Here is a 269,366-nt window from a genome sequence, read left to right on the forward strand (position 1 = left end):
TCTTGGAGCCACTTAGTGGTGCTCAGATTCGGTGAAGGTTTAAACCAATCTGCGGTGCAAACTGGCCGAACTCTTGCCTCCAAACATCATCATTACCACAAGTCTAAATTTTAAAATATGCGGCCGTGTGTTCGAATCTGTCCTTGGCCCCTTGTTCTTCCCTTCCTGTGTTGTCCCTTCCCAACCCTTAACCTCGTCAAGCTCCTCCAATTCTTATTTTGGGATCTTTCCCCCAACACGCCACTTTTTCCATTCCTCTGCCATTGTCAGTTTTACCTTCATCTGTCTTTCCCCCAAGGTGTGGATCCCTTCCTAAACCTCTCTCCTGATTCAGGCTGTTCTTCAGATCTGTGACCAGTGTGCCTCATCAAGTGCCTTTAAATTCCCTTGATAATACCTCTGTGAGAGGTTGTAACATAGAGTTACACAGTATGGAAACAGGCCTTTTGGTCCATGCCAACCAAGATGCCCCATTCCAAGCCCCATTTGCCAGTGTTTAGAAGCCCATAACCTTCTAAACCTTTCTAATCCATGTACCTGTCCAACTGACTTTTAAAAGTTGTTATTGTACTGCCTCAACCACTTCCTCTGGCAGCTCATTCCACATAGACACCACCTTTTGAAAGTTGCCCTCAAGTTCCTCTTAAATCTCTCCCCTCTCACCTTACACTTATGCCCCCTAGTTCTCAATTCCCCAACTCTGGGAAAAAGTCTGAGTGCATTCACCTTATCTATGCCCCTCATGATTTTATACACCTCTATAATATCACCTCTCAGTCTCCTTTGCTCCGAGGTAAAAAGTCCCAGCCTGTCCAACCTCTCCCTATAATTCAAGTCCCTCAAGTCCTGGCAGCATCCTTGTAAATCTTCTCTGCACTCTTTCCAGCTTAATAACATTTTTCCTACAGCAGGGCGACCAAAACTGAATGCAATGCTCCAAGTGCGGTCTCACCAGCGTCCTGTACAACTGCACCATGACACCATGATCTCCCAAATTTTATACTCAAATGCCCAGGCTTATGAAGGCCAGCATGCCAAAAGCCTTCTTCACCACTCTTGTCTACTATGATTCCATTTTCCGTGAACCATGTACATGTACTCCAAGGTCCCTCTGTTCTACAACACTCCCCAGGGCCCTGCCATTCACTGCGAAAGTCCTACTTGGAGTTGACTTCCCAAAGTGCAACACCTCACACTTATCCAAATTAAACTCCATTTGCCATTCCTTGGCCCACTTACCCAGCTGATCAAGATAACCTTCCTCATTGTCCACTATATCACCTATTTGAGAGAACTGTTTAAATAACAAGTCTTTGATGTACAAATTATTTCCCCCAATTTGAAGAGGCATTCTGTAACAGATAATGGTTTGAAAATGTGCGGTCCAAGGATATAGGTTGGAAATATGACATTGGTCATTAATAAATTCAATAGAAATTCGAGAGAAATGCCTTTACAAAGAAAGTGGTTGAGGATGTGGCGCTGACGTGCAGGAAGTGACAGGAACCATTGATGTTAACTCACTTGGTTTTCTTGAGGACTTCTCACAACTGTAACACATCACCAATATTCAGTGAAATACTTTTGCGATGTAGCCACTGTTGCGATGTAGGAGATTTAAGGGGAACGTGGGTGACATGTTGAAGAATCTGATCCAATTCAAAGCCTTTGCTTTCACACCTTCTGCCGATCCCTAAGGCTAGCTCTTAATTTGAAAGCTGTTTTAATTTTAAGGTTCAACAGGGTCAGGGATTGACAGCACTGTGTGTGGTGGTGGTGTGAGCTGTTCTTACCTTATGTTCTGGGTTCTCATCCTGTTCAGAAACATGAGTGTAATACACAGATTGATGTTCAGCAGTTGCTACAGGCTTTGCCACTTCAGGGTAATCCCATCAATCCCACTCCCTCTCTTACTTCCCGAATCCCAACAGTGTGTTCTCTCTCTCTCTCTCTCTCTCTCAACTCCCCTTTGATTCTTTTTTGTGCCATTAACCCACACTGAGCTGAAGTTACTGTAGCCAGTTAACCAACCGGGTCTATGTAATGTGGGAGGAAACCCACGTAACGATGGAGGGGGGGGGGGGCGCGAGCAAACTCTGCATAGACAACGTATAATTTATGTTTTTCTTGTGAATGCTGCTTATCTGATGTGTGAAAGTCGACCCGCGCTCTGTAATAAATCAGACAACAGCAGAACCAAAGAACTTACGATCAATGCTTTATTAGTTTAATGCTAGTGGGAGAGAGGGATACAGAGAAAGAGTAAACAGTGTAGCCCGAGCACTGTACTGAACTCACTCAAAGGTGCACCGGTCACTGTGTACCTTTATACCCACTTTGTGGGAAAACTTCGTGGGAAGTCACGAAGGCGGTTGCTTACAGCAAACTTTTAGCAAAACAGGATATGTCTAAAAAACTACTTTCTTTCTCACCTGCACCTGGACCTTTTTCCAGCCATAACTATAATCACCCCATGGTTGAGGTAATTTCATACCATGGAAAGAATAGGTGCATACCATTAACCCTTAAATTGCCAGTCATTAACCCTTGCATGTCCAGTTATCTTTTACAGATGCTCTGTGCCTGTGATGCTACTGCAAGTAAATTTTTCATTGCACCTGCATATACATGTACTTGTGCGTATGACAATAAACTCGACTTTTCGACCCAGAGTCGGAATTGAACCCGGCTTCACTAACCCTTGCGCCACCATGCCACCCCACTTTGCGTGATAGCTGGAACATTGAACAGTACAGCACAGGAACAGGCCCTTCAGCCCACGATGTCTCTTCTGCCTGTACATAATCCATATCCCTCCATTCCCTGCCTGTTCATGTGCCTGTCTAAAAGCCTCTTCAACACCTCTATTGTATCTGCTCCCACCACCACCCCTGGCAGTGCATTGCAGGTACCTAGCACTCGCTGTGTGAAAAAACACAGAGAGTGGTTGGTGTGATGTCTTTTACCAAGGTGCCTTCAGAAAGAGCAAGCTAAGAAAGTGGGGTGAATTATTATAGAAGGGAAAGTTGAATGGATCATGTCCCCCTCAACCTCTCCAATATAGATTGGCTTTAGTCCGAATGTTCTGTAATTGGATTAGAAGCAATTGCAATTCACTGTTGGTGTCCTTGTGGTAGACGGTATCTTTGGATCTGTGTGGGATGCAGTAGTCAGTTAAATGTCAGCTGACATTTGATGCTCACTACCTCTGTCCACTGCTTTTCCATTACCTGGTGGCTACATCGAACCCCAGTGAGCCCCAAGTGAGCACTGATCACAAAAAGACACATTGCAGCGGTTAGACTTCTGTTCAAAGAGCCCACAAGCATCCTGTGAAACAGGGACTTGGGTGACTGCAGACTCCCAACAACATAGATCTAAAGAATGCAGCGAGCGGCACACACAAGGCAACAGAGCTCTCGGGAGGAGTCCCCACTCCAGGGCAGATGATCTGGGAAGCCTTCCTATGACCTGCACCTTGAGGTGAACATCAGAGACTTGAGAGAGAAAGGGACAGTGGGAGATGCGAAGGGATGGAAGTTCAAGTGCAGCAGAAGCTGGTGTGCACCAGGTGGGCTATTTCCAACCTGTATAGAAGGTTGTGCAGTCAGATCCCACTCCAGAATCCAGACTACAAATATCTCGACTGGCACTGCAGTGTAGTTTTGGGAGAACATTGCACTATTGTTGGGGTTGTCTTTCAGAAGACTTGTTAATCAAAATTCCCTCTGTGTTCTCTCACAGGTGAAGGGAAAACATCCCAAGGAGCTTTTTTTCAAAAGAAGGGTAGTGCAGTTCTCCCTGGTATCATAGTCATAGAGTCATACAGCACGGAAACAGGCCCTTCAGCCCAACTGGTCCATGCTGACCAAGATTCCCGTCCAAGCTAGTTGCCCTTGTTTGGTCCATATCACTCTAACCTTTCCCATCCATGTACCTGTCTATATGTTTTTTGAATGTTGTTATCATACCTGCCTCAGCCACTTCCTCTGGCAGCTCATTCCATATACACACCACCCTCTGTGTGAAAAAGTTGCCCCTCAGGTTCCTATTAAATCTCTCCCCTCTCACCTTAAACCTATGTCCTCTAGGTCTTGATTCACCAACCCTGGGAAAAAGACCATGCACATTCACCCTGTCTTTGCCCCTCATGATTTTATATGCCTCTATAAGATCACCCTTCATTCTCCTACACTCCAATGAAAAAAGTCCCAACCTGCTCAAACTTTCTCCATAACTCAGTCCCTTGAGTCCTGGCAACATCCTTGTAAGTCTCCTCTGCACTCTTTCCAGCTTAATGGCGTCTTTCCTATAGCTGGGTGACCAAAACTGAACAAAATATTCCAAATGCGGCCTCACCAACATCTTGTACAACTGCAACATAACATCCTGACTTCTATACTCAATGCACTGACTGATGAAGGCCAGGGTGCCAAAAACCTCCTTCCCCACCCTGTCTACCTGCCACTTTCAAGGAACCGTGTACCTGTACTCCTAGGTCCCTCTGTTCTACAACACTCCCCAGGGCCCTACTGTTCCCCATGTATGTCCTACCCTCATTTTTCTTCCCAAAGTGCAACACCTCGCACTTATCCGATTTAACATCATGGAATATTTATTCCCTGAAACAACATTCCTAAAGGTACCTTGTTTGCAAGAGCTTGCTGTTAATAATTTGGCTGTCATGCTCCCTGCATTATGATGGCTCACAGAATTGTAGCCCAGTCCTTACCCAGTTTAAAGAGCTGACATCCTTCCACACCCAGTCAGTTAAACTTCAGCCGATCTTTGATGCTCACTGGTTAGACCACACTTAGAGTACTGTGTCCAGTTCTGGTCGCCTCATTATAGGAAGGATGTGGAAGCGTTGGAAAGGGCACAGAGGAGATTTACCAGGATGCTGCCTGGTTTGGAGAGTATGCATTATGAGGAGAGACTAAGGGAGCTAGGGCTTTACTCTTTGGAGAGGAGGAGGATGAGAGGAGACGATAGAGGTATACAAATATTAAGAGGAATAGATAGAGTGGACAGCCAGCACTTCTTTCCCAGGCACCAATGCTCAATACAAGAGGGCATGGCTTTAAAGTAATGGGTGGGATTTTAAGGGAGATAACAGAGGAAGGTTTTTTTGCCCAGAGAGTGGTTGGGGCATGGAATGCGCTGCCTGGGGCGGTGGTGGAGGCAGGTACATTGGTCGTTCAAGGGATTGCTAGGTAAGCATATGGAGGAATTTAAAATAGAGGGATATGTGGTGGGAAGGGGTTAGCTAGTCTTAGGAGAGGTTTAAAGGTTGGCACAACATTGTGGGCCGAAGGCCTTTATTGTGCTGTAATGTTCTATGATTTTATGACTACCTCTGCCCACCACTTTTCTACTTGCTGGTGGTTGCACTGAACCCCAACAAGTGTCAAATGAGCACTGGCCACAAAAAGGTATGTTGCAGCAGTTAGACTTCAGTTCAAAGAGCCCACAGGCATCCTGTGAGGCAGGGACTTGAGTGAGTGCAGCCTGCAACAAAATAGATCTAAAGGAGGCAGCGAGTGGCACACACAAGGCAACAGAGCTCTCGGGAGGAGCCCCTTCCCAACACAGGGCAGATGATCTGGGCAGCCTTTCTGTGGACATGCAGTGTCCTCAATGCCTGTGGGGGCCTTGATCCAGGTAAAGATCTGATCTGGTAACCAGACTTTCTTTCATCCCTTTGTACAGTGTTAGGAGTCTCAATGCAATCTGTTCTTGTTTCAAAACTGGTTTTAATGTTCAGAGTTTGACACGACTGCAGCATTTTCTCAGCTGCGCTGCGGTGAGTTCACCCTGTTTTCTGAAGGTTTTGACTTTGAATTCTGATCCCAAAAACACGTGGTTTTGTTAGTACTGTTTTCTTGACGGAGTCTAATCTGTAGGCAGGACGTGATTGCACTGAAGAGGGTGCAGAGGAGATTCACCAGGACGTTGCCTGAGATGGAGTATTTGGGTGATGAGGAGGGAATGGAGAGGCTGGGTTTGCTTTCCTTGGAGCAGATGCAGCTGAGGGGGGGTGGACAAAATGAGGAGAGGCATAGATGGTAGGGAACTACTTGCAACAGCAGAGGTACCGAGAATTAGTCACCTCACTACAGGAAGGATGTGGAAGCCGTAGAAAGACCGTAGAAGAGATTTACAAGGATGTTTGCTGGATTGGGGAGCATGCCTTATGAAAACAGGTTGAGGGAGCTAGGCCTTTTCTCCTTGGAGCGACGGACGATGAGAGGTGACCTGATAGAGGTGTATAAGATGATGAGAGGCATTGATCGTGTGGATAGTCAAAGGCTTTCTCCCAAGGCTGAAATGGTTTCCACAAGAGGACACAGGTTTAAGGTGCTGGGGAGTAGGTACAGATGAGATGTTAGGGGTAAGTTTTTTACTCAGAGAGTGGTGAGTGCATGGAATGGGCTGCCGGCAATGGTGGTGGAGGCGGATACAATATGGTCTTTTAAGAGACTTCTGGATAGGTACATGGAGCTGAGAAAAACAGAGGGCTATGGGTGAGCCTAGTAATTTCTAAGGTAGGGAAATGTTCGGCACAACTTTGTGCGCTGAAGGGCCTGAATTGTGCTGTAGGTTTTCTATGTTTCTATGTAACTAGACGGTGTTGTTTTAGGGTCACTGCTATGGTGGTTGCTCTCTGGAACAGACTGGCTGAGGCTCTGGTGGAGGCAGAGAGACTCACAACATTTAAGAAGCATCTGGACAAGCACTGGAATCAGCAAGGGATAGAAGACCATAGACTAGGTAAATGGGACTACCATAGGTGGTTGGCATGGACGTAATGGGCCGAAGGGCCTGTTTCTGTGCAGTATGGCTCTATAATGACCAAGAGTAGGCAGGGACAGGGAGTAACGGAGCAATTATCATGCTATTGCAGGTGCTCTGTGTGTGATACTGAGAGGAAGTGACTGATATGTGCAAGAGCTGTACAGTGATAATACTGGGGGCTTTTTACAGGTGTTTCAGTGATGTTGAGAGGCTGGGTCTGTTTTCCTTAGAACGGAGCAAGCTGAGGGGGGAGCTGATGGAAGATATCTTTATTAGTCACATGTACATCGAAACACACAGTGAAATGCACCTTTATTGCATAGAGTGTTCTGGGGGGCAGCCCGCAAGTGTCGCCACACTTCTGGCGCCAACGTAGCATGCCCACAACTTCCTAACCCGTACATCTTTGGAATGTGGGAGGAAACCGGAGCACCCGGAGGAAACCCACGCAGACACAGGGAGAACGTACAAACTCCTTCCAGACAGTGGCCGGAATTGAACCCGGGTCGCTGATGCTGTAAAGCGTTACGCTAACCGCTACACTACCATGCACTACAATTATCAGGAACTCAGGTAGGATAGATAATAAGACACTTTTTCCCTTAGCATCTAAGACCAGAGGGCATAGGTTTACTTAATGTTATTTTAAGTTTATGTTAACTTATGTTTGTAATGTATTCGTCATAGCCTTGCATCTTATTGCCTGCCTGCACTGCACTTTCTCTGTAGCTGTAACACTATATTCTGCATTCTGTTATTGCTTTTCCCTTGTACTACCTTGATGTACTGATGTGATGAAATGTACTGTATGAATGGCATGCACAACAAAGTTTTTCACTGTACCTCGGTACATGTGACAATAATTTACCAGTTTACTGTACTACTGCTGCAAAAAGCTAATTTTCATGGTATGTGTGCCTATGACAGTAAACTTGAACTTGAGGAATAAGAGGTTTAGAGGGGATCTGGTAAGAAATATTTTCACCCAGAATCTGGAACACACTGCCTGCTGAGTATTTCCAGTATTTGAAGGCAGTGGAGGCAGAGACTTCTAAGATTTAAGAAGTATCTAGACAAGCACTTGAATCACCAAGGCATAGAAGGCTATGGACCAAGTGCTGGTGAATGAAATTCAGAATCAGTTTTATTATAACTGAAACCTTGTGAAATGTGTTGTTTTGCAGCAGCAGTACAGTGCGAGACATAAAAATTACTGTAAGTTACAAAAATAAATACATAGTGCAAAAGAGGAATAACGAGGTGGTGTTCGTGGACCGTTCAGAAATCTGATGGCAGAGGGGAAGAAGCTGTCCCTGAATCGTTGAGTGTGGGTCTTCAGGCTCCTGTACCTTCTCCCCAGTGGTAGTAACGTGAAGAGGGCATGTCCCGAGTGGTGAGGATCCTTAATGATGGATGCTGCCTTCTCGAGGCACTGCCTCTTGAAAATGAAATTAGTATGGATAGATACTTGATTGGTCTGCTTCTACGCTGTATGAGTCTGATATCCATGGCACGGTAGTGTAGCGGTTAGCGTAACGCTTTACAGCGCCAGCGACCCGGGTTCAAATGCAGCAACTGTCTGTATGGAGTTTGTACATTCTCCCCGTGTCTGCGTGGGTTTCCTCCGGGTGCTCCGGTTTCCTCCCACATTCCAAAGACATACAGGTTAGGAAGTTGTGGGCGTGCTATGTTGGCACCGGAAATGTGGCGACACTTGCGGGCTGCCCCCAGAACACTACGCAAAAAGATGCATTTCACTGTGTGTTTCGATGTACATGTGACTAATAAAGATCTTATCTTACCCCAGAATTTAAAATAAAATGCTGTAAATTCTCGGCAGGTTAGGCAGCGTTGACAAAGAGATAAACATGGTTGTTGTTTCAGGTGGATGATTTTTCATCAGAGTCCATTCCACAGGCAAGTGACAAGGGAGGGATTTTGTCCACTATTCCTTAAATAGAGATAGAAATGTTCGGGCTTGACTGTGTGTGTCCAGCTAGCGTTTCCAGTTTGGGTTCATCTGCTGAGTATCTACACTTCCCGTGGTTCTTTAGAACCCAGAGCTCTTCCTCAACTGTAAGAGCAACTTATTCATTGACAGGGTAAATTGGTTTATTATTGTCACATGTGCCAAGGTACAGTGAAAAACTTTGTTTTGCATGCCACCCATACAGATGATTTAATTTACATCAGTGCATTGAGGTAGTACAAAGGAAAAGCAATAACAGAATGCAGAATAAAGAGTTACAGTTACAGAGAAAGTGCAGTGCAGGCAGACAGTAAGGTGCAAGCCATAACAAAGGAGATTGTGAATTCAAGAGTTCATCATTAACATACAAGAGGTCAGTTCAATAGTCTTATAACAGCGGGATAGAAGCTGTCCTTGAGCCTGGTGGTACGTGCTTTCAGGCTTTTGTATCTTCTGCCCGATGGGAGGGGGGAGAGGAGAGAATGTCTGAGGTGGGTGGGGTCTTTGATTATGTTGGCTGCTTTACCGAGGCAGCGAGAAGTGTAGACAGAGTCCATGGAGGGGAGGCTGGTTTCTGTGATGTGCTGAGCTGTGTCCACAATACTCTGTGGTTTCTTGCAGTCTGTCAATTTAATGCAGCATGTGATAAAAACACAGCAGACAATGACTTTGCCTAACAACTATATTTTATTAATTACAATTAGTTCAAACAATTCAAAGATTTACCTCATAGTTTCAAATAAGCCTCATTAACTCTTTAGTTTCACAGCTTCCAAAGTCTCCCACTTGTGTTTAGATATTACTTGCTCTAGATGAATCTGGCTGGAGTCCAATGCGGCAAGTTCTTCTCAGAGTTTGAGACTGGGTCTTCTTCCACCATTGGTGGCCTCCTGAGTTATTGCTGCTCGTAAGGCAATATTTTATACATTTCTTCACATACTTTCCTGCCATTGCTTATTTCTTTATATTCAATTATACAGCAGTAAGTCCAGTTCTTATCCATACAGGTACAAATTTCTTCAACCCCTTCAAATTCTTGCTAGCATTGTTGCATAATTGCCTCAACCATCAGTTCTTCAATTATAAGAGTGCCGGTTTGTGCTTTTGCAATTCATGAAACTGGCCCTTTCACAGGACATCAGTTCCCAGAACATCCTTATCTTCTGTGCTAAGGGTCAGCTCACAGAGCGTTGTTACTTTCTTAGAAGGTTAAGGAGGTTCGGCTTGTCACCAGAACAATCTTCTACAGATGTGCTGTTGAAAGTATCCTGACGGGTTGCATCACGGTCTGGGACGGCAGCTTGAATGCACAGGAAAGTAAGAAGCTGCAGAGAGTAGTGGACTCAGCCCAATACATCACGGGCACGTCCCTCCCCACCATTGAGAGTATCTACAGGAGGCACTGCCTCAGAAAGGCAACATCCATCATCAAAGATCCCCATCGGGTAGGAGGTACAGAAGTTCTTAGACCAACCAGCAAAACCCTAATCACTACAGTTTAGCAACACTATGAGCACTTTGCACTAAAATGGACTTTTGATGCACTTTCTTCATCACTGCATCAGTGTGGAGGGATCAGGAGATGCTGCTGGTGACATGGATGCCTAGCAACTTGTAGCTGTTGACCATCTCTACAGCAGCTCCATTGATTAGCTCAGCCAGGGAACTTGCAGACCTCTCGTCTTGTTGTTGCATTGCGCTAAGGGCGGGATTCTGGAGGTCGAGGGCTTCCCCCTGTCCGTTCCCCAGTGAGTGCATCCCATTTATCGAGGAGGAGGTACAGGAGCCAACCCACACTCAACGATTCAGAAACAGCTTCTTCTCCTCCTCCATCAGATTTCTGAACGGTCCATGAACCCATGAACACTACCTCGTTATTCCTTCTTTTTGCACTATATTTATTTTTGTAAGTTATAGTAATTTTATGTCTCTGCACTGTACTGCTGCTGCAAAACAACAAATTTCACGTCATTTACGTCAGTGATAATAATTCTGATTCTGAACATGGCATCATCAGGAAGCCTTGTGATGGACTCTTGACCTCCCAATCTACCTTGTCATGGCCCATATTGTCTGCCTGCACTGCACTTTCTCGGTAACTGAAACACTTTATTCCGCATTCTGTTATTGTTTTCCCCTATACCACCTCAATGCACTGATGTGATGAAATGATCTGTATGGATGGCATGCAAAACAAAGTTTTTCACCGTACCTCGGTACATGTGACAATAATAAACCGATTTAAACTTATGAGGGTATAGCTGGGGTGGACTGCAGGAAACCTTTCCGCATATCAGAGGTAGATAAAACTAGAGGGCGTAGATTTAGGGGAAGAGGTTTAGAGGGATTCTGAGGGGGAGCTTTTTCACTCAGAGAGCAGTGAGTACCTGGAACACACTGCCGGGGAGAGTGGTGGAAGCAGAGTCACTGACGGCATTTAAGAAGTGTCCGGACGAGCACTTGAATCGCCCAGTGATAGAAGGTGAGAGGCCAAGTGGTGGGAAGTGGGCTTAATACGGATGGATGCCCACTGGTCAGTGTGGTCATGGGCGACAGAAGTGCCTGTTTATTTGCTGTATGACTCTGTGACCTTCAGTTTTACACCAGGCGGAATCAAAGCCTCTCTCTGTTTCAGGCTCGCAAGGAGGAATCCTGGTCTCACAGTCACCGCCATATCTCAAGGTCACGGCAGGGGAAGACGTGGTTTTGCACTGCAACTTTACATTCCAGGACAACGTAACAACTGCGTTCGTCGAATGGAAACGGGAAGAGCACAAGCTTATCGATTGTCAGATTGCACCCGTGACAGTCTGCCCTCAGCAGGGCGTGGAGAATAAAATCAATTTCGCTGGCAATTGGAGTGCTCAGGTTTCTACCTTACACATCAGGAATGTTCAGCTAAAAGACAATGCTACTTATTACTGTAACCTTCAAGTGGAGAAACCAACTCCAATCAGACACGGGTGCGGAGAGGGAACGACCCTCATTGTCACTGCACCAGGTAAATGAACGTGAAGGCTATGAAGGGGCAGCAGGTAGAACCACTGCCCCACAGTGCAGTATCTACAGGAGGCGCTGCCTCAAGAAGGCAACATCCATCGTCATCCAGGCCGTGCCACCTTCTCGCAGCTCCCATCAGGCAGGAGGTACAGACGCCTGAAGTCCCCACACCCCCAGGTTCAGGAACAGCGACTTCCCTTCAACCATTTGGTTCTTGAACCAACCGGCACAACCCTAATCACTCGAGCTTAGTGACACTGCGATCACTTTGCACTAAAATAGACTTGGATTTTTTTGTTCTAATTGTGTTCTTTCTTGTAAAAATTGTGTATAATTTATGTTTAATTTATATTTTTCTTGTGAATGCTGCTTATCTGATGCTCTGTGCCTGTGATGCAGCTGCAAGTAAGTTTTTCATTGCGCCTGTGCACACATGGACTTGTGCAGATGACAATAAACTCAGCTTTGTCTTTTACCTGGGTTCAATCCCGACCTCCAGTGCTGTCTGTGTGTGGAGTCCCCTCAGATCCCCTCCAAACCTTTTTCTCGAAATCCATGTCCTCGAGCTCTATCTACCTCTGATATAGAGAAAGGTTTCCTGCAGTCTACCCCAGCTATAGCCTCATAATTTTAAATTGGTAATTGGTTTATTATTGTCACATATACTGAGGTACAGTGAAAAGCCTCAGTATGTATAACAATAATAAACCAGTTTATCTTCATATGCACATTATTGTCGTAGGCAGACATGCATGGTATAAGTGCCCTGAAAATCAAAGTCAAGTTTATTGCTTTATGCACGTCCCAAATGGATCTTAGTCCTGAATGGATGACCCCTCATTCCAACACCATGACCCACATAGACAGCTAAACACCTCCCTACATCTAGAGTTAAAGTTGGGTTTATTGTCATCTGCAGAAGTCCATGTGTGCACAGGTACAATGAAAAACTTACTTGCAGCAGCATCACAGGCACAGAGCATCAGATAAGTAGCATTCACAAGAAAAATGTAAATTGAACCAGAATCAGGTTTATTATCACTGATATATATCGTGAAATTTGTTGTTTTGCAGCAATAGTACAGTGCAACATAAATTATACACTATTTTTTTAAGAAGGAACACAAAAAAATATTTTAGTGCAAAGTGATCAAAGTAGTCCCAGTGTTGCTGTACTGAGGTAGTGATTAGGGTTATGCCGGTTGGTTCAAGAACCGAATGGTTGAAGGGAAGTAGCTGTTCCTGAACCTGGTGGTGTGGGACTTCAGGCTTCTGTACCTCCTGAAATTCCCTACTGCTCCAGATGGCTGGTATGTGGACACCTTCCATTGATTGCCCCAGAGAATGTTGTGGTCTATGTTTTGAAGTTGTAATGACAGTGTAATGTTGGACACATGGTAGGCAGAGAGAGAAACAGCACGCCCTTCAAACCCACTAAATCTGTACCAACTATCAACCGCCCATTTACACCGATCCTACATTAATCCTTTTATTCATTCCCTCCACATTCCCGTCAACTCCCCCCAGATTCTACCCCTCACCCACACACCAGGGGGACAATTTACAGCGGCCAATTAACCCACCGACCCTGCACATCGTCGGGATGGGGGAGGAAACCGGAGCACCTGGGGACACCCACGCGGTCGCAGGGAGAACGTGCAAACTCCGTACGCATGCATGCGCGCGCACACACACACACACACACACACACACACACACACAGCGCCAGACGTCCGGATCTAACCAGGGTCTCTGGAGCTGTGAGGCAGCCACTATGTCACCCCTTTTGCAACCAGTTGTTCACTAATCCCTTGGGGGAACTGCATGAGACAGGAGCAATGTTGCACAGGGTAGAGTTTCTGTGTTTAATGGGCGGTTTCATTTCTTTCCAGAAGAAACATCAGCTGACAGTAGTCGTATCGTCTGTACGTCCCTTCCAGCGCTCTTGGCCACGGGGATCCCCTTCTGTCTGTTGTGCATGATATGTATCCTGTGTAGAGGCAAAGGGCTGACGGGTAAGTATGCCCCAAGCGATTACCCGAGCAATTGTTGTGCTTCTTGCAAGCACTGAGGTACGGGATTGACTCCAGGCAGGAGGCTCCCTCTCTGAGGCAGTCTGCAGTTCCTTGGCATAGAGATAACAAAGAATTTGCAGTTCTTCCTGCTTTTGATGCTGAACATTGCTGAGGTAGAGTGAAGCTCCCTCTACACTGTCCCATCACACACTCCCAGGGTCAGACACAGAGTGAAGCTCCCTCTACACTGTCCCATCACACACTCCCAGGGTCAGACACAGAGTGAAGCTCCCTCTACACTGTCCCATCACACTCTCCCAGAGTCAGACACAGAGTGGACTTGTTCTGATGGAGCTGGAAGAAACCGAAAGAAAAACATTGGATAATGTTGTCCTGAAACATCAGAGGACTCCTGAGCACCTTGAGTGGTTGTTCCACTGTGGAAACTTCTGTTGAAGTTTTTCACTGTTTAGACTGTGTTTGTTGGCAGCTGCTAGCTGCAAAGTTCTCTCGCCACAGCATTTTACCAGAAGCTGTTTTACTCCTACAGTGGGGAGGGAATCATTGTTTGTTTCCCACTAACATTGGAGGAACCCCCTCCCTCCTGTCTCGTCATGTGTCCCCGTTGGTCTGGGTGTAGAGGTATTCTTTGGACGTCTCAACCTTTCGTGACCTTGGAATTTTTTGGCCCCGTCGGAGCCCTTCCTGGCGTTGGAAGTAGCTGGTGTCTTGCTAGTAAAGGTCCATCGAGTGTGGGGTGTTCACTACTGCCACGACAACGGAAGATTCTTTTCCATCTCGCTGTCTAATCAGGAAAGGCTAATCTAGGGCTGCCAGTGCTATTTTCCAGCTTTTCGTGGGGCCCACAACCTTGAGGCCGCCGGACCGACGGGATCTGCTGACGCAGTAGAACCTAGGGAGCAGCGAGAAGTTCAGAACACCACTTGCTTCATGTGACTTTATCAACAGGCGCTGCTACCTAGACTTTGGCAGCGTTTATTCTATTGTTTCGTTTCGTTTTGGACTGTAGTGCCACCATGCTGGATCTGTCATCTGGGAGTCGCGGATTTCCGAGGGACTACGAAAAGGTAGCTGCCTCTACCCCCTCAGACAGCGTCCTGTATTAGACGGTGGAGCTTAAACGCTGGATGCAATGCATTTTGCCCCCTGGACTAACCTTGGAAGCGTGTTCAGAGGCCATGGAGGACTTGGCTGGTATGGGTGGCATGCTAGCCTCTGAAAAGGAGTTTGGGAAGGCAGTGCTTTACCTGCAGACCGACGACCTGGTGCATCGGGCCCTCAGTAGGGGGCTCACGGTGTACAAGACTTTCCTGCAGCTGGAGCTGGTGACCGCTCCCACATAGCAGATTGTCCTCGGATACTTCAAGCTCTTCATTCCCAATGAGGCTGTCCTTCCCCATCTTGCCCTCTTGGGACAAGTAAGGTCCGAGACCACTGCCATCCGGCACAAATTCAAGCGTCGCACCCTCCACAACGTTATCTCTTTCTGGCGCCAGTTGTCTATGCAGTTGGCCCGGGAGGAGGACGTTGAGGGTTGATTTACTGTGCGGTACGAAGGGGGAAACTACCAGGTATACTGGAGTTCTGAGTGCCCACGGTGGCAAACTGGCAGGACTTGGAGACGAAAGTCGTAACCCAGGCTAGGGCACTGGTCAGGCCTCCTCAGGGTGCCTTCCTATCGAGGCAGGGTGGTGGTCATAAAGCATCTGGTGGCCTCCATGTTGTGGTACCAGATGGTCACCTTGACCCCACCCACAGCCTTTGCCAAGAGAATGCAGGGGAAGTTAGTGGACTTCTTCTGGGACAATAGGAAACACTGGGTCTCTGCAGCGGTCCTAAGTCTCCTGATAGGGGATGGCAGACAGTCACTGGTGTGGGTACGTACACGGCTGGCGGCTATCTGCCTCAGGACGCTGCAGAGATTCCTGTACGCTGAGTACCCTCCCAGGTGGCATGTGCTGGCGACGTACTTTCTCCGGCAGGGCCGCTGACTTCTGCGGAGGCTGCCCAGCTTCTATCAGGACCTGCTAAGAGCCTGGAACATGGTTGCCTCCAGCCGGGAGCCCCCTCTGCTGGCAGAGGGTGGTGTTCTGGCTGAGGGAATAGGCCACCCCATCCTACATCATAGGGTGTCAGTGCGGCTCAGGTGTGTGGAGCGACTCTGGTTGCTCGGCCAGAGCTGCTCATTGTGCCCAGGCCCTGGAATCTTATCTGGGAGCCGGCCCCACACAGCTTGAGCTGCCTTTCATTACCACTAACTGTACCCTTCGGAGATGCAGGTAGCTGGTACCCGTATGGGCTGCTGCTCCACACCCTAGCCCTTGTCCACTGTCCCAACACGCCATGGCAGTCAGTCTTTCCACCTGGGAGCAAGGGGGGGTCTCAAGTGGGTCCTTTTATGGGGGTTTCCTTCCCATGTACATTGGGGACTTGGGGTGGAGGCTGCTGCACAGGGCGGTGCCTTGTAACAAGTTTATTAGTTTGTACACAGATCTCCCAGCTGCCTGTCGCTTCTATGGGCCAGAGGAGACTGGGTACCAAGTGTACATGGAGTGTGCGAGGTTGCAGCCCCTTTTCGCATATCTGCGGGGGCTGCTCCTCGCCTTCTGGTTGCATTTTAACCCCACTTATTTAGTTGCGGCCATCCAGTAAGGAGGGGGGCTGAGGAGGTCTGAGTAAACTTGCTGCTGGGACTGGCTAAGATTGTTACTCGTGAGTCCTGGAAGCGGTTAGCGGAGAATTCCGCCTGGGCGGACTGCCTGGAGATGTGCCGGGGTTATGTCCATGCGCGGGTAACCATGGAGAGGGAACATGCGGTGTCCTTAGAAGCTGTCCTTGAGCCTGGTGGTGCGTGTTCTCAAGCTTTTGTATCTTCTGTCTGATGGGAGAGGGGAAAAGAGAGAATGTCCGGGGTGGGAGGGGTCCTTGATTATGTTGGCTGCTTTCCCAAGGCAGCGAGAAGAGTCCAAGGAGGGGAGGCTGGTTTCCATGGTGCGCTGGGCTGTGTCCACAACTCTCTGCAGTTTCTTGCGGTCTTGGGCAGAGCAGTTGCTGTACCAAGCCGTGATGCATCCCTGTAGGATTCTTTCTGTAGTGCATCCGTAAAAATTGGTGAGGATAATTGGGAACATGCCGAGTTTCCTTCACCTTCTGAGGAAGTAGGGGCACTGGTGTCCTTTCTTGGACATAGTTTCCACATGGACCAGGACAAGTCGTTGGTAACTTTTACATCTCGGAACTTGAAGCTCTCAACCATCTCCTCCTCAGCACTGTTGATGCAGACAGGGGAATGACTCCTTTCTAACCTCCCATTCTCCAAGCCTTTACGTCAGAGGTACAGCAGGAATTGTCCATCCAGCTCCTTGAGCCCCGCTCTGCCATACAACCGATGGGCTGAATGGCCTCCTTCTGTGCCCCCGTGCTGATTTTCTACTTCAACACCATTTTCTAGCACTATCCCTTATCCTAAGGCAAGGTCTCAACCCGAAACGTCGACGATCAGAGGAGAGAATTCCAAAGATTCACTAAACCCGGAGATAAGATGGCCCACCCTTTATCCTGAGCTTCCCCGCCACCTCCCCCCCCCCCCATGCATCTCAACTTCCCAGACTCCTAGACAGCAGAGGCATGTGAAACCCTTGAACTTTGTATGCTTCAATGAGATCTCCTTTCAGTCTCCTAATGTATCCCAGCCTACCGAATCTCTCTTAGAGTCACAAAGTCATACAGCATGGAAAACAGGCCCTTTGGCCCGACTGGTCCATGCCAACCAAGACGCCCCATCCAAGCTAGTCCCATTTGGCCCACAACCTTATGGACCTTTCCTATCCATATACCTGTCCAACTGTCTTTTAAAATTTATTATGGTACCTGCCTCAACCACTTCCTCTGGCAGCTTGTTCCACATACATACCACCCTTTGTTAAAAAAGTTGCCCCTCAAGTTCCTATTAAATCGGGATTGGGTCTTGATGAAGGGTCTCAACCCGAAACGTCGACTGTCCATTTCCCTCCACAGATGCTGCCCGACCCACTGAGTTCCTCCAGCATTTTGTATGTTGCTCCAGATTTCCAGCATCTGCAGCCTCTCTTGTATCTCCTATTAAATCTTTCCCCTCTCACCTTAAACCTTCTTATGCAAACCCAACCATCCCTGGAACCAGTTACCTTCCAACAGTACACTCTGGGGCAGTTGGTGAGCTGTGGACCTTTCAGGAGGTGAGCAGACTGTACAGGATGCTGTCGTGTTGAGGAGATGAGCGAGCCCCTGCCCCCAGTTGTCTCACCCTCCACCCCGGTCCTTCCTGTCCACTGATGTGGGTGCTTTCTTTTCAGGACTGAGACCAGAATCACAGAGAAACAAACAAGGAGCTGGCCATCGCTCCCAGTCATCAGAGGACAAGGTAAGTTCAACAATCGGCAGCGAGGTTGAATTCCGACGCTTTGCTGGTCTGGAATAATCTAACCTCCCACTCTCTGGTTCCGTGTTCCCAGTTTCTGTCAGTATCCCACCTCGTATGTCCATCTTGCCTGTTGTACTTACTGAGTCCCTGGGCAATCAGTTCGTTCATCTGTGAGACATCCGTACCCAAAATATTATTTTAAATAATCCAAATGTCCCATCACACACTCCCAGGGTCAGACACAGTGTGAAGCTCCCTCTGCACCATCCCATCACACACTCCCAGAGTCAGACACAGAGTGAAGCTCCCTCTACACTGCCCCATCACACACTCCCGGGGTCAGACACAGAGTGAGGCTCCCTCTACACCGTCCCATCACACACTCCCAGAGTCAGACACAGAGTGGAGCTCCCTCTACACTGTCCCATCACACACTCCCGGGGTCAGACACAGAGTGAAGCTCCCTCTACACTGACCCATCACACACTCTAGGGTCAGACACAGAGTGAAGCTCCCTCTACACTGCCCCATCACACACTCCCGGGGTCAGACACAGAGTGAAGCTCCCTCTACACTGACCCATCACACACTCTAGGGTCAGACACAGAGTGAAGCTCCCTCTTACCCTGTCCCATCAGATGCTCCTAGGGTACAGACAACACAGGATAGACACAGACTAAAGTTCCCTTGCACTGTACCATCAAAGCGGCCCAGACCATGGACAGACAGGCAAGGAGTTTAAGGCCAACAAGATAAAATTAATCCCGAGAAGCAACACTCCCATCCATCAGGATGAAGGATGGGACCAAATGGGAGAGTGTGACAGTTAACACACTGGGCGTTCGACCTCCCTCCCTCCTTCCAGAGCACAGAGGACTCCCACACTGCACTCCTGCCTGTTCCGACACCTGTCACGGGATCTTTCTGCTCTCTGAGCCTCAGTTCCATGACCAGCAATCTTCCCCAGCCGTGCCCTGGACCTATGTCTCCTGGACTTGGGCATGAAATGGTTTAACTGCCCCATTTGCCACAGCTCCACAGCTTGTTGCCAAACCAGGAGAAGGGATTGGACACCAGACCGCCACTGCCAGTGGACCTCTCGATGCCAAGTCAACTGGCAGCCGGATCCAGGGAGGAAGCAACATACTCGGAAATCCGACTCTCTGAGTACTCTTTGTGCACGGGAAGTCCTTGAGGAAGGACACAGCAGTATCCAACGGAGGTTCGCCCTTCTATGCTATCAGGGTCTGATGCTCTCGGTGAATGGTGTTCGGCACCCTGACTGGTTCAGGACTGGACCTGGGGGATTCACAGTCACTACCGCCCTGCAAGGCCGAGCCACCTGCAGATATTCAACGTAGCCTCGCCGACTTTCTGACTGCTTTGCTGTTAATAAATCGCATTGGAATCACACCTGTGCCCTCCCTGTGGCTGCCAGATCTTGCACACATTCGGACGTGACTGCACTGGAGAGGGTGCAGAGGAGCTTTACCGGGATGTTGCCTGGGATGGAGCATTTCAGTGATGAGGGCTGCGTCTGTTCTCCCTGGGGCAGAGGAGTTAAGAGGGGACTTGATTGAGGTATCAAAAATTATGAGGGGTATAATGATAGAACACTACAGCACAGAAAACAGGCCATTCGGCCCTTCTAGTCTGTGCTGAAACTTTTATTCCAGTAGTCCTATTGACCTGCACCCAGTCCATAACCCTCCAGACCTCTCCCGTCCATGTATCTATCCAATTTATTCTTAAAACTTAAGGGTGAGCCCGCATTTACCACCTCAGATGGCAGCCCGTTCCACACTCCCACCACTCTCTGAGTGAAGAAGTTCCCCCTAATGTTCCCCCTAAACCTTTCCCCTTTCACCCTAAAGCCATATCCTCTCGTACTTACCTCTCCTAATCTAGGTGGAAAGAGCCTACTTGCATTTACTCTGTCTATACCCCTCATAATTTTGTAAACTTCTATCAAATCTCCCCTCATTCTTCTACGCTCTAAGGAATAAAGTCCTAACCTGTTCAATCTTTCCCTGTAACTCAACTCCTGAAGACCCAGCAACATTCTAGTAAATCTCTGCACATAAGGTAGACGGCAGGAAACCTTTCCCCCATATCAGAGGTAGACAAAACAGGAGGACGTAGGTTTAGGGTGAGGGGGGATCTGAGGGGAACCTTCACCCAGAGAGCGGTACCTGGAATGCACTGCCTTAGAGAGTGCGGTGGAAGTAGTGTCACTGACAGCATTTAAGAAGTGTCCAGACAAGCACTTGAATCATCCAGGAATAGAATTGGCCGCTGTGAATCGCCCCGAGCGTGTGGGTGACGGGTAGAATCTGGGGGGAGTTTGATGGGAATGTGGGAAGAATAAAATGGGATCAGTGTAAATGGGTGGTTGATGGTCGGCATGGACTCGATGGGCTGAAGGGCCTGATTCTACCCTATATCTGTCTATGACTCTGACCCTGCTGCGGGTCTGAAGTCACGTCCGGTCAGACCTACAAGATAAGGCTGGCAGATTGACATCACTTTCAACAATCGGGTGGTTCTACAGTCACCAGAACAATTAGCATTTTATTTTAACGTCCAGGTTTATTTAATTAAGTTTAAATTCCCTGCTGCTGTAATGGGATCCAAACTGCTTTCTCCACTAAGTCCACTGGTGCTAAAACAGAACTGCCCTGCTACTTGGGTTACTTCTCACCATTTACAAGGTACATTCAGCTAAGGGCTGATAAGTGGCAAGTAACATAGATACCGTGGCTGCAGGAGCAGGTCAGAAGCTGGGGATCTTGTGGTGAGTGACCCACCTCCTGACACCCCAAGGCCTTTTCCACCATCTACAAGGCACAGGTCAGGAGTCAGGATGGAACACTCCCCGCCTGCCCAGGTGAATGCGGCTCCAACCACTCCCGAGAAGCTCCACACCATCCCGGGACAAAGCAGCCCGTTCGATCGGCACCCCATCCAACCCCCTAACTACCCCTCCCTCCATCACAGTGCGCCGTCTACAGAGTGTACCTTGTTTACTCACCCAGGCTACTCCGACACCACCTCCCAAAACCCCCCCCGCCCCCCCACCAGGAAGGACGAGAGCAGCGGGAGCAGGGGAGTGCCACCACCCGCAGGTTCCCCTCCCGGTCACACGCCGTCCCGACTTGGAAACATCTCCTGACGCTCCTTCATTGTGGTTTAGTCCGAGTCTCTACTCGGCAGCTCTGCGTGGGAGCACCTTCACCAGAAGAACCAGCCGCTGTTCAAGGAGGGGCCTCACCCACACCCCCGTCCCCACCTTCTCGTCAGGGAAGAGCAGCAAACGCCGGCCTTGCCGGCCATCTCCCCATTTGGGAAGTATCTCCGCCCAGAGGGTGGCAGAAGGCAGGCAATCGATGCAGAGTCGGGTGTTGGTGAGAGTTGTGAGGCTGAGAGACCGTGTGTGAAGGGAACTGAGACAGGACAGATCAGCCACTGGATGGTACCAAAGGTCCACGGGACCAGACGGTCCTCAACTGGTAAATTGGTTTATTATCGTCACATGTACTGAGGTCCAGTGAAAAACTTGTCTTGCCTACAGTCCATACAGATCAATTCTTTCCAACAGTGCATCGAGGTAGTACAAGGGAAAAAATAACAGAATGCAGAATATAGTGTTACAGTTACAGAGAAAGTGCAGCGCAGGCAGACAATAAGGTGCAAGGGCCATATCGAGGTAGATTGTGAGGTTAAGAGTCCATCTTATCGTACTAGTGGTCTGTTCAATGGTCTTATAACAGCGGGATAGAAGCTGTCCTTGAGCCGGGTGGGACGTGCTTTCAGGCTTTTGTATCTTCTGCCCGATGGGAGGGGGGAGAAGAGAGAATGTCCGGGGTGGGGGGGGGGGGGGGGGTCTCTGATTATGCTGGCTGCTTTCCCGAGGCAGCGGGAAGTGCAGACAGGGTCCGTGGAGGGGAGGCCGGTTTCCATGATATGTTGAGCTGTGTCCACAAGTCTCTCCGCCCCCAGGCAAGACCAGCATTTATTGTCCATCCCTAACTGCCCCCTGAGGTGAAGGGGAGGCGCCTCCTTGAACCTCTCCAATCCTGGTGAAGGTCTCCCGTGATTCTGCTGAGTAGCGATTCAGACTCTGACGTTGAAGGTTATTGGGATGTAGTTAGGGTGCTGTGGGGAACCTGCGGATGGTGGTGTTCCCCTGAACCCCACTGCCTTCATCCTTCCTGGTGGGGAGGGGTGGCGGGTTTGGGAGGCAGTGTCGAAGTAGCCTGGGCGAGTAACCGCGGTGTGCTCTGTAGACAGTGTGCTGTGGCGGAGGGAGGGGGTTTTTAGGGGGGTGGATGGGGTGCCGATCGACCGGGCTGCCTTGCCCTAGATGATGTTGAGCTTCTTCATTGTTGAAGCCACACTTATCCGGGCAAGTGGGGAGTGTTCCCGTCACATCTGGGCACAGCAGCAGAGTGGCAGACTTACTGAACAACCAGAGATCGAATCCGACCCTGCCATCTGTGAAATTTATAATCGTTCAGCACCAAAAACAGGCCCTTGAGCCCATCGAGTCCGTGCTGACCATCAACCACCCATTTACACCAATCTCATTTTATCCTCCTCACATTCCCATCAGCTCCCCCCAGGTTCTACCCCTCACCCACACATTTAGGGGGGCAACTTACAGCAGCCAATTAACCCACCGACCCCGCACGTCGTTGGGATCTGGGAAGAAACTGGAGCGCCCAGGGGAAACCCCCGCGGTCACAGGGAGAATGTCCATACTCCACACACACACACACACAAAGCGCTGGAGGTTGGGATCGAACCCGGGTCTCTGGAGCTGTGAGGCAGAGGCTGTGTCATCGTGCCATTATTTTCAATAAAGTCACTGTAATGATAATCTAAATTAGGTTGTTGTGAACATCCATCTTGTTTATCAGGGACCTTCGGGAAAAATAATCCGCCATCCTCATCTGGTGTGGCCTTTATGAGACTCCAGAATGTGCTTTGACTCAGCTGCCCTGCTGAGATCAAAAGAAATCTTGGATGGACCATAAGTGTGGTCAGTGGAGACACTAGGGACTGCAGACGCTGGAATCTGGAGCAACAAACACACTGCTGGAGGAACTCAGCGGGTCGAGCAGCATCTGTGGAGGCAGAGGTCCTAATATTTTCTAACAACTCCAACACATCCTCTCTCTTAATATCTACGTACTCTAGAACATTACCCTCACCAACACTGTCCTCAGCATCATCAAGACCCCTCTCCTTGGTGAATACTGAAGAGAAGTATTCATTGAGAACCTCACCCACTTCCACAGCTTCCAGGCACACCGTCCCACCTTTGTCTCTAATTGGACCTACCTTTACCCTAGCCGTCCTTCTGCCCTTCACATACGAGATAAAAGCCTTGGGATTCTCCTTAACCCTACTCGCCAAAGCCTTTTCATGTCCTCTTCTCACTTTCCTCAGCCCTTTCTTAAGTTCCTTCCTTGCTACTCTATATTCCTCACAAGCCCTGTCTGATCCTTGCTGCTTACACCTTCTGTATGCTGCCTTCTTCTTCCTAACTAGAAGAAGCTAGAGCGACAAACACAAAATGCTGGAGGAACTCAGCGGGTCAAGGGGGGAAATGAACAGTCGACGTTTCGGGCCGAGACCCTCCATCAGGACTGGAAAGGGAAGAGGGCAGAAGCCAGAATAAAAGGGTGGTGGGGGGAGGGAGAGGAGCACGAGCTGGCAGGTGATAGGTGAATCCAGGTGAGGGAGGGAGGGGGGGGAGGTAGGTGAGTGGGGGAGAGGGGATGTAGGTGGAGAAGGGCTGAAGAACGAGGAATCTGATAGGAGAGGAGAGTGGACCATGGAATAAAGGGAATGTGGTCGGAAGGGGAAGGGATCACAGGAATGAGAGTAAACAAAAGAGGGGGAGTAAAGCAGAGGGGAGGGGTTACCAGAAGCTCAAGAAATCGATGTTGATGCCGTCAGGTTGGAGACCACCAAGACGGAATATGAGGTGTTGTTCCTCCAACCTGCGTCTGGCCTCAAGGTGGAGGTAGAGGTCGTGGACAGACATGTCAGTGTGGGAGTGGAAAGTGGAATTGAAACGGCCCGGCCACCGGGAGATCCTGGCTGTTGCGGCGTGGTGGCGTTTAGGAAAAGTGCCGGGAATGTTAAATCTCAGGCGTTGCCGGAGCGGGAGCCCGTGCAGTGAGGTGTGAGCGGGACACGGTGTGAGTCAGGAGCTGGGTGGCAGCGTCTTGGTCGAGAGAAAGCTTCGCGAGAACGAGAGAGCGTCGGCAATGAAAATCCAGAAAATCGGGGGTTTGGAGGTTCCAGCAGCTTCCTGGTTAAGTTGGAAGTTGTTCTGCCGGTCCAGTGGAAGGCTGGCTCGGAAGGGGGGCCTCGACCGAGGGAAAACAGTTGCCGTGCAGGTCGATAGGGTTGTTAAGAAGGCGTATGGTGTGTTGGCCTTCATTAGTCGGGGGATTGAGTTCAAGACCCGCGAGGTGATGTTGCAGCTCTATAGAACTCTGGTCAGACCACACTTGGAGTATTGTGTCCAGTTCTGGTCGCCTCATTATAGGAAGGATGTGGAAGCTTCAGAGAGGGTGCAGAGGAGATTTACCAGGATGTTGCCTGGATTGGAGAGCATGTCTTATGAGGATAGGTTGAGCGAGCTGGGGCTTTTCTCTTTGGAGAGGAGGAGGATGAGAGGTGACTTGATAGAGGTGTACAAGACGATAAGGGGCATGGATCGAGTGGACAGTTAGGCACCCTTTCCAAGGCCGAAAATGACTCACACGAGTGGGCATAATTTTAAGGTGATTGGAAGAAGGTATAGGGGGGATGTCAGAGGTAAGTTTTTTACACAGAGGGTGGTGGGTGTGTGGAACGCACTGCCGGCAGAGGTTGTGGGGGCAGATACATTAGAAACATTTAAAAGACTCTTAGATAGTCACATGAATGAAATGGAGGGCTATGTGGGAGGGAAGGGTTAGATAGACCTTAGAGCAGGATAAAATGTCAGTACAACATCGTGGGCTGAAGGACCTGTACTGTGCTGTAATGTTCTGTGTGAAAACAGTCATGGTTAGTGAGTGGCCACACTGTGGGGGACCTTCCCCTCTCAGAGGACCTGCAATCTCAGGAACTTTCCACCCCAGAGATCTAAGGTGGCTGATCCATTGAAAAGATCACAATGGACAAAACGCTGGGATTACAGGGAAGGTCAAATACTCAGGAAAGTGGTGCTGAGGTCAGGATCAGATCGGTCATGAGTTTATTGAACGGCAGAACAGGATAGAAGGACAGAATGGCTTCCAATTGCTGAAGGGTCATCTCGAGAGAATCCCTTTGACGAGGGAACTGTGTTGTTCATTGTTCTGTGCAGGCATTGACTTGACTCCAGGAGTAGCTCAGATGGGCATCTTGTTGGCATGGACCAGTTGGGCCGAAGGGCCTGTTTCCGTGCTGTATGACTCTAATTGCTCCATTAGACCTGGGCATGGGGACATTCACTGCTGGGACCCTGGGAGTGGGTCTGTGTCCCCGTCACTTGTCCCAGGCCCAGTGACCAGGTCACACACCGGCACTCCCATGAGACTGTAAGGTATAGGAGCAGAATTAGGCCATTCGGCCCATCGAGTCTGGTCCGCCAATTCAATCATGGCTAACTTTTTTTTAAACCCCATTCTCCTGCCTTCTCCCCATTCAATCAAGAACCTGTCAATCTCTGCCTTAACTACACCCAGTGACTTGGTCTCCACAGCCCTCTGTGGCAACGAATTCCACAGATTCACCGCCCTCTGGCTGAAGAAATTCCTCCTCATCTCAGTTCTAAAGGGACGTCCCTTTACTCTGAGGCTGTGCCCTCGGATCCTGGACTTTCCCACTGATGGAAACATCCTCTCCACGTCCACTCTATCCAGGCCTTTCAGTATCCAGTAGGTTTCAATGAGATTCCCTGCCATCCTTCTGAACTCCATTGGCTCTGGGAGTTTATAGAGTCGTGCAGCACGGAAACAGGCCCTTCAGCCCAACTCGTCCATGCTGACCAAGATTCCCACCCAAGCTAGTCTCATTTGCCTGCAGCAACACACACAAAGTGCTGAGGAACTCCGCAGGTCAGGCAGCATCCGTGGAGGGAAATAAACAGTCGACGTTTTGGGCCGAGACCCTTCATCGGGACTGGAAAGGAAGAGGGCAGAAGCCAGAATAAGAAGGTGGGGGGGAGGGGGAGGAGCACACGCAGGTAGGGGAGAGGCGAGTCCAGCTGAGAGGTGAGTCCTGCTGAGGGGGGAAGGTAGGTGGGTGGGGGAGAGGGGTAGAAGATGTAAGAAGCTGAGGGGTGATAGGTTGAAGAGGCCAAGGGCTGAAGAAGAAGGAATCCGGAAGGAGAGGGCAGTGGACCATGGAATAAGGGATGGGGGAGGGGAGGGGAGGAGAGGAGATGGGCAGGTCATCAAGGCAGGGGAAGGGAGCCACAGGAATAAGGGAAGACAAAGGAGTGGGGGGGGGGGTAAGAAAAAGAAGGGGAGGGGTTACCGGAAGTTCGAGAAATCGATGTTGAGGCCGTCAGGTTGGAGACTCCCAAGGCAGAATATGAGGTGTTGTTCCTCCAACCTGCGCCTGGCCTCAACGTGGCAGCAGAGGAGGCTGTGGACAGACATGTCGGTGTGGGAGTGGGACGCGGAATTGAAGAGGGTGGTCACCGGGAGGTCCCGGCTGTTGCGGCGGACAGAGTGAAGGTTCTCGACGAAGCATTTGTCCCACACCCCTCTGAACCTTTCCTATCCGTGTACCTGTCCAAGAATCTCTTAAATGTCATTGTACCTGCCTCAACCACTTCCTCTGGCAGCTCGTTCCATATACTGAAAAAGTTGCCCCTCAGGATCCTATTAAATCTCTCCCCCCTCAACTTAAACTATGCTCTCTAGTTCTTGACTTCCCAGCCCTGGGAAAAAGACTGAGCGCATTCACGCTGTCTATGCCCCTCTATGGTTTTATACACCTCTTTAAGATCACCCCTCAAGTCTCCTACACCCCAAGGAAAAAATGTCCCTTCTCACCTTGTACCTATGCCCCCTCCGCTTTTTGTTCCCTTTCCCTGGGAGAAGGAGCAGAAGTAACCAGGAGTGAAGCACATCATCGCAGCAACACACAGGAGCAAGGGGTGGAGAAAGTAACAAAATAGCTTTATTATAAATCCTGTCAGATTACCATTCCGGTCTCCTGACACTCCTCCCCAACTTTGTTCCTCCCCTGGCCTCTCCTGCCTCGAGATGGCCGGCGACTGGTTGACGGGTGTTGGGATCACTGTGCTCGAGTAAGAGGGGTCGTGGGTGGCTCCCCCGGCTTTGTGTCAATGTCCGCCCCTCCCAGGAACACATCCACTTTCTCCGAGGGTCGTAAGTGGCCCAGGAACAAACTGGAAGAACAGGGAGTTCTCTCCCCCTGTGTCGAACCGCAGATTACTCTCCACAGGGGGGTATCTGTGTCTCTCAGTCACTCCCCGCTGTTCCAAAAGCACTCAGGAACCTCAACACCATCCAGGACGAAGCAGCCCGCTTTATTGGGACTCCATCCACCACCTTAAACATTGACTCCCTCCACCACGGTGGACCGTCTACAAAATACTCACCCAGGCTGCTCCAACTGTACCTTGCAAACCCACCACCTCCCCCCACCAGGCACACCACCCCGAACGTATTGCCGTTCCTTCACTGTCACTGGGTCTAAATCCTGGAACTCCCTCCCCAACAGCACCTTCACCAGGACCACAGCAGTTCAAGAAAGCGGCTTGTGCCCACTGTCCCACAGGACAGTTGGGGATAGGCAATAAGTGCTGGCCTTGCCAGTGACACTCAGATCAATACTCTTGGATGGAGATTTCTGTGGAGCTGACAGGCTGTTACTTTGCTTCAGTTGTAATAATAAACTTTGAGGGCCATTGGGAGATTGAGGACATCAGAGGTATCTTCACCCTGTATGATGTGTTTGTCCATCTTTATCAAAGTTCTTCAACAGCCACATTTGGAGCCAGATGTCTATGAAGTGCCCGACTCTTGAGTACACCCTGGCCCCAGTACTGTCAGAATTGTGCCGATACATACACTGGCGGGTACTCTTCAATTCGAGGGCTCTCCTGCTCATACTCACTGATCTGTCTGTTCCCTCTCCGGTCACCAGAGGGGGCAGGGACAGGATTACCAGCTGTGGAGAAATCACATTGGAAATAAAGCAAGTTAGTTGTACAGGGAAAAAGTGGGAATTTAATATGAGAGACCTTACTTCAGTGTACAGATATCTCCCTGAGAGAGAGGGACTGAGAGACACCGGTCAGTGTACAGATATCTCCCTGAGAGAGAGGGACTGAGAAACACCGGTCAGTGTACAGATATCCCCCTGAGAGAGAGGGACTGAGAGACACCGGTCAGTGTACAGATATCCCCCTGAGAGAGAGGGACTGAGAGACACCGGTCAGTGTACATATATCCCCCTGAGAGAGAGGGACTGAGAAACACCGGTCAGTGTACAGATATCCCCCTGAGAGAGAGGGACTGAGAGACACCGGTCAGTGTACATATATCCCCCTGAGAGAGAGGGACTGAGAGACACCGGTCAGTGTACAGATATCCCCCTGAGAGAGAGGGACTGAGAGACACCGGTCAGTGTACATATATCCCCCTGAGAGAGAGGGACTGAGAGACACCGGTCAGTGTACAGATATCCCCCTGAGAGAGAGGGACTGAGAGACACCGGTCAGTGTACAGATATCCCCCTGAGAGAGAGGGACTGAGAAACACTGGTCAGTGTACAGATCTCCCCCTGAGAGAAGAGGGACTGAGAGACACCGGTCAGTGTACAGATATCCCCCTGAGAGAGAGGGACTGAGAGACACCGGTCAGTGTACAGATATCCCCCTGAGAGAGAGGGACTGAGAGACACCGGTCAGTGTACAGATATCCCCCTGACAGAGGGGGACTGATCCATTCCAGATCCCAACAGGAATCCTATTTCTGGCCCAGGTGTCCTGTCCTCAACGTGCTGTAAGACCAGAGTGTTGACGCACACCCTCGTGTAGGATCATGCAGGGGCTGATGTCATGTGCGAAACACAGTGGCCAATAAGTGCACAGCAAGATCCCAGCGGAAGCCTGGCGCTACAGAACAGACAACCTGTCTTTGAATGACTGACGGATACCTGATGGATATTTGATGCCACCACCTCCTTTAGCAGCCCATTCCTGACATCCACCACTTTCTCCTCCAATCCTCTCTAGACCCACTCCCTCTCACCTTAGACCTATACCCTCTTGTTTTAGACACTCCCATCATGGGTAAAAGATTCTGACCATCTGCACATACTATACCTCATAACTTCATCAGATTCCCCCTCAGCCTCCTTTGCTCCAATCTCTTTCCTATAGCTCAGTGACCAGAAGTGCACACAATATTCCAAGTGTGGTCTCACCAACATCTCGTGCACCCCTCAGCCTTGGTCACTCCAGGGACAACAAACGTAGCCTATCCAATCTCTCCATGTAACTAAAGTCCTCCAATCCAGGCAAACTCCTCTGTACCCTCTCCAGCGCAATCACATCCTTCCTACAGTGGGGCGACCAGAACTGCACACAAGTGTGGTCTAACTAGAGTCTTGTAAAGTCTGAAAGCATCAGTCCAGTTGGAAAAGGAACCCTCCTTTCTTAGGAGGTTAAGGAGGTTCATCTTGTCACTGAACACTCTAACAAACTTCTACAGCTGTACTGTTCAAAGTATCCTGACTTGGTTGCATCACAGTCTGGGACGGCAATTCGAATGCACAGGGATGTAAGAAGCTGCAGGGAGTGGTGGACTCAGCCCAATACATCACGGGCACATCCCTCCCCACCATCGGGAGTATCTACAGGAGACGCTGCCTCAAGAAGGCAACATCCATCATCAAAGATCCCCACCATCTGGGCCGTGCCATCTTCTCGCAGCTCCCATCGGGCAGGAGGTGCAGAAGCCTGAAGTCCCACACCACCAGGTTCAGCAACAGCCACTTTCTTTGCGCTGAAATTGACTTTTTTTGGTCTAATTGTGTTCGTCCTTGTAAACATTGTGTATAATTTATGTTTTTTCTTGTGAATGCTGCTTATCTGATGCTCTGTGCCTGTGATGCTGCTGCAAGTAAGTTTATCATTGCACCTGTGCACACATGGACTTGTGCAGATGACAATAAACTCGACTTTGACCAGCTGAGAGTTCCATACATCTTCGGGTTTCATAGTTGGGAATACATCCTGGCTAATGTATGACATAAACATAACTGTGATCACTTTGAAATGAGAACATTAGCTGAGTCAATGCCCCATGAGTAGCACCTTCACCCCAGAGTTTGGTTGTTCAATGTTATGGGTTCAATGTTCAATTTTGTGGTTCACTGCCTAACCGACATGACATCCCAACTTTTATATTCTCTACCCTGCCTGATGAAGGCAAGTGTGCTGTACACGCCTTCTTGCGCACTCCATCTACCTGTGTTGCCACTTTCAGGGAACTATGGACTTGTACCCCAAGGTCTCTCTGTTCATCGACAGTCCCTGGGACCCTGCTACAGAGAGCAGTGGGGCTCGGCCAGTTCCATCACGGGCGCAGCTCTCCCCACCATCGAGGACGTCTACAAGAGGCGACGTCTCAGGAAGGCGACATCTATCATCGGGGACCCCCGCCATCCGGGCCGTGCCCTCTTCTCGATGCCGCCATCAGGCAGGAGGTACAGGAACCTGAAAACCCCACACCTCAAGGTTCAACAACAGCTTCTTCCCCACTGCTGTCAGGTTCTTGAACCGACCTGAGAAACCCCAAAACCACCTCGGACTGTTTCTCTCTCTCAATTTGCGCTAATGCAGTTATGTTTGCTTTGTTGTGTAAGTTATGTATAAGTTATGTTAATTTGTTTATCTTATGTCTGTGATGTACTGAGCTGCTGCTACAAGAAGCTCATTTTCATGGCGTTTCTACCCTGGGTATGTGTGCCATGCCAAAAATAAACCTGAACTTGAACTTGACTCAGTGTGTATGTTCTATCCTTACTTGACTTCCCAAAATGCATTACCTCACCCTGGTCGGGATTAAGCCTCGTCTGCCAGTGCTCTGCCTAACTCTCCACCTGACTGTGGTCGTCTGACCCTCACCTCCGCTCAGTGTTGTGGGCTTTGTCAGAATGCACAGGGTTAAAAGCCTGCTGCAGGACTGACACTGCACGAGGCACACAGCACAAGGGACTCTCCCCATCGGACTCTTCACGGTCATAGTCTTACTCACCATACACACTGTCCTCAAGACAATTGTAGACATCACGGCCAAGGAAGCTCACCAGCACCTTTACTTCCTCAGCAGACTAAAGAAATTCGGCATGTCCCCGTCGACCCTCGCCAATTTTTATAGATGCACCACAGAAAGCATCCTGTATCACGGCTTGGTATGGCAACTGCTCTGCCCGTGACCGCAGAAAAATGCAGAGAGTTGCGGACACAGCCCAGCACATCACAGAAACCAGCCTCCCCTCCATGGACTCTGTCTACACTTCCCACTGCCTCGGGAAAGCAGCCACCGTGGACATTCTCTCTTCTCCCTCCTCCCATCCACAGAAGATACAAAAGCCTGAAAGCACGTACCACCAGGCTCAAGGGCAGCCTCTATCCCGCTGTTATAAGACTATTGAACGGTCCATGGTACAATAAGATGGACTCTTGACCTCACAATCTACCTCGTCATGGCCTTGCACCTTATTGTCTGCCTGCACTGCACTTTCTCTGTTACTGTAACACTTTATTCTGCATTCTGTTATTGTTTTCCCCTGTACTACCTCGATGTACTGATGGATGGCATGCAAAACAAAGTTTTTCACTGTACCTGTGACAATAATAAACCAGTTCCAATTACCAATTACCTGCTCGTCCCAGACCGTGCATTTGCTGAGGAGATCCTGAGAAGAGAGGAAACATGAGTAGTGTTAATGCTTTGTAAAAGAATGCATTGGTTTGATGGCACAAATAGACTCATAGAGCAATACAGCACGGGTACAGGCCCTTCGGCCCAACCAGTCCATGCCGACCACAGTGCCCACACAGCTAGTCCCAACTTCCTGCATTTGGCCTATATCCCTCCGAGCTTCACCCCTCCGTGTACCTATCCAAGTGCTTCTTAAATGATCCTGGTGTACCTGCCTCACCCACTTCCTCTGGCAGCTCGTTCCGTACACTCACCACCCTCTGCGGGAAAAATTTGCCCCTCAGGTCCCTTTTAAATCCTTCCCCTCTCAGCCTAAACCTACACCCTCTAGTTTTGGACCCCCTTACCCTGGGGAAAAGACTGTTACCGTCCACCTTATTTATGCTTCTCATAATTTTAAACACCTATAAGGTCGCCCTTCATTCTCCTACGTTCCAAGGAATAAAGACCCAGCCTGGCCAACCTCTCCCTATAACTCAGGCTCTCGAGTCCTGGCAACATCCTCGTAAATCTTTTTCTTTCCAATTTAACCACGTCTTTCCCATAACAGGGTGACCAGAGCTGTACACAGTGCTCCAAGAGCGGTCTCACCAACAACTTATACAACTGCAAGATAATGTCCCAACTCCTAAACTCGGTGCCCTGACTGATGAAGGCCAGCGTACTAAATGCCTTCTTCACCACCCTGTCTACCTGTGACGCCGCTTTCAATGAACTGTGCTCTCATACTCCTAGGTCCCTCTGTTCTATTACACTCCCTAGTGCCCTACCATTCACAGTACAAGTCCGACACCAATTTGACTTTCCAAAGTGCATCACCTCACACTTACCTGTATTGAAACCCATTTGCCACTCCTCGGCCCACTTCCCTAACTGATCAAGATCCCCCTGGAATCTACGATAAACTTCTTCGCTACCAGCAACACCTCCTAATTTTGTGTCATTCACGGACTTACTGATCAAACCTCGTTCATTGGCATCCAAATCATTAGTATAAATAACATATAACAAGGGTCCCAACACCGACCCGGCACATCACTGGTCACCAGCCTCCGTTCCGATTCAAATGTAAAGACATGTATTGATTGTCTTTGCTGTATATATTTTTAGGTATAAAATATATTTGTAAAATATATTAAAAAAAGGCCCACTACAATATGCAATCCTTCTGCAACTGAGTCCAACTGACAAAGACGTCAGACTTCATTTTCTGGTACAGCTGATCAACCCGATGTGTTTAGATCACTGCTGTCAGTTCTCAGGGAGACCGGCTCACATTTCTACAGCTTTCCCCCCATTCCTGAGAACCTCTTGAATTCTCCCCGGAAGATATTGAAACAGAAGAGGAATTAACTCTGCACCAGGTCACCTCCTACAGAAAGGAAGTGGTGGTGCATGAGGTGTAAACTGAGCTCTTAACACAGATAAAAGATTATGGTCAGGGGCTCAGTCACAAGGGCTGAGGCGTAAGGTGAGAGGAAGGAGTTTTAAAGAGGTTTGAAGGGTTTTTATTACACAGTGGTTGGTATCTGGAACTCACCCGAAACTTGCTGGTCTCCCAGCACAGCGAGATGTCCGTAGGGGAAAGCTGCCGACTGGTACATTCCAGGCTGCAGGAGTACGTGCCGAGGGACGCACTGAAGCTGGGCGCAGCCAACGCAAGGGCTCGGTGGGGAAGGAGTTTAGGGTTCTTCTGCCACTGGAGAGGGAGGGGCGGGGACAGGCGAGGAAGATCCTTAAGTATTGTAAATATGGGATTGGGGTATCACCCCAGGGAGCCAAACGGTGTGGCATTGGTGCTGTGGTTTTTATAAAAAGTAACACTAACGATTGATCCGTAAATGAATGTAGAGGTTTGCACTGTTTTATTAATGTATATAGTTTGCCTTTTATGATGAATGAAGTTTATTTTGGAGTAAGTGGCGGAACCAAATACGATCACCAAGTTTAAGACACATTTAGACGGATTAAAGGGGAGGGGGAGGAGCACAAGCTGGCTGGTGATAGGTGAGTCCCGGTGAGAGAGGGAAGGTAGTGGGGGTGGAGGGGGGAGTGAAAGGGAGTGATGTGAGAAGCTGGGAGGTGCCGGGTGGAGGAGGCAAAGGGCTGAAGAAGAAGGAATCTGATAGGAGAGGACAGTAAGCCATGGAATAAAGGGAAGGAGGTCAGGAACCAGAAGGGCAGATCGCGAGGGTCGGGGAGGGGCAAAGCGAAGGGGTGAGAGGGCCACAGGAATTGGGGGATAAAGGGGAGGGGGGAAAAGGGACAACCGAGGGGAGGGGTTACCGGAAGTTCGAGAAATCGATGTCGAGGCCGTCAGGTTGGGAGACTCCCGAGGCGGAATAGGAGGTGTTGTTCCTCCGACCTGGCCCTGGCCTCAGCGTGGCGGTGGAGGAGGCTGCGGACGGGCACGTCAGTGTGGGAGTGGGAAGCGGAATTGAAGTGGGCGGCCACCGGGAGGTCCCGGCTGCGGCGGCGGACGGAGCGAAGGTGCTCGACGGAGCGGTCACCCAATCTGCGTCGGGTCTCACCGACGTAGAGGAGGCCGCACCGGGAGCACCGGGTGCAAGAAGTGATCCCCTCGGATTCACTGGTGAAGCGTTGCCTCACCTGGAAGGATTGTCTGGGGCCCTGGCTGGTGGTGAGGGAGGAGGTGTATCGACAGGTATAACGCATTGCACGGTTGCAGGGGTAAGTGCCGGGAGGGTGATCAGTGGGGAGGGACGAGTGGACAAGGGAGTCGGGAAGAGAGCGATCCCTGCGGAAAGCGGAGAGGGGGGGAGGGGAAGCTGTGCCTGGTGGTGGGATCCCGTTGGAGGTGGCGGAAGTTTCGGAGAATGATGTGTTGGAAGCAGAGGCTCATGGGGTGGTGGGTGAGGACATGGGGAAACCTACCCCTGGTACATCGGGGGTGCCGCCTCAAGAAGGCGGCATCTGTCATCAAGGATCCCCACCATCTGGGTCACACCCTCTTCTCACAGCTACCATCGGGCAGGAGGTACAGAAGCCTGAAGTCCCACACCACCAGGTTCAGAAACAGCGACTTCCCTACAACCATCAGGTTCTAGAACCGACCGGCACAACCCTAACCCTATCTCGGCAACAGAACACTACGAATGACCTCTTGCACTACCGTGGACTTGTCTGTGATGGTGCCTTTGTTTGCACTAAGGTCTTGCTTTTGCACAGTTTTGTTTTATCTGTATGGTATAATTTTACATGTAACTTATGTTCTATGTGTTGTTGTCTGTACCTACATGCCTGTGATGCTGCTGCAAGCAAGTTGTTCATTGCACCTGTACCTCACTGTACTTGTGCACATGACAATAAACTCGACGACTTGATACAGTCCTAATGCAGGCAAGTAGAGATGGGTAAAAAAGGTCAGCATGGATGTGATGGGCCGAAGGGCCTGTTTCTGTGCTGTATAACTCTATGACTCAAAAACACTAACATAACATTAGAGCCAATTTACCTTCGTGACTTTTCTTCACCAAGAAACAGGCCAGTAAGGGCAGTAGAAAGCTGAGCAGAATTGCTGAAACCACAGCCAGTGGCACGTACAGGGCAGGATGTGGGTAAGTTCTCTCTTCAAAATAAAGTCATGTTATTTCCAAAACATGAAATGCGATTAAAACTGTGCTCTGAACAGCCGCGGCCACACCTCATGGTGCCTGTCAGTGTGTGTCAGGGGGAAGCACACTGCCCAGTGCGATGGGCAATAACGAGAAGCAGCAGATAATGAAGAGTTGGGGATGCACGGGGAGGGACGGGTTCTGTCGACCTCGGGAATGAACGGAGGGAGATGGACGGGGAGGGACGGATTCTGTCGACCTCGGGAATGAACGGGAAGAGATGGACGGGGAGTTCTGTGGACCTCAGGAATGAACGGGGGGAGATGGACGGGGAGTTCTGTGGACCTCAGGAATGAACGGGAAGAGATGGACGGGGAGTTCTGTGGACCTCGGGAATAATTGGGAGATGTTAATTAACCTTGAGTTCCGTGGAATGGGGAAGAGGGCACAGAGACTGACCTAGATCTCATAAAACCACGGAATGGCTACAGAGTAAAAGGAGACCATTTGGCCCATTTAACCTGTACTAGCTCAATGTAAGAACACCTAGTCCCCTGGCCGCTTCCCATCAGTCAATTGCAGCGTTCAATAGAGAGCTGGATAAATATCCTCATGGTTCAGAAGGATGAGGGGAGATCTCATTGAAACCCACCAAATACTGAAAGGCCTGGATAGAGTGGACGTGGAGAGGACGTTTCCATCAGTGGGAGAGTCCAGGATCCAAGGACACAGCCTCAGAATAAAGGGACGTCCGTCTAGAACTGAGATGAGGAGGAATTTCTTCAGCCAGAGGGTGGTGAATCTGTTGAATTCGTTGCCACTGAGGGCAAGTCATTGGGTGTATTTAAGGCAGAGATTGACAGGTTCTAAGCAGCATTTAGAACTTAAATATAAGCAGCACTTACCGAGGACCAGAACCACTGAGCCGTCTCCAACAGCCATCGTTTGGTTCCTGGGCGGATTGAGGAATGTAACCTGACACCTGTAGGTACCGTTGTCCGTGACAGAAGCTTCCTTGATGGTTAAGATGGAGGATTTATTCAGGATATGAGCCGCCACAGAGACTCTTGGGTCCAGACCGTCGCATCGATTGGATTCCCGCCCAGAGGCCACAACGGGGCAGGACACCTCGGCTCTGTCCGTGACCCAGGTGAAGCTGAGGTTCCTCACGTCCGCGGCTGCCTGTTGGAGGACGCAGGTCAGCCTGGCGTCTTCTCCTTCCGCCACCGGGAGAAGGGAGGGGAACTGGGACACCGTCAGCGGGGACTCTGGAGAAAGAGACACGGAGCTCAATAGGCGGCCACAGCAGATGATTCCGGGGAATCCACAAGCAACAGTCGAGGAGGAAAGGAGAGACACATGCGTGTAAAATTCCAGTCCCCGGAACGCCGGGATTGATTGAACCACACAATCCTTCTCCACCGGCTCAGCGTTGGAGGGGAACTGATGGAATCTCTCTCACCCAGAGAGTGGTGAGTACCTGGGAAGGTCCCCAGGTACCTATCCCAGCACTTGAATCACCAGGCGACGGAAGGAGAGGGGCCGCCAAGTGCTGGAAAATGGGATTAGTGCGGAATGGTGCCCACTGCTCAGTGTGAACACGACCTGTTTCCATGGTGTATTGGATTGCAGAGCTTTACTATTGTTACACATATGGAGATACAGTGAAAAGCTTTTGCTTTGCATGATCATTCCATACATAATCAGGTTGACATATGTCGGTTACACTACATCGAGGTAGTAAAAAGAAAACAAATTGCAGAATATAGTGTTGCAGTTCCAGAGAGAGTGTGGTGCAGAGAGCCCAATGACACTCTGAGCGGATCACAAAGCAGCAGAGATGGACCACACAAGGTCACGGACAGGAGCAGAGATGGAAATCAGAGGACACAAGGTTAATGGCAGGACTCGCAGCAGTGTGGAGGAACAGAGGGATCTTGGGGTCTACGTCCATAGATCCCTCAAGGTTGCCACTGAAGATCCAGAAAGTCGGGGGTTTGGAGGTTCCAGCAGCTTCCTGGTCAAGTTGGAAGTTGTTCTGCCGGTCCAGTGGAAGGCTGGCTTGGAAGGGGGGCCTCGACCAAGGGAAAACAGTTGCCGTGCAGGTCAATAGGGTTGTTAAGAAGGCGTATGGTGTGTTGCCCTTCATTAGTCGGGGTATGGAGTTCAAGACCCACGGGGTGATGTTGCAGCTCTGTAGAACTCTGGTTAGACCACATTTGGAGTATTGTGTTCAGTTTTGGTCGCCTCATTATAGGAAGGATGTGGAAGCTTTAGAGAGGGTGCAGAGGAGATTTACCAGGATGCTGCCTGGATTGGAGAGCATGTCTTATGAGGATAGGTTGAGCGAGCTGGGGCTTTTCTCTTTGGAGAGGAGGAGGATGAGAGATGACTTGATAGAGGTGTACAAGATGATGAGGCATAGATCGAGTGGACCGTCAGAGACTTTTTCCCAGGGCGACAATGGCTAACATGGGGGGACTAAATTTTAAGGTGATTGGAGGAAGGTATAAGGGGGATGTCAGGGGTAGGTTTTTTTTACACAGAGAGTGGTGGGTGCGTGGAACGCACTGCCAGCAGAGGTTGTGGGGGCAGATACATTAGGGACATTTAAGAGATTCTTAGATAGACACATGAATGATAGAAAAATGGAGGGCTATGTGGGAGGGAAGGGTTAGATAGATCTTAGAGCAGGATAAAATGTCAGCACAACATTGTGAGCCGAAGGGCCTGTACTGTGCTGTAGTGTTCTATGTTCTATGTTCTATGAAACACAGGTTGATGAAAATAACTGGGCCATACGTATGTGCAAGGAACAAGAATCAAGTGTACGGTTTTGGTCACCTTGTTATAGGAAGGATGTGGTTAAACTGGTCAGTACAGAGAAGATTTACGAGGATGTTGCCAGGACTCGAGGGCCTGAGTTATAGGGAGAGGTTGGCCAGGCTGGGTCTTTATTCCTTGGAACGTAGGAGAATGAGGGGCGACCTTATAGAAATGTTTAAAATTATGAGAGGCAGAGATAAGGTGGACGGTAACAGTCTTTGCCCCAGGGTAGGGGAGTCCAAAACTAGAGGGTGTAGGTTTAGGGTGAGAGGGGAAAGATTTAAAAGGGATCTGAGGGGCAACTTTTTCCTGCAGAGGGTGGTGAGTACACGGAATGAGCTGCCAGAGGAAGTGGGTGAGGCAGGTTCATTTAAGAAGCACTTGGATAGGCACATGGAGGGGCGGGGCTTGGAGGGATATGGGCTGAACGCAGGAAATTGGGACTAACTGGGTGGGCACCATGGTCGGCATGGACTGGTTGGGCTGAAGGGTCTGTATCTGTGCTGTATTGCTCTATAACCTTTCCTACCTTCAACCAGCACCACTGAGTCACTTCCATAGAATTCCAAAATTGGCAGAGGAGAGATGATTACAACTTCACACTTATAAGTTCCACTGTAGTTCAGGAGAGCTCGGGTGATTCTGAACTCTGAGGATTTAGTTTGAAGATCAGTTGTGACAAGGACTCTTGGATCAGGAACCTGGTTGCACTGCCACAATATGGACTCATCAGCCGTTGCAGAGCAAGTGGTTGAAGACGTTCCCCACTTCCAGATGAACCTCATCTCCTCTACGTTCGCTGTTGTTGATAAGGTACACGTCAGGTTAATAGTCTCTCCTTCCCTCACCGTGAGGGAGGCAGGGGACTGGGAGACGTTGTCCAGTACCAGTGTGGATTCTGGATAAAAGACACAAGGTTCATAAGGCGTTGAGTGAAAGGACAGGGAGATGGGTTTAACCAACTCCAGCAAGCATTAACCTGGATGTAGAGATGGTCAACGAATCCTGGGGATATTCATTGTCCTGGAACGAGAAGTGACCAAAGGTGATGACTTGCTCATTGGCGAGACGTTCGGAGGCTGCCGATCGCATCCTGTCTGCACTGGGTCCCTTGGCCTCACCCACAGCAGGACACAGGGCTCACTCACTGACCAAAGTCCAGTGAGGAGGGCCGAGTGAGCCACTGCTGAAACCTGCACTCCGCTCTCATTGTTGCCTGCTCCCCCTACACTCTGCTGCTGTCTCCATCTCTGTCGCTGGCTTCTTCTTCCCCGCTCTTCGTTTTCTCCCTCCTCTCTGCCTCTTTTGACAAGCTCTCTCTTTTTCCTCTCTCTTTCTCTTTTTATCTTCCCTCTTTCTCTCTCTCTCACTTCCAATTTCTCTCTGTCTCTATCTCTCTCTCACACACACACACACACACACGCACAATGTCTGTCTAGTCTCTGGTCTTTCTCTCTCTCACACACGCACAGTGTCTCTCTGTCTAGTCTCTGGTCTCTCTCTCTCACACACACGCACAATGTCTCTCTGTCTAGTCTCTGGTCTCTCTCTCTCACACACACACAATGTCTCTCTGTCTAGTCTCTGGTCTCTCTCTCTCTCTCTCACACGCACAATGTCTCTCTGTCTAGTCTCTGGTCTCTCTCACACACGCACAATGTCTCTCTGTCTAGTCTCTGGTCTCTCTCTCTCACACACGCACAATGTCTCTCTGTCTAGTCTCTGGTCTCTCTCTCTCTCTCTCACAAGCACAATGTCTCTCTGTCTAGTCTCTGGTCTCTCTCACACACGCACAATGTCTCTCTGTCTAGTCTCTGGTCTCTCTCTCTCACACACGCACAATGTCTTTCTGTCTAGTCTCTGGTCTCTCTCTCTCACACACGCACAATGTCTCTCTGTCTAGTCTCTGGTCTCTCTCTCTCTCTCTCACACGCACAATGTCTCTCTGTCTAGTCTCTGGTCCCTCTCACACACGCACAATGTCTCTCTGTCTAGTCTCTGGTCTCTCTCTCTCACACACGCACAATGTCTCTCTGTCTAGTCTCTGGTCTCTCTCTCTCTCTCTCACACGCACAATGTCTCTCTGTCTAGTCTCTGGTCTCTCTCACACACGCACAATGTCTCTCTGTCTAGTCTCTGGTCTCTCTCTCTCACACACGCACAATGTCTTTCTGTCTAGTCTCTGGTCTCTCTCTCTCACACACGCACAATGTCTCTCTGTCTAGTCTCTGGTCTCTCTCTCTCTCTCTCACACGCACAATGTCTCTCTGTCTAGTCTCTGGTCTCTCTCACACACGCACAATGTCTCTCTGTCTAGTCTCTGGTCTCTCTCTCTCACACACGCACAATGTCTCTCTGTCTAGTCTCTGGTCTCTCTCTCTCTCACACACACACACGCACAATGTCTCTCTGTCTAGTCTCTGGTCTCTCTCTCTCTCTCACACGCACAATGTCTCTCTGTCTAGTCTCTGGTCTCTCTCTCTCACACACGCACAATGTCTTTCTGTCTAGTCTCTGGTCTCTCTCACACACGCACAATGTCTCTCTGTCTAGTCTCTGGTCTCTCTCTCTCTCTCTCTCACACGCACAATGTCTCTCTGTCTAGTCTCTGGTCTCTCTCACACACGCACAATGTCTCTCTGTCTAGTCTCTGGTCTCTCTCTCTCTCACACACACACGCACAATGTCTCTCTGTCTAGTCTCTGGTCTCTCTCTCTCTCACACACACACACGCACAATGTCTCTCTGTCTAGTCTCTGGTCTCTCTCTCTCTCTCACACGCACAATGTCTCTCTGTCTAGTCTCTGGTCTCTCTCTCTCACACACGCACAATGTCTCTCTGTCTAGTCTCTGGTCTCTCTCTCTCACACACGCACAATGTCTCTCTGTCTAGTCTCTGGTCTCTCTCTCTCTCTCACACGCACAATGTCTCTCTGTCTAGTCTCTGGTCTCTCTCACACACGCACAATGTCTCTCTGTCTAGTCTCTGGTCTCTCTCTCTCACACACGCACAATGTCTTTCTGTCTAGTCTCTGGTCTCTCTCTCTCACACACGCACAATGTCTCTCTGTCTAGTCTCTGGTCTCTCTCTCTCTCTCTCACACGCACAATGTCTCTCTGTCTAGTCTCTGGTCTCTCTCACACACGCACAATGTCTCTCTGTCTAGTCTCTGGTCTCTCTCTCTCTCTCACACGCACAATGTCTCTCTGTCTAGTCTCTGGTCTCTCTCTCTCACACACGCACAATGTCTCTCTGTCTAGTCTCTGGTCTCTCACTCTCACACACACTCACAATGTCTCTCTGTCTAGTCTCTGGTCTCTCTCTCTCTCTCACACGCACAATGTCTCTCTGTCTAGTCTGGTCTCTCTCTCACACACGCACAATGTCTCTCTGTCTAGTCTCTGGTCTCTCTCTCTCTCACACGCACAATGTCTCTCTGTCTAGTCTCTGGTCTCTCTCTCTCTCTCTCACACACACACACGCACAATGTCTCTCTGTCTAGTCTCTGGTCTCTCTCTCTGTCACACACACACACACTGTCTCTCTATCCTCTGGTTTCTGGTCTCTCTCTCACACACACACACGCACAATGTCTCTCTGTCTAGTCTCTGGTCTCTCTCTCTCTCACACACACACACACGCACAATGTCTCTCTGTCTAGTCTCTGGTCTCTCTGTCTCACACACACACACACACACTGTCTCTCTATCCTCTGGTTTCTGGTCTCTCTCTCTCTGTCTCCCTCCTCTTTTCCCCATCAGATTTTGATGACCATTACATCCTCTGACGTCCACACCAAGGGCAGTTTAAACCTAAATCTCCTGAATCTAATCAGCCGGCTGGATCTTCTGACGGTGTAAACAGATTCCTGAAGGCCACCGACTGGACCTGCCGTTCCGGCTGAGCCCCGCCTGTGAGTCCACTGCCAGTTCACTTCCTCCAGCCTGCCGACAATCCCTTCTGCAGCTCGGTGGCCTCACCCTTCCCTCCCTCAGTGACACCCCTCCAGCTCTACAACGTCCGATTCTGACATCTGCTGCCTCCTGCCATGGCAGACATCTCCTTCTTACCGGTGACAGGCAACGTGCTGCTACACAGCCAGAAAGAGAGGAGAGCGGGAAGCTTCAGAGACGCGGATGGAACCCGAGCTGGGTTCATTGTGCTGGATGTGAGGATGCAACAGTCAATGAGGGTCATGACATGAAAAAGGCGCAGTATATTGCACATCCGGCCTTGTGGCTAAGCGTAGTTTCCCTTTACAAACAGGAGGCTAGACACTTGTTTTATAGCTTGTAATAACATTAATATGGGATGCTCTAAGTCATAAAGCATCCCAGAGTGTGCATAAGAGTGTGGGCAGACGCTGAAGCCACACATAGGAGGACACTGGATTATTTTAGGTATATTGCAATCCAAAACTCTATCCAGGTTCCTCTGATTCAGAAGGCTAAAGAAATTCGGCGTGTCCCCGCTGACCCTCACCAACTTGTATCGACGCACCATGGAAAGCGTCCTATCCGGATGCATCAAGGCTTGGTACGGCAGCTGCTCTGCCCAGGACCACAAGAAACTGCAGAGAGTTGTGGACACAGCTCAGTCCATGCACTCAGTCTTTTTCCCAGGGAAAAGGAATCAAAAACTAGAGAGTATTGGGATTGGTTTATTATTGTCACTTGTACCGAGGTACAGTGAAAAACTTGTCTTGCATACTGATCGTACAGGTCAATTCATTACACAGTGCAGTTACATTGGGTTAGTACAGAGTGCATTGAGGTAGTACAGGTAAAAACAATAACGGTACGGAGTAAAGTGTCACAGCTACAAAGAAAGTGCAGTGCAATAAGGTGCAAGATCACAACAAGGTAGATCGTGAGGTCAGAGTCCATCTCATTGTATAAGGGAACCGTTCAATAGTCTTATCACAGTGGGGTAGAAGCTGTCCTTGAGCCTGGTGGTACGTGCCCTCAGGCTCCTGTATCTTCTACCTGATGGAAGAGGAGAGAAGAGAGAATGTGGTGGGTGGGGTCTTTGATTATGCTGGCTGCTTCACCGAGGCAGCGAGAAGTAAAGACAGAGTCCAAGGAGGGGAGGCTGGTGTCTGTGAAGTGCTGGGCTGTGTCCACAACTCTCTGCAGTTGATTAAAGTGAGAAGGGAGAGATTTAAAAGGGACCTGAGGGGCAACTTCACAGAAGAGGGTGGCGAATGATTGGATAATTACTCTGGAACCTGTCGTTAAGGCAGGTACATTAACAACATTTAAAAGGTACTTGGACAGGTTCACGGATAGGAAAGGGTTAGTGGGATATGGGCCAAACGTGGGGAATGGGACTAGCTCAGATGGAAACCTTGGTCGGCGTGGACCAATTAGGCTGAAGGGCCTGTTTCTGTACTGTCTCTCTCTGACTCTTTCCCCCGTCCGCCAACCGTCACAAGAGCTCAGTGACTGACCTTCTTGCTCCATCGAGTGTTGGGTTCCAGAAGGAGGGACTGGTCAGCAAAGGGGTGGAGCTGATGAGTGCGTAAAGTAGCACTGACCTTGGTGAGAGTTAGCCGGCGATGGGTAATCTGATGTCAGAGGACATTAGTTGTCGCACGTCCGAGAATATATCTATGGCCTGCCTGCAGTTCCCAACCAGCTTCCTGGAACCCTCACAGATTTCATCAACACGTAAGCTTCGGTCAATATTGACATGGTAAAGAAAGTGAGTTCCCAGCGGGTAAAGATCCTGAGTGGTGTTAACCCAAGAGAGACCTTATGTTCGCTTGATCTAATTGGCCAAGCAGTTATTGACGCTGTTCTGCCCTTGGTCAGTAGAACACAGTCAGACCCCTAACCCTCCCGTGTGCACTGGCTCCGGAATCTCCTAACAAGTGTGGCCCAAGAGCAAGAGCGGGTCTGTTGAAATCATTTGGGGTTACTCCTTTATTTTTATCTGCGCTGCGTTATCTGCTCACGTTTGATGGTGGTGGGGTGGGTGGTGGCAAGGGTAGGGGTGGGTTGGGGACGGTCTTGGAGTTCACTGGTAGCTGAGGAATTAGTCATAAGAGTCAGAGTCCTACAGCACGGAAACAGGCCCTTCGGCCTGACTGGTCCATGCCAACCAAGATTCCCATCCAAACTAGTCCCATTTGCCCGCATTTGGTCCATATCCCTCTAAACCTTTCCTATCCGTATACCTGTCCAAATGTCTTTTAAATATTGTTAATATACCTGCCTCAACCACTTCCCCTGGCAGCTCGTTCCCTGTACGGACCACCCTCTGTGTGGTGAAGTTGCTCCCCTTAAATCTCTCCCCTCTCACCTTAAGCCTCTGCCCTCTAGTTTTTGGTTCCCTTTCCCTGGGAGAAAGACTGTGTGCATTCACCCTATCGATGCCCCTCATGATTTTATACATCTCTGTAAGGTCACCCCTCATTCTCCTACAGTCCAATGAAAGAAGTCCTAACCTGCTCAACCTCTCTCCATAACTCAGTCCCTCAAATCCCGGCAACAGCCTCGTAAATCTCCTCTGCACTCTTTCCAGCTTGATGACGTCCTTCCTGCAGCAGCGTGTCCAAAACTGAATGCAATTTAGTCTGGAGACAAAAGTAACAGCATATGCTGGAACTGGGAGCAACGCACAAAAAGCTGGAGAAACTCAGTGGGTCAGGCAGCGTCTGTGGAGGGAAATTTAGTCCAGTTGGCTGACACAATGTGACTGAGCCCGTTGATTTTGTTCTTCTGGTTATATCAGGTGACAAGCCTCAGTACCCAGATTGCCATCCAAATACAGAGGAGACCTTCCTTCCAAGTCATTCCAGGACTAAGTGTAGGGAGCTGATGTTCTCACTGGGACATAGAACATAGAACAGTACAGCACAGGAACAGGCCCTTCAGCCCATCATATTGCGCCGAACTAATTAAACTAGTAAAGATAAAGATATCTTTATTAGTCACATGTACATTGAAACACACAGTGAAATGCATCTTTTGCGTAGAGTGTTCTGGGGGCAGCCCGCAAGTGTCGCCACGCTCCCGGTGCCAACATAGCACGCCCATAACTTCCTAACCTATACGACCTTGGAATGTGGGAGGAAACTAGAGCACCTGGAGGAAACCCACGCAGACACGGGGAGAACGTACAAACTCTTTACAGACAGCGGCGGGAGTTGAACCTGGGTCGCTGGTGCTGTAATAGTGTTACGATAACCGCTACACTACTGTGCCTGACATTGTAACTAAATGCCTGACTAAACTAATCCCTTCTGCCTACACAAGGTCCACATCCCTCCATTCTCTGCACATTCATGTGCCTGTCTAAGAGCCTCTTAAACCCCTCTATCGTATCTGCCTCCACCACCACCCCTGGCAGCACATTCCAGGCACCCACCACTCTCCGTGTAAAAAACCTGCCCCACACATCCCCTTTGAACTTACCCCCTCTCACCTCTAGTATTAGACATTTCGACCCTGGGTAAAAGATACCGGCTGTCTACTCTAACTATGCAGGAAAACAGGCCCTTCGGCCCAACTCATCCATGCTGACCCAGTTGCCTACCTGAGCTAGTCCCATTTGGCCCATATCCTTCTAAACCTTTCCTATCCACGTACCTGTCCCAATGGCTTTTAAATATTATTTTACCTGCTCAACCACTTCCTCTGGCAGCTCGTTCCATATACGGACCACCCTCTGGGAGAAGAAGTTTCCACTCAGGTCCCTTTTACATCTCTCCCCTCTCAACTTAAACCTGTGCCCTCTAGTTTTAGAATCCCCTACCCCAGGGAGCAGTCTGTGATCATCCACCTTACCTACACCCTTCATGATTTTATCAACCTCCATAAGGTCACCCCTCAGCCTCCTACACTCCAGGGGAAAAAGTCCCAGCCTATCCAGTCTCTCCTTATAACCCAACCTCAGTAACATCTGAGGCAGGCACGGTAGCATAGTGGTTAGCATAATGCTTTACAGCGCCAGCGACCCGGGTTCAAATCCCGCCGCTGTCTGTGAGGAGTTTGTACGTTCTCCCCGTGTGTCTGCGTGGGTTTCCTCCGGGTGCTCCGGTTTCCTCCCACATTCCAAAGACGGACGGGTTAGGAAGTTGTGGGCGTGCTGTGTTGGCGCCGGAAGTGTGGCGACACTTGTGGGCTGCCCCCAGAACACTCGACGCAGAGGATGCATTTCACTGTGTGTTTCGATGTACATGTGACTAGTAAAGAAATCCTTGTAAATATGTGCTGGACCCTCCCCCTTTTAATGTCTTCCTTCCTACTGGAAGGCGACCAGAGCTGTACCCTAAATGTGGCAGTTGATGCCAGTCTTGGTCTGTGCTCCTGGGAGCGGTGTGTAGATCACAGAGTCCTCTGCTATGCAGGACAAGCATCAGCAAGGACCCTTTCACCTTCTCCAGACCTTCTTAGCAGGCACACAGTCTGTGAAGGGCAGGTGATCCAATAGTAACTGAGGCTCTTTCTCTCCAGATCTCCCAAGACGTCACCATGCTGAGGGAATTCCTTGCCTTCAGTCTTTTCACTCAAGGTAAGTAGGATTAGTTACCTCTGTCTCTCTCCCCACAGACGCTGCCTGACCTGGTGAGTATATTGGTATTGGTTTATTATTGTCACTTGTCCCGAGGTACAGTGAAAAACTTGTTCTGCATACCGATCGTACAGGTCAATCTATTACACAGTGCATTGAGGTAGAACATAGATCACTAGTTACAGGTTATTCTGTAGGATGAGCAGCAGGACGGCACAGTGGCCCAGCGGGTAGAGCTGCTGCCTCACGGCTCCAGAGACCCGGGTTCGATCCCGACCTCCGGCGCTGTCTGTCTGTGTGTGGAGTTTGCACGCTCTCCCTGTGACCGTGTGGGCTTCCCCCGGGTGCTCCCACATCCCGACGACGTGTTGGGTCGGTGGGTTGATTGCCCCCCTAGTGTGTGGGTGAGGGGGTAGTACCTGGGGGGAGTTAATGGGAATGCGGGGAGAATGAAATGGGATGGGCGTAAACGGGTGTTTGATGGTCAGCACGGACTCGATGGGCCGAAGGATCTGTTTCTGTGCTGTATCTCTTTTTTGACTGTTTTTACCTTGTACTTCCCAATCTTAAAATGTGTGATTGTAACAGTGTGTGAACCATTGTCTTTTCTGCGTTAAATTCTATCCCTTACAGTTTCATCTGGCAGGTGGGGGCAAATGTGTGCCGGGAACCCCAGGAACCAACTGAGAAGTCCCGATATCTATGGGACAGGAGATTATGGCTCTCTCAGGTAATGTGCACAAACCTTCTTCTAAGTCAGTCCTTTGGTATCAAGGGTGATTTGGTTCCACCCCAGTACTTGTGGGATCTGAGGTGGCTGATGAGACCAATGTGAAACTCAAGGACTCTTTCCCAGACAGGCCAGAGAGTGGCAGGTAGGGTGGGTGGTTTGTGAGGCACTGAACTCCTTACACAGAGCTTCTGTGTGCTCCTGATGCACCAGTCAAACTGTCAAGTTGCAGGTAGACAGGGTGGTGAAGAAGGCGTTTGGCACGCTGACCTTCATCAGTCAAGGGCACTGAGTATAGAAGTTGAGACATCATGTTGCAGTTGTACAGGACATTGGTGAGGCCACATTTGGAATATTGTATTCAGTTTTGGTCACCCTGCTGTAGGAAAGATGCCATTAAGCTGGAAAGAGTGCAGAGGAGATTTACAAGGATGTTGCTACGACTCGAGGGACTGAGTTATGGAGAAAGGTTGAGCAGGTTGGGAATTTTTTCATTGGAGCATAGAAGGATGAGGGGTGATCTTATAGAGAGGTATATTAGATAAGATAAGAAAAGATCAGATATCTTTATTAGTCACATGTACATTGAAACACACAGTGAAATGCATCTTTTGTGTAGAGTGTTCTGGGGGCAGCCCGCAAGTATTGCCACACTTCCAGTGCCAACATAGCACGCCCACAACTTGCTAACCTGTACGTCTTTGGAATGTGGGAGGAAACTGGAGCACCCGGAGGAAACCCACGCAGACACGGGGAGAACGTACAAATTCCATACAGGCAGCGGCTGAATTGAATCTGGGTCGCTGGTGCTGTAAAGCGTTACGCTAACCGCTACACTACCGTTCCTGCTCGCCTGCCCTGTACCGCGCCTGCCCTATAAGATCACAAGGGGCATAAACAGGGTGAATGCACACAGTCTTTCTCCCCAGGGTTGGGAAATCAAGAACTAGAGGGCACAGGTTTAACGTAAGGGTTAAGAGGATTAGTAGGGATCTGAGGAAGAATTTTCTCACGCAGAAGGTGATTGGAATCTGGAACACATTCCCTGAGGGGGGCTTTGCAGATAAAGACTCTCACAACAACAAGACGAACTCTTGAACTGCTGAGATATAAAAGGCTACGGAGCAGGTGCTGGCAAACAGGATTGGTACAGGTAAGCACTCGACAGTCTGCATGGACACATTGGGCTGAAGGGCCTCTTACTGTTCAGTCCAACTTTACAACTTTAAAAGGTTTATTGCCTATGAAAGTGGATAAAGCTCCAGGCCAAGATGAAATATATGTTAGGTTGTTAAAAAAGCAAGGCTCTGATTACATTTTTCTTTCTACCCTTCCTGGAATTTTAGTTATCAGTTATTTTTTTAAACATTATTGATATTGGTTTATTATTGTCACTTGTACCGAGATGCAGTGAAAAACTTGTCTTGCATACCGATTGTACAGGTCAATTCATTACACAGTGCAGTTACGTTGGGTTAGTACAGAGTGCATTGAGGTAGTACAGGTAAAAACAATAACAGTACAGAGTAAAGTGTCACAGCTACAGAGAAAGTGCAGTGCAATAAGGTGCAAGGTCACAACAAGGTGGCTCATGAGGTCAGAGTATAAGGGAACCGTTCAATAGTCTTATCACTGTGGGGTAGAAGCTGTCCTTGAGCCTGGTGGTACATGCCCTCAGGCTCCTGCCTGATGGGAGAGGAGAGAAGAGAGAATGTCCAGGGTGGGTGGGGTCTTGGCTGCTTTACCGAGGCAGCGAGAAGCGTAGACAGAGTCCACGGAGGGGAGGCTGGTGTCTGTGACGTGCTGGGCTGTATCCACAACTCTCTGCAGTTTCTAGTGGTCCTGGGCAGAGCAGTTGCCATACCAAGCCGTGATGCATCCAGATAGGATGCTTTCTATGGTGCATCTTTACTATGTTTCATTATTATAAAATTATATTATTTTATTGTATATTTTTATTGTGCTAGTATTTTATAATATTGTTATATATTATATTGTTAACAATAAAACAAGCAATTAATCAGTTAACAGGTAACAGAGCTGCCCGACCAGCTGAGTATTTTGACTACTTTCTGTTTTTATTTTGGATTTGCAGCGTCTGCGGGGTTTGTCTTTTATTTTGCCTCCTAATAGAATTTGAGGACCTGACTGTGTCCTGTTGTGCCCAGAGGGACCAGCATACACAGAGGGGTCGACCTGGATTGCAGGGCCGGAGTCGCGGTTTACGCCCCCTTCACCGGCCAACTGACGGGACGGGAGTATCCCTTCAGAAGTGCCCGGAACGGGATAAACCACGGAGTTGGGCTGGAAGGATCAGGTGAGGCCAGTAGGTCGACTGGAGACGTGAGAGACTGCCGATGCTGGAAACTGGAGAAACACGCGAGCTGCCAGAGGGACTCAGCGGGTCGGGCAGCATCTGTGGAGGGAAATGGACAGTCGACGTTTCGGGTCGAGACTCTCCCAGTGTGTCCCCTCCCCCTACTCTTCCCCTCTGTCCTCCCCACCTCCCTCACTTAATTGCGTGCTCCACCTTTCTCTGCTATCAGATCCCACCATCTGCAGCCCTTTGCCTCCACCTATCACCTCCCAGTCACCGTTCCTACTCTCTCCTCCTCCAACTACCTGTCACTCCTCCTCACCTGGCTCCGCCAAGCACCTGCCAGCTCTTGCTCCATCCCTTCCCCTCACCTCTGGCTATCTCCCCTCTATCTTTCAGTCCAGATGAAGGGTCTCTCCCCGTACTGAGGGAGTGCTGCCTTGTCACAGGTGACCCTGAACCAACTTCCCTCATTGGATCCCGCAGGCACGATTTTTGAGGACGGGCACGGATGCTCTGTTCTGCTTCCTAGACAACGTTCACCCTTCCACCGCCAACCGAAAAACAAAATGATCACGCACAAGTTAGTTGCTGCTTTTTCAAAGTCAAAGTCGAGTTTATTGTCAGATGCACAAGTCCATGTGTGCACAGGTGCAATGAAAAGCTTACTTGCAGCAGCATCACAGGCACAGAGCATCAGATAAGCAGCATTCACAAGAAGAGCATAAACTAAATATAAATTATACAAGAAAGAACACAATTAGAACAAAAGTAATCAAAGCCCATTGTGGTGCAAAGCGGTCCCAGTGCTGCTGTACTGAGGCAGTGATCAGGGTTGTGCCGGTTGGTTCAAGAACCGAATGGTTGAAGGGAAGTAGCTGTTCCTGAACCTGGTGGTGTGGGGACTTCAGGCTTCTGTACCTCCTGCCCGATGGGAGCTGCGAGAAGATGTCACGGCCCGGATGGTGGGGATCTTTGATGATGGATGTTGCCTTCTTGAGGCAGCACCTCCTGTAGATACTCCGGATGGTGGGGAGGGATGTGCCCGTGATGTATTGGGCTGAGTCCACTACTCCCTGCAGCTTCTTGCGTTTCTGCGCATTCGAATTGCCATCCCAGACCGTGATGCAGCCAGCCAGGACACTTTCAACAGTACATCTGTAGAAGTTTGTTAGAGTGTTCGGCGACAAACCAAACCTGTTTAACCTTGTAAGTAAAGACACTGGCGAGCCTTCCTTGTCATTGCATCTATGTGCTGGGCCCAGGACAGGTCACCCGATATGTTAACGCCCTGGAATTTAAAGCTGCCGACTCTCTCCACCGCCGATCCCCCAATGTAGATCGGCGAATGTTCACCCTCCTTCCCCTTCCTGGTCAACGATCAGCTCCGTAGTTTTACTGACGTCGAGCGAGAGGTCGTTGTTGCGGCTCCACTCAACCAGGTGTCCCGTCTCATTCCTGTACACCCCTGCGCAATAATGGACGACTTTTTCTTAAATAAAACCCCTCTATTTGCAGGTTACTGCATTAAGATGTTCCTTGTCAATCCAAGTCATTACACTGGGAGGATTCGGAAGGGTCAGAAGCTCGGGAAGATGGTGAACGTTCAACATGTTTACCCACTGATGAATTCCCACTTGCACATTCAGATGTGTAACAGTTCCATTGACCCTACACCTTATCTGTAGCCTGTTGAGCAGGACATGCCTGTAACAGTACCAACCCAGGGAGGCCTCAGAATTTCTCTGTGCAAAAGGCAGTACACAGATAAAAATTGTGTCGGTGTGGTGTAACACAATGCAGTGCTTGTTTCTGAGTGAGTTAATACCGATTGTTAATAAGGTGTGGACCTTCTCGTTGTGAGATTTTCATTACCTGTCGCAGTCGTTCTGGAGTACTCCTCATGCAATTTATACCAATGGAGGGGGAAAGCCCAAATTTTGGGGCGAGATTTTCGGCCACTCGTTCGAACGACGACTTCACTCACGGAGGAACCAGCTTCCAACTGCGTTGAGGGCAAAATCAACAAAGCATTTTTTGTCACATCTGTCCTGCGGTTCAACTCTCACAGATTTACCCAAACTAGAACCATAGAACACTACAGCACAGAAAACAGGCCATTCGGCCCTTCTAGTATGTGCCGAAACTTTATTCCTCTAGTCCCATTGACCTGCACCCAGTTCATAACCCTCCAGATCTCTCCCGTCCATGTATCTATCCAATTTATTCTTAAAACTTAAGAGTGAGCCCACATTTACCGTGTCAGATGGCAGCTCGTTCTACACTCCCACCACTCTCTGAGTGAAGAAGTTCCCCCTAATGTTCCCCCTAAACCTTTCCCCTTTCACCCTAAAGCCATGTCCTCTTGTACTTATCTCTCCTAATCTAGGTGGAAAGAGCCTACTCGCATTTACTATGTCTATACCCCTCATAATTTTGTAAACCTCTATCAAATCTCCCCTCATTCTTCTACAGTCCAAGAAATAAAGTCCTAACCTGTTCAATCTTTCCCTGTAACTCAACTCCTGAAGACCCAGCAACATTCTAGTAAATCTTCTCTGCACTCTTTCAATCTTACTGATATCCTTCCTATAGTTAGGTGACCAGAACTGCACACAATCCTCCAAATTTGGTCTCACCAATGTCTCATACAACCTCACAATAACATCCCAACTCCCAGACTCAATACTTTGATTTACGAATGCCAGGATGCCAAAAGCCTTCTTTACAACCTTGTCTACCTGTGACGCCACTTTCAGGGAATTATGTATCTGAACTCCAAGATCCCTTTGTTTCTCCGCACTCCTCAGTGCCCGACCATTTACTGTGTACGTCCTACCTTGATTTGTTCTTCCAAAATACAACATCTCACACTTGTCTCCATTAAATTCCATCAGCCACACCTCACACTTGTCTGCATTAAATTCCATCTGCTATGGGAGTTATGAGAGCATCTCTAATTCCTAACATAAGAGTGGTTAGAATGGCTCCAGGGTCAGTGGTTGGGATGTCCTGGGATCTGGAGCAAATCACAAGCTGCCAGAGGAACTCAGTGGGTCATCTGTGGAGGCAAAGAGATGGGTGAATTTTCAGGTCGAGATCTCGCGTCAGATGTAGAAGGGGAGAGAGCCAGTGCAAGGAAGTGAGAGGGAGGGGTAAGACGGCAGCTGGCAAGCGATGTGGATCCAGGTGAGGGGGGGGTGATAGGCAGATGGAGGAGGGGAGGGCGGGAACAGTGACAGAGGCCGGAGGTGAGAGGTGGAGACAACAGAGGGCTGCAGATAGTGGGATCTGATAGGAGAGGAAGGTTGTGAGGGAAAGTGGGCAGGGCAGGTGGGAACAGTGGGGGATGCGGATGGGGATAGGGGACCGATTGGTTTGAGTGCCTGGGTGATAGGCAGATTTGATTTCCCCCACAGAATTAATCGACCAGAAGAAATCTTGCAAAACAAGGACAAGTAGTTCATTGTTCAACTGCTTGGGATTTGCCTAGCACAGAAACGCAAGGCTCCACAGTACTCTCAAGGTAAATTTCCCCTCTGAGTTTGTTTTATTTTCACATAGAACTGAACTATCTTGCTTTGTTCTCCAAGGTTCTTCTTGCATTAAATAGGACAGCACCTTCCATAATTTTCAGATGCCCCGCAATACTTCTTCTCAAAGAAATACTTTTGAAGAGTCGTCACTGTTGCAAAGTTGGCGTTGAAAGTCAAATAATAATTGCAGGCGCTTCAAAAATTAAATAAAAACAAAAAATGCTAAAAACATTCAGCGAGACTGTGGAGAGAGGAACGTTTGATGTTTCAGGTTGAAGACCCTTCATCAAAACTGTAGTAGTTTTAGAGTAGTTTTAAGTTGTAGAGAAGGTGAGGGAGGGAAGGATAGGGCAAAAAGAATATCTGTGATAGGGTGAGGACAGGGTTGCTGTTGGAATAAGTCACCCAACTGGGTGAGAACAGGGTTGCTGTTGGGATAATTCATCCAAATGGGTGAGAACAGGGTTGCTGTTGGGATAAGCTATCCAGGTGGGCGAGGACAGAGTTTCTGTTGGGCTAATTTGTCCAGTTGGGTAAAGACAGGGTTGCTGTTGGGATAAGTCATCCAACTGGGTGGGAACAGGGTTGCTGTTGGGATAAGTCGTCCAGTTGGGTGAGGACAGAGTTGCTGTTGGGATAATTTGTCCATTTGGGTAAAGACAGGGTTGCTGTCGGGATAAGTCATCCAACTGGGTGAGAACAGGGTTGCTGTTGGGATAAGTCATCCAGTTGGGCGAGGACAGAGTTTCTGTTGGGATAATTTGTCCAGTTGGGTAAAGACAGGGTTGCTGTTGGGATAAGTCATCCAACTGGGTGAGAACAGGGTTGCTGTTGGGATAAGTCATCCAGTTGGGCGAGGACAGAGTTTCTGTTGGGATAATTTGTCCAGTTGGGTAAAGACAGGGTTGCTGTCGGGATAAGTCATCCAACTGGGTGAGAACAGGGTTGCTGTTGGGATAAGCCACCCAGTCAAATGGGGTCAGTTAGAGCAATACATAACACAGACTGACCCTCACTCAGAAGTCCCAAACACCTCACCCATCTTCAGACAACCAATCCCCTAAACACTAGAAATGGTTCAGGCAAATAGGGAGAGTTTTTAAAGTAAATTAGAACTGTCAACCTGAGCATAACCGATCTCAGCTTCCCAAACTAGCCCCTGAATTACAACAAATGCCTGTTCCTTCAACAATATCTTTAAAGCAAGCTGGTATTCCACCTGGCAACTCCCTGGTATAACCTGGATCTGACTGGCTAAGGCAGGTGGAACGATCAGTCCATTGGCTATTGTCTATTGGCTATTGGATCCTTCACCGTGGATTGTCACCTTGTTGTGGTGGAGGAACTTGTGTGGTCCTGAGATCCCGAGAGCGATGCCGTCTGGAGCTCTGCTCCTGGTAGGGTCACCCATGGCGTTAAGGTCAATGGTGAGGTCCCTGACAAAGAACAATCCGACCAAGACCTCAGCGGTGGAACAGGCGGACGAAGTTACTTCGAACTCAATGGCTGTGAAGGCTGCAACAAATCCATCAGCTCCATTTGTTGTGGTTTCCATACCATTGGAATCAGTTGATTTGTGAAGTATCGTGTGCTTTTTGTAGTGCGACATCAAGTACGCGTTAAACAAACACACACATGGGCTTCTTCGCTCTTGTGGGCTACTTCTGAGAGTCCATAAATAGATCAACGGAACAAAGACCATCGTCCCTGACCTCGAGGGATAGCCACAGCTGTCAATCAAAGGGGAGTCCATGGGCTTGAGAGGGATAATGATTTGCGGGGTGCAGGGATAAGGAGATGGTATGGAGCTGGCATGGACTAGATGGGCTGAATATAATGTATTCATAAAGCTAACAGACAGTAGACAATGAACAGCTTACTTAAACTCCCAAACACCTAAAATATACACATATCAATAAATAACAAACATGCCCCTTCCATCAGCAATGGTTACAGGGAGAATTAGTGGGGGAATGGGTTTGGCGTGTGAGCTGGCAGGGGCACAATGGGCCGAACAGCCTGGAGAGACTTTGAGCTAAATTCCCAAGCACATCTCACTCTCCTGCAGCCTTGTGAGAGGTTTGATCAAAATCATTACTTTCTCAGAATTGGAATCATAGAATCGGACAGGGACGTGGGCAGGAAAGGGTTAAAGGGATATGGGTCAAACAGGGGCAAATGGGAACTAGCCCAGTTAAACATCTTGGTCAGCCTGGATGAATTGGGCCTGTTTCCGTGCTGTATATCTCTAAGACTCTAAGTTAAAGGGATCCTTGGATCTAATTCTTGAGAATAAAGATTTGAAAATTGGGATATTGTTTGGGAACAGTATTGGCTGTGATCATACCTGCCTCAGTCACTCATTCTACATACGGACCACCCTCTGGGTGAAAAAGTTGCCCCCCAAAAGTTCCTATTAAATCTCTCCCCTCTTATCTTAAACTATGCCCATTATTTCTTGATTCCCCAACACTGGGAAAAAGACCATGTGCATTCACCCTACGCCCCTCATGATTTTACACATGTCACGAACCAGCAACAAAAGAAACACACTGGGCATGATTCAGTGTTAAAAACTATTTTATTGATTACTACTTATGATAATACGTAAAATAAAAGTAAAAATGTTAGTATGTTAGAATTCAAAAATGCTGCCTGACCAGCTGAGTTCCTGCTCTCTCATGTCTCATGTTCCTTCTCCTAATCCTGCACCGATCCTTTCCCTGCAGACCAGCAGGGACAGGAACAGCCTCCAGCAGGGACAGGGACAGCCTCCAGCTGAGTTCCTCCAGTAGCTTGTCTTTTGCTCCAGGTTCCAGCATTTGCTCTCTCTCTCTCTCTCTCTCTCTCCTCTCTCTCTCTCTCTCTCTCTCTCTCTCTCTCTCGTAGCTACCCCACTAAATATAACATATCCTTTAATTCTGGATGATTTAATATAGAACCTACCATGACAACTACTCAGAATGTCCAGCCTGTGTTCTTCCAATGTTTTCCACTTTCCTCGTGAGCTCTGCTTATAATCCAAAATTCCGAGGTAAAATTTGATTCCATTTTACCTTCTCCCAACTTCCAACCCATCTGCCTGAAGTAGAAATGTTTACTGTTTAACCACCAGTTTTCATGGGGCAAGGCTTGAGTTTATCTGCAGTCTGTGATTGGTTGAAGCATCTTTCTTGTTACGTCCACACTTTCGAACGTCAGGGACAGAACCAGATAGCCTGGAGCCATCTCGTTACTGAGCACTTTGTTGCTTTGTTGCTTTGGGGACATTGTCACGTAGCAGGGGTGCAGAAGTGGAGCTAAACTAATACTTCAACATTTCCTTTTGAGATTGCAGCCAGTTTGAAAACTCAGCATTGACACTGAATATCCGACAATACCTCGGGATAAGAATTGGACTCAATTTTAGGTTCAGTGTGAGTCATGTATTCTTGCTCAATGCATTCTGACTACTCTGCATTATTTACTAGATGGACTCTTGACCTCACAATCTACCTCATTGTGGTCTTTGCACCTTATTGTCTGCCTGCACTTCACTTTCTCTGTAAATGTAACACTAAATCGATGCACCATAGAAAGCATCCTATCTGGATGCATCGTGGCTTGGTACGGCAACTGCTCTGCCCAGGACCACAAGAAACTGCAGAGAGTTGTGGACACAGCCCAGCGCATCATGGACACCAGCCTCCCCTCCTTGGACTCTGTCTATACCTCTCGCTGCCTTGGTGAAGCAGCCAGCATAATCAAAGACCCCACCCACCCAGGTCATTCTGTCTTCTCCCCTCTCCCATCAGGCAGAAGATACAGGAGCCTGTGGGCACGTACCACCAGGCTCAAGGACAGCTTCTATCCCATGGTGATAAGACTATTGAACGGTTCCCTTATACGATGAGATAGGCTCTTGACCTCACGATCTACCTTGTTATGACCTTGCACCTTATTGTCTACCTGCAATGCACTTCCCTGTAGCTGTGACACTTTACTCTGTATTCTGTTATTGTTTTTACTCTGTACTACCTCAAGGCACTCTGTATTACCTGAGGTAGTACAGAGTGTGGGTTTCCCCCGGGTGCTCTGATTCCCTCCCACATCCCAACGACGTGCAGGGTCGGTGTACTGGCCACTGTAAATCGCCCCAAGTGTCAAGTCAAGTGGAGTTTATTGCCATGTACACGTATGGTGAGGTACAGGGACAATGAAAAACTTGCTTGCGGCAGCATCACAGGCACGTAGGTACAGACATTCTACAGGTCTACAACTAAATGTTCAGCTCCAAAACCTTCCCTCTGTGATTCCTGCCCAGTTTGGGATCGCTATTGATGTATGGTTGTCACATCAACCAAGATACAATGAAAAACCTGCCATCCCATACAGTGAAAAGCCTGCCATCCCGCCAGATATGCCACACAACAGTTACACACATTCTCTGTAACTGTTACACTATATTCTGCATTCTGTTTTCTTTTGTACTACATTGAGGTAGTACAAAAGAAAACAGAATGCAGAATAAAGTGTTACAGCTACAGAGAAAGTGCAGTGCAGGCAGACAATAAGGTGTAAGGGCCACGACGAGGTATATCGGGAGATCAAGAGTTCATCTTTAGCTAATGAGAGGTCGGTTCAAGAGTTTGATAACAGCGGGGTAGAAGCTGTCGTTGAGCCTGGTGGTGTGTGTTCTCAGGCTTTTGTATCTCCTGCCCAATGGGAGGGGGGAGGAGAGAGAATGTTCAAGGTGGGAGGGGTCCGTGATTATTTGGCTGCTTTCCTGAGGCAGGAGACGGAGTCAGTGGAGGGGAGACTGGTTTGTCTGATGGACTGAGCTGTGTCCACAACTCTCTGCAGTTTCTCGCGGTCCTGGGCAGAGCAGTTGCCGTACCAAGCTGCGATGCATGCGGATGAGTTGCTTTCTGCGGTGCTTTCTGTGGTTCTGTCCTCCTCTGCTCTCCAGGCCAAATGAACACTCGTAACCCCAGTAGAACGGTGGTCTTATTTCCCTGCTGTTTCGAGCAGCCATTGTCAGCAAACTGTCAATGCAGGAAGTGGGCACCATGAGTCAGTATTGACAGGCAAGTGTAGGGTCAATGAGTCTTTGAAATAGGAAAAGAAAGCCATAGTTTAGCAATCTCACCACAAAGCACACCCACTTTCTATGTCTGTTTTGTTACTGGACAAATTCTTTGATGGTCTCAGCACTTGACTTCATTACTCCTATCAAGTGCATGGTTCACTGAAAGTGGCGTCGCAGATAGACAAGGTGGTGAAGAAGGCGTTTGGCACCCTGACCTTCATCAGTCAGGGCATCAAGTAGAGGAGCTGAGAAGTTATGATGCAGTTGGTGAGGCCGCACTTGGAGTATTGTGCACAGTTTTGGTCACCCTGCCATAGGAAAGGTGATATTAAACTAGAAAGAGTGCAGGATGTTGCCTGGACTTGGGGGCCTGAGTTACAAGGAGAGGTTGTGTAGACCAGGACTTTATTCCCTGGAATGTAGGAGATTGAGGGGTGACCTGATGGAGGTGTATAAGATCATGAGGGGCTCACACAGGGTGAAAGCACACAGTCTTTTCCCCAGGGAGGGAGGGGGTGCATAGGTTTAAGTTCAGAGGCAAAAGATTTAAATGGGACATCAGGGACAGCTTCTTCACACAAAGGATGGTGCGTATTTAGAACATAAAACTTAGAACACTACAGCACAGTACAGGCCCTTCGGCCCACAATGTTGTTGCAGCTCTATCAAACCCTGGTTAGACCACACTTGGAGTATTGTGTTCGTTTCTGGTCGCCTCATTATAGGAAGGATGTGGAAGCGTTGGAAAGGGTGCAGAGGAGATTTACCAGGATGTTGCCTGGTTTGGAGGGTATGGATTATAAGGAGACACTAGGAGGATGAGAGGAGACATGATAGAGGTATGCAAGATGATAAGGCATAGATCAAGCAGCAGTCAGAGACTTTTTTCCAGGGTGACAATGGCTAACACAAGGGGGCATAATTTTAAGGTGATTGGAGGAAGGTATAAGGGGGATGTCAGAGGTAAGTTTTTTACACAGAGAGTGGCGGGTGCGTGGAACGCACTGCTGGCAGAGGTTGTGGGGGCAGATACATTAGGGACATTTAAGAGACTCTTAGGTAGACACATGAATGATAGAGAAATGGAGGGCTATGTGGGATAGGGTTAGATAGATCTTAGAGCAGGATAAGATGTCGGCACAACATTGTGGGCCGAAGGGTCTGTATTGTGCTGTAGTCTTCCATATGTTCTATATATATTAAATGTCTCCCCTCTCACGTCAAACCTGTGCCCTGTAGCTCTTGATTCCCCAACGCTGGGGAAAAGACTGTGCATTCAGAGAATTCCCATGAGTTCCATTCCTAGTTCTCTTATCAACCGTCAAACCCTGCAATCTGTTCTCCTAGCATCGCACAGCACAGTAACAGGCCCTTTGGCCCAAAGTATCAATATTGACCATTGTACCCATCTATGCTGATCCCATTCACCTGCACTCGGTCCACAGCCTGAATCTCTCTCATTGGCACACATGATCCTTTTGCCAACTAGCAGGAAGGTAAAGTTGACATCTAACCTACCAGGATTTAAATAAATAAGAAGAACTTTCCTTCTCAACTTTGAGACCTGGATTCAAACTTCTCAGACGTGGATGGTTAATCAACTGCAGTGGGATCAGTGCCAAAACCCTTCCTGATATTGACCAATTGGTGTGGCCCAGTTGGTGGGACGGGTTGGGGGGAACTTGGGACAGCTTGTGTTCGGTGGGGGGGGGGTAGGATGTGCAATTGGAACACGGGGTTAAGATGGGATGTAGGTTTGGAAAGTGAAACAGGGATGTGCACTTTGGATGTGAAAGTGTGATTTAAGCATTAGGATGTAGAGGTTGTGACAGCAGGGCGGCACAGTGGCGCAACGGGTAAAGCCACTGCCTCATAGCTCAGTGACCCGGGTTCGATCCCGACCTCTGATGCTGTGTGTGTGTGTGTGTGTGTGTGTGTGTGTGTGTGTGTGTGTGTGTGTGTGTGTGTGTGTGTGTGTGTGTGTGGAGTTTGCATGTTCTCCCTGTGACCGTGTGGGTTCCCCCCCCCCGGGTGCTCCAGTTCCCTCCCACATCCCGACACTGTGCGGGGTCGGTGGGTTAATCAGCTGCTGTAAATCGCAACCCTCCCGCCCCCCACCCCACCCCCGCCCAGTGTGCGGGTGGGTAACTGGTGGAATCTGGGCGGATTTGGTGGGAATGTGAGATTGCCGGGGGAATTGGGCTGATGGGATAGCTCCAGAGGTAGAGACGAGATGGGCCAAATGGCCTCCTTCCAAGATGTGTTGAAATACGATTGGGATTTAGAGTTAGGGAGAATTCACGGGGAAGGGATGGTGGACTCAGCTGGAATAAGAGGCAGGGTAGGGATGTATCTCCGAAGCACTCCCTCCCTCCCTCCCTCCTCCACCAGAAGAAGCTCCCCTCTCAGATCCCCTCTAAACCTCTACTCCTAAAATGTCCTTTAGTTTTATTTTTCTCTAATAAGGGTTAAAGATTCCTTCACCCCTTGTCATTTTATGTACCTCAATCTTTATTAACCTTTATTGACTTCCTCTGCTCCGGAGAGAACAGACCCAGCCTCTCCAGTCTCTCCTCATCACTGAAACTCTCCATCCCTGGGGAACCTCCTCCGCACCTCCAGTGCAGTCGCCTCCTTCCTACAGTGACCACAAATGCACACCGTGCTGCAGCTGCAGCCTAACAAACGTTGTACCAGAACCTCCCTGCTCCACCAAATGGAGGCCGGTATGCCATCGTCCTTCTTCACCGTTTTATCGACCTTCTGGGATCCTCGGACTTGTGCACCAGGGGCCCTCTGTTCCTCAGAATGCCTTTGCAATGAAAATTACCATTCATTGTGTAAGTCCTTCACTCGTTGGTCCTCCTGATGCATCACCTCACACTGAACAGGGATTTAATTCAATCACCTAATTTCACCAACAGATCAATACCTTCCTGTAATCTAAATTGGTAAATTAGTTTATTATACCGAGATACAGTGAAAAACTTGTCTTGCATACCGTTCATACAGATCATTGACATAGTACAAGGTAAAAGAATAACAGAGTGCAGAATAAGGTGTTACAGCTACAGAGAAAGTGCAGTGCAGGCAGACGATAAGGTGCAAGGTCATAACGAGGTAGATTGTGAGGTCAAGAGTCCATTTTAACGTACAAGAGGACCATTTAATGGTCTTATAACAGCTGTCCTTGAGCCTAGTGGTACGTGCTTTCAGGCTTTTGTATCTTCTGCCCGATGGGAGGGGGGAGCAGAAAGAATGTCCGGGGTCTTGGATTATGTTGGCTTCTTTACCGAGGCAGTGAGAAGTGTAGACAGAGTCCATGGAGGGGAGGCTGGTTTCCGTGATGCGCCGGGCTGCGTCCACAACTCTCTGCAGTTTCTTGAGGTCATGGGCAGCACAGATGCCGTACCAAGCCGTGATGCATCCAGATAGGATGCTTTCTATAGTACATCGATAAAAATCGGTGAGGGTGAAAGGGGACATGCCAAATTTCTTCACTGTCAACACTACCACCAACTTTCACATCATCAGCAAATTGGACATTGTCTCCCAAGCCTATTGCATGGAAGTATGAAGGAATCAGGGCATCACCACCCTTAGGTCCCCCATGTTATATGCTCTGTTTGGAAATATATAGATCTCCTTTGTGTTCATTGGTTCCATATAGTCACCCACTCAACAGTGCCGAGGGAACCTCCTCACCCCAAGAAGGGTCATGGAGGTAGTTCATCACCTCATGGTCAGTTAGGAGAGAGCTTTGAAGACAGGCTTGGTTGCCCTGTAAACGAATGAAAAGCAAAAAAAGAAAACCCTGCAGATGCTGGAGATTGGAAATAAAAACAGACAATTCAGCAGGTCAGGCAGCATCCGTGAGGAGAGGAGCAGTCAATGTTTCAGGTTGAAGGCCTTTTCTAATCATAGAGTCACTGAACTCAGATGTTAAATCTGTTTCCCTTTTCATGGACACTGCCTGACCTGATGGGTGTTTCCAGCATTTTCTGCTTTTATTAAACAAAGCGATAGCACCGGCAAGTGTAATCGTGGGATCACCAGATCACGGGAGTTGTAGGATTATGGTTTGGGGTTAGGATGTAGGCTGGGGATGTGGGGCTGGAGAACGTCACAAAGTGAATTGGAGTGAAAGGAATGGAATGCATTGGAGATATGAACCAGGAATAAAGCGCTTCACTGGAAACAGCCTGTCGATGGATTCAGGAAAAGTGACCATGGAAGTTTGGGATCATGCGAGATGTCAAAAGTTGTGAAGCAACCTGCAGGTTATTCAACAGAGAGAGATGTACATGTGGACATCAGGGCTTTGATTGGGATCTGTTTGTTATTAATTAATGATATGTCTGTCTGTATATCTATCTATCTATGGGTGTACCTACCTACCCCCCTTTCTGTGCTGGGGGTGGGAGGGGGAGACAGGGTGAGCAGCCAGCAGTGAAGTACCAGAATAAACCCCAGCTCCTGTCCTCCAGCAAAGGGTTTTCACCCTTGTGTAATCTGCCTTGGATCCAGAGAAGGAAGTGTGTGTGTGTGTGTGTGTGTGGGTGAAGGTTAAATCTGGACGAGGAGTGGCGACAGGTCCCAGAGACACTGAGTCAGAATAAAACTACCCAGCATGCAAGAGCTGTCAGGGGATGGACTACACCAGAAAGTTCCACAGTCCACATACTGGTGGTACACGGGTAAGGTCTCTGCATGGGGCTCGGCTGCTGTCTGACCTGAGGCCGACATTTTCAAGTTAGTTAACGGAGGCTATCGGAAGTTGTGAAGCGACCCCAGGTCCAAGGTTACAGAGAGGGACAGACATGGAAATGAATTTCTCCAGTGTCGTGTTCAGGATCTGTTTGTTATCAATTAAAGGTATGTCAGTCTGTCTGTCAGCCACTCTCCATCTATCCTCCATCTATCTCAGTCTATCTGCCCATCCTGCTTTCCATCCATCTCTCTGTCTGTCTGTCTGTCTATCATAGAACAGTACAGCACAGGAACAGGCCCTTCGGCCCACAATGTCTGTGCCAAACACGACGCCGAATTAAACTAAATCCCTTCTGCCTGCACATGATCCACATCCCTCCATACTCCACGTATTCATATGTCTAACAGCCTCTTAAACGCCTCTATCGTATCTGCCTCCACCACCATCCCTGGCAGCGCGTTCCAGGCACCCACCACTCTCTGTGTAAAAAAAATTTGCCCCACACCTTTAAACTTTCCCCCTCTCACCTCGAAGCTATGGCCTCTAGTATTTGACATTTCTACCTGGGGAAAAGATTCTGACTGCCTACCCTCTGACTCTCCATGTCACAAACTATCTATCTGTCTATTTCTGTCAACCCGCCCATCTCTTTATCTCCCTAAATATCTATCTACCTATCTACCTCTCTCTCTCTATCTATCTGTCTGCCTATTTACCTCTGTCCTTCTACCTATACATCTATCAATCTCTCTCTCTCTCTCTCTCTCTCTCTCTCATTCTATCCTTCTATCTGTTCCAATCCCACTCTCCTTCCCTTTCCTCCCGTCCCTCGACCGTCAATGCACAGCTCTCCAGAGCCAGATCTTTAGGAAGGAGTCAGTCCCCATTATACCAGATTGGGGAGCATGCATTATGAAAACAGGTTGAGGGAACTTGGCCTCTTCTCCTAGGAGCAACGGAGGACGAGGGGGGACCTGATAGAGGTGTATAAGATGATGGGAGGCATTGATCATATGGATAGTCAGAGGCTTTTTCCCAGGGCTGAAATGGTTGCCACAAGAGGACACAGGTTTAAGGTGCTGGGGAGTAGGTATAGAGGAGATGTCAGGGGTAAGTTTTTTACTCAGAGAGTGGTGAGTGTGTGGAATGGGCTGCCGGCAACGGTGGTGGAGGCGGATACGATAGGGTCTTTTAAGAGACTTTTGGACAGGTACATGGAGCTTAGAAAAATAGAGGGCTATGGGTAAGCCTAGTAATTTCTAAGGTAGAGATGTTCGACACAGCTTAGTGGGCCGAAGGGCCTGTACATGCTGTAGGTTTTCTATGTTTCTATGTTGATGGGAATGTGGGGAGAATGGGTTTCAGGGAAATGGGAGGGGAAATGGGCTTCCTCCCTAGGAGCTGGCACCGATCTGATAGGCTGAGTGGCCTCCATCTGAGAATGAAGTAGAATAAGTGGGTGGTTGATGGTCAGCACGGACTCGATGGGTAGAAAGGCCTGCCTCCGGGCCATGTGGTTCATTCCGATCATAATTCCGAATTGTCAACGGCAGAGGTTGGAAGTGTATATCCGGACACCTTGGAGATCAGCACCTTACACAGGATGGCCGTTCCCCCCCCCCCCCAACTCCACCCCCTCCACTGACTCATTCATCTTCCTCTTGCCTCCATAGGGCTCGTGGTTCGAGGTGGGGTCCACCAGTCACGAACTTCACTCGAGGTCCCAGCTGGGGCTAGCGTGGAGCTGGGCTGCCGCTTCGACGAGCCGGCGACGTTGCCGAGAATGGCCGTCTTCCAGTGGGATCTTCCCGACGGCGGGCTTTACAGAGTGGTGCCGGCAGGCAGGGTGGGAGGCAAGGCCAGCCAGCGAGTGAGCCTCCGGGCAGACCTGAAGTCAAGGAGCAGCAGGCTGACCATTACCAGGGTCTCTCCAGAGGACAACGGGCGCTATGTATGCATCGTCCAACTCCTGGAACCGCTGCCCATCGTCCAAATGAAAGGGGGTGGGACGCACCTTCGCATTGTCCAAGGTACTGGGCTGGCACACATGGACACCCTCTTCCACTGAGACCCTCACACTGCACAGGAACGCGCCCTCAACCTCCAGGTACCATAGATAGACAGCTGGATAGATAGATAGATAGATAGATAGATAGATAGATAGATAGATAGATAGATAGATAGATAGATAGATAGATAGATAGATAGATAGATAGATAGACAGACAACTGGATAGATAGATAGATAGATAGATAGATAGATAGATAGATAGATAGATAGATAGATAGATAGATAGATAGATAGATAGATAGATAGATAGATAGATAGATAGATAGATATCTTTATTAGTCACACGTACATCGAAACACACAGTGAAATGCACCTTTTGCGTAGGGTGTGCTGGGGGCAGACCACAAGTGTCGCCACGCTTCCGGCACCAACATAGCATGCCCACAACTTCCTAACCCGTATGTCTTCGGAATGTGGGAGGAAACCAGAACACCCAGAGGAAACCCACGCGGAAGCGAGGAGAATGTACAAACTCCTTACAGACAGTGGCCGGAATTGAACCCGGATTGCTGGCGCTGTAATAGCGGTACGCTAACCATTACACTACCGTGCCTGCGGTTGATACCTGCCAGAAAAGGTGGTGAAAATAGATATAATTCCCACCTTTCAAAGGCATTTAGACAGACACTTAAATAGGAATAATATGGTCCTACTGTGGGCAAATGGGATTGGTGTAGAATGGCCTATTTCTGTGCTGTACAACTCTAAAGGATGGTTTGATCTCTGGCACTGACTGTCTGTTCCCCCTCTCATCTTAAACGCATGCCCTCTAGTATTCGACAGATCTACTCTGGAAGAAAAGATTCTGACTGTCTATCTATGCCTCTCATAATCTTATAAACTTCTATCAGGTCTCCCCTCAGCCTCCGATGCTCCAGAGAAAACAACCCAAGTTTGTCCAACCTCTCCTTATAGCTTATGCCCTCTAATCCAGGCAGCATCCTGGTGAACTTCAGCACCCTCTCCAAAGCCTGCACATCCTTCCTATAATGGAGTGACCAGAACTGCTCACAATACTCCAAGTGTGGCCTGACCAAAGTTTTATACAGCTGCAATATAATTTCCAGCACTTTTCATCTCAGGCAAGATGAGCTATCTGGGAGCAACGGAGACCAAAGTTGTCACAGTCCTTCCCAGTAATATCTGGTCAGGCGATCCTGCGGTGAGAAATGGCATTCAGCTCTTGTGAGTGAGCTAGTTAGGGGAGAAGCTGATCTTGAGGTAGATCTTGGATTAAGAGGACTTTGTCTGTTAGAGCGGTGGGTTTTGCTGAATAAAAATGTTTAACAAACAGCCTTCATGTCAAACTATCTGAAAGCGTATCAAGAAACATCCCGTCTGAGTGCAAGCTTGAGAACACACACCACCAGGCTCAAGGACAGCTTCTATCCCGCTGTTATCAGACTCTTGAATGGACGTACATTAAAGGTGAACCCCACTCAACGATTCTTCCCCTCTGCCGTCAGATTTCTGAGTGGACCATGAAGCCATGAACACTACCTGGTTATTCTTTTTTTGTTGCACTATTTATTTTTGTAATTTATAGTAATTTTACATCTTTGCGCTGTACTGCTGCCGCAAAACAACAGATTTCACGTCATCATGTCATTTCACATCATATGAAAGGCCTGGTTAAACTGGAAAGAGCGCAGAGAGGATTTATGAGGATGTTGCCAGGACTCGAGGGCCTGAGTTACAGGGAGAGGTTGGCCAGGCCGGGTCTTTATTCCTTGGAACATAGGAGAATGAGGGGCCGACCTTATAGAAGTGTTTAAAATTATGAGAGGCATAGATAAGGTGGACGGTAACAGTCTTTTCCCCAGGGTAGGGGAGTCCAAAACTAGATTTAGGGTGAGGGGGGAAAGATTTAAAAGGGACCTGATGGGCAATTTTTTCCCGCAGAAGGTGGTGATTATACGGAACGAGCTGCTAGGGGAAGTGGGTGAGGCAGGTACAACAGGGTCATTTAAGAAGCACTTGGATAGGTACACGGAGGGGTGGGTTGCAAAACAACAAATTTCACATCATATAAGTCGGTGGTAAATCCTAAATCTCAGTCTGTGCTCTTGAACCCTCCCAGCCCAATCCACTTCATCATGGCCCTTGCACCTTACTGTCTGCCTGCACTGCACTTTCTCTGTATCTGTAACACTTTATTCTGCATTCTGTTATTGCTTTTCCCTTGTACTACCTCGATGCACTAATGTTTTGAAATGAAAGCAGCCACCATAATCAAAGACCCCATCCACCCCGGACATTCTCTCTTCTCCCCCCTCCCATCGGGCAGAAGATACAAAAGCCTGAAAGCACGTACCACCAGGCTCAAGGACAGCTTCTATCCCGCTGCTGTAAGACTATTGAACGGCCCCCTAAGTACGATAAGATGGACTCTTGACCTCACAATCTACCTCGTCATGGCCTTGCACCTCATTGTCTGCCTGCACTGTACTTTCTCTGTGACTGTGACACTTTATTCTACATTCTGTTATTGTTTTCCCTTGTACTACCTTGATGCACTGATGTGGTGAAATGATCTGTATGGATGGCATGCAAACCAAAGTTTGTCACTGTACCTCGGTACACGTGACAATGATAACCAATTACCAATTACACCTAGGCATTAGGTGTATCCTGCTCCCTTCTCCTAATCCTGCACCGATCCTTTCCCTGCAACCTATTCACGAGCCCCCACCCCCCCATTTTTACCTGTCCTCTTACACTCACTGACCTTCCCTTCACACACGTTGCTCACCCCTGCAGCCAATTCCAAACTCCTTCCTTTCAAACCGTCCCGTGTCCTCACCCCTCCCCTGTCTCCGTTCCTTCCTCCAGCCTTACCAGGACAGATGGAGGTCACAGGGTCACACGAGAGGGAAACAGGCCCTTCGGCCCATCAAATCCATTCCGACCATCAACCACCCATTTATACGAATCCCTCTTTTTCCTCTCCCCACTTTGATCCAATCCTCCCATTTTTGTCCCCTTTCCCACACCCCCCCCAGCCCCCCCCTTCACCCATCTTCTTCCCCCTCCCCCCCCTCCTGGTCCCATTCACCCTCTTCACACACTCGTCCCCCTCCCCAGCTGGTTCCACCTGCCATACACCTCTCCCCTAATGGTTCCCACTCTCACCTCCTCTACTCATGAGAATCTAGCGCTGGGAGCACTTTCCTGCTTATCTCCCTCCACCAGCCCTCTCCTATCGTCACATTGCCACCTCGCTCCATCTCTGTTATCCCCCTTTTCCCTCTCTCTCTGTCTGCCTCCATCTATCGTCCACCTGTCTCCCAACTCCAGCCCCCCGCTCCCCTCCCCTACCTGCCCGTCATCTCACACCTCCCCCCTCAGTCCACCAATCGCCTCGGGCTCCCTTCTCGCCTCTCCCGTCCCCCTCTTTGTACCGGCCGTCTCCCCCTCTCCACTCCCAGTCCTGATGCAGGGTTTCGACAATCCCTTCTCCCCCCACACATGCTGCTCGGCCCACAGATTGAGTTCCTCCAGCAGATTGAGTGTTGCACTAATCCCATTTTATTCTCTGACCTGCTGGGTTATACTTTGTCTCTGCTCTCACACTCTAACTGCTCCCACTCACTTACTGACCAGGAAACCTTCTTTACAGGTTATCCCGATGGTCACCCCACCCCTTCCCTCCCTTCCTCTCCGTGAACGAGCTTCTTTTGCCTCCTTCTGGGTCTTCAACCTGAAACATTAACTCTTTCTCTTCCCACAGATGCTGCCTGACCTGCTGAGTATTTCCAGCGACGTTTGCTGGAATTTGTTAACCCACCTCTCACTCGACTCGTTAAGAGCCTTGTGTCTTTTTTTAATCCAGAATCCACTCCGATACCAGGCAGCGTCTCCCAGTCCCCTGCCTCCCTCTCGGTGAGGGAAGGCGAGACCGTTAACCTGACGTGTACCTTACGGACAACAGCCACAAAGGTAGAGGGGATGAAGTTCATCTGGAGGTGGGGAACGTCTTCAACCACTTGCTCTGCAGTGACCAGCGATTCCGATTGGTGGCAATGTGCTCCGGTTCCCGATCCAGGAATCCTTGTCACAACTGATTTACAAACTAAATCCTCAGAGTTCAGAATCACTCGAGCTCTCCTGAACTACACCGGAACTTTTAAGTGTGATGTGGTGATCACCAAACCTCTGGCAACGGTGATCTTACATGGAAATGGCTCGGTGGTACTGGTTGAAGGTAGGTAATTTCATTTTGCAAGCCATCCAGACAGATCATTTCATCACACCAGTACATCGAGGTACAAGGGAAAAGTAATGACAGAATGCAGAATATAGTGTTACAAAGAAAGTGCGGTGCAGGCAAACTATAAGGTGCAAAAGCCATAATGAGGTAGACAAGATAAGATATTTATTTATTAGTACATCGAAACACACAGTGAAATGCATCTTTTGCGTAGAGTGTTCTGTGGGCAGCCTGCAAGTGTCGCCACGCTTCCGGCGCCAACATAGCATGCCCACAACTTCCTAACCCCTACATCTTTGGAATGTGGAAGGAAACCAGAGCACCCGAGGAAACCCACGCAGACACGGGGAGAATGTACAAACTCCTTACAGACAGTGGCGGGAATTGAATCCGGGTCACTGGCACTGTAATAGCGTTACGCTAACCGCCACACTACCTTGCCGCCCCTTGTGAGGTCAAGAGTCCATCTTATCTAGGGGACCATTCAATAGTCCTATGACAGCAGGATAGAAGATGTCCTTGAGCCTGGTGGTACGTGCTTTCAGGCTTTTGTATCTTCTGCCCGATGGGAGGGGGGAGAAGGGAGAATGACTGGGGTGGGAAGGATCTTTGATTATGTTGGCTGCTTTCCTGAGGCAGCGGGAAGTGTAGACAGAGTCCGTGGAGGGGAGGCTGGTTTCCGTGATGTGCTGGGCTATGTCCACAATTCTCTGCAATTTCTTGCGACTCCTTTCTGTTGGATTGATATTGGTATTGGTTTATTACTGTCACTTGTACCGAGGTACAGTGAAAAACTTGTCTTGCATACTGATCGTACAGGTCAATTCATTGCATAGTGCTGTTACATTGAGTTAGTACAGAGTGCATTGAGGTAGTACCGGTAAAAACAATAACAGTGCAAAGTGTCACAGCTACAGAGAAAGTGCAGTGCAATAAGGTGCAAGGTCACAACAAGGTAGATCGTGAGGTCATAGTCCATCTCATCATATAAGGGAACCGTTCAATAGTCTTATCACCGTGGGGTAGAAGCTGTCCTTGAGCCTGGTGGTACGTGCCCTCAGGCTCCTGTATCTTTTACCTAATGGGAGAGGAGAGAAGAGAGAATGACCCGGGTGTGTGGGGTCTTTGATTATGCTGGCTGCTTCACCAAGGTAAAGAGGCTGGTGTCCGTGATGTGCTGGGCTGTGTCCACAACTCCCTGCAGTTTCTTGCGGTCCTGGGCAGAGCAGTTGCCGTACCAAGCCGTGATGCATCCTATCTGGATATGACCTGGATTTACCGGCTCAAAGCATCGTACAGCACGGAAACAGGCCATTCGGCAGTCTGTGTTCACACTGACCAGTGGGCACCATTCCGCACTAATCCCATTTTCCGGCACTTGGCCCATCTTCTTCCATTCCCTGGTGATTCAAGTGCTGGGATAGGTACCTAGGGGCCTCCCCACGTACTTGCCACTCTCTGGGTGAGAGGGATTCCATCAGTTCCCCTCCAACGCTGAGCCGGTGGGGAAGGATTGTGTGGTTCAATCAATCCCGGTGTTCCGGGGACTGGAATTTTACACGCATGTGTCTCTCTTTTCCTCCTCGACTGCTGCTTGTGGATTCCCCGGAATCATCTGCTGTGGCCGCCTATTGATCTCCGTGTCTCTTTCTCCAGAGTCCCCGCTGACGGTGTCCCAGTTCCCCTCCCTTCTCCCGGTGGCGGAAGGAGAAGACGCCAGGCTGACCTGCGTCCTCCAACAGGCAGCCGCGGACGTGAGGAACCTCAGCTTCACCTGGGTCACGGACAGAGCCGAGGTGTCCTGCCCCGTTGCGGCCCCTGGATGGGAATCCAATCGGTGCGACGGTCTGGACCCAAGAGTCTCCGTGGCAGCTCATATCCTGAATAAATCCTCCATCTTAACCATCAAGGAAGCTTCTGTCACGGACAACGGTACCTACAGGTGTCAGGTTACACTCCTCGATCCCCCTAGGAACCAAACGGTTAGTGGAGACGGCTCGGTGGTTCTGGTCCTCGGTAAGTGCTGCCTATATTTTAATGATCAAACCGCACCTCTCCCCATAGCCCCCACCTCAACTCACTGTCCCTCTCTGCCCGACCTGAACCTTCCTTCACTCTTCACTCCGGCTGACAGGAGGACCTGAAGTGCGGCCAAGGGAATGTCCTTCATCTGTGTGTTCATTGTCAAGAGTCACAGGGTCAGACAGCAGGGACACAGGCCTTTCGGCCCAATATGTCCGTGCCGACGACTGGACACCAATCCGTATGAATCCCATCCGGAGCACTGGGCCCATTGCTTTCCGTGCCTGGGCGAGTCAAATTCCTGTCTCGACGCCTCTTCGATACTGTCAGTGACTCTGCCTCCACCACTCTCTCGGGCAGTGTGTTCGACAGTATTGTCTGCCTGCACTGCACTTGCTCTGTGACTGTGACACTTTATTCTGCATTCTGTTATTGTTTTCCCTTGTACTACCTTGATGCACTGATGTGGTGAAATGATCTGTATGGATGGCATGCAAACCAGTTTGTCACTGTACCTCGGTACACGTGACAATAATAAACCAATTACCAATTACACCTAGGCATTAGGTGTATCCTGCTCCCTTCTCCTAATCCTGCACCGATCCTTTCCCTGCAACCTATTCACGAGCCCCCCCCCCCCCCCCCCCCCCCCCCCATTTGTACCTGTCCTCTTACACTCACTGACCTTCCCTTCACACACGTTGCTCACCCCTGCAGCCAATTCCAAACTCCTTCCTTTCAAACCGTCCCGTGTCCTCACCCCTCCCCTGTCTCCGTTCCTTCCTCCAGCCTTACCAGGATAGATGGAGGTCACAGGGTCACACGAGAGGGAAACAGGCCCTTCGGGACTGGAATTTTACACACATGTGTCTCTCCTTTCCTCCTCGACCGCTGCTTGTGGATTCCCCGGAATCATCTGCTGTGGCCGCCTATTGATCTCCGTGTCTCTTTCTCCAGAGTCCCCGCTGACGGTGTCCCAGTTCCCCTCCCTTCTCCCGGTGGTGGAAGGAGAAGACGCCAGGCTGACCTGCGTCCTCCAACAGGCAGCCGCGGACGTGAGGAAACTCAGCTTCACCTGGGTCACGGACAGAGCCGAGGTGTCCTGCCCCGTTGCGGCCCCTGGATGGGAATCCAATCGGTGCGACGGTCTGGACCCAAGAGTCTCCGTGGCAGCTCATATCCTGAATAAATCCTCCATCTTAACCATCAAGGAAGCTTCTGTCACGGACAACGGTACCTACAGGTGTCAGGTTACACTCCTCGATCCCCCTAGGAACCAAACGGTTAGTGGAGACGGCTCGGTGGTTCTGGTCCTCGGTAAGTGCTGCCTATATTTTAATGATCAAACCGCACCTCTCCCCATAGCCCCCACCTCAACTCACTGTCCCTCTCTGCCCGACCTGAACCTTCCTTCACTCTTCACTCCGGCTGACAGGAGGACCTGAAGTGCGGCCAAGGGAATGTCCTTCATCTGTGTGTTCATTGTCAAGAGTCACAGGGTCAGACAGCAGGGACACAGGCCTTTCGGCCCAATATGTCCGTGCCGATGACTGGACACCAATCCGTATGAATCCCATCCGGAGCACTGGGCCCATTGCTTTCCGTGCCTGGGCGAGTCAAATTCCTGTCTCGACGCCTCTTCGATACTGTCAGTGACTCTGCCTCCATCACTCTCTCGAGCAGTGTGTTCGACAGTATTGTCTGCCTGCACTGCACTTGCTCTGTGACTGTAACACTTTATTCTGCATTCTGTTGTTGTTTTACCCTGTACTACCTCACTGCCCTATGGAATGAAATGATCCGTATGGACAGGATGCAAGATAAGCTCTTCACTGTATCTCAGTACTTGTGGCAATAATAAGCCAATTCCAATCCCAGTTCCAGGTACTCACTGCTCTCTGGGTGAGAAAGGTCCCCCTCAGACAGGTAGATAGATAGATAGATAGATAGATAGATAGATAGATAGATAGATAGATAGATAGATAGATATTGAGAGAGAGAGAGAGAGAGAGAGAGAGAGAGAGAGAGAGAGAGAGAGAGGATCATAGAACCATAGAACAATACAGCACAATACACCACCATGTTGTGCCGACCTTTAAACCTCACCTAAGACTATCTAACCCCTTCTTCCCACATACCCCTCTATTTTAAATTCCTCCAGATGCTTATCTAACAATCTCTTGAACTCAACCATCATATCTGCCTCCACCACCGCCCCAGGCAGTGCATTCCATGCACCAACCACTCTCTAGGTAAAAAACCTCCCTCTGACATCTCCCTTGAACTTCCCACCCATTACTTTAAAGCCATGCCCTCTTGTATTGAGCATTGGTGCCCTGGGAGAGAGGCGCTGGCTGTCCACTCTATCTATTCCTCTTAATATTTTGTACACCTCTATCATGTCTCTTCTCATCTCCTCTCCAGAGTAAAGCCCTAGCTCTCTCAGTTTCTCCTCATAATCCATACTCTCCAAACCAGAGGAGAGGGAGAGAGAGAGGGAGAGAGAGAGAGAGAATGGGAGAAGCAAGAGAGAGAGAGAGAGGAGAGAGAGGGGGGGAGAGAGAAATGCAGAGAAATGATAAAAGAAAGAAGTGGCAAATAGAACAGAGAGAGAGAGGGAATGAGAGAGTGAGGTAGAGTCAGCACTGGGCAGTCTGACCACAGATCAGCGAATGAGTGCAATATGAAATCAACTTCTCCCTCTTAACTCTCAGGTGATGTGAACTCTCCAGGGACCAACGAGTCTGAAGATGTCCCGCTTCTTCCTGGTAAGTTCTTGTCACCACATCTCGGGAACAGGAATGACTTTAACCTCCGGGAAAAAGGTGATCTGAGGTGGATTTAAGGTGATAACGGTATTCATTGCGAGCATCCTGTTTACAAACTCCCGGCATACTTCATAACTCAGGAAACACTTATCCCAGAGAACTCCAGCACTACCTGTTAGTCATACATCAGTGGAGAAAGGTATTAATACTGTGATAAGGGGATAGTTTGGTGGCCTTTCTAATCCCACAGTGTATCAATCCCAGACTAATCCAACTGCATCTCTCCCTCCCTATCCCCTTGTACCGATCCCAAACTAACCTGATCTCTCCACGTTTGTTCTGAGTCTGATTTGAACGGTTCTTAAAGGCCGTTCACTGCTCGTGTTTTCCCCAGTGGTCACCTGACCATGGAAGATTCTAGAAGAGGAATAAAATGGAAACTATAAGCATCAGCAGTTTAACTCCTTATCAGGGAAATGATCACAAAGTCTCCTAATTATATCCCGGCAGCGTACGGGATAGAGAGGCATTGTGTGTGTGTGTTAGAGGGAGAGGGAGCGTGGGGGGGGGGGGGTGAGAGAGAGAGAGACAGAGAGAGACAGTCAAAGAGAGGGAGAGAGACAGACAGACAGAGAAAGAGAGAGACAGAGAGAGAGAGACAGAGAGAGGGGGAGAGACAAAGAGAGAGGGCGAGAAAGAGAGAGAGGAGAGGGAGAGAGACAGAGAGAGGGGGAGAGAGAAAGAGAGACAGAGAGACAGAAAGAGAGGGAGAGAGAGAGAGGGACAGAGAGAGAGAAAGAGAGGGAGAGATAGAGAGAGGGAGAGGGAGAGAGAGAAAGAGAGAGAGGAAGAGGGACAGAGAGAGAGGGGGAGAAAAAGAGAAAGGAGAGAGAGGGAGAGAGAGGGAGAGGAGACAGAAAGAGGGAGAGAGAGACAAAGAGAGAGAGGAAGAGAAAGAGAGAGAGAGGGGTGGGGAAGGGAGAGACAATGAGGCCGCCCAACAACGGAACCATTTTATCAGCAGAAACCACCAAATCTGTTTACACTCCCAGGTATTCGCCCATTTACTCAGCAGTACAGTGACCTCGTGATTGTTATCTGTTGATGTCCGTCCGTCACATTCCTTCTTTCTTCCGTCCCCTCTGTTGCTTTATCGCAGTGTCTCATTTTTCCCTTTGTTCTCTCTCTCTCTCATTCTCTCTCTCATTCTCTCTATCATCTCTCTAATTCTGCCTCTCTCTTTCCCTTTCTCATTCTCTCAATTTCTATCTCTCTCTATCTATCTATCTATCTTTTGTTCTCTCTCTCTCTTTCTCTTTCTCCTGGTCTTTCTCTGTGGCCACAGGGGTGGAGGTGGGGGTGTGAGGCGGGGTGGGGGGCAGGGTCACCCAACACAGCCAAGCCTGGACTCCAAATTTGCTACCTTCTCAAAGAGCCACACAGCACGGAAACAGGCCCTTCAGCCCACCGGGTCTGTGCCGACCATCAACCATCCCGTTTAAATCTCCCATCAGCTCCTCCCAGATTCTACCCCTCACCCACACACTAAGGGGGTGATTGGCCACTGGAGGCGTCTGGTCAGGGATAGAGGCAGTGCCCCAGGGTTGCGGCTCCTTGCCTTGGGGTTGGGGCAGGGAGCCGGGGGAGGGAGTGGGGAGGTGAGTGGGTCGTACAGTAGGGGCTGCGGTAACTCAGTGTGTCCCCCGCCCCCTCCAGTGAACACGGACTCGGAGACCAGGAGGAGAACAATGAAGCCCTGGTTCTTCATCTCCCTGCTGTGTGTCGTCAGCCTGACGCTCGCCGGGGGACTCGGATCCTCCTACTGGGTAACGAGGAGGAGTGGCAGTGGAGCGGACGCCAGGATCGTCAGGGAACGCCGCAGCAAGATTGTGCACGGGTCGGCCACTTCCTCGGTGCCGGTCGCTCTCAGGTGCTGGGCAACATGGCAAGATCCCAGAGTGCCTGAAGGGTGTGGCCCAGTCGAGGGAAAACTAGTGGCGGATGGCCCTGCTCTGTCAGTGGTATAGACTCGTAGAAGGAGACAGCACGGAAACAGGCCCTTCGGCCCATCGATTCCATGCCATCCATCAATCTCCCATTTACACCAATCCCATTTTATTCTTCCCAAATTCCTCTTGTCCCCCTCCCCCAGACTCTACCCCTCACCCACACACTGAGGGGGGTGGGAGGGTGATTTATAGTGGCCAATTAACCGACCGGCCCCACATAAGTGTTGGGATGTAGGAGGGAACTGGAGCACCTGGCGGCAGCCCCCACTGCACCCCTCTCTACAGTGGGCCACCACCCTCACCCTCACATATTCCAACCCCTCCGTTTACCCCTTCCTTCCCAGAGGCGATGGATAACAGTGTGGAGGGAGCTTCACTCTTGTGTCTGACCCCGGGAGTGTCTGATGGGACGGTGTGGAGGGAGCTTCACACTATGTCTGACCCCGGTGAGTGTGTGATGAGACACAAAGTAAAGGGAGCTTCACTTTGTGTCTGACCCTGGGAGCGTGTGAGGGGACGGTGTAGAGGGAGGTTCACTCTGTGTCTGACCTCCTTTCTCTGCTCTAGGACTGTGTGATGGGACAGTTACAAAGAACGATTACCCATTCACCCGTGAATACACCTCAATGAGCAGAAGTTCTTGGTAAAGAGGTCACTTGAATCAGGGAGACAACTCTGGCGTTTAGAAGTTACATCACGAAAAGGCCATTTGGCCCTTCAGAATCTTTCTGCCCCACAAGGGTCTCCCTCTACCCCTCTTCTCCTGCCTCATCCATCAGAACAGTCCCTACTTTTTTCCTAAATCACTTCCCTCGCGCATCCCAACGACTTGCGGGGTTGGTGGGTTAATTGCCCACTGTAAATTGCCCCCATCGTGCGTGGGTGGGGGTAGAATCTGGGGGGGAGTTTCTGGGAGTGTGGGGGGAATCGTCTACAGGGTAGATGAGTGGGGGAATGGAGTTGCTCCATGAGCTGGTATGGATTCGATGGGCTGAATGGCCTTCTTTTGCGTTGGAAGGAAAAACAGAATATGGCAGGTTTATTGGTGACTGTCAGTCAAAGCGGGTTGATGAGCTTGAGGGGGAGAACGATTTGCAAGGGTGTTGGGATAAGGAGAGGGTGAACGGGAGTGGCATGGACTCGACGGGCCGAATGGGTTTCCCTTGGATGCTCCAGTTTCCTCCCACATCGATGTGCAGGTCGGTGGGTTAATACACCGCTGTAAATTGGCCCCCCAAGTGTGTGGGTGAGGGGCAGAATCTAGGGGGAAGTTGATGGGAATGTGGGGAGATTTAGACGGGATTGGTGTAACTGAGTAGTTGATGGTCGGTATGGACTTGATGGGCTGAAGGGCCTGTTTCCTTGCTGTGTGGCTCTATGACATTACCACAGAGGTTTGGGGAAGAAAACAAAGTTGAACAACCACTTCCTCTCTACAGGAAAAGTTCCTTCAGCTTCATGACTTGTTGCACCATAGTATGTGACTATGTTGGGTCAGAGAGTCACCTGACTGCCTTTACTGTACAACCACCGCCTCTTTAATGGTTCTGTTAAATGCGTTCTTGCTGCAGGTACGGTTATACATAGAACATAAAATCATAGAACAGTACAGCACAATACAGGCCCTTCGGTCCACAATGTTGTGCCAACCTTTAAACCTCGCCTAAGACTACCTAACCCCTTCCTCCCACATATCCCTCTATTTTAAATTCCTCCATATGCTTATCTAGCAACCTCTTGAATTTGACCAATGCACCTGCCTCCCAATTTACACTCGCAAGTTCTAGCTTTATAGCCTCATAATTTGCCCTTCCCCAGTTAAATATCTTCCCGTCCTCTTTGCTCCTATCCCTGTCCATGACAATGCTAAAGGTTAGGGACCAGTGGTCACTGTCCCCTAAATGCTCACCCACTGAGAGATCTTTCACCTGACCCGGTTCATTACCTAATACTAGATCTAATATGGCATTCCCTCTAGTCGGCCTGTCAACATACTGTGACAGGAATCTATCCTGGACACACTTTACAAACTCTTTCCTGTCTAAACCTTTGGTACTAAGCAGGTGCCAATCAATATCTGGGAAGTTGAAGTCTCCCATGTTACCCTATATCTTTAAAGTTTTGATTAACTCCCATAACCCAGAGTCTTTTCTGGGGCTAGACTAGCAGGGTGCCTGGACTAGTGGGGTATTAGCTATTAAATACCCCATCAGTGACCCCGACAAGCTTAAAGGCAGTGTGGGAGTGTTTGGCCCCAGGTTATGCCAGGAATCTCCCAATGAGCCCCATGCTGAACCGTCAGCATTCCCCAACAATCGGATGGCGGATTATCAGAGTTTTACTGCACTTGCATGTTGCAGCGCAGAAAGAGGCCATTAGGTCCATTGTGTTCATGGTACCTGTCCCGTCGGTCCACGACCCTTCACCCTCCTACAACTGATCCTCTACCACACACGTCCATTAAATTCCTGTTGATCCTTTGAGCCGTTATGCTGAGGAAGCCAGCTACAGCGGGCAATTAACCCGCCGACCCGGCACGTCGTTGGGATGCAGGGGAAACCCGCACGCTCACAGGGACAACACCAGAGGTCAGGATTGAACTTGAAGCAAGGCAGCTGCACTGACCTTCTACATTCCAGTGAATCTATCCCTGGTATGTAAGATATTCTTGCAACTTCACCCTCGGAGTCCGAATTTCCTTCTGGAAAACCTGCAACTGCACTCCCTTCCAGACCAACACATCCTGCAATAGGTCCAGTGCACAGACCAGCTCACAGGTGTGGATTAGCCAGAGATAAGATAAGATAAGATATCTTTATTAGTCACATGTACATCGAAACACACAGTGAAGTGCATCTTTTGCGTAGGATGTTCTGGGGGCAGCCCGCAAGTGTCACCACGCTTCCGGCGCCAACATAGCATGCCCACAACTTCCTAACCCGTACGTCTTTGGAATGTGGGAGGAAACCGGAGCACCCGGAGGAAACACATGCAGACACGGGGAGAGCGTACAAACTCCCCACAGACAGTGGCCGGAATTGAACCCGGGTCGCTGGCGCTGTAATAGCGTCACACTAACCGCTGCAGGTGTGGCACCTTTACACTGGCGAAACCAAACGCAGACTGGGTGACCGTCTCGCAGAAGACACGCACTCCGTCCGTGACCGCGATCTGCATCTCCCCGTTGCCTGTCATTTCAACTCCCCCTCCTTCTCCATCACTGATATGTCAGTCCTCGGCCTCCACTGACGGGAGAATTCCAAGCGTAAGCTGGAGGAACAACACCTCATTTTCCATCTTGGAACCTTGCAGCCTAAGGGCATGAACACTGAATTCTCCCACTTTAGGTAATCCCCACCCCCCCTCCCCACAACACCCCCCCCCACCGTGCTTCTTCTCTTCCCTTTCCTTGACGCTTTTTATTCTACCCCTTTTTTTAAACTTTCCCTCCCTTGGTGGATCTGCTCTCCCCTCCTCCCCCGCACCTGCCCGTCACTATCTCTTACCTGCATCTACCTATCACCACCCTGTGCCCACCCTGCCTCCCCTCTTTTGTCCACCCATCACTGCTCTGCGTTTCCCTCCTATATATCGGGCTTCTCCTTTTCCTATCTCCAGTCCTGAAGAAAGGTCCCGACCCGAAACGTTGACCGCCTGCTTTTCTCCACGGATGCTGCCTGGCCTGCTGAGTTCCTCCAGCATCGGAGTGTTTTTCATCTGGATTCCAGCATCTGCAGTTCTCTGTTTCTCAAGCATGACGGTCAACCATGGTTTTACACTTCTTCTGAGGGGATTCATACCCCTACCCTGGATTTCCAACAAAATCTGGTGGGCCCCTCCTGGACCCTATTAGTAGACTGAAGACGAGAGAGGATTTGGGGAAGTGAAGGGGAATCAGAAGCTTCATGGAAATCCCACCCAGTAAGAGGACGGACAGTGAACAGCTTTTCGATTTCTTTAATGTAATGTCCTCAGGGGAATTAAAGTCGTTAGAAGGAGAGTCTGCATAGGCTCACTGGGACATTGGAGACTGAAGGGTAACCTTATCGAGGTTTATAAAATTGTGAGGGGCATAGATAAGGTCGATAGTCAGAGCAACACACAAAATGCTGGAGGAACTCAGAAGGCCCGACCTATGTGTGTTGCTCCAGATTTCCAGCACCTGCAGTCTCCCTTGTGTCTCTGTAGATAAGAGTCTTTTTCCCAGCACAGGGGAGTCTAAAACTAGAGGGCACAGGAGTGTGTGGGTGATGGTAAAATAAGAAAGAACAATTACTAAAAGTTGAAAGAGAGAGAAAACTCTTAAAGACCCCACCCACCCAGGACATTCTCTCTTCTCTCCTCTTCCATCGGGTAGAAGATACAGGAGCCTGAGGGCACGTCCCACCAGACTCAAGGACAGCTTCTACCCCACTGTGATAAGATTTTTGAACGGTTCCCTTATACAATGAGATGGACTCTGACCTCACGATCTACCTTGTTGTGACCTTGCACCTTATTGCACTGCACTTTCTCTGTAGCTGTGACACTTTACTCTGTACTGTTATTGTTTTTACCTGTACTACATCAATGCACTCTGTACTAACTCAATGTAACTGCACTATGTAATGAATTGATCTGTACGATCGGTATGCAAGGCAAGTTTTTCACTGTACCTCGGCACAAGTGACAATAATAAACCAATACCAATACCAATAATAAACCGATACCAATACCAATAATAAACCATTACCAATACAGTCAAGCACAGGCTGATGTGGCTAAGTAACCTAATACTATGGCTGCAGGAACGGGTCAGAGGCGGGTATCCCTTGGTAAGTGACTCACCTCCCAACGCCCCAAGGCCCTTCCCCATCTACAAGACACAGGTCAGGAGTGCGACGGGACACTCCCCACCTGCCCAGGTGAGCATGGCTGCAACTCTCAAGGGAACACCACCATCTGCAGGTTCCCCTCCAAGTCCCACACCACCCCGACTTGGAACGACCTCGCCGTTCCTTCACCCTCGCTGGATCTAAACCCCGGAACTCCCTCCCCAACAGCACCGCGGGAGCACGGTCACCAGACGGTCAAGAGGGCAGTTAGGGATGGGGAATAAATCCCTGAAAATGTAAACAGAGAAGCACACAGACACTGAGTCAACTTTCACATGATTCAGTGCATGACTGCAAGGAATATTTAAGCCTTATTGTGTTGTAATTTCCTTCAACTTCTATTACTGCATCAGTAAAAATCAGATGATGTTTTGACAACTCACTGTGTTCTTGCTTTTCAAATGCATTTATGGGAATTAGAATTGGTTTATTGTCACGTACCAAGGTACAGTGAAAAACTTGTCTTGCCTCCCGTTCAGGGCGGACACAGTAGTGTAGCGGTTAGTGTAACGCTATCACAGCGCCAGCGACTCGTGTTCAATTACCGCCGCTGTCTGCAAGGAGTTTGTACATTCTCCCCGTGTCTGCATGGGTTTCCTCCGGGTGCTCCGGTTTCCTCCCACATTCCAAAGACGTACGGGTTAGGAAGTTGTGGGCATGCTATGTTGGCGCCGGAAGCGTGGTGACACTTGCGGGCTGTCCTCAGAACATTCTATGCAAAGATGCATTTCACTGTGTTTTTCGATGTACATGTGACTGATAAAGAAATCTTATCTTCATACAAATCAATTCATTACACAGTGCATTGAGGTAGTACAAGGGTAAAACAATACAGAATGCCGAATAAATTGTCACAGTTACAGAGAAAGTGCAGTGCAGGCAGACAATAAGGTGCAAGGTCATAACGAGGTAGATCATGAGGTCAAGAGTCCACCTTATCATACTAGGGACCATTCAATAGTCTTATAACAGCGGGATAGAAGCTGTCCTTGAGCCTGGTGGTACGTGCTTTCAGGCTTTTGTATCTTCTGCCCGATGGGAGACGGGAGAAGAGAGAATGACCCGGGTGGGTGGGGTCTTTATTTACACTGACTGCTTTACCAAGGCAGCAAGAGGAGCGAGAGGGCTTTCACTTCAGATGTGGAAGCCATCCTTGAGGAATACAACACTGGCTGACTGATTCTCAGTGAAATCCTTCTAACATATCAATTCCCTTTAATGTGGAACCACACATGCTCCTGTATAATGCAAACCTCAGTGGTGATACCATCCCTTCAGACAGAAACTCATAGCAGAAGCTCGGTATTGACACATTCACCTCTGGGACACTTTTACCACATTTGGTTGCATGTAACGAAACTGGGGCCTGTCTACGAAGAAGAAGGAAGAGTGGGAATAGTGATAGAGATGGGGAGGTGATAGGTGGAGGTAACCAGAGGGCTGCAGCTGAGGAAATCTGAGAGAAGAGGAAGGTGGAGCAGGGAACCGAGGGGGGGAGGTGGGGAGAGCTGATGGGGTGGGGGGAGGGGACCCAGTGGGAGGGGTGTATGGGTGGTGGGCAGGTAGAGTGGGTGAGGCAGGGGAAAGAGGGTGGTGGGGGAGTGGGGTGGGTGTAGGAAGGACCGGGGAGATCAGGACAGCGAAGAGGACAGGAGGACAGTTACAGAATCAGAGAGCCATCCGGCACCTCAAGGCCCTTCGGCCCACCATGTCTGTGCTGGTCGTCAAGTACCCACCCGTACTAATCCCACTTGCCAGCGTGTGGTCAATGCCTTTGCGATTCAAATGCTCGCCCTTAATCGTTGTGCGGGTCTGTGCCTCCACCACCCCCTCAGGCAATGCGCTCCTGATTCCAACCTCCCTCTGGGTGAGAAAGCTCTCCCTCAGATCCCCCTTAATCCTCGTATCGCTTCCGGGCTGTCCCCAGGTTACAGACGCCCGGCTTATGGACACCCCGAGCTCCAATAATAATATTCAGTTCAAAAGTCCGACGTGCGTACATACGTTTGTTCCTAAATACTAGTTTCCTCTCTCTTTCAACTTTTAGTAATTGTTCTTTCTTATTTTACCATCACCCACACCCTCCTGTTCCGCTCCCTGTGTTATTAATGTGTTATTATGTAGATATAATAAAGAACTACAGTTCCCAGTAGGCAATGCAAGGGGTCACATGGGGGAACAGAAGGTGGCTGTAAAAAGAGAGGGAAAGCAAGCCGGTCTGTGGTGTTGGTTAATAAAAATGTTCAGATGTTAAACACACGCAAAGTTTGTCTCCTGATGAAGAACAAACATAACACTCCCCACCCTCCTTTCCACGTTCCACTGTCCTCTCCACTCAGACTCCATCATCCTCAGACCTTTGCCACTCCCACTTATTACCTCCCGGTTTCTGACATCAGTGCCGCCCCCATCTGCCTATCATCGGCCCCCCTCACCTGGATCCACCCCTCACCTGCCAGCTCTTGCCCGTCCCCTTCCCTTCACCTACTGCCCTCTCGTCATTCAGTCCAGATGGGGCGTCTCGACCCGAAACGTTGACTGTCCATTTCCTTCCTCAGACGCTGCCTGACCCGCTGAGCACTTTGTGTGCTGCTCTTTCTTATCAGGTCTTTTGATGTCATTCAGTACAGCACTGGGGAGTGCAGTGACCATTTCAAGGATCGTTTGTGTATTTTCTGACTTACAGACAAAATTGGGCATCTGTGAAAACCTGTTCATTACCCGGGACGTTTTGTATCCTAATCCCATGCCCTCGTAGATCCCTCTATGAGGAAAAGTTTCCCACTCTCTACATCCATCCTCCCCATAATGTGGTACGCCTCCAGGTAAAACAAATCCATCCTCCACTGTCTCTCCGCATTACAGAAACGCTCTGAGACGGTCGCCCACCTCTTTGCGGGCTGTGGGTTTGCGTGGAGGGTGTGGTGAAAGATGCAAAGGTCCTTGTCACGTTTCATCCCCAGCAGCTGTGTAATGGAGGATTCTCTGATCTACGGGCTGTTCCCGGGGACACACACAGAGACGGACATCAGCTGCTGCTGGAAGGTCATCAACTCGGTGAAAGACACCCTTTGGTCTGCCCAAAACTTGTTGGTCTCCCAGCACTACGAGATGTCCGTAGGGGAATGCTGCCGACTGACACATTCCAGGCTGCAGGAGTACGTGCCGAGGGACGCACTGAAGCTGGGTGCAGCCAAAGCAAGGGCTCCGTGGGGAAGGACGACACTTTTAGGGTTCTTCTGCCATTGGAGAGGGAGGGGCGGGATCAGGCGAGGAAGCCCCTTAAATACTGTAAATACAGGATTGGGATAGTACCCCAGGGAGCTACATGAGTGGCACCAGTGCTGTATTTTTAATCTAAAAAGGTAACACTAATGATTAATCTGAACACGAATGTAAAGGTTTGCACTGTTGTATTGTTGTATATAGTTTGTTTTTTATGATGAATAAAGTTTATTTTGGAATAATAAAAAAAGGATTTATCAAATTATGAGGCATCGATAAGGTAGATGGTCAGAATCTTTTTCCCAGGGTAGAAATATCACATTCTGGAGGACGTGCATTTAAGGTGAGAGGGGGAAAGTTTAAAGGAGATGTGCGGGGCAAGTTTTTTTACACAGGGAGTGGTGGGTGCCTGGAATGTGCTGCCAGAGGAGGTGGTGGAGGCAGTGTGGTTTAAGAGGCTGTTAGACAGACAGATGAATACGCAGGGACAGACATGGCACAGACATCGTGGGCCGAAGGGCCTGTTCCTGTGCGGTGCTGTTCTGTGTTCTGTGCTCTTTCCTGGTGAATCTTCTCGCCGATTAAATCACGTGTTTCTGATAATTCTCCCACAGTGAAAGAAAATCGGGTGGGTGTGTTATTTTACGATGTTCCTGGAGGATGGAGATGGGGGAAGGGAGGGGAGGGGAGGGAGAGGGAGAGGGAGAGGGAGTGTTGTTTGGTTGCAGTGTGTGATATCCATCTAGACCGAGGAGACAGATCGACCAGCAAGGACACTTCCTGCCTCAGTACAGAGTGAAACTTAAAACAATGATGTCACGATGTTTTTCATTCCACGTGAAGTGATTGTGCAAAATATGTCTCATGTACTGACATCACCCTGATGCGAGTGATAGATTGACTTAGCTCTTCCATCACAATCTGAGAAATGTTCCTCTTTACGATAAAACTGGTCTGATCCAAGGTCCCAGAGTCCTTCCTCTAATGTACACTCAGTGTTCCAGCCAAAGACCAGAAGTTCATCGCAATAGAGTCACGGGGTTGTAGAGCATAGAAATGGGCCCCGAACTCTTGATCTCCCAATCAACCTCTTTGTGGCCCTTGCACTTTATTTGTCCAGAGACACAAGAGACTGCAGATGTTGGAATCTGGAGCAACACACAAGATGCTGGAGGGACTCAGCGGGTCAGGCAGCACCTGTGGAGGGAAATGGACGGTCGACGTTTCAGGTCGAGACCCTTCACCTTGCTAAATTGGTAAATTGGTTTATTATTGTCACATGAACTGAGGTACAGTGAAAAACTTTGTTTTGCATGCCATCCATACAGATCATTTCATCACATCAGCGCATTGAGGTCGTTCAAGGGAAAAGCAATAACAGAATGCAGAATATAGTGTCACAATTACATCTGGACTGATAGAGGGAGATATCCAGTATAAGAAAGTGGAGGGAAAGTGACAGGTGATAGGTGGATCCGGGGGTGATAGGCAGGCGAGGGACGGCGGGGAGTGGGAAAGATGTCAGGAGCTGGGAGGTGACAATGAGCTGAAGAAGATGGAATCTGACAGTAGAGGAAGGTGGAGCGTGGAATGAAGTGGGGGGGGAGGAGGTGGGGAAGGGAAGCAGGGAACCAGATTCTCCACCCTCTTGGAGAAGTCCCTCTGTATCTTGGTTTTAAATAACCGGTCGCCTATCCTGTAACTCTGTTCCCCTCATTCAAGACTCTGCCACCAGGGGAAACTGCTCAACACTGCCCTCTATTACCCTGGTCAGGGTATTATACGTTTCAGTGAGGTCACCCCTCATTCTTCTACCCTCCAATGGACACCGTATGAGGAGCGTTTGTCGGCTCTTGGACTGTACTCACTGGGAGTACAGAAGAATGAGAGGGGATCTCATAGCGACATTTAAAATATTGATAGGAAAGGACAGAGTAGATGTGGCTAGGCTGTTTCCCTTGGTGGGTGAGTCCAGGACCAGAGGGCACAATCTTAGAATTAGAGGGTACAGTTTCAAAACAGAGATGAGGAGAAATTTCTTTAGCCAGAGGGTGGTGAATTTGCAGAACTCCTTGCCACGTACAGCAGTGGAGGCCAGATCAGTGGGGGCGTTCAAGGAGGAGATAGATAGATATCTAAATAGTCAGGGTATCAAGGGATATGGGGATAAGGCCGGTAATTGGGATTAGAATAGGTTTTTTTTTCTTCTTCTTCCCCCATTCCCCATTTCTCATTCCTATTTTCCCTTTCCTTGGAGCAGACTCGATGGGCCGAATGGCCTGCTTCTGCTCCCTTGTCTTGTGATCTTGTGACACCGGTCTCATTCTGTCAGCTGCTTGTGGTAGCTCAGCCCTCTCATCTCAGCAATTACCCCAGTGAATAATAGAATCACAGAGTCATACAGCACGGAAACAGGCCCTACGGCCTAAGTGGTCTGTGCAGACCAAGTTGCCCAACTGTGCTGGTCCCATGTGCCCGTGTTTGGCCCACATCCCTCCAAACCTTTCCTATCCAGGTACGTGTCCAACAGTCTTTTAAAAGTTGTTAACGTACCTGCCTCAACCACTTCCTCTGGCGGCTTGTTCCATATACCCACCACCCTCTGTGTGAAGAAGTTGTCCCTCAGGTCCCCTTTAAATCTTTCCCCTCTCACCTTAAACCTGTGCCCTCATGTTTTGGACTCTCCTACCCTGGGGAGAAAAAAGGTGATGGCCATTCACCAGTGCACCAGTGAAGGGTGGTAAAGTGGCCCAGCGGGTAGAGCTGCTGCCTCACAGCCCCAGAGACCTGGGTTCGATCCCGACCTCCGGCGTTGCGTGTGTGTGTGTGTGTGTGTGTGTGTGTGTGTGTGTGTGTGTGTGTGTGTGTGTGTGTGCGTGCACGCGCGTGGAGTCTGCACATTCTCCCTGTGACCACGTGGGTTTCCCCTGGGTGCGTGCGTGTGTGTGTGTGTGTGTGTGTGTGTCTGTGTGTGTGTGTGTCTGTGTGTGTGTGTCTGTGTGTGTGTGTCTGTGTGTGTGTATGTGTGTGTGTGCATGCATGTGTGTGTATGTGTGTGTGTGCATGCATGTGTGTGTGTCTGTGTGCATGCATGTGTGTGTATGTGTGTGCATGCATGTGTGTGTATGTGTGTGTGTGCATGCATGTGTGTGTGTGTCTGTCTGTGTGCATGCATGTGTGCGTGTGTTTATCTGTGTGTGTGTGTGTGTGTGTGTGTGTGTGTGTGGAGTTTTCACCTTCTCCCTGTGACCGCGTGGGTTTCCCCCGGGTGCTCCGGTTCCATCCCACATTCCAACAATGTGCGGGGTCAGTGGGTTAATTGGCCGCTGTAAATTACCCCCAGAATAGGTCGTTGGGGGCGGGAAGGGTGGGGGAGGGGACCATGCCTTTGGAAGGAGGTCACACACCTGCAATGCCAAAGGCCCAAAGGCCTTGACCTTAAACCTAGAAGATCTGAAGTTACCATAATTGCAATTTCCCCCACAGAATTACGGCAGGAAGTTGAGTAATTCAGTGGAAATCTTTCGTGTCCTGACGTATGAGACATAAGTTTACCAACAACTGAGTGATCCATTCGATAAGTGTGGATGGGATTCCCCTCCCACCTCCTTCTATATCCTGGCTCAAACATGAAGGAAACAACTTCCCCGTGACACAGACGTAACGACAGCTCATAAATACCCGTCAGCATTCCTAACTGCAGAGATCAGATTTTGTTCAGCTTTGGAGTGGAGCTTTCCTCTTCCTCCTGCCTTGAAGGTTCCCCAGAGGATTGGTCCTTGATTACTTGCTCCCTCTCGCAGACTTTTTCAACGGTTCGTCTTTCTGGATTCACCTTACTTTGTAAGTACAGCACAACTCTGACTGTTGGGAAACGCCGATGGTTGGGCATCGAGGTCGGTCGTCAGACCACCAAGTCGGCGTCTTCAGCTGACTTGCTCTCCGAGGGTTAGTGGGCCTGGGAGATTGCCTGTTTATCACTGCGTATGAGGCCGGAACTAAAGTAGACTTGCAGCAAGGAGGTCTGTATCGGACACGTGGCACTGAAATAATGAGGACTCAGGGCCAATGTGAACCCTGGAGGGGGAAGGGTGTTTACCGGGAACCCTGGATGTCACGGGATAGGAAAAAAGCAGAGTTTAAAAAAAAACACAAGATGCTGGAGGAACTCATTGGGTCAGGCAGCATCTGTGGAGGAAAACGGACAGTCGACAGATTTATTTTGGTATTGGTATTGTTTTATTGCTGTCACTTGTACCGAGGTACAGTGAAAAACTTGTCTTGCATACTGATCGTACAGGTCAATTCATTACACAGTGCAGTTACATTGAGTTAGTACAGAGTGCATTGAGGTAGTACAGGTAAAAACAATAACAGAGTATAGAGTAAAGTGCACATCTACAGGGAAGTGCAGTGCAGGCAGACAATAACGTGCAAGGGCCACGACGAGGTAGATTGTGAGGTCAAGGGTCCATCTTATCGTACTAGGGAACCGTTCTATTGTCTGATAACAACAAGATAGAAGCTGTCCTTGAGCCTGGTGGTACGTGCTTTCAGGCTTTTGTATCTCCTGCCCAATGGGAGGGGGGAGAAGTTCAGACAAGGTACCTTTATTAGTCACATGTACATCAAAACAAACAGTGAAATGCATCTATTGCGTAGAGTTTTCTGGGGGCAGCCCGCAAGTGTCGCCACGCTTCCGGCACCAACATAGCACGCCCACAACTTCCAAACCCGTACGTCTTTGGAATGTGGGAGGAAACCGGAGCACCCGGAGGAAACCCACACAGTCATGGGGAGAACGTACAAACTCCTTACAGGCAGTGGCCAGAATTGAACCCAGGTCGCTGGCGCTGTAATAACATTACGCTAACCGCTACCATGTCGCAGAGGGGTCCTTGATTATGCTGGCTGCTTTACCGAGGCAGAAGGAAGTGTAGGCAGAATCCAAGGAGGGGAGGCTGGTTTCTGTGATGTGCTGAGCTGTGTACACAACTCTCTGCAGTTTCTTGCGGTCCCGGGCAGAGCAGTTGCTGTGATGCATCCAGATAGGATGCTTTCTCTGGTGCATTGATAAAAATTCATTGTGAAAATGGACATGACAAATCAATTTAGCCTCTTGAGGAAGTAGAAGTGCTGGTGAGCTTTCTTGGCCCGTGGAGTGTACATTTGACAACAGCCCAGTTTCACTGCAGTTCCTTATGTCTGCATTGTTTCAGAATACAACTCCAGGGTCCTGATACAGCATAGCTCAGGGCAGCACTTGGCAGCTTGTCATGTGGTTTAAGGGCTCACGTTGTTCCTTCTGTGTCTTCAGGCAGAGTCAGCAGTCGTCGAGAGGATGGCTTCTCGCTACTTGGTCTTTGGCCTTGCCTTGATCGCTGATGGTTCGTACTCTGGTAAGACATATCTGCAGTACGTCAGTGTCCTCAGGCGATTGGTGAAGTGGGGTCAGGGCAGTTCAGGGGTCACAAGGACATAGGGAATGGATACAGGCCCTTCAGCCCACTGAGTCCGTGTTAACATTCAAACCTCTATTTACACCGATCCCATTTTATTCTGTCACCCATTCCCATCAGCTCCCCCCAGATTCTACCCCTCACCCACACACACTCAGGGGGCAATTTACAGCAGCCAATTAACCCACCGGCTTGCACGGTGTTGGGATGTGGGAGGGAACCGGAGCACCTGGGGGAAACCCACGCGGTCACAGGGAGAAGGTGAAAACTCCACACAGACACAGACACAGACACACACAGACACAGACACAGACACAGACACAGACACACACACAGACACACACACACACACACACACACACACACACACACACACACACACACACACACACACACACACACACACACAGTGCCAGAGGTCGGGATCGAACCTGGGTCTCTGTGAGGCAGCGGCTCTGCCAGCTGTGCTACCGGGCCAGTCGAGGGAGAGGGAGAGAGAGAGAGAGAGAGACAGAGAGAGACAGAGAGAGAGAGACATGCAGACAGAGACAGACAGAGAGAGAGAGACAAAGAGAGTGAGAAAGAGAGTTGGGGTCAGAGGGAGGGAGAAAGTGGGGAAGGGGAGAGAGGGAGAGAGAAAGATGGGGAGAGAGAGAGTGAGAAAGAGACAGAGAGGGAGAGTGAGAGAGAGTGAAAGAGAGAGAGAAGAGAGGGAGAAAGAGAGATGGGGAGAAAGAGAAGAGAGAGAGGGAGAGAGGGGGAGAGAGAAAGGGGACAGAGAGGGAGAGAGACAGAGAGAAAGAGAGAGGGATTGAGAGGGAGAAAGAGGAAGAGCGGAGGGGGGAAACACAAACCTAGAAAACAGGAGCAGGTAGGCCATTCAGCCCTTCAAGCCTGTACTAGAATTCAGTTGAAGATGGGCGGAGAAAGGTGGAGAACGAGAGAACCCGTGGCCTTGCATCAGGAGGTTTGTGGGTCCGGTCCCAGTCCTGGTGCCGTCACTGAGGGATCTCCACACTGTAGGTAGCACTGCCTTTGGGTGGGGACCTTACAGAGTGCAGCTCACCAAGGTTGGCAAATGGTTATGTGGAGGAGGGATCCATGATTCCATTGGGCACGGCCTCTACTGACTTGGTTAACCAATCTTGTTCCACAGAGTCCATTAGCTGTAAGGAAAACAATGTGTCAGTGGTTGCCAGCATTGGCACAAGTGTTGCCTTGCCCTGTGCCTTCAACCACAGCGGGCAGTCAGACATCCACTTGGTCTGGCAGATCAGGTCAGAGAGCATCGTGCTAAAAGCGAATCAGACGCAGAAACCGGAAATCGGGGACGAATCCTTCTGTGGACGCGTGCATGTGCCTCCGAAGTGGTACCAGAACGGGAAAGCCACCTTACAGATCTCACGGCTAAACTTCTCGGATGCTGGGCAGTACAACTGCATCCTCAGAAAGGAAGGCCCTGCAAAGTTCTGTGCCAAAGTGGAACTGCAGGTGAACTCAGGTAGGGAGCTGTGTGTTTGCACGTTCTCCCTGTGTCCGCGTGGGTTTCACTCCGGGGGGCTTCGGTTCCCTCCCACATCCCAACAACATGCGGGGTCGGTGGGTTAATTGGCCGTTGTAAAATGACCCCCCCCCCCCAGTGTGTGGGTGAGGGGTAGAATCTGGGGGGAGTCGGTGGGAATGTGCAGAGAATGGGTTACCTGCAGGCACGGTAGTGTAGCGGTTAGCGTAACGCTATTACAGCGCCAGCGATCCGGGTTCAATTCCCGCTGCTGTCTGTAAGGAGTTTGTATGTTCTCCCCGTGTCTGCGTGGGTTTCCTCCGGGTGCTCCAGTTTTCTCCCACATTCCAAAGACGTACGGGTTGGGAAGTTGTGGGCATGCTATGTTGGCGCCAGAAGCGTGGCGACACTTGCGGGCTGCCCCAAGAACACTCGGCGCAAAAAAAGATGCATTTCACTGTGCATTTCGATGTACATGTACAATAAAGATATCTTTATCTTATATATCTTATATGCAATAACGATATGGAAGAGACATTTGGAGAAGTACATGGATAGTAAAGATCTAGAGGGATACGGGCCAAACACAGGTAACTGGGACTGGCTCAGATGGGCACCCTGGTCAGCATGAATGAGTTGGGCCAAAGGGCCTGTTTCCGTGCTGTATGACTCTGTGACTCGAAGTGGGAGACTGGGATTGAGCTGTGGACCAGCGAATACTCAAGGGGCTGTATGGTTTCCTTCTGTGTCAGAGGGAAACAAGGTCGCAAAATATGGACATCAGCAGGGGGAGCAGGATTGATGGGATGAGAGCTAGCATAGACTCGATGGGCCAAATGGCCTCCACCTGTGTCGGAAGGTGAAGCTTGAAGTTCCAGTGCATTGCGTTGGACGGGGAAAGAGGGGGATTCAAGTGTGAGGATAGAACATAGATCTGTACAGCACAGGAACAGGCCCTTCGGCCCACAATGTTGTACCAAACTAATTGGTATTGGTATTGGTTTTGGCTCATTACTGTCAATTGTACCGAGGTACAGTGAAAAACTTGTCTTGCATACCGATCGTACAGGTCAATTCATTACACAGTGCAGTTACATTGAGTTAGTACAGAGTGCAGTGAGGTAGTACAGGTGTGACATAGAGTTTAAAGTTAAAAGTGTAGAAGAGTAATGAGTAGATCTGTAGGGAGCAGCTTGCAGCAAGTGGCCGTGCTCCAGTGCCATCTTGCATCAAATTGATGACTCCTAAACCAATGACTCCTAGTTAACCGAGTCCCTCTTCCCTGCCCGTTGACCATATCCCTCCCTTCTCTGCATATTCACCTGCCCATCCAAGATTCTCTTGAACGCTCCTTGCCATCTGCCTCCTCCACCACCCCTGGCAGCACGTTCCAGGCACCCACCACCCTCTGTGTAAAAAAGCTTACACATCTCCTTTGTACTTACCCCTTCTCACCTTAAATACATGCCCTCTAGTATTAGACGTTTCAATCCTGGGGAAAAGATCCCAGCTGTCTATCTATGCCTGGCATAATTTTATAAACTTCTGTCAAATCTCCCCTCAGCCTCTGCCACTCCAGAGGAACCAGCCCCAGTTTGTCCAACCTCTCCTTATAGCTCATGCCCTCTAATCCAGGCAGCATCCTGGTGAACCTCTCTCCAAAACCTCCACATCCTTCCTGTAATAGGGCGACCAGAACTTCACACAACACTCCAAGTGAGGTCTGCAGGAAGATGAGGTGTTAGTCAAAATCAAAAAAGATAAGCTGGAAATCTAAAATAATAACAGAAAATGCAGGAAGTACTCAGCAGGTCAGGCAGCAGCTGCGGGAGGTGAAACAAATTCAACGTTTCAGGTCTGAGACCCTTCGTCACTAAGATGAGGTGTTGTTCCTCGAGCCTGTGCTGGGCTTCGGTAGGGAAGTGCAGGAGGCTACAGACAGAAAGGTCAAGAGTGGGGTTGGGATGGAGAGTTAGAGGGGCAGGTAACGGGAAGCTGAGGGTCACTGCTGTTGAGCACAAAATGGTCACCGAGTCCGGGTTTGGTTTCTCCAGTGTAGAGGAGACTCCGTCGTGAACGCTTGTTTCCGACTGTGTTTTTGCACTTGTTTTGCAGTCATTTTCTTCACAGTCTTGCGCTTCTTTCGCTCTTTCCTTCACTAACTTATGTCCTGTGTGTTGTCTGTACCTACATGCCCGTGATGCTGCTGCAAGCAAGTTTTTCATTGTACCTGCACCTCACCGTACGTGTGCACATGACAATAAACTCGACTCAACTCGACTTGACACTCGGTTGGGAGGAATGGAACCTCCACTAGGAAGGTCCATGAATAAGGATGGGAGTTCATAGAGTCATACAGCACGGAAACAGGCCCTTTGGCCCGACTGGTCCATGCTGACCAAGATGTCCCATCCAAGCAAGTCCCATTTGCCAGCATTTGGCCCACATCCTTCTAAACCTTTCCTATCCATGTACCTGTCCAACTGTCTTTTAAATGTTTTTATTGTACCTGCCTCACCCACTTCCTCTGGCAGCTCGTTCCACATACAGACCACCCTTTGTGTAAAAAAGTTGCCTCTCAAGTTCCTATTAAATCTTTCCCCTCTCACCTTAAACCTATGCCCTTGATTCCCCAATCCTGGGTAAAAGACTGAGTGCATTCACCCTATCTATGCCCCTCATGATTTTATACACCTCTATAAGTTCACCCCTCAGTCTCCTACGCTCCAAGGAATAAAAGTCCCAGCCTGTACAACCTCTCCCTATGACTCAGTCCCTCAAGTCCTGGCAATGTCCTTGTAAACCTTTTCCGCACTCTTTCCAGTTTAATGACATCTTTCCCATAGCAGGGCGACCAAAACTGAACACAATACTCCAAGTTGGGCCTCACCAGCATCCTGCACAACCGCACCGTGACCTCCCAACTTTTATACTCAGTACCCTGACTGATGAAGGCCAGTGTGCCAAACGCCTTCTTCACCACCCTGTCCACCTGTGGCTCCACTTCCAGGGAACTATGTACCTGATCTCCGAGGTCCCTCTGTTCTGGATGTTGCTATCTCTCTACACATGGATTCTAATTCACTCATCTTCTGTTTTATTTCTCTGTAAACAGCTGGGACTTTCCAACCCTTCCGACTTTCCTCTGTTTGGATGGCAGTTCTGCTCCTATCGTGGACCAAGTTTTTGCTCTGAGGTGCGGCCCTAAAGAACTGGAACTGGGAACGGGCAGCCCAGGGTCGTCATCGTGGACTGAACGGGGGTGTTCGGCATGGTGGCCACCCGATCTGCATTTGGTTTCTCCAGCGTACGGGAGGCCATATCACTTCCTTGCTCTCATCTGCCGTCTGGACACATCTTGGGTCCCGAGTGGAGGTGTCTCGACGTGGGACTCCCCCTCCCCCCTCTTCCTGCCCCCTTTACATCGGGGACCCAGGGTGGAGAGTGTCGCACAGAGCAGTGCCGTATAACAGGACTCTCGAGCCGCCTAACATTTCGCCGACCTGGTGGAGTCCGTGTTCCACGTATGTACGGAGTGTGAGAGGTTGCAGCCACTGTTTGAGTATCCGAAGGGATCGCTCCCCAAGTTCTAGCTGCACTCCAGCCCCCGTGCTCCTGATCTCCGCTCACCCTGTGCACAGGTCAGGGGAGAGGAGAGTCGGTCGGGGGGGGGGGGGGGGGATACCTCTCCCATCCCCGTCAGTCTGCTCCTGGGCCCAGCCAAGGTAGCTATTCACAGACCCAGGCAGCAGGCCGTCGAGCGTTCCACCGAGCCGACTGCCCGCCCCACTTTCGAGGATAACATCCGCGCCGCAGTGTCCGTGAAGAAGGAGCACCTCAGCAGCAGGAGTGCATGCTGGACAATAGGAATTGTATTTTAACCTAAAGATGTGGCCAATATTGTAAATAAGTAAATAAAATTATTTCCTTCAAAGTCGTGCCTTTTGTACTCAGGGCTTGGGCTCACTCTGAGATAAAACTGACGGGTGAAAGTTTTACTTCAGTCAAATGGCTTTATGAATTTTAAGTTATATCATATTTAAACTTGGAAAAAATTAGGAGTGGTACTGCTGATCTTTCGCTTAAATTTGAAGATATTTGGAGTCCATTTATTCAATATTTTCACATGATGTAGATCCCTGTTCATAACTTTCCAACTTGGAGGAACGGACTTGACGACATAATATTGCTCTGTTTCTACTGAGAAATTTTAGCCCAGTTTTTTTTTCTATTTTTTTTTGTTGTCTGTTTTTTTTAAAAAGTTTTTTTTCGTTTAGTTTATATTGTTTATAATTATTTTTTATTGATTTGTTTTTTTTAAATTTATATAATAAATCTTTTTCTTTCCTTTCTTTTATATTATATTCATTTACTAAGAGATCGTTGGATCTACAGATTTTTTTTATAATTTATTGTTCTTTATGATTATCTATGCTATGATGGTTATCCTGATCTCTTTGTATTACATGTATAAATATTGATGCTATATATCAATTTGTATTAATTTGAAAACTAATAAAAAGATTGAAAAAGAAAAGAATTTTAAGTGTAATAAATTGAGGGGAGTTCAGCGCAGTTACTTGGATGTCAAGACACACTGTGAAATCACTGCCAATTAACTTTATACAGCACTCAGGAAAAGAGATGAAACTTAATAAATTTCAATTAGGGAATTCGCTTTGAATAACTAAAGATTTTTTTCCATTGTGTTGGGACGTGCCTACTTCATCTGGTACTTAAATAATCTGGGAAAGTTTACAAGAAAATTATTACAAAACACTTGAGATACCAAGAGGTTGACTTGTTGTCTACGGATTCTGCTCTATTTTAATCAAGAATTGCAAAAAATTACAGAAGTATCACAATGGCACAGCTGTGTCTCACAGCGACAGAGACCTGGGCTCAGCCCTGACCTTGGGTTTTGCCTGTGTGGAGTTTGCATGATCTCCCTGTAACCACATGGGTTTCACCCAGATGCTCCATATTTTTCCCACATCCCAAGGACGTGCTGGTTGATAGCTCAACTGGGCAGTGTTACCTGCACCCGGTGTGTCGGTGACTGATAGGATCTGGAGGGAGTTGATGGGAATGCAGGGAGAATTTAAAAATGGGAAAATAGGCTGTACGGTAACATAGCGGTTAGTGTAATGCTATTACAGCGCCAGCGACCTGGGTTCAATTCCTGCCACTGTCTGTAAGGAGTTTGTACGTTCTCCCCGTGTCTGCGTGGGTTTCCTCCGGGTGCTCTGGTTTCCTCCCACATTCCAAAGACGTACGGGTTAGGAAGTTATGGGCATGCTATGTTGGCGCCGGAAGTGTGGCGACACTTGCGGGCTGCCCCCAGCACATTCTTAGCAAAGCAAAAGGACACATTACTCTGTGTGTTTTGATGTACATGTGACTAATAAATAAATATCTTATCTAATGTAGGATTAGTGTAACTCAGTGGTTGACGGTCAGTGCAGACTCATTGGGCCACAGATCCTATGTCCGTGTGGTATGCTTCCAATATAACAGATGAGAGATGATTGTAGAAGATGGCTATTTAAATTCCAATGACATACAGGGACGAGATATCGTATAGTTTTATGGCTTGGAGAGATGAATAGCTTGATCATTTCTGGAGCACCACCACCAGCACTTCAGTGTCTCATGAAGAGTATCCACCATTACCTACTTGGGGCAACCAGTCATGTGTACTAAATGTCCTCTATGCGAGCAATCTCACCTGAACATGTTGGACATGTTGTCCAATGGCCACAATGGAGGACATCATGTCTATGCCGAACACGAGGCCAAATTAAACTAAATCTCTTCTGCCTGCACATGATCCACATCCCTCCATCCCCTGCATGTTCATTAGTCTACTTAACTGCCTCTTAATATGTTGCTTAAGAGGCAGTTATATAGACACATGAATATACGCAGCCCATTCCAGACACCCTCCACTCTCTGTGTAAAAAAACTTGTCCCTCACATCTCCTTTAAACTTTCCCCCTCTCACCTTAAATGCGTGTCCTCTAGTATTTGACATTTCTACCCTGGGAAAACATTCTGACGTTCTACTCTACCTGTGCCTCTCACAATTTTATAAACTTCTATCAGGTCTCCCCTCAGCCTCCGCCGCTCCAGAGAGAACAACCCAAAACGAATTCCAAACATTTGTCACCCTTTCCGTGATGAAGCACCTCACCGTTTCTGTCCTGTTCCTGCAACTGTGACTCCTGGTTCCAGGATCCTCAGCCATGGGAAGCATCCTTCCTGTTGAGTCCCTGATGCAAGTTTGTCCTTTTATATGTAGGTTGACCAAAACCGAAGTAAACTCCCCACCATCGGGAGTATCTACAGGAGGTGCTGCCTCAAGAAGGCAACATCCATCATCAAAGATCCTCACCATCCGGGCCGTGCCATCTTCTCACAGCTCCCATCGGGCAGGAGGTACAGAAGCCTTAAGTCCCACACCACCAGGTTCAGGAACGGCTATTGACACTTGACTTCACAATCTACCTCACTGTGGCTCTTGGGCAGGCACGGTAGTGTAGAGGTTAGCGTAACACTATTACAGCGCCAGTGACCTGGGTTCAAGTCCCACCGCTGCCTGTAAGGAGTTTGTACGTTCTCCCCGTGTCTGCATAGGTTTCCTCCGGGTGCTCCGGTTTCCTCCCACATTCCAAAGACGTACGGGTTAGGAAGTTGTGGGCATGCTATGTTGGCGCCGGAAGCGTAGCGACACCTGCGGGCTGCCCCCAGAACACTGTGCAAAAGGTGTATTTCACTGTGTGTTTCGATATACATGTAACTAATAAAGATATCTTATCTTGCACCTTATTGTCTGCTTGCACTACACTCTCTCTGTAACTGTAACACTTTATTCTGCATCCTGCTATTGTTTTCCCCTGTACTACCTCAATGTACTGATGTGATTATCTGTCTGGATGGCATGCAAAACAAAGTTTTTACCTGTGACAGTAATAAACCAGTTTACCAATTCCCTTCAACCATTCGGTTCTTGAACCAACCGGCACAACCCTTATCACTACCTCAGTGTAGCGACACTATGCCCACTTTGCACTTCAATGGAGTTTGCTTTATTTTGTTCTAATTATGTTCTTTATTGTATAATTTTACATAATTTACATCGTTAATTTATGTTTTTCTTGTGAATGCTGCTTATCCAATGCTATGTGCCTGTGATGCTGCTGCAAGTAAGTTTTTCATTGCACCTGTGCATGTGACAATAAACTCGACCTTGACTTTGACAGGACCCTGCACAGTACACCAGGTCCGGTCTCTCAACGGCAGTTAAGACACCTTTATTCCTGTACTTAGTTCATTTCATGATAAAAACCAACATAGCAGGGGTTTGACCTGAAATGTCGACTGATCCTTACCGCACCCCCCACCCCCAGATGCTGCTCGACCTGCTGAGTTCCTCCAACAGATTGTGTGTTGCTCCAGATTCCAACATCTGCAGTCTCTCTTGTGTCTCCAACATCGAATCCCCTTCCTATCCATTTGGCACACCTGCAAGTTGCCTTTCAGTGACATATGTACCAACCTACTTAGGCTCATCAACATTTCCCGATCTATCTCCGTTTAAAAAACATCCTGCTTTGCAATCTTGTGCGTTAAAGTGATGTCTTTTACTGCATTAAATGCAATCTACCGTGTTCTGACGCACTCACTGAGCTTGTCCATAGTCCCTCGAAACCCCTTTGCACCCTCCTTCGTACTCACAGTCCCTCTCAGTGCCACCAAGTTTAAAATTCTAACAACTGCAAAAAGCAAAGTAATGATCTCTTTAAATTGCATGGAAGGAAAGCTTGGGCCACTTATATCTCTCTCAAGCTATCTAAAAGCAAATGGCTGTAGTTGCTGGAAATCCAAACTAAAAACAGAAAATGTTGAAAACACTCAGCTGGTCAGGCAGTGTCTGTGGAGAGAGGAGCAGAGTTCTCAGGTCCGTGTCTTTCCTCAGAGAAAAGGGACAGAAAAAGAGACACAAGAGACGCTGGAATCTGGAGCAACAAACAACCTGCTGGAGGGACTCAGCAGGTCGAGCAGCATCTGTGAGGGAGGAAAGGAATTGTCGACGTTTCCTGTCGAAACCCTGCATCTGTGGAGAGAGGAGACAGCCGATGTAACCAGGAGGAGGAGAGTGGCTAGAAAGGAGCCCAAGGTGATTGGTAGATTGAGGAGGGGTGTAAGATGACGGGTAGGTAGTACCAGGTAGGGGAGGGGAGAGGGAAGACAGTGGCAGGTGAATGAAGGAGTGGATGATGCTGCTCGACCCACTGAGTTCTTCCAGCAGATTGTTTATTGCTACGGAAATAGAGAAGTCCCGGGCAAGTTTTTTTACACAGAAAGTGGTGGGTGCCTGGAATGCGCTGCCGGGGGTGGTGGTGGGGGCAGATACGATAGAGGCGTGTAAGGCGTTGGACCGCACTTGGAGCATTGCACACGGTTCTGGTCACCACACTACAGGAAGGATGTGGTGACCATGGAGAGGGTACAGAAGAGATTCACTAGGAATGTTGCCTGGAATGGAGGGCTGTAGTGATGAGAGATTGGTATCGGTATTGGTATTGGTATTGGTCTCTTATTGTCACTTATACTAAGGTACAGTGAAAAACTTGTCTTGCAAACCGATCGTACAGGTCAATTCATTACACAGTGCAGTTACGGTGAGTTAGTACAGAGTGCAGGTAAAAACAATAACAGCACAGAGTAAAGTGTCATAGCTACAGAGAAAGTGCAGAAGATTTAAAAGAACATTATTAGTAATAGTTAGTGACATAGAGTTTAAATTTAAAAGTGTAGAACGATTATAGTAAGGGTAATGAGTAGATCTGTAGAGAGCAACTTGCAACGAGTCGCCACGCTCTGGCACCATCTTACTTGGGTGGGTTTGTTCCCACTGGGATGTAGGAGGCCCAGGGGTGACCTTATTACAAAATTATGAGGAGGTTGTAGTGTCAGAATCTGTTCCCCAGGGCAGGGAGTCTGGGTTTAGTGATAGGGGAGAAATTTAAAGGGCATAGAGCATAAAAAATAGAACAGGACTGCACAGGAACAGGCCCTTCGGCCCACCATGTTGTGCCAAGCTAATTAAGCTAATGGCACCTAATTAAACCAATCTCTTCTGTCTGCACTTGGCCCATCTCCCTCCATTCCCTGCGCATTCATGTGCCTGTCTAATAAGAGCCTGTTAAACATCTCTATCGTATCTGCCTCCACCACCACCCCTGGCAGCACATTCCAGGCACCCACCGCTCTCTGTGTAAAAAACTCACCCCACACATCTCCTTTGAACTTTCCCCCTCTCACCTTAAACCCAGGCCCTTTCGTATTTGATGTTTCTACTGCGGGGAAAAGGATTTTCGCCTCATTATAGGAAGGATGTGGAAGTGTTGAAAAGGGTGCAGAGAAGATTTACCAGGATGCTGCCTGGTTTAGAGAGTATGCATTATGATGAGAGACTAAGGGAGCTAGGGCTTTTTGGAGAGGAGGAGGATGAGAGGAGATGATAGAGGTGTACAAAATATTAAGAGGAATAGATAGAGTAGACAGCCAGTGCCTCTTTACCAGGGCACCAATGCTCAATACAAGAGGGCATGGCTTTAAAGTAATGGGTGGGAAGTCCAAGGGAGATATCAGAGGAAGGTTTTTTACCCAGAGAGTGGTTGGGGCATGGAATGCGCTGCCTGGGGTGCTGGTGGAGGCAGGTACATTGGTCAAATTCAAGAGATTACTAGATAAGCATATGGAGGAATTTAAAATAGAGGGATATGAGGGAGAAAAGGGTTAGATAGTCTTAGGTGAGGTTTAAAGGTTGGCACAACATTGTGGGCTGAAAGGCCTGTATTGTGCTGTACTGTTCTATGATTCTATGTTCTATGATTCCGTCTACTCTATCTGTGCCTCTCATAATCTTATAAACTTCTATCAGGTCTCCCCTCAGCCTCTGACACTCCAGAGGAAACAACCCAAGTTTGTCCGAGGGAGTAGAGAGCTGTGGGGAGCAGGTGCAGAAGAATAGATGAGGGCTGGGACAGATCAGCCATGATCGTATTGAATGGTGGGGTAGGTTTGAGGGGCTGATTGGCCCATTCGTTCTATATTCTATTTCAATCTACTCTCTTTTCCTTCCTGTAGTGCACATAACTTTGTCAGAGACACAAGAGGTTCTGCAGATGCTGGATTCTGGAGCAACACACACAAAATGCTGGAGGAACTCAGCGGGTCAGGCAGCACCTGTGGAGGGAGATGAACAGTCGACGTTTCGGGCCGAGACCCTTCATCTGGACTGGAAAGGAAGAGGGTAGAAGCCAGAATGAGAAGGTGGGGAGGAGGGGGAGGAGCACACGCAGGCAGGGGAGAGGCGAGCCAGGTGAGAGGGGGAAAGTAGGTGGGTGGGGGAGAGGGGGAGAAGATGTAAGAAGCTGAGGGGCGATAGGTAGAAGAGGCCAAGGGCTGAAGAAGAAGGAATCCGGAAGGAGAGGGCAGTGGACCATGGAATAAAGGATAGAGGAGGGGAGGAGAGGAGATGGGCAGGTCATCAAGGCGGCAGAAGGGAGCCACAGGAATAAGAGAAGACAAAGGAGTGGGGGGGGATCAAAAAAAGGGGAGGGGTTACAAGAAGTTGAGAAATCAATGTTGAGGCCATCAGACTCCCAAGGTAGAATATATGAACAAAACTTTCTGTTTTTTTTTAATGGGTTCCTTTACTTTCACTTGTATTATTGTTGTGGGTTCCCTCACAGAAAGGCTCTCCAATCTTTAACTAAAATGTCGTGCTCCCAAGTGAGGCAGATTCCCGTGAAAGGGAATGAAGCCACTGTACACTGACCGAGAGGTGAGATTTTCCCTTCTGCTGCAGGTCTGTTGCAGCAAGTGCAAATATTCAGCTAAAGGGGAAAGTACCTCACCAGAGAGTTGAGCTTTGACTTGGTTACCTTGGCCAGGCCTTACATGAAACAAGCATGCGGTAAGTTGGAAGGAAACCCCTCTTTAGAAAAGTTTTGAGTTGCTTTATCGGGTAATAAATCTGTACATGAAGGAAATAGTTCTTGCGATGTGGTTGACAAATTGCCTGCTTTTGCGGAAGATTTTAGTTGTTTAATTTATCTTCAGCACAGAGGCTGATGTGGAGAGAGATTGTGACACAGTCTCACTCTCTCTCTCGAACACACACACACAGGTTGTGACAGTCTCACTCTCTCTCTCACACACACAGATTGTAACAGTCTCACTCTCTCTATCTCACGCAAACACACACACACGTTGTGACAGTATCACTCTCACACACGCACAGATTGTAACAGTCTCTCTCTCTCTTTCTCTCTCTCTCACACACACACACACACACACACACAGAGATTGTGACAGGTCTCACTCTCTCACTCACATACAATCAGATTGTGATACAGGCTCACTCTTCACAAAATCACACACATCACCCAGTGACACACAGTCACACACCCATTGCTTCAGTTACTGTCACCATGAAGGCAGTGGATTGTTGAGAACCACATCCAACCCACCAACGTCCTTCAGGGGAGTGAATCTGCCGCCCTCACCCACCCCGGGGCTCCAAGTGGATCCACACCCCGAACAACATGGTTGACTCTCATCTGCCTCCTCCTCCCACAATGCCTAGTGAGGTCAGGGGTGGGGGGGGGGGGGCAATGAACAGCGGGCATTAAATGCCCATCCCTGCCAGTAGCACCCAGGGCCTGCGACAGAACCTGAGGATGTCCACCAGGATGTGCCAGGCGCTATACAAACGCAGGTAGGGCGCCTCGAAGAATGTAACTGAGTTTCTGACAGAGGTACTGCATTGATCATGCCTCAGGGTTACTATCTTCACACTGGTGATCACCGCCTCCCAGGCTATCCACCTTGACCAGTCCTTTGGCCAGTTTTCATCGCCCAACCATCCTCTGGGATATCCGGCGCTCAGCAACCAGACCTGGGACATCTCCGCCCCGAAGGGTTACATCATCAAGGTCTACATCCCCTACCTGGACATCGAGTTCTCCGACGGGTGTCAGTCAAGCTACGTTGAGGTAGGTTCTCCAGGTGAATGTGCCACTTAGAAACAGGGGTAAACCACTCAGCCTCTCAAAGCTGTTCCGTCACTTAATAAGGTCATGGATCTGCTAGTATTCTGGTAAACTTTAAACCCTTTGGGGGTGAGGACAGTCTTCCCTGAGTATCACAACGCGTGTAGGCAGGATGGTGAGGAAAGCGTTGGGTGCGCCTGCCTTCATCAGTCGAGGCTTTGACTACAGGAGTTGGGACGCCATGTTACAGCGGGACTGAACGTTGGTTAGGCCGCACTTTGGAGTATTGTTTGTAGTTCTGGTTGCCCAGCTCTAGGAAGGATGTTGTTTATCTAGAGAGGGTGCAGAGAATATTCACAAGGATGTTGCCTGGATTGGTGAGCCTGAGCTATCAGGAGAGAGTCAGCAGCTTTAAATTCCAGGGCGGTAACATCTCGGATGTCCTGTCCTGGGCCCAGCACAGAGATGCAATCACAAGGAAGGTGCGCCAGTGTCTTTCCTTTCTTAGGAGGTTAAGGAGGTTCGGTATGTCACCAAATACTCTAACAAACTTCTGCAGATGTGCTGTTGGAAGTGTCCTGACTGGTTGCATCAGGGTCTGGTTCGAATATGCAGGAACGTAAGAAGCTGCAGAGAGTAGTGGACTCTACCCAACACATCACAGGCACATCCCTCCCCACCATCGGGAGTATCTACAGGAGGTGCTGCCTCAAGAAGGCAACATCCATCATCAAAGATCCCCACCATCCGGGCTGTACCATCTTCTCGCAGCTCCCATTGGGCAGGAGGTACAGAAGCCTGAAGTCCCACACCACCAGGTTCAGGAACAGCTACTTCTCTTCAACCATTTGGTTCTTGAACCAACCTGCACAATCCTAATCACTACCTCAGTATAGCAACACTATGCCCACTTTGCACTATTTGTTCTAATTGTGTTCGTTCTTGTATAAATTTGTAAACTTTATGCTTTTCTTGTGAATGTTGTGCCTCTGGTGCTCGGTGCCTGTGATGCTGCTGCAAGTAAGTTTTTCATTGCACCTGTGCTTGTGCAGATGACAATAAACCCGACTTTGACTTTGGCAGTGTTTTCAAGTGTCACGCTCCAGCAATGGCACCCCCTTTGGCTCGGGGTGGAGGGTTTGTCACTGGGCAGGTTGGACCAAGTGTGAGGTGGTTCCAGGCTGAGACGTTGGACTCAGGGCTGCATCCTGGCGGGCACGGTGAGCGAGGCCGTTGCTGGCAGGTCCTGCTCCCTATGTCGACAGACTCCGATCCAACGGATCTTGGATGCAATGGAAGCCGCTGTCCTCCAACTCCCTTTGTCTGGCTGCACAGCTCTCCTCAACCCAGAGGGTCTTCCATGGTAACAAGCTCGGCTGAGAGCGAGACCGAGAGGGACAGAGAGAGATGGGAAAATGCAGTGAGAGGCGTAGAGAGAGAGAAAAGGAGGATGAGGGGAGGCAGAGGGAGGGGTGGGAGAGAGTAGATAGCGAGACGGAATAAGCGGGGGAGACAGAGAGAGGAGGGAAAGAGGGGGTAGAGAGAGAAGAAATGGGAGAGATGGGGAGAGGAAGAGAGAAGGGGGAAGGGAGAGAGACGGAGAGGAGTGGGAGAGAGAGAGGGAGAGGAAGAGGTGGGAACGAGGAGAGGGAGACAGAGGTAGAGAGAGAGAGATGGGGAGAAAGAGAGGGAGAGAGAGGGGAGGTAGGGAGAGAGAAAAGAGGGTAGAGGGAGAGGAAGAGATGGGGAGAGAGGGGAATGAGAGGGGAGAGAGGGAGCGGTGGGGGAGAAGGCTGCCCACTGGGTAACACAGAGAGAGGAAACTCCAGGAGACAAGTTCCCACTCCCCAGTAGACGGGCCCCCCATGTTCCAGGGGTCCGGGGAGTGGGGGCGCGGTGAGGTTGAACTCTCCTTCTGTCCACCAGGGACAACAGCAGGCCAGATGACGGTGGCTGTGCGGGTTCCAGAGGTGATACCTCCCCTTGCCCACCGTCCTCTCTGCTGACCACGACCTCTGATGGCCAGCTCTGGCTTCTCCCAACAGGTCCTGTCGGAGGAGGGTCAGCTGGCCAGGCTGTGCGGCAGGCGAGAAGGGGAAAAGGACGATCCCGCACTCCATGAGTACTACTCCAGCACTAACTCTATGAGGGTTTCATTCCGAGCCAACAGTTCCGGAACCAGACCTTTCTCTGGGTTTATGGCTCTCTATTCCAGGGTGGGTAAGTTGTACGTTTTATAAAGTTGGTAATTGGTTTACTATTGTCACATGAACCAAGGTACAGTGAAAAACTTTGTTTTGCATGCCATCCATACAGATCATTTCAATCATAAGTGCATCGAGGTAGTACAAGGGAAAACAATAACAGAATGCAGAATAAAGTGTTACAGTCAGAGAAAGTGCAGCGCAGACAGACAATAAGGTGCAAGGGCAACGATCAGGTAGATTGTGAGGTCAAGAGTCCATCTTATCGTACAAGGCGACTGTTCAATAGCAGGATAGAAGCTGTCCTTGAGCCTGGTGGTATATGCTTTCAGGCTTTTGTATCTTCTGCCTGATGGGAGGGGGGAGAACAGAGAACGTTCCAAGTGGGCGGGGTGTTTTATTATGCTGGCTGCTTTACTGAGGCAGCCAAGAAGTGTAGGCAGAGTCCACAGAGGGGAAGCTGGTTTCCGTGATGCGCTGAGCTGTGTCCACGACTCTCTGCAGTTTCTTGCGGTCACGAACAGAGCAGTTGTCATACCAAGCCGTGATGCATCCAGATAGGATGGTTGTGATGATTTGCACCCTATGGTGCATCGATAAAGGTTGGTGAGAGTCAACAGGGACATGCCAAATTTCCTTAGCCTCCTGAGGAAGTAGAGGCGCTGGTGAGCTTTCTTGGCCGTGGCGTCTATGTGGTTGGACCAGGACAGGCTATTGGTGATATTTACACCGAGGAACTCGCAACCACCTCCACCTCAGCACCACTGATCCAGACAGGGGCGTGTGCTCCGCCTCGCCTCCTGAGGTCAATGACCAGCTCCTTTGCTTTGCTGACGTTGAGGGAGAGGTTGTTGTCATGACATCAAGCCAACAGACTCTATCTCCCTCCTGTACTCTGACTCGTCGTTGTCTGAGATTCCGCCCGCTCCGGTGGCGTCACCTGCAATCTTCCAAGCCTCAGCTCCCGATTCCTTCTCTCCCAGATGTGAACGAATGCGAGCTGGGTTCCCATGGGTGCAGTCACTACTGCGCGAATACGATAGGTGGACATCGCTGCTACTGCCCAATGGGGCTAAAGCTCCAGACGGACAGCCGCACCTGTAAAAGTAAGTCTGGCGAACATTAGCTTGCTTCTAATTCACAGTAACGCCAATCAAACACTCGTACACTTGCAACAGAAGGAAGCCATTCAGCCCATTGGGCCCATTCTAGCTGCCAGCAGAGCAATTCCACCAGTCTCATTCCTCCTGTCCAATACCCCAAGACTGATTACCTCTCTCTCACCTGTGCCCAGCAACTGCCGTTTGATTCTTTGTGCCATTAACCTACACACCAGGGGTAATTTACAGCGGCCAATTAGTCCACCGGCTTGTCGTTGGGATGTGGGAGGGAACAGGAGCATCAGGGGGAAACCCATGTGGTCACAGGGAAACATGCAAACCACACACACACACACACACAGCGTCGGAGGTCGGGATTGAACCCGGGTCTCTGGAGCCCTGAGACAGCGGCTCTACCCGCTGTGCCACTGTGCTCCCCTCTAACCTCAGTAGCGTTCATTGGGCTGCTCTGTCGTGGGTGCAGGTCGTGAGTTCGAGTCCCTATGCAGGTCCCAAGCGCCTGGTCTGGTACTGAGGGAGTGCTGCACCGTCAGAGGTGGTCCACCTACGGGGCCCATCCTCCTGCTCAGCTGGCTGGGTGGACAAACGTCCCACACTCCCAGGGACAGGATCAAGGGTCCTGAGGCCAATGATCATCCACCTGATTGGTAAATTGGTTTATTATTGTCACTTAATCATGTACTCCGGGATCGTCAGATAGAGCTGCGTTGGGAGGTGATCGGATGTGAGTGTCACTGGGACAGGAGGGCTTGAGTTATGAGGAGAGAAAGAATAAGCTGGAACTCTTTACCCTGGGATGAAGGAGGCTGAGGGGTGACCTTACTGAGGTTTATAAAATCATGCGGGGCATAGATAGATAGTTACCATCTTTCTCCCCAAGGGTAGGGGAGTCAAATACTAAAGGGCATAAGTTTGTTTTGCATGCCATCCATACAGATCATTTCATCACATCAGTACATTGAGGTAGTACAAGGGAAAACAATAACAGAATGCAGAATAAAGTGTTACAGTCACAGGGAAAGTACAGTGCAGGCAGACAGTGAGGTGCAAAGCCATAACGAGGTAGATTGTAAAGTCAAGAGGCCATCTTATCGTACTAGGGGACTGTTCAATAGTCTTATAACAGCGGGATAGAAGCTGTCCTTGAGCCTGGTGGAACGTGCTTTCAGGCTTTTGTATCTTCTGCCCAGTGGGAGGGGGGAGAAGAGAGAATGTCCGGGGTGGGTGGGGTCTTTTATTATGTTGGCTGTTTTACTGACGCAGTGAGAAGTGTAGACAGAGCCCATGGAGGGGAGGCTGGTTTCCATGATGTGTCCACAACTCTCTGCAGTTTCTTGCAGTCATGGGCAGAGCAGTTGCCATGCCAACCTGTTGAAAAGCACCCGCTTCTCAGTGCTCTGCAGTTGGTGGATCTTGCTGTGCAGAGATCAGTTGCTGTTCTTCCAGCATTACAGCAGTGACTTTCAATGGGGCTTTGTTACAAAGCGCGCTGGAATGTGGGCGATTTAGCCGTGTTACCTTTCCTTCCGTCTCACAGAACAGGACGTGGTTTGCTCCGGTCTTGCTCCAGCCGATAGCATCGTGACTCCCCTGTGGCGCGAGTTCCAAGCCAATGACCGAGTGAAGGTGACGTGTGAACCTGGGTATGAAATCGTCGAGGTGAGGGCTCAGGCATCGTGCCTCTCCTTGTTTCCTCGTGGGATGGGATCTGGAACGGACTGCCTGAGGGGGCGGTGGAGGCGGAGACTCTCGCGGCATTACGACCAGCACTTGATCCACCGAGGGAGAGTGTCCACGCGGACCGACTCCATCGTTCCACCCGCAATTCCACTACCTTCGAGACCATCACCGACATGGGCCCGTCCAAGCCTCACCACCTCCCACCGAACTCAGTGACTCCGTGAGCCCTTGACTCCATAACTCCACGAGCCTATGAACTTCATGACTCCATGAAGAGGTGAAACAACCAGAGGGAGTTGGGTGTGACTGAGTCGTGTGGATCTTGGAGTGTACGTCCACGGATCCTCAAAGGCAGCGGGACAGGGCCACAGGGTGGTTAACAAAGTCCCAATGGGATAGAACATAGAACAGTACAGCACAATACAGGCCCTTTGGCCCACAATGTTGTGCTGACCTTTAAACCTCGCCTAAGACTATCTTAACCCCTTCCTCCCACATATCCCTCTATTTTAAATTCCTCCATATCTAGTAATCTCTTGAATTTGACCAATGTACCTGCCTCCACCACCACCCCAGGCAGCACATTCCATGCCCCAACCACTCTCTGGGTAAAAAAACCTTCCTCTGATATCTCCCTTGAACTTCCCACCCATTACTTTAAAGCCATGCCCTCTTGTATTGAGCATCGGTGCCCTGGGAAAGAGGCGCTGGCTGTCCACTCTATCTATTCCTCTTAATATTTTGTACACCTCTGTCCTTTATGTGGCTGGGCGCACAGTACAGGAGCAGGGAGGCTGCGCTTGAGCTGTGTACACTTAGTTGGACCACACGTTGGACACTGTGCACAGTTCGGATCACCGCTCCGCAGGAGTGACCTGACTGAGGTCTGGAAGAGGAGAGAGATGAGGGCGTTGCCAAGTCTGGAAGATTGTAACTCCAGGCAAAGATTGGAGAGGGTGGGGTCATTTTCCTTGCAACAGTGAGGGAAGACTTAATTAATTAAGATAAGATCTCTTTATTAGTCACATGTACATTGAAACACACAGTGAAACACACAGTGGGCAGCACGGTAGTGTAGCGGTTAGCGCGATGCTATTACAGCGCCAGCGATCGGGGTTCGATTCTTGTCGCTGTCTGTAAGGAGTTTGTACGTTCTCCTGTGTCTGTGTGGGTTTCCTCCGGGTGCTCCGGTTTCCTCCCACATTCCAAAGACGTACAGGTAGGTTAATTTGGGCTTAAAATGGGTGGCGTGGACTTGTTGGGCCGGAAGGGCCTGTTACCACGCTGTAAATAAAATTTTTTTAAAAACTTAGAAATGCATCTTTTGTGTAAAGTGTTCTGGGGGCAGCCCGCAAGTGTCGCCACGCTTCTGGAGCCAACATAGCATGCCCACAACTTCCTAACCCCTACGTCTTTGGAATGTGGGAGGAAACCAGAGCACCCGGAGGAAACCCACGCAGTCACGGGGAGAACATACAAACTCCTTACAGACAGCGGCGGGAATCGAACCCAGGTCACTGGTGCTGTAATAAAATAACAGTGGAGTATCTGGGAAGGATCTATTTCCCTTAGCAGTGGGGTCAAAAACCAGGGGGCAGAGATTTGGTGGAGGAGGCGGGGGGAAGAAATGTATTTTCTACTGATTCTGGAACTCTGTGCTGAAAGGGGAGTGGGACGGAGACCCCTGCCCTTATTTAAATAGCGTTGGGGGTGCACTTGTAGGGCCAAGTGCAGGAAGGTGTGAGTAGGACGGGTAGCATGGAGACAGAGGGCGGAATGGCCTCCTGTGCTGTCAGTATAATTCTAGATATAACTGTAATTCCCTATAGACAGCGCAGTGCCTCACAGCTCCTGAGACCCCGGTTTGATCCCGACCTCCGGAGTTCTGTGTGCGTGCGTGCGTGCGTGCGTGCGTGCGTGCGTGTGTGTGTGTGTGTGTGTGTGTGTGGTGCTCCGGTCTGTTGCAACTTCCAACCACCCACTTACACCAATCCTACCAAAAAAAATTATGAAGATTTATATTGCCGGGACTGGAGGGCTTTGGTTATAAGGAGAGGTTGGATAGGGCTGGGACTTTTTTTCTTGGAGCGAAGGAGGCTGAGGGGTGACCTTGTAGAGGTTTATAAAATCATGAGGGGCGTAGATAAAGGTGGATGGTCACAGCCTTTTCCCAGGGTAGGGAAGTCTAAAACTAGAAGGAATAGGTTTAAGGTGAGAGGGGAAAGATTTAAAAGGGACTTGAGGGGCAACCTTTTCACACAAAGGGTGGTGGGTGTGTGGAACGAGCTGCCAGAGACTCCACATTGAGCTGTGGGTTAATTGGCCACTGTAAGTTGCCTCTCGCGTGTAGGCGAGGGGTAGAACCCGGGGGCAAGATAATGAGAACGTGGGGAGAAATGGAATCGGTGTATGACGTTAAAAGTGGGTGGGGAGGTGGAGGAGAGGTGGACGAGGGGAGGTGAGGGGGAGAGAGGAGGAGGGGGTGGGGAGAGAGAGGAGGTGAGGGGGAGAGAGGGGGAGGGGAGGTGAGGGGGGAGAGGGGAGGGGAGGTGAGGGGAGGGAGGAGGAGGGGAGGTGGAGGAGAGGTGGACGAGGGGAGGTGAGGGGGAGAGGAGGAGGGGAGGTGAGGGGAGTGGGATGTGAGGGGGATGGATCCAAGGAGCAGATCCGGAACTGATTTACCAGCCAGTCAGTGACTAAATCACCACGGCTTGAGTGATTCAAATCAAAGCTGTGATCTCCCCCTCTCTCAGGGTTTCAAGACTATTCCCCATTACTTTGTGGAATGCCAGCAGGATGGGACTTGGTCAACCTCCAGATTCAAATGTCAGGGTAAGTGACCATAAGACATAGGAGCAGAATTAGGCCATTCGGCCCATCGAGTCTGCTCCGCCATTCGATCATGGCTGATTTAATTTTCCCCCTCAACCCCATTCTCCTACCTTCTCCCCGTAACCTTTGATGCCCTCTCTAATCAAGGACCTACCAACCTCCGCTTTAAATACACCCAATGACTTGCCCTCTGTGGCAACGAATTCCACAAATTCGCCACCCTCTGGCTGAAGAAATTCCTCCTCATCTCAGTTCTAAAGTGCTTGTCCCAACAGTTCCTTTGTCAGGGTGCATTTGGAAGGAGTTTGCACTGAGAAGGACTGTTAGAGTTTCCCGGAACCAGTGGCCGATTCAGGATTTGGGAAAGCCCAGAAGTTCCGCATGGGGTTACAGGAGCACTGTCCGAAACCTTCCCTGTTGCAAACAAGAGAAATCAGTAGAATTGGCACAAATTTTGGGCTCATTCCCAACAGACGAATACCTTCCATTTCTCCAGCGAGCAGACAGGGAATTCATCCGTCTGGGCCTTGAGCTCTGGAAATCCCTTCCTAAATCTCTGCCCAGGACCACAAGAAACTGCGGAGAGCTGTGGACACAGCCTAGCGCGTCAGGGAAACCAGCCTCCCCCCATGGACTCTGTCTTTATCTCTTGCTGCCTCGGTGAAGCAGCCAGCATAATCAAAGACCCCACCCACCCGGGTCATTCTCTCTTCTCTCCTCTTCCATCGGGTAGAAGATACAGGAGCCTGATGGCACATACCACCAGGCTCAAGGACAGCTTCTACCCCACAGTGATAAGACTACTAAACGGTTCCCTTATATGATGAGATGGGCTCTTGATCTCACGATCTACCTTGTTGTGACCTTGCACCTTATTGCACTGCACTTTCTCTGTAGCTGTGACACTTTACTCTGTACTGTTATTGTTTTTACCTGTACTACCTCAATGCACTCTGTACTAACTCAATGTAACTGCACTGTGTAATGAATTGACCTGTACGATCGGTATGCAAGACAAGTTTTTCACTGTACCTCAGTACAAGTGACAATAATAAACCAATACCAATACCAATACTCATTAAGAACTACCATTTTGTCCAAGTTTGTTACAAATCCCCTGAAACTTGCACTGTTTGCTTGAGGCTTACGAGATTGGTATTGGTTTATTATTGTCATGTGTACCAAGATACAGGGAAGGGCTTTTGATTGCGTGCCATCCCGACAGATTATGCCGTACTGAAAGGTGTAGGTAGAGTAAGTAGGATACCTATCTGTATGTCAGAGGAGTCTAAAACTAGAGACATGAGACACTGCAGATGCTGGTCATTAGTGAACATCTGACCTTAAAATGGACAGAAAGTCATTGATGAAGATGGGTGGGCCCAGGACGCTGCCCTGAGGATCTCCTTCAGAGATGTCCTGGGACTGGGATGATCGACCTCCAACAACCACAACCATCTTCCTTTGTGTGAAGTCCGACTCCAACCACTGGAGTGGTTTCTCCTGACGTCTGTTCAGTTTCACCGGAGCTCCTTGGTGCCACACTCGGTCGAACGCTGCCTCAACGCCAAGGGCAGTCACTCGCGCCTCACCTCTGGAACCCTGCTCTTTTGGCCCACGTGTGGACCAGGGCTGTGATGAAATGTCTGGGGATTAGTGAGTCTGGTGAAACCCAAATCGGTGGACATCTGGAGACACAAGGGACTGCAGATGCTGGGACCTGGAGCAACACACAAAGATGCTGGAGGGAACTCAGTGGGTCATCTGTGGAAGGAAAAGACCAGTCAACATTTCAGGTCAAAAGACAGAGGGAGGGATCGCCAGTAGAAAGAGGTGAAGGGCTTGGAGTGGATCAAGATGTTCTGGGACTGGGATGATTGAGCTCTAACAACTACAACGTTTGTGTGAGGTGTGACTACAACCATCGGGTGATGTTGTTGCCTCTTGTTCCTCTTTTCTACAGCTGTGGATTGTGCTTCTCCACCTGACATTGAGAACGGACGGTTCGTGTTTCTCACTGGGAGCGGTGTCACTACCTACAAGTCCTTGATACAATACCAGTGTAATGAGCCGTACTATGAAATGGACCCGGACAGCCACCGTAAGTAGCCACTCTCAAAGCAAGCCACCTTTTCTTGTCAAGATGCACAGTAACACAGCTGGTAGAGTCTCTACCTCGCCGGAGATCCCCGGTTCGATCCCAGCCTCCGGCGCTGTGTTTGTGTGTGTGTGTGTGTGTGTGTGTGTGTGTGTGTGTGTGTGTGTGTGTGTGTGTGTGTGTGTGTGTGCAGTTCGCATGATCTCCCTCTGACGGCTTGGGCTTCCTCCGGGTGCTCCGGTTTCCTCCCACATTCCAAAGACGTACGGGTTAGGAAGTTGTGGGCGTGCGATGTTGGCGCCGGAAGAGTGGCGACACTTGCGGGCTGCCCCCCAGAACACTCCACGGAAAAGATGCATTTCACTGTGTGTTTCGATGTACATGTGACTAATAAAGAGATCTTACCTTAAATGGGTTAGAGGAGTGTTAGTGTAAAGGTGAACTCGATGGGCCAAAAGGTCTGTGTCCGTGTTCCATGGTATTGGGATTGTCACACGTACCAAGATACAGAGAAAAGCTTTTTGTTCTGCTTGCCATCCAGACAGATCATTCTATACGTAAGTACATCGAGGAAGTAGAAAGAAAACAGAATGCAGAATGAAGTGTTACAGAGAAAGTGCAGTGCAGGCAGACAATAAGGTGCAAGGGCCACGACGAGGTGGATTGGGAGATCGAGAGCTCACCTTTTAGTGTGTGAGAGGTCCATTCAAGAGTCTGATAACAGTGGGGTAGAAGCTGTCCTTGAGCCTGGTGGTACATGCTCTCAAACTTCTGTATCTTCTGCCCGGGAGGGGGGAGAAGAGAGAATGTCCGGGGTGGGGGAGGTCTTTGATTATGTTGGCTGCTTTCCCGAGGCAGCCGGAAGTGTAGACGGACTCAATGGAGGGGAGGCTGGTTTGTGCCTGTATCTTTTGCCTGTGCTCGATATCTGCAGTGTGTTACGGCAGAACTGGTCATCCCAGTGGTAACCTTAATGCGATCGACGCACAGCTCTGTGAGTTAATTTCCCATGTGGGGACTAACAAATGTGGAATTCACTTGGTCATTCTACCACTGATTGTACCAATTACTTGCAGTTAGTGAGCACTGGAACCCCAGGGAAAACAGATGAGGTGCAGGTGGGGCAAAACTCTAGGAGGTCCTGGTCAACTCCCAACGATGTCCATGATGCTGAGTCCAATTTCCTCCTCTGTGGTTGGCTGATACCCCAAAGACAGGCTTCCGATCTCATTCCGGGAGCCAATGACAGACAAGATCCGGGTACCACTCTGATCATCCGGTTTCCAGACCCATGACGATGAGGTGGTCCCTTTAAGGCACCCCTTACCAGTGGTATGTCCCACTGTTGTAACTCTCAAAGCCAGTCAACTCAACATGTACAAAGCAAGATCCCACTAATCTAAAAATAGCCAGGGGCACGAACGCCCAACTTATGGACACTGCTACATATGAATGAGCTCCCATAATATTATTAAATTCAAAATCCCAAAGTACAGACAAATATTCATTCCTGTGAATGGCGTTAGTTCCTCCCTTGCTCCCCTCTACCTCTCACTGTCTCGGTGAAGCAGCCAGCATAATCAAAGACCCAGCCCACCCGGGTCATTCTCTCTTCTCTCCTCTTCCATCAGGTAGAAGATACAGGAGACTAAGGGCACGTACCACCAGATTTAAGGACAGCTTCTACCCCACTGTGATAAGACTATTGAACGGTTCCTTTATACGATGAGATGGACTCTGACCTCACAATCTACCTTGTTGTGACCTTGCACCTTATTGCACTGCACTTTCTCTGTAGCTGTGACACTTTACTCTGTACTGTTATTGTTTTTACCTGTACTACATCAATGCACTCTGTACTAACCCAATGTAACTGCACTGTATAATGAATTGACCTGTACGATCGGTATGCAAGACAAGTTTTTCACTGTACCTCGGTACAAGTGACAATAATAAACCAATACCAATACCATTTCAGTCATCACAGTCACACTCCGTACAGCACGGAAACAGGCCCTTCGGCCCATCAAGTCCATGCCAACCATTAGGTACCCATTTTTACACTAATTGTACCCTAACCCATTTTATTCTCCCAATATTCCCATCAACTACCCCCCCACCCCCGCCAGATTATCAGTCTTATGTTCTTTTGATACCATTTATTACAACACTGTGGAGGTATAGTTGCAATATTTTTGTATATTTTCCAACATGGACAAAATTGACTTGTGGACGTCTGTAAAGCAGGACCTGTTCCTTACCTGGAGACGTCCTGTAATGCTGTTGTGGGATAAATATCGATCCAGTTGAGATAGCAGATGTGGGATCTTTTAAAGTCCACCTAGGACAGAGGAGACCTGTGTGCGTACACCAAGCTCGGGAACAGGGTTTTTTCCCACCAGCGACCCCACTTCAGATGCTGGTGGTTTAACCAGTTTGCCAACTTCTATTGACAGGAGACTTCGCCTGTACGGAAGTTGGGACGTGGGAAAATAACGGGACGGGGCAGGTCCTCCCACACTGCTCTCCAGGTACGAGTCGGGACGGTCAGTGTAAATCGAGAAACCGAAATTTGTAGTCAAGGTACATGAATGGGGGTAGAAAGGGGCAGCTTCAAGTTGCCTTGTGAGGAAAGGCTGAGCTTGTGTCCACTGAAGTCACAGAGAGATACAGCGCAGAAACAGGACCGTCGGCCCATCAAGTCCATGCCGACCATTTACACCCTCCTGATGAAGGTTCTCGGCCAGAAACGTCGACTGTTTATTTCCCTCCATGGATGCTGCCTGACCTGCGGAGTCCCTCCTGCACTTTGTGTGTTGACCTATTTACATTCATTGTTTTCTAGGTTTCTGTGATTCCCTCTTCCTTTCAATACTTTGTTTTCTCCCCTCTCTCCCTTTCCCTCTCTCCCCCACCCTCCCTCTCTCCTCCCTCTCTCCTCCCTCTCTCCTTCTCTCTCCCTTTCCCTCTCTCCCCTGCCCTCCCTCTCCCTCCCTCCACTGGAGAGGGTGCAGAGAGGATTCACCAGGACGGAGACACAGGAGACCGCAGGTGCTGGAATCTGGAGACAACACACAAAGTCCCAGAGGAACTCAGCGGATCAGGCAGCGTCTGTGGAGGGAAATGGACGGTCGACATCTAGACCGATGGAGGGTCTCGTCGATGGTCCATTCCCCTCCACAGACGCTGCCTGGCCCGCTGAGTTCCTCCAGGACTTTCTTTGTGTGTTGTCTCCAGATTCACCAGGACATTGCCTGGGATGGAGTGTGTCAATTCTGAGGAGGGACTGGAGAGGTGAGGTTTGTTTCCCCTGGAGCAAAGGAGGGAGCTGATAACACTGTACAAAATTATGAGAGGTTAGAGTAGGTATTGGTATTGGTTTATTATTGTCAATTCATTACACAGTGCAGATACAGTGAGTTAGTACATTGAAGTGGGAGGGTGGTGGGGGTCGGGGTGGGGTGGGTGGTGGGGTCGGGGGTGGATGGGGGTGGGGGGGTCAGGGTGGGGGGGTCGGGATGCGGGTGTGGGGGGGTGGGTGGGAGGGGTGTGGGGGTCGGGACGTCAGGGTGGGTGGTCGGGTTGGGGGGGTGTTGGGGTGTGGGTGTGGGGGGCAGGTGGACCAGTGTGTGGGCTTTGCTCCCCCCAAGTCCCCCACCGACGATCTAACCCCCGTGTGTCTGTTCCCCCCCCCCCCCCACCACCCCCGGCAGTGTGCGGGAGACCCAGCCACCCTGTGACCTTCCGGCAGCGCATCCTGAAGGGGTCGGTGGCGCAGAGGGGCAACTTCCCCTGGCAGGTGCTGTTCCGCCAGGTGAAGGGAGCAGGGGCCCTGCTCTCGGACCGCTGGGTGCTGACGGCCGCCCACGTCGTCCAGGACTGGCAGGACACCAATCTGTTGGCCGGGGTCACCAACCTGAAGCAGCTGAGCCACGCCAGGGCGCTGCAGGCGGACAGAGTGTTCGTCCACCCCGGCTACAAGCAACCCGGGCTCGCCAGTGAGGGACACAACTACAACCATGACATCGCCCTGGTGAGGCTCCGCACCCCTGTCACCATGGGACCCGACGTCTCCCCCATCTGCCTCCCCAAACAGGATGGCCTCCACCAGCTGAGGGTGAGGCAGTTGGGTCTGGTCTCCGGGTGGGGCGTAACCGAGAACAACACCCTCCCCACCAACCTGATGTTCACCCGCCTCCCGGTACGGGACCTGGAGGAATGCCGGGCCTCGGTGGCCCAGCACTTGGTCACCGTCACCGACAACATGATCTGTGCCGGCGACGAGGAGGGTTCCGATTCTTGCCAGGGTGACAGCGGCGGGGCTTATGTCTTCCCCTACCCCAAGCCCAGGGACAACCGGTTCTTCATTGGGGGGATCGTATCCTGGGGGGTCAAGTGCGGGACGGTCGGATTCTACACCAAGGTGGGCAACTATCTGGAATGGATAGAGGGAATCGTGCAGAATAATTAACGTCCCAGCCAGCACAGAGCCCTTCAGCCCTTGAAGTTAAGGGGTTTGATAGTCTGAGGCGAGGTTTAAAGGTCGGCACAACATTGTGGGCCGAAGGGCCTGTACTGTGCTGTAATGTTCTGTGTTCTATGTTCTATGTTGCGGTCCGTGTAATGATATTCAGCACCAGCGACCCGGGTTCAATTCCCGCTGCTGTCTGTAAGGAACTTTTTACGTTCTCCCCTTGTGTCTGCGTGGGTTTCCTCCGGGTGCTCCGGTTTCATCCCACATTCCAAAGGTTAGGAAATTGTGGGCATGCTATGTTGGCGCTGGAAGCGTGGCGACACTTGCGGGCTGCCCTCAGAACAAGAAAAGGTGCATTTCACTGTGTGTTTCGATGTACATGTGATTAATAAAGAAATCTTATCTTGTCTAGAAAGAACACAATGCGAACAAAAAGATCAATGTCTATTTTAGTGCAAAGTGATCCAAGTGGTCGTAGTGTCACTAAGCTCGAGTGATTTCAAGCACTGTAAATAGTGTGAATCACAAACTGCTATAGTATTGCACTAATGTGATTCTGTCATCGCTGAGCAACCCCCTTTTGGAAGAAGACAAAAAAAGGGGAAAAAACTGGGGCAATTTCAAAGTCAAAGTCGAGTTTATTGTCATCTGCACAAGTCCATGTGTGCACAGGTGCAATGAAAAACTTACTTGCAGCAGCATCACAGGACAGAGCATCAGATAAGCAGCATTCACAAATAGAACATAATTTAAACATAAATAAAACACAAATTTTTACAAGAAAGAACACAATTAGAACAAAACAAAAGTCCATCTTAGTGCAAAGTGATCATAGTGTCACTGAGCTCTAGTGGTTAGGGTTGTGTTGGTTGTTTCAAGAATCGAATGGTTGAAGGGAAGTCGCTGTTCCTGAACCTGGTGGTGTGGGACTTCAAGCTTCTGTACCTCCTGCCCGATGGGAGCTGCGAAAAGATGGTGGGCAATTTCCAGTGGGCACAGCATCACAGAGCATGGAAACAAGCCCTTCGGCCCACCGAGTCCGTGCTGACCCTCAGACACCCACCAAGACTCATCTCATATTTTTATCCCTCCCCACATTCAATCAACTTCCCCCAGATTCTACCCCTCGCCCACAAACTAGGGGGGGCAGTTCACAGTGGCCAATAAACCCACTGGCCCGGCACTTGGTTGGGATGTGGGAGGGGACCGGAGCACCCGGGGGAAACCCACGCGGTCACATGGAGAGCGTGCAAACTGCACACACACACACACACACACACACACACACACACAAACACAGACACACACACAAACACAGACAGAGAGACACACACACACAAACACACAAATAGGCACACACACAGACACACACAAACACACACACACACAGCACCAGAGGTCGGGATCGAACCCAGGTCACTGGAGCTGTGAGGCAGCGGCTGTACCCGCTGCGCCACTGAGCTTGTCCATCTGTCAGACGCGAGCTGTGCCCTCATAACGTGTTGCCCTTTGTCAAACACTGCCCTTCTACATATCAACCCTGTACCTTTCCCTACTAAGAGATAGGAACAGGAATAGGCACTCACCCCTCGTACATGCTCTGCATCTTATTGACATAAGATCATGCCTGCGCTAACCCCAGACTCTTTGATCCACAAAATCCTGTTGTGTGTCCTCAGTGACTTATCTCCACAGAGAGTTACACGGATTCACCACCCTTTAGGTGAAGAAATGTCTTCTCATCTCTGTCCTGAACGACCCCTTGTTTTGAGGACGTGGCTCCTGGTTCTAGACGTTGTCAAGAATCTCAATAAGATCTCCTCACGTTCCTCCTACCTCCAGACAATACAGCCCCGGTTTCCTTAATCCCTCCTTATGCAGCAAACCCTCCATCCCGGGAACCTTGCAAAACTTGGCTACACCTCCTTTGTGGCAGGTACATTCTTTGTTAGATGAGACCATAAATGTATCCAATGTCCCAGCCATTGTCTCACCGTGGCTCTGTATAATTGCAATAAGACTTCTTTACTTGTGTATACAAACGCTCTTGTAATAAAGGCAATGAGATCTAAAGGTAACGAGGTTTGTTTTCCCTGGAGCGAAGGAGGCTGACAGGTGATGTGGTGGAGGTATGTAAAATTATGAAAAGCAGACACGGGGTATTTAGTCAGTGTCTGTTTAAGGAGAGCATGGGGAACAGAGCAAGGTGAGTTCGAGGGAGTGCAGGAAGCAGGGTCCCATTGTGTTAAAGGGAGCACAAGAACTGGGACCCCAGTGGGTTTAAAGGGAGTGTGGGAAACGGGGTCCCGATGGGTTTACAGGGAGTGGGGAACCGGGTCCCAGTGGGTTTACAGGGAGTGGGGAACGGGGTCCCGGTGGGTTTACAGGGAGTGGGGAACGGGGTCCCGGTGGGTTTACAGGGAGTGTGGGGAACGGGGTCCCGGTGGGTTTACAGGGAGTGGGAACGGGGTCCCGGTGGGTTTACAGGGAGTGGGAACGGGGTCCCGGTGGGTTTACAGGGAGTGTGGGGAATGGGATCCCGGTGGGTTTACAGGGAGTGGGGAACGGGGTCCCGGTGGGTTTACAGGGAGTGTGGGGAACGGGGTCCCGGTGGGTTTACAGGGAGTGGGGAACGGGGTCCTGATGGGTTTACAGGGAATGCAGGAACAAGCAGCCAGTGAGCCAGATGTCAAACCATTGGGATTTTCGAACAATTGGTTAGCGGGTTACTGGAATTTTTGTTTCACACCTCAGGATTTTGGCTACTGAGAAATTTTCCCAAATGATGGATGGATTCCAAGGAATAAATCATGACAGAGATCGCACTGTAAGGAATTCCCTGGAATTTTCAAAGTTAAAGGGCAGGTTTGATCAGCAGATGAAGGTAACAAGGAACTGATGGAACAGGGGAGACTGAACCCACTGATTGGGGTGTCTGGGACCAAGAGGAACAGACCAAAGGTTAGAAGGAGATCCGACCTGAATGGTTGGGATACAGCATGCTCTCTCCCAATTATCCACAGAGTCACAGAGCATGGAAACAGGCCCTTCAGCCCACTGTCCGTGCTGACCCTCAGACACCCACCTTGACTCATCTCATTTTTTTATTTCCCCCACGTTCCCATCAACTCCCCCCAGATTCTACCCCTCACCCACACACTGGGGGGGCAATTTACAGCGGCCGATTAACCCACCGACCCCGCACGTCGTTGGGGTGTGGGAGGGAACCGGAGCACCCGGGGGGAAACCCACCCGATAACAGGGAGAAGGTGCAAACACAAATACACACACACACACACACACACACACACATAAACACGCATATGCACATACAGAGACACACAGACACACACATGCACACACATACACAGACACACACACACACACACACACAGACACACACAGAGGCAGCTCCAGAGGTCGGGATCGAACCCGGGTCTCTGAGCTCTGAGGCAGTGGCTCTACCCGCTGCACCACTTTTCTATTGTATCAAATTATTAGCATCTTCAAGAGTCGGTGCCTCAAGAAGGCAGCATCCATCACTAAGGACCCTCACCACCCGGGACGTGTCCTCTTCTTGTTACTACCATCGGGGAGGAGGTACAGGAGCCTGAAGACCCACACTCAATGATTCAGGAACAGCTTCTTCCCCTCCGCCATCAGATTTCTGAACGACCCATGAACCCATCAACACTTCCTGGTTATTCCTTTTTCTTTTGCACTATTTATTTTAATTTTATGTCTTTGCGCTGTACTGCTGCCACAAAACAACAAATTTCACATCATACAAGTCAGTGATAATAAACCTGATTCTGATTCTGATTCTGAGACTGGTAAAGTTTTGCCAATTGAAAATATTAAAGGGTTTGGGGTCCAGGTGTGGCGTAAGACCACAGATCTGCCATGTCCTCAGAGAGAGGCAGACCAGCCTAGAGGGGCCAAATGGCCTCCTCCTGTTCCTGAATCCCCCACTTCCAGCACAACCAGTCCTCCCTTCCCATAGGTTGACGTTTGCACAGAGTCACTGCTAAATAAACAGAGTCTACAGCCGGGTCACTGATCCTGGTTGAACATTAAACAGCTGTCACCCGTCTCCAAGCCCTTCCAGTGTCCGACAAGAGCTGGTGATCAGGGAACACCATGGGACTGAGATTGATGGCCACCGGGTGAGTACTCTGCAGGAAGAACCTTTCCCCACCTTCCCCCACCCTCAATCTCTCCAACTGCCTCGGTAAAGCAGCCGACATAATCAAAGACCCCTCGCATCCCGGACGTTCTCTCTCCTCCCCCCTCCCATCGGGCAGAAGATACAAAAGCCTGAAAGCACGTACCACCAGGCTCAAGGACAGCTTCTATCCCACTGTTATAAGACTATTGAATGGTCCCCTAGATAAGATGGACTCTTGACCTCACAACGGGCGGCATGGTAGTGTAGCAGTTAGTCTAACACTATTACAGCGCCAGCAACCCAGGTTCAATTCCCGCTGCTGTCTGTAAGGAGTTTGTACGTTCTCCCTGTGACCTTGACCTCACAATCTACCTCATTACGGCCTTGCACCTTATTGTCTGCCTGCACTGCACTTTCTCTGTAACTGTAACACTTTATTCTGCGTTCTGTTATTGTTTTCCCTTGTACTACCTCGATGTACTGACGTGATGAAATGATGGCATGCAAAACAAAGTTTTTCACTGTCATTCAGTACATGTGACAATAATAAACCAATTTACCAATCATATTAAATCTCTGCTCCCCTTGACTTTGACCCCACTACTCAGGAAAATAGATCCTTCCTACATCCACACCCCTCATTATTTTATACACCTCAGTGAAGTCACCCTTCGGTCTCATGTTCAAGGGAAAATGACCCCAGCCTCTCTGATCTTTCCTCAGAGTTACCACCTTCTGGTGAGAACTCTGGTTAGGCCGCACTTAGAATATTGCGTGCAATTCTGGTCACCTCACTACAGGAAGGATGTCGAGGCTTTCGAGAGGGTGCAGAGGAGGTTTACCAGGTTGCTGCCTGGATTAGAGGGCATGTACTATCAGGAGAGGCTGGACAAACTTGGGTTGTTTTCTCTGGAGTGGCAGAGGCTGAGGGGTGGTCTGTTGGAAGTGTACAAAATGATGAGGGGCATCGATAGGGTGGACAAGCAATATCTTTTTCCCATTATTGAGTGATCCAATACCAGAGGGCATGCACTTAAGGTGAGAGGGGGTAGGTTCAGAACAAACGTGAGGGGTACGTTTTTTTACTCAGAGAGTGGTGGATGCCTGGAATGCGTTACCTGATAGGGTGGTGGATGCAAATTCATTGGGGGCTTTTAAGAGGGGCTTGGATGGGCACATGAATGAGAGGAAAATGGAGGGAGATGGGCATTCTGTAAGTAGGAGGGAATAGCTATGTTGGCACAATGTTGTGGGCATTCCTGGCAACAGCTCCTAAATCCCCTCTATACCCTCTGCAGTGCAGTCAATCTCTCCTGTAATGTGTTCACTTCAACTGTACACAGGATCTAACCAGTGTCCTACACAGTTCCAACACAAGCTCCCTGCTCTTGTATTCCATGCTTGGGCTGATAAAGGAAAGCATCCATTTTGTCTTTCTAACCAACTTATTGCCCTGCCCTGCTATCTTTGAGGATCTGTGGACGTTCACTCCGAGGTGAGTCTCTTCCTCCGCACCCTCATTGTCCCTCCGTTGACTGCCTCCTTACAATAAGAGTAAAGGAACCACATTGCAGCTATATGAAGGTTTGGTTTGGCCGCACTTGGAGCACCGTGTGCAGTTCTGGTCGCCCTATTACAGGAAGGATGTGGAGGCTTTGGAGAGGGTGCAGAAGAGCTTCACCAGGATGCTGCCTGGATTGGAGAGTATTAGCTCAAAAGAGAGGTTGGACAAACCTGCGTTGTTTTCTCTGATAGAGGTTTATAACGTTATGAGACGCATCGATAGGGTAGACAGCCAGAGTGTTTTTCCCAGGGTAGAAATGTCAAATACTGGAAGACATGCATTTAAGGTGAGAGGGGGGAAAGTTTAAGGGAGATGGGTGGGGCAAGTTTTTTACACTGAGAGAGGTGGGTGCCTGGAAATGGCTGCTAAGTGTGGTGGTGGATGCAGGTATAATAGTGGGGCCTGAAAGGTTGTTAGGTGGATGCGTGAATATGTAGGGGATGGAGGGATGTGGACCATGTGCAGGCAGAAGAGATTTAGTTTAATTCTGCATTGTGTTTGGCACAGACATTGTGGGCCGAAGGGCTTGTTCCTGTGCTGTACTGTTCTGTGTTCCAAGTTCCATGGAGGGGAGACTGGTTTGCGTGGTGGACTGGGTTGTGTCCACAACTCTCTGCAGTTTCTTGTGGTCTCGGGCAGTGCAGTCGCCGTACCAAGCGGTGGTGCATCCAGACAGGATGCTTTCTATGGTCCATCTGTAAAAATTGGTGAGGGTCATCGGGGACATGCCGAATTTCTTTAGCCTCCTCAGGAAGTCGAGGCAATGGTGTGCTTTTATGGCTAAGTTCATTCCCTCCCACTGGACGAAATCTGGATCAAGTTCCTGTTACCTCTCTAACCAAACCGGGAGTGACACAGTCACGCACTGATAGACCCACCGCCTCACAGCTCCAGAGACCCAGGTTTGATCCCGACCTCTGGTGCTGTGTGTGTGTGTGTGTGTGTGTGTGTGTGTGTGTGTGTGTGTGTGTGTGTGTGTGTGTGTGTGTGTGTGTGTGTGTGTGCGCGCGTGTGCGTGTATGTGTGGAGTTTGCACGTTCTCCCTGTGACTGCGGGGGTCCCCACCCCCCCACCACCCCCCCCCCCCCCGCCTGCTCCGGTTCCCTCCCACATCCCAACGACGTGTGGGGTCGGTGGGTTAATCGGCCGCTGTGAATTGCCCCCTTAAGTGTGTGGGTGAGGGGTAGAATCTGGGGGGAGTTGATGGGTTAGGAATGAAATGGGATTAGTGTAGATGGTTGGCACAAACCTGATGGGCCGAAGGGCCTGTTTCCGTGATGTATCTCTCTGCAGTTGACCACATGGTGGCTCCATCCTTTGTCTTCTCCTCCTCCCCAGGGCCCTCCTGGTGCTGAGTGCCTTCTCTCACCCCAAGTTGTGGTCAGACGCCACTGGGCTGTTTGGTGAGATCCATCTGTCCAACTACCAGCCAGAGGAGAGCCTCAGCTGGGAGGTGGGTGTGCCCCCGGGCTTTGGCCTCAAACTCCAGCTGCAACACTACGACTCGGTGGTCTCCTCGTCATGTGGACACAACTATGTGGAGGTAGGTCAGGCCGCAGGGGGATTCGTAGAGGGGTAGCATCACACTGCCTTCTGCACCCAAGACCCCCCTCAACCTCCCATCGCCCCCTCACTCTTACACTCCCCTCCCTCCCCCTCCCCACCCTCACCCTCCCCTCTCTCCCTCCACCCCTCCCCTTCCCTTCCCTCCCTCCATCCCCCCTCCCCCTCTTCCCTCCCCCACCCTCCCCCACGATCCAATACCTTCTACTCCCTCCCCCTCACCCACCTTCCCCCACCATCCCTCACACTCCCCTCCCTCCCTCCCTTACCCCTTCCCTCTCTCACCCCATCCCTCACACCCTCCCCTCCCACCCCTTATCCCTCCCCTCCACTGCCCCCACCCTCACTCTCCCACCTCTCCCTCCCCCCCACACCTCCCGTCCCGCACCCCTCCCTTCCCTCTCTCCCTCCCCCTCCCCTCGCTCCCTCCCTTCCCCCTCACCCCCTCCCTCCCCACCCCTCTCTCTCTCCCTCCCTTCCCCTCTCTCACTCCCTCACCCCCTCCCTCCCTACCCCTCTCTCACCCCCTCTCTCCCTTAGACTGTAGGCAGCAAGAAGGGACACTGAGTAAACCCAGCTCAGTGCTACTGCTTCACTGGGGCTAAACCTCCCTCCCTACCCTCCCTAGGGAAAAGGCTGTGACCACCTACCCTATCTATGCCCCTCATGATTTTATAAACCTCTATGAGGTCACCCCTCAGCCTCCCTCACTCCAGGGAAAACAGTCCCAGCCCATCCAGCCTATCCTTATAACTTAAGATCGGATATGTTTATTAGTCACATGTACATCGAAACACACAGTGAAATGCACCTTTTGCGTCGAGTGTTCTGGGGGGCAGCCCGCAAGTGTCGCCACGCTTCCGCCGCCAACACAGCACGCCCACAACTTCCTAACCCGTACGTCTTTGGAATGTGGGATGAAACCGGAGCACCCGGAGGAAACCCACGCAGACACGCGGGGAGAGAGTACAAACTCCTTACAGACAGCGGCCGGAATTGAACCCGGGTCGCTGGCGCTGTAATAGCATTATGCTAACCGCTACACTCACTTAAGCCCTCCAGCAGCCTTGTGAATCCCCAGCTTAGAGAGTGTAGGAGACTGAGGGGTGACTCAGAGGTGTATGAGGGACGCAGTTAAGGTGAACGATGACTGTCTTTTTCCCAGGGAAAGGGAAGCAGAAACAGGAGGAAATACGTTGAATGTGAGAGGGGAAAGATTTAAAAGGGACCCTGTAGGGCAACTATTTCACCCAGAGGGTGGTCAGTATGTGGAACGAGCTGTCAGAGGAAGCGGGTGAGGCAGGTACAGTAACAACATTTAAAAGACACACAAAAACTGCCGGAGGGATTCAGCAGGTCGGGCAGCATCTGTGGAGGGAAATAAACAGTCGACGTTTCAGGTTGAGACCCTTCATCGGGACTGGAAGGGAAGAGGGCAGAAGCCGGAACAAAAGGGTGGGGGAAGGGGGAGGAACACAGCCTGGCAGGTGAGAAGTGAGTCCAGGTGAGAGGTGAGTCCAGGTGAGTCCAGGTGAGAAGGGAGTCCAGGTGAGAGGTGAGTCCAGGTGATAGGTGAGTCCAGGTGAGTCCAGGTGAGAAGTGAGGCCAGGTGAGTCCAGGTGTGAGGTGAGTCCAGGTGAGTCCAGGTGAGAAGTGAGTCCAGGTGAGAGGTGAGTCCAGGTGATAGGTGAGTCCAGGTGAGTCCAGGTGAGTCCAGGTGAGAGGTGAGTCCAGGTGATAGGTGAGTCCAGGTGAGTCCAGGTGAGAAGGGAGGCCAGGTGAGAGGTGAGTCCAGGTGATAGGTGAGTCCAGGTGAGTCCAGGTGAGAAGTGAGGCCAGGTGAGTCCAGGTGTGAGGTGAGTCCAGGTGAGTCCAGGTGAGAAGTGAGGCCAGGTGAGAGGTGAGTCCAGGTGAGAGGGGGAAGGTAGGTGGGTGGGGGAGGAGGGGGGGAGATGTAAGAAGCTGAGAGGTGATGGGTAGAAGAGGCCAAGGGCTGAAGAAGAAGGAATCCGATAGGAGAGGGCAGTGGACCATGGAATAAAGGGAAGGAGGTGGGGAAATAGATGGGCAGGTCATGAGGGTGGGGGAAGGAGAAGGAGAAGGGGGAAGGGGGCCACAGGAATTTGGACAGGTACATAGATAGGGGAGGTTGAGAGGGATATGGGCCAAACGTGGGCAAATGGGACTAGCTTTGATGGGAATCTTGGTCGGCATGGACCAGTTGGGTCGAAGGGTCTGTTTCCATGCTGTACGACACCTTTCCCGATGGGTGGCAGGCAGACAAGCTCAGGGGAGGTGGGGGAGAGGGGGAGGGTGCGGCAGAAGTTGTTGCCTGAGTCCTGTTCTCCCGCGGCAGGTGTACGCGGACAGGGAGCGCCTGGGCAGGTTCTGCGGGAACGTGACCTCCAGCCGGTTCCACCGTCCGAGCTCGCCCCTGACCGCCTCCGACCAGCACGCCATCAAGCTCCGCGTACGGTGCCGCTCCAGCGACCGGGAGAGCCGGCGAGGATTCTCCGTCTTTTATGAGGCTGTTGGTGAGTCCCGATGGAAGCGGACAATGGTTGGATCAATTGGACCTCCCTGGTGGTGACCATGAATGAGTCACACAGAGACCAGAGCTGTAGATACAACCAAGTGAACGTGCGCCTGTCTACATTGGTATTGGTATTGGTATTGGTTTATTGTTGTCACTTGAACCGAGCTACAGTGAAAAACTTGTCTTGCATACCGATCGTACAGGTCAATTCATTATACAGTGCAGTTACATTGAGTTAGTACAGAGTGCATTGAGGTAGTACAGGTAAAAACAATAACAGTACAGAGTAAAGTGTCACAGCTACAGAGAAAGTGCAGTGCAATAAGGTGCAAGGTCACAACAAGGTAGATTGTGAGGTCAGAGTCCATCTCATCATATAAGGGAACCGTTCAGTAGTCTTATCACTGTGGGATAGAAGCTGTCCTTGAGCCTGGTGATACGTGCCCTCAGGCTCCTGTATCTTCTGCCTGATGGGAGAGGAGAGAAGAGAGAATGACCTGGGTGGGTGGGGTCTTTGATTATGCTGGCTGCTTCACCAAGGCAGCGAGAGGTATAGACAGAGTCCATGGAGGGGAGGCTGGTGTCTGTGACGTGCTGGGCTGTGTCCACAACTCTCTGCAGTTTCCTGCGGTCCTGGGCAGAGCAGTTGCTGTACCAAGCCGTGATGTGTTTGGATAGGATGCTTCCTATGGTGCATTGATAAAAGTTGGTGAGTGTCAAAGGGGACATGCCGAATTTCTTTAGCCTCCTGAGGAAGTAAGGAAGGGTGTTGGTGAGCTTTCTTGGCCGTGGTGTTTACGTGATTTGACCAGAATGTCACCTCTCAGCCTCCTGCGCTCCAGGGAAAGGAGACCCAGTCTGTCTAATCCCTCCCCATAACTAAAGTCCTCCAATTCAGGCAACCTCCTGGTGAATATCCACACTCTCTCCAGCTTCCAGAGTCCCAAGATATTCTCTCCTGGGGGATTTTCCCTGAACTCAAAGTACATTGAGTTTTTAAACCCTTTCAGGACAAAGATAACATCAAGTAATTAAATACAATTTCAATAGTTACAGTTAGTTTACTTCAGTGTTTTGTGTGCAGGCAAATGGCTCTGTTGAATTTAGAATGGGTGGACATCTGAACTGACAGGGTGATTGAGCAGCCTCACCGGGACAAAATAGTTCAGATCAATATTCTGAAAGCTTCTGAAGTTCACAGTATTGAGAGGGCTAACTCTCCAGACATGCAAACACCCCAAATATAGGGCAGCAAGGCGGTACAGCGGGCAGAGCCGCTGCCTCACAGCTCCAGAGACCCGGGTTCGATCCCGACCTCCAGAACTCTGTGTGTGTGTGTGTGTGTGTGTGTGTGTGTGTGTGTGTGTGTGTGTGTGTGTGTGTGGAGTTTGCACGTTCTCCCTGTGACCGCGTGGGTTTCCTCTGGTTCCCTCCCACATCCCAACCACATGCGGGTTTGGTGGGTTAATCGGCCCCCCTGTGAATTGCCCCCCCTGGTGTGTGTGGGTGAGGGGTAGAATCTGGGGGGGGGGGTGTTGATGAGAGTGTGTGGATTCATTAAGGATGGGTGTTAATGGATGGTTGATGGTCAGCACTGACTGGCTGAACTGAAACCTTTCTTTCTCTCTGTCACAATGATGCAAGCACCTTAGCTGAAGACACACGAGACAGCAGACGCTGGAATCTGGAGCAACACACAATCTGCTGGAGGAATTCAGCAGGTCGGGCAGCATCTGTTGGGGGGGGTGGGGGGAGCGGGGAGAAGGAATTGTTGACGTCTCAGATCAAAACCCCGCATCAAGACTGCTTATGTCAGATGGTTTGACGTAGGCCAATTAACTTTGCAGCGTAGCTTTGGTACACGGATAGGAAAGGTTTAGAGGGATTTGGGCCAAATGGGACCAGCTTAGATGGGCATCTTGGTCGGCATGGACTGGATGGGCTGAAGAGCCTTTCCCCTTGCTGCATTACTCTATGTCTCTGCAGAGGAGGTTCAGCTGGACCACAGTTGTAAGGAGGGGCAGGATAGACTCTATTCTGGAGCAGAGGAGGCTGACGGGTCACCTGATGGAGGTGGATAAAATTATGAGTGGAATAGATAGGGTAAATAGCCAGAATTTTTTCTTCCAGAATCAGAATCAGGTTTATTATCACTGACCTATGTCGTGAAATGTGTTGTTTTGTGGCAGCGTACAGTGCAAGACATAAAAATTACTATAAGTTACAAAAATAAATAAATAGTGCAAAAGAGAAATAACGAGGTAGTGTTCATGGGTTCATGGACCGTTCAGAAATCTGATGGCGGAGGGGAAGAAGCTGTTCCTGAATCGCTGAGTGTGGGTCTTCAGGCTCCTGTACCTCCTCCCCGATGGTAGTAACGAGAAGAGGGCATGTCCCGGGTGGTGAGGGTCCTTAAGGCGAGAGGTGGAAGGCTTAAGAGGGGAATCTGAGGGGGATCATCGGTCGGGGCATTAAGAGTCGTGAAGTCATGTTGCGGCTGTATAAAACTTTGGTTCTGCCGCACATGGAGTATTGAATGCAGTTCTGGTCGTCCCCATTACAGGAAGGATGTGGAGGCTTTGGAGAGGGTGCAGAGGAGGTTCACCAGGATGCTGCCTGGATTAGGGGGTATGAGCTATCAGGAGAGGTTGGACAAACTCGGGTTGTTTTCTCTGGAGCGTCAGAGGCTGAGGGGAGACCTGATAGAAGTTTATAACATTATGAGAGGCATCGATAGAGTAGTCAGTCAGAATCTTTCTCCCAGGATAGAAATGTCAAGTACTAGAGGGGATGGATTTAAGATGAGAGGAGGTGTGTGGGGCAAGTTTTTTTCCACAGATTTGCCAAGGGTGGTGATGGGAGCAGATACAGCAGTGGTGTTTAAGACGTTGTTAGATAAACACATTAATATACAGGGATATGGATCATGTGCAGGACGAAGAGATTTAGTTTAATTCGACATTGTGTTCGGCACAGACATTGTGGGCCAAAGGGCCTGTTCCTGTGATGTACTGTTCTGTGTTCTATGAAATACTTTCCTGTTCTCCTTTGCATTAAGGATTACAACCCTATAACTCCTGATTATAAACACATCTCCCCAAAACCCGTCCCCATCCCTGCATGATTTCAGGGTGACTGGGAGGGCCTGTGTATGTCCTGTAACCACAGCATCCCCAGCAGTTACCTGTCAACAAACACGTCTATTTATATACAGTAGCACCCTTCCACGCCATTGCATCCGGAATCCCGTTTGACACAGGGACATCTGGGTGGACAATGAGAGGCCTGACCGGAAGGTTTCAGCGGAGAGGTTTGGGGAGAAAAGTTCAGCGAGCAGAGAGTTCAATGCCAAAGCTGTTCTAACAGCGGTTCCCCAATTAATTTATCGAGGATAACCTCATCGACCTACCGACTCATTTTCTCCCTCCTCAGACACTGCCTGACCTGCTGAGTGTTTCCAACATTTCCTGGTTTTATTTTGGACGAGAACAAGTTACTGTTCGGATGCAGTTAAGAGGGAAATTGTAACTGGTTGCTCTGGACTGTGGGTTGGCCAAAAGTTTTTCAAAAATGGATTAACTTTTTTAAAGACATCCCTGTCATTGGTAGAACCAACTTCTGTTGCTCAGTTCTAACTGCCCTTGAGAAAATGATGGTGAGAGGTCTCCTTGGATGTAGAAAATAGCAGGATTATGTCGCCTGGCCCCTCAGTCCCACCAGTCAAGGCTTCATCCGCTCTCTGTGCCGGTTCCCCGTTGCTCTGGATTTCCCGAACTTTCGAAAATGTATCCGCCTCCTCCTTAAGTACTCCCAGTGATCCTTAATGGATGGGATCGAGGATCAGCTTCAATCCGAACGTCCATCTCCCTGTGCCTCACATCTAGGTGTCTCCCGCTCCCAGATATCGACGAGTGTGGCCTCCGCTGGGAAGGACAGGCGCCCTGTCAACACTTCTGTCACAACTACATCGGAGGTTACCGGTGTTACTGTCGCCAAGGATACAGTCTCCACGGTGATGGGAAAACGTGCAAAGGTGATTGGCCCTGAGCTCTGCGGTGCAGCGATGGGGAGAATGAGATTCTCGGTAGATGGTAACGAGGTGGTGTAATAACTAGACGGCGCTACCCCTGATTACTGAGGTGGGCCACCCCTACGATTCACGGCCCGTTGCAGGTGCCTCCATCGCAGGAGGACCTCCCGCCTCTCGTTGTGTCACTGCTGCAGTCCTTGTGGGGAAGGTGTTCCCACTGCACCTCTGGGGACAGTTCCAGGGTTTAGACCCAGTAATGCGGGTGCACACACACACACACACACTCACACACACTCACACACACTCACACACACACACACACACACTCACACACATTCACACACACTCACACACACACACACACTCACACACACTCACACACACTCACACACACACACACACAACCCACACACACACACACACTCACACACACTCACACACACACCCACACACAACCCACACACACACACACTCATACACACTCACACACACACCCACACACAACCCACACACACACACACACACTCACACTCACACACACACCCACACACAACCCACACACACACACACACACCCACACACAACCCACACACACACACACACACTCAAACACACACCCACACACAACCCACACACACACACACTCACACACACTCAAACACACACCCACACACAACTCACACACACACACACACACACTCACACACACTCAAACACACACCCACACACACTTACACACACACACACACAGAGTCACAAAGACACACACACACAGACAGTCACAAAGACACACATACTCTCACATATACACTGACACACACTCATACATACACTCACACACATACACACTCTCACACACACACATTTTCACACACTCACTCTCACACACACACACAAACTTTCTCTCACATGTACACTCTGTTTCTCTCTCTTGCACACACACACATGCACACACACACACACACACACACACACACACATGCATACACATGCACACTCTCACTTATGTGAAAACACACATTCACTGGAACACACACACATTCACTGTGAAGACTTCCTTTCCCCACAGCACTGATGTTAGTCAATGCTTTATTCCCAGTTACACAGTGCGATGCCCCTGAAGAGATCGACAACGGCAGCTACGAATACCTGGACAGTGAAGCTGGGACCCAGGTTGGCTCGGCCATCAGATACAACTGCCACCAGCGCTATTATACAATGACGGGTGGCGCAGACGGTGAGACAGGGGACATGAATAGAAACACACAGACACTGATGTGTTGGGTTGGGCTGGAGGGGCTGTGGTGTTGAGAGGATGGGTTTGGGGGGGGTGAGGGTCAGAGGAGAGGAAAGGTCAGGAACACAGGACCACACCAGCAGGAATACACTCAGCACTGACTGAACACATGCAGAGAAAATACAGGAACACACGCCACAAACACAGGAACACACACCACAATCACGGGAACACACACCACAAACACAGGAACACACACCACAATCACGGGAACACACACCACAAACACAGGAACACACACCACAAACATGGGAACACACAAACACAGGAACACACACCACAAACACAGGAACACACAAACACAGGAACACACACCACAAACACAGGAACACACACCACAAACACGGGAACACACAAACACAGGAACACACACCACAAACACAGGAACACACACCACAAACACGGGAACACACAAACACAGGAACACACACCACAAACACGGGAACACACAAACACAGGAACACACACCACAAACACAGGAACACACAAACACAGGAACACACCTCATTTCCTCACCCGGTACGGGAGGTTTGGATTTCCCCGTTATTACCTCTTCATTCCCACAGGGACGTACAGCTGCCGAGCCAATGGGAAATGGATGAATATTGCGGTGGGGGAAGCCCTCCCAACATGTACGCCAGGTGAGTGAACATCTCGTCTACATTTTCCAGACAGCTAACTATCCCAGAACTGCAGTACACCACCAGCAGTTATCCACGCTCCCAGACAGAGACTTCCAGATCCCACCGTTGGATTCCTTTAAATTCTCCATTTCAGGAACCATTGGGAATTTGGCCAGGAATCTGTAGCTGACCCTACAGTCTTAGATCAGCTACTAAACCCACAAGTCTGTTCAGTCCCAGGAAGAAACACAGTTACATTAGTTCAGCTACATGTTCAAAAGTTAATTGTGTTTGCTATGGTATTTTTAATCCTTTAAAATGACTTCAATGCTTTTAATTAGTTTTTAACAGTTTTAACTCTGTTAAAGACTTTTGTTTCACTTTTAAAAGTTTTTAACTGATTCTCAGAGATATTCAGAAGAAATGGGGAAAAATTGACAGATGGCTAAGCTGTAACTCTGGTTTTGTTATTGGTATTGTCACATGTACTGAGGTACAGTGAAAAGCAAGTCTTGCATACCGTTCATACAGATTAATCCATTACACAGTGCATTGAGGTAGTACAGGGTAAAAACAATAACAGAATGCAGAGTAAAGTGTCACAGCTACAGAGAAGTGCATTGCAGGTAGACAATTGCAGGTAGGTTTTGCCATCTGTTCATGGTTCCCTCAGTCATTTCTTGAGTGGAAGATCCCAAATTACGCAGGTGACCTCTGATTTTCTCGAGGGAGTGTGCAGAGTCACGGGGTCAGAGTAGGGGCTTAGACCTGGTACCTTCCCAGTGCAACTGAACAATGGGATCCCTGGGTGATGAGAACAGAGCAGTGTTCTGTCCAATCTGGGACAAAATCCGGCTACGTGGGAGAGGGAGGAGACTGTGTCAGTAGAGGGGTGTGAAGGGAGTGAGCAATTGGCGACAGCACAATTTAACACTCAGGGAGCGAACTGGTAGCAACAGGATGAACACACATACTGAGAATTGGTGTTGGTTTATTATTGTCATGTGTACCAAGATACAGCGAAAAGATTTTGTTTTGCGTGGCGTCCAGACAGATCATTCTGTACATAATTACATCAAAGTAATAAAAAGGAAAACAGAATGCAGAATAAAATGTTCCAGTTACAGAGAAAGTGCAGTGTAGGCAGACAATAAGGTGCAAGGGCCACAACGAGGTAGATTGGGAGACCATGAGTTCATCCTTTAGCATATGAGAGGTCCGTTCAAGAGTCTGATAACAGCGGGGTAGAAGCTGTCCTTGAGCCTAGTGGTACGTGTTCTCAGGCTTTTGTATCTTCTGCCCGATGGGAGGGGGAGAGAAGAGAGAATGACTGGGGTGTGAGGGGTCTTTGGTTACACTGGCTGCTTTCCCGAGGCAGTGGGAAGTGTAGACAGAGTCCATGGAGGGGAGGCTGGTTTCCGTGATGCGCTGAGCTGTGTCCACAACTCCCTACAGTTTCTTGTGGTCCTGGGCAGAGCAGTTGCTGTACCAAGCCATGATACATCCAGATAGGATGCTTTCTGTGGTGTATCTGTAAAAAATCTGTCATTGGGCACATGCCAAATTTCACAAGACTTCTGAGGAGGTAGAGGCACTGGTGGGCTTTGTTGGCTGGAGCATCGATGTGGCTGGATCAGGACAAAATCTGCCAGCTTTCATCAGTCAGAGCGCTGAGTATAGACTTTGGGACGTTATGTTGTAGTGAGGCTGCACTTGGAATATTGTGTTCAGTGTTGGTCACCCTACTACAGGAAAGATGCCATTACCCTGGAAAGGGTGCAGAGGGAGAATTATGAGGATGTTGCCGGGACTCGAGGGACTGAGTTATGGAGAGAGGTTGGGCAGGTTGGGACTTTATTCACTGGGGGAAACGGAGACTGAGGGTTGATCTTACAGAGGTGTATAAGATCTTGAGGGGTATAGACAGGGTGAATGCACACAGTCTTTCCCCAGGGTTGGGGAATCAAGAACTAGAGGGCATAGGTTTAAGGTGAGAGGGGAGAGATTTAATAGGAACCTGAGGGGCAACTTTTTCAGTATATGGAACGAGCTGCCAGAGGAAGTGGTTGAGGTAGGTACATTAACAACATTTAAAAGGTACTTTGACAGGTACATGGATAGGAAAGGGTTAGAGGGATACGGGCCAAATCGGGAGCTTGGATCAGTTCAGTTGGGAATCATCTTGGACCGGTATTAGCTTGGATTAGCTCAAATGAGAATCATAGAACCATAGAACAGTACAGCACAATACAGGCCCTTCAGCCCACAATGTTGTGCCGACCTTTAAACCTCGCCTAAGACTATCTAACCCCTTCCTCCCACGTATCCCTCTATTTTAAATTCCTCCATATGCTTATCTAGCAATCTCTTGAATTTGACCAATGTACCTGCCTCCACCACCACCCCAGGCAGCGCATTCCATGCCCCAACCACTCTCTGGGTAAAAAACCTCCCTCTGATATCTCCCTTGAACTTCCCACCCATTACTTTAAAGCCATGCCCTCTTGTATTGAGCATTGGTGCCCTGGGAAAGAGGCGCTGGCTGTCCACTTTATCTATTCCTCTTAATATTTTGTACACCTCTGTCATGTCTCCTCTCATCCTCCTCCTCTCCAATGAGTAAAGCCCGAGCTCCCACAGTCTCTCCTCATAATGCATCCTCTCTAAACCAGGCAGCATCCTGGTAAATCTCCTCTGCACCCTTTCCAACGCCTCCACATCCTTCCTATAATGAGGCGACCAGAACTGGACACAGTCCTCCAAGTGCGGTCTGACCAGGGTTTTGTGGAGCTGCATCATTACCTCGCGGCTCTTAAACTTGATCCCACGACTTACCAAAGCTAACACCCCAAAACTACCCTATCCACCTGTGAGGCAACTTTAAGGGATCTGTGGATATGAACCCCCAGATCCCTCTGATCCTCCACACCAAGGACCCTAGAAGATTGGGGATAGTGGGATTAACCCCCAGGGAGCTTTGGTTCTCTAACTGTTGAATTCTCGTCCCTCCCCAAGTTTGCGGTAAACCCCAGGAACCGCCGTTGCTGGTGCAGCGGATCTTCGGCGGGGCGGCCGCCCGGGACGGGAATTTCCCCTGGCAGGTGTACTTCGAGAGCTCGGTGTGCGGCGGGGCGCTGGTGTCCGACTCCTGGGTGCTGACCAGCGCCTCCTGCGTGGGATCCGAGCGGCGGCCGCTGATGTTCGGCGGGGCCACGGACCGCGGCTCGCTGGCCGGCTGGACTCGCCTGGAGGCGGCGGAGGTCCACGTCCACCCGGGCTATACCCGGTCCCCCGCCGGCCACGACATCGCGCTGGTGAGGCTGAGGGGGAAAGTGGGGATGGGACCGGCTCTGGCCCCCGTCTGTCTGCCCGGACGGCAGCCCAGGTACCGGGCGGAGGTGGGGACGGTGGGCTACGTCTCCGGCTTCGGGGAGACCGAGCGCTTCTCCCAGAGCGACGTGCTGATGTTCGCCCCGGTGCCGGTGGTGGAGAGGGACAAGTGCCAGCGGGGCTCGGACGTCCCGCTGTCCCAGGGCGAGATCTGCGCCGGATCCGGGGCGGGGGTGGATGCGTGCACGGGAGACGGAGGGGGGTCGCTGGTCTTCAGGGACCCCTTTCTCCCCGACACCTTCTTCACCGGCGGCATCGTGTCCCGCGGGTCCAAGTGCGGGGAGTACGGCGTCTACACCAATGTCCCGCACCACCTGGACTGGATCCAGAGTGTCATGGAATCGTAGCGGGCGGGAGACGGCAGAGGCTGCAATCTCCAGTGTGTGTGTGTGTGTGTGTGTGTGTGTGTGTGTGTGTGTGTGTGTGTGTGTGTGTGTGTGTGTGTGTGTGTGTGTGTGTTCCTCTGAGTGTGTGTGTTCCTGTGTTTGTGTTCCTCTGAGTGTGTGTGTTCCTGTGTTTGTGTGTTCCTGAGTGTGTGTGTATTTTCGTGTGTGTGTGTGTGTTCCTGAGTGTGTGTGTTCTTGTGTTTGTGTGTTCCCGTGTGTGTTCCTGTGTTTGTGTTCCTCTGAGTGTATGTGTTTGTGTGTTCCTGAGTGTGTATTTTCGTGTGTGTGTGTGTTCCTGAGTGTGTGTGTTCCTGTGTTTGTGTGTTCCTTTGTGTGTGTTCCTGTGTTTGTGTTCCTGAGTGTGTGTGTTCCTGTGTTTGTGTGTTCCTCTGAGTGTGTAAGTTTTGTGTTTGTGTTCCTGAGTGTGTGTGTGTTCCTGTGTTTGTGTGTTCCTCTGAGTGTGTAAGTTTTGTGTTTGTGTTCCTGAGTGTGTGTGTGTTCCTGTGTTTGTGTGTTCCTCTGAGTGTGCAAGTTTTGTGTTTGTGTTCCTGAGTGTGTGTGTGTTCCTGTGTTTGTGTGTTCCTCTGAGTGTGTGTGTCTGTTCCTGTGTTCTCATAATGTCACGAATAATCACAGTGCAAAGTGCTTTACATTGTGTCATTTGGTGAATACCTTCAGTGCTGCTCGTTTATAAATGGGTCGTTGGCTTATTATTGTCACATGTACCAAGATACAGGGACAATTTTTGTCTGCGTGCCTTCATGCCACTCTGAATGGTGTAGACAGACTAAGCAGGAAACTTTTCCCCATATCAGAGGAACTTAAAATTAGAGGCACAGGAGTCTACAAATGCTGGAATGTGGAGCAACGCACAAACACCTGGAGGAAGGTACAGAAGCCTGAAGTCCCACACCAACAGGTTCAAGAACAGCTACTTCCCTTCAACCATTCGGTTCTTGAACCAACCGGCACAACCCTGATCTGTAATAAAGTGTAATAACCACTACAGTGTAGCAACACTGTGACCACTTTGATCACTTTGCACTACAATGGACTTTGTTTCTTTTTGTTCTAATTGTGTTCTTCCTTGTAAAAATTGTTTATGTATTTCTTGTGAATGCTGTTTATCTGATGCTCTGTGCCTGTGATGCTGCAGCAAGTTTTTCACTGCTCCTGTGCACACATGGACTTGTGCAGATGACAATAAACTCGATTTTGACTTGGAATTCAGCGGGTTCCTCTTGAGTTCAGCCTCCTAGGTCTTGAAGCTTGATGATGAGTTTTAGGTTTCAAGGTCGTTTAAAAATCCAGAGACTGGGTTCAAAAAATAGTTCCAGTGCTGCCCAGCCTAAACAAAGTCGCTTTTCTTTCTTGGGTCAGTTCACGGGCTCTCTGCGAGAAGTCCAGCCGTTTGTTTTCACTCGGACCTTGCTACGTCCATGGAGGGTGGTTGCTCCCATGTTGCACCGCGGCAGAGAAAAGGCCCCATCTCTGACATAGGGGAGGCGGGGCCCGTGACATCAGTGCGCATGCTCTCAGGGCCCCGCGGCTCGTTCATAGGGCGCTTTCTTGGCCGCGTTGGATTATGGGAAGTCTAGGCCGCCATTGCTGCCTCCTTGGAGAGAAATTCTTTGTAATTCTTCCTCGGTGGAGAAACGTGAGCCGCAGGAGGAGACAGTGCGACGCTTTTGGATGGGTTAATGTCATCCGATATTTGAGCTTATATTGAAACCCACCTGCAGGCGAACAGAGAGATGAAGAGCAACACACAGAGCTGCAGGGAAATGAACAGTCGACGTTTCGGGCCGAGACCCTTCATCAGGACTGGACAGAAAGGGGACATACAAAGATGTGACGGGGGGAGGGTTGGAGCAAGAGCTGGCGGGTGGTAGGTGGATCCTGGTGAGAGGTTGACAGCGGGGAATACAGCAGAACGCGAAAGAGGAACCGATGCAAATAAAACAAACGATACGAATACAGATGCGGGCAGATAGAAACCGAAACAGACAGACACAGACACGGATGGGTCACTGAATATTTCCAGTAGTTTCCGTTTTAAGATGGATGCATAGATAACGGGAGCATGCTGTCCGGTAAAACACATGGAACAAGCGTCTGTAAAGGCGACCATACAACGATTGTGCTGTTGCAAAATCCCCTCTGGTTCAGGGAAAGAAATCTGCCGTCCTTTCCCCGTCTAGCCGACACGTGATCCAGACCCAACAATGAGCTCGACACTTAACGACCTCCCCATTTCACGGGCATTTAGGGGTAGACAATAGGCTGACGTCTGTATCCCAACACCAAAAAAAATCGAGAGAGAGAGTGTGTGTGTGTAAGAGAGAGTGTGTACGTGTGCGAGAGAGTGTGCAAGAAAGTGCGTGAAAGAGAAAGTGAATGTCTGAGAATGTGAGTGTGAGAGAATGTGTGAGTGTGAGAATGTGTGAGTGTGAGAGAGTGTGTGAGTGTGAGAGAGGGTGTGAGTGAGAGAGAGGGTGTGAGTGAGAGAGAGGGTGAGAGTGTGTGTGTGTGAGAGAGGGTGAGAGTGTGTGTGTGTGAGAGAGGGTGAGAGTGTGTGTGTGTGTGAGAGAGGGTGTAGTGTGTGTGAGAGAGAGGGTGTGAGTGTGTGTGTGTGAGAGGGAGTGTGAGAGTGTGTGGGAGAGAGAGTGTGTGTCTGAGGGAGTGTGTGAGTGTGTGTGTGAGAGAGATTGTGTGAGAGAGAGGGGGAGATGGACAGACAAAGATATGTATGGAGAAAGAGATGGATAAATCTATATATAATAGCTTGCTGTGTGTAAACTTACTTTTTCCGACAACAGTAACTACATTCCAAAGGATATTTAAGGCATTTCAGGAGATCCTGAGGATGTGAAAGGCGCCAAACAAATGCAATTACTTTTACCATGGCAAATCAACCAAAAGCTCTCCGTATTTGCAGTAATGCAGCAGTTTAATAATAAATGGACTGAGTTTCAAACATTTTTCTGTAGGACATATTAAACATTGATAGGAATGCGACACATCTTGCCCTGATTGTAATGCCCACAACCACCCTGAAAATACAATATAGATGTTGGCAAAAGACAACAGGCAGACAAATCATTCATATTTAAGCTCAAATTATACAAAGAAATAGATTTCAGCAAATAAGCTCATTTCAGGACCTCCATCGTTTGTATACTTCTTTACCTGTGAGTAGTTTTTTTTTCTAAACGTGGTTAATTCACAGCTCATTTCCATACCTCCCTCTCCTCTCTCCCACCCTCTCTGCAATGCTTCCCGTGGGAGAAGGTACAGGGAGTGATGGGCAATTAAGATATCACTTCAGCAGAACCCAGAGAGTGATTGATTTGGATAAAACCCAGACACTTTTAATCCATGCCTTTAATCTCTTCCCCATTTTAAATCCTTTCACCCTCCCCCCCCCACACCCCAAAATCTGATCACACCTGGTTGACCCACTCCAGCTCCTCAAATATTCTGCCCTGCATTTACCCTGTTGGAGACACCCACACCTTGTTTCCCCTCCTCCTCTTGAATGCTCAACCTTGCCACACCAACCAGCTCTCTCCAGCCATCTTTGTGGTTGACTCTTGTGAGGTCAAGCACCCAGGCCCGGATGGACTCTTCCGGGGATCTAGACCTGCACCCGTACCTCGGTGCCTGTGGGGGGGGGGGGGGGGGGGGGGGGGGGGGCCGTCTCCAGAGAAGGCGGCACACCTCCTCCTCCAAAACCGCCATCCCGCCCACTGGCCCAGCCAACCCAATCTTCCCTGGCATCCCGAGGTCAAGCAGAGTGCAGAGGGAGTGCCGCACTGTCAGGGGTTCAACTGAGGCCCAGATCCTTGAATATCACATGGCACTTTTGGGGGGTGGGGGGGGGGGAATGAACGTGGGATCTTGCTGTGCACATACTGGCTGCCAACTTTCCTGCAACGGCAAGCCCAGCAGTAAAACATCCAGCAAGGCCTCACAAAAATGCACAGGTGGCGCAGCAGGTACAGCCACTGCCTCACAGATCCAGAGATCCGGGTTCAATCCCGACCTCTGGTGCTGTGTGTGTGTGTGTGTGTGTGTGTGTGTGTGTGTGTGTGTGTGTGTGTGTGTGTGTGTGTGTGTGTGTGAGAGAGAGAGAGAGAGAGAGAGAGAGAGAGAGAGTGTGTGTGCACATCTGCGTGTGTGTCTGTGTATGTGTCTGTATGTGTGTGCATCTGCGTGTGTGTGTGTGTGTGTGTGTCTGCGTGGGTCGTTTGCACGTTCTCCCTGTGACCGCGTGGGTTTCCCCCAGAAATGTGGGTGAATGGGATTGATCTGAGAGCCAGAACAGACCGTCCCAATGAAGGATCTCGGCCCGAAATGTCGACCGTCCATTTCCCTTTCGCAGACGCTGCCCAACCCACCGAGTTCCTCCAGCAGTTTTGTGCTGGAACAGAATCAATGGCCTGAATGGCCTGCTGTACTGGGAGCAACATCAAGCACTGCTTCCCGAGGAATGTGTTGAATGGTTTTGCCCAGCACCCTCCCACAGAGTACTCCCCCCCCACCACCCCCCCCCAGCTCTCCTTCCCGTTCTCCAACCCGTGCCTCCCTTCCGCACCAGCAGGGGTGCCATTGAGTCAATCCTGGCTGCTTGACCGCAGGATGCCTTCGACATGCACACACAGGGGCAAGTTATACAGCAAAAGATGAGTTGAAGTTAGAACTCTCTCTGCTCCCTTGCCTTTACAACTTTACATTGCGACATTTTGGACAGGACAGGAGCAAGACTGGAGTGTTGTTTGGCAAAAGAGACAACAAGCAAGGGTTCTGGGGTTCCTGCCCGCGGTTCACACCTCACTTGGTGAGGGGAGAGGGGGGCAGAGGACGTGGTCACTCCCTTACTGGGTCTCCCAGGAAGCCCTCACCATCCGGGGACAGGAGTGGCTGGAAGGAGATGGGGTTGTAGAGGGATTTCCAGAGTATCCTCAGGTTTGGGTGCTGCAGGGTTTTGGAGGCGTTCCTCAGGGAGGGAGGGGTGGCGAGGAGGGAGGGAGGGAGGGAGGGCGACCTCTCAGACAAAAACTGACGACACCCGCTGCGGCTCTCATTAGTGGCCAACACTTGCTTGGAACTTCCACGGGCAGTGGGAGCGTTACCCCTGCACCCCGTCCCAACACAGGGTGAGGGAGACTCTGACCAAGCCTGGCGACCAGGGCTGGGAGGAGAGGCGGCTGCCCTCAGCCTGCAATGCCAACACCGCCACCGGAGTGCAGCAGTGAGCCGCCTTCAGCCCCCAAGTTGGAGAAGGGGGCTCCAAACACCTTCTAGGGAGGTGCACGTGGCAGACCCCAGCCTCCCCGGGTGAGCATGGCACCCATTGGTGACATCACCCCCCCCCTCCCTTGCCACCGGTCCCTTCAACAGACTGGGGGACCCCCCCGAGCCCCAAAGCGAGCGATGCATCACCTGGTCGAATAGCCACTTGACTGCAGTCTGTGGTGGGGGGGCAAACTGAAGCTAGCAGGACAGGAGGGAGGGGGAGACAAGGGCATGATTGCCTCAGTGCCGTCTGTTGTGAGTGGGGGGTGTTGGCTCGACACCATTGACAAACGTCCCCCCACCAACTCCCACAGGGAAGAACACTACATCATCCACTCGGGATCCAAATCCCACACTTTGCCCAACTGTGGACTGTGGGGAAAAATTGCCCCGCCACCTCTTCCACCATCCTTCAAAACCAAAACAAAAATCAGCCCGGAGCAAAATATTTGGCTGCTCTCTGCCCTCTCCTTCTCCCTCTGGTCTGGGAGGACGAGGAGCCAGGAAAGAATCCGGTACAAAACACACACATCCAGTGCACAGTCTTCACACAGCAGACACCGATCCAAATACTCCAGAGAACAAATATATAATATTTGGTTATCGTTTGATCAAAAACAGAAAAGTAAAATGACAATGGTGATGTTGTTTACTCACTTAAGACACCAGAACCTTGCCTGTTCGGGACTTTGGAAGAGAAGGTGGGCATGAGGGGTGTGTGTGTGTGTGTGTGTGTGTGTGTGTGTGTGTGTGTGTGTGTGTGTGTGTGTGTGTGTACATCTGTGTGTTGTGTGTGCATCTGTGTGTGCATGTCTGTGTGCATGTGTTTGTGTGTCTGTGCATGTGTGCACACGACCGTGTGTGCGTGACTGTGTGTGCGTGCACGTGCGTCTGTGTGTGTGTGTGTTTGCACGTGCGCGTATGCGTGCGCGAGTGAGAGAGCAAGTCCTTGGTACAGTGTAAAGTCTACAAACATTCTAAAAACAGACAACTCCCTCACAGACGAAAACAATGAAGGTTTTCAGCGACACAACGCCCAGTTAAGACGCACTCGTTCGCTCTTGACGAGGCGGCGTTTTTTTCTGGGGGGCAGGGGAGAGGTGGCAGGGGAGGAAGGCGCGGGGGTGGTGGGTGGTAGTGTAGCAGGCCACTCTTTCACGCCCTCCAACTGCCAGCCCCTCTCCCGTCCGCCTCCCTCCTCCTCGTCTCGGGTTCCCGCTTTAACAGAAATGATCGTCATCTTTCTCGTCTTTCAATCCCTTTAGACGCAGGCGGGCAAAGTCCTCAAACACGATGTCGTCGTCTTGGCTGAAACTGCGGGGGGGGGGAGTGGGTTAGGCGTGGCAGGTCTCCTGACAACCGCGGAATTCATTATACCCGTCGCACTTGGTTCGGCCACCCTTCGGAGTACTGCGTGCAGTGCTGGGCGCCCCATTACAGGAAGGACGTGGAGGCTGGGGAGAGGAGGTTCACCAGGACGCTGCCTGGATTACAGGGCATGAGCTACCAGGAGAGGTGGGACAGAGTCGGGTTGTTTTCTCTGGAGCGGCAGAGGCTGAGGGGAGACCTGATGGTGATTATGAGCAGCGCAGATAGACAGCCGGAATCTAGCTCCCAGGGTAGAACCGTTAAGTACTAGAGGACGTGCATTTAAGGTGAGAGGGGGTAAGTTTAAGGGAGATGTGCGGGGCAAATTTTTTCTTTTTTACACGGAGTGGGGGGTGCCTGGAATAGGCTGCCAGGGGTGGTGGTGGAGGCAGATACGATAGAGAGACCCATGAATATGCAGGGAGTGGAGGGATGTGGATCACGTGCAGGCAGAAGAGATTTAGTTTAATTGGACATCGTGTTCGGCACAGACATTGTGAGCCAAAGGGCCTGTTCCTGTGCTGTACTGTGTATGTTCTATGTTCTGTGGAGGGGAGTTGGTGCGTGTGAGGGACTGGGCTGTGTTCTGTGTTCTGTGGAGGGGAGCTGGTGTGTGTGAGGGACTGGGCTGTGTTCTGTGTTCTGTGGAGGGGAGCTGGTGTGTGTGAGGGACTGGGCTGTGTTCTGTGTTCTGTGGAGGGGAGCTGGTGTGTGTGAGGGACTGGGCTGTGTTCTGTGTTCTGTGGAGGGGAGCTGGTGTGTGTGAAGGACTGGGCTGTGTTCTGTGGAGGGAAGTTGGTGTGTGTGAGGGACTGGGCTGTGTTCTGTGGAGGGGAGCTGGCGTGTGTGAGGGACTGGGCTGTGTTCTGTGTTCTGTGGAGGGGAGCTGGTGTGTGTGAGGGACTGGGCTGTGTTCTGTGTTCTGTGGAGGGGAGCTGGTGTGTGTGAGGGACTGGGCTGTGTTCTGTGGAGGGGAGCTGGAGTGTGTGAGGGACTGGGCTGTGTTCTTGGGAGGGGAGTTGGTGTGTGTGAGGGACTGGGCTGTGTTCTGTGGAGGGGAGCTGGTGTGTGTGAGGGACTGGGCTGTGTTCTGTGTTCTGTGTTCTGTGGAGGGGAGCTGGTGTGTGTGAGGGACTGGGCTGTGTTCTGTGGAGGGGAGCTGGTGTGTGTGAGGGACTGGGCTGTGTTCTATGTTCTGTGGAGGGGAGCTGGTGTGTGTGAGGGACTGGGCTGTGTTCTGTGTCCTATGTTCTGTGGAGGGGAGCTGGTGTGTGTGAGGGACTGGGCTGTGTTCTGTGGAGGGGAGTTGGTGCGTGTGAGGGACTGGGCTGTGTTCTGTGGAGGGGAGCTGGCGTGTGAGGGACTGGGCTGTGTTCTGTGGAGGGGAGCTGGCGTGTGTGAGGGACTGGGCTGTGTTCTGTGGAGGGGAGCTGGTGTGTGTGAGGGACTGGGCTGTGTTCTGTGGAGGGGAGCTGGTGTGTGTGAGGGACTGGGCTGTGTTCTGTGGAGGGGAGCTGGTGTGTGTGAGGGACTGGGCTGTGTTCTGGGTTCTAATCTCTGTGACATAATCCACGGGGAAAAGGAAGTCACAAAACCAATGTGTTCTCTTTTCCACCCACTGGCTGTTTCACAGGTTACGACAAACTCCAATAATCTGCTATCCGATGGCTCGGCACATGGATATTCGGGGATCTGGGTACCCGTGAGATGGGGCCAGATATTGCGGGGACCCTGGGCTGCGTGTGTGGACCAGAGCAGAAGCAGGGTCCAGAACACCAGGGAGTCAGGAGCTGGGGTCGGGAAACTGTGTCGGGATAATGGGAGTAACACCTGATAGTCTGGAAAATCAGTGCCGGATTATCGGAGTTTTACCGCACAGGGGGCTCCCCCGGGTTATGGGTCACCTCTCCAATGAAAATCTGACTTCATGCAAATTCTCCCGAAGAGTTTTAAAGTGTTTTTCGAGCTGGGAATAACAATGATGAAATGTTCGATGGTTGCCATTAATGACTGGATGCAGTAGACATGATACGAGGTGTATTATGGGCAGTACGGGGAGGGGAGGGCAGAGAGGAAGAACTGCAGGGGGCAGGAATCCCTGGGCCGGCGACCGTCCTCGGGAGCCCCCGGGCGGGGAGACAGGGCAATAAAACCAGGACTTACTTGGTTTCAAACTCGATTAGGTTCGTGTCGACAGGGGGTTCAATCTCGGGGAGAACTGTAGGTGTGGAAACGGCAGGGTTAAACCCTCTGATCCCATTCCCGGGGGGAGATGGATCCCAACCTGGGCTGGAACCCTCCTCCCTCCCACAGCACTCCCTCCTCTCCTCCCGCGCCCCTCCCTGCTCACCTCCCCACCCCTCCCTCTGCGCCCCCTCCTCCCCTTCCCAAGCCTGCCTCCTTCCCGCCCCTCCTGCAGCGCTCCGTCCTCCCTCACTGACCCTCCTGCAGAGCTCCCTCCTCCCTCCTCACCTCCCCACCCGTCCCTCCGCGCTCCCTCCTCCCCGCCCCTCCCGCGGCACTCCCCCACCGCATGGCGAGTCCGCACTGGGATTTTCCGATCCCCTCTCTGTTCGAGGGGCTTCAGCTAATGTCTCGGGGGCTGGAGGCACCCACAGAATGCTGGAGGAACTGGTCTGGTGAAGGGTCTCCCCCCGAAACATCAGCCGTCCACACTTCCCTCCGCGGAGGCTGCCCGACCTGCCGAGTCCCTCCACCACTTGGTGGCGGCTCCAGGTTCCATCGTCCCGCCATTTCGCGAGTGGCTCCCGAGCAAAGACCCTTCCAACATCTACACCCCACCTCCCAACCCCAGACTGCTGGAGTGAGCCTCGGGAAGCTGGTGGGGGGTGGGGAGTTGAGGCTCGCAGACCCCTTACCTGACTGTGGTCTGGAGGGAGGTTGTTCGACGGGTTTGGGGTGCATCAACACAAAAGGCAGTTCCACTGACACGTCCCTGGAACGGAGCAATGGGAAGACAGGTCAGCGCGGAATCGCGTCGAATCGCCCGTGCAGAGTCCGCCCGCTCCCTCCACCTCCCCCCTTAGACCCATCCCTGCCTCTCTGTGGGATCGAGGCTCATTTTCCCCGCTGCTCTCCCGGGGAGGGGTGCCCCCCCCCCCCCCCAACGCAATTTACGAGAGGCAACCCTCATGGTGATGGACAACCCCCCCCACCCCCCCCAACTTCCCTTTCATTGACTTGTCCATCAGCAGATCCAAGAGGATCTCGATGGATCATTCAGCCAGGCAGGGAGGGGTTAAACCCCGTCTGTATCAATGGTGCTGAGGTGGAGATGGTTGAGAGCTTCAAGTTCCCAGGTGTAAATATCACCAAAAACCTGTCCTGGTCCAACCACGAAGATGCCACGGCCAAGAAAGCTCACCAGGGCCTCTACTTCCTCGAGAGGCTAAAGAAATCCAGCATGTTCCCGTTGACCCTCACCAATTTTTACAGATGCACCATAGAAAGCATCCCATCCAGATGCATCAAGGCTTGGGACGGCAACTGCTCTGCCCAGGACGGCAAGAAACTGCAGAGAGTTGTGCACACAGCTCAGCGCATCACGGAAACCAGCCTCCCCTCTGTGGACTCTGTCTACACTTCCTGCTGCTTCAGGAAAGCAGCCGACATAATCAAAGACCCCACCCACCCCCGGACATTCTCTCTTCTCCCCCCCTCCCATCGGGCAGAAGATACAAAAACCTGAGAACATGTACCACCAGGCTCAAGGACAGCTTCTATCCCGCTGTTATCAGAACGGACCTCTTGTAGAATAAGATGAACTCCTGATCTCCCAATCTACCTCGTCGTGGCCCTTGCACCTTATTGTCTGCCTGCACTGCACTTTCTCTGTAACTGGAGCACTTTATTCTGCTTTCTGTTTTCCTTTTTACTACCTTAACATACTTGCGCATAGAATGATCTGTCTGGATGTCACACTAAAGATTTTTGGTGTATCTCGGTACGTGTGACAATAAAAAAACCAAAGGTCAGTTCCACATGGAGTATTGAGCACCAGACGTTCCCTGGTCACCACCGCGTCGATCCACAGAGGGTGAGGAGCGGGAGAGGGGGAGCAGAGGCAAGGGGAGGAGAGGTGGGAGAGGGGGAGCAGGGGTTCGGGACTGAGAGGTACGGGAGGTGGGGGGTTGGGGATCAGCTTACCCTCCTCGGGACACCACCAGCTTCACCTTCACCCGGTAGGACACCAGGATGCCAAGGACCTCCTTGTTGGCTCCTTCCTTCACTCTGCAGGGAAGAGAGAGAGAGGGTCAGAAAGAGGGGGAGGGGGTGGGGGGGGAGAAGTGGATGAAGGGAGGGGGTCAGAAAGAGGGTGGGGGAGGGGGGAGGGGGAATGGGAGGGAATGTTGGAGGAGGGAGAATGGCAGAGAGGGAGGGAGGGGATAGTGATAGGAGAGAGGGAGGGGCCAAGGGGTGGGGATGGAGGGCAGAGAGGGAAGGAGGGAGGACGGGAGGGGGGAGGAGGGCTGGGGGGTGGGGGAGGGGCAGGAGGGCTGGGAGGGGGTGGGGGAGGGGGAGGGTGGGGGGGGTGAGAGGGGGGAGGGGAGAGGGGGAGGGTGAGGGGGGGAGGGGAGAGGGGGGGAGGGGAGAGGGGGAGGGAGGGGCAGGTGAGGGGAGGGGAAGGAGTTGAGGGGAGGGCCGTGGCCCCAGTCCAGGACTCACATGGTGCTGGAGGCCAGGTTGGTGTCCTCGTGCTTGAGTTTTCCGTCCAGCGCCAGCCCTCGCTTCTCCCGGTTGTGGTCAAGGAGCGGCACCAGGGTGTAGACCTTGCAGAAGGTAGAGCTTGCCGACACCTGGTCCCTGAGGGGGGGAGAGCATGGCAGGGGCTTTACAAACAGCAGGGTGGGATGTGGAGAGAGCTGGCCCCTCATTGGAGACCAACAAACCAGAGGACCAACAACGACTGCCCACTGTACTGAAACCAATACAGACAGTGACCCAGACACCAGGTCGGGGGACATGAGGCTCAACCTTGGAGGAGATGTAGAACCCGTAAACCGGGAATCTCACTAATGTCTGTCTTTCCATTTACACGATTAAGCTGGAAAGAGTAATTCACCAAGGTGTTGGTGAGGCCGCTTTTGGAATATTGTGTTCAGTTTTGGCCACCCTGCTGCAGGAAAGATGCCATGAAGCTGGAAAGAGTGCAGAGGAGGTTTATGAGGATGTTGCTGGGACTTGAGGGACTGAGTTATGGAGAGAGGATGGGACTTTGTTCACTGGACTGTAGGAGAATGAGGGGTGATCTTACAGAGGTGTATAAGACTATGAGGGGCATAAACAGGGTGAATGCACGCAGTCTTTTCCCCATTTGGGGAATCAAGAACTTAGAGGGCACAGGTTTAGGGTGAGAGGGGAAAGATTTAATAGGAACCTGAGGGGCAACTTTTTCCACACAGAGGGTGGTCCGTATGTGGAACGAGCTGCCAGAGGAAGTGGGTGAGGCAGGGACATTAACATTTAAAAGGTACCTGGACAGGTACACGGATAGGAAAGGTTTAGAGGCATCTGGGCCAAATGTGGGCATATGGGACTAACTTAGATGGGAATCTTGGTCGGGATGGACCAGTTGGGCCGAAAGGCCTGTTTCCATGCTGTGTAACTTTAATGATGCTTCAGGTGTCTGAAACCAGGCAGCCATCAAAAGGTAGTGAAGAAGACATATGGGATATGTGACAGTTTGATTGAATATTGTCTTTGACTGTGGACTTCTTGGCACTAAGGTCTTGTGTTCTTGAACCAACCTGCACACCCTAACCCTACCTCAGCAACGGGACACTATGGACCACCTCGTGCACTGACGTGGACTTGTCTCTGATTGTGTGTTTGTTTTGTGCACTGGTGTTTTATTTGGTACAGTCTGCTTTGCTTCACTGTATTGTATAGTTTATGTTCTGTGTGTTGTCTGTACCTACGTGCCTGTGGTGCTGCTGCAAGCAAGTTTTTCATTGTACCTGTACCTCACTGTACGTGCATACAAGGCAATAAACTCAGCTTGACTTGACTTCAGTTAGGCTGAAGTTGGGAATAGTGCGCGCCGTTCTGGTCACCACACTGTAGGAAGGAGGTGACTGCACTGGAGAGGGTGCAGAGGAGATTCCCCAGGGTGTTGCCTGGGGTGGTGCATTTCAGTGATGAGGAGAGACTGGGTCTGTTCTCCCTGGAGTGGAGGGAATCTGACAGAGGTGCACAAAATTATGAATGGTGTAACCTGTTCCCCTGTTCAGAGGAGTCCAAGACACAGGAGACTGCAGACGCTGGGATCTGGAGCAACAAACAATCTGCTAGAGGAACTCAGCGGGTCGAGCAGTATCTGTGTGGGGTCGGGGTGCGGCAAGAGGAATCGCCAACATTTCGGGTCAAAGCCCTGCGTCAGGACAATTCCTTCCCTCCCACAGGTGCTGCTCGACCCGCTGAGTTCCTCCAGCAGATCGTCTGTTGAGTTTGGGGTAAAATGTTTAGAGGAGGAATTTTTTTCCTGTTCCAGAGGGAGGTTGGAACCTGGAACGCACTGCCTGATGGGGAGGTGGAGGCAGAGACACTCACAACGAGTGAGAAGCGTCTAGACAACCACTTGAATCACCGAGGCGTAGAGGGTTATGGACCCAATGCAGGTAAGTGGGATTAATACGGACAGCTTCTTCCCCACTGCCGTCAGGTTCTTGAACCAACCTGAAAAATCCTAATTCTACCTCAGACTATATTTCCCTCAGTTTACACCAATGTTGTTCTGTTATCTCTGTTTATTTTGTCGTGTACATTATGTTAAATTAAATTTATGTAACTTATGTCTGTAATGTACTGTGCCACTGCTGCAAAAAGCTAATATTCAGGGCACTTAAGACATCATAGTCACATGTACATTGAAACATACAGTGAAATGCATCTTTGTGTAGAGTGTTCTGGGGGAAAGCCCGCAAGTGTCGCCACGCTTCCGGCGCCAACATAGCATGTCCACAACTTCCTAACCTGTATGTCTTTGGAATGTGGGAGGAAACCGGAGCACCCGGAGGAAACCCACGTAGACACACGGGGAGAACGTACAAACTCCTTACAGACAGTGGCCGGAATTGAACCCGGGTCGCTGGCACTGTAATAGCGTTACGCTAACCGCTACAGTACCGTGTCCGCCCATTTATACCCTGGGTATCTGTGCCCATGATAATAAAACAAGGTTAGCATTGATAAAGTGGGCCGAAGGGTCTGTCCTGCGTGGCAGAGTGACCAAGAGGGCGTAGAATTATCCTAGCAACCCAAGCACGGCTGTCTGGAACAGAGAACCTCACTTGGTGTGACTTATACGTGACTCCAGTCCGTGTCCATGTTGGGGGTTAGACCTCCTGTCTTTGAAGGGGAGGGGGTAGGCACTGAGCAATGTCACATGCTGCATTCCCCAAGGACGCCGGTGGTCACCCTCACAGCCCCCCCACCCACACCCCCACCCCGGCGACAGGGAGGGTGGGGGAACCGACACTGGGGGGGTGGGGGTGGGGGAGAGAGAGTCGCGTTCAATACTCACTCAGCCTCCAGCTGGGCCACCGGGCACTTGTACTGGGCGGTGCTGAACAAGCAGATGTCCGCATACTGCCGCACTGTCGGGAGAGAAGGAACGGACACACAAGAGGGTTAACACCAGAGCGGAGCAGGGAGAAGCACTGAACGATCTTCACCGGAAGAGGCCACCGCATCAGGACCTCGTTCCCATTACAAATCATCGTGGCCCAATTTCTAACCCATGTTCAATACATCTAGGTTTTTTATTAATTAATTTTTTTAAGATCAGAGTATGACAGGTAAGACCAGCATTTATTGCCCATCCATAACTGCCCCATGAGCAATGGGAGGTAAACCACTTTGACTGCACTATTTGGGATCGTTGGAGAAAAAGGTATAACTTTGAAGGATTCTGGTTTACACATTCTGGCTTTTATTTCTCTTATAGCCAGGAGGGCTGTGTTGCTTAAACGAAAGGAAGTTACTCCGCCTACGCATGCTCAATGGTTACGGGATGTTATGTCACACCTGAATCTAGAGAAGATTCGCCGTTGAGTTTTTGAATCTGACTTAGACTTTCAAACCTTGTGGGGACCTTTTTTGAATTATTTTCAAAACCTCTGAGTTGGTGACTAAAACGCAGATATTGGCCGACACAGTTACGTTTTTAAGGGTTTTTCCATCAAACAGCTTCGGTTTTTGGTAGTGGGAGTAGATTTCTGTTATAATAAAATATTTCAATTTTGTTTTTCCTTTATTAACTAACTATTACATGCGATTATTAATTCAGAGTATTGTGATCTTAAGTATGATTTAACAAAATGTATTCAGTAGTATTTTAACTCTTTTTTTGATGCATGTACTCTGTATTTTTTTCATGGATTTAATACAAATATTGTAAAAAGAAAAAAAAACACTTTCTTCAAGTTCATCCACCCCTGTCTGTGTAAAAAATCTTGCCCCGCACATCTCCTTCGAACTTGCCCCCTGTCACCTTCAATGCGTGCCCTCTAGTATTAGGCATTTCGACCCTGGGAGAAAGATACCGGGTGTCTAACTGGAAGTTAGAGATATTGATGTTGGGGCCGTCAGGTTGGAGACTCCCAAGGCGGAATATGAGGTGTTGCTCCTCCAACCTGCGTCTGGCCTCCATGTGGCACAGGAACAGGCCCTTCGGCCCACAATGTTGTGCTGAACTAATTAAGCTCAATGACACTGAGTCCCTTCTGTCTGCACACAGTCCATATCCCTCCGTCCATGAGTCTAACAGCCTCTTAAACGCCTCCATCGTACCTGCCTCCACCACCTTCCCTGGCAGCCCGTTTCAGGCACCCACCACTCTCTGTGTAAAAAAAAACTTGCCCCACACATCTCCCTTGAACTTTCCCCATCTCAAGTTAATGCCTGCCTTCTAGTATTGGACATTTTGACCCTGGGAAAAAGATACCGGCTGTCTACTCTATCTACACCTCCCATAATCTTATAAACTTCTATCTGGTCTCCCCTCTGATGCTCCAGAGAAAAAGTTTGTCCAACCTCTCCTTATGGCTCATGCTCTCTAATCCAGGCAGCATCCTGGTGAACCTCCTCTGCACCCTCTCCAAAGCCTCCACATCCTTCCTGTAATGGGGGCGACCAGAATTGAATGCAGTACTCCAGATGCAGGCTAACCAGAGTTCTATAAAGCTGCAACATAACTTCCTGACTCTTGAACTCAATGCCTCGACTGATAAAGGCAAGCGTGCCATACGCCTTCTTTACCACTATATCGACTTGTGCGGCCACTTTCAGGGAGCCGTGGACTTGGACCCCAAGATCCCTCTGTCCATTACCACTGTCCCAGTAATGTCTCAACCGTTAATATCCAGAAATCTATCCACCCATGTTTCAATTGCGACCAACCCTCCGGGAGAGAGAATTCCACTCCCCGGCTGAAGGAACATTTCGGTCCCGCACACCAGAGGGCAGGAAGGAGGTAACTGAATGCAAGGAGAGATCCCAGAGGGGTTGAGAAGCCTCTGCTGTTCCTCAGGAGGGGGCTGCTCGAGGACATACTCACCGGAAATCTTGATCTTCTTCACGGTTTTGGTCGAGTTGTTGGTCACGTGGACGTTGACACTGATTGGCTCCCCGTGGTAGTACAGCTGTAGGGGCAGCAGTCAGTGAGAGGGTGAGGGAAGGCCATCCGACACCATGTTAAAGGGGCAGAACTAGGCCATTCGGCCCATCTCTGCCCCTTACTTCCCCAATCCTGCCTCTCTCTATCTCTCTCCCCCATTTCTGCCCCTCTCTCTGTGTCACTCCCCCCTGCCTCTCTCTTCCTTATCTCTACCCACTCTCTTAGTCACTCCCCCCATCTATGCTTCTCTCTCTCGCTCACTTCCCCCTCTCTCTCGCTCACTTCCCCCTCTCTCTCGCTCACTTCCCCCTCTCTCTCGCTCACTTCCCCCTCTCTCTCGCTCACTTCCCCCTCTCTCTCTCACACCCCCATCTTTCTATCTGTCTCTCACTCCCTCACCTCTCTCTCTCACTCTCTCATTCCCACATCTCTGCCCCCCTCTCCGTCCCCTCTCTCTCCATCGCCCCTCCAGGGACTGACCATCCCTCCCTCGCACTTTCCCTGGACTGACCTCCTTATCCAGCGATGCCTCCAGGTGGAGGGATCTGTCGGACATCAGGAAATTCCTGGTGGTCTCCGCCATTGGCTGGGGTCCAGGCTTCTCCGGAGCGTACTGCACCTTCCGGATCACCAGTCGCACAGAGTTCCTGCTCGGAAATAAGTGGATGTTCCGTCAGTTGTACCACAATCTGGGCTGGGGAAGCTGAGGGCCCCTCCTCTCGCAGTGCAGTGTTCCACACCGCCCCTCCTGCAGCGCGGCGCTCCCTCCTCACCGCCCCTCCCGCAGCGCGGCGCTCCCTCCTCACCGCCCCTCCCGCAGCGCGATGCTCCCTCCTCACCGCCCCTCCCGCAGCGCGGTGCTCCCTCCTCACCGCCCCTCCCGCAGCGCGGCGCTCCCTCCTCACCGCCCCTCCCGCAGCGCGATGCTCCCTCCTCACCGCCCCTCCCGCAGCGCGGCGCTCCCTCCTCACCGCCCCTCCCGCAGCGCGGCGCTCCCTCCTCACCGCCCCTCCCGCAGCGCGGCGCTCCCTCCTCACCGCCCCTCCCGCAGCGCGGCGCTCCCTCCTCACCGCCCCTCCTGCAGCGCGGCGCTCCCTCCTCACCGCCCCTCCCGCAGCGCGGCGCTCCCTCCTCACCGCCCCTCCCGCAGCGCGGCGCTCCCTCCTCACCGCCCCTCCCGCAGCGCGATGCTCCCTCCTCACCGCCCCTCCCGCAGCGCGGTGCTCCCTCCTCACCGCCCCTCCCGCAGCACGATGCTCCCTCCTCACCGCCCCTCCCGCAGCGCGGCGCTCCCTCCTCACCGCCCCTCCCGCAGCGCGGCGCTCCCTCCTCACCGCCCCTCCCGCAGCGCGGCGCTCCCTCCTCACCGCCCCTCCCGCAGCGCGGCGCTCCCTCCTCACCGCCCCTCCCGCAGCGCGGCGCTCCCTCCTCACCGCCCCTCCCGCAGCGCGGCGCTCCCTCCTCACCGCCCCTCCTGCAGCGCGATGCTCCCTCCTCACCGCCCCTCCTGCAGCGTGGCACTCCCTCCTCACCGCCCCTCCTGCAGCGCGGCACTCCCTCCTCACCGCCCCTCCCGCAGCGCGATGCTCCCTCCTCACCGCCCCTCCCGCAGCGCGGCGCTCCCTCCTCACCGCCCCTCCCGCAGCGCGGCGCTCCCTCCTCACCGCCCCTCCCGCAGCGCGGCGCTCCCTCCTCACCGCCCCTCCCGCAGCGCGGCGCTCCCTCCTCACCGCCCCTCCCGCAGCGCGGCGCTCCCTCCTCACCGCCCCTCCTGCAGCGCGGCACTCCCTCCTCACCGCCCCTCCCGCAGCGCGGCACTCCCTCCTCACCGCCCCTCCTGCAGCGCGGCACTCCCTCCTCACCGCCCCTCCCGCAGCGCGGCACTCCCTCCTCACCGCCCCTCCCGCAGTGCAGATTTTCACCACGAACTCAATTTCACGGAGTCATAAAGCGCGAGACAGGCCCTTCGGCCCATCGAGTCCGTGCCGACCATCAACCACCCATTTACACCGATCCCATTTCATTCTCCACACAGTCCCATCAACTGCCCCCCAGATTCTCTCCCTCACCCACACACTGGGGGGTGGGGGGGTGGGGGTGGTATTCAAAGCAGCCAATTAAACCACTGACTCCACACGTTGTTGGGACGTGGGAGGGATCTGGAGCACCCGGGGGAAACACACGCGGTCACAGGGAGAACGTGCAAACTCCACACACACGCACGCACGCACACGCACAGCCAGAGGTCGGGATCGAACCCGCATCTCTGCAGCTGGGAGGCAGCGGCTCTCCCCACTGTGCCACCTAATTTACTCACAGATCATTTCGGTGACTTTACCTCTTGTGAATCTTCTCCTCCATGGTTTTCGAGCAGAAGGCCCGGATTTCAAAATCTACACCACAAGCCTAGTGCAGAAAGAGAGAGGAATGAGGGAGAGTGGGAGGGGGGGTGAGGGAGGGGGGGTGAGGGAGGGGGGGTGAGGGAAGGAGAGGGGGGGTGAGGGAAGGAGAGGGGGGGTGAGGGAAGGAGAGGGAGGGGGGGTGAGGGAGGGGGATGGGGGAGAGGGAGGGGGAGAGGGTGGGGGGAGGTGGAGGGGGAGAGGGGGGAGAGGGGAGGGGGGAGGGGGGTGAGGGAGGGAGAGGAGAGGGGGAGAGGGGGGTGAGGGAGGGGAAGGGAGTAGGGAGGGAGGGGGAAGGGGAGAGGGTGGGGGGAGGTGGAGGGGGGAGGGGGGTGAGGGAGGGATAGGAGAGGGGGAGGGGGGGGTGAGGGGGGGAGGGGGAGAGGGGGAGAGGGAGGGGGATGGGGGAGAGGGAGGGGAAGGGGAGAGGGAGGGGAAGGGGAGAGGGAGGGGAAGGGGAGAGGGAGGGGAAGGGGAGAGGGTGGGGGGAGGTGGAGGGGGGACAGGGGGGAGAGGGGAGGGGGGAGGGGGTGAGAGGGGAGGGAGAGGAGAGGGGGGAGAGGGGGGTGAGGGAGGGGGGTGAGGGAGGGGGGGTGAGGGAGGGGGGGGTGAGGGAGGGGGGGGTGAGGGAGGGGGGGGTGAGGGAGGGGGGGGGTGAGGGAGGGGGGGTGAGGGAGGGGGGGTGAGGGTGGGGGAGGTGGAGGGGAAAACGGTGAAGGGATAGGACAGGGTGGTGGGGGGGGGGGGGACACAGATTACTGAGTGTGTCAGCACCTCGGGAAACATGCAAGGAGTAGCTGTGGTCCTCCCTACCTTCCCAGTGTCCTCTGGGCCAGGCTGCAGCGTCACCGAGCACGGCAGGTTCTGCGGGAGCTGTGGGGGGGGGGACACAAGCGTCAGCAGAGGCGTTAACGCGGCCGCACCCGACCTCCCCCGCCCACCCCTCCAGGGGCTCCCCCCTCCACCCTCCGAGGGACAGGGCGGGCTCGTCCGCGAGACCCGTCACCCTCTCTCCAACCACCCCCACGCTCACATACGTCCCTCAGCTCGTTCCCCCCCAACACACCCCCCCCCAACCAACGCACACACACCTCCCTCACCAAAACAACCCACCCCTCCACACTCACCCCCTGCCCCCACGCCTCGGACCCAATCCCTCTACGGCAGCACCCACAGAAGGGACCCTTCATCTTCCCCCCCCCCCCCACCCACAGCAGATTGCCCCCCACCCCTCAGAAAAGCCACCCCGACACCCTCATCGCACGGAAACAGGCCCTTCGGCCCAACTCATTCCTGCTGACCCGGGTTCCCTCCTAAGCCAGTCCCAATTGCCAGCGCTTGGCCTGTCTCCCTCTAAACCTTTCCTATCCATGGACCTGTCCCAAGTGTCTTTTAAATGTTAACGCACCTGCCTCAACCACTTCCTCTGGCAGCTCATTCCACGTACAGACCACCCTCAGGGTAAGAAAGTTGCCCCTCAGGTCCCCTTTAAATCTCTCCCGTCACCCCTAAACTGTGCCCTCTAGGAAGTAGAGGTGCTGGTGTGTTGAAATAATAGTTACAGCGTGCAAATTATCTGCTCCTAAAATAAATTATTTTACTATTTGAAGATTTTAAATACCCTTAATTTTTCAAATATGTTATTTTAAAATTGTGATATTTCAGTCGCTACCCTAACTGAATGCATTCATTCCGATTTAGAGCTCTATGTGTATTTACAACGTTACATCCGTTGTAGTCATACAGCGTGGAAACAACTGGTCCATGCCGAACAAGATTCCCATCTAAGCTCATCTCATTTTTTTAAAAATAAGATCTCTTTATTAGTCACATGTACATCGAAACACACAGTGAAATGCATCTTTTGCGTAGAGTGTTCTGGGGGCAGCCCGTAAGTGTCGCCACACTTCCGGCACCAACATAGCATGCCCACAACTTCCTAACCCGTACGTCTTTGGAATGTGGGTGGAAACCGGAGCACCCGGAGGAAACCCATGCAGACATGGGGAGAACGTACAAACTCCTTACAGACAGCGGCCAGAATTAAGCCCGGGTCGCTGGCGCTGTAATAGCTTTACGCTAACTGTTACACTACCGTGATTTGCCTGCGTTTGGTCCATATCCCTCTGAACCTTTCTTATCCGTGTACCTGCCCAAGTGTCTTTTAAATGTTGTTAATGTACCTGCCTCAACCACTTCCTCTGGCAGCTCGTTCCATATACGGACCACCCTCTGGGTGAAAAAGTCGCCCCTCAGTTTCCTATTAAATCTCTCCCCTCTCACCTTAAACCCGTGCCCTTTTGAGTCCCCAACCCTGGGACAAAGACTGTGCGCATTCACCCTATCTATGCCCTTAGTGGTTTTATCACCTCTGTAAGATCACCCCTCATTCTCCTACGCTCCAAGGGATAAAGTCCCAGCCTGTCCAACCTCTCCCTATAACTCAGGCCCTCGAGTCCTGCCAACAGCCTCGTAAACTTTTCGGAACCCCACCCCTCCCCTAACCCCGGCACAAAGGAGGAGCCTCACCCCATGCTGAAATCCCCCAACTAAATGCCACCCAGAAGCACCCCGCCCTCCTCCCTCGCCGCCCGTGATGCCCCACCCAGTCGCTCAGCCCTGGGCTCACCGTGAAGAAGAAGGGGAAGGCGTTCTCTCCCAGCTTCTTCACCAGCCGCTCCTGGAGGCGGGTCAGGGGCTTCTTCTCCTCGGGAAGGGGCGGGAAGGCCTGGAACGTGGCGACGAATAGGTCCTTCCTGAAGGAGAGCCCCAGGACATCCAGGTCTTCCCGCCCATAGCGGAAGGCGCAGGTCAGCGTTACGAAGACTGCGGCAAAACGGTACAGCCATCGGTTACCGGGAACCAGCACGGGAAAACAGCGCGGCACTGGTTACTGGTAACTAGCACGGGCTCCGGTTACCTGGAACCAGCACGGGAAAACAGCAGGGCACTGGTTACTGGTAACTAGCACGGGAAAATAGCATGGGCACCGGATGTTGGTAACCAGCATAGGTGATTGGTAACTGGCAAGGGCAAACAACACATTGGTTATTGGTAAACAGAATATGTTACCAGTAACTAGCCCAAGCACCAGTTACCAATAAGCAGCACAGGCAAACAGCAAGGGCATTGGTTGTCGGTAACCAGCATAGGTTACTGGTAACCGGAATAAGCCCTGTTTACCGGTAACTAGCACGGGCACCGGTAACCGGTAAAAAAACACTGGCAAACAGCACGGGCACCCATTGTCGGTAACCAGCATAGGTTTCTAGTAACCAGCACAAGCACCAGTTACCAGTAACCAGCACAGGCAACCAGCAAGGCCATCTGTTGCTGGTAACCAACACAGTCACCAGTTACTGGGAACCAGCACTGGCAAACAGAATGAACATGTTTTTGGTAACAGCATAGGTTACCGGTAACCAGTATTGGCCAAACAACATGGTCATTGGTTATTAGTAACCAGTATAGATTACTGGCAACCAACTACTGGTTACCAGGGATCAGCACTGGCAAACAGAATTGGCTTTGGTTATTGGTAACTGGTACAGGTTACTGGTAACCAGCACAGGCAGGCATCGGTTACTGGTAACCAGTCCACGGACGGGTCCAGGGAGCACGGGGATCAGCAGTGGACGGTCTCGCACGGAGATGGAGTTTGCTGGGGCGCTGGAGGCATCTAGAACAAAGGGGTCGTGGTTTCGGGGTGAAGGGGCGTGGCTTCAGGGCAAGAGGGGCATCCAGGTCAGACGGAGATGAGCAGGAATTTCTAAAGGGTCGGGAATACTTGGAATTCTCTCCCCAGAGAGCCGTGGAGGCGGAGACGGAGAGTTAATCCAAGGCTGAGATTGGCCAATCTTTTCTGGGTCAAGGGGGTGGGGGGGAGGGTTGTCAAGGGTCAATGGGGGACAAGCAGGAAATTGGGACTGAGGCCAGGCTGTAGACCAGGGAGAGCAGGCTTCGAGGGGCAGAGTGGCCTATTCTCACTTCTAGATCTGGCTCCACAACACAAAGATGGCGCCGACATTCCATTTCGGAGCGAGCTCACTTTCCTACTCTGCGGTGCCGGGCAACAGTGGGAGTGAACAGCGCACAGGAGCTAGACCCCTGCTACCTACAGGCGACCCTGATGCCTGTACTCACCTCGCCTGTCCTTTAGGTATTCGGGGTCGACCAAGACAACTCCATCTGGGGGAGGGAACGGAGCAGAGGTTAGTGTGTGGGAAAGTTCATCAGTGTTGGTCCTTTCCCCAACTTCCAGGCCATTCAGCCTGTTGACCCTCTGCCAGCTCACAGAGATATCCCCACCCTCCCCCCACCACACCCCCACTCCCATCAAGATTCGACCCCTCGCCCACACATTGGGGGGAGGGGGGGCAATTCACAGCTGCCAATTAACTGGAGCGCAGTGAGAACATGCAAAGTCCACACACAGACACACACAGCGCCGGAGGTCGGGATCGAACCCGGGTCTCTGGCGCTGTGAGGCAGCAGCTCTACCCGCCGCACCACTGTCCTGCTGTTCAATCACCTTCTTGCAAGGTCCCCTGGTTCTCGACTCTCCCTCAGCGGGGAATGTCTCCCTTCCCCGCTTATCCTGTCTGCAACGTCAAAATCCATCGGATTACTTGCAACGTCTCCACTCCAAGGAAGACAACCACAGCTTCTCCATGTTATCCAAACATCGCTCAGCACAGGAAAGGCCCTTTAGCCCATCATATATCTATGCCAACCATTATCTATCTCTACATCCCATTAACCTTGGCCTCACAATTTACCTTGTCGTGGCCTTGCACCTTATTGTCTGTCTGCACTGTACTTTCTCTGTAACTGTAACACTTTATTCTGCATTCTGTTATTGTTTTACCTTGCACTACTTCAAGTTCCTGGGAGTGAACATCACCAACAGCCTGTCCTGGTCAAATCACGGCCAGTAAATCTCACCAGCGCCTCTACTTCCTCAAGAGGCTAAAGAAATTCGGTTTGTCCCCTTTGACTCTCACCAACTTTTACCGATGCACCATAGAAAGCATCTTATCTGGATGCATCACAGCTTGGTATGGCAACTGCTCTGCCCAGGACCGCAAGAAACTGCAGAGAGTCGTGGACACAGCCCAGTGTGTCACGGACACCAGCCTCCCCTCCTTGGACTCTCTGTCTTTATCTCTCGCTGTCTCGGTGAAGCAGCCAGCATAATCAAAGACCCCACCCACCCGGGACATTCTCTCTTCTCTCCTCTTCCATCAGGTAGAAGATACAGGAGCCTGAGGGCACGTACCACCAGGCTCAAGGACAGCTTCTACCCCACTGTGATAAGACTATTGAACAGTTCCCTTATACGATGAGATGGACTCTGACCTCACGATCTACCTTGTTGTGACCTTGCACCTTATTGCACTGCACTTTCTCCGTAGCTGTGACACTTTACTCTGTACTGTTATTGTTTTTACCTGTACTACATCAATGCACTCTGTACTGACTCAATGTAACTGCACTGTGTAATGAATTGACCTGTACGATCGGTATGCAAGACAAGTTTTTCACTGTACCTCAGTACAAGTGACAATAATAAACCAATTCCAATTGACCAGCACTGGGTCTGCGGTATCCCTAGAACATCTCGTCCGCACCTTCTCCCAAACTCTTTCCATTTTCCCCCAAACTCGATATTGGTCTTCACACTGCAACTCCAGACCAGCTCAGGACGTCTCGTGTGGCACGAATCCCCGAGACTAGCTGAGACTCACCTACAGGGTCTACGTGTTCAAGGTGGTCGATGAAATCGCGCTTCCCGAGGTAAACTGTTAACTGGAGGATTAAGAACACAAAGGACTGGTAAACCAACCGATTCATGTTGCTCAGTAAAGCGGCAACCGAATGAAAACGCTCTCGCCCTGCTCCCCGATCACACACAGTGACCCAGACTGAGACGCGCGGCCTGCCCTTCTCACCGCCAACATCTCGAGGGTCACCGCTCACCAGAAGCCTACCAGAGGACCGTTAATCTGGAGAGGTACAGCACGGAAACTGGCCTCTTGGCCCATTTAGTCTGCCCCGACCGTCAACTGCCCATTTTAGTGGGGAGAATCGTGTACAGGGAAAATTAGTGGGGAACAGGAAGCCAGCAAAGACTCAATGGGCCAAATGGTCTCTTTCCCCGTTGTACGGAAACGTCCAGCAGTTCCGTGAAGATGCCAGCCTTTTCTACCAACTATTTTTACCCCCAAATTACGACCTTTTATGAGACATTTAGACGAACATTTAAGAGAAGATTTCTTTATTAGTCACACGTACATCGAAACACACAGTGAAATGCGTCTTTTTTTGTAAAGTGTTCTGGGGGCAGCCCGCAAGTGCCGCCACGCTTCCGGCGCCAACGTAGCACGCCCACAACTTCCTAACCCGTACGTCTTTGGAACGTGGGAGGAAACCGGAGCACCCGGAGGAAACCCACGCAGACACATGGGAATAACGTACAAACTCCTTACAGACAGTGGTCAGATTTGAACCCGGGTCGCTGGCGCTGTAAAACATTACGCTAGAGGGATATGTCTCCAATGCAGGCAACTGAGATTACTGTAGGCACAGCATAGATGTGTGGGCCGAAGGGCCTGTTTCAGTGCTGTAAATAGAGATGTAGATGATTCAGGATCCCCGGTTGCCAAGGGGATTCCACCTTGTGTCTCTGCCGCAGCAGAACTGGACTTGAGGTATCACTATCAGAGCCACTAGACTCTGTTAGCACCACTGACTTGGCTTGGTTCCTTCATCCTTCATAGCCGTTCCTTGTAGTGTCTATCAGTCTGTTTTAAAATTTCTGTCTCTGTAATCCTCTCCGGCCCCTACACCTCTCCCTGTCTCTGTAACTCCACCCCTCCGTCTCTGTAACCCCCTCCACCCCTCCCTGTCTCCGTAACTCTCTCCACCCCTCCCTATCTCTGTAACTTCCTCCACCCCTCCCTATCTCTGTAACTCCCTTTCCAGCCCCTGATTTTAATTTGACCCCCCCAACCCATTTTATTCCAAGCTGTACCTCTCCTAAAGAGCTTTGCTCTCAGTTTAAGACCCTTCCCCCTGTTCTAGGCGCCCTCTAGCAGAACATTTCTCCCGGAACGTAGTCTATTATCTCCTTACTGACAGACAGCTTAACACTAAGGCAAGGATACAATACCTTAACACATCAGGAAGCTAAGCACATCCGAGTGATAATGACTGCACTTTGCTAGTGTTAGCTGGAGGCCCTTTGCTAGTGTTAGCTGGTAGCGTCTAGTGGCATGTTTCTCTTAACTGGAGGGTCAAGAACATCGGAGCGACTGAGTATTTGAAGAGAGAAAGCCAAAAGATTGTTGCTGCCAAAATCTACACTGATATCGAGAGTAAACAAGCAGGCTGTAGCATGTCGGATCAACTCTTGATTAGGAAACCATAGCCAAAGGAATTAGCAAATCGCCCTACTCACACAGCAGATCTACCACTGGAAGTGTCTCTATAACACAGAGATACACACACACACACCCCAACAGAAATGTACACACAGTTACACACAGAACCAGACACACAAACACACACACACAGGGTCACACAAACCGACAAAAATGTACACACAGAACTAGACACACAAACACAGGCACATACAACCCGACAGAAATGTACACACAGTTACACACAGAACCAGACACACACACACACAGACCGACAGAAATGTACATGCAGTTACACATAGAAACACACACACACACACACACACGGACACACACAAAGGCAACATCCATCATCAAAGATTCCCACCATCCGGGCCGTGCCATCTTCTCACAGCTCCCATCGGGCATGAGGTACAGAAGCCTGAAGTCCCACACCACCAGGTTCAGGAACAGTTACTTCCCTTCAACCATTCGGTTCTTGAACCAACCAGCACAACCCTAATCACTGCCTCAGTACAGCAACACTGAGACCGCTTTGCACCACAATGGACTTTGTTTTGTTTGTTCTAATTGTTCTTTCTTGCAAAAATTGTGTATAATTTGTGTTCAATTTATGTTTTTCTTGTGAATGCTGCTTATCTGATGCTCTGTGCCTGTGATGCTGCTGCAAGTAAGTTTTTCATTGCACCTGTGCACACATGGACTTGTGCAGATGACAATAAATTCTGACTGACTTTCCCACTGGTTCCAATGCCTCTTGGTCAAACATGTTGTGAAGCACTTCACTCCATCAGAGGCATCGCGTTGGTTCTGAATTCTTCCCCTCCCCAACGTCGCCGGACAGACTATTAATTCTCCTTCCTGAGCCGCACACCGGTTTCAATGTTCCGTCCAACCAAAAGGGGGCAGGAGGAGGCAAGGGGTGGGGGTGAGGAGACGGGAGAATGGGGTGGGGGGCAAGAGGGGCAGTGTGGAGGTGACTCAGGAGCAGCAGAACGAGTAGCAGGAGTGGTCCATTCAGCCCTTCACCTGCTCTCCCATTCAATGGGATCATGGCAGACTTACCTCAGTGCCACTTTCCTGCACTATCCCAGTATATCCCTCCATATCCAGAAATAAATATTAAATATCCTCAGCGACAGAGCTTCTTGGGGAGAGAATTCCAAAGATCCTCCTCCCCTCCAGGATGAAAAAATTTCTCCTGATCCTCCGCCCAAATCGATGACCCCTCACTGTGGCCCACATAAACAGCTAAACACCTTCCTCCATCTACAGCCGTAGAGCAATACAACACGGGTACAGGCCCTTTGGCCCAACCAGTCCATGCCGACCAGTGCCTACGAAGCTAGTCCCAATTTCCTGCGTTCGGCCCATATCCCTCCAAGCCCCGCCGCTCCATGCTTCTTAAATGATACTGTTGTACCTGCCTCACCCACTTCCTCTGGCAGCTCGTTCCCTATACTCACCACCCTCTGTGGGAAAAAGTTGCCCCTCAGGTCTCTTTTAAATCTTTCCCCTCTCACCCTAAATCTACACCCCCTAGTTTTGGACTCCCCTACCCTGGGGAAAAGACTGTTACCGTCCACCTTATCTCTGTCTCTCATAATTTTAAACACTTCTGTAAGGTCGGCCCCTCATTCTCCTACGTTCCAAGGAATAAAGACCCAGCCTGGCCAACCTCTCCCTATAACTCAGGCCCTCGAGTCCTGGCAACATCCTCGTAAATCCTCTCTGCACTCTTTCCAGTTTAACCACATCTTTCCTATAACAGGGTGACCAACACTGTACACAGTGCTCCAAGTGCGGCCTCACCGACGACTTACACAACTGCAAGATAATGTCCCAACTCCTATACTCAGTGCCCTGACTGATGAAGGCCAGCGTGCTAAATGCCTTCTTCACCACCCTGTCTAGCTGTGACGCCGCTTTCAATGAACTGTGCTCTCGTACTCCTAGGTCCCTCTGTTCTATTACACTCCCTAGTGCCCTACCATTCACAGTATAAGTCCTATACTGGCTTGACTTTCCAAAATGCATCACCTCACACTTATCTGTATTGAAATCCATTTGCCACTCCTCAGTCCACTAGAGTTGAAGTCAGAGTCAAGTTTATTGTCATCTACATAGGTCCATGTGTGCACAGGTGCAATGAAAAACTTACTTGCAGCAGCATCACAGGCACAGAGCATCACATACACAACTTTCACAACAAAGACATAAATTATACACAATTTTCTACAAGAAAGAACACAATTAGAACAAAAAAAATCCATTGTAGTGCAACGTGAGCAGGAGACTGCAGATGTTGGAATCTGGAGCAACACACAAGATGCTGGAGGAACTCAGAGGGTCAGGCAGCATCTGTGGAGGGAAATGGACAGTCGCTGAAGAATACGAGAAGTTGTTCTTCCATTGTGTGTTTGGACTGTCCATAGCAGAGGAGAAGGCCGAAGACAGGTCGGTATGGGAGTGGGAAGGGAAGTTATAATGACATGCAGCCACCCTCTGGGTGAAAATCTATTCCTAAAACCTCCCTACGTATACCCTGTCCTGCCCCAGAAGCATCTTGTACATTTCAATGTGATCATCTCTCTTTTACCATAACACCATAAGACAAAGAAGCAGAAGCCGGCCATTCGGCCCATCGAGTCTGCTCTGCCATTCTATCATGAGCTGATCCATTCTCCCATTAGCCCCACTTCCCCGCCTTCTAACCATAACCTTTGGTGCCCTGGCTACTCAGATACCTATCAATCTCTGCCTTAAATACACCCAATGACCTTGCCTCCGCAGCCGCCCGTGGCAACAAATTCCACAGATTCACTGCTCTCTGGCTAAAGAAATTTCTCCCCATCTCCGTTCTGAATGGGCGCCCTTCAATCCTGAAGTCGTGCCCTCTTGTACTAGATTCCCCGACCATGGGAAACAACTTCGCCACATCTACTCTGTCCAGGCCTTTTAACATTCGAAATGTTTCTATGAGAATTCCAAAGATCCCCCCCTCATTCTTCTGACAGCCCAAGAGCTGTCAAACATTCCTCATATGTTAACCTCTCATTCCTGAAATCATTCTAGTGAATCTTCTCTGAACCCTCTCCAATGTCAGCGCATCCTTTCCATAGTAGAGGCCCAGTCTACTCAGGAGAACAGCTGGGCCACAGCTGGAGTATTGTGTGGAGCTCTGGTCACTGGAGAGGGTGCAGAGGAGATTCACCAGGGTCTTGTCTGGGATGGATTGTTTCCGTTACGAGGAGAGGCTGGTTTCCTGGGAGTGGAGGAGACTGAGAGCGGGGGCCTCATCTATCATCAAGTATCCCCACTGGCTGAGCGGTCTAAGGCACTGGATTAAGGCTCCAGTCTCCACGGAGGCCAGCGTTCGAATCCCACCACTGCCATTGGGTGAAAACCTGTTCCTTCTTTGGGGAGGCACAGTGGCGCAGTGGGCAGAGCCGCTGCCTCACAGACCCAGAGACCCGGGTTCAATCCCGACCTCCGGCGCTGTCTGTGTAGAGTTTGCACGTTCTCCCTGTGACCGTGTGGGTTCCCCCTCGGGGCTCCGGTTCCCTCCCACATCCCAACGACGTGCAGGGTTGGTGGATAGATTGTCCCTTGTGTGTGGGTGAGGGGTAGAATCTGGGGGGAATTGATGGGAATGTGGGGAGAATAACATGGGAACGGTGTAAATAGGTGGTTGGTGGTCAGCACGGACTCGGTGGGCCGAAGGGCCTGTTTCCGTGCTGTGATTCTGTCACCATCCGGGCCATGCCACCTTCTCGCAGCTAGCATCGGGCGGGAGGTACAGAAGCCTGAAGTCCCACACCACCAGGTTCAGGAACAGCTACTTCCCTTCAACCATTCGGTTCCTGAACCAACCTGCACAACCCTAACCCTCCCTCAGCAATGGGAACACTACGGACCACCTCTTGCACTGACGTGGCCTCGTCTCAAGGCCTGGATAGAGTGATCGTGGAGGGGATGTTACCATCAGTGGGAGAGCCCAGAATCCGAGGGCACAGCCTCAGAATAAAGGGACGTCCCTTTAGAAACTGAGATGAGGAGGAATTTCTTCAGCCAGAGGGCGGTGAATCTGTGGAATTCGTTGCCACAGAGGGTGTGGAGACCAAGTCATTGGGTGTATTTAAGGCAGAGATTGACAGGTTCTTGACTGGTGGGGGGGGGGGTGGTTAAGGGTTACAGGGAGAAGGCAGGAAGAATGGGGTTGAAAATAAATCAGCCATGACTGGATGGCAGAGCAGACTCAATGGGCCGAATGGCCTAATTCTTCTTCTATATCTTATGATCTCTGATTGTGTTGTGTTCTTGCACTGGTTTCCTTTTCTCTCTCTCCTCACTGTTGTATAACTTATGTTCTGTGTGTTTTCTGTGATGTTTCCACAAGCAAGTTTCTCACTGTAGCTGTACCTCACCGTATGTGTGCACATGACAATAAACTCAACCTGACTTGACCTGCTACAAAATTATCCATGGGATAGACAAGGTGGATAACTAGGAAACTTCTCCCCATAGCAGAGGTGTCTAAAACCAGAGGGGAAGGGTTGAGAACTTCAGAGGGGAACTGGGGTGGAACCTTTTTACTCAGAGCGTGGCTGCATGTTGCTTAACTCTCCCTCCCGCTCCCACACCGACCCGTCTGCTCCTGGCCTTCTCCAGCGCTGCGGAGAAGCCAAATGCAAACTGAAGTACATCATTTCATGTTCCATTTGGGTAGCTTACAGCCCAAATTTTCTGTTCAAGCGTTGTGGACACAGCCCAGCACATCACAGAAACCAGCCTCCCCTCCATGGACTCTGTCTACCCTTCCCGCTGCATCGGTAAAGCAGCCAACATAATCAAAGACCCCACCCACTCCGGACATTCTCTCTTCTTCCCCCTCCCATCAAGCAGAAGATACAAAATCCTGAAAGCACGTACCACCAGGCTCAAGGACAGCTTCTACCCCGCTGTTATAAGACTATTGAACGGTTCCCTAGTATGATAAGATGGACTGTTGACCTCACAATCTACCTTGTCGTGGCCCTTACACCTTATTGTCTGCCTGCACTGCACTTTCTCTGTAACTGTAACACTTTATTCTGCATTCTGTTATGGTTTTCCCTTATACTCAATGCACTCTGTACTAACTCAATGTAACTGCACTGTGTAATGAACTGACCCGTACGATCGGTATGCAAGACAAGTTTTTTCACTGTACCTTGGTACATGTGACAATAATAAACCAATTTACCAACCCACACCTTGGTGTTTCCCCTCCCACACACACCCGTCCACCTAGTTTGCTTCTCCCTTTGTTCACTTTATCACCCCCCCCCGACCCCCATCTGCCCCATCATCCCTCCCCCACCTGGATCCAACTCTCACCCACCAACCTCCGTTTCACCCCTCACTCATACTGCTATCTCTGCGAGTCACATGTACATCGAAACGCACAGTGAAATGCATCTTTTGCGTAGAGTGTTCTGGGGGGCAGCCCGCAAGTGTCGCTGCACTTCCGACGCCAACATAGCACGCCCACGACTTCCTAACCCGTACGTCTTTGGAATGTGGGAAACCCACGTAGACACGGGGAGAACGTACAAACTCCTTACAGACAGCGGCGGGAATTGAACCCGGGTCGCTGGCGCTGTAATAGCATTAATCTAACCGCTACACTACCGTGCAGTACTGGATCCACCTCTCACCCACCAACCTGTGTTTCACCCCTCGCTCGTACTGCTTATAGGTCCTGCAATCTTTCCTCTTTCTCTCTCACTCCTGACGCAGGGTCTCGACCAGAAACGTTGACGTGCACCTGTTCCCCACCCACAGCCGCTGCTCGACCCACTGACCTCCTTCCACCGTTCAACTTTCTTTAATCTGTTCTCCCGGTGCGTAACATCCCTTAAGTTATCCTATCAAGTATCTCCTGGCTGACTGTGGGAGCTTGCTGCGCACACATTGGCTGCCACATTACCTACAACAATAACTTCAACCTCTCGGGGAGGTAATATAGATGAATATTATCCGTCTTCTGACCCAGAGGGAAACCAGACAAAATCTCTTACCTTGCAATTCGGACTGGACTTCTTAAACACCCTGGAAAGGAGAAAGGGACACGTTAGTGTGTGTAAGCTTCAGTGTCACAGTATACAGCAGTGTAGAGCAACCTGCAGCTGGGATTCTCATTCAGTTCAAACCTCCCTCCCCACCAGAAACTGCAGAGAGTTGTGGGCACAGCTCAGCACCTCATGAAAACCAGCCTCCCCTCCGTGGACTCTGCCTACACTTCCTGCTGCCTCGGTAAAGCAGCTGACATAATCAAAGACCCCCACCCACCCCGGACATTCTCTCTTCTCCCCCCTCCCATCAGGCAGTAGATACAAAAGCCTGAAAGCACGTACCACCAGGCTCAAGGACAGCTTCTATCCCGCTGTTATAAGACCATTGAACTGATCTCTTCTATGTTAAAAATGGACTCTTGACCTCACAATCTGCCTCGTCATGGCCCTTGCACCTTATTGTCTGCCTGCACTGTAACTGTCACACGTCATTCTGCATTTTATTATTGCTTTTCCCTTGTACTACCTCAAAGCACTTATGTTTTGAAAATGATCCACATGGATGGCTTGCAAAGCAATATTTTTCACTGTTACCTCGGTACATGTGACAATAATAAACCAATACCAATAGGTACCAAGGCTTTTTGGACACCATTCTAGGCTGTTGGATGGTTGTTAGTTCAAGATTCCAGAGGCACGGACTGACGTTCCGAGGTGGGAGTTTCGAAACCTCATCCGACAATTTGGAATGTTTCGATTCCAACCAAGTCGACGTTGCCAAATATCTTTCCTCTGAGATGACTGGGGGAATGGTGTCTAGACTGGGAGACAGTCATCCTCAAGAGGGCCAGACCCTGCCGAGACCACACCAAAGTCCCGGGGTAGGTTCTGTTCCACCAGTGGTGGTGATGCAGTGATGTCCAGGAAGCTAAGGGGAGTCCTCAACATCGGACCCAGTGAAGTCTCATGCTATCTGATCAAACCTGGGGTGGGAACCCTCCTCTTGATTACTGATGAATCACTCCTCTGTGTTGGATACCACTTGGAAGAGCAGCAAGGACACAGAAAGTCCCCTGGCTGGCGACTTCAATGTCCACCACCAGGAGTTGCTTGGTAACTCCACCACAGAGCAAGTCCTGAAGGTCAGAGGTGCCACACTGCATCCCCAACAGGTACAACAACACGAGAAAACAGGAGCAGGAGTAGGCCACTCGGCCCCTCAAACCCAATAGTAGGCCATTCAATACGAGCATGGCTGATCTACGCTGGTCTCAATTCAAAATGCACTGGAATGTAAGAAGCTGCTGAGAGTAGTGGACTCAGCCCAGTACATCACGGGCACATCCCTCCCCACCATCGGTAGTGTCTACAGGAGGCGCTGCCTCAAGGAGGCAACATCCATCATCAAAGATCCCCACCATCCGGGCCGTGCCACCTTCTCACAGCTCCCGTCGGGCAGGAGGTACAGAAGCCTGAAGTCCCACACCACCAGGTTCAGGAACAGCGACTTCCCTTCAACCATTTGGTTCTTGAACCAACCGGCACAACCCTAATCACTACCTCAGTACAGCAACACTGTGACCTCTTTGCACTACAATAGACTTTTTTGATCTAATTGTGATCTCTTTTGTGTCATTTATGTTTAATATACATTTTTCTTGTGAATGTTGTCTCTAATGCTCTGTGCCTGTGTTGCTGCTGCAAGTAAGTTTTTCATTGCACCTGTGCATGTGACAATAAACTTGACTTTGACTTTGAAGATCACCAAGATTCCGCAGACAGCTCCTTCCAAACCCACCACCTCCGCCAGCGACAAGGACAAGCGCAGCAAAAGTACGGGGAACACCACCCCCCCCGGAGGTTGCCCTCCGAGCCACACCCCCGTCCCGACTTGGAAATATATCGCCGTTCCTTCACCGTCGCTGGGGTCACAATCCTGGAACTCCCTCCCGAACAGCCTTGTGGGTGGACCCACACCTCAAAGTCTGCAGCGGTTCAAGAAGGCAGCTCACCGCCACCTTCTCAAGGGCAACTAGGGACGGGCAATGAAATGCAGGCTCAGTCTGCGAAGCCCATGTCCCTTGAAAGAATATGAAAAAAATGTATGACACGTGACTGCGTCCATGTATTGGTTAAGGGGCTCCTGTACACAAAAGCAAAGATTAGGTTAAATCTATCCCGCATTGCATAGACTTTAAACAGCGGAATCTATAGCCTGAAAATTTACATCGCTGATGGGTTAATTGCACTTTATAGCCACTGACCCATTTCAGCACAAGCTATTAGATCTGCCAGTGCTTTGATCAACAAAGCCATGAATTTTAAGTAATGGGATTGAAGGAGAAAGACTTCTGTGGGGAATGTAATCCATTAAACAAACAGCGTTTTAATTGCACTTAGAATTTCCCGCATCATTGCCCAGTCTGCAGCCATCTCTCAGCCCGAACACCAAGCAACCCAGTTGCGGCGAGACAGGCCATTCGGTCCTTTAGGGGATAGCAGCATCTCCCTGCATCCCCTTTCAGAATACGGTTGTGTGCTTCCCCTTAACTCCGAGCACGAGCAGAAGGTTCGAGAAGCAGCTCTGTGAGGTCCATCTTACTGAGCAGCGACGTGAGTGTTTCATTTCTGGGGACAGGGGTGAAGTGAGTGAGTTGAAACAGGTCTTTCAAATCAGCTGGGGGCTGGTCGCTGCCTCTCGGTTCTTGCCCCACCTTTACAAATCAAAATTTTTCTTTAAGGCATCTTATAATTTTTCTTTATCCCTTTAAGGCACCTGGACAGTAGAGTAGTAGTGTGTATATGGGGTTATCTACAAGACGGCAAGACTATAATTGGAGCAGACTGGCTGTTTTGCACGGAGAGTTAGAGAGAGAGAGAGAGAGTTAGAGAGAGAGTTAGAGAGAGAGAGAGACTGACCGCTGGTCTCTGTATCGATGGATGAAGAACAATAGCTGTGTCTATCACTGCAATCTAGAAACCTGCTGAATGTACTTGTTATTAATTGTAAGTATGTATCTTGGTTACGTTGTAGGTCAAGGCAAGTTAGCTCCTGTTCAGGCAAAAGTTCATGTACCAGTCCTACGCTGGAAAGGGTGTGCTGGGTGTCAACATCCCAGAGGACCTATCCTGAGCCCAACACGTGAAGACACCACAACAGTGTCTCTACTTGCTCTGGCAAACTTCTCCAGGTGTTCAGTGGGAAGCAGCCTGACCAGTTGCATCACGGCCTGGTGTGGGAATTCCAACACACAGGAACGCCAGAGAGAGTAATGGACTCGGCCAGTTCCATCGGTACAGCTCTCCCCACCGTCTAGGACGTCTACAAGAGGTGACATCTCAGGAAGGCGACATCCATCATCGGGGGCCCCCACCATCCGGGCCGTGCCCTCTTCTCGATGCTGCCATCAGGCAGGAGGTACAGGAGCCTGAAGACCCACACCTCAAGGTTCGACAACAGCTTCTTCCCCACTGCCGTCAGGTTCTTGAACCCACCTGAAAAACCCCAACACCACCTCCAACTATATTTTGTTCTTTCTCTCTCAACTTGCATGAGTGTCGTTATGTTTATTTTGTTGTGTAAATTGTGTTAATCTATGTTAGTTTAAGTTTATAAGATTCCACAAATGTCAGCAGAACAAAAGAGCTGCTCATTGACTTCAGGAAAGGGGGCGGTGTACATGCACCTGTCTACATTAACAGTGCTGAGGTCGAGAGGGTTGAGAGCTTCAAGTTCCTGGGAGTGAACATCACCAGTAGCCTATCCTGGTCCAATCACGTAGATGCCACGGCCAAGAAAGCTCACCAGCGCCTCTACTTCCTCAGGAGGCTAAAGAAATTTGGCATGTCCCCGTTGACTCTCACCAACTTTTATCGATGCACCATAGAAAGCATCCTATCTGGATGTATCACGGCTTGGGACGGCAACTGCTCTGCCCTGGACCATGAGAAAGTGCAGAGAGTTGTGGACACAGCCCAGCGCATCACGGAAACCAGCCTCCCCTCCAAGGATTCTTGTCTACACTTCTTGCTGCCTCGGTAAAGCAGCCGGCATAATCAAAGACCCCTCCCACCCCAGACATTCTCTCATCTCCCCCCTCCCATTGGGCAGAAGATACAAAAGCCTGAAAGCACGTACCACCAGGCTCAAGGACAGCTTCTATCCCGCTGTTATAAGACTATTGAACTGCCCACGGTATTTACCCCAACAGCATCTCCCAAACTTACGGCTCATTGTTGGTCAGAGGGCGACATGGTGGTGCAGTAATAGAGGGGATATCTCACAGCACCAGAGACCCAGGTTCGATCCTGACCGCTGATGCTGTCCGTGTGGAGTTTGCACGTTCTCTAAGAACGTGTGGCTTTCAGAATTGTACAGCATGGAAACAGGCCCTTCGGCCCATCAAGTCCGTGCCAACCATCAACCACCCATTTATGTTGATCCCCGTTTCATTCTCCCCACATTCCCATCAACTGCCCCCCTTCCAATTCTACCCCTCACGTACACACTGGGTGGGGGGGGGTGCATTTTACAGTGGCCAATTAACCCACCGACCCCGCACGTTGTTGGGGTGTGGGAGGGAACCGGGGCACCCAGGGGAAACCCACAAACCCACACGGTCACAGGGAGAACGTGCAAACTCCACACACACACATACAGCCTCTCACGCTCTTGTGTGTTCTCTCTCTCGCTCATTCTCATTCTCGCTCAATCTCTTGCACACTTTCACTCTCTCTCGCATGGTCTCTTGTTTTCTCTCTCCCTCGCTCTCTCTCTCTCCCTCCCTCTCTGCCATGAGACATCGCAAGAGAGAACGAGCAAGAATGAGAGAGAGCGAGTGAGACAATGCCTGAGAGGGAGCTTGTGAGAGAGAGAGAGAGAGCGAGAGAGAGCGAGAGAGAGCGAGAGAGAGAGAGAGAGAGAGAGGATGGAGCTACTCCCACATTCCACCCACCACCTCTTTCTCTGTGTCCTTGCCGCAACAGAACCTGCCTCCACCACATCTTCAGACAATGCGTTCCAGATTCCAACCACACACTGCCTGAAAAGAAAGTCCTTCCTCACTCTTCACACTCTGCCTCCAGAACCGGGAAAGCTGAGTCACGATGGTTCTGTGACGAAGGGCAAGTGGGAAGCGGACAATGAATACGAACGAGGTGAGGTCTAGGGCAACACAACTGTGTGGTTGTACCTTCTCTCCCCGCCATCCTCCCCATTCCTCAGTCTGCATCGTCAAACTCAAACACTGGTGGAAGTTCATCGACTGGAAACGTCAGCCGATTTCTCCCTCCACAGATGCTGCCTGACCTGCTGAGTATTTCCAGCAGTCTTGAAAAGCAAACCATAAACTGAAACGGAAACATCAGGAGAACTCAGCTAGTCAGGCCGCATCGCGCGGAAGGAGAAACCGGTCAACATTTCACGTCCTCAGGAGGCTAAAGAAATTCGGTTTGTCCCCTTTGACACTCGCCAACTTTTATCGATGCACCATAGAAAGCATCCTATCTGAATGCATCACGGCCTGGTACAGCAACTGCTCTGCCCAGGACTGCAAGAAACTGCAGAGAGTTGTGGACACAGCCCAGCGCATCACGGAAACCAGCCTCCCCTCCTTGGACTCTCGCTGCCTTGGTGAAGCAGCCAGCATAATCAAAGACCCCACCCACCCGGGACACTCTCTCTTCTCTCCTCTTCCATCAGGTAGAAGATACAGGAGCCTGAGGGCACGTACCACCAGGCTCAAGGACATCTTCTACCCCACTGTGATAAGACTATTGAACGGTTCCCTTATATGATGAGATGGACTCTGACCTCACGATCTACCTTGTTATGACCTTGCACCTTATTGCACTGCACTTTCTCTGTAGCTGTGACACTTTACTCTGTAATGTTATTGTTTTTACCTGTACTACCTCAATGCACTCTGTACTAACTCAATGTAACTGCACTGTGTAATGAATTGACCTGTACGATCGGTATGCAAGACAAGTTTTTCACTGTACCTCGGTACAAGTGACAATAATGAACCAATACCTTCACCAGGACTGATATTATAAGCAACACGTTATATGGACAAAGACTTTCTCTGCTACCTAGACTAACTTCCTTTCACTCCAGCAGCCCACAAACTGCCAGAGGAACTCAGCGGGTCAGGCAGCATCTGTGGAGGGAGATGGACAGTTGACGTTTTGGGTCGAGACCCTTTCTCTCTATCTCAGTTCTGATGAAGAGTCTCAGATCTGAAATGTCACCGCTTATCTCTCTACACAGATGCTACCTGACCTGCTGAGGTTTTCCAGCTTTTAAGCTCTGGTTACAGATTCCAGCTTCTGCAAATGTTGTTTTCCAACTTGCAATCTGCGTTACAGAAGCTCAGGTTAAGAAAATTCCCCCTTACTGAATTCACAAATCCCTAACAAAAAAATCTGAGGTACAGCCTAAAAATTCACACGGGAAATTTATCCTGGGGGGGAAAATGTAAACTATTAAACACAGTATTTTTTTTAACTCGCATTTTTGACACGTGCGCAGATGACGAAACTTCTCATTACGCAAAAGCGCAATGCGGAGAACGCAAACCCCTGTAACGCAGGATTTGCTTGGAGAAGTCCGAAATAAAGAAACTCCATCACAGACACATCCTTTGCTCTCCTCAACCCTCGCCCCCTCTCTGCATCCTAAAACGAATTTAATTTCCAACTGGTACCTGAATCAGAGGGAATGTCTTCCACCCTAAACATTAACTCTAATGTATTGCTACTTCGAGATATTGAGTACAGGAGTCATGATGCATCTCTATAGAACTCTGGGTAGGCCACATTTAGAGTATTACACACAATTCTGGTCACCTCACTGTAGAAAGGATGACGAGGCTTTAGAAAGGATGCAGAGGAGGTTTACTCGGATACTGCCTGGATTAGAGGGCATGTGCTATCAGGAGAGGCCAGACAAACTTGGGCTCTTTTCTCTGGAGCGGTGGAGGCTGAGGGGTGATCTGTTGGAAGTGTATAAAATTATGAGGGGCATAGATGGGGTGGACAAGCAATATCTTTCTCCCATTACTGAGCGATCCAATACCAGAAGGCATGCATTTAAGGTGAGAGGGGGTAGGTTCAGAACAGACGTGAGGGCTACGTTTTTTACTGAGAGACTGGTGGATGCCTGGAATGCGTTACCTGATAGGGTGGTGGGGGCAAATCCTTTGGGGGCTTTTAAGAGGGGCTTGGATGGGCACATGAATGAGAGGAAAATAGAGGGAGATGGGCATTCTGTAGGTAGGAGGGAATAGCTTTGTCAGCACAACATGTTCTGCTTCCCTCCCCACGGATGCTGCCTGACCTGCTGAGGATTTCCAACATTCTCCCTTTTATTTTGGAATTCCAGCTTCTGCTGCATTTGGCTTTCTCGGGATGGTCCAGGGAGGCTGCTGACTGATTCATCTCCCTCTCCGACAACAGCATTCCGCTCAATTTGCAACAATCCCCCTCGTGAAAACTCACTCCAAAAGCAACCACACGGAGAACAAGAATGAGGTCAATTTGCCAAATGATATTTCCATTTTCAAAAACAAACCCACTTTGATTCATAAACACATGACCAAGGTCAAAGACAAAGATTTATTGATCTCTGAAGACAATACTGCACTATGAATGCATGCCTGAGGAAATGGAAAGCCTTACAATGTGTCAACGATGCTTAGACTGGTGAAGGGAGCTGGGTTTAAGGCTAGGAAACAAAGGACTGCAGATGCTAGAATCTAGATGAAAAACACTGTGATGCTGGAGGAACTGGGCTTAAGGCTTGTCTGCTCGAAAATGTTCCGAAAATTGAGCCTTCCATGGCTCCGGTAGAACACAAGTAATTTCTCCTGGGGAGGCCACAAGGTGCAGAGAGTCATATAGCACGGAAACAGGCCATTTGGCCTGCCAGGTCTGCACTTAACTCGATTGGTAAATTGGTTTACTATTGTCACATGTACCAAGGCACAGTGAAAAACTTTGCTTTACCTGCCATCCATACAGATCTTGAGGTAGGATGAGGACAAGCAATAACAGAATGAAGAATAAAGTGTTACAGTTACAGAGAAGGTGCAGTGCAGGCAGACAATAAGGTGCAAGGGCCACGACGAGGTAGATTGTGAGGTCAAGAGACCATCTTATTGTACTGGGGAACCTTTCAATATGGGCACCCACTGTATTGATCCCATCTTCTAGCACCTGGCCTGTACAGTTCTACGCTCAGACGATTCAAGTGCTCGTCTAGACATTTCTTAAATTCTGTCAGCGACTCTGCTTCCACCGCGCTCTCTCAGGCAGTGTGTTCCAGGTACTCACCGCTCTCTGGGTGATAAAATTCCCCTTCTCCTAAATCTCTGTCTTCTGGTTTCCCCCCTCATGATAGGGGGAAAAGTTTCCTGCAGTCTACCCTATCCATACCCCTCGTGATTTTATATCCCTCAATCATGTCCTCTCTTAACCCTCTCTGCTCCTGGGAGAACAGACCGAGCCTCTCCGGTGTCTCCTCATAACGGAAACACCCCAACCCAGGCAACACCCCGGTGAATCTCCTCTGTACCCTCTCAAGTGCAGTCACCTCCTTCCTGTGGTGTGGTGACCAGAACTGCACACATTACTCCGGCTAAGGTCTGACCAATGTTTTATAGAGTATAGCCTCCCTGCTCATGTATTCAGTGTCCCGACTAATGAAGGTCAGAATCCCATATGCTTTCATAACCACCTGCACTGCCACTTTCAAGGATCTTTGGTCTTGTACACCAAGGTTCCTTTGTTCCTCAGTACTGCTTGAGACCCTGCCATTCACAATGTGTCCGAGCCTCATTAGGACTCCCACAATGTATCGCCTCATATTTATCTGGATTAAACTCCATCTGCCATTTCTCAGCCTATTCCACCGACTACATTTCACTGTCAACAACACCAATCTTCGTGTAACAATGAGCCGGGGTACAGGAAGGAGATAGAGAGCTTAGTGACATGGTGTCATGACAACAACCTTTCCCTCAACGTCAACAAAACAAAAGAGCTGGTCATTGACTTCAGGAAAGGGGGCAGTGTACATGCACCTCTGTCTACATCAACGGTGCTGAGGTCGAGAGGGTTGAGAGCTTCAAGTTCCTAGGAGTGAACATCACCAATAGCCTATCCTGGTCAAATTACGTAAATGCCACAGCCAACAAAGCTCACCAGCACCTCTACTTCCTCAGGAGGCTAAAGAAATTCGGTATGTTCCCTTTGACACTCACCAACTTTTATCAATGCACTGGAGAAAGCATCCGATCTGGATGCATCACGGCTTGGTACGGCAACTGCTCTGCCAGCACCGCAAGAAGCTGCAGAGGGTTGTGGACACAGCTCAGCGCATCACGGACACCAGCCTCCCCTCCATGGACTTTTGTCTTTACCTCTCGCTGCCTCGGTGAAGCAGCCAGCATAATCAAAGACCCCACCCACCCGGGTCATTCTCTCTTCTCCCCCCTCCCATCAGGCAGAAGATACAGGAACCTGAGGGCACGTACCACCAGGCTCAAGGACAGCTTCTATCCCACTGTGATAAGACTTGAATGGTTCCATTATACAATGAGATGGGCTCTTGACGTCACAATCTACCTTGTTGTGACCTTGCACCTTACTGTCTACCTGCAATGCACTTTCCTGTAGCTGTGACACTTTACTCTGTTCTGTTATTGTTTTTACCTGTACTACCTCAATTCACTCTGTACTAACTCAATGTAACTGCACTGTGTAATGAATTGATCTGTACGATCGGTATGCAAGACAAGTTTTTCACTGTACCTCGGTACAAGTGACAATAATAAACCAATACCAATGTCTTCTGTGAACTTAGTGATCACATTTCCTTCATCCACACCCTAGTCACTCACATGTATTGTAGATAGCAAGGGTCTCATCCTCGATCCCTGGGAACACCACTGGTCACAGGCATCCAATCACCAAAAGTACCTTCACCCTCCCATTACCGAGCCAATTTTGGATCTAATTCTCTGCCTCGGTGAAGCAGCCAACATAATCAAAGACCCCACCCACCCTGGACATTCTCTCTTCTCCCCCCTCCCATCGGGCAGAAGATACAAAAGCCTGAAAGCACGTACCACCAGGCTCAAGGACTGCTTCTATCCCGCTGTTATAAGACTATTGAACGGTTCCCTAGTACGATAAGATGGACTCTTGACCTCACAATCTACCTTGTCGTGGCCTTGCACCTTATTGTCTGCCTGCACTGCACTTTCTCTGTAACTGTAACACTTTATTCTGCATTCTGTTATTGTTTTATCATGTACTACTTCAATGCATGATGTGAAAAATCATCTGATGACATGCAAAGTTTTTCACTGGACATCGGTACATGGAGAGTATGGATTATGAGGAGAGACTAAGGGAGCTAGGGCTTTACTCTTTGGAGAGGAGGAGGATGAGAGGAGACATGATAGAGGTGTACAAAATATTAAGAGGAATAGATAGAGTGGACAGCCAGCGCCTCTTTCCTAGGGCACCAATGCTCAATACAAGAGGGCATGGCTTTAAAGTAATGGGTGGGAAGTTCAAGGGAGATATCAGAGGAAGGTTTTTTTTACCCAGAGAGTGGTTGGTGCATGAAATGCGCTGCCTGGGGTAGTGGTGGAGGCAGGTACATTGAGGCATATGGAGGAATTTAAAATAGAGGGATATGTGGGAGGAAGGGGTTAGATAGTCTTAGGCGAGATTTAAAAGGTCGGCACAACATTGTGGGCCGAAGGGCCTGTATTGCGCTGTACTGTTCTATGATTCAAATGCCTTATCCACTTAAGCACTTATTTTCAATCAATGGCCCCCTAGTTCTCTGCCCTTCCATAAGGAAACGTCCTCTCCACATCCATGCTGTCAAGACCTCTCAGGATCTTAATTTCATCAAAGATCCAGAACAGCTGAAGGTGGAAATGTCCCTCATCTCCTCCACCATTAAGGAGATGAATAAACCAATAGGATTACTCCGTGAGATGGCATGGACCCGATGGGCCGAAAGTCCTCCTTCTCGGTTATAAGAAAACATCTATTAAGAGATGTTTTTGCAGAGATTGTGACATTTAGGGTTTGAGACGTACAAGCTGACTTCCGGACACGTCTGTTGAACAGTGTGGTTAAAGGGGTCTTTGGAGGAAGCAAGAAATTGCACAACTGACTTTACTTCTGCTTTTGTGTTGAGATATTTTGCATTCCAGTGTTATTTTGTTTTGAACAAAATCTGCTCTGAGACATTTGCACTGGACTGTTTGTTCCCTACACAAAAAGGATTGACCCAGGACTCAGCCTTCACCCACTCAGCTCATGCTCCAAGTACGTAGCACAAAGACCGTTCCCAACAGCGGGAATACTTTCTTTTTGGAGACACAGGAGACTGCAGATGGTGGAATCTGAAGCAAGAAAAAAATATTAAACTGCTGGAGGAACTCAGCGGGTTAGGCAGCATCTATGGAGGCAGAGGGATGGTCTTTGAGACCCCGCCTTGGTAGAGGGGGCATAGCCAGTGTGAAGAGGTGAGGGAGGGGCAGGACAGGGGCTGGAAGGTGATAGGTGGAACCAGGGGAGGGGGAGGATGATGGTCAGGTGGAGCCAGGTGGGGTAAGTGTGGAGACAAGAGGCTTAATAACTGGAGGGTGCAGGTTTAAGGAGAGAGGGGTAAGATTTAAGGGACCTGAGGAGCAACTTCTTCACGCAGAGGGTGGTGGGTACATGGAACGAGCTGCCAGAGGAAGTGGTTGAGGCAGGTACATTAACAACATTTAAAGGACACTTGGACGTACATGGATAGGAAACAGTTAGAGGGAAAATAATACCATGATATAGGAGCAGAATGAGGCCATTCAGCCCATCGAGTCTGCTCCACCATTTAATATGGGCAAATGGGACTAGCTTAGATGGGAATCTTGGTCGGCATGGACCAGTTGGGCCGAAGGGCCTGTTTCCATGCTGCGTGACTCCACCTGCTCTGGTCCATACGTGACTCCAGATCCACCAACGTTCCTGACTCTTAACTGCCCTCTGGAACGACCAAGCCACGAGGGGCAATTAAGGGATGTGGAAGAAACACTGGCCATGTCAGGGGTGTCCACGTTCCGGAAAAAAGGAATAACAGATATCTGGAGGTGTCATTGATACAGCGGCACCCTCCAAGTCAAAACAGAGTCCTACAGCAAAGAAACAGGCCCTTCAGCCCATCTCATTCATGCCCAACACCTAAATGTACATTGCTTTTCTATATTACCTCAAGACATAGGAGGCCATTTGGCCTTTCAAGTCTATTCTAGCTCCCCGAGCAATTCCATTCCCCCAACTAATTTTCCCTCCAAGCCATTTTCCCCTACATCCCATCAACCGCACCCCCCTCAGATTCTCCCCCTCACCCACGCACCAGGGGGCAAGTTACAGCAGCCGATTAACCCACTGACCCGGGGGGGGGGAAACCCACGCAGTCACAGGGAAAATGTGCACACTCCACACACACACACACACACACACACACACACACACACACACACACACACAGCGCCAGAGGTCGGGATCGAACCCAGGTCTCTGGTGTCCTGAGGCAGCAGCTCTACCCGCTGTGCCAGTGTGACGCATGGACACCAATCAATAAAGATTTCATCCACCGATGGAAGAGAGTGACTCAACTGAGCTTTTACAACATCTGGCAGTCAATAGCACTAATTAGTTGTCTCTTTTTCTTAAAAAGTCCTGACTACTAATGGTGTTTAACTTCCACAGCTGCCCTGGGATTTGAACTTGGGTTCACTGGATCAATTCCTGGCTGTCCAACAAGGACACAGCAACCAGATCCAAGAAATAACAGCAGGAGTAGGCCATTCAGCCCTTTGGCCCAGTTCTGTCTTTCAATGGATCGGGGGTGATCTGGCGTGGGTCGCGGCTCCTGCCTGTTCCCCGTGACTCCCGACATCATCGAAGATCTTATCTGGGACCTGAATACATCCTGCGACAACACACAGGCTACCCCCAGGGCTGGAGGGTGGCCGAGGTTCAGCAGCCACAGACGATTCCTCATCAGATGGATGGCACCTTGTTCCTAACAGAGGGGAGGAGTGAGTGGGTGGGGGGGGGGGGGGGGGGAGAGGGAGGGAGAGGGAGGGAGAGGGGGGGAGAGGGGGGGGAGAGGGGGGGGGAGAGGGGGGGGGAGGGGTGGGGGAGGGGGGGGGAGAGAGAGAAGGAGGGGAGGGGGGAGAGAGGGGAGAGAGAGAGAGGGGAGGAGAGGGGGAGGAGGGGGAGAGAGAGAGAGAGAGAGAGAGGAGGGGAGGATTCCAACATTGCGTTTTCCCTGTCTAGCACAACTTACATCTGATGCAAAGTAGTCCTCATGCAAATCGTTGATTTGAATGTTCACCAACCACAGACCCAGAGCATAGAGCCTACCCCTCTGTGGTGCCTCAGGGTTCAAAACCTCCAGTGTAAACAACCCAAATATCTCTGCTAATTTATTACCCAGCGGCGGTCTCCAAGGGTCTTGGCTCAGAACGAGCCTCTGAGACAGACTCCCCTTCCACAGGCAGCTGGGAGGCCTGGATCAAAGGCACCTATTCCCGGGATGAAGGGCTGGAGCCAAGGAAAACACGTCTTTGGGAATCACGGGGTCACACAGCACAGAAACAGGCCCTTCGGCCCAACTGGTCCATGCTGACTAAGATTCCCGCCTATGCTAGTCCCATTTGTCTGCGTTTGGCCCATATCCCTCTAAACCTTTCCTATCCATGTACCTGTCCAAATGTCTTTAAATGTTGTTATTGTACCTCCCTCACCCACTTCCTCTGGCAGCTCGTTCCATATATGGACCACACTCTGGGTGAAAAAGTTGCCCCTCAGGTTCCTGTTAAATCTCTCCCCTCTCACCTTAAACCTGTGCCCTCTAGTTCTTGATTCCCTAACCCTGGGGAAAAGTCTGTGCGCATTCACCCTGTCTATGCCCCTCATGATTTTATATACATCTATCATCAAAGATCCCACCATTCAGGCCATGCCATCTTCTCGCAGCTCCCATCGGGCAGGAGGTACAGAAGCCTGAAGTCCCACACCACCAGGTTCAGGAACAGCTACTTCCCTTCAACCATTCGGTTCTTGACCCAACCGGCACAACCCTGATTACTAGAGCTTAGCAACACTATGACCACTTTGCACTACAATTGATATTTGTTAGTTCTAATTGTGTTCTTGCTTGTGTAATTTTGAATAATTTACATTTTTCTTGTGAATGTTGTGTTATGTGCCTGTGATGCTGCTGCAAGTTTTTCATTGCACCTGTGCACACATGGACTTGTGCAGATGACAATAAAATGGACTTTGACTTTGAAGATTACCCCCCCATTCTACTCTGCTCCAATGAATAAAACCCCGGCCTCTCTCCATAACTCAGTCCCGGCAATATCCTCGTAAATCTCCTCTGCACTCTTTCCAGCTTTAGAGCTCCTGCTTCAAAACTGCAGTGGATCCTCGGACACTGGGGACACTTCCAGACTTAGAGGGATGGATCTTTGGGCAAAGAAAACCGGGAGATTTCAGGATCGGAGGGGATTGACCGTGAGATGTTGGATGACGGAGTTATCTGGGAACATCTGAGGAAGAATGAGAGCCATCGTAGTCTCGATGGGTTGAATGGCCTTCCACATATGAAGATGGCCAGATAATATTACATTGGACAATCTCCTTCCCTTCTGTTCTCCCAACTCTGCTTGCAATAAATCACTTTATGAAGCAATCATCTACGTAAGCGAAGGTTGTCATCAAAGTGCAGGCACCACAATCCCTTAAACAGCACGAGTTACACTCAGCAGATCATCTTGTACTTTGGCACCATAGCAACAGGCCCAGAAGGAATGGCTCCTCCAAAACGTACAGTAGACAGGCTTGGAGACAAGTCCATCCAGCTAGGAACTGGTCAGCCAGCACTGTGGGAACTGTCCCGCGCAGTTAGAAGGGGCTCAGCAATGATGGGAGGGCCGGGAACAGACAACGAGGGTTGGGCCTACAAATGGCAGAGGGAAGGGGGGCAAATCCAGGAGCCTGCCCTGGGGAGAATGGAGATGCGATGTTCTAGGATGTTGAAAGGACTTTTAGAGTGACTACATTTGTAAGGCTCTGAGACAACTTGAGGTTGGGACAGATGGTATATACTGAGGCCTGGTCTCCCAGGCAGCTCGTTCCTCATCTCTCCTAGTCCGTGCACCTCAGGGTGAGGTAGAAAAAGGTGGAGGGCGAGAGGAAGGGGGAGACGGAGGGGGAGAGGGAGAGGGAAGGGGAGGGGAGGGCGAGAGGGAGGGCGAGACAGAGAAGTTTCATGTAACTTGACTATGTGTAACTAATATATGAGGAGAAGTTTCCTCCCATGTCCCTGTGCCAATGTTTATGCCATACTCAATGTCACTGAAGAGAAACATCTCTGGGAACGGAACATTACTGTGGGAGCTGATGAAAACAACTTGGGATCTGTGATTATCCACAGGGATTGTACGTCAAACTAAAATGTCTCCAATTTCCTCCTCATCACTGCTGGTTCCCATCCGTAATTATTTATTCCCTGCACTGTTTATAGCTCTTTCCCTGCAAAACATCCCCCTTACTTAAATTCACCAATTCTGGGAGCCGGTGTTTTAAGGTCAAAACACGTACAAAACTGGCAGCCACAAAATTACAAGCCTGTCACACTCACCCAGAAGAGAAACAGGCCCTTCTGTCCATCGAGTCCATGCCAACCACCCACTTACTCTAATCCCATTTTATTCTCCCCACATTCCCACCAACTATCCCCCCACCCACACACTGGGGGGGGGGGGGTGGTGGGGGTGCAAGTTACACAAGGCGTTTATAAAAACAGGGTTAGCAAGTGTAAGTTCCGTTATAACACTTGTGGAAGACAATGAAAGTGCTACCATTGAGATTCAGGATGTTTGCACAGCCAGACCTAAAAAGTGGTTTAAAAAAGTCCTGATTCAGGGTTTCGACCTGAAACGTCAACAGTTTCTTCCTCCTTCCCCAACAGATGCTGCCTGACCTGCTGAGTTCCTCCAGCAGATTGTGTGTTGCTCCAGATTTCAGCATCTACAGTCTCTAGAAAATGGCCTGTCCTCAGTCACACAGAACGGATGCAGATATGCAGAGATCCAGAGTAAAGAATGTCCACTTAATAAGCGATCAAGACACAGTGAATAAGTCACTGCATTTCACGTTTAGCAAGCCAAGAAAAGCAGCCAATGAATTTGAGGGAGAGATATCTGCACCTCTTCTCTGTGGTCACTACCTTACCCACAGATTAAAGTTCACACGGTGACAACGCCGCTTCATTAAGCTGACAGGTTTCTGACGTGACAGTCTCCCTCCCATAGCAAGAGGTGTAGAGTCAGGCCACTCTGTGGCTTGTGGACTCATCTAAACCCAGGGTGTGTTTGGAAGTGGTAAACACTCAAGTATGGTAGAGTGGGGTTTATCCTTTAAACTTATTCTTTCACAGGGTGTGACGTCATGAACAATCCTAATTACTTCCACACTGAGGTGGGTCAGTGGGCAGTGGAGAGAGTGGGAAGCTTTAAACTCCTGAGTGTTAACATATCGGACGACCTGTCCTGGGCCCAGCACATAGATGCAATCACAAGGAAGGCATGCCAGTGCCTTTACTATCTTAAGAGGTTAAGGAGGTTCGGTTTGTCACTGAAAACTCTAACAAACTTCTACAGATGTACTGTTGGAAGTGTCCTGACTGGTTGCATCACGGTCTGGGACGGCAATTCGAATGCTCGGGAACGTAAGAAGCTGCAGAGAGCAGTGGACTCGGCCCAGTGAGTCTCCTGTGGGTTTGGAGGTGACTGATGAGGTCAATGTGGGACCTGTTGACTACCACAGGTGGGGGGGAGAGGAGAGGAGATGTTTGGGTGACGGGGTGTTCCTCCAGCTGGTCTCACTCCTGACCATAGGACCAGAGCCATTCCCGTCCCTCCCTCTCCCACCCTCAGTGGACACGGGCGAGTGATTCCCAGGGATTTGAAGGGAACTCGCCTTCCTTCCCCCTAAAGGAAGCTTCAAGCATCTGCTTCAGGAGGCTGGGGTCAGGATGTGCTAAGCCCCACAGCTGACTGAATCACAGCGATTGAATACCAAACGTCACAGGTAAAGAACTTAAATTGAAGAGATAAATTAATTTTAATTTTTTTTTAAGTTTTATTTTATTTACAGCGTGGTAACAGGCCCTTCCGGCCCAACCATTTTTTAAATCCAAATTAACCTACCCGTACGTCTTTGGAATGGGGGAGGAAACCGGACCTCCCGGAGGAAACCCACACAGACACAGGAGAACGTACAAACTCCTTACAGACAGCGACGGGAATCGAACCCTGATCGCTGGCACTGTAATAGCGTCGTGCTAACCCCTACGCTACCATGCTGCCTTAATAAACAAACCTGGTTTCAGTAATGGTAACCTGTTCACTAATATTCTTCAGAGAGTGAAATCTGCTGCAGAGAGTTGTGGACACAGCTCAGCACATCACGGAAACCAGCCTCTCCTCCATGGACTCTGCCTTTACCCCTTGCTGCCTTGGTGAAGCAGCCAACATAATCAAAGACCCCACCCACCCGGATCATTCTCTCTTCTCTCCTCTCCCATCAGGCAGAAGATACAAAAGCCTGAGGGCACGTACCACCAGGCTCAAGGACAGCTTCTATCCCACGGTGATAAGATTATTGAACAGTTCCCTTATACGATGAGATGGACTCTTAACCTCACGTTCTACCTTGTTGTGACCTTGCACCTTATTGTCTACCTGCAGTGCACTTCTCTGTAGCTGTGACAGTTTACTCTGTATTCTGTTATTGTTTTTACCCTGTACTACCTCAATGCACTGGGTAATGAATTGATTTGTACGAACGGTATGCAAGACAAGTTTTCCACGGTACAAGTGGCAATAACAAACTAATACCAGATATTGATATAGATGAGAGGTCAAAGCCAAGTTTATTGTCATCTGCACAAGTCCATGTGTGCACAGGTGCAATGAAAAACTTACTTGCAGCAGCTATGCAAGTACTTCTTAAATGACACTGCTGTACCTGCCTCACCCACTTCATCTGGCAGCTTGTTCCATACACTCACCACCCTCTGCGGGAAAAAGTTGCCCCCAAGGTCCCTTTTAAATCTTTCCCCTCTCACCCTAAACCTGCACCCCTAGTTTTGGACTCCCCTACCCTGGGGAAAAGACCATTACCGTCCACCTTATCTCTGCCTCTCATAATTTTAAACACTTCTGTAAGGTCGGCCCCTCATTCTCCTACGTTCCAAGGAATAAAGACCCAGCCTGGCCAACCTCTCCCTATAACTCAGGCCCTCGAGTCCTGGCAACATCCTCGTAAATCCTCTCTGTACTCTTTCCAGTTTAACCACGTCTTTCCTATAACAGGGTGACCAAAACCGTGCACAGTACTCTAAGTGCGGCCTCACCAACGACTTATACAACTGCAACATAATGTCCCAACTCTTGTACTCACTGCCCTGATAAATGAAGGCCAGCGTGCTAAACGCCTTCTTCACCACCTTTGAAACTCTCTTCCTTAAAGGGCAGTGGAAGCAGAGTCTTCGAATACTTCAAAGGCAGAGGGAGATTGTTTCTTGATTAGAGTGCTGAGTGGAAGGTTACCGGGTGTGGACAGGAAGATGCATTTACAGTCAAATCAGCTACAATCTTACTGACTGACAGAGCAGAATAGAAGGGATGACTAGTCTCCTGTGGTCTGCAGTTTCTACATTATGCAGAACACTGGGTTGCATCATGGTCTGGTACAACAATTTGAATGTACAGGAACACAAGAAGCTGCAGGGAATAGTGGACTCAGCCCAATACATCACGGGCACATCCCTCCCCACCATCGGGAGTATCTACAGGAGGTGCTGCCTCATGAAGGCAACATCCATCATCAAAGATCCCCACCATCCGGGCCATGCCATCTTCTCACAGCTCCCATCGGGCAGGAGGTACAGAAGCCTGAAGTCCCACACCACCAGGTTCAGGAACAGCTACTTCCCTTCAACGATTTGGTTCTTCAACCAACCGGCACAACCCTAATCACTACAGTTTAGTAACACCGTGACCACTTTGCACGAAAATGGACCATTCTAATTGTGTTCTTTCTTGTAAAAACTGTGTACAATTTATGTTTAATTTCTGTTTTTTCTTGTGAGTGTTGTGTATCTGATGCTCTGTGCCTGTGATGCTGCTGCAAGTGAGTTTTTCATTGCACCTGTGCACACATGGACGTGCAGATGACAATAAACTCGACTTTGACTACAGGGGCAGAGTTGCAGGTTCCAGACAGAAGCAGGACAGCCATTCCCTTTGGACGGAAACATGCAAGTAGGAACAGAAGATATTTCGACCACTGGAGTCTATCCTGCCGTTTGATCTTTCATGAGCTGACCTCCCAGGTTCAGTACGCCGTTTCGGGCTCTCTCTGCAGATATCTCCAGCCTCAAATGTCTTCTTGAAATACAGGTTCCCAGACATCAGTAACCAAAGGTCTGGCCACAACCTTGGGCAATTTCCTTCTGAAGCACCCGATAAAAAATGGAACACTGTTGAGTAAAGCACTCAATAGTGGACCCAGAACTCATCGTGAAAACATTACAGTCTCAACAAAGTAAATACAGAACGTAGAACAGTGCAGCACAGGAACAGGCCCTTCGGCCCATGATGTGCTGAAATAATTAAACGCCTAACTAATCTAATCCCTTCTGCCTACACAATGTCCGTATCCCTCCACTCTCTGCACATTCATGTGCCTATCTAAGAGCCTCTTGTTCGCCTCTATCGTATCTGCCTCCACCCCCACCCCTGGCAGCCCGTTCCAGGCACCCACCGCTCTCTGTGTTTAAAAAAACTTGCCCTGCACATCTCCTTTGAACTTATGCCCTCTCACCTTAAATGTACGCCCTCCGGTATTAGACATTTCGACCCTGGGAAAAAGATACCGGCTGTCTACTCTATCTATGCCTCTCATAATCTTTTAAACCTCCATCAGATCTCCCCTCACCCTCCGCCGCTCCAGAAATAACAATTCAAGTTTGTCCAACTTCTCCTCCATAGCACGTGCTCTCTAATCCAGGCAGCGTCCTGGTGAACCTCTCCAAAGCCTCCACGTCCTTCCCGTAATGGGGCGACCAGAATTGAATGCAGTACTCCAGATGCGGCCTGACCAGAGCTTTACAAAGCCGCATCATCACTTTCCGACTCTTGACCTCTGCCTTGACTAATAAAGGCAAGCATGCCACATGCCTTCTTCACCACCCTGTCAACCTGCGCTGCCACTTTCCAGGAGCTATGGACTTGGACCCCAAGACCTCTCTGCACATCGATGCTGTTAAGGGTCCTGCCATTAACAGTGTATTGTCCGTCTGCATTTGATCTCCCAAAGTGCAACACCTCACACTTGCCTGGATTAAACTGCATCTGCCATTTCTCCGCCCATATCTGCAACTGATCTATATCCTGCTGTATCCTTTGGGTAATCTTCTACACTATCCACACCACCAACAATCTTCAGACCTGAGAGTGTCTACCTTCCCTCCCAGGACCGGGTGGGGTCATTGTCACAGCTCTTCAACTGCTGAAACCTTCACCCTTGCCCCTCTTGCCTTGTCCTACCCTCCACACTCCAAACTCTGCAATCCCTCCTCCCCGTCTCCCCAATTCCACTCAAAGGCCACACAGTCCAAGCAACACACCGCCTCAAATCTTCCCCGACCCCCTGCCCAATCCCTCCCAAACGGGCAATCCCACCATGAGCCCCCTACAACCCAGAGAGACCTCCCTCTAACCCAGCCGTGAGCTCCGGCGCGACCTACGCTCTGCATCTTCCAACGCCATTTCACCAAGACCCCAAATTGGGCTGGAGGTCTGTTCCTGGACACGGAACACCGTGGGGGGGGGGGGGTGGGGTGGGGTGGGGTGGGGAGGCACGTGAGGGCCTCGAAGAGATGACTGGCGAATTGGCAGAGACGGAACTCACTCTTGCCCCCCCCCCCAACTGCAAGGCCGTCTCCCCACAGAATCCCGCCGCGCCGTGCACCCACCTCTCAGGGACATTCCTGATGGGGGCCCACTCTCCTACAAAGGTCCAAAGCACCAAAAGCAAGGTTTGGGTGGGAGGGGAGAGCTGAGGTAACAACACGAAGAGAGAGAGAGAGAGAGAGAGAGAGAGAGAGAGAGAGAGAGAGAGAGAGAGAGAGAGAGAGAGAGTGAGAGAGTGAGAGAGTGAGAGAGTGAGAGAGTGAGAGAGTGAGAGAGAGAGAGAGAGAGAGAGAGAGAGAGAGAGAGAGTGAGAGAGTGAGAGAGTGAGAGAGAGAGAGAGAGAGAGTGAGAGAGAGAGAGAGAGAGAGACTCACCCCATTTCCCATTTGGATCTACATCAGCAGGGATTGATCGCAGAGCGAGAGGGAGGGATGCACAAACACACACAGGGTGAAGGAGAGGCCAGACGATATTGGTCTGTATTGAACCGGAACGGGGAAAACAGGTAAGTGAGCAAGCGTCGAACCCCAGGAAACCAGACTCCGCCTCTCTGTAGCAACCACAGAGCCAGGAAGCTCGTCTGAAAACAAAGCTGCTCAAACCCCACCGGGTATGATCGAATATAAGAGCAGTGGTCTCTGTACCAATGCTCAAGCCCAAGGACCAAGATGCCATCTTGGTCATGCTGGGGCTAACATAGGCAAGAAGGGCCGATTGGCACTCTTCCTTGCTTCGACGGGACCCACAACGTGCTGTGCAAGGGAGGCTGCTTGCAAGCCAATGCACTGAGGTGACTGCTCGCTCTTTGTTCCTCTTGGCTCTTGCGCTGGAGATGTAACTGGGTCAAAGGCCTCAATAGATCAAATCATCCCTCCCCCTAGTGTGTGGCTGATGGGAGTGTGGGGGAGAATGAAATGGGATTCATCCCCTCTCACGTTTCTACTCCGGTGCAGACACAAGAGGCTGCAGATACTGGAATCCGGAGCTACAAACAGTCTGCTTGAGGAACTCAGCGGGTCGAGCAGTATCTTTGGTGGGGGCGGGGGCGGGGAAGGAATTGTCAACATTTCAGGTCCTGACGCAGGGTTTCGACCTGAAACAATTCCTTTTCTCCCACAGATGCTGTTCAACCCGCTGATTTCCTCCAGCAGATTGTGTGTTGCTCCAACGGATACAAGCCTAGCTCGTCCAACCTTTCATCATAAGACAACCCACCCACTCCAGACATTAGTCCAGTAAACTTCCTCTGAACTACTCCCAACATATTAATGCCCTTCCTTAGATAACAAAACCAATTCGCTGTACAGTGCTCCAGAAGTGGTCTCAGTGTATTGAAGCACAGCTCCTGTAGTTTTATACGTTGTTCCCTTGGCAATAACCATTCTGCAGGCTTTCCAAACTACTTGCTGTACCTGCACACAAGCCTTTTGTGAATCACGCACTAGGATACTCTAACTCAGACCTCTGCAGCCTCTCCCCATTTGCACAGTATTCGTAACTTTCCAGTTTTTCCACAGTATGCTCCCTTTGCCGGTGGGGTGTGTCAGAAGGAAGGTTCTGATGATGGATATTATAGCAGCACACAATCTAATTTCCAGGCAAATCTTTTTTCGAAGTGTAACAAACTGGGACAATACACAACTGGGAAGCGACTTGTTACAGGTGGGCAGGACCGTGATTGGCCGAGGTCGGGGAGACGGAGCAAAGCATTCCCATTGGTTGAGGTAGAAAAGATGGAGTGGATCATTCCCATTGGTTGAGGTAGGGGAGATGGAATGGAGCGTTCCCATTGGTTGAGGTATGGTTGATGGAGTGAAGCATTCCCATTGGTTGAAGTAGGGGAGATGGAATGGAGCGTTCCCATTGGTTGAGGTACGGTTGATGGAGTGAAGCATTCCCATTGGTTGAGGTAGGGGAGATGGAATGGAGCGTTCCCATTGGTTGAGGTACGGTTGATGGAGTGAAGCATTCCCATTGGTTGAAGTAGGGGAGATGGAATGGAGCGTTCCCATTGGTTGAGGTACGGTTGATGGAGTGAAGCATTCCCATTGGTTGAGGTAGGGGAGATGGAATGGAGCGTTCCCATTGGTTGAGGTACGGTTGATGGAGTGAAGCATTCCCATTGGTTGAGGTAGGGGAGATGGAATGGAGCGTTCCCATTGGTTGAGGTACGGTTGATGGAGTGAAGCATTCCCATTGGTTGAGGTAGGGGAGATGGAATGGAGCGTTCCCATTGGTTGAGGTACGGTTGATGGAGTGAAGCATTCCCATTGGTTGAGGTAGGGGAGATGGAATGGAGCGTTCCCATTGGTTGAGGTACGGTTGATGGAGTGAAGCATTCCCATTGGTTGAGGTAGGGGAGATGGAATGGAGCGTTCCCATTGGTTGAGGTACGGTTGATGGAGTGAAGCATTCCCATTGGTTGAGGTACAGTTGATGGAGTGAAGCATTCCCATTGGTTGAGGTAGGGGAGATGGAATGGAGCGTTCCCATTGGTGGAAATGATAAAGGCCCCGACGGCAATGATTTAACTTAATGGACAGAAGGATAATGCGAGAAAAACTATTTTACTTGAACGCAGAATGTGGCGATAATGTGGAACTGCAAATATAAGAGCACAAGAATACCAAACAGGACTAGGGCTTGCTCCACCATTCGAGGTCGTAGCTGATCTTTCAGTTTACGTTCTCTCGCTTCCCTGAATATCCAAAAATCTATCCGTCTTTATTGCGGATGTGCTCAGTGTCTGACCCCCCATAGTATTCCAAGGATTCGCCATCATCTGAGTGAAGAAATTCGTCCTCATCTCAGTCCTATGAAGGGCCAAAGGTTGTCTACACTGGAGCACACACTCTTGTGGCGATAGCTCTCTATCTGGACAATCTTCCTCGCCCATCACGTCCTTCCTGTGGTGAACTATACACAGTCCTCCCACTGAGGCCCAATTAACATTTACAAAGTTGTGGCATAACACCCCCGCTCCTGAATTCTGCCCTCCGGAATATGACATCTACTTAACCATCTCATCAACGCATCTTGTTCCCTCAAGGAGTTGCACATCAAGGTCCCTGTTATCCTCAAGACTGTTCCAATGCTTCTCCACCTATCAAACATAGGACCAGGGATCTCCTCTGGGAAATCTTAACTTCATTCCCAAAGGAAGTTAATCCTGAAAGAAGCAGCTGGAAATGGTACCAACCACTCCAGATGTGGTCTCACCAAACCCGTCCGGATAATGCGGCCAATTCCTAACTACCCTCTGATACGGACTAATGACCCCTCAGTTCAGTGAGGGAGGGGCAATGAATTCTGGGGTTGTCAGAGACACTCACAACCCATGACGGTGCTTGTAAACACACACCACCAAACTCAAGGACAACTTCTACCCTGCCGTTGTCAGACTCTTGAAGGGACCTCTCATACACTGACAATCTCCCAATCTACTGTGTGGTAGCCCACACACCTGCAGTGCCCTTTCACTGTAGCTGCCACACGATATTCTGCATTCGGTTTTCCTTCTTACTACCTCAATGTACTTATGTTTCGGATGATCTGTCTAGATCGCACACAAAACAAAAAGTTTCTCCCCCACAGTATCTCGGTACACGTGACAATAACAGGCCAACGTTGGATTGAGAATAAATCTTAGCGAGACTCCTTCAGTCTTGTAATCCAACTTTCTTGCAGGGACGGCAAACATTTTTTTTCCCTTCTTTGCTGAACGCTAGTTATCAGAGATCAGTCATACAGCAGGGAAACAGGCCCTTCAGCCCATCGGGTCTATGCAGACCACCAACACCGATCCCGTTTCATTCTCCCCACATTCCCATCAACTCCTCCCCTCCGGATTCTACCCCTCACCCACACACACACTCGGGGGACGATTTACAGCGGCCAGTCAACACACCAACCCCGCACGTCGTTGGGATGCGGGAGGGAACCGGAGCACCCCGGGGGAAACTCGTGCGGTCACAGGGAGAATGCGCAAGAATAACAGGGCACGTTTATGTTCAGGGGCAAGAGATTCGGAAGGGGTCTGATGAAGAATATTTCCCACCAGGTGGTTGGGATTTGGAGTGCACTGGCTGAGGGGGTGGTGGAGGCAAACAGTTTAAAAAGTATTGGTACTGGTGTTGATTTATTATTGTCACGTACCGAGATACGTGATAAACTTAGTTTTGCAAGCCATCCATTTCGAAACTCAACTATATTGAGGTAGTACAAAGGGAAAAGCAATAACAGAATATAGGATTACAGAAACAGAGAAAGTGCAGTGCAGGCAGACAATACAGTGCAAGGGCCACGTCGAGGTAGATTGGGAGACCAAGAGTTCTTCTTTAATGTACAAGCAGTCCATTCAAGAGTATGATAACAGCGGGATAGAAGCTGTCCTTGAGCCTGGTGTTGCGTGTTCTCAAGCTTTTGTATCTTCTGCCTGATTGGGGGGAAGCGGCAGGAGAAGAGAGTGTGTGTGTATAGAAGAGGATTTGGATCACCAAGGTATGGAACAAGTGCTGGTGAATGGGATTAAAAGAGATGGGTACTTGATGGTCAGCAGAGACATGGTGGGCCGAAGGGCCTGTTTCTGTGCTGTACAGATCCATGTCTCATCTTCAGGTTCAAGTGAGCAGCTTGAAGTTCCTGGGCGTCAGCATCTTGGGGGATCTATCCTGGACTCAACACATTGATGCAATCACGAAGAAGGCATGCCAGTGGCTCTACTTCGTCAGGAGCTTGAGGAGATTTGGTATGCCGCCTTAAGGCGGCGGCATCCATCACCAAGGACCCTCACCATCCAGGACATGCCCTCTTCTCATTAATACCATCAGGGAGGAGGTACAGGAGCCTGAAGACCCACACTCAGCAATTCAGAAACAGCTTCTTCCCCTCCACCATCAGATTTCTGAACGGTCTATTAACACTACCTCATTAGGGTAATGTTCATGAGTTCATGGACTTTTTTTTTTGCACTATTTATTTTAGTAATTTTATGCCTTTGCACTGTACTGCTGCCACAAAACAACACATTTCACGTCAGCTAAGTCAGTGATAATAAATCTGATTCTTTGGATAAAGTGAAGCTTCCTGCGATCCATATGTAGCTCAATCAGAACTCTTGATCCACTGTTCACAATCTGGAAATTCTTTTACCCTCACCGCACTTACTTGCAACAGGAAGCATTTAACACATGCCTGGGTACATCAGGGCAGGAGGTTATACTGGGAAAGTCAGTCAAAGGCAAGAACTAAACAACTCTCACACATAAAACAAAAATCAGCTGATATTCATTGTGGAAAACAAGCTAACCACAAACCCCTAAAAGCAGGAACCATCGTTAAACTGAGCTGTTTGCTGCCCCATATTAATTGTGCAACCATGTAAAGTAGGACAGCTTCAAGTTCCTGGGTGTCAACATCTCAGAGGACCTATCCTGAACCCAGCAGAGAAGGAGCCCCTGACCCGCCACCAGCAGCAGCTAGTGCAGAAGCTGCAAGAGAATGTCCACCCCCTTTTTCTCCACAGTGAGCCCAGGGCTGAGTGACTGGGTGGGGTATCACAGCCATTGACGGGTGGGGAGGGTGCTTCTGAGGGAGCATAATTGGGGGGTTTTGGGTGTGAGGTGAGGGTCCTGCTTTGTTCTGGGGTGGGGGCTTCCGAAAGGTTTACGGGGATGTTCCTAGGACTCCAGGGACTGTTATAGAGAGAGGTTGGACAGGCTGGGACTTTACTCCTTGGAGCGTGGGAGACTCGAGGGGTGATCTTATAGAGGAGCATAAAATCACGAGGGGTGGAGACAGGGTGAATGCGCACAGTGTTTTTCCCAGGGTTGGGGAATCAAGAACTAGAGGGCAGAGGTTTAAGGAGAGAGGGAAGAAGAGAGAGAGAGGGAGAGAGAGAGACAGACAGACAGAGACAGAGAGAGAGAGACACACACAGAGACAGAGAGAGAGAGAGACAGAGAGAGAGAGAGAGAGAGAGAGAGAGACAGAGAGAGAGAGACAGAGAGAGAGAGACAGAGAGAGAGAGAGACAGAGACAGAGAGAGAGACAGAGAGAGAGACACAGAGAGAGAGACACAGAGAGAGAGACACAGAGAGAGAGACACAGAGAGAGAGAGAGACACACAGAGAGAGAGAGACACAGAGAGAGAGAGAGAGACACACACAGAGAGAGAGAGAGACACAGAGAGAGAGAGAGACACACACAGAGAGAGAGAGAGAGAGAGAGAGAGAGGGGGGGAGGGGGAGAGGGGTGTAGGGGGGGACAGAGGGACAGGGATAACACATCAGCTTTGAAATCTTGCAGAGAGTTTATCTGTGGCTCTCTCCACAGATGCTGCCGGACCTGTTGAGTGTTTCTTGTGTTTCCTGTTTGATTTCAGATTTCAAGCACCTGCAATTTTATTTTCCATAGCGGTTTAAGTTATACGACTAATGGCCCTGAGGTCAGGCCTAAATGGAAATGGAGAGACAAGAGACTGCAGATGCTGAATCCAGAGTTCAAATCCCATCCTCAGCTCAGACATGGCGGAAATTTAAACCTAGTCACTGAATAACTTTGAGTCACCTTCACTGAGGGAGTTAACGGATCAGTCACATCAACACTGTGACTGCAAGGGCAGGTCAGAGGCCTGGGATTCTGCAGCGAGTGATTCACCTCCCGACACCCCAAGGTCTTTCCCCCACCTACAAGGCACAGGTCAGGAGCGTGACGGGACATTCCCCACTTCCCCTGGTGAGTGCGCCTCCAACCACTCCCGAGGAGCTCGATGCCGTCCAGGACAAAGCAGCCGGTTCAATCGGCACCCCATCCACCCCCCTGAACACCCCCTTTATTTTAATGAACATACAAAAGTTTATTGACTAAAAGCACTACAAAATGACATCCAGTGTCAAAACTACAACTAATACAAGAAAAAAACTAAGCAGACAGATTCTAACTACAGCAAATAACTAACTACCACAAAACGCACCACTTCAGATGAGACTTGTTCACACCTTCCACAACACATGCGATCTCAAGATCACAGAATTCACCCAGGGTGCCTGTGGACACTGTTCTTATTCCCTACTGGTAACTGGGGTGTGCATCATCGACAGAACGCAGCACGGTTACTCGCCCAGGCTACTCCGACAGCACCTCCCGAACCCGCCGTCCCTCCCCACCAGGAAGGACGAGGGCAGCGGGGTGCAAGGGAGCACCACCACCTGCCGGTTCCCCTCCGGGCCACACAACACCCCGACTTGGAAACACATAGAACATTACAGCACAGTACAGGCCCTTCGGCCCACAATGTTGTGCCGACATTTTATCCTGCTCTAAGATCTATCTAACCCTTCCCTCCCACATAGCCCCCTATTTTTCTGTCATTCATGTGTCTCTCTTAACTGTCCCTAATGTATCTGTCCCCACAACCTCTGCTGGCAGTGCGTTCCACACACCCACCACTCACTGTGTAAAAAACTTACCCCGGGCATCCCCCTTATATCTTCCTCCAATCACCTTAAAATTATGTCCCCTCGTGTTAGCCATTGTTGCCCTGGGGAAAAAGTCTCTGACTGTCCACTCGATCTATGCCTCTTATCACCTTGTACACCTCTATCAAGTCACCTCTCATCCTCCTCCTCTCCAAAGAGAAAAGCCCTAGCTCGCCCAACCTATCCTCATAAGACATGAGGATACATCACTGTTCCTTCACCATCACCGGGTCTAAATCTTGGAACTCCCTCCCCAACAGCACTACGGGAGCACCGTCACCAGAAAGACTGCAGCAGCTCGTCCCCACCTTCCCAAGAGACGTTGAGGATGGGGAATAAATGCTGGCCATGCCAGATCCTGAAAAGTGAATTCATACACTGTGCAGACACAAGAGACACAGCAGTTGCTGGAATCTGGAGCAACACGCAAAGCGCTGGAGGAACCCAGCGGGTCGGGCAGCATCTGTGGAGGAAAGTGGACAGCCGACATTTCAGGTCGAGACCCTTCATCTGGTTCAAAACGTCGATTGTCCACTTCCCTCCATAAATACACTGCAGGGCTTAGTTTTACTCTACCGGCTCTGTTGGATTCGACTGTTTTAAGTACTTTTTTTTAACATGTGCAGTGTTTAATACACGTCAAGTGGCCACACAAGGAATGGCCACTTCCCAGTTTATTGGTTCGTCCATCAGGTGAATACGCGTTTTTTCATTGGTTGGTTTTGCCACAGGGATCTAATAGGTTTCCTGACTGGAATATTGTTAGCTAAGTAGTACCTCTTATCTCAAGTATATGTTGTTTTTTTGTTAATCTCTCTCTTGCCCCTGCCTCGCTCTCTTGCCCTCTCCCCGTAGCTCACTTTAGTTCCTTTTGTCTCGGCTCATCTCCCAGTAGTAAAGCTAGTGCCATGTACCCTGTGACTGTTTCTTTGTTTTAAACGTTTTCAATAAAACTTTTGTGAAGCACCAAGTTGTTTCCAACTCATTCCTGGACTTGAACCCCCAGATTCGGAAATAACAGGAACTGACAGCTCCCTGGGGCTGGACTCGAGCTCCCACCCTGCGCTCTCCGAGCGGCGGATATCCAAGGGAGTGCCGCACCGCAAGAGAGGCAGGCGGCAAACCGGTCGTCTGCTGCGCAGCAATTGAGTCCTGGCCTCCTGCAAGCTTCCGAGACCTGGGCTTCTCAATCTCTGGAGAGATGCACCGACGTCAATCCCACAGAACCCTGCCAATTCACGGGGAGGATGCAAACCAACGCCGGCGCCTTCTGCTGGGCCTACATCTTCAACCCTCAAGGCACGCGTCGCACAAAGGCAGAACTGACCCCCGGGTCTGAGCCCGAGCAAGGTTCGGAGAGTTGCAGGGAGGACAGAGGAAACCACTCAAGAGGCTTGGGAAACCCTGGTCCCGAAGTGGCAGAGGAGCTTTGCAACAGGGTACGGAACCTCCTTTGATTGGGTGGAAGGGGGAGAGAGATCCAGCGGAAGCAGCACGGTAGCATAGCGGTTAGCGTAACGCTGTCACAGCGCCAGCGACCCGGGCTCAATTCCAGCTACTGTCTGTAAGGAGTTTGTACGTTCTCCCTGTGTCTGCGTGGGTTTCCATCGGGTGCTCCAGTTTCCATCAACATTCCAGAGACGTACGGGTTAGGAAGTTGTGGGCGTGCTATGTTGACGCTGGAAGAGCGGCAACACTTGCGGGCTGCTCCCAGCACATTCTTAGCAATGCAAAAAGACGCATTTCACTGTGTGTTTCAATGTACATGTGACCAATAAATAAATATCTTAATCTCCCACCTGTCCGCCCCCTCTGTGGATGGGCCCGCCATCATAATTTGCATTATGAAGAGAGACTAAAGGAGCTCGGGCTTTACTCTTTGGAGAGGAGGAGGATGAGGGGAGACATGATAGAGGTGTACAAAATATTAAGAGGAATAGATAGAGTGGACAGCCAGCGCCTCTTTCCCAGGGCACCAATGCTCAATACAAGAGGGCATGGCTTTAAAGTAATGGGTGGGAAGTTCAAGGGAGATATCAGAGGGAGGTTTTTTTACCCAGAGAGTGGTTGGGGCATGGAATGTGCTGCCTGGGGTGGTGGTGGAGGCAGGTACATTGGTCAAATTCAAGAGATTGCTAGATAAGCATATGGAGGAATTTAAAATAGAGGGATACGTGGGAGGAAGGGGTTAGATAGTCTTAGGCGAGGTTTAAAGGTCAGCACAACATTGTGGGCCGAAGGGCCTATATTGTGCTGTACTGTTCTATGTTCTATGATTCCCAAGTTTGCCCCATCAGCCAACTCGGAGCTGATAGAACCAGGGCAGAAGCAATTCGCCCTGGATCCTGAGGGAATGCTGGGAAAGGGCGACCTAGGGCCTTTGTCTACGCGGCACCTCGCACGACTCCGGGGAGGTGGGGGAGGACCACGCAGTTGCTTCAGACCTTTGGAGACGCAGTCGCTGGCGGGACGAGGGGCGAACCAGTCGGGATGGCAGCCAGCGCCGCCTCCCGTATCCCAAGGGGTGGCACCGCAGGCAAGTTCCGCAATCCCTCAGCGCGCGCGCGGCGGGGCTTCGGTTTCCGTCCCGGGCTCTCGGGTGCGGGACTCGGAACTTTCTAGGGTGGGACCCGGAGGTCCGCACGTTGGCTGGGAGGGGGCTGGAGGCGGACATTCCGCCTGCCGAGGGCCTGTTGGTTTCGCCAGGACGCAGTGCTGCACTGTTCCCAGGCCCGAGAGGAAGCAGCCCTGGGACCTTGCTCTGTGGTCAGAGCTCTCTCTCATTGCAAGGTGGAAGTCCCATCTCAGCGAGCGTAGTAACACTCGAGGCAGAGATGTGCTATCTGCCTCCCACCCCTTCCTTCCTCCCCAGATACGAGCCATCAGAAGGCTGTCTGCTACCTTCCCGACAAGCAGATCCGGCAAACCAAACCAGGCTAGGTCTTGTGCAGTGAACGGCAGGGCCCTGGGGAGTGTTGTGGAACAGAGGGACCTAGGAGTACAGGTACGTGGTTCCCAGGTGGTGAAGGAAGCGTTCGGCACACTGGCCTTCATCGGGGAGAGAGGTGGGGGCATCGAGTATAGGAGCTGGGACATTATGCTGCAGTTGTACAAGATGTTATTGAGGCCACACTTGAGAGTACTGTGTACAGCATTGATTATAGGAAAGACGTCATTAAGCTGGAAGGAATACAAAGATTTATGCCAGTTGCCAGGACTCGAGGGTCTGTGTTATAGGGAGAGGTTGGACAGGCTGCGACTTTGTTCCTTGGAACGGAGGAGATTGAGGGGTGATCATGAGGGGGTATAGACAGGGTGAATGCACACAACCTTTTTCCCAGGGAAAGGAAATCAATGACTGGAAGACATAAGTTTGGGGTGAGAGGGGAGAGATTTAATAGGAAACGTTTTCACCCAGAGGGTGGTCCTTGTATGGAACGAGCCGGCAGAGGTTGAGTCAGGTACAATAACAAATAGGAAAGGTTTAGAGGGATATGGGCCAACCACAGGCAATTGGGACCAGCTTAAATCTTGGTCGGTATGGACGTTGGGACGAAAGGCCTGTTTCCATGTCTTTTAAATGTTCTGTACCTGCCTCAACCGCTTCCTCTGGCAGCTTGTTCCATGTACGGACCACCCTCTGGGTGAAGAAGTTGCCCCTCAGGTCCCTTTTAAATCTCTCCCCTCTCACCTTAAACCTATGCCCTCTAGTTCTCGATTCCCCAACCCTGGGAGAAAGACTGTGTGCATTCACCCTCTCTGTGCCCCTTGTGGTTTTATCCACCTCTATAAGATCACCCCTCAGTCTCCTACACTCCAAGGAATAAAGTTCCAGCCTGTCCAACCTCTCCCTATAAGTCAGTCCCTCGAGTCCAGGCAACATTCTTGCAAATCCTCTTTGTATTCTTTCCAGCTTAACAGGGCGACCAAAACCGAACACAATACTCCAAGTGCAGCCTCACCGATGTCTTATACAACTGCAACATAACATCCCAGCTCCTATACTCAGTGCCCTGACTGATGAAGGCAAGAGTGCCAAAAGCCGCCTTCACCACCCTGTCTACCTGTGACACTGCTTTCAGGAAAGTATATACTCCTACTCCAAGATCCCTCTGTTCTACAACACTGCCCAGGGCCCTACTGTTCACTGTGAAAGTCCTGCCCTGGTTTGACTTCCCAAAGTGCAACACTTCGCACTTCTCTGGATTAAACACTGTTTGCCATTCCTCAGCCCACTTACCCAGCTGATCAAGACTCCTCCCCACCCAACCCCTTGTAATTTTTGATAACCGTCTTTGAGGTTTGCTGTGACTCATTCTTTCCCCGAGCAGGTCCTGGCCTAAGCACAGACACCATCACCAAGACCTGCATTCCCTCAGACGCCCACACGTCCTCAGGAGGCTAAAGAAATTTGGTTTGTCCCCTTTGACTCTCACCAACTTTTATCAATGCATCAGAGAAAGCATCCTATCTGGACGTATCACGGCTTGGGACGGCAACTGCTCTGCCTGAAACCGCAAGAAACTGCAGAGAGTTGTGGACACAGCCCAGCGCATCACGGAAACCAGCCTCCCCTCCTTGGACTCTGTCTTTACCTCTCGCTTTCTTGGTGAAGCAGCCAACATAATCAAAGACCCCACACACCCGGGTCATTCTCTCTTCTCTCCTCTTCCATCGGGTAGAAGATACAGGAGCCTGAGGGCACGTACCACCAGGCTCAAGGACAGCTTCTACCCCACTGTGATAAGACTATTGAACGGTTCCCTTATACGATGAGATGGACTCTGACCTCACGATCTACCTTGTTGTGACCTTGCACCTTATTGCACTGCACTTCCTCTGTAGCTGTGACACTTTACTCTGTACTGCTTTGTTTGTACCTGTACTACATCAATGCACTCTGTACTAACTCAATGTAACTGCACTGTGTAATGAATTGACCTGTACGATCGGTATGCAAGACAAGTTTTTTCACTGTACCTCGGTACAAGTGACAATAATAAACCAATACTAAGCGCAGTACCACAAGGTGCTACGTGACAGCTCGTCCGACACAAGAGAGCGTGCTCATGGAGCGCTGCAGTCTCCTGCCGAACGTGCGATCCAGGATGCATGGTGCAAGAGAAAAGAGCCTCGTACACCCTGGCTGATATTTTCGTTTGCAGAGTGCAAAACAATCCTGTCATTTGAATAAAGATAATCTCGTTTCCTGTCTCATCACCCACAACACGAGGCGGCCCAGGAGATCGGGATCTGGGAGTGCTCCAGGCGAAAGGACACAGCAAAGTGACACAGATGGTTTTAAACTGAGGAGCATCGCCCCCCCTGATAAAAATTGATTGTGGACGGTGTGTTTGGGGGGTGGGGGGCGGGGGGGTGGTGTTAACTGGAATTCCCCACCTCCCAAGGGCAACTTGCATCCATTTAACAGGTGCCCCAGTCTTTGGAGGCTGAGGTAGCAACCAGAACTTGGGAGGAGGGTTTCTCCGAGCAGACAGGACCCTCAAGTTCCCTTGGGCCCCCTCCCACTGACCCTCATCGTCCTGGACAACACTGACCCCAACCTCCGCTGGATGCACTACTTGACCGTGGGCAGGGGTGGGGGGGGGTGGGGAGGAGGATGAGGCAAATCTGGTCACCCGCAGCACATCGAGAGGGTGGGGCTGGTGCCAGGACGTGGGGGGGGGGGGGAATCCCCCTTGACATTTTAACACACCGTGACAGAAGAGTCCAGTGCAGGAACAGGCCCTTCAGCCCACCATGATGCCAATCTGACTAACCCCATGTGACCCACATCCCTCCATTGTCTTGCGTAAATACCTCTTAAACTATCGTATCTGCCTCCACCACCGCCACCCCCCCCCCCCCAACCCCTGGCAACCCGTTCCAGGCACCCACCGCTTTCTGTGTACAGGAAACTTGCTCCGTACATCTCCTTTGAACTACCTCCCCCACCCCCCCCCCCCCCCACCTTAAATGCACGCCCTCTAGTATTAGATATTTTGACCCTGGGGACAAAGGCTCTATGTTTCCTATCTAAGTCTCTCATTATTTTATATGACTTGCTCATTTATTACAACGTAGGAGACCATTCAACCTACTGAACCCATGCTAGCTCCCAGGAGAGCAATCCCATCTCCCCCATTCGCCTGGACCCCTGCAACTTATTAGTCTCATTCACATGCTCATCAACTCCCCTGGTATTGGGTTTATTATTGTCACGTACCAAAATACAGTGAAAAGCTTTTGTTTGCACGCCATCCAGACAGATCATTCCGTACACAAGTACCTCAAGGTAGTAAAAAGATAATAGGATGCAGAATAAAGTGTTACAGTTACAGAGAAAGTGCAGTGCAGGTAGTAAGGTGCAAGGGCCACAACGAGGTAGATTGGGAGGTCAAGAATCCCATGTTATGGTACTAGGAGATCATTCAATTGTCTGATAACAGCGGGATAGAAGCTGTCCTTGAGCCTGGTGGTTCAGGCTTTTGTATCTTCTGCCCAATGGGAGGGGGGAGAAGAGAGAATGTCGGGGGTGGGTGGGGTCCTTGATAAGTCGGCTGCTTTCCCAAGAAGTGTATACGGAGTCAATGGAGAGGTTGAAAAACACGATGATGCTGGAGGAACTCAGCAGGCCAGGCAGCATCCGTGGAGAAAAGCAGGCGGTCAACGTTTCGGGTCAGGACCCTTCTTCAGGGCTGCTTTTCTCCACGGATGCTGCCTGGCCTGCCGAGTTCCTCCAGCATCATCGTGTTTTTCGTCTCGATTCCAGCATCTGCAGTCCTTTGTTTCTCTGGTCAATGGAGGGGAGGCCGGTTTGACTCTTTTGCCATTTGCCTACACTAAGGGGTAACTTAGTGGCCAATTACCCCACCAGCACGCTTTGGGAAGGTAACCGGACCCGGAGTGGGGCAACATTTCGGAGGTCGAGGTTGCTTAAGCGAGAGGACGATGGGTTCAAGTCTCACTACAGAACATTTCGCTGGAATAAAACCAGAGCGGGAGCTGGGCAAAGACAAAGAGACAACCAGGCTCCGGGCTGCCCACAGCAGCAACCACTGCCCTGCAGCCACCTCTCCCGCCAGGGTCAGAAGGTTGCAGGTTCGAATCCCACTCCGGAGACTCCTGCTCGGAACCTAGGCTGCACCAAGGGAGCTGCCTCTTCGGAACAAGACATCAAACCAGATTTGGGTCTCCCCCTCGATACCCCCGCTGGTCCAATAAATTGTGCCGATGACCCCAAGCTCTTGGGACGGGAGGAGGAATCGTCGCCTGTGCCCGAGTCAGCAGTCACCTTTCCTGCAACACGAAGGGGGCTGGAGTTCATTGGCTGAAAAGCACTTTGGGACATCCCAATAAATAAAAGAGAGAGGAATGGAATCACAGAAAAATGCTGCGTGGAGAGTGTCCTTGTGTACGGTACGTGGAGAGTCAATCAGTCAAGCGGAAAGCAAATGAAATATTCAATGTTATTGCAAGTAGGGAAGTCTCGTTGCATCTGTACGGGACACTGCCTGGAGCCCACAGGAGACACAAGAGGGACTGCAGACACTGGAATCTGGAGCAACACACCATCTGCTGGGGGTCGAGCTGCGTCTGGGGGTGGGAGGGGAAGGAACTGTCGACCCTGCATCAGGACAGTTTTGGTCTCCTTATTAAGTAAGGGATATACCTCCACAGGAGGCAGTTCAGAGAAGGTCCACTGGATTGGTACTTGGGTTGAAGGAAATGCCCAGCAAATCAGAATTATCACTACTGGCTTAGATGACATGAAATTTGTTGTTTTGTGGCAGCAGTACAGTGCAAAGACATAAAATTAAAATAAATTACAAAAATAGTGCAAAAGAAAAAGGAATAACGAGGTAGTGTTCACTGGTTCATGGACCGTTTGGAAATGTGATGGCGGAGGGGAAGAAGCTGTTCCTGAATCGTTGAGTGTGGGTGTTCAGGCTCCTGTACCTCCTCCCCGATGGTAGTAATGAGAAGAGGGCATGTCCCGGGTGGTGAGGGCCCTCAGTGATGGATGCCGCCTTCTTGAGGAGGTTGGGCACATGCTCAGTGGAGTTAAGAATGAAGGGTGATCTCACTGAAACAAAGGGTGAGGAGGGGTGGACAAGGAGTGGGAGGGGCAGGGGGTGGGCATCTTGAATCGGGGAGGAATAGCTTCAGAAGAAGGTGGCGTCCTTTTCAGACTGAGGCAAGGAGGAGGTTTCTTCTCTCGGAGAGCCATGAACCTTCGGGAGGGCCGCAGAAGCAGAGTCGGTGAATACGTCCAGGGTCAAGGTAGATCTCTGGTCTGCGGGAGTTGGCGAGGGGTCGTGGGGAGAGGGGAAAATATTGATGTCTGGATCAGATAGCCGTGACCTTATTAACTGGTGGAAAAGGTTGAAGGGGCAATCCCTGCTCCCGTTTCACATGCGGTAGGAATCCAGGTCTGTCTCAACATTCTCCCCCTGTAAGTGGAACCCTCACCCCTCTATCAGACAGATGCACTTTTCCAAAAAAGATCTGGGATGCAGTATTCCAGGCGATCTGGCGCTAAGTCCATCCAACCTTACGGGAAGGACTCCACCTTCCATTCCCTCTTGGGAAGGACAAGAGGAGCCCTTTTGCCTTCCCGCTGAAAGAATTAGCAAGGATGTGTTCTACAACACCCTCTGTTGTAGAACGGAGGGACCTTGGAGTACAAGTATATGGTTCACTGAAAGTGGAGTCTCAGGTAGACAGGGTGGTGACGGCGGCTTTTGGCAAACTGGCCTTCGATCAGTCAGGACACCGAGTATAGAAGTTGGGAGGTCATGGTACAGTTGTATAGGATGCTGGGGAGACCTAGTTGGAGTACTGTGTTCAGGTCTGGTCGCCCTGCTATAGGAGAGATTAAACTGGAAAGAGTACAGAAAAGGTTTACAAGGATGCTGCCAGGCCTGAGTTATAGGGAGAGGTTGGCCAGGCTGGAACTTCTTCCTTAGAGTGTGGGAGACTGAGAGGTGATCTTATAGAGGTGTATAAAATCATACACATAGATAGGGTGAATGTACTCAGTCTTTTTCCCAGCATTAGGGAATCAAGAACTAGAGGGCATAGGTTTAAGGTGAGAGGGGAAAAATTTAATGGGAACTTGAGGGGCAACTTTTTTTTTTATACAAAGGGTGGTATCTGAGCAATGAGCTGCCAGAGGAAGACAGCTACAATAACATGTTTTAAAAGACAGCTGGACAGGTACATGGATTGGAAAGATTCAGAAGGTTATGGGCCACATGCTGGTAAATGGGACTAGCTTGTATGGTCGGCATGGACCAGTTGGGCCGAAGGGCCTGTTTCCGTGTTGTACGACTCTACGACCACGCTGGGGTGGTCCAGCAGAAACAAACCATGCACCTTCAGTGACCTGGTGAGATCAGGACGGTGGGCTGGGTTCTCTCAAGACCCACCTGCACCGATCTAGTGGCACGTGCCCAGACGACACTTGAACAACACATACTATAATGCAACAGACAATATTTACCATTTCCTAAGGGGCTTAGGATCTTTGCAACATCCGTTCACTAAACTGCTTAAAGAGATAAGCCCCAAACAAGATAAACAAATGGCAAGTCATTGCACTGCACTATACACTGCTAAATAGCACTCAAACAAACACAACTACAGGCATCATGTTCTTGAACCGACCTGCACAACCCCAACCCTACCTCAGCATCAGGACACTACGGACCACCTCTTGCAATTGAAGTCAAGTCCACGGTACTGCATCTTTGTTTTTGCGCCAAGGGCTTGCGTTTGTACAGCCTTTTTTTCCCCCCAATCTATGGTATAATTTTGTGTACAATTTATACTCTGTGATACTGCTGCAAGCAGGTTTTTCAGTGTACCTGTACCTCACTGTACTTGTGCACAGGACAATAAACTCGACTTGACAACTTGCATTGATTGATGCTGCCACAATAAATTGTCCTTGGCCGATGCCAAGTCAAAGGCAATAAGTTGGTTAAAGACGTCCATTTTTACGAAAAAGGACGAGGGAGTTAAAATGATAAAAGGTGAGACAGCGAGTTTATCAGCTTCCAAACGCAAACACACACAGATTCACCCGACATTATTGATAAAGGGTTCCTGCTGGAAACTCCCTAACTGCTTCTGGTCGATCATTGACCAGTTAACCTTTGAGCATAGAACAGTACAGCACAGGAACAGGCCCTTCGGCCCACAGTCAGCGCCACACACAAGGCCGAATTAAACCAAATCTCTTCTGCCTGCACTTGATCCATAATCCCTCCGTATTCATGTGTCTGTCTAAAAGCCTCTTAAACACCACTGTCATATCTGCCTCCACCATCACCCCTGGCAGCCCGTTCCAGGCACCCACTCTCTGTGTAAAAAAAATCTTGCCCCGCACATCTCCTTTAAACTTTCCCCCTCTCACCTTAAATGCAGGTGCTCCAGTACTTCACATTTCTACCCCGGCAGAAAGAGTCTGACGGCCGAGCAAAACCATGCCTCTCATAACTTTATAAACTATCAAATCTCTACTCAGCCTCCGACGCTCCAGAGAAGAAAACCCATGTTTGTCTAACCTCTCCTTATGGCCCTCTAATCCAGGCAGCATCCTGGTGAACCTCTTCTGCACCCTCCTCAAAGCCTCCACGTCCTTCCTGTAAGGGTAAGGCCAGATAGCCTTGCTTACAGCTTACCCCCATGGTCATCCTGGTTTTATCCTAGAGACATTCCCCTCCCCTCCCCTCCCTCAATGAGCTGCTTTTGCCTCATTCCCAGTTCTGACAAAGGGTCCCAGATCCAAAACGTTGACTCCACTTCTCTTCCCACGGATGCTGCCCGACCTGCTGAGTGTTCACTGTACTTCGTCTTCGTTCTTGCTTGTTGGTCTTCCGGTGCGAGGGAGATGTCCGTGAGGGAATGCCGCCGACCGGCGCAGTCCAGGGTGCGGGAGTCTGTGCTGAGGGACACACAGAAGCTCGATGCAGACACCACAGAGGCTCTGTGGGGAAGGACCACGGTCTAGGGTCCTGCAGCTGTAAACACTTTACTCTGTATTCTGTTATTGTTTGTACCCTGTACTACCTCAATACACTGTGTAATGAATTGATCTGTACGAACGGTAGGCAAGACAAGTCTTTCACTGTACCTCGGTACAAATGACAATAATAAACCAATACCAAGAGTTTAATTCAACACAACATTGTGGGCCGAAGAGTCTGTTCCTGTGCTGTACTGTACCATTCTATGTTCCTTGTGTAGTATTGACACATAGCAAGAGAATACATTGGATTGATGGTACAAATTAATGCAGAGGAGGCCGTGTACCAATTGTATTTACTGCGTACATTAATTTCAAATGTGTAGTTTATTCATAATGTTGATCAGGGATGAATAAAAATATAATAAAAAATATAAAAGAATATACTTTGAAAATATGAATATATTTTCAGTGAATATCTTTCCCTGAGGAAGGATATACTGGCTTTGGAAGCGGTGCATAAGAGGTTCACCAGGTTGATTCCGGAGATAAAGGGGTCAGCCTATGAGGAGAGATTGAGTCGCCTGGGACTATACTCGCTGGAATCCAGAAGACTGAGAGGGGATCTTATAGAACCATATAAAATTATGAAAGGGATAGACAAGATAGAGGCAGGAAGGTTGTTTCCACTGGTAGGTGAGGCTAGAACTAGGGGACGTAGCTTCAAGATCCAGGGGAGTAGATTTAGGACGGAGATGAGGAGGAACTGCTTTTCCCAGAGAGTAGTGAATCTGTGGAATTCTCTGCCCAGGGAAGCAGTAAGAGGCTACCTCCTTAAACATATTTAAGACACAGTTGGATAGATTTTTTGCAGGGTAGAGGAATTAAGGGTGATGGGGGAAAGGCAGCTGGTGGAGCTGAGTCCACGGCCAGATCAGCCATGACCTTATTGAATGGCGGCGCAGGCTCGACGGGCCAGATGGCCGACTCCTGCCCGTTTCTTGCGTTCTTCGATCACCTCCCAGTCTCTGTCGCTATTCCCACTCTCCCCCTCCATCTGCCTCTCCCCCCCTCCTCACCTGGATCCACCCGTCACCTCTCGCCCCACCCTTTCCCTCCACCTCTTTATCCTGACTACCTCCCCTCCACCTCGTCAGTCCAGACGAAGGGCCTCGACCTGAAACGTCGACTATCCATTCCCCCCTCCCCCCCCCCACCCCAGATGCTGCCCGACCCGCTGAGTTCCTCCAGCGTCGTGTGTTGCTCCAGGTTCCAACATCTGCAGCCTCTTGTGTTAAGGGATAGGAGAGGGGCAAATGGGATTAGTGTAGACGGGCAGAAAGGTCAGCATGACATGGTGGGCCTAAGGGCCTGTTTCTGTGCTGTACAACTCTATGGCTATTACAATACCGGATGAGGCCATTTGGCCCAGAGTACTCCCATGTCGCCTTTATCCCTACAACCTATCCTCCTCCATACGTCCGTCAACTCCCCTTTAATTCACCCGCCACCCACCGACACCGGGGCAACTTTCAGCGGCCAATTCACCCACCAGTTCAGCTTCTGGACGTGAGGGGGTTGAGGGAAGAAACAGGGGAGACGTAAATGACAAGTAAATAGAGTTGGAAGTGTACCTGAGATCTGTCAAGTTCAACCAACTCAACGTGGGCTTTATTGATCAGACACCCATCGAAATTGGGAGCTGGGCTGTTAAATGTACCAGGGACCCACCTCATTGTTTTTGTCCACAGTTGCTCAAATGTTAATTAAATTCTGTATTTTACTGTAAAGGGATTTTTTAAAAATATGTAGTGCTGTCTTTTGTACGTTGTAACAGGCTCAAGGGGAGATGATGTGCAATTCCACGGGTCAGGGGGGAACCTGGAATCCCCTAGAACATGGAGGCAGTGGCACTACCCGCTGCACCCCCATCGTGTGCACCCCCCCAACCTCGATCTGAAGCCTGGGGGGGACCCTCGGTCAATGTTGAGCATCCAGCAAGACGGCAGCTGCTTCCCGCCGTGTTGAGACTCCCCCCCCAGCACGCCAGCCAATTGTGACCGCCACATTGGGGTGGGGTGGGGGGGGGGAGAGGTGCGTAGGGACGGGGCCATTCAGCGCGAGCTCTCTCCACTCCGTGCCGAGCGGCGAGCAAGGCGCCCGCTCGCCGAGGACGGGTGGGGCCTAGGGTTCGACCAGTCTCGTCCACACAGTGTGATACACTCGCTCCCTTACTGAACGATACCACGAATTCTAAAAATAAAAAGTGCAAAGCAACGTACTTCCTGTGATTCTTCTGCTCAGCGCACACGTCAGCTTGAGTGTCTGCACTGGGAAGATCGGCCATGCTCCCACCAACCAGACAGACCTCTCCTCGATCGCTAACCCCGGCGCGCACTGGGGACGTCTCCTGCACCGCACAGTTGACAGGTAGTACAGCAGTGATCGAGTTCACACGAAGCAGGAAATGCTAACGAGATCTAATCAAAATTATACTCTGCTTTGCATCATCAGGCAGGCGATAGTGGCACGGGTGAGATTAAATATTGCAGGGCAAGATAGGATCAGGAGTCAGCCAATCAGTCCCTCCAACCTGCTCCCACCATTTGACGAAATGGATCTTGCCCTCTGTCACCCACGTCTGACAAGATGGACTCTTGACCTCTTGATCTACCACGTTATGGCCTTGAACCTTATTGTCTGCCTGCACTGTAACTGCGACACTATATTCTGCATTCTGTTATTGCTTTTCCCTTGTACTAACTTGATGTGATGAAATCATCTGCACGGATGGCATGCAAAACAAAGTTTCTCATTGTACCTGTGACAATATTAAACCAATATACCCAACACAGCTTTGAATATATTCAATGACTTCAGCTCCACAACTCAGTGGATAACTGGTACCAAGATACGACTGATATTTTTTCCTCTCAATCCCATTCTCCCGGTAACCCTTAACCCCCTTCCCAATCAATCTCTGCCTTAAATACACCCAGTGACTTGGCCTCCACCGCCTCCTGTGGCAACAAATTCCACAGATTCACCACCCTCTGGCTGACGAAATTCCTCCTCATCTCAGTTCTGAAGGGACGTCCCTTTACTCCGAGGCTGTGCCTCAGAAAGCGTGCCATCCAGACAGATCATTCCCTACCCAAGTACACTGAGGTAGTAGGAAGGAAAACAGAACATAGCGCTACAGTTACAGAGAAGGTGCAGTGCAGCTACACAAAGAAAGTGCAAGGGCCACAACGAGGTATCCTGAGAGATCAAGAGCTCATCTTTATCGTACAAGAGGTCCCTTCAAGAGTCCAAAAATTCCAAAGGCAGAGAATTCCAAATAATTCACCACCCTCCAAGAAGAAATTCCTTCTCATCTCCACCGGATATGGGCGCACCCTTTACTGTGGAGTTACACCCTCTGGATCGAGATTCCCCCACCTCCAGCGGAAACATCCTCACAGCATCCACCTGTCAATCCTCTGCAGAATCTTATGTTTTGATAAGATCACCCCTCATACAGGACAGGAAGAGGCCCTTCAGCTCACAAAGTCTGTGCCGAACACGATGCCAAATTGAGCTTAATCTCTTCAGCCTGCACATGATCCATATCCCTGCATATTCATGTGTCTGTCTAACAGCCTCAAACTTCATCATATCTGCCTCCACCACCACCCCTGGCAGCCCGTTCCAGGCACCCACTGCTCTCTGTGTAAAAAAAAACTTGCCCCACACATCTCCTTTGAACTTTCGCCCTCTGATAGTATTCGACGTTTCTAACCTGGGAGAAAGATTCTGACTGTCTACCCTATCTATGCCTCTCAAACACTTCTATCAGGTCTTCCCTCAGCCTCAGCTGTTTCACAGAGTTCAACATCCTACTTGCTTTCTTATTTACTGTACTAGCATGATGCAAATAATGACATGCAGATCCCTCTGTAACACAGCTGACTGCACCTGCCCTCTGTTTAAACAGTAGTCTGCTAATCCGCTCGTGCTGGCAGCTGGCCACAAGAGTTAGGCTAAACGAAACACTGCTGGAGGAACTCAGTGGGTCAGGCAGCATCTGTGGAGGGAAAGGGACGGTCCACATCGCATCAAGACCCTGCATCAGGACTAGACCTAAAAGAGAGGGTCTCACAGAACTCCCGAAGAGAGGAGGAAAAGGAGCGGGAGCAAAATCCCCCTCATCTTCAGCCCTTTGTCACCTCCACCTCCCAGCTTCTGATACCACTCCCACTCCTCCTACCACCCCACCTGGATCCAGCCACCACCTGCCAGCTCTTGTCCCACCCCTTTATACTGGCCATCTCCCCTCTACATTTGAAGGGTCTCGTCGAAGGGTCTCCAGTTGAAGAAAACGTCAACTATTCATTTCCCTCCACTGACCCAAACATTCGGGGGTGGGGGTGCGGTGGAGATCTCATTGAAACCAACCGAATATTTAGTTTGGCACAACATCGTGGGCCGAAGGGCCTGTTCCTGTACTCTTCTATGTTCTATAAGAAAAAGCAGAAGGAGACTATTTAACCCTCTTCTACCAAAGCCCTATCCCGATATCCCTTGAGGTCCCTATCTCCCTCTTGAATGAACTCAATGACTCAGCCTCCAGAGAGCAGAGAGTTCCAAAGATTCAATCTCCTGTGAGTGAAGGAATTTCTCCCATTGTCCTGTTGCCAGGACTTGAGGGACAGGGTTACAGAGAGAGGTTGGACAGACTAGGACTTTGTTCCTTAGAGCGTAGGAGACTGAGAGGTGATCTTATAGATGTGTACAAAATCACGAGGGGCATAGATAGGGTGAATGTACATAGTCTTCTTCCCAGGGTTGGGGGAAATCAAGAACTAGAGGGCATAGGTTTAAGGTGAGAGAGGAGAGATTTAATAGGAACGAGGGGCAACTTTTTCCACCCAGAGAGAGGTCAGTACATGGAACGAGCTGCCAGAGGAAGTGGTTGAGGCAGGTACGTTAACAACATTTTAGAAGCACTTGGACAGGTACATGGATAGGAAAGGTTTAGGAGGGATACCGGGCAAACAAATGAGAATCTCGGTCGGCATGGACCAAGGGCCTGTTTCCGTGCTTTGTGAGTCTGTGATTCTAATGGAGGCAAGAGGTGTGCTGAACGCCTCCCCCCCACCACCCCCCCCCCCCACCATTGCAAACATTTGCTCGTTGCCACGGGAGGGGCAAATCAGCCAGCATGCCAACCCTATACCCCAGTCAATCCCCACCCCCAGAGTGGGAGCTACTCGGCACAGTGAGGGGTCCAACCCGACCACTGCCCTTCAAGGGAATCACCCCCCCCCCACCCCATCTACCAAAAGTCCCACAGAACATCACCACCCCACCCCCCCCACACGAGGACTCCCACTGTCACAGCTGGGTTCAGTTGGGGCGTCAAAAAAAAATCTTCTGATGCCCCCAACAATGACCCAGTCCTATTCCATTAAAATGGTGTTAAACCTTGTACACAGAACAGGAAAATCTGGTTCACACTCTTGTGTTGACTTAAAGTCTTTTACTTGCAACCAAAGAACCATGATGATCCCAACAAACAGGAACAAAAAGGCTTATCCTGGTGTTTTAGGGTTTCCCAAATGCACGCCCAATGACTGAGACACGCCCGTATGCAGTTCGGTGCTCATTAGCCAGACACAGTGCACCACACGTGGACCTTGGACCATGTTGAATCATAGAATGTTACAGCACAGAGTCCAGGCTCCTGGGTGCAAGGCTAATGACAACCACCCTGCCAGCATGCCACAGAAGGCAAAGCAGCTCATTGGCAGAACAATTAAATTGTGTCGTAAAGATCAAGAGGCCAGAATTGGAACAGTGCAGAGAAGGATTAGACAGAGGCAGAGCTGATGGACCCATTGCGTCCATCTGAGAGAATATCACACACAGAGAATGGTGGGTGCCTGGAACGCACTGGTGGTGGAGGCTGATCCAACAGGGACATTTAAAAGACTCTTAGATAAGCACATGGATGTAAGAAAAATGGAGGGTTATGGGGGATGTAGGAGGGAAGGGTTAGATTGATCGTGGAGGAGGTCTATGTACATCAGCACAACATTGTGGGCCGAAGGGCCATACAGTTCTATGTTCTAAGATGGCACGGCCCGGATGGTGGGGATCTTTGATGACGGATGTTGCCTTCTTGAGGCAGCGTCTCCTGTAGATACTCCCGATGGTGGGGAGGGATGTGCCCGTGATGGATTGTACTGGGATGATACTTGGAGAGGAAGAGGATGAGAGGTATACAAGATAATAAGAGGCATAGATCGAGTGGACAGTCAGAGAATTTTTCCCCAGGGCGACAATGGCTAACATGAGGCGACATCATTTTAAGGTGATTGGAGGAAGATATAAGATGGATGTCAGGGGTAAGTTTTTTTTTTACACAGAGAGTGGTGGGTGCGTGGAACGTACTGCCGGCAGAGGTTGTGGGGCCAGATACATTAGGGACATTTAAGAGACTTAAATAGCCACATGAATGATAGAGAAATGGAGGGCTATGTGGGAGGGAAGGGTTAGATAGATCTTAGAGCAGGATAAAATGTCGGCACAACATCGTGGGCTGAAGGGCCTGTACTGTGGTGCAGTGTTCTATATTATTAACACATTATGTTCTTTTTTATAAAAATTGTGGAAAATTTATGTTTTACTTACAAACAGCCTGAGATGCTGCTGCAAGTAAGTTTTTCATTGCACCTGTGCACACATGGACCTATGTAGATGACAATAAACTTGACTGACCAACACTTGTCTTTCTCACCAAGGCTTTGTACAAGTTAAAGGTGTGGATATTTTCTACAAATTAGAAGGGTAAGATGTACAGTGGAGAGCATTCTGACTGTTGCATCACCACGTGGTATGGAGGCTCCAATGCACAGGATCACAAGAGGCTGCAGAGGGTTGTAGACTCAGCCAGCTCCATCACGGGCACAACCCTCCCCGCCATCAAGGACATCTTCAAGAGGTGGTGCCTCAAAAAGGCAGTATCCATCACTAAGGACCCTCCCCATCTGGGACATAACTTCTTCTCGTTACTACCAATGGGGAGGAGGTACAGGAGCCTGAAGACCCACACTCAACGATTCAGGAACGGCTTCTTCCCCACCACTATCAGATTTCCGAACAGTCCATGAACCCATGAACACTACCTCATTATTCCTTTTTGTGCTATTTATTTCTGTACTTTATAGTAATCTTACATCTTTGTACTGTACTGCTGCAAAACAACAAATTTCACATAATTTAAGTCAGTGATAATAAATCTGATTCTGATTTCATGTCTCACCTGGGAGGTAGTTCTCAGTATCGCGGTAATGAACTGAGATAGTTTTGTACTCCAGTCTCTGGAGTATGTCATTCTGAAAGTGTTTAGCTTCCTCACAGCCTCTGGGCAGTCAAGTTGAATTTAGCGACTGACATTTTCCCCAAATCGCTGTGGTCATCATCAGGAGAGTAAGTGACTTACAAAAGAGAGTAGAAGAAATTGGGGCCAATTATTTAGCAATCACTTAGAGCAGGGGTGTGGTAACTGTGTTGTCAAGTTACTGGACTGACTGCCAGAGGCCAGAACATTAATCCAAAGGCACGTTTGAAACCCACAACAACAGCTGGGGAATTTAAAATTAAGTAGTTCACTAGATGTGGGGAATTTTGGAAGGGCTAATTGTGACCACGAAGCTGCAAGGTTACTGTAAAAACCCATCCGATTCGCTAATGTTGTTCAGGGGAGGGAATCTGCCTAACCCAGTCTGGTCTGTACTTTCTTTCTTTTTCGATCTTTTTATTAATTTTTCAAGGTCTGTGCTTTCTTAGCGCAGCGGGTAGAGCCACTGCCTCACAGCTCCAGTGACCCAGTTTCGATCCCGACCTGTGTCTGTGTGCTTGTCTCTCTCCCCGTCTGTGTGTGTGTGTCTGTGTGTGTGCGCACGTGTGTCTCTGTATGTGTGTGTGTGTGTGCGCGCATGTCTGTGCATCTCTCTGTAGACATTCTCCATACGGATGTGGGTTTCCCCCGGGTGCTCCAGTTCCCTCCCACATCCCAACCACGTGCAGGGTCAGTGGGTTAATCGACCGCTGTAAGTTGCTCCCCTAATGTGTGGATGAGGGGTAGAATCTTGGGGTGGGGGGGGCCAGTGGAAGGGAACGTGGAGATAACAGGTTAGAGGGAAATAAGCGGGGGAGGGGGATGGCTCTGTGAACCAGCATAGACTAGATGGGCTGAATGGTCCTCTATGGCATAGGCATTATATACCCATCCTCAAACACACCAATAGGATTGACTCTTAACACATCAGGGGCAATTAAGGATGGCCAATAAATGCTTATGTCCACATCCCAATCCAAGATAAAAAGGAATATACAGAGTCACCGACAGTGAACCAAAGTTACTGTGGGACTGGGGTGAAGGATCTCAGATATTTACCCCCTCTGGGCCCTCGAGAGGTTTAAAAGCCTTCCCAACCCCCCTGCAGTTCCACCATCCAGAGATGTCCAGAAGTTCCCAGTCACAACCGGACTGGATGCAGAGAGAGAGAGAGAGAGGGAGGGAGAGAGAGAGGGAGAGGGGGGGGGGGGAGAGAGAGGGGGGGGGGGGGAGAGAGAGGGGGGGGGGGAGAGAGAGGGGGGGGGGGAGAGAGGGGGGGGGGGGGGAGAGAGGGGGGGGGGGGAGAGAGGGGGGGGGGGGAGAGAGGGGGGGGGGGGGAGAGAGGGGGGGGGGGGGGAGAGAGAGGGGGGGGGGGAGAGAGGGGGGGGGGGGAGAGAGGGGGGGGGGGGAGAGAGGGGGGGGGGAGAGAGGGGGGGGGGGGAGAGAGGGGGGAGAGAGGGGGGGGGAGAGAGGGGGGGGGGGAGAGAGGGGGGGGGGAGAGAGGGGGGGGGAGAGAGGGGGGGGGGAGAGAGGGGGGGGGAGGAGAGGGGGGGGGGAGAGAGGGGGGGGGGAGAGAGGGGGGGGGGAGAGAGGGGGGGGGGAGAGAGAGGGGGGGGGAGAGAGGGGGGGGGAGAGAGGGGGGGGGAGAGAGGGGGGGGAGAGAGGGGGGGGGAGAGAGGGGGGGGGGAGAGAGGGGGGGGGAGAGAGGGGGGGGAGAGAGGGGGGGGGAGAGAGGGGGGGGGAGAGAGGGGGGGGAGAGAGGGGGGGGGAGAGAGGGGGGGGGAGAGAGGGGGGGGGAGAGAGGGGGGGGGAGAGAGGGGGGGGGAGAGAGGGGGGGGGAGAGGGGGGAGAGAGGGGGGGGAGAGAGGGGGGGGAGAGAGGGGGGGGGAGAGAGGGGGGGGGAGAGAGGGGGGGGGAGAGAGGGGGGGGGAGAGAGGGGGGGGGAGAGAGGGGGGGGAGAGAGGGGGGGGGAGAGAGGGGGGGGAGAGAGGGGGGGGGAGAGAGAGGGGGGGAGAGAGAGGGGGGGAGAGAGAGGGGGGGAGAGAGAGGGGGGGAGAGAGAGGGGGGGAGAGAGAGGGGGGGAGAGAGAGGGGGGGAGAGAGAGGGGGGAGAGAGAGGGGGGGAGAGAGAGGGGGGGAGAGAGAGGGGGGGAGAGAGAGGGGGGGAGAGAGAGTGGGGGAGAGAGAGAGGGGCAGAGAGAGTGGGGGGGCGAGAGAGAGGGCAGAGTGAGTGGGGGGAGACAGGGAGAGAGGGGGAGAGAGATGGGGGGAGAGAGGGGGCGAGAGAGAGGGGGGGAGAGAGAGGGGGGAGAGAGAGGGGGGGAGAGAGAGGGGGGGAGAGAGAGGGGGGAGAGAGAGGGGGGGAGAGAGAGGGGGGAGAGAGAGGGGAGGGAGAGAGAGGGGGGAGAGAGAGGGGGGGAGAGAGAGGGGGGGAGAGAGAGGGGGGAGAGAGAGGGGGGGAGAGAGAGGGGGGGAGAGAGAGGGGGGGAGAGAGAGGGGGGAGAGAGAGGGGGGGAGAGAGAGGGGGGGAGAGGAGGGGGGGAGAGAGAGGGGGGGAGAGAGAGGGGGGGAGAGAGAGGGGGGGAGAGAGAGGGAGGAGAGAGAGGGAGGGAGAGAGAGGGAGGGAGAGAGAGGGAGGGAGAGAGAGGGAGGGAGAGAGAGGGAGGGAGAGAGAGAGACACAATATCCGGTTCAGGCACAAAAACAGATATAAATAGACTGTCAACGAGCATCGTGGAAAACTGACAGGGGAAGTTAACCACACAAGTGCCTCACGTCCTCATCTTTGAGGCCGCAATCGCTCTGAAGGCAACTTGCTCCACTTTGCTTTGCAGGGTGCGGCCTAATGTAGAATCTGCAGGCGTCATACAGTGAGAGGTGGGACTGAGACAAGCAATTATTTCTTCATTCAGAGGGTGGATCTTTGGAATTCTATACCCAAGGGCCAGTCACCAAGTTCACTCAGATGTTAGAACATAGAACACTACAGGGGAACAGGCCCTTCACACCATGATGTTGTGCTGAACTAATTAAGTCGTGATGCACAATAGTGTAGCGGTTAGCGTAACGCTATTACAGCGCCAGCGACCCGGGTTCAATTCCGGCCACTGTCTGTAAGGAGTTTGTACGTTCACCCCACTTGTTTATGTGGGCTTCCTCTGGGTGCTCCGGTTTCCTCCCACGTTCTAAAGGTGTACGGGTTAGGAAGTTGTGGGCATGCTATGTTGGCGCCGGAAGTGTGGCGACACTTGCGGGCTGCCCCCAGAACACTCTACACAAAAATACATTTCACTGTGTGTTTCGATGTACATGTGACTAATAAAGAAAATCTTATCTTAAACCAATCCCTTCTGCCTGCATAACGTCCATCTCCCTCCGTCCTCTGCACATTCATGTGCCTATCTAACAGCCTCTTAAACCCCTCAGTCGTATCTGGCTCTACCACCACCCCTGGCAGTACATTCCGGGCACCCACCACTCTGTGTAAAACAAAAACCTGGCCAGCACATCTCCTTTGAACTTACCCTCCTCTCACCTTAAATGCATGCCCTCTAGTGTTGGATATTGTGACACTCAGAGAAAGCTACTGGCTGTCAACTGTATCTACGCACCCCACTTCCTCTAGCAGCTCGTTCCACATACCTACCACCTTCTGTGTGGAAAAACTTGCCCCTCAGGTCCCCTTTAAATCTTTCCCCTTTCACTTTAAGCCTGCCTACACTTCCCGCTGCCTTGGTAAAGCAGCCAACATAATCAAAGACCCCACCCACCCCGGACATTCTCTCTTCTCCCCCCTCCCATCAGGCAGAAGATTAAAAAAAAGCCTGAAAGCACGTACTGCCAGCTTCTATCCCACTGTTATAAGACTATTGGGCGGTCCCCTAGTACGATAAGATGGACTCTTGACCTCACAGTCTACCTTGTTATGGCCTTACATCTTATTGTCTGCCTGCACTGCACTCTGTGACTGTAACACTTCATTCTGCATTCTGTTATTGTTTTCCCTTGTACTACCTCGATGCACTGAGGTGATGTAATGATCTGTCTGGATGGCATGCAAAGTTTTTCACTGTACCTTGGTACATGTGACAATAATAAACCAAATAAACCTATGCCCTTTATTTTTTGACTCCCCTACCCTTGGGGAGAAAGACTTACGATCTATCTATGCCCATCATGATTTTATAAACCTCTATAAGGTCACCCCTCAGCCTCCTACACTGCAGGGGGGGGAAAGTCCCAGCCTATTCTTTCTCTAACTCAAGCCCTCCTGTCCCAGTGACACTCACATCCGAAGCCTCTCCCAACACAGCTCGATTTGATGACTACTTGATTAAGCCAACTCCCACACACTCAATTTTTAGAAATTTCCTTTTAAGAAGAAAATTCTGCAATCTACGAAATTCATAACAAGTTTGACACTGATGGAGACAGAGCAAAGTGTCTCGCTTTCCCTCTGCCAATCCTCTCACTGTTTCCTTCATCTCCCGGAGCAGTCGGACCTCACTTGACACAGCGCATTTGTTCAACACAAGAAATCTGCAGCAAGTTTTCAAGGAGAGGTGGGAACAGGCACCTCACTCGCTGGAGGGAGCATCCTGTCCGTAAACCGGTTGTGACGGTTACTACGCTACCAGCAGTGAGCACAGTGGGATAGAATTCAGCACGTGCTGGGCTGAATAGCCATATCGTTAGCACACGGAGGGTGGGTTTGCCACAAGCATCCAAACAGAGCTTGCAAACTATGCAAGCTTCACAGCTCCAGAGACCCAGGTTCAATCCCGACCTCCACTGGTGTCTGTCTGTGTCTGTGGAGTTTTGTACGTTCTCCCTGTGACCGCGTGGGTTTTCCCCCGGGTGCTCCGGCTCCCCCCCACATCCCAAAGACGCGTGGGGTCGAGGGGTTTATCGACCGGCGATGGGTAGAATCTGGTGGGGCAGTTGATGGGATTTGGTGGGAGAATGGGTTACAGTAAAAAATAAGTAGAGGAACGGGATGGGGCGATGAGCCGGCATAGATGAGATGGGCTGAATGGCCTCCAACATCCAAAACATTAAATATGGCCTCTGGATTAATGGCTGCTATTCCAGTAACAGCCGTTTTTGCTGCTGCAGCCTGTACTGGCTGGTTTACACACACAAGAGCCAGCAGGAAAGTGAGGGGCCAAATGGCCGCCTTCTCCATCATAAGGAGATACGAAAAGAGCCAGCTACTCCGACACCAACGCCAGCATCGGGGCCGAGTCGCAGAGACCACCGAGGAGGTCTGTCGGCACGCAGCCAAGAACATTCACAAGAATACACGTAGGAGCAGGAGTCTGCCATCTGGCCCGTCGAGCCTGCTCCGTCATTCAATAAGATCGTGGCTGATCTGGCCGTGGACTCAGCTCCACCGACCTGCCTTTTCCCCAAAACCTTGATTCCCCTACAATGCAAAAAATCTGTCTCTTAAGTATATTTAAGGAAGTAGCCTCAACTGCTTCCCTGGGCAGAGAGTTCCACAGATTCATGCTTTTCCCAGAGAGCAGTTTCTCCTCATCTCTGTCCTAAATCTACTCCCCCCGACTCTTGAGGCTATGCCCCCTAGTTCTAGTCTCACCCTACCAGTGGAAGCAACTTCCCTGCCTCTATCTTATGTATCCATAAGACAAAGGAGCAGAAGTCGGTCATTCAGCCCATCGAGTCTGCTCTGCCATTCTATCATGAGCTGATTCATTCTCCCATTTAGACCCACTCCCCCCGTCTTCTCACCATAACCTTTGATGCCCTGACTACTCAGATATCTATCAATCTCTGCCTTAAATACACCCAATGACTTTGCCTCCGCAGCCGCCCGTGGCAACAAATTCCACAGATTTCACCACTCTCTGGCTAAAGAAACTTCTCCCCATCTCTGTTCTGAATGGGTGCCCTTCAATCCTGAAGTCGTGCCCTCTTGTACGAGGCTCCCCTACCATGAGAAACAATTTTGCCACATCTAATCTGTCCAGGCCTTTTAATATTCGAAATGTGTCTATGGGGTCCCCCCTCATTCTTCTGAACTCCAAGGAGTACAGCCCAAGAGCCGTTTCAAACGTTCCTCATATGTTAACCCTCTCATTCCTGGAATCATTCCAGTGAATCTTCTCTGAACCCTCTCCAACGTCAGCACATCCTTTCTTAAATAAGGAGCCCAAAATCGCACACAGTATCCCTTCCATAATTTTATATGTTTCTATAAGATCCCCCCTCATTCTTCTGAATTCCAGCGAGGAACCTACAAGGAGGAACTGAGTCGCCTGGTTACAATACTTGGTGACGGAGCAGGGTTGTTGTGGGAGGGGCGCGTGTAGCACAGGACAATAGATTGGTGCGGGGGGGGGGGCGGGGTGTGCAACATCAGTGTGTATCCACAAGACCAGGATGTGGCTGGAGGGGGCAGCACTTTGACCTGGTGACATAGCCCATGGGATCCAGGGAACATTGATCCAAAATTGGCTTGTGTGAAGGGGGGACAGAAGGGTGGAGGGTTGTTTGAGTGATCAGGTGCCCATCCTTGGCACAACAATCTGCTGGAGGGACGTCCGTGAGAGGGAAGGAACTGTCAGCGTATCAGGACCCACTGCGTGGCCATTACCAGTGGCGTTCCACAGGGATTGGTGCTGGGACCTTTGCTGTTTGTAATATAGGTGAATGATTTCAATGCAGGAGGTGTGATCAGTAAGTTCGCAGAGGACACAAAGAGTGGTGGAGCTGTTGACAGTGTGGAGGGCAGGTTACAGGGTGATGGAGTTTGGAAATGGCAAATGGAGTTTAATCCAGATAACTGCGGGTTGATGCACTTTGGGAGTACTATTGAGGCCAGGACGTACATCATAAATGGCAGGGTCCTAGGAGGTATTGAGGAACAGTGGGACCTTGGGATGCAAGTCCAGAGATCCTTGAAGGTGGCAGCACAGGTGGATAATATGGTTAACGCACAGTGAAATGCATCTTTTTGCGTAGGGTGTTCTGGGGCAGCCCGCAAGTGTCGCCACGGCCTCCGGCGCCAACATAGCACGCCCACAACTTCCTAACCCGTACGTCTTTGGAATGTGGGAGGAAACGCACGCAGACACACTCCCTTACAGACAGTGGCCGGAATTGAAACCCGGGTCGCTGGCGCTGTAAAGCATTATGCTAACCACTACACTACTGTGCTATACAATTATGAGTGGTATAGATGGGTAGACTGAAAGAAACTTTTCCCCTCATCAGGTGTAGGTAAACTTAGAGGACAGAAACTTAGGGGAAGAGATTTGGAGATCCAAGGGGAACTTCTTCACCCAGAGAGGGGTGAGTACCTGGAACACACAGCCTGAGAGAGAGGTAGAAGCAGAGTCACTGACTGCATTGAAGTGCCCAGATGAACACTGAATTGACCAGGCAGAGGTGACTATGGACCAAGTGCTGGGAGATGGGATGGATGGGTGCCCACTGGTCAGTGTGGGCCGAATGGCCTGTTTCCCTGCTGAGTGGCTCCACAACCATGACTTAAAGCAGCCCCAGAACGGCGAGGAAGCTTCATCCTGAAAGATCCTGCTCCGTGGAAGATACATTCCCATTAACGGTGCCCCTTGCAAGAGTCAGGATTGGTTGGATCACCTAGGGGCGAGCCACAGGAAGATTTGCGAGGACTAAAAAATGGCGGCCACAACAGACTTCATGCTATGACCCCTTCCCTCCAATTTACAGTCGCTGTTCCCCACCAAACACCTCCCCGCCAGAGTTAGCCCCAAAACTGGTCCCATTGTCCCTCCCCAGGGCCAAGTTCACCTGCACCCCCAGAACAACCCACCATCTCCCCCAAGCAACAGAACCACCCTCTGTCTTCCCCGACCCCCTTCCCTGCACAGGGAGGCGGGGGAATGGGGGTAATTCTGGACCAGGAATTTGGTGATTACCCCTCTTTGCCCTCACTCTCCAAGGGGAGGGTATTTATGCCTTATCCTCACTTTCCACCACAAGAATCACCCTCTTTGCCCCTACTCTCCCCCCAGGGAGGGGATTAAACCCCTTTCTCCCAACTGGGAGTGGATTCACCCCCTGCCCTTGGAAGCAAAATTGGTTAGATATCCCCCGGGATAGGGATTCACCCTCCATTTGCCCCCTCAGGGAGGGGATTGGCTCCCACTGCCCCCACCTTGGGAAGGGGTTTGCCCCCCCTCCCAATTCGGAACCACCCACAACAATGCGATTCATCCCCTCGGGAAGGCGATTTTCCCCCCCTCGGGAAGGGAAGGGGATTCATTCCCCCCCCCTTTGCCCCCACAAGTGGGGTCACTTCCCTGACCCGCTCCGGGCCACTGATTCAGGATCTCCGAGGTCCCGAACTGCCACGTCGGCGCTTGGAGTTTACTGTATCCTTCACTTATTTACTTCGTGTGTACAGTGTAAACAAGAATGGGAAAATAAAGTCCTCGGATTTCACTCGCAGTTACGCAGGGAGAGAGGAGCTCAAACATCCCTGCTGGGGCAACCCTCACACCAAGTCACATCAAACGCCACAGCGAGGGTACAAGCAAACTCGACTCCTCAGTGGAAACAGAGCCACAGAAGACCGTCCCTAACCAAGACAGTGGCGAAACCTCCCTTCCCTCAACAGCAAACTGCCTGGACGTCTCTCTCTCTCTCTCTATTTCCCTCCTTTCCTTCTAAAACTTTTTTTTTAAAAAGCAGAAACGAGGTTTAACATAAGAATTACAAGTCACGACAAACTACAACAATAAACTAAATAGCAGCTAAATTAAAATATTTCCATCCTCATCCAGGATGCAATTTATCCCCTGCGGAGCCCAACAGTCTTGGAACATCTCCATGGTGCCTGGGGACCACTGCATGCTCTTTTTCTAGGAATAACCAGGTATGAACATGCCTCTTCCACTGTCTGGCAGATGCCCCCACCTTTGACCATGGGGGCCGGGGGGTGGGTGTTGCCCATCACACACTAGCTATTGCATAGAGCGAAGTCTCAATGTCACAGAGGCTCAAGACAAATGAATCCCAGACCATGCTGCAGATGTTGAGCACACACATATACACACACACTCTAACTATAGTACCCAAGAGATTTTGATTGCACTGAACTAACCCCCAGTCCCTGGGCCATTAGACGCTAGCCCCGTTACAAACAAGCACTATTATTTTACAAAAGAACCAGGTTACACAGTAGGTGATAAATTACCCAATGAACCCAGAGAGTTTAAAGTGGGAAATATACTGGGACCATTACAGGAAGGGTGTGGAGGCTTTGGAGAGGGTGCAGAAGAGGTTCACCAGGAAGCTGCCTGGATTAGAGTGCATGGAGGTTGGACAAACTTGGGTGTTTTCCCTGGAGCATTGGTGACCGAGGGGAGACCTGAGAAGTTTATAAGATTATGAGGGGTACAGATAGGGTAGACAGTCAGAATCTTCATCCTAGGATCGAAATGTCAAATACTAAAGGACATGCATTTAAGGTGAGGGGGGGGAAGTTTTAAAGGAGATGTGCAGGGCAAGTTTTTAAAACACAGAGAGCAGTGGGTGCCTAGAACGGGCTGCCAGGGGTGGTGGTGGAGGCAGATATGATAGACGGGTTTCAGAGGCTGTTTAGACAGACACAACGAATGTGCAGGGAATGGAGAGATGTGGATCACATGCAGGCAGAAGAGAACTGATTTTAATTCCGGCTTCGTGTTCAGCACAGACATCGTGGGCCAAAGGGCCTGTTCTACTGCCAGACCCCAGCTCTGTCCACACACCCGACCCTTCCTGGTGGGAGTTCGGGAGGTGGTGTCGGAGTAGCCTGGGCGAGTAACCACGGGCCATTCTGTAGACGGTGCGCTGTGGCGGAGGGAGGGGGTGTTTCGGGGGGGTGGATAGGGTACCGATCGAGCGGGCTGCTCTGTCCCGGGACGGTGTGGAGCTTCTCGGGAGCTGTTGGAGCCACGGTCACCCGGGCAGGCGAGGGGTTGTCCCGTCACACTCCCGACCCGTGCCCTGTAGATGGGGGAAAGGTCCTGGAGAGTCGGGAGGTGAGTCCCTCACCTCAGGATCCCCGACCTCTGACCTGATCCTGAGGCAAAATTGCAACAGTTGGCCTGCATTCAGAAGTGTGCTGTGTTGGTCTCAAAGTTCGGGACAAGATGCTATACGTAGAACAGTACATCACAGGAACAGGACCTTCGTCCCACCATGTCTGTGCCAAACACGATGCCAAATTAAACTAAATCTCTTCTGCCTGCACATGATCCATATCCCTCCACATTCATGAGTCTGTCTAACAGCCTCTTAAATCCCACTGTCGTATCTGCCTCCACCACCACCCCTGGCAGACCGTTCCAGGCACCCACCACTCTGTGTGTTAAAACTTGCCCTGCACATCTCCTTTAAACTTTCCCTGTCTCACCTTAAATGTCCTCTTCTCGTTACTACCATCGGGGAGGAGGTGCAGAACCTGAAGACCCCACACTCAGTGATTCAGGAACAGCTTCTTCCCCTCCGCCATCAGATTTCTGAACGGTCCATGAACACTACCTCATTATTCCTTTTCTTTTTGCATTATTTAGTTTTTGTAATTTATAGTAATGTCTTGTACTGTACTGCTGCCACAAAACAACACATTTACCATCACACAAGTCAGCGATAATAAATCGGATTCTGATTCTAGTATTTGGCATTTCTACCCTGGGAAAAAAGATTCAGATTGCCTGCTCTATCTCTGCCCCTCATAATTTTATAAACTTCTATCAGGTCTCCCCTCAGCCTCCGACGCTCCAGAGAAAACAACCCAAGTTTATCCAACCTCTCCTCATTGCTCATGCCCTCTAATCCAGGCAGCATCTGGTGAACCTCCTCTGCACCCTCTCCAAAGCCTCCACATCCTTCCTGTAATGGGGCGACCACAATTGAATACAATACTCCAAGTGTGGCCTATCCAGAGTTTTATAAAGTTACAACATAATTTCCTGACTGCTGCACTCAGTAGCTCAACAAATAAAGGCAAGTATGCCACCCGCCGCCTTTACCATGCTATCAAGTTGCGTGCCACTGTACATCAATGCTGTTAAGGGTCCTGCCATTAACTGTTGTACTGTCCCCTTACATTTTATCTCCCAAAGCGCAGCACCTCACACTTGTCCGGATTAAACTCCATCTGCCAATTTTCTGCCCACATCTGCAGCTGATCTGTATCCTTTGGCAATCTTCTACACTATCCACAATGCCAACCTTTGTGTCATCTGCAAACTTACTAACCCCACCCATCCACGTTTTCATCCAAGCCAGATCGATCTCGGCACAGCAGGGATGTGGAGAGTAGTTTGTCCAACCTCTCCTTATAGCTCATACTCTCCAATCCAAGCAACATCCTGGTGAACCTCTTCTGCACCCTCTCCAAAGTCTCCACACCCTTCCTGTGGAGGGGTGACCGGAACTGCACACAATACTCCAAGTGTGGTCAAACCAAAGTTTCATATGTACACAAATGCAAGCATTTCTTTTACAGCTTCTCTCATCCCAAGGCCTTCAGGAAAGGGGGGCGGTGTACATGCACCGGTCTACATCAATGGTGCTGAGGTCAAGAGGGTTGTGGCTTCAAGTTCCTGGGAGTGAACATCACCAACAGCCTGTCCTGGTCAAATCATGTAGATGCCACGGCAAGAAAGCTCACCAGCGCCTCAGTAGGCTAAAGAAATTTGGTTTGTTCCCTTTGACTCTCACCAACTTTTACCAGTGCACCATAGAAAGCATCCTATCTGGATGCATCACGGCTTGGTACAGCAACTGCCTCTGCCCAGGACCGCAAGAAACTGCAGAGAGCTTGTGGACACAACTCAGCACATCACCAGAAACCAGCCTCCCCTCCTTAGAGTCTTTGCCTCCTGTTGTCTTGGTGAAACAGCCGCATAATCAAAGACCCCACCCACCAGGGTCATTCTCTCTTTCTCTCCTATCAGGTAGAAGATACAGGAGCTGAGGGCACATACCACCAGACTTAAGGACAGCTTCTACCCCACTGTGATAAGACTATTGAATGGTTCCCTTATACAATGAGATGGACTCTGACCTTCACGATCTACCTTGTTGTGACCTTGCACCTTATTGCATTGCACTTTCTCTGTAGCTGTGACACTTTACTCTGTACTGTTATTGTTTTACCTGTACTACATCAATGCACTCTGTACTAACCAATGTAACTGCACTGTGTAATGAATTGACCTGTATGATCAGTTTGCAAGACAAGTTTTTCACTGTACCTCAGTCCAAGTGACAATAATAAACCAATACCAACCAAGAGAGCAAACTCTTTTTAATAAAATGATAGGAGTATGGGCTCCTGTGTAAAGACAACATTTATTTTTGACTGTCCAGACGAAGGCGCCACAAGAAAGGTCAACCAAGCCACCCCCAATACTTCACCTCCTCAAGGAACCACAAGGAAGACCGTTCTATGTGGGAATGAGCAGCAACAGGGCATCCAAATGGGTGTAATCCAGGGACAGGCAAAACAATGCGACAGGTAGGAAAGTTAGTGTGGAGGAGGCCTGTAGAGAGAGGCTAAATGAGTGGGGAAGATCTGGAATATAATATGGAATAAATAAACACGAACATCCATTTTCTTTCATTTTCTCCTGCAAAATGATATCTCAATGGGGAGAGATTGCAGTGCTCAAAGTTGCAGAGGGATCTGGAGATCCCAGTGCGAGATTCACCAGAAACAAGTAATTGGGAAAGTCACTCTGCTGGAGGAACTCAGCAGGTTCTGTGAGGGAGGAAGGGAAGGAACGAATTGTTGGTGTTTCGGTCGAGACCCTGCATCAGGAGGCAAATACCAAAACGGTTTTGTTTATTGGTCGAGTAATTAAATAGAAAGTAGGAAGTTGGTTCTTCTGTTATACAGGGGAGCTGGTGAGGCCACATCTGGAGTGCTGTGTGCAGTAGCAGTGTCCCTTATTACAGAAGGTTATTGGGAACAGTTGTGGGAAGATTTATCAAACTGATACCAGGAATGGGACATCCTCTGATGACAAGTACTATTCTTCCTATTTTGCCTTACGACATAGAAAGAGGCCATTTGACCCATTGCATCCATGCCAGCCCCCAAGGTAATCACATTCCTCCAGTTATTTCCCTGTAATCTTCTCTCTCAGCTGCCAACCAACTCCCCTCCTGCCCAATCCATCCCCCTCCTCCCGTTCTCCTACACCCATCCCCATACTAGGGACAACGTACAGCAGACAATTAACCCACTTGGAGTACTGCTGTGCAGTTCTGGTCATGCAGCTATAGCAAGAAGTTATCAAGGGATTGCAATATTATTGTCTATTGTACTGAGGTACAGTGAAAACTTGTCTTGCACATCGTTCATACAGATCAACAATGCATAGAGGTAGTACAAGGTAAAACAATAACAGAAGGTAGCGTAAAGTGTCACAGCTACAGGGAAGTGCATTGCAGACAGACAATAAGGTGCAAGGTCACAATGAAGTAGATTGCAGGTCAGAGTCCATCTTATATTAAGGAACCGTTGAACAGTCTTATCACTGTGGGATAGAAGCTGTCCTTACGCCTGGTGGTACGTGCTTTCAAAACTTTTGTATCTTCTGCCCCGATCGGGGGGGGTGGAGGAGAATGTCCGGGGCGGGTGGGGTCTTGGCTGCTTTACCGAGGCAGCATAGACCAGAGTCCATGGAGGGGAGGCTGTTTCCGTGACATGCTGGGCTGTGTCCACAACTCTCTGCAGTTTCTTGCGGTCCCGGGCAGAGCAGTTGCCGTACCAAGCCATGATGCATCTGGATAGGATCCAAGCTGTGAGGGTGCAGGAAGGATTCACGAGGATGTTACAGGGAATGGAAGGTTTGAGTTACAAGGAGAGGCTGGATAGGCTGGGACTGTTCTCCCTGGAGTGAAGGAGGCTGAGGGGCGACCTGATAGAGGTTTATAAAGTCGTGAGGAGCATGGATAAGGTGGATGGTCACAGTTTTCTCCCCAGGGTAGGAGAGTCTGAATCAAGAGGGCAGAGCGTTTAAGGTGAGAGGAGAAGATTTAAAGGGGATCTGAGGGACAACTTCCCCCCCCACCACAGGGGGTGGTGGGTATCTGGAACAAGCTGCCAGAGGAAGTGGTAGAGGTAGGTACAAATTACAATGGTTTAAAAGACATTTGGACAGGTACAGGGATAGGAAAGGTTTGGAGGGATATGGGCCAAACACAGGCATGTGGGACTAGATTGGATAGACATCTTGGTCAGCAAGGACAAATTGGGCCGAAGGGCCTGTTTCCATGCTGTAATCACGTAGATGCCACGGCCAAGAAAGCTCACCAGCGCCTCTACTTCCTCAGGAGGCTAAAGAAATTCGGCATGTCCCCTTTGATACTCACCAACTTTTATCGATGGACCACAGAAAGCATCCTGTCCAGATGCATCACGGCTTGTTACAGCAACTGCTCTGCCCAGGACTGTAAGAAACTGCAGAGTTGTGGACACCAGCCCAGCGCATCACGGACACCAGCCTCCCCTCCATGGACTCTGTCTTTACCTCTCGCTGCCTTGATGAAGCAGCCGGCATAATCAAAGACCCCACCCACCCGGGACATTCTCTCTTCTCTCCTCTTCCATCGGGTAGAAGATACAGGAGCCTTGAGGGCACGTACCACCAGGCTCAAGGACAGCTTCTATCCACTGTGATAAGATTATTGAATGGTTCCCTTATACAATGAGATGGACTATGACCTCACGATCTACCTTGCTTGTGACCTTGCACCTCTATTGCACTGCACTTTTCTCTGTAGCTGTGACACTTTCTCTGCACTGTTATTGTTTTTACCTTTACTACATCAATGCACTCTGTACTAACTCAATGTAACTGCACTGTGTAATGAATTGATCTGTATGATCGGTATGCAAGGCAAGTTTTTCACAGTACCTCGGTACAAGTGACAATAATAAACCAATACCAACATTACTCCATGACACCAATCCACAGGTCGTTGGGATGTGGGAGGAAACCGGAGCACCCGGGGGAGGAAACCCACAGGGTCAACGTGCAAACTCCACACACAGACAGTGCCAGAGGTCAGGATTGAACCGGGGCCTCCGGCTGTGTTGTGAAGTAGCAGCTCTACCCGCCTGCACCAAAGGAGGTGGAAAGATGGAATGCAGAGCTTAGATTACAGACAGGTTGCCCAGCATCTTGCTGACGGGCCAAACCGCCTCCGGCTGCTCCAAACACGCGCTCGGGCGGAATACATCCGCAGAGACTGCCCTCTCGTCTTTCCCGCTCTGCGGGACAGGTGTTGAAGCAGTCGCATGACACCACGTCCAATGGCGCACCAATGCAGCTCACAGCAGGAAAGTCACAATGCAAGAGGAAGTTCACCTCAGTCCCACAACCATCGGATTCCCAGAAGAATTTTGCAAGAGCAAAGCATATACAACATCAGATTCTGTTACAAAACCAACTTCCCTCTCAGAGGCAAACACTGTTGACGTTACAGCCCAAACCACAGAGTGCAGAAACACTCACAGCTCTAAATAACAGTTCCTTGCACACAGTCAAAGATAGAGGTGATACCACATTAGCAACATTGGACTCAAGAGGAACAACACTCAACATAGAAGTAAACCAACAGCTCACTGCAAGGAGGAAAGGTTGGAAATGCAGAGGTAGTTCACCAGGGAGGTTGCCTGGATTGGAGGACTTTAGTTATGGGGAGGGATTGGAGAGGCTTGGCTTGTTTTCCTGGAGAGACTAAGGGAACTAGGGCTTTACTCTTTGGTGAGGAGGAGGATGAGAGGAGACATGATAGAGCTGTACAAAATATTGAGAGGAATAGATAGAGTGGACAGCCAGCGCCTCTTTCCCAGGGCACCAACGCTCAATACAAGAGGGCATGGCTTTAAAGTAATGGGTGGGAAGTTCAAGGGAGATATCAGAGGGAGGTTTTTACCCAGAGAGTGGTTGGGGCATGGAATGTGCTGTCTGGGGCGGTGGTGGAGGCAGGTACATTGGTCAAATTCAAGAGATTACTAGATAAGCATATGGAGGAATTTAAAATAGAGGGATATGTGGGAGGAAGGGGTTAGATAGTCTTAGGTGAGGTTTAAAGGTCGGCACAACATTGTGGGCCGAAGGGCCTGTATTGTGCTGTGCTGTTCTGTGGAGTGAAGTTTGCTTAGGAGTGAGCTGATAGAAGGTCACAAGACAAAGGAGTAGAAGTAGGCCATTCAGCCCATCGAGTCTGCTCCATCACTTCACCATGAGCTAAACTATTCTCCCATCCAGCCCCAATTCCAGGCCTTCTCCCCATATCCCTTGATACCTTGACTAATTGGATACCTATCAATCTCCTCCTTAAACACCCCTAATGATCGGGCCTCCACAGCTGTACATGACAACGAATTTCATAAATCCAAAACCCTCTGGCTAAGGAATTTTCTCCGCATCTCTGTTCTAAATGGGTACCCTCTAATTCTAAGACTACTCTGTCTAGTCCTTACAACATTCGAAATGTTTCTATGAAAAAAAATCATAAGAGTAGATAGAACATTTTTCCAGTGGTAGATGTATCAAAGGAGTTTTTAAAAGGGGATCTAAGGAGAAAGGGGTTTTTGGTTTCACACACAGAGGTGTTGATATCTCAAACTCACTGCCAGAGGAGGTGGAATCAGATACAATCACTGTTTCAGAGGCATTCAGACAGGCTCTTGTATACAGAAGGCATAGACAAGTCTTAATGCAGGCAAGTTGAATTTGTGTAGGTGGGCAAAAAGATTGGCATGAAGGTCTCATTCCCATGCTCTGCAACTCCACGACTCTCTGAACACATTCCAGCTGAACAAATCCCCCTAAACCTTTCCTATCCATGTACCTGTCCAAATGTCTTTTAAATGCCGTTATCCTTCAACTTGTAGTTCAAGTATCTGTCAGTCTCTATCTTTAATATAAATAGTTGAGACAGGCAGCACTGACCCTGTAACACTTCACTGGATATTGAATGCTAATCTGAAAATGACCCATTAATTCGCACTCTATTTACTGTTATCCATTCCAAAGTACTATCCCCAACCGTGCACTCTTACCTCATGCTTTGTGACACCTTAGTGCTCTCTGGGAATCCAGACTCATTCCATTCACTGATTCCGTTCCCCATGCCCCCAGAAATTTATCAATCACAGTTTAACCTTTCATAAAACTCCCTTGGCGTCCCGGACCAATACGTTCTCCAGACGTTCTCACCTCTCCCTCAACCCATCCCGCCTCCCCATTCACCACTTGGCAGCCTGACACAACCAAGGGAGAGGGAGGACAACGTTGCAGACTTGGGGGGGGGGGGCATGACGCCCACCCCAGTGGAAGAGCCGAAGGTGAAGGAAGGGAAAAGTTGGGAGTCTGGCCAGGGATTGCAAAGGGTGTTGAACTAAGGAATATAGCATGTTAGCAGGTCTGTTTTCTAAAATGTAACAAAGTCACTGATAAAATGATGTATGCAACTCCAGAGGCATCAGATTTGGAAGAGAAACATTACATTTGGAGGGGAGGGTGGAGTTTCCTTTCTTTGGAGGAGGTTCTCCTGAAGGTGGTTAACGGAGTTCAAATCCTGCAAGACCTTGACACGGTGAACAGGGAGCACCCATCTCTCTGCGCAGAGGGGGCAGTAACTTGGGGGTGTGGATTTAAAGCAATTGGTAGCAGGATTATTCAGGAAAGAGGGTAGTTGGGTCCGTAGCTCACACCCTGGTGGATGCAGAAGCAGCCATTGTTTTTTTTAAGCAAGTATTTTAACCTACAGTGGAGCAGAGGTAAGTGGGATTTGTCATTTTGTTTTCAGCCGAACATCTGGAGGACGTAGAGGCCCAAGACTCCATCTGGAGCGCTTTGCCACAGACCTCTTGCGAACCTACAGCGTTAGGCTGCAGAAGAAGAAACGAGCGGGGTCTCGATACCGAGGCACTGCGTGCGCTTTCATTCAGGGCTGGGAGGGAGAGGTGGTGGGAGGAAGAAGAGGATAGGGGCAAGGAGTCAGTGTGCCTTTAAGTAAAGTGGCAGGCGGTCAGAGAGGTGGGGAAGGAAGGGTCTTAAAGGGGGCGATAAAATGGAGAATAAATGCACCACCTCGTGCCGGACTTGTCCCCCATGATGCCACCAGAAAGACAAGGTGCTTCTTGCAGGGTGCAAAGGGCTGGAGGAGAGACAGGAGAGAGGTTCAGAGCCCGCAGCCGGGCGAGGCGCCCCGGAAGCAGCGAGCAGCTGCTCGGCCGGCCCAGACGGAGATTCCCTCCTCGCGCCGCTACAATGTATCCAATCGGCCGGGGGAACCCCCCCCCCACGCGCCGCTACAATGTATCCAGCCGCCCGCTCCAGCCGCCGCCGCCGCTGACGAGTGGAGGGACGCCGCTGGCTCCGCCCAGCAACGGCCCTGACTGACAGCGCGGCCGGCCAACCGCGGCCCCGCGGAGGGTGGCGCTCCGCCCTGACTGACAGCGCGGCCGGCCAACCGCGGCCCCGCGGAGGGTGGCGCTCCGCCCTGACTGACAGCGCGGCCGGCCAACCGCGGCCCCGCGGAGGGTGGCGCTCCGCCCTGACTGACAGCGCGGCCGGCCAACCGCGGCCCCGCGGAGTGCAAGTGATAGAGAGGGGGGCGGACCCCTGATCTGCGTCACGTGGGTGCCTGGGGAGCTCTCCTGACGTCATGCCTTCCCAGCCCCTGTCCCAAGTCAAAGGGGAAGAGGGGGTTTGGGCGAGCGGTGCAGGGTGCATGCGAATCATTGGGAGTTCATGTGTGCGTTGAGCAAGTAATTAGGGAGGCAAATCGTTGGGCTTAATTGCAAGAGTGCCATTGCAATAATAGAGGGCCCTGGAGAGAGTGCATATGGATATACTTGCAACTGAGCGAGTGCAATGAACCAGTCGGATTCCTGGGGATGGGGTGTTTATCCTACATGGAGACGGGAACACCCTGAAAACTCCTGCAGGATTGATTTATGGAAGCTACCTCCCCTGGCTCGGGTGCCCCAGAATGAGGGGTATCTGTCTTAAACTTGGGGGGGGGTCAGCCATTCAGCACCGAATTAAGACCAAATTTCTTCACCCAGGAGGGGTTTGTGTATTCTCATTCACTGGATGAGACAGAGATTATAGAACTTAAAGGGAGTGATCCGGTCACCCAGCTATAGGAAGGATGTCACTAAGCTGGAGAGGATGCAGGAAAGATTCACATGAATGTTCCTGGGACTGGAGCCCACACTCTCTTGAAATGCACAAAACGGATTCACATAAAGTTACAGCACAGAAAACAGGCCCGTCAACGAGCTCGTCCATGCTGAGCAGCTGCATTTCTGAGCTCGTCTCATTTGCCTAGGTTTGGCCCGTATCCCTTTGCTGTTTATGGACCTGTTTAAGTGTCATAATTGTACCTGCCTCTACCACTTCCTCTGGCAGCTCGTTCCATATACCCACCACCCTCTGTGTAGAAAAACATGCCCCTCAGGTCCCCTTTAAACCTTTCCTTAAACCCCTTGTTTTAGGCTACACTACCCTGGGAAAGAGACTGTCAGCATTCACCTCACCTACGACCCTTGTGATTTTATAAACCTCTGTAAAGTCACCCCTCAGCCTCCTATGCTCCACGGAAAATAGCCCAAGCCTAAACAGTCTCTCCTTATAACTCAAGCCCTCCGTACGTGGTAGCATCCTCGTGAATCTTTCCTGCACCCTTTCCAGCTTAATCCTATAGCTGGGTGACCAGAACTGCACACAATACTCCAAATTGGTCTCACCAATGACATGTACATCACCAATGACATCCCAACTCCTGGACTTGATGCCCTGACTGATGAAGGCCAGCATGCCAAACGCTTTCTTCACCACCCTGTCTACCTGTGTCACTACTTTCAGGGAACTGTGTACCTGTACCCTAGGGCTCTGTTCTACACTCCCTAGAGCCCTGCCATTTACTGTGAAAGTCCTGCCCTGGTTTAACTGACCAAAATGCAATACTTTGCACCTGTTAAGAGTTAAATTGCATCTGCCACTTCTTGGCCCACTTTCCCAGTTGATCTCGTCAGAGAGAGTCACCAGGGAAACAGGCCCTTCAGCCCATCAAGTCCACAGCAACCCATTTACACCAATCCTACATTAATACTATTTTTTATTCCCCCCACATTCCCATCAACTCCCCCCAGAGTCTACCCTCACCCACACACCAGGGGGCAATTCACAGCGGCAATAAATCCAAACCCGCACTTCTTTGGCATGTGGGAGGAGACGGGAGCACCCTGAAAACTCCTGCAGGATTGATTTATGGAAGCCACCTCCCCTGGCTCGGATGCCCCAGAACAAGGGGTATCTGTCTCAAACTTGGCGGGGGGGGGGGGGGTCAGCCATTCAGCACCAAATTAAGACCAAATTTCTTCACCCAGGAGGGGTTTGTGTATTCTCATTCACTGGATATATACAAGACAGAGCTTATCGAACATAAAGGGAGTGATCTGGTCGCTCAGCTGTAGGAAGGATGTCACTAAGCTGGAGAGGATGCAGGAAAGATTCACATGAATGTTCCTGGGACTGGAGGGCTTGAATTTAGGAGAAGGTGGACAGGCTGAGACTGTTGTTCCCTGGGGCGAAGGAGGCTGAGGGGTGACCTTATAGAGGTTTATAAAACCAGGAGGGGCATAGACAAGGCGGTTGGTCACAGTCTTTTCCTGAGAGTAGGTGGGTCTAAAACTAGAGGTTTAAGCTGAGAGTGGAAAGACTTAAAGGGGCAACATTGTCACACAGAGGGTGGTGGGTATGTGGACCGAGCTGCCAGAGGAAATGGTGGAGTAAATTTACAATATTTGAAGGATATTTGGACAGGTACATGGATAGGAAAGGTTTGGAGGGATATGGACCAAACGTAGGCCAACGGTACTAGCTCAGGTAGACATTTGATCTGCATGGACCAGTTGGGCCGAAGGGTCTGTTCCTGTGCTATATGACCCTGTGACTCAAATGGGACTATCAGAGTTTACTGTATATTATTAATCTATAGAATTTAGACACAGCCATGAAAATTAAAATAAAAATCACCAACTCTTTTCTCCACTGCCAGCTTGCAATCAATCTCTCGGGTTGCAGTGTGCTGATGTTCATGTGACTGGATCTGACTATCCGAATGAAATCGAAGGTCTGAATAACAGGTCTGAACAATAATTTACACCCTTTGAGATGGAGGGTTATTTGGTTATATGACCATAAGACAGAGGAGCAGAATTAGGCCATTCGGCCCATCGAGTCTGCTCCGCCATTCGATCGTGGCTGATTTGTTTGTCCCTCCCAACCCCACTCTCCTGCCTTCTCCTCGTAACCTTTGACGCCCTCACTAATCAAGAACCTGTCAACCTCCGCTTTAAATATACCCAATGACTTGCCCTCTGTGGCAATGAATTCCACGGATTCACCACCCTGGCTGAAGAAATTCCTCCTCATCTCAGTTCCAAAGGGACGTCCCTTTATTCTGAGGCTGTGCCTCGGATCCTGGACTCTCCCACTGATGGAAACTCCTTCCACGTCCGCTCTATCCAGGCCTTTCAGTATCCAGTATGTTTCAATGAGATTCCCACTCATCCTTCTGAACTCCATTGAGTACAGGCCCGGAGACATCAAACACTCCTCATGTGTTAACCCTTTCATCCCCAGGATCATTCTCATAAACCTCCTCTGGACCCTCTCCAACGCAAGCACATCCTTCCTTATCTAGCCTTCCTGTCTCATATTGGCACCAGAATTCTGTAATCCTGTGGCTGGAGTTGCAACAGAATTTTACATACAAAATGGTTGTCATGGAGTCATACAGTAGCAAAGCAGGCCCTTCAGCCCATCATATCCATACTGACCACCCATCTACACTAACCCCATTTACCAGCACTTGGTCCATGGCCTTCTCTACTTCGCCAGTTCAAGTGCTCGTCCAGATACCTCCTAAATGTTGTACAGGTCGGTTCAGGAACTGACTGGTTGAAGTCGCTGTTTCTGAGTGGTGGTGTGGGACTTCAGGTTTCTGTACCTCCTGCCCGATGGGAGCTGTGAGAAGATGGCATGGCCCGGATTGTGGGGATCTCTGATGATGGATGTCGCAGAGAGTTGTGGACACAGCCCAGTCCATCTCGCAGACCAGCCTCCCCTCCATTTGACTCCGTCTACGCTTCCCACTGCCTCAGTAAAGCAGCCAGCATAATCAAAGACCCCACCCACCCCGGACATTCTCTCTTCTCCCCTCTCCCATCAGGCAGAAGATACAAAAGCCTGAGAACATGTACCACCAGGCTCAAGGACAGCTTCTATCCCACTGTTATCAGACTCTTGAAAGGACCTCTCATGCACTAAAAGATGGACTCTTGACCTCACAATCTACCTCGTAATGGCCCTTGCACCTTATTGTCTGCCTGCACTGCACTTTCTCTGTAACTGTAACACTATATTCTGCATTCTGTTTTACTACCTCAATGTACTGATGTATGGGATGATCTGTCTGGATGGCACGCAAGCAAAAGTTTTTCACTGTTTCTCAGTACTGTGGCAATAATAAACCAGTAACAAGTGGGGTGCAATGTAGGTGGATGTGCTCAGCATCCAATGACAGGGGTGTTGGGAGCAGCTTAATTAGTGTCATGAACGTGACCAATGAGTTGTTAATTCAGATTGGGTCCACCTGGATCTACTCAGCATAGAAGGGACAGTGGTGCAGTGGTTCAGTTACTGGACTAATGTGCAGAATTCAGGTCTATTCTAAGCATCTCATCCAGATGCATCACGGCTTGGTACAGCAACTGCTCTGCCCCGGACCACAAGAAACTGCAGAGAGCTGTGGATACATCCCAGCACATCACGGAAACCAGCCTCCCCTCCACGGACTCTGTCTATACCTTGGTGAAGCAGCCAGCATAATCGAAGACCCCACCCACCCGGATATTCTCTCTTCTCTCCTCTCCCATCAGGCAGAAGATACAGGAGCCTGAGGGCACGTACCACCAGGCTTAAGGACAGCTTCTACCCCACTGTGATAAGACTGTTGAACGGTTCCCTTATACGATGAGGTGGACTCTTGACCTCACGATCTACCTTGTTGTGACCTTGCACCTTATTGCACTGCACTTTCTCTGTAGCTGTGACACTTTACTCTGTACTGTTATTGTTTTTACCTGTACTACATCAATGCACTCTGTACTAACCCAATGTAACTGCACTGTGTGATGAATTGACCTGTACGATCAGTATGCAAGACAAGTTTTTCACTGTACCTCGGTACAAGTGACAATAATAAACCAACACCAATATTAATCCCATCGAAGTGAGCTTGAATATCAATATCACAGGTGGAAAATTTAAATTCAAGGGATTAAATAAATTTGGAATAAAAATCTTGTTTCAGTACTGCTAATTGGATCATTAATATTCTTCAGACAGTGAAATCTGTTGTCCTTGCCCTGTTAAGACCTACATGCAACTCTAGACCTGTCGATGTGGTTCACTCTTAACTGCTTCTTCAGGGGTAACTAAGGATGGCCAGCACAGAAACAGGCCCTTCGGCCCCCCTTGTCTATGCTGACCAATGGACACCCATCTATATTCATCCCATCTTCCTGCACTTGTCCTGTAGCCTTCTATACCTGGGCAATTCAAGTGCTCATCGAGACACTTCTTAAGCACTGTCAGTGACTCTGTTTCCAGCACTCTCTCTCTGGCAGTGTGTTCCAGGTCTTCTGAGTGAAGCAGGCCCCCCCCCCCTCAGATCCCTCGCAACCCTTCCCCTAAATCTATGTCCTCTAGGTTAACCCACTATCTCAGGGGGAAAAATGACAGCACATTCCTTTCTAGACTTCCCCATATCGGGGAGTATCTACCTACTAATAAAACATGGGAATGTGATATCAGCATTCACTAAAAGTCAATTGGACCAACCACATAATTACTGTGGCTATAAGATCAGGTCAGAGGTCAGGGATCCTGCGGTGAGGGATTCACCTCCCGACTCCTCAGGACCTTTCCCCCATCTACAGGGCACGGGTCGGGAGTGTGACGGGACACCCTCGCCTGCCTGGGTGACCGTGGCTCCAACAGCTCCCGAGGAGCTCCACACCGTCCCGGGACAGAGCAGCCCGCTCGATCGGCAGTGTAATGAGAGTGTTGTGTGGGTGTAGTGAGGGTGTTGTGTGGGTAGAGAGGGTGTTGTGGGGGTGTAGTGAAGGTGTGTGGGTACAGAGAGGGTGTTATGTGGGTGTAGTGAGGTTGTTGTGGGTAAAGAGAGGGTGTTCTGTGGGGTGTAGTGAGGGCATTGTGTGGGGTGTAGTGATGGTATTGTGTGGGTACAGAGAGGGTGTTGTTGGGTGTAGTGAGGGTGTTGTGTGGGTAGAGAGTGTGTTGTGTGGGGTGTAGTGAAGGTGTTGTGGGTGTAGTAAGGGTGTTGTGTGGGCTCAGAGGGTGTTGTGTGGGGTGTAGTGAGGTTGTTGTGTGGGTACAGGGAGGGTGTTGTGTGGGTGTAGTGTGGTTGTTGTGTGGGCACAGAGGGTGTTGTGTGGGTGTAGTGAGGGCGTTGTGTGGGTACAGAGAGGGTGTTCTGTGGGGTGTAGTGAGGGCGTTGTGGGGGTACAGAAGAGGGCGTTGTGTGGGGTGTAGTGAGGGTGTTGTGTGGGTACAGAGAGGTTGTTGTGGGGGGTGTTGTGTGGGTACAGAGAGGGTGTTGTGTGGGGTGTAGTGAGGGTGTTGTGTGGGGTGTAGTGAAGGTGTTGTGTGGGTGTAGTAAGGGTGTTGTGTGGGCTCAGAGGGTGTTGTGTGGGGTGTAGTGAGGTTGTTGTGTGGGTACAGGGAGGGTGTTTGTGGGTGTAGTGTGGTTGTTGTGTGGGCACAGAGGGTGTTGTGTGGGTGTAGTGAGGGCATTGTGTGGGTACAGAGAGGGTGTTCTGTGGGGTGTAGTGAGGGCGTTGTGTGGGTACAGAAGAGGGTGTTGTGTGGGTATAGTGAGGGTGTTGTGTGGGTACAGAGAGGGTGTTGTGGGGGGTGTTGTGTGGGTACAGAGAGGGTGTTGTGTGGGGTGTAGTGAGGGTGTTGTGTGGGTACAGAGAGGGTGTTGTGGGGGGTGTTGTGTGGGTACAGAGAGGGTGTTGTGTGGGGTGTAGTGAAGGTGTTGTGTGGGTGTAGTAAGGGTGTTGTGTGGGCTCAGAGGTGTTGTGTGGGTGTAGGAGGTTGTTGTGTGGGTACAGGGAGGGTGTTGTGTGGGTGTAGTGTGGTTGTTGTGTGGGCACAGAGGGTGTTGTGTGGGTGTAGTGAGGGTGTTGTGTGGGTACAGAGAGGGTGTTCTGTGGGGTGTAGTGAGGGCGTTGTGTGGGTACAGAAGAGGGCGTTGTGTGGGGTGTAGTGAGGGTGTTGTGTGGGTACAGAGAGGGTGTTGTGGGGGGTGTTGTGTGGGTACAGAGGGTGTTGTGTGGGTGTAGTGAGGGTGTTGTGTGGGTACAGAGAGGGTGTAGTGAGGGTGTTGTGTGGGTACAGAGAGGGTGTTGTGTGGGGTGTAGTGAAGGTGTTGTGTGGGTGTAGTAAGGGTGTTGTGTGGGTGTAGTAAGGGTGTTGTGTGGGCTCAGAGGGTGTTGTGTGGGGTGTAGTGAGGTTGTTGTGTGGGTACAGGGAGGGTGTTGTGTGGGTGTAGTGTGGGTTGTGTGGGCACAGAGGGTGTTGTGTGGGTGTAGTGAGGGCATTGTGTGGGTACAGAGAGGGTGTTCTGTGGGGTGTAGTGAGGGCGTTGTGTGGGTACAGAAGAGGGCGTTGTGTGGGGTGTAGTGAGGGTGTTGTGTGGGTACAGAGAGGGTGTAGTGAGGGTGTTGTGTGGGTACAGAGAGGGTGTTGTGGGGGTGTAGTGAGGGTGTTGTGTGGGTACAGAGAGGGGTTGTGGGGGGTGTTGTGTGGGTACAGAGAGGGTGTTGTGTGGGGTGTAGCGAGGGTGTCGTGCGGGGCGGATGGGTGTGAGTGGTTACACAGGTGCCGTGTCGCGGTGGGGAGGACGGATATGCAAGGTGCGGGGTTGGAAATTGCCAAAACGTCGGTTACCCGGGACACTGACAGCATCACTGCCATGTCCCTGGGGCTCCGTGTGGGCAAGAGATTGGATAGATGGGGTTGGGGAGTGGTGGTGGGGGGGGGGGGCGGTGGGGTGGTGAACGTTACCGGGGACTCGGCCAGCCGAAGCATCGATCTATTTTACTCTAACCAGGGGCTTTGCAGAAAGCATCAACGCCCATCCGAGGAAGCCCGCTCCACGCTGCCCGTCAATGCAAGGACGTGTCACCGTCCTGGTCGCACGACCCACTGTACACATAAATCCGCATCAGAATACCAGACACCCGGGGTTAGCAGCAAACCTCCAAACACTGAACTGCTTTGGATTTCTGCTGGGTCTTACCTGGAGCTTGGCGAGATTGTTTGCATCAGCTTTCTGACCAATGGCTCCCCCTCTAAATCGCTGTAAAAGCTTCTGCTCCAAGGTTTTTTTTTGGAAAAAGCACTTAATCGAGGGACGATGGCAGCTGCTTCTGTGTGTGTGTGTGTGTGTGTGTGAGAGAGGTGAATAAGTGGAGTAGTACTGCTAACCAAGGCTGTTTAAAGACACACTGGTCTCCTACATGAGGGGAAAAACATTCAGCAGGTCAGGCAGCATCTGTGGTGAGAGAAACAAGAGTTAACATCCCAGCTGGAGAGACCCTTCATTATCTTCTGTATTTATTTCAGATTTCCAAAGTCAAAAGTCAAATTGAGTTCATTGTCATCTGCACAAGTCATGTGTTCACTGGTGCAGTGAAAAACTTACTTGCAGCAGCATCACAGGCACAGAGCATCAGATCAGCAGCATTCACAAGAGTTATACAAGGAAGAAACACAAGTACAAGAAAAAAAGTCCACTGTAGTGCAAAGTGGTCATAGTGTTGTACAGGGCACCAGCGCCTCTACTTCCTCAGGAGGCTAAAAAATTCGGCATGTTCCCGTTGACCCTCACCAATTTTTACAGATGCACCATAGAAAGCATCCTGTCCAGATGCATCACGGCTTGGGACGGCAACCGGTCTGCCCAGGACCGCAAGAAACTGCAGAGAGTTGTGGACACAACCCAGCGCATCATGGAACCAGCCTCCCCTCCATGGACTCTGTCTACACTTCTCGCTGCCTCGGTGAAGCAGCCAGCATAATCAAAGACCCCTCCCACCCCGGACATTCTCTCTTCTCCCCCTCCCATTGGCAGAAGATACAAAAGCCTGAAAGCACGTACCACCAGGCTCAAGGACAGCTTCTATCCCGCTGTTATAAGACTATTGAATGGTCCCCTAGTACGCTAAAATGGACCCTTGACCTCACAATCTACCTCGTTATGGCCTTGCACCTTATTGTCTGCCTGCACTGCACTTTCTCTGTAACTGGAACACTTTATTCTGCATTGATGGCACGCAAAACAAAGCTTTTCACTGTACCTCAGTACATGTGACAATAAACCAATTCACCAATTTATACTGAGGCAGTGATTAGGGTTGTGCCGGTTGGTTCAAGAACAGCTGTGGAGGCCCAATCATTGGGGGTGTTTAAGAAGGAGATTGATAGGTATCTAATTAGTCAAGGTATCAAGGGATATGGGGAAAAGGCTGGGAATTGGGCTAGATGGGAGAATAGTTTAGCTCGTGGTGAGGTAGCGGAGCAGACTCGATGGGCCGAATGGCCTACTTCTGCTCTTGTGAACCGAATGGTTGAAGGGAAGTAGCTGTTCCTGAACCTGGTGGTGTGGGACTTCAGGCTTCTGTACCTCCTGCCCGATGGCAGCCCAACAACAGCATCTGCAATGTTCTTTCATTTTCTATCCATCCCAGGAGAAAGCCAGCAGATATTGCCTGTCCTTGGTTTCCCCCTTACGTTGACCAGCCACAGTGTGTTGGGTCTGAACTCGACATCCAAATGAGATGGAGATCTGGTTATACATGGAGAAGTCCACTGTCTGGGTGTGGTGTGGACGATTCCGCTGGCCAGGTATCCTAGAGTCATACAGCACGGAAACAGGCCCTTCAGCCCATCTGGTCCATGCTGACCAAGGTACCCCATCCAGCCAATCCCATTTGCCAGCATTTGGCCCATAACCTTCTAAACCTTTCCTATCCATGTACCTGTCCAACTGTCTCTTAAATGTTGTTATTGTACCTGCCTCAACCACGTCCTCTGGCAGCTCGTTTCATATACACACTGCCTTTGTGTAAAAAAGTTGTGTAAAACATTTCCTATTAAATCTCTCCCCTCTCACCTTAGACCTGTGCCCTCTAGTTCTTGATTCCCCAATCCTGGGAAAACGTACACATTTCCCCTTCTATGCCCTTCGTGATTTTATCCCCTCTATAAGATCACCTCTCAGTCTCCTACGCTCTAAGGAATAAAGTCCCAGCTTGTCCAGCCTCTCCCTGTAACCCTGTCCCTCAAGTCCTGGCAACAGGACAATGGGAGAAATTCCTTTACACACAGAAGATTGAATCTTTGGAACTCTCTGGTCTCTGGAGGCTGAGTCATTGAGTTCATTCAAGACAGAGGGAGATAGGTTTCTGGATATTATTGACCTCAAGGGATATGGGGATAGGGCTTTGGTAGAAGACGGTTAAATGGTCTGCTTCTGCTGTTTCTTATGGAACATAGTACAGGAACAGGCCCTTCAGCCCACCATGTTGTGCCAAACTAATTAAGCTATGAAAATGCTGGAGACTTTCAGCATGTCACCTGTGCAGCGGGAAACAGAGATACCTGCTCATCAGATGTGATCACCCCAGACATTCTCCTTCTCCGCCCCCTCCATAGGGCAGAACATACAAAAGCCTGAAAGCACATACCACCAGGCTCAAGGACAGCTTCTACCTGCTGTTATAAAATGATTGTAGGGCTCCCCTCTTTCTTTCCAGTCCTGAAGAAGGGTCTCAACCCAAAACATCGACTGTTTATTTCCCTCCACGGGCGCTGCCTGACCCACTGGGTTCCTCCTGCATTTTGTGTGTTGCTCCAGATTCCAACATCTGCAGTCTCTTGTGTCTCTCCAGACTTGAACTTGAGCATCTGTGGAGGGAAGAATGTCCTCATCTTCACAATGCATTGAGCCTGGATTTTAAAAAAACTGTCGGGCCAGTTTGGCACAACTGTCTGACCATTAACAGTTTGAGAAGATCGAGGTCACGGCAAGGAAGAGGTTAATACAGTCACAGCAGGGGAATAGCAGTGATGTGTGAGAAAGCTTAACCCAACTTAAATGTCAGCCTGTCCCAGGTCTGGACATGTCTTGCGTTACACAACCAAACGATGAGGAGATCATATCCAGCCCAGTGATCTGTGTGGACAAGTTTCCCTGAAGGATTTTCCAACAGCAACTTCCAAAGCATTCCATATGACACACTTGTCAAGATCAAGGTCCTTGTTTCCCAAAATGACATTGAAAGAGGCTATTTACCCCATCAAATCTCTGCTGGCTCTTCGAGGAATCCCATTCCCCACTAATTTTTCCAGCATCATCTTACCTCTGCAAGCACAACACCTCCCAGGTTTTATTGCTCAGTTGCACACAGTAGGGTAGTTTAGAGCAGCTAATTTATAAGATAAGATTATAAGATTTCTTTATTAGTCACATGTACGTTGAAACGCACAGTGAAATGCATCTTTTTGTGTAGGGTGTTCTGGGGGCAGCCCGCAAGTGTCGCCGCGCTTCCGGCGCCAACCTAGCACGCCCACAACTTCCTAACTCGTACATCTTTTGGAATGTGGGAGGAAACCGGAGCACCCGGAGGAAACCCACGCAGACACGGGGAGAACGTACAAACTCCTTACAGACAGTGGCGGGATTTGAACCCAGGTCGCTGGCGCTGTAATAGCGTTACGCTAACCGCTACACTACCGTGCCTGCCCACCAATTAACCCACCAATAGGGCTTTGGGATGTGGGAGGGAACCGGAGCACCTGGGGGACATCCACGCGGTCACAGGGAGACCGTGCGAACTCAACGCGTACACACACACACAGACACATGCGCACGTGCACACGCACACGCACGCACACACACACAGACACATGCGCACGTGCACACACAGACACATGCGCACGTGCACACACACACACACACGCACACGCACAGAGCGCTGGAGGTCGGGATCGAACCCAGGTCTCTGGAGCTGTGAGGTAGCGGCTCTACCCACTGCGCCACCTTGCTATCCAAACAGGAACTGGCTCTGAGCTGCACAGGAAGGTCTCAGGGCTGATGGCCAGAATGTGAGCGGTGGGGTTGGAGAGGGAGGGAGAGGTGGAAGGAGGCGGGAGAAGCAGACAGGGAATTCCAGAGCTTGGGAACCATCACCAACTGTGGGGAAGGGAGATCGGTGGTGTGTGAGAGGGACAGAGATGGGGAGGGGGGGCGGTTACAGGGATAGGGAGGGATGTAGGGGAGGGAGGGGGTTACAGAGACAGGGAGGGGTGTAGGGGAGGGAAGGGGTTATAGAGATGGGGGGGTTGGAGGGGATTACATAGGGAGGGGTGGAGGGGGTTATAGAGACAGGGAGGGGTGTTGGGTTTGGTGGTCGGTGGTAAAGGGATAAGGAGAGGCTGAGGATTGTGCGTGTATGTACATAGGATAGGCGGTTCTCCCTCCTCCCCGCCCCTCCCACGGCGCGGCGCTCCCTCCTCCCCGCCCCTCCCACGACGCAGCGCTCCCTCCTGCATTGAGGCACATTGGACAGTGAATATATTTTGTCTTCACCGAGGTTTTTGGCTGGTGAAATGTTTGATGAAGAGAGTGACTTTTATCGACAGGGATTGCAGGAAGAATGAAGCACAGTGGCCCCCAATACCACAGGCACATAGCGTCAGATAAGCAGCATTCACAAGAAAGACATCAACTCAATTTTTACAAGAAGGAACAATTTAGAACAAAAAAATACATTTTAGTGCAAAGTGATCAAAGTGGCCATGGTGTTGCTACACTGAGGTAGTGCTTAGGGTTGGAGTTACAGAGTCATAGAGGACTACAGCACAGAAACAGGCCCTTCGGCCCATCTAGTCCATGCTGACCTGATCTTCTGCCCAGTCCCATCCACCTGCACCCGGACCATGTCCCTCCAAACCCCTCCCATCCATGTACCTATCCAAACTTCTCTTAAATGTTACAGTTGAACCCACATCCACCACTTCCTCTGGCAGCTCGTTCCACACTCGCACCACCCTCTGAGTGAAGAAGTTTCCCCTCAGATTCCCCTTAAATATTTCACCCTTCACCCTAAACCTATGACCTCGAGTTCTAGTCTCACCCAACCTGAGGGGAAAAAGCCTGCATGCAATCACTCTATCTATACCCCTCATAATTTTGTACACCTCCATAAGATCTCCCCTCATTCTCCTGCGCTCCAGGGAATAAAGTCCTAACCTATTCAACTTTCCCCTGTAACTCAGGTCCTCAAGTCCCGGCAACATCTGTGTAAATTTTCTCTGCACTCTTTCAAGCTTATTGATATCTTTCCTGTAGGTAGGTGACCAGAACTGCACACAATACTCTAAACTCAGCCTCACCAACTTCAACATAACATCCCAACTCCTGTACTCAGTGCCCTGATTTATGGCCAAAGTGCCAAAAGCTTCTCTTGACGACCCTATCTACCCGTGACACCACTTTCAAGGAACTATGGATCTATATTCCCAGGTCCCTTTGTTCTACCGCACACCTCAGAGCCCTACCATTCACTGTGTAAGTCTTACCCTGGTTTGTCCTCCTCACCTCACACTTGTCTACATTAAATTCCATCTGTCATTTTTCAGCCCATTTTCCCAGCTGGTCCAAATCAGTTTGCAAGCTTTGATAGCCTTCCTCGCTGTCCGCTACGCCCCAATCTTGGTGTCATCAGCAAATTTGCTGATCCAGTTTACCACGTTATCATGGAAATCATTAATATAGATGATAAACAACAACGGACCCAGCACCGATCCCTGCGGCACACCACTAGTCACAGGCCTCCAGTCAGAGAGACAACCATCTACTCCCACTCTCTGGCTTCTCCCGCTAAGCCAACGTTGAATCCAATTGGCTACTTCATCCTGAATGCCAAGTGACTTAACCTTCTGGACCAGCCTCCCATGCGGGACTTTGTCAAAGGCCTTGCTAAAGTCCATGTAGACAACGTCCACCACCTTCCCCTTATCGACCTTCTTGGTAACCTCCTCGAAAAACTCTATTAGATTGGTTAGACGTGACCTGCCACGCACAAAGCCATGTTGACTATCCCTAATCAGGCCCTGTCTATCGAAATACTTATATATCCTGTCCCTCAGAAGATCTTCCAATAGTTTACCCACAACTGACATCAGGCTCACCGGCCTATAATTTCCCAGTTTAGTCTTAGAGCCTTTCTTGAACAAAGGCACAACATTAGCTCTCCTCCAGTCCTCCGGCACCTCAACCGTGGCTAAGAACATTTTAAATACCTCAGCCAGGGCCCCCGCAATTTCTGCACTATCCTCCCACAAGGTCTGAGGGGACACCTCGTCGGGCCCTGGGGATTTATCCACCCTAATTCACCTCAAGACTGCAAGCATCTGCTCTTCCATAATCCGGATACGGTCCATGACCTCACTACACTTTTGCCTCAGTTCTATAGTCTCTGTCTGTCTCCCCAGTAAACACAGATGCAAAAAATCCATTTAAAATCTCCTCCATCTCTTTCAGCTGCAGGCATAGATGACCACGCTGATCTTCAAGAGGACCAATTTTGTCCCCTGCTGTCCTTTTGCTCTTAATATAGCAATAGAAAGCCTTTGGATTCTCTTTCACTCTGTCTGCCAGAGCAACCTCATGTCTTCTTTTAGCCCTCCTGATTTCTCTTTTGGTTGGTTCAAGAACCGAACGGTTGAAGGGAAGTAGCTGTCGCTGAACCTGGTGGTGTGGGACTTCAGGCTTCTGTACCTCCTGCCCGATAGGAGCTGAGAGAAGATGGCATGGCCTGGATGGTGGGGATCTTTGATGATGGACATTGCCTTCTTGAGGCAGCATCTCCTGTAGATACTCCCGATGTTGGGGAGGGATGTGCCCGTGATGTATTGGGCTGAGTGCACTACTCTCTGCAGCTTCTTACGTTCCTGCCCATTCGAATTTCCGTCCCAGACCGTGATGCAGCCAGTCAGGACACTTTCAACATCTGTAGAATTTTGATAGAGTGTTCAGTGACATGGACCAAAGGGGCTGATTCTGTGGCTGGTAACTGTGAGAAATACTCAGTAAGGTAGGCTGGTGTGAGGTCACAATTTTTGTCAATGTCTGCCCGTACTCCGTGAGTATTTACATGAATCAAAATTTCCGACATGAGCCAATCAAAGACAGGGATCTTGAGCTCCTCCTGCAAAAAGTCCGACTGCCGAAATGGAGGTGCGTTTGAATCCCACCAGCACAGCCTGGGAAATTAACCCCAGTTCATTATATAAACCTCGATGGAGAAGGCAGTGCAGGTAGACACTGAGCTGTGTAACCACTGCACTTTGGTTGAAAAACCAGCCTGGTTCGCCACTGTCTTTTGGGGAAGGAAGTCTGCCTCACAGGCTGTACCCAGATAACGAACGGATTCCAGTTGTAACAGACAATATTGTCCCTAAGTCGGAAAGTACACAAAAATCACTCGATACGGTAACCGCACCCCCCCCCCACCCCCAGTGTTGTAATGAACGGCATTTAGACAGGTAGACAGGGTTGTAAAAAAGGCTTTTGGCATCCTGGCATTCATAAATCAAAGTATTGAGTCTAGGAGTTGAGATGTTATGGTGAGGTTTTATAAGACATTGGTGAGGCCAAATTTGGAGGATTGTGTGCAGTTCTGGTCACCTAACTATAGGAAGGATATCAGTAAGATTGAAAGAGTGCAGAGGAGATTTACTAGAATGTTGCCGGGTCTTCAGGAGTTGAGTTACAGGGAAAGATTGAACAGGTTAGGACTTTATTCCTTGGAGCGGAGAAGAATGAGGGGAGATTTGATAGAGGTTTACAAAATTATGAGGGGTATAGACATAGTAAATGAGAGTAGGCTCTTTCCATCTAGATTAGGAGAGATAAGTATGAGAGGACATGGCTTTAGGGTGAAAGGGGAAAGGTTTAGGGGGAATCTTAGGGGGAACCTTCACTCAGAGAGTGGTGGGAGTATGGAACAAGCTACCATCTGGCATGGTAAATGCGGGCTCACTCTTAAGTTTTAAGAATAAATTGGATAGACACATGGATGCGAGAGGTCTGGAGGGTTATGGACTGGGTGCAGGTCAGTGGGACTCGCGGAATAACATTTTCGGCACAGACTAGAAGGGCTGAATGGCCTGTTTTCTGTGCTGTGGTGTTCTATGGTTCTATCAAAAGGCTGATAAGAAAAAACAATCACTATTAAGTGGAGAGAGAGAGAGAGAGGAAACTAGTTCTGTACGTCGGAATTTTGAATGTAATATTATTGTGGGAGTTCATAGTGTCATAAGTTGAGCGTTTGTAGCCCGGGACGGTCTGTCTCCGACTTCAGATTCACATTATGTTGTTGACTCTTGACTGTTACTGGGCCAACGAGGTGGTCAGTTTGGTTTGGGGACGCTCAATAAATCCAGCGATGCCTGGGCTAACAGTGTGGGTGAGGGGTTGGTTTCGTGGGAGGGCAGTGGAGGGGGGGGAGAGAATGTCAGGCTGCTGTTTATCGATTACAGCTCAGCGTTCCACACCATCATCCCCTCAGTACCAATTGACAAGCTTTGAAACCTGGGCCTCTGTAGCTCCCTCTGCAACTGGATCCTCGACTTCCTCATCGGGAGACCACAGTCAGTGCAGATCCCTAGTAACATCTCCTCCTCGCTGACAATCAACACAGGTGCACCTAAAGGATGCGTGCTTAGCCCCCTGCTCTACTCTCTCTACACTCATGACTGTGCGGCTAGGCACAGCTCAAATGCCATCCATAAATTCGTTGATGACTCCACTGTTGCTGGCAGAATCTCAGATGGCGACGAGGAGGCGTACAGGAGTGAGATAGATCGGCTGGTTGAGTGGTGTTGCAACAACAACCTCACACTCAATGTCAGCAAGACCAAGGAATTGATCGCGGAGTTGAGGAAGGGGAAGTCGGGAGAACACACACCAGTCCTCACTGAGGGGTCAGCGGTGGAAAGGGTGAGCAGCTTCAAGTTCCTGGGTGTCAACAGCTCAGAGGATCTATCCTGGGCCCAATCACGAAGAAGGCATGCCAGCGGCTCTACTTCATTAGGAGTTTGAGGAGATTTGGTACGTCACCAAAGACCCTTGCAAATTTCTACAGATGTACAATGGAGACCATTCTGACTGGTTGCATCACCGCCTGGTGTGGAGGCTCCCAATGCACAGGATCGCGAGAGGCTGCAGAGGGTTGTAGACTCAGCCAGCTCCATCACGGGCACAACCCTCTGCACCATCCAGGACATCTTCAAGAGGCGGTGCCTCAAGAAGGCGGCATCCGTCACTCAGGACCCTCAACATCTGGGACATGTCCTCTTCTCATTATTACCATTGGGGAGGAGGTTCAGGAGCCTGAAGACCCACACTCAACGATTCAGGAACAGCTTCTTCCCCTCCGCCATCAGATTTCTGAACAGTCCATGAACTCATGAACACTACCTCGTTATATTTTTCTAACTTACGGTCATTTTTTTTGTCTTGCTGCCACAAAACAACAAATTTCACGACATCTGTCAGTGATAATAAACCTGATTCTGATTCTGAAGGGGAGCACTGGGGGTTGGTGTGGGGACAAGGTGGGATGTCTCTGGAGGGAATTAAGCCCACTGTTGATTTATCTGTGTGACGTTCCACTCCAACACTAGGCTGGGAACGTCAGGATATCCCGGGAGATCCCAGTGGCAGGAGGTTGAACTTGCCGAGAGATGGGATGTGGAATGCTTGTTATTCTGGGCGGTTGCGGCCAAGGAGCCGATGAACTCAAATTCAGAATGGGGTTTTATTTTCACTGACATAAGTCGTGAAATTTGTTGTTTTGCGGCAGCAGTACAGCGCGAGATGTAAAATCTATAAATTACTAAGATAAATAGTGCAAAAAGTGAAGCAGCTTTTTGTATCCCAATGGGGCAACTCTTCAGGGTCATTCATACAATCCCGTTGTATCATGGCCCCATGGCCAACGAAAGATCACTGATCCAAACTTACTGAGTGGAGATAGGACTCTTGCTGTATTGTTGGGAGTCAGTCTGCCTGTGAACGTGGGCTCATCCAGGGCTCAGAGGCTGACAGTCTCCCCTCTGCGTTGAAGGGTCTCAGGATGATCCCACTCCAGAGACGTCCGTGTGCAGTTCTGGGAGGGTGCTGCACTGCCTCAGATGGGACGTTCAACCGAGGCCCATCCCGAAGTGAGAGAGAAGCCCCGGAGACCAACAACAGAATCTTCCACTGGGTTAGAATCAGAATCAGGTTTATTATCACTGACAGATGTCGTGAAATGTGTTGTTTTGCGGCAGCAGTACAGTGCAAGACATAAAAATTACTGTAAGTTACAAAAATAAATAGATAGTGCAAAAGAGGAATAACGAGGTAGTGTTGATGGGTTCATGGACCGTTCAGAAATCTGATGGCGGAGGGGAAGAAGCTGTTCCTGAATCGTGCATATGAACATCTACACACACACACACACACACACACACACACACACACACACACACACACACAGACATACACACATTCACACACACTCGCACCCACACAGAAACTCCTTTCTCACACACACACATGCATAGATCTACAAAGATTCTGAACTTCTGCAGTGTGTGCGTGTGTGTGTGTGTGTGTGAGAGAGAGAGGGTGTGTGTGAGAGAGAGGGAGTGTGTGTGTGTGTTTGCGAGAGTGAGTGAGTGTGTGTGCATGAGAGGATATGTGTGTGGGGGGAGTGTGTGAGTGTGTGTGTTCCTCTGTGTGTTTCTGTGTGCATATGTCTGTGTGTGTGTGCCTGTGTGTGTGTATGTGAGTGTGTGTGTGAATGTGTGTGTGTGAGTGTGTGTGTGTGTGTGAATGTGTGTGTGTGTGGTGTGTGTGTGGTGTGTGTGTGTGTGTGTGTGTGTGTGTGTGTGGGAGGTGGTGGGTTACATTTCTCCCCTCACAGGGAGCTGGTGTGAGGAGCTGAGGTCCTGCCTCAGGGACCACTGGTGTATCTGGGACAGGGAGAGGGCAGTCCTCGCGTTCACACACAGGCCCAGCTTGCTGAGCTGCCACTCAAGACACATATTTCTCTGGATGTCAAACCCTGTCAAATAAAGGCTAAAAATACTCTAAGTATTTGTTTTTTTTCTATATAGCTGTTGCCATGACGTCAACAGGCTGCGGGTGAGCACAGAGCCAGCTTGTTTACAACCACAGGAGGGTCAAAAGTTGTGCAACGTGATAAGATTAATTAACGATCTCACAGTGAAGGCACTCATGTATAGCAGTGATCGTGACACGATTGAATTCTGCATTCAGTTTAAGCCAAGATTCAGTAATGTTAATCTTAAATGCTAGCTAAGCTGTCCCGGCATATTAGGTTAGAGAAGCAGTCAGTTCAGATCCAGCAGCAGATCTTGAAGGGAGGGGTGTGTCTTAGTAAAAAACTCTTTTTATGTCGAAAATGAACTTATTCCTGAAAATATGTACAAAAAAATACAGAAAAAACTGCATGGCACACATCCATGGTGTTGTTCAGTCTATACATCCATACAAGGGTGCAGAAGAGGTTCACCAGGCTGCTGCCCGGATTAGAGGGCATGAGTTATAAAGGAGAGGTTGGACAAACTTGGGTTGTTTTCTCTGGAGCGTCGGAGGCTGAGGGGAGACCTGATAGAAGTTTATAAGATTATGAGAGGCATAGTTAGGGTGGACAGTCAGAATTGCTTTTTCCCAATGTAGAATTGTCAAATACGAGAGGACAAATATTTAAGGTGAGAGGAGGGAAAGTTTAAAGGAGATGTGAGGGTCAAATTTTTTTACACAGAGCGTGGTGGGTGCCTGGAACGGGCTGACAGGGGTGGTGGTGGAGGCAGATATGATAGTGGGGTTTAAGAGGCTGTTAGACACATGAATACACAGGGAGTGATGGATCATGTGTAGGCAGAAGAGATTTAGTTTAATTGGCATTGTGTTCAGCACAGACATTGTGGGCCGAAGGGCCTGTTCCTTTGCTATACTGTGTTCTGTGTTCTTATTCACAGTGTGGTTGGTTCTATACATTGGTAACATCCACACATTCTGTGAACAGAGCATCATTGCTACTCATGTGACAATGCAAGCTTCCAGGGTTTGAGAGATCTGGCCCCTCAAGTGTCCATTGGTGACAGGACCCCAGACCGTGGTCCTTCCTCACAGGGTCTCTGCACCGATCTTCAGTGCATCCCTCAGCACGGACTCCCGCACCCTGGTCTGTGCCGGTCGGCAGCACTCCCTTAGGATGTCTCACTGTCTTTAGACAGACCAACATGCGCCTTTCCCAAGTTGATGGTCGCCCAGCAGCGGTCAATGTTTGTCTCGGTATGCACAGGCTTGGTCAGGGTCGATCACATGCCCCAGAACAGACTTGATCTGATTGGCAATGACCTTAGATGGGTTCCAGTCAACCACTTCCAAAGGTGATATGGGACTCTGGTAATCATCTATCTGATTGTTTAGAAATCCCATCTGGCCCCCACACTCCCTGTAAACCCACCGGGACCCCGTTCCCCACACTTCCTGTAAACCCACCGGGACCCCGTTCCCCACACTCCCTGTAAACCCACCAGGATACCCGTTTCCCACACTCCCTGTAAACCCATCGGGACCCCATTCCCCACACTCCCTGTAAACCCCCGGGACCCCGTTCCCCACACTCCCTGTAAACCCACCGGGACCCCGTTCCCCACACTCCCTGTAAACCCACCGGGACCCCGTTCCCCACACTCTCTGTAAACCCATCGGGACCCTGTTCCCCACACTCCCTGTAAACCCTCCGGGACCCCCTTCCCCACAATCCCTGTAAACCCACCAGGGTTACCTGGAAACGTTATCACGCCATCGCGTAACATCTAAGGAAAATTGAGTTAAAGGTGATTGGGTCTCAATGGGAAAGACATGCAATAGTCTGGATAATCTGTCAGTCCAGCACCACCAAAGTCCTGAAAATCCCGGATTATCAGAGTTTTACTCGTGGGAATTGGACGGGAAGGTGGATCCCAGGGAAATTGAAATCACCGGGGCAGTGGCACTGAGGAAATTATTCGAACTATTGATATGTCTCCAGGTCCTGTGTCTGGTGAGGTAGTTGATACATTGTTCTTTGAGTTGTCCAGCACAGAAACAGCCCATTCGGCCCATCATGCCCGTACTGACTTTTCTGCCCACCTGCACCAATACCCCTGACCTGCATTCGGACCACGCAATGTGTGAGGGAGCGGAGGGAATGAGGAAGTGAGGCAAACAGACAGGGAGGGAGGGGACGTGCTGAGGGAGGGAGTGTGAAGGAGGTTGAGGGAGGGAAGGAGGGAGAGAGGGAGAGTGAGGGAAGGTGGGGAGGGAGGGAAGGTGAGGGAGGGGTGAGTGTGAGGGAGGTAGTGTGAGGGAGGGAGAGAGAGGGAGTGTGAGGGAGGGTGGAGGGAGGCAGTGAGGGTGGGAGAGGGAGGGAAGGAGAGTGGGGAAGGGAGGGACTGTGATGGAGGGAGAGTGTGTGAGGGAGGGAGGGATGCTGCAGGCAGCAATGCAACAACCGGGTGCAGCGATGCAACAGCTAGAATGCAGCGATGCAACAGCTGCAGCGGCAATGCAACAGCTGCAGCAGCGATGCAACAGCTGCTGCAGGCGGGACCAACTCCTCACCGACAGGTTTGCAAATTCTCCCCGAAGTGTCAGTCAAACGTTGTGGGGCGGGGCCACCTGTAAACCTGGCCCCGCCCCTCTCCAGGGGACCGTCTCCAAACGTCAACCTTTGATATAAGCGTAGAAACACCCTGCTTTTTAAATAATCCAGTGATCCCGACCAAAAATAACTACTCAAAGGGTAAAATCCAGCAGCGAGGACTCAGGAATCATTTCCTTTCCATCTGGAGAAAATGATGCATGTTGCCTCACTGAAAATTGTGAAATTATGTCTCCTGTCCACTATAGTACACAATTTTTTTAATAAGCAGTGGGATGGGCGGAGCTGAGGGAGCGCCGCACTGTGTGAGGGGGCCAAATTTGTCTGAGACATTAAATTGAGCCATCCGCCCTATCAAGTGCATATAAAAGATTGTGAAGCTGCTGTTTGTAGTGAGGTGGGGGAGGTCTCTCTACCATTATTTTTCAGCACTTTCGTAAACTTAAGTTTTCAGTTTGTGATCACTTTGCAAATTGTGGGATTTGTTATCTGTAAATGTGAAGCTGCATTTCTTACGTTGAACCTTGGCTACAATTCAAAAGTACTTCACGTCTTCCATAGGTCCTAATAGGGATGTGAAAGGCGCCAGGGAAACCCAACTGTCCCCGCTGACAATCTGTCATGAAAGGAGATAAGTTAAATGCAAGTTTTTCTTACAGTTAGAGAGGAAAACAAAATCTTTAAAAGCATGCACCAAGGTAAATAGCATCAGGAATGAAGGCCAACTCATTGGAAGGATTATTCATGATATTTATTCTATTTACATCCTCCCTATTTAGTTGCAGTTTCCATTGGTTACATCCTACCTGTCAGCTCCTGTATTTCTATCGGTTATATCCCCTATAGGTTTCAGGCGCATCTCAAGGATGCATGCTCAGCCCACTGTTCTACTCTCTCTACACTCATGACTGTGTGGCTAGGCACAGCTCAAACGCCATTTATAAATTCACTGATGACTCCACTGTTGTCAGATGGCGACGAGGAGGCGTACAGGAGTGAGATAGATCGGCTGGTTGAGTGGTGTTGCAACAATAACCTCACACTCAACGTCAGCAAGACCAAGGAACTGATTGTGGACTTCAGGAAGGGGAAGTCGGGAGAACACACACCAGTCCTCACTGAGGGGTCAGCAGTGGGAAGGGTGAGCAGCTTCCTGGGTGTCAACATCTCAGAGGATCTATCCTGGGCCCAACACATTGATGCAATCACGAAGAAGGCACACCAGCGGCTCTACTTCGTTAGGAGTTTGAGGAGATTTGGTATGTGACCAAAGACTCTTGCAAATTTCTAGAGATGTACAGTGGAGAACATTCTGACTGGTTGCTTCACTGGTATGGAGGCTCCCAATTCACAGGATCGCAAGAGGCTGCAGAGGGTTGTAGACTCAGCCAGCTCCATCACAGGCACAACCCTCCCCGCCACCGAGGACATCTTCAAGAAGTGGTGCCTCAAGAAGGCGGCATCCATCACTAAGGACCCTCACCATCTGGGACATGCCCTCTTCTCGTTACTACCATCGGGGAGGAGGCACAGGAGCCTGAAGACCCACACTCAGTGATTCAGGAACAGCTTCTTCCCCTCCGCCATCAGGTTTCTGAACGGTTCATGAACCCGTGAACATCACCCCGTTATTCCTCTGTTGCACTACTTATTTATTTTTGTAATTTATAGATTTTTGTCTTGCACTGTACTGCTGCCGCAAAACAACACATTTCACATCATGTCAGTGATAATAAACCTGATTCTGATCTAATATTTCCATTGGTTACAGTCATCCTACAAGTCACAGAATTTCTATTTGTAACATTGTCGCTGTTAAAAAGACTTTCTATTGGTTACACTTTCTGTCAGTTACACTGTTTCTATTGGTTACACTTTCTGTCAGTTACACTGTTTCTATTGGTTACATTGTCGCTGTCAGTTACACTGTTTCTATTGGTTACATTGTAGATGTCAGTTACACTGTTTCTATTGGTTACATTGTCGCTGTCAGTTACACTGTTTCTATTGGTTACATTGTAGATGTCAGTTACACTGTTTCTATTGGTTACATTGTCGCTGTCAGTTACACTGTTTCTATTGGTTACATTGTAGATGTCAGTTACACTGTTTCTATTGGTTACATTGTCGCTGTCAGTTACACTGTTTCTATTGGTTACATTGTAGATGTCAGTTACAGTGTTTCTATTGGTTACATTGTCGCTGTCAGTTACACTGTTTCTATTGGTTACATTGTCGCTGTCAGTTACACTGTTTCTATTGGTTACATTGTAGATGTCAGTTACACTGTTTCTATTGGTTACATTGTCGCTCAGTTACTCTCTCCCTCTCCCTTTGTCTCCCTCCCTCTCCCCATCCCTCCCTCACACACCCTCCCCCCTCCTCCCCCCCTCCTCCTCCTCCCCACCTCCCCCCTCCCCCTCCTCCTCCCCCCTCCCCTCTCTGTCCCGTCTCTCACTCCCGCTCCCTCTCGGAGAGGCGCTGTTTTGGGAGCCGCTGCCGCCTCTCCGGGTTTGCGCTGATCCGGAAGGCGCCGAGCGACCGAGTGCAGTGGAAAGCGAGAGTCGGCGGCTCCTCCGACCCACCATGGGCACCTACGGGCCGGCCAACGAGAAGCTCCGCAACCTGGAGGAGGTCGAGAAGGAGATCGCGCTCATTCTGCAGAGTGCAGGGGGGGATGGAGGGAGGGAGGGAGGAGGGAGGGAGGAGGGAGGAGGAGGGAGGAGGAAAGGAAGGAAGGAAGGAGAGAAGGGGAGAAGGGCGAGGGAGGAGGAGGAAAAGGGAAGGGGAGGAGGTAGAGGGGAGAAGGGATGGGGAGGGTGACATGGGAGCAAGAGGAGGAAGAAAAGGGGGAAGATTGGCGGGAGGAGGAGGGATGGAAGGAAGCAGGTGGGGAGGAAAGGGAGGAGGATAAGATAAAAGATTGGGTGGGAGGGGGAAGGTGGGGTTGGAGGAGGGGAAAGGGGGAAGGTGAGAGGGGGGGAGGGAGGGAGGGAGGGAGGGGAAGGTGGGGAAGGGGGTGAGGGGGAGGGAAGGGGGTGGGGAGGAGGGGAGGGAGGGGGAGGGGGGAAGGTGGGGAAGGGGGTGAGGGGGGGGAGGAGGGGGGAGGAGGGAGGGAAGGGGGGGAGGGGGGGGAAGGGGAGGAGGGGGAAGAGGAGAAGGGGAGGGGGAAGGGGAGGGAAGGTGATGGGGAAGGAGGGAGGGGGGGGAAGGAGGGAGGGAAGGTGAGGGGAAGGAGGGAGGGAGGGTGGGAGGGGGAAGGGAAGGTGGAGGGAGGGGGTGAGGAGGGAAAGTGAGGAGGGTGGGAGGGAGGAAGGTGGGGAGGGGGGAAGGATGGGGAAGGGAGAGGGGAGTAGAGGAGGAGGGCACAGGGGTGAGGGAGGGGGGGAAAGAGCGGTCTGAGGGATGGAGAGAGGGGGTACGAGGGGGAGTCACTGCAGAGGATAAAGAGGAGGAACAGAAGCGAGAATCTGATTCAGATGAAAATCCCTGTTGCACATTTACAAACAAATTAGGAACTGGATCTGCAGCCCCTCGTGAGAGGGGCCGTGCCCCCCAATCCAGCGGTGTAAAAGGAACAAGTAATAACTAACGTTGAATGAATTAACACACAGCTTACAATGAACGGTCATTATCTTCCGGCAGAAAACCCCAGTGGGGAAAGGTGGTCTTCTTGTGACGGACAAAGAACTTAAAAAAAAATAATAATTGGGTCAAAGGTTTATAATGTTCCTGAAACAAAGCAGTAGGGCTGAGGATTGGCATGTTTGCAGATTCTGCAAACAGAAATAAGGAACCGGGGATCAGAACGCAAGAGTAATCTAGCAGGACTCATAGAAATCCCCACGACCCAGTGGACCTGCCTCTCAGGGGTCTTGGTGACTGTGGAGGATGGTGGATGCACTAGCAATTTGTAGGTGACACTGAGATATGTGGTGACATTGGCAGTGAAAATTGTTTTCAGGAATGACAGAGGGATCTTGATCAGCTGGGTCAGTGGGTCGAAGACTGGCAAATGGAAACTTGGATAAGTGTGAGGTTAGGAAGGGCAGGACTTTCACAGTGAACGGCAGGGCTCTGGGGAGTGTTGTAGGACAGAGCGACCTAGGAGTACAGGTACAGTGTTCCCTGAAAGTGGTGTCACAGGTAGACTGGGTGGTGAAGTAGGCATTTGGCACACTGGCCTTCATCAGTCAAGGGCACTGAGTATAGAAGTTGGGACGTTGTGTTGCGGTCGTACAGGACATTGGTGAGGCCGCATTTGGAATATTGTGTTCAGTTTTGGTCACCCTGCTGTAGGAAGATGCCGTTGAGCTGAAAAAGAGTGCAGAGGAGATTTATGAGGATGTTGCCGGGACTCGAGGGACTGAGTTATAGAGAGAGAGATTGAGCAGGTTGGGACTTTAATTCACTGGAATGCAGGAGAATGAGGGGTGATCTTACAGAGGTGTATAAAATCAGGGGTGTAGATAAGGTGAATGCACACAGTCTTTTTCCCGGGGTTGGGGAATCAAGAAACTAGAGAGCACAGGTTTAAGGTGAGAGGGGAGAGATTTAATAGGAACCTGAGGGGCACTTTTTCACCCAAAGGGTGGTCCGTATATGGAACGAGCTGCCAGAGGAAGTGGGTGAAGCAGGTACATTAACAACAGTTAAAAGACGCTTGGTCAGGTACATGGATAGGAAAGGTTCAGAGGGATATGGGCCAATGGGACAAGCTTAGGTGGGAATCTTAGTCATCATGGACCAGTTGGGCCGAAGGGCCCTGTTTCCCCTGCTGTGTGACTCCATGACATTGGTTGTTAAAATTCCATGAATTCCAGAATAATTCCCACAGTTTGGAAGGTAGCATATGTATGTTGAAGGAAGGAGGGGGAGAGTGTTAAAAGGGGGTCACTGCTGGCAAGTTTAACCAGAGGAGAGCAGCAGAATGTATGCTGTGTCTCTCCCCCCTAGTTACAGCAGTTTGGGGAACAGAAATTTGCCCCTCCGTGGGGCTCCACCAAAACAATTGAAGTACGGAATAACAATTTGCTCCTACGGAATTTATGTGAGATAAAAAAATAAATAAATAAAATTCAAAAGGAACAATAAATTTTTACCACAAAAACTGTGATCCCAACGGTTATCTAGGAACTGGACCCCACCCTCTGTAACGCGAGTGTGTGCCGTGAATAATTGTATTGAGCAAAGGCGAGGTGGATAGGTGAACGGAAAATTACTTTGCCAATTTCTTTTGGGATTTTAATTGAGGTTCCAGCGAGCAGAACTGATGCACCTGGACGTTCAGAGGAGATTTGAGAAGGTGCCACACAAGGTCCCCTGTGACTTTCTTCCTCTGTACTGGTGTTTTGAGGAATGATAGGCAAGCAGAAAGTAGTAAGTGGGTCATTTTTTGGGTCGGAGGCTGTGACTGGTGGGGCTGCCTTGCGGATTAGCGCTGGGACCAAGGCTGTTCACAAACTACGTCGGTGATTGGATGGCTTATGATGCTGCGGAGAGTCTTCAAGGGATATAGATGGAGTAAATGTCCATCTACAAGGTTTTGCAGATGGTACCACCTGTAGTGGGCCGTATCTCAATAATAGATGAGTCGGAGTACAGGAAGGAGATAGAGAGCTTAGTGGACATGGCGTCATGACAACAACCTTTCCCTCAATGTCAGCAAATCAAAAGATCTGGTCATTGACTTCAGGAAAGGGGGCGTGTGTACATGCACCTGTCTACATCAATGGTGCTGAGGTCGAGAGGGTTGAGAGCTTCAAGTTCCTGGGGAGTGAACATCACCAACAGCCTGTCTTGGTCCAACCACATAGACGCCACGGCCAAGAAAGCCCAACAGCGGCCTCTATTTCCTCAGGAGGATAAAGAAATTTGGCATGTCCCCCTTTGACACTCACCAACTTCTATTGATGCACCATAGAAAGCATCCTATCCAGATGCATCACAGCTTGGTACGGCAACTGCTCTGCCCAGGACCGCAAGAAACTGCAGACAGTTGTGGACACAGCCCAGCGCATCACGGACACCAGCCTGCCTTCCATGGACTCTGCCTATACCTCTCGCTGCCTCAGTGAAGCAGCCAGCATAATCAAAGACGCCACCCACCCAGGTCATTCTCTCTTCTCTCCTCTCCCATCAGGAGCCTGAGGGCACGTACCACCAGGCTCCAAGGACAGCTTCTACCCCACTGTGATAAGACTATTGAACGGTTCCCTTATACGATGAGATGGACTCTTGACCTCACGATCTACCTTGTTGTGACCTTGCACCTTATTGTCTACCTGCAATGCACTTCCCTGTAGCTGTGACACTTTACTCTGTTATTGTTTTTACCCTGTACTACCTCAACGCACTGGAATTGTACAAACGGTATGCAAGACAAGTTTTCCCACGGTACAGGTGACAATAACAAACCAATACAAGATATTGATATAGATGAGAGGTCAAAAGTCGAGTTTATTGTCCTCTGCACAAGTCCATGTGTGCACAGGTGCAATGAAAAACTTACTTGCAGCAGCATCACAGGCACAGAGCATCAGATAAGCAGCATTCACAAGAAAGACAAACATAAATTATACACCATTTTTACAAGAAAGAACACAATTAGAACAAAAAATTCCATTGTAGTGATCAGGGTTGTGGCAGGTTGGTTCAAGAACCGAATGGTTGAAGGGAAGTCGCCTGTTCCTGAACCTGGTGGTGTGGGGACTTCAGGCTCCTGTACCTCCTGCCCGATGGGAGCTGTGAGAAGATGGCACGGCCCGGATGAGAATCTGGGGGGAGTTGACGGGAATGTGAGAGGGAGTAGTTGGCAAGAGGATGAGGAATGGGATTGATCGGTGAACAGGCACAATGGCTCTCCTTCTAAGTCGTCAGGAAACATGAAATGTGGTGGGGACTGTAGCTGGAGAGGTTTGGGTCGGGGGGAGAGAGACAGAGGGGTTCTGGGTGGGGTGGGGGAGAGACGGAGGGGCTCTGGGTAGGGGGAGAGAAAGAGGGGTTCTGGATGGGTGAGGGGGACGGTGGGTGAGGGGTGATGGTGGGGTTCTGGGTGGGTGAGGGGGGACGGGACGGTTGTGGGTAGGTGGGGGGAGAGAGTGGTTCCAGGTGGGTGGGGCAAGGAGGAGGCGCGGAGAGATTCGGGATGGAGATGTTCTGGTTGGGGATGATGGGGAGGGGGGCATCACCTGTGTGGGGTGACGGAGGGGGAGGGAGAGTTCCTTCTTTTTAGCTCCCCCTCCCTCAACTGCTCTAACCTGTCCTCCTCTGCTCCCCCCTCCCCTCCCCCACTCCCAGGCCAGCGCCATCCTGGAGATTGTCGAAGGAGAAGCCGACGGAACGAACGCTGGACCGCCACGCCTCCCAGTTCAATGCCTCCGTGCAGCGGGTGGAGGATGGAGCTCTCCAGCCAGATCCGCTACCTCACCCAGGTGGGCACCCCCCCCCCCCCCCCCACCATCTCCCTCCCTCATCTCCCACCACCCCATCTTCCCCTCACCATCTTCCCCCCACCCCCACCACCACCACCCCCCATCTTCCCGCAACCCTCTCTCACATCTCCCCACCCCGATCCTCTCCCCATCTGCCCCCACCATCTCCCCACCATCCCCACCCCATCTCCTGATCTCCCCCCACCTCACCTACCCATCTTCCCACCCCACCTTCCCCCCACTCCCTCCCCCAACCACCCCATCTTCCCCATCTCACCTCCCCCCCACCCTCCATCTCTCACCATCTCCCACCATCTCCTTCCCTCATCTCCCACCCCCCCAACCCCAACCCTAACCCCCTCCCCCATCCCCCCCCATCTCCCCATCTCCCACCACCCTACCTCACCTCGCCCCCACCCTCCATCTCCCCTCTACCCCCACCTCCCTCCATCTCCCCCCATCCTCCAACTACCCCCCACCTCCACCTCCACGTCCACCCTATCTCCACCCCCACCCCATCTGCCTGTCTTCCATGTCTCCTCCCATCCTCAAACCATCCCATCCCGAGCGACCCACAGCGGGTAGAGTCTCTGGGCTGTATTTGGGCAGGTCAGGTTCATCAATGAAGGTTCCTTGCCATGGTCACACTACCCTGAGCGTCTAAATACAGCTCCAGAACTGTAATTTCCCCGCTACCTAACTAAACAAATCAGAATCAGGTTATTATCACTGACTACGTCGTGAAATGTGTTGTTTTTACGGCAGCCGTACAGTGCAAGACATAAAAATTACTATGATACCAAAAATAAATAGTTAGTGCAAAAGAGGAATAACGAGGTGGTGTTCATGGACCGTTCAGAAATCTGATGGCGGAGGGGAAGAAGCTGTTCCTGAATCGTTGAGTGTGGGTTTTCAGGCTCCTGTACCTCCTCCCCGATGGTAGTAACGAGAAGAGGGCATGTCCCGGGGTTGTGAGGATCCTTAATGATGGATTGTTGCCTTCTTGAGGCACCGCCCTCTGAAGATGTCCTTGATGGTGGGGGGAGGGTTGTGCCCGTGATGGTATGAGCGGGACTGTAGTTTGACATCTCCTGCGTGGTCTGGTCAACTCCCTTAAAGCTGTCCAGGTTCTGTGAAAGACAGTTGTGAGGGAGACAGGGAGAGTGACCCAGGTTCGATTCCCAGACTCCGGCGCTGCCTCTGTGTGTGTGTGTGTGTGTGTGTGTGGAGCTTGCACGTTCTCCCTGTGACCCCGTGGGCTTCCCCCCAGGTGCTCCCGTTCCCTCCCACATCCCAACGACATGCGGGGGTCGGTGGGTTAACTCTTCCCCAGTATGTTGGGTGAGGGGTAGTATGTGGGGGTGAGGGTGGGTTTGATGGGAATGTGGGGAGAATAAAATGAGATCGTGCAGGTGATTGGCATGGACTCGATGGGCGAAGGGGCCCCGTTTCTGTGTGTAATGACTCTGTTGCTCATCTGGTGCCTTTGATGCACAGTGGTTGTTACTGCAATCGCCGGTTCAAATCCCACAGTAGTGCTCGAGAAGTCTAGCCTACCTCACGGAGTTAAAGCGAACTTGGTCCAACTCCCTCCGGATCCCAGTCCTTGAAGGACAGGGCAGGGGCAGAGGGTGGGTTTCTGCTTCCCCTCCAACGCTGCTCTCTGGCCGTCCCTTGATTTCTTGCCACCCCATCAGTTAACACCACCTCAGCCTACCTCCCCTCCGCCCCATCCCTCCAAACAGCCCCCCCTCCCCCCAAACCAGCCCCCCCTCCCTCGCTCCCGACACGTTGCGGTGTGGCCCTGTGTGGCGATGCTCCGGTGTACTTTGGACGCTTGTAACCATGTTTCAAGCTCCAGGAACTATCTCATCAACTGTAACTCGCCTTCGGGTGGTCCCGAGGTTTGTGAAAGGTGCTCCCTAAATTATCTCTCTCTCTCTCTCTCTCCTCTCTCTCCGTCAATGTGTGTCTCCTGCTCTGTGTATCTCTCTCTCTCTCTCTCAACCTTTCTTCGTCTCCCACTATCTGTGTGTGTTCTCTCTCTTTCTCTCTCCACTCTCTCCATCTCTTTTACTTTCTGTTCTGGTTTGTGGTGTGTGTGGTCTGTTCTGTCTCCGTGTGTGTGTTCTGTGTGTGTGTGTCTCTCTCTCTCTGTTTGTGTGTGTGTCTCTCACTGCCCCTATCCCCGTCTGTCTGACCCCCACCCCTCCAGGTGCTACGGGACAGCCCTCACGAAGGTTCCAGCTACTCAGCTCGGAAGGCATGCTCAGATGGCGGTGAACCGCGTGGAGTACACGCACGTCAAGGTGCGGGACCTGGCCAGGACCTGTGACCAGAATGTTGGAGCAGCCGTGATCCGGGATTGCACGCGCCGTCTGTTCTGTCTTCGCTTCTCGCCTTGGCAGGGACTTGTCACCCCGCGTGGACGTCTGTGTGTGTTCCACAGCCATGGCCCCTGGCCAACGGTCTGGTTACTTCATCGCTGCTTTTTGGTCTGTTCAAACACTTGGAACGGTGCGGGTCCCCTTCACAATGTGGGGGGTTGGGGGGGAGGGGGGGAGGGGGAGTGGGAGAGCTCTGGGCAGGACAGAGGGGCAGCTTCCAGCTTTGTAACTGACTGAGGGCCCCTCCCTCAACACGTGACCTGCTCCACGGTGCCCCCCTCAGCTCAGTGCCCCTCCTCCTGTTCCCCCCTGCCTGTCCCTCCCTCTATTCCTCTCTCACTGTGGCCCTCCAACTCTCCCCTCCCTCCCTCCCTCACCTCTGCCCCTCCCTCCCTCCCTCACCTTGCCCGTCCCTCTCTCCCCTCCCCTTCAGAGGTCAGGCGAATGAGGGTTCAGGGTGAAGAGATTAGATGTGTGGGGTAGAAGGGTTGGGGGGAGGGAAGGGCTGGGTGGGGAAGGGTGTAGGGGGCTGTGGGGGAGGAAGGGTGGAGAGGGGGAGGGGGCTGGGTGGGGAAGAGAGGGTTGGAGGGGGGCCGGGGGAGGGGAATGGTGGAGGGCTTGGGGGTGGAAGGGAGGGTTGGGGGGAGCTGGGGGAGGGAGCTCGGGGGAGGGGAAGGGGTGGAGGGGCTAGGGGGAGGGGCAGGGTGGGGAAGGGAGGGTTGGAGGGTGCTGGGTTGGGGAAGAGTGTAGGGTGCGCTGAGGGTTGGGGAAGGGAAGCGTGGAGAGGGGAGGCTAAGGGTGGAGGGTGCCTGGAGGGCGGGGGAGAGAGGTGATGTAGGGTGCAGGTGGGGTGGGGGGGGGTTGGTGGGGATAGGGGTGGTGTAGGGTGCCGGTTGGGTGGGGGGGAGGGGTTGTAGAAAGGTGCAAGGACCCAGCAGTGACAACACTTCAGTCATCCTACAGACACCCCCTCATCTGGTTCCAGGCTGGTAATCCCGGCCCCCCACCCCCCTCCCCCTGAGGCACCCCCCCCCGGGACAGCCCTCGGTGAAGGCGAACACCCCCACACCCCCCCCCCCCCCACCTCCATCACCCTCCCCCCAGTCACCCTCCCGACAAGCGTGCCTCTGGTGGTGACCCAATCGATGTTGGTGCTGGTTTGACAGGGGGGTGGCGTCTGTGTTGTGACTCGCTCGCACTGTCGTCTGTTGTGGCCAGTGTATCGGGTGTCTCTGCGTCCTGTGTTGTACTTCGATGTCTGCTGGGAGCAATCTCCCCTGAAATAAATGGAATGCAATGGATCTCTTGTTGTCCGCCTTCTTGGTGATCCTTCTGAGGGATCCCGGCCAGCTCTTTAACACCTCTGCCAGTGTTGGAGGGGTTTTGTGTGTTAAACCCGGACACTGAATCGGGCTTCCACAGTCACCTCCTTAATTACGGCTCAGCTTCAGGACACACAATCTCCCGTGCAGCAGTGGTGGGTCTCTCAAACAGGCCCTGGGGAACACTTCGAGTGACAGTTCAAAGATGCTCCTCTGAACATAGAACATTACAGCTCAGTACGGGCCCTTCGGCCCACAATGGTTGTGCCGACATTTTATCCTGCTCTAAGATCTATTTAACCCTTCCCTCCCACATAGCCCCCTATTTTTCTATCATTTGTGTGTCTATCTAAGAGTCCTCTTAACTGTCCCTAATGTATCTGCCCCCACAACCGCTGCCGGCAGTGTGTTCCACGCACCCACCACTCTCTGTGTAAAAAACTTACCCCTGACATCCCCATTATACCTTCCTCCAATCACCTTAAAATTATGTCCCCTCGTGTTAGCCATTGTCGCCCTGGGAGGACTGTCTGCTCGACCTATGCCTCTTATCATCTTGTACACCTCTATCAAGTCACCTCTCATCCTCCTCTTCTCCAAAGAGAAAAGCCCTAGCTCACTCAACCTATCCTCATAAGACATGCTCTCCAATCCAGGCAGCATCCTGGTAAATCTCCTCTGCACCCTCTCTAAAGCTTCCACATCCTTCCTATAATGAGGCGACCAGAACTGAACACAATACTCCAAGTGTGGTCTAACCAGAGTTCTGTAGAGCTGCAACATCACCTCGCGGCTCCTTGAACGCAATACCCCCGACTAATGAAGGCCAACACTCCATACACCTTCTTAACAACCCTATCGACCTGCTTGGCAACCTTGAGGGATCTATGGACGTGGACCCCAAGATCCCACTGTTCCTCCCCCCTACTAGGAGTCCTGCCATTAACCTTGTATTCTGCCTTCGAATTTGATATGAAGTGTATCACTCCACACTTATCCAGGTTGAACTCCTCTGACCCCCCCCAAAAAAACCCCAGCAATTTACAGTCTTCGTGTTACAAAAGTTCTGCGCGGACTTTACAATTTCACAATAATTTGTCAGTAACCCGCTTTTGTTTGTAATATTTGATTCTTTTTTCATAATCTCTGCCTGCAATTAATTAATCTGCCTGGCAGATGGGACTTTGCCTGACAGTCATTTCCCCCTTTCTCTCTGCAACTGGGTGCTCTAACTGTGACCTTCTTCTATCAAGACTCTGCTCTTCTTTTGATCAGCTCTCCTGCCATTAGCCTACATTCCTGTGATGATATTGAGTGTACCGTCCAAGAGCTCTAAACTTAAGCCAAGACTTTAAGCCTTATCCGGTATAAGTATCTACAAGTACCTCCACTGTAGGGAGATTATACTCTGTCAACCTACATTTCAAGGTCCAATTTACTTCACTGCTTTAGTCTCTACAGAAAGGTCGAGCTGTCAATAATCACTGTTTCGAGTGGTGACTTCCCCATCCCAACCAAGGGGGGGATACTTCCAGCTAACGAAGCCGTCTAAACACTTTAAGTGAGAAGCACATTTAATTCCAATAGGTAA

The 269,366-nt window shown here is 50.5% G+C and overlaps 7 protein-coding genes across 16 annotated transcripts; 5 read left to right on the top strand and 2 right to left on the bottom strand.

The window, feature by feature from the left end:
* The first annotated feature begins 11,287 nt into the window (after positions 1–11,287).
* On the top strand, positions 11,288–19,650 carry LOC127586521 (uncharacterized). The gene is made up of 5 exons (XM_052044534.1): positions 11,288–11,297; positions 11,400–11,765; positions 13,657–13,779; positions 18,135–18,202; positions 19,236–19,650. The coding sequence occupies exons 1-5, from the start codon at positions 11,288–11,290 to the stop codon at positions 19,395–19,397; spliced, it is 729 nt and encodes a 242-aa protein (XP_051900494.1). The 3' UTR covers positions 19,398–19,650.
* A 7,715-nt stretch (positions 19,651–27,365) lies between these two features.
* LOC127586539 (uncharacterized) lies at positions 27,366–56,754 on the bottom strand. 5 transcript variants are annotated; one of them, XM_052044568.1, is made up of 7 exons: positions 56,627–56,754; positions 52,020–52,149; positions 39,109–39,477; positions 36,659–37,021; positions 35,654–35,767; positions 32,117–32,152; positions 27,366–28,393 (listed from the first exon to the last, which is right to left on the bottom strand). In XM_052044568.1, the coding sequence occupies exons 1-7, from the start codon at positions 56,627–56,629 to the stop codon at positions 28,272–28,274; spliced, it is 1,137 nt and encodes a 378-aa protein (XP_051900528.1). In that variant the 5' UTR covers positions 56,630–56,754; the 3' UTR covers positions 27,366–28,271. The 5 variants fall into 5 exon arrangements, with proteins under 5 accessions (XP_051900528.1, XP_051900527.1, XP_051900531.1 ...); XM_052044567.1 differs by lacking the exon at positions 56,627–56,754 and adding an exon at positions 55,008–55,105; XM_052044569.1 differs by lacking the exon at positions 56,627–56,754 and adding an exon at positions 55,008–55,105 and having other exon boundaries at positions 28,332–28,393; positions 32,080–32,152.
* LOC127586544 (leukocyte cell-derived chemotaxin-2-like) lies at positions 44,355–51,942 on the top strand. 2 transcript variants are annotated; one of them, XM_052044581.1, is made up of 5 exons: positions 44,355–44,475; positions 47,040–47,097; positions 47,731–47,827; positions 49,923–50,144; positions 51,663–51,824. In XM_052044581.1, exons 2-5 carry the CDS (start codon positions 47,058–47,060, stop codon positions 51,673–51,675), a joined length of 372 nt encoding a protein of 123 aa, XP_051900541.1. In that variant the 5' UTR covers positions 44,355–44,475; positions 47,040–47,057; the 3' UTR covers positions 51,676–51,824. The 2 variants fall into 2 exon arrangements, with proteins under 2 accessions (XP_051900541.1, XP_051900539.1); XM_052044579.1 differs by having other exon boundaries at positions 44,376–44,475; positions 49,996–50,144; positions 51,663–51,942.
* On the top strand, positions 47,848–81,908 carry LOC127586538 (immunoglobulin superfamily member 3-like). 5 transcript variants are annotated; one of them, XM_052044562.1, is made up of 7 exons: positions 47,848–48,980; positions 65,133–65,489; positions 69,362–69,733; positions 71,396–71,755; positions 72,719–73,078; positions 74,476–74,529; positions 76,246–81,908. In XM_052044562.1, the coding sequence occupies exons 2-7, from the start codon at positions 65,243–65,245 to the stop codon at positions 76,554–76,556; spliced, it is 1,704 nt and encodes a 567-aa protein (XP_051900522.1). In that variant the 5' UTR covers positions 47,848–48,980; positions 65,133–65,242; the 3' UTR covers positions 76,557–81,908. The 5 variants fall into 5 exon arrangements, with proteins under 5 accessions (XP_051900522.1, XP_051900523.1, XP_051900521.1 ...); XM_052044563.1 differs by lacking the exon at positions 47,848–48,980 and adding an exon at positions 53,596–53,670; XM_052044561.1 differs by lacking the exon at positions 47,848–48,980 and adding an exon at positions 63,444–63,623.
* Positions 81,909–102,462: 20,554 nt separating this feature from the next.
* On the top strand, positions 102,463–138,848 carry LOC127586522 (calcium-dependent serine proteinase-like). The gene is made up of 15 exons (XM_052044536.1): positions 102,463–102,584; positions 103,452–103,665; positions 105,708–105,882; positions 106,850–106,972; positions 108,525–108,646; positions 111,421–111,499; positions 113,463–113,600; positions 116,054–116,128; positions 117,311–118,064; positions 125,142–125,346; positions 127,723–127,900; positions 131,804–131,935; positions 133,032–133,169; positions 133,796–133,870; positions 136,868–138,848. Exons 1-15 carry the CDS (start codon positions 102,580–102,582, stop codon positions 137,587–137,589), a joined length of 3,135 nt encoding a protein of 1,044 aa, XP_051900496.1. The 5' UTR covers positions 102,463–102,579; the 3' UTR covers positions 137,590–138,848.
* A 1,711-nt stretch (positions 138,849–140,559) lies between these two features.
* LOC127586684 (arrestin red cell) lies at positions 140,560–235,101 on the bottom strand. The gene is made up of 15 exons (XM_052044811.1): positions 234,825–235,101; positions 169,814–169,844; positions 162,078–162,138; positions 160,474–160,518; positions 158,960–159,156; positions 157,144–157,203; positions 156,270–156,337; positions 154,443–154,578; positions 153,872–153,956; positions 151,838–151,910; positions 148,981–149,118; positions 148,462–148,545; positions 147,174–147,250; positions 146,458–146,512; positions 140,560–144,240 (listed from the first exon to the last, which is right to left on the bottom strand). The coding sequence occupies exons 1-15, from the start codon at positions 234,845–234,847 to the stop codon at positions 144,147–144,149; spliced, it is 1,227 nt and encodes a 408-aa protein (XP_051900771.1). The 5' UTR covers positions 234,848–235,101; the 3' UTR covers positions 140,560–144,146.
* A 23,937-nt stretch (positions 235,102–259,038) lies between these two features.
* On the top strand, positions 259,039–266,952 carry med11 (mediator complex subunit 11). The gene is given in 6 exon segments (XM_052044537.1): positions 259,039–259,298; positions 260,420–260,546; positions 263,933–264,029; positions 264,031–264,066; positions 266,282–266,335; positions 266,337–266,952. Coding segments are annotated over 6 exon segments (747 nt in total). The 5' UTR covers positions 259,039–259,219; the 3' UTR covers positions 266,691–266,952.
* The last annotated feature ends 2,414 nt before the right edge of the window (positions 266,953–269,366 follow it).

This window comes from Pristis pectinata, chromosome 37 (assembly GCF_009764475.1).
Source record: "Pristis pectinata isolate sPriPec2 chromosome 37, sPriPec2.1.pri, whole genome shotgun sequence".
Classification (NCBI taxonomy): Eukaryota; Metazoa; Chordata; class Chondrichthyes; order Rhinopristiformes; family Pristidae; genus Pristis; species Pristis pectinata.

Bases quoted from the DNA above. Each gene is read 5' to 3' on its own strand.
- LOC127586521 (XM_052044534.1), top strand. The intron at 11,766-13,656 runs GTAAATGAACGT...ATTTCTTTCCAG, and splicing joins CCTCATTGTCACTGCACCAG to AAGAAACATCAGCTGACAGT. The intron at 13,780-18,134 runs GTAAGTATGCCC...CTTTCTTTTCAG, and splicing joins TAGAGGCAAAGGGCTGACGG to GACTGAGACCAGAATCACAG.
- LOC127586544 (XM_052044579.1), top strand. From the start codon at position 47,058: ATGCTGAGGGAATTCCTTGCCTTCAGTCTTTTCACTCAAG. The intron at 47,828-49,995 runs GTAATGTGCACA...TGTTGTGCCCAG, and splicing joins GGAGATTATGGCTCTCTCAG to AGGGACCAGCATACACAGAG. The intron at 50,145-51,662 runs GTGAGGCCAGTA...CTCTATTTGCAG, and splicing joins AGTTGGGCTGGAAGGATCAG to GTTACTGCATTAAGATGTTC.
- LOC127586539 (XM_052044567.1), bottom strand. From the start codon at position 55,091: ATGGGTGACCCTACCAGGAGCAGAGCTCCAGACGGCATCGCTCTCGGG. The intron at 39,478-52,019 runs GTAATGAAAATC...TCTTTTATCCAG, and splicing joins CTCCAGAACGACTGCGACAG to AATCCACACTGGTACTGGAC. The intron at 37,022-39,108 runs GTAGGAAAGGTT...CTCTTTCTCCAG, and splicing joins CTCAGTGGTGCTGGTTGAAG to AGTCCCCGCTGACGGTGTCC.
- LOC127586538 (XM_052044561.1), top strand. From the start codon at position 63,569: ATGGAAATGAATTTCTCCAGTGTCGTGTTCAGGATCTGTTTGTTATCA. The intron at 69,734-71,395 runs GTAGGTAATTTC...CTCTTTCTCCAG, and splicing joins CTCGGTGGTACTGGTTGAAG to AGTCCCCGCTGACGGTGTCC. The intron at 73,079-74,475 runs GTAAGTGCTGCC...CTTAACTCTCAG, and splicing joins CTCGGTGGTTCTGGTCCTCG to GTGATGTGAACTCTCCAGGG.
- LOC127586522 (XM_052044536.1), top strand. The intron at 113,601-116,053 runs GTAAGTAGCCAC...TTCTATTGACAG, and splicing joins AATGGACCCGGACAGCCACC to GAGACTTCGCCTGTACGGAA. The intron at 127,901-131,803 runs GTGAGTCCCGAT...TCCCGCTCCCAG, and splicing joins CGTCTTTTATGAGGCTGTTG to ATATCGACGAGTGTGGCCTC.
- LOC127586684 (XM_052044811.1), bottom strand. From the start codon at position 234,847: ATGGGGGACAAGTCCGGCACGAG. The intron at 162,139-169,813 runs GTAAGAGATTTT...TTAATCCTCCAG, and splicing joins AGTCCAGTCCGAATTGCAAG to TTAACAGTTTACCTCGGGAA. The intron at 160,519-162,077 runs GTGAGTCTCAGC...TCCCTCCCCCAG, and splicing joins TGAACACGTAGACCCTGTAG to ATGGAGTTGTCTTGGTCGAC.